The following is a 288,358-nucleotide window of genomic DNA, read 5'->3' on the forward strand; positions in this document are numbered from 1 at the left end:
AAATACACATACAAAAACAAGCACACTCAAATTTATTAACAAACTTCTTAATAACTCATTGGTTAAGAAATAAATGGTGAAAGAAAGTAGAAATGCTTAGAGTTGAACAATAATTTGTTTATTTCAGCTAAAGCAGTACTTAGAGGAGAATTTATATGCTTCAATGTTTATATCAAAAATGAAAGTCTAAAAATTAATGAGCTAATCACTGATATAAGAAGTTAGAAAGGAACAAATAAATCCAATAAAGTAAAACAGCAGAAAAGAATAAAATAAGAAGAAAAGTAGAGAGAATTAACAATGGCAAAATGCATTTTTGAAAAGATTAGCATAATTGGCAAAACAAGCCAATAAAAGAAAGGGAGAAGGCACAAATAAACAGTATTAGAAATGTAAAGGGAATAAGCATTGGTAAATCACAGTTAAGAAGGTTAAAGAGAATAGGGGCGCCTAGGTGACTCAGTCAGTTGGGTGTCCAAATTTGGCTCAGGTCATGGTCTCATGGCTCATGGGTTCAAGCCCCGCATTGGGCTCTGTGCTGACAGCTTGGAGCCTGGAGCCTGCTTGGATTCTGTCTCTCCCTCTCTCTCTGCCCCTCCCCTGCTCACACTCTGTGTCTCTCTCTTTCTCTCTCTCTGAGAAATAAATAAACATTAATTTAAAAAAAAAAAGGTTAAAGAGAATATAAAGAAAAACATGCTAAATTTCGGAAAATTAGAGAAAATGTACTTTTCCCTAAAAAAATAATTACCATACTTTCTCAAAGAGAAATAGAAGTTTTAAATAGCCCTACAATCATTAAAAAATCTAACCAGTAAATGAAATTCTTTTTTTTTCTTTTTCTTTTCTTTTCTTTTATTTTTTTTTAATATATGAAATTTACTGTCAAATTGGTTTCCATACAACACCCAGTGCTCATCCCAAAAAGTGCCCTCCTCAATACCCATCACCCACCCTGCCCTCCCTCCCACCCCCCATCAACCCTCAGTTTGTTCTCAGTTTTTAACAGTCTCTTATGCTTTGGCTCTCTCCCACTCTAACCTTTTTTTTTTTTTTTCCTTCCCCTCCCCCATGGGTTTCTGTTACGTTTCTCAGGATCCACATAAGAGTGAAACCATATGGTATCTGTCTTTCTCTGTATGGCTTATTTCACTTAGCATCACACTCTCCAGTTCCATCCACGTTGCTACAAAAGGCCATATTTCATTTTTTCTCATTGCCACGTAGTATTCCATTGTGTATATGAACCACAATTTCTTTTTTTTTTTTTTAATTTTTTTTTTTTTCAACGTTTTTTATTTATTTTTGGGACAGAGAGAGACAGAGCATGAACGGGGCAGGGGCAGAGAGAGAGGGAGACACAGAATCGGAAACAGGCTCCAGGCTCCGAGCCATCGGCCCAGAGCCCGACGCGGGGCTCGAACTCACGGACCGCGAGATCGTGACCTGGCTGAAGTCGGACGCTTAACTGACTGCGCCACCCAGGCGCCCCATGAACCACAATTTCTTTATCCATTCATCAGTTGATGGACATTTAGGCTCTTTCCATAATTTGGCTATTGTTGAGAGTGCTGCTATAAACATTGGGGTACAAGTGCCCCTATGCATCAGTACTCCTGTATCCCTTGGATAAATTCCTAGCAGTGCTATTGCTGGGTCATAGGGTAGGTCTATTTTTAATTTTCTGAGGAACCTCCACACTGCTTTCCAGAGCGGCTGCACCAATTTGCATTCCCACCAACAGTGCAAGAGGGTTCCCATTTCTCCACATCCTCGCCAGCATCTCTAGTCTCCTGATTTGTTCATTTTGGCCACTCTGACTGGCGTGAGGTGATATCTGAGTGTGGTTTTGATTTGTATTCCCCTGATAAGGAGCGACGTTGAACATCTTTTCATGTGCCTGTTGGCAGTAAATGAAATTCAATACCCATTCTACAAATAATAAACCCAGTAGCTTTAGGACATGAATTATAACCAAATATTCAAAGAATAAATCATTCCAATCTTACAAACAAACAAACAAAATTTCTGTTAAGAGAGTGGAAAACATAAAACATGCCTCTCCCTCTCCAGTTTATTTTATGAGGCCAGAATAACCTTGATACTAAAACCAGATAAGACAAGAATAAGAAAAGAAATGCTTAGGATAATCTCAATCATTAACATAGATGTAAAATCCCAAATAAAGTATTACAAAACCAAACCTAGCAATGTATAAAAAAAATAGTTCATGACCAATTTACGTTTATACCAGGAATTCAAGAGTGGTTTAATGTTATAAGATCTAATATTGCAATTTGCCACATAACCATATTAAATTAAAAGAAGCGTACATTATCATCTCCACAGGTGCAACATGTTTTTTTTAATAAAAAAGTAAGACATATGTTATTTTTTTTAAAAATCCTTATTAAGTGGAATAGATTATTTGATAACCTGATAATGTGTATCTTAAAGAAAAACTATAGCAAACAGCATACCTAATGATGAAATAATAAAAACATTCCCTTTAAAATCAGGAAAAAATAGAATGTCTGCTCTCATCACTTGTTTTCAACATTGTATTACAAGTGTTGTCCAGCACAGGGTCAAAATAAAAAGAAATAAAAGTCCTAAGAAATATGAAAAAGAAATCGAACTGTCCTTATTTACAGGGAATATTATCATATATAAAGAGCAACCAAAAAGGTACAAATTATTAGAGGTAAGATTGTGGATATGAAATCAGATATAAAACTTAGTAGCATTTCTATACATAAGCAACAGATGGCTATCTGATGTAGTTTTTAAATATACCACTTAAAATATTAATAAAAGTACTTGCAAAAATATATAAGTACCTGTAATAGATAACAATAAATATACGACTTTCATGGAGAAACTTTACTGATGAATATTAATGGGGACCTAAGCAAACAGAAAGAGGTGTCATATTCGTGTTTAGTGACTCAGAAGTTTAAAGATTAGTCACAATGAATCTATGTAGTCAACACATTCATAATGAAACCCCTATTAAGATTTGTATTAGAATTTTGCTTTCTGATTTTGGAAAGTAACACAACCAAGAAGATCAAGATGAGGGGATTTGCCTTACCAGAGACCAATAATAATAATAGGCATACAGTTACCTAAATAGAATAGTGAAAAGAATAAAGAAAATACAGGCAGACCGTACACAAAAGAAATGTCATGATAGCTCATTAGGGTAAAGGTAGAGTATATAACATGTGATGTTCCAATGTGAAAGGTTATCCTTATAGAAAAAAAGATGACATTCTAGCTCCACCTTACAACACTTAAAAAAAAAAAAGTAGCTCTAGATTAGTTAAATTCTTAAATGTAAAAATCGTAGTTCTAAAACATGGGAGGGAACTAAAGGAAATATCTTTATGAATTTGAGTGATGGGAGCAGTTAGGCCATGTGCCCTTTATCATCCAGCAGACTTGTGTGCCCATTGGCTGAAACAATTCACAAGGCTAAGACCAGAGTCAGTATAGAAGGGGATTATTTAAGGATGTGGATTCAGGAAGTCATGAGCCAACTAGGGGGAAGCAAGGGCTTGCAAACATTCCACCATACATATATAATTTATAAAACTAAAATCCAAAACAGAAACAATCAAATGTAAAATAAAGGTTAGTGGTTACCTCTTAATCTGGGAGTATGAAGGCAGAGAATCATAAAAGAGGGAAAATACACAAGGAGTCAACATTTTAAGAATATCTCTTTTCTTAAGCTAAGTTGTATATTAGATTGTTCACTAGGCAATTCTCTGTGTGTGTGCTCTCATATTACTTGTGTTATGAAATAGTTCGTGATACTTTTTTTAAAACTCAATTACTTATGAAGAACTAAAAAGCAACTTGGTCATAAATTGTTCTTATGTAAAATAAAAGTCAAAAGACAAAAGAGCAAGCTTGTGGAATTCTGAGTGAAAAATTTATGAACCACCAATAGTATACTGAGCCAAATAACAATAATAAGAAAGCTCAAAAATGTGATAATTACAATCCATGAACCATTCTTGAAATGATTTTTAAAAGCACACATAAAAGTTGCATAAAAATAAACTTCAGTTAAGTATGTGGTGGTACAAAATTAGGAGCACAAGAGGGGAAAGCAGAATCAATTAAAATAGAAATATCTAAAAATGTAAATATATGTGATTGAAAATCGATGACAAATTCTTAAATATGCTAAAAGTAGAAAATATCTTTGAAGTTTTAAATTGATGCAATGCACATATGTCATTCACATAAGAGAATCCAAGAAAAACAATAGGCAGCAGAAGGCAAGGTATGAGGTCATAAAAAAACTCATTTGTGTTCTAACCTGATAATAGCCAAATTACAAAATATTATAGAAAGTTAGATTCTGTTTATATCAGTAACCAAAAATACATAGTATCTCGAATCATCCACGTGAACTGTATTATATGTCTGCAAAGCCCTAATAACATTTTTAAAGACCTGAAGAAAATGGACATGTATACCAAGTTAATGAAGTTATCCTTAAACAGTGTAAACACATTAATTGTCCTTGTTTATAAATAAATGAGCTCCAATTAAAGTCACAGCAAATTTTAAGGGAAATTTTTAAAAAACTATTTCTAGTTTTTATGAGGAGCTGAGTCAATTTGAAAAATAGAAGACCTTCCTTTTTTTCATATATTAAGACATATTACAAAGCCAAAATAAGTAAACTGTTGTAATGGTGCAGAAAGTTTAGAAACTAGTCCATATAAATTGGCTTAGTATATAATAAAGATGGACTCACAAGTCAATAACACATAAACAATGTATGATGAACTTCTGGCTAGGATGCTGCATTGAACACAAGCATCTAATTTCACTACCTCCTAAAATCCAGCTGAAATATTAGGACAGAAAATTGCTTTAAACTAACCATATTCAAAGGAGGGGAGAGCAAAACAGAAGGTAACAGTGACAAAATTTTGTAAGTTGGAAAGCAGATGAAAAAAGTGATACATAATCTAACTCTAGATGAGTAAATTCTAAAATAGTAGTAGAGAAATCCAAAAATTAAAATTAGCTAAAAATAAAGAGGAGGGGTTAAATTTCATACTGCCATTTAATATGTCCCACTCTGAACTGCATGAAGGCTGCTACATCCATTCTCTGGAAAAAGAACAAAGATTTATTTACTGCACATGGCTAAAGAGATGGTTTTTGAACCGATGGACAATAGAAACAATTTGGAAGGGGAATAGTATAAAAAACAGAGGATTAAGTCAGCGGTGATTTGTACATGTTCACAACTGGCTCTGTGAAAAACATAAATTTGTTACTGATATGATGGGTGTATAGTACATAGTTTAAAAATCATAATAAGTGAGGATGTGGAGCAACAGGAACTCTCATTCATTGCCAGTGAGGATGAAGAATGGAATAACCACTTTGGAAGACAGTTTGGCAACTTCTTACAAAACAAAACATACCACCCGGCAATTGTGCCCCCTGGTGTTTACCCAAAAGAGTCAAAAACTTATATTTACCAAAAACAAACTTCATAAGGATGTTTGTAAAAGTTTGATTCATAATTGCCAAAATTTGGAAGCAACCAAGATGTCCTTCAGCAGCTGAATGCATAAATAGACAGTGGTACATCCAGACAATGGAATATTACTTACCAGTAAAAAGAAATGAGCTATCAAGCCATGAACAGACATGGAGGAAACTTCAATGCACATTACTAAGTGAAAGAAGCCCATCTGAAAAGGCTACATACTGTATTATTATGAATATATGACATCCTGGACAAAGGAAAACTGTTGACACAGTAAAACTATCAGTGGTTGTCTGGGAGGAAGGAGTGGAGAAATAAATAGGCAGATCACAGAGGATTTTTAGGGCAATGAAAATACTCTGTGGGATATTATAATGATCAATATGTCATTATGAATTTGTGCAAACCCATAAAATGCAAAACCTTGAGAGTGAAACCTAAGGTAAGTGATGGACTTTGGGTGATTATGTGTCAGTTTAGGTTCATCCTTGGAAAGAAATGTACCATTTGGGTGAGTAATGTGGTAATGGGGGAGGCTATGCATTTGTGAGAGTAGGTGGTATAAAGGGCATCTCTGTACCTTCCTCTCAATTTTTCGTGAACCTAAAATTGGTCTTTAAACATGATTTTTTTAAGTCACAATCAAATATATAAATAACAATACATTTACTATATATACTATAAATTCCATAAAGCTAATTGATTCTGATGGAAGTCTTTCTTTTTTTTGCCAAACTCATTTATCTACAGTCAATTTATGGTAGCAATTGATGAATAAGAATAGTTCCAACATGAATATTGGTTATTTTCGTTTACTTAAGGAAAAAGCCAAAGTAAAATTATGAGGATAACCAAAAGTACTTCATTTGTCAATGACATAAGTGACTTTTTACTGAATTAGGTAATAGTTTTCAAGTACTCCAAGAATTTTTATTCACTTTCGGTGCTATTTACAGTGTAACAGCTCCAAATCTAAATTTCCAGTTCATTTTTATTTTTTTAATTTTTTTTTTTTTACATTTTATTTATTTTTGAAAGACAGAGAGAGACAGAGCACAAGTGGGGGAGAGGCAGAGAGAGAGGGAGACACAGAATCCGAAGCAGGTTCCAGGCTCTGAGCTGTCAGCACAGAGCCTGACACAGGGCTCGAACTCACAAACTGTGAGATTATGACCTGTGCCAAAGTCTGACGCTTAACTGACTGAGCCCCCCTAATGGCCCCTAAATTCAGGTGCCCCTAAATTTCCAGTTTGATGTGGCTTATTAACATTTTCTGCTTCACTTTATTAAGTCTGTACAAAAAAAAAAAAACAATAAAGCAAGCCGTAATTTATAGAGTTTGCTGATTTCTGTGGTGTAAATACTCTTTCCATGGCTGATTTAAAGCTACCCACATGACAATACTGAACATGGGATGGGAAAAGATACACAGGAACACATTATGTAGTTGTAGATACAACAGTAACAATGTCAAGAGCATAGAGAATAGAAAAATCTATAAATAAATAATAAAATAGGTAAAATAATTAAGAAGTAGGGAGGCGTTTTGTTTTTTAATTTTTAAATTATTTTTTAAATATAATTTATTGTCAAGTTAGCTAACATACAATGTATACAGTGTGCTCTTGGCTTTGGGAGTAGATTCCCATGATTCATCACTTAAATACAACACCAAGTCCTCATCCCAACAAGTGCCCTCGTCAATGCCCATCACCCATTTTCCCTTCTCCCCAATCCCCCATCATCTTCAGTTTGTTGTCTGTATTTAAGAGTCTCTTATGGTTTGCCTCCCTTTCTGTTTGAAACTTTTTTCCCCTTCCCTTCCCCCATGGTCTTCTGTTAAGTTTCTCAAATTCCATATATGAGTGAAAACATATGATATCTGTCTTTTTCTGACTGACTTATTTCACTTAATGTAATACCGTCCAATTCCATCCACGTTGTTGCAAATGGCCAGATTTCATTCTTTCTCATTGCCAAGTAGTATTCCATTGTATATATAAACCACATCTTCTTCATCCATTTATCAGTTGATAGTAATTTTGGACTCTTTCCATAATTAGGCTATTGTTTATAGCACTGCTACAAACATTGGGGTATATGTGCCCCAATGAATCAGCACTTCTGTAGCCTTTGGATAAATTCCTAGTAGTGCTATTGCTGGGTTGTAGGGTAATTCTATTTTTTAATTTTTTGATGAACCTCCACACTGTTCAGGCAGTGGGGGGTTTTACCTTTTATTACTGTTGTTTTTTATATAATTTAATTGTATGCTTATGTAACTTAATTCTTAAAAATGGTGGTGTTGAACACTGGCTTGCAAAATTCCTAAACTTGTAATATTTGGTTTTCATGTGCCAGTATCAGCCAACTCCAGCACATCAATGAATTCAATGAACAATCATTACTAGATGCAAAATCCCCTAGAAGTTTTTGCCCATTTGGCTCACATAGTACAGACAACTAGACTTTCACTGCTTAGACTGGGTTAGAGAATTCTTCTTTGCAAAATATGACTAGTCTTAGGAGAAAGACCTAAAAATACCGAATCAGAGGCTCTCCTACTAAACAGCCTATCTAGATCATTCCATGTGAAGCTTACAGCTGAAAGGTGTCTTTCACAGGCTAGAGCTTAGTTCTCTTAAATATAAGCAGACAACAGGAATGAGCAGAGCCTGAAAAGAGTATCTCACATGAAAGAACAATCAAAGAAGAGGAAAGAAAGAGGGAGGAAATAACTCCATAGGATTAAGAAAATATTAAAAAAACTTCCTACACTATTATTAGTAGTCTCAAAATAAGAGAAGACATAACAACTATGAAAGAAGAATAAGACATTGTATAATATACAGCATGGTGATTATAGTTAATAATACAGATTATATATTTGAAAGTTGCTGACAGAATTGATCTTAAAAGTTCCCAACAAAAGAAAAAAATTGTGTAGTGATGGATGTTAACTAGACTTTTTGTGGTGACCTGAAACTAATATATATCAATTACATCTCACTATAAAAAAAGAAAAGGATATTACAAGAAAGGAATATTCAGACAAGAAAAATAAGCTCCTGGAAATTCATCTGACAGAAATTCAAACAAAAGCTGCAGGGAATTTACTAGAAAGAATAAAATAGAACAAGATGGCCAAGAAAGATAAAAGGTGATGGATATTTTTATGGCCTTCATGGTGGTAACAGTTTCATGGATCTCCAAACTCAGCAAGTTAAATGCATTAAATATATAGTCTTTACATGTCAATTATACCTCTAAAAAGTGTTTAAGTGAAAAAAGCCTTAAAAGTTAGAAGATCAGTCCAGGAAGTTCAACATTCAAATAAGATAAGTTCTAGAAAAAGTTATTAGAGAAAAGAGAAAATATAAAATAAATTTATAAAATTTTCCTGGAAATGAAATACAGTATATTTTAAATATAAAGAATCGTAAATGTTCCCAGTACAATATATGGAAATTTACCTACACCATTGAAGGTATTTATTAAATTTTCAAACAATAGAGGAAATAGAAGTGCCAGTTTTCAGGATGAAAACTAAAATGTATTATTTAAAAGAATCAGTTATCACACTAGCTACCGACCTAAAAGAAACACTTGAAGTTGTAAGACAATAGAAAAGCAGCTTTAAAAATCTGAAGGAATATTATATAAAACCCCAAAGTCTCTACCCAACCAAGTCTATGAAGCCAACCTATCAATCAAGTGCCATTGTCATGTGTTCAAGGTTTTAAAAAAGTTCCTGCCCATATATATATGTATGTATGTATGTATTTCTTTTCCTCAGGAAGCTAATGTGTAATTTACTGCATCAACATAAGGGAACAGCTAGCAAAAAGAAAACCATACTAGAAAAAAAAAAAATCTAGCACAGGGGAAATGCAACCAGATTCTCTAGGATTAAGAAGATTGCCCCCAGTGTTACAGATATGCTCCAGCAGAGGGGGAGCCAGATGGGAGCAGGTCAGAGGGCTCAGGAGAGATTGCTTCAGGAACATAAAACGCATAGCACACCTAAACCCTACTTTCAAAGGGTTTGAATTTGAATTAATTGGTAAGAACACAGAAAATCAAGCAAATTTTAATTTTTAAAAATATGGTGTGGGAATAAATCACCCACCAAAGCTCAACTATGAGTAGTATTTACATACTCCTAAGAATATAAATAACAATTTTTAGTATTATCAAATTATAACTCCATTAGGAAAATGGAATGGGAAGGAGGGGTGGAGGTGGTGAGGTGGAATCAGTCTTTTCCTGTCCAATGGGAAATGAACAGATGATAGTTAAAACCAAACAACTCAACAAGTAGCAGTGTGGTTTAGCATGATCTTTAGAGCCATGCAAGCAAATAACAAAAATTGAAGCTGAAAAAAACAAAAGTGGATTTTCCCATGTAATACATATGTAAACACAATTGTAATTAAAATCTTAATAATTCTTGGAAGATGGTGGGAGACAAGGTTGACAAAATGACACAAAGCTGGAAAATAATGCTTAGAATCATAAAAAATATTTTGAAATAAAGGTAATTAAATGTACTTGCACACCAGATAGTAAAGCATATGTTCTCAATTTTCAGTAATTTATACATTTATAACATTGTCCTGAAATTTTTTCGAACAGTGACACTGAATAAAAAGATCAGAAGTAGGGGTGCCTATGCGGCTCAGTTGGTTGAGTGTCAGACTTCAGCGCTGGTCATGATCTTATGGTTCCTGGGTTTGAGCCCCACATTGGGCTCTCCACTGTCAAAGCAAAGCCTACTTGGGATCCTCTGTCTCCCTCTCTCTGTCCCTCCCCCTTGCGTGTGTGTGTTCTCTCTCTCTCTCTTTTTTTCTCTCTCAAAAATAAAAAAAAATAAACATTAAAAAAAAAAGTTCAAAAGTAGATCTCACACCATAACAGCCTATAATATGGAAAGAAGATATTTTGTATTAGTGGTGAAATGTACAATCATACAATAAATGTTTCTAGGATAGTTACTTGAAAGGGGAAAAATAAATGCAATATATAACTTACATAACATACCAACAAAACTAATTGCAAAAACAAAATCATAAAACATTAAAAATAAAATATAATTCAATATCTATTCATCAGATGGAAAAGATTTTGTGGGTATAGGATAGAGGAAAGAAACCAGGAAAGACGAATAGTCTTAACTAAATAAAAAAATAAAAGATTATATACCTAAAAATGTCATGAGTACAATAATACATTTTCTTCTGTAAACTGCTGAAATTTTACAATGCTCCAAAAATACTAGTGAGTACTTTATTTAAAATATATGTAATGTGAAAGGTGATAGTACTTAGATCATAACAATTTCCCCAGTATTTGTTTGATAAAAGTTATTTCACTCCTATCATAATGGCCTAAGGATCTCCAATATATAAATTCAGGATTTTGTTCAGATAGGTTACAACTCCATCTTAGATTAGTTCAGCAATGGCTGTATCTATTATATTTATACAGTCACTAAATTTGCATCGAGACAGTATGTCTCCTACCTCTAGTTGTTATTTTGAATATGAAAGCACAGTTTGCTCGCAACTATCTAAAATCTCCTTTTGTTTGTGTATGTGGTAAAATATACATGACATAAAATAAACCATCTTACCCATTGATGAGTGTACAATTCAGTGGCACTAATTAACACCCACAGTGTTGTACAACTGTTACTGGCATGCACCCCAAAACTCTTTCACCATTCCAAATAGAAACCATTAAACAATAATTCCTCACTTTCTCTTCTCCCAGCCCCTGGGAACGTCTAATCTTTCTACCTCAATAAGTTTTCATATTCTAGGTGCTTCAACTAAGTTGAATCATGCAATATTTGTCCTTTTGTGTGTGGCTTATTTCACATAGCATAATGTCTTCAAGGTTCATCCATGTTGTGGCATATATGAGAATTTCATTCTTTATTAACGCTGGGTAATACTCCTTTGTATGGAGATGCCATGTTTCATTTCTCCCGTTTACCAGCTCATAGACACTTGGGTTGTTTCCTCTTAGGCACTAAATCTTAAAATAGCCTCTGAATTATTTTAGTTCCAAAGTTATATTAATTCTACATGTTTGAAATGTTTAATATTTTATACCCTGCTGCTATAGTGAGCATAATAGTACTGATTTTATCCTCCTGAGTTTATTAAAAGTATAAATATTTTTATTAACCTCTACTTGCCAAAGAAAAAAAAAGGTATCAGTTAAAGGCTTTTCCTGAATACAAACGTTATATTCAGGAAATTTTTTATGTGGAGATGCAAATTCCAAATTTTGAAGCAACAAAAGCCGCTTTGCATAATATTACTATATTATTTGGAATGTGAACTTCAAAATGAAGGATAACAAAATCTAGTTAAAAGTAAGTATTCTTACAGAAGCAATATTTTGTGAACATATACACTGATAATGAGCTAAATCATTCTCTTATTATGGTGAAGATAAACAACCACCAAAAAAAAAAAAAATTTCAAAAATGCCAAGCTAAAATTGTGTTCGCTTCACATCAGAAAGAATCTGTATATAAGCTGCAGTTGAAGTCTTGATTTTGTTCCTATTAAGAGATTTTTGCCATCTCAGTGCTAAATACATGAAAAGACTAAAACAGATTGAAAATAATGCAATTATCATTCAAATTAATGATGTAATTTAAGTTAACATAATCCTTAGTACATGTGGAGATTTTTCCCTAAAAATGTGGGATGGGGGTAGAGGGGAACATAAAGAGAATTAAATCTTGCTGCTTTAGTTAAGTAATATTTTTTTTCTAAATGCCTTTAGGAAAAGTGACTTCTGATCTTACTGAAGAGATTCCTTTTTATTTCTTATTTTTATCTTCTTAAAAATGAAGGTCATTTAATCTTTAGTTTATTAGCAGTTTATTTACACGAGTTGATTGATGCACATGTTTAACAAGTACTTTATCAAATGGTACAAAATTATACTCTCACTTTGCCTCCAACAACTCACCCAGTTTCTTGATCCTTCAAATTACTTCACAAATGTCAGCTCTCGCCTATCTTATCATGGCTTCCTATTGAGTTCCAGGGGTCAGTCTACTCTTGCAGCCATCCTTTCAGAACCAACCCAGACTGTCTTACCCATTGACCTAATATCATGCTCACCTTGAAGATCCCCAAGGGGAAAATGGTCAAAATATTATAGTAAATTCAAATTATAAAGTATAATGGAGTTATTTTTTTAAAGCAACAGCTATGTGTATTGACATTTTTCTTTGTGTTCCTACATGAGTTTGGAAATTCTTCTTTACTCTTATTAGATTTATACACTTGAACATGATTAGTCTTAACTTGTATCTCATTTTTTTTAGGTCTCAGCAAAACACTTTCACTCTTATGATGAAAATCTCTTTATTTGGCACAGGAGAAGTTTCATCTCTAGTAATTTTTTTTAATGTTTGTTTGTTTGTTTGTTTGTTTATTTATTTTTGAGAGAGAGAGAGAGAGAGAGAGAGAGAAGAGCACAGCAGGGGAGGAGCAGAAAGAAAGAGGGAGACACAGAATCCGAAGCAGCCTCCAGGCTCTGAGCTGTCAGTGAAGAGCCCAACTGGGGGCTTGAACTCACCAACTGTGAGATCATGACCTGAGCCGAAGTTGGAAGCTTAAACTACTGAGCCACCCAGGCACCCCACATCTCTAGTACTTCTTATTATTTCTCTTTTGTGTGATGTATTTTCTTTTTTTTTTTTTTTTTTATTTATTTATTTATTTATTTATTTTTTAATATATGAAATTTACTGTCAAATTGGTTTCCATACAACACCCAGTGCTCATCCCAAAAGGTGCCCTCCTCAATACCCATCACCCACCCTGCCCTCCCTCCCACCCCCCATCAACCCTCAGTTTGTTCTCAGTTTTTAACAGTCTCTTATGCTTTGGCTCTCTCCCACTCTAACCTCTTTTTTTTTTTTTTTTTTTTTTCCTTCCCCTCCCCCATGGGTTTCTGTTACGTTTCTCAGGATCCACATAAGAGTGAAACCATATGGTATCTGTCTTTCTCTGTATGGCTTATTTCACTTAGCATCAAACTCTCCAGTTCCATCCACGTTGCTACAAAAGGCCATATTTCATTCTTTCTCATTGCCACGTAGTATTCCATTGTGTATATAAACCACAATTTCTTTATCCATTCATCAGTTGATGGACATTTAGGCTCTTTCCATAATTTGGCTATTGTTGAGAGTGCTGCTATAAACATTGGGGTACAAGTGCCCCTATGCATCAGTACTCCTGTATCCCTTGGATAAATTCCTAGCAGTGCTATTGCTGGGTCATAGGGTAGGTCTATTTTTAATTTTCTGAGGAACCTCCACACTGCTTTCCAGAGCGGCTGCACCAATTTGCATTCCCACCAACAGTGCAAGAGGGTTCCCGTCTCTCCACATCCTCTCCAGCATCTATAGTCTCCTGATTTCTTCATTTTGGCCACTCTGACTGGCGTGAGGTGGTATCTGAGTGTGGTTTTGATTTGTATTTCCCTGATGAGGAGCGACGTTGAACATCTTTTCATGTGCCTGTTGGCCATCCGGATGTCTTCTTTAGAGAAGTGTCTATTCATGTTTTCTGCCCATTTCTTCACTGGGTTATTTGTTTTTCGGGTGTGGAGTTTGATGAGCTCTTTATAGATTTTGGATACTAGCCCTTTGTCCGATGTGTCATTTGCAAATATCTTTTCCCATTCCGTTGGTTGCCTTTTAGTTTTATTGGTTGTTTCCTTGGCTGTGCAGAAGCTTTTTATCTTCATAAGGTCCCAGTAATTCACTTTTGCTTTTAATTCCCTTGCCTTTGGGGATGTGCCGAGTAAGAGATTGCTACGGCTGAGGTCAGAGAGGTCTTTTCCTGCTTTCTCCTCTAAGGTTTTGATGGTTTCCTGTCTCACATTCAGGTCCTTTATCCATTTTGAGTTTATTTTTGTGAATGGTGTGAGAAAGTGGTCTAGTTTCAACCTTCTGCATGTTGCTGTCCAGTTCTCCCAGCACCATTTGTTAAAGAGACTGTCTTTTTTCCATTGGATGTTCTTTCCTGCTTTGTCAAAAATGAGTTGGCCATACGTTTGTGGGTCTAGTTCTGGGGTTTCTATTCGATTCCATTGGTCTATGTGTCTGTTTTTATGCCAATACCATGCTGTCTTGATGATGACAGCTTTGTAGTAGAGGCTAAAGTCTGGGATTGTGATGCCTCCTGCTTTGGTCTTCTTCTTCAAAATTACTTTGGCTATTCGGGGCCTTTTGTGGTTCCATATGAATTTTAGGATTGCTTGTTCTAGTTTCGAGAAGAATGCTGGTGCAATTTTGATTGGGATTGCATTGAATGTGTAGATAGCTTTGGGTAGTATTGACATTTTGACAATATTTATTCTTCCAATCCATGAGCAGGGAATGTCTTTCCATTTCTTTATATCTTCTTCAATTACCTGCATAAGCTTTCTATAGTTTTCAGCATACAGATCTTTTACATCTTTGGTTAGATTTATTCCTAGGTATTTTATGCTTCTTGGTGCAATTGTGAATGGGATCAGTTTCTTTATTTGTCTTTCTGTTGCTTCATTGTTAGTGTATAAGAATGCAACTGATTTCTGTACATTGATTTTGTATCCGGCAACTTTGCTGAATTCATGTATCAGTTCTAGCAGACTTTTGGTGGAGTCTATCGGATTTTCCATGTATAATATCATGTCATCTGCAAAAAGCGAAAGCTTGACTTCATCTTTGCCAATTTGGATGCCTTTGATTTCCTTTTGTTGTCTGATTGCTGATGCTAGAACTTCCAGCACTATATTAAACAGCAGCGGTGAGAGTGGGCATCCTTGTCGTGTTCCTGATCTCAGGGAAAAAGCTCTCAGTTTTTCCCCATTGAGGATGATGTTAGCTGTGGGCTTTTCATAAATGGCTTTTATGATCTTTAAGTATGTTCCTTCTATCCCGACTTTCTCAAGGGTTTTTATTAAGAAAGGGTGCTGGATTTTGTCAAAGGCCTTTTCTGCATCGATTGACAGGATCATATGGTTCTTCTCTTTTTTTTTGTTAATGTGATGTATCACGTTGATTGATTTGCGAATGTTGAACCAGCCCTGCATCCCAGGAATGAATCCCACTTGATCATGGTGAATAATTCTTTTTATATGCTGTTGAATTCGATTTGCTAGTATCTTATTGAGAATTTTTGCATCCATATTCATCAGGGATATTGGCCTGTAGTTCTCTTTTTTTACTGGGTCTCTGTCTGGTTTAGGAATCAAAGTAATACTGGCTTCATAGAATGAGTCTGGAAGTTTTCCTCCCCTTTCTATTTCTTGGAATAGCTTGAGAAGGATAGGTATTATCTCTGCTTTAAACGTCTGGTAGAACTCCCCTGGGAAGCCATCTGGTCCTGGACTCTTATTTGTTGGGAGATTTTTGATAACCGATTCAATTTCTTCGCTGGTTATGGGTCTGTTCAAGCTTTCTATTTCCTCCTGATTGAGTTTTGGAAGAGTGTGGGTGTTTAGGAATTTGTCCATTTCTTCAAGGTTGTCCAATTTGTTGGCATATAATTTTTCATAGTATTCCCTGATAATTGTTTGTATCTCTGAGGGATTGGTTGTAATAATTCCATTTTCATTCATGATTTTATCTATTTGGGTCATCTCCCTTTTCTTTTTGAGAAGCCTGGCTAGAGGTTTGTCAATTTTGTTTATTTTTTCAAAAAACCAACTCTTGGTTTCGTTGATCTGCTCTACAGTTTTTTTAGATTCTATATTGTTTATTTCTGCTCTGATCTTTATGATTTCTCTTCTTCTGCTGGGTTTAGGCTGCCTTTGCTGTTCTGCTTCTATTTCCTTTAGGTGTGCTGTTAGATTTTGTATTTGGGATTTTTCTTGTTTCTTGAGATAGGCCTGGATTGCAATGTATTTCCCTCTCAGGACTGCCTTCGCTGCGTCCCAAAGCGTTTGGATTGTTGTATTTTCATTTTCGTTTGTTTCCATATATTTTTTAATTTCTTCTCTAATTGCCTGGTTGACCCACTCATTCGTTAGTAGGGTGTTCTTTAACCTCCATGCTTTTGGAGGTTTTCCAGACTTTTTCCTGTGGTTGATTTCAAGCTTCATAGCATTGTGGTCTGAAAGTATGCATGGTATAATTTCAATTCTTGTAAACTTATGAAGGGCTGTTTTGTGACCCAGTATATGATCTATCTTGGAGAATGTTCCATGTGCACTCGAGAAGAAAGTATATTCTGTTGCTTTGGGATGCAGAGTTCTAAATATATCTGTCAAGTCCATCTGATCCAATGTATCATTCAGGGCCCTTGTTTCTTTATTGACTGTGTGTCTAGATGATCTATCCATTTCTGTAAGTGGGGTGTTAAAGTCCCCTGCAATGACCACATTCTTATCAATAAGGTTGCTTATGTTTATGAGTAACTGTTTTATATATCTGGGGGCTCCGGTATTTGGCGCATAAACATTTATAATTGTTAGCTCTTCCTGATGGATAGACCCTGTAATTATTATATAATGCCCTTCTTCATCTCTTGTTACAGCCTTTAATTTAAAGTCTAGTTTGTCTGATATAAGTATGGCTACTCCAGCTTTCTTTTGGCTTCCAGTAGCATGATAAATAGTTCTCCATCCCCTCACTCTGAATCTAAAGGTGTCCTCAGATCTCAAATGAGTCTCTTGTAGACAGCAAATAGATGGGTCTTGTTTTTTTATCCATTCTGATACCCTATGTCTTTTGGTTGGCGCATTTAATCCATTTACATTCAGTGTTATTATAGAAAGATACGGGTTTAGAGTCATTGTGATGTCTGTATGTTTTATGCTTGTAGTGATGTCTCCAGTACTTTGTCTCACAGGATCCCCCTTAGGATCTCTTGTAGGGCTGGTTTCGTGGTGACAAATTCCTTCAGTTTTTGTTTGTTTGGGAAGACCTTTATCTCTCCTTCTATTCTAAATGACAGACTTGCTGGATAAAGGATTCTCGGCTGCATATTTTTTCTGTTTAGCACACTGAAGATATCGTGCCAAGCCTTTCTGGCCTGCCAAGTTTCAAAGGAGAGATCAGTCACGAGTCTTATAGGTCTCCCTTTATATGTGAGGGCACGTTTATCCCTTGCTGCTTTCAGAATTTTCTCTTTATCCTTGTATTTTGCCATTTTCACTATGATATGTTGTGCAGAAGATCGATTCAAGTTACGTCTGAAGGGAGTTCTCTGTGCCTCTTGGATTTCAATGCCTTTTTCCTTCCCCAGTTCAGGGAAGTTCTCAGCTATAATTTCTTCAAGTACCCCTTCAGCACCTTTCCCTCTCTCTTCCTCCTCTGGGATACCAATTATACGTATATTATTTCTTTTTAGTGTATCACTTAGTTCTCTAATTTTCCCCTCATACTCCTGGATTTTTTTATCTCTCTTTCTTTCAGCTTCCTCTTTCTCCATAACTTTATCTTCTAGTTCACCTATTCTCTCCTCTGCCTCTTCGATCCGAGCCGTCGTGGTTTCCATTTTGTTTTGCATTTCGTTTAAAGCGTTTTTCAGCTCCTCGTGACTGTTCCTTAGTCCCTTGATCTCTGTAGCAAGAGATTCTCTGCTGTCCTGTATACTGTTTTCAAGCCCAGCGATTAATTTTATGACTATTATTCTAAATTCACTTTCTGTTATATTATTTAAATCCTTTTTGATCAGTTCATTAGCTGTTGTTATTTCCTGGAGATTCTTCTGAGGGGAATTCTTCCGTTTGGTCATTTTGGACAGTCCCTGGAGTGGTGAGGACCCGCAGGGCACTTCCCCCGTGCTGTGGTGTATAACTGGAGTTGGTGGGCGGGGCCGCAGTCCGACCTGATGTCTGCCCCCAGCCCCCCGCTGGGGCCACAGTCAGACTGGTGTGTGCCTTCTCTTCCCCTCTCCTAGGGGCGGGATTCACTGTGGGGTGGTGTGGCCCGTCTGGTCTACTTGCACACTGCCAGGCTTGTGGTGCTGGGGAGCTGGCGTATTAGCTGGGGTGGGTAGGCAAGGTGCACGGGGGCAGGAGGGGCAGGCTTAGCTCGCTTCTCCTTAGGTGATCCACTTCAGGAGGGGCCCTGTGGCAGCGGGAGGGAGTCAGATCCGCTGCCGGAGGTTTGGCTCCGCAGAAGCACAGAGTTGGGTGTTTGCGCGGAGCGAGCAAGTTCCCTGGCAGGAACTGGTTCTCTTTGGGATTTTGGCTGGGGGATGGGCGGGGGAGATGGCGCTGGCGAGCGCCTTTGTTCCCCGCCAAGCTGAGCTCTGCCGTCCGTCCGGGGCTCAGCAGCTCTCCCTCCCTTTGTCCTCCAGCCTTCCCGCTTTCTGAGCAGAGCTGTTAACTTCTGACCTCCCAGACGCTAAGTCGCGCTTGCTGTGGGAACACAGTCTGTCCGGCCCCTCCGCTTTTGTCAGCCCGACTTGGGGGCTCTGCTTGGCCGGCGAGCTGCCCCTCCGCCCCGGCTCCCTCCCGCCAGTCCGTGGAGCGCGCACCGCCTCGCCGCCCTTCCTACCCTCTTCCGTGGGCCTCTCGTCTGCGCTTGGCTCCGGAGACTCCGTTCTGCTAATCCTCTGGCGGTTTTCTGGGTTCTTTAGGCAGGTGTAGGTGGAATCTAAGTGATCAGCAGGACGCGCGGTGAGCCCAGCGTCCTCCTACGCCGCCATCTTCACTAATCACCTGTGTGATGTATTTTCTTTATCTGGGATATCGATTTTGTGATATTGCATCCCATAAATGTTTCTTTTTTGTATTATTACTATAATTCTGCTGCTTGAATTAAGTTTACTTGTCTTATCTGTTTCCATGAGTTTGAGATAGTTTTTTATTTATTTTATTTTTTTAATGTTTATTTAGTTTTAAGAGAGTGCATGCACGTGCACAAGCAGGAGAGGAGCAGAGAGAGAGACAGAGAGACAGACAGAATCTGAAGTAGGCTTCAGGCTTGAGCTGTCAGTACAGAGCCTGACGCAGGGCTCAAACTCACAAAGGGTAAGATCATGACTTGACCTGAAGTCGGATGCTTAACCAACTGAGCCACCCAGGTACCCTGAGATAGTTTTTTAAATTCATTTTCTAGTTTGCCATCTTGTTCTTCAACGTCTTCTGCTTATTAACCTACTTTTTAAGTTTTATGATCACACATTTCATCTAAGGAAATCTTTCTAAACCTCAAGATTGGGTTTTGTTTTGTTGTATATTCTTTTCTGCCCTTTGGCATGTATGGCTTCCATATGTAATCTCAACATAATATTTAATATGGATTCCCCCCAAAATGTTACCAGTTGTTTACAGACATATTTGTTTTCATTTTTTATATTAATTGTCTTCTTATTGTGTTTATTCTCTGATGGTAGTGATTTTCCTCAGTTTCTTCATCCTTACAAAAGGTAATGTCTTTTTTCCACAATTTGGAGTTAAACTATTCTCTCAGAAGGCTTTATATGCCCCTGTTTAAAGCATGCAGGCTCAGATGAAAGGAAGAGAGAAAAATAGTTCTATCTTTGCCCTGTTTTGTGTGCCAAAAGGAGACTGAGAGGAAACCCTAAATGAGGGTCATGTTGGAGTGATCTCAGGAATCTGTGTGTCCCAAGAGAATGGATAGTGTTAACATTTGTTTCCCTCTGATTTCCTACATCCTGCTCTTGCTACCCATCATGCTATTTCGAAATCCAATTTTAATGCCACTATACTATATTTCCCTGTACACATAAAATACGAACATCCATGTACATATATATATGTAAACTTAATTACCCATACTATCTCCCTATACTAAGCCATTCGTTCCTTCTTCAGAGAAGGCCACTGCCATCACTTTATTTTGGATTATTCTACATTTGTTTCTGTATATTCTTTTCCTAATGGTTTCCATTAGGAACATTCCATTTATATGCTGTGGACTTTCAAATTTTATCTTCATTCCTAACTTCTAAAATCCTATGCTTTTATATGCAAATGTAAACACTATACTAGAAAAGAGCCTTATACAGGGTTGATACTCAATAAATATTTATTCAATGGACTAGATATGCAGTATGATGGACTATATATACAGTACAATATATAATATGTATGTACATACATACATTTATACACATGCTACACACACACACATAGCACATACACCTACACAATAGCTTTGTTCTCCGAAATATGTGTATATTAATATAAATTATATAAATAATATCCTATTGTATGGAATTTTTCTCAAATGCATTTTCTGTTTAGTAATGTTTTGAAAATCTTTCTGAGTTAGTATACATTGATCTTATCTTCCTTGTTATTCTTAACTATGCATAGTATTCCATTTTGTGAATAGTTCCTACTGCTGGACACTTCATGGCTTTTATATTTTGCTATTACAACCGATTTTGCAGTAGCCGTCATATTGTGCATACCCTCTTGTGCACATACGTTCTTGTGCATATATTTCTGAGATACTGAACAGTGAAATCACTGGAAGAAAAAGTGTTTGATTTTCTATAAAAATTTTCGTGTCTTTACAATATAAGCTTGTAATTTTAAAATTGTTGCAATGCACACCTGGAATTCTGAGGGCATAAAGCCTCAAGCCTTGTGCACCTGCAGCATGTAAATTTATGAAGAGATTTTACAAAATATATTACCAAAATTTCCTTGAAATTGAGAAGGCTGTTCTTTTATAACTAATAAAAATTTGTAAGGAAAGTGAAATAGAAGAAGTAGACCAAAGCCATCAATAAGTTGATATGTTATATATTTTACTGAATAACATTATTTTCTACAGTTATGCATGCTGAAATGTCAGCATGGACAGAGATGGAAAATAAGAGCATTAAATGATGAGAGGAAAAAGCAAAAATAAGATGATTCATCCTTTGCTTTAAAAATTCACAGCAGTTATTAGACTGGAAATCATAAACTTTCTTATAATTTATGATCTGAAGTGAAAAGACAGGAAACGAGATAATGGCACAGTTTTTTTCAAAATCCTAAAGTCACGGATATGCTGCACATTTTCATCTGGCGACTTATATATAGATTAATAACAGACCAGGTATTTTTGAGTTATTGCTTTAACTTAATAATGTAACTACTTTTACGTACGCTACATTGCTAACAATTAAAAGTATATTTAGTAAATTTGACTTATTAAAGTAAGAACATAACCCATTAATTTGAAAGCTTTTTAGCAAGAATGACTTCATAAGAATATAATGTCTAATGCTCCAAAATCGGTTATCCCACATCACGTTCTATTTCTGAGTGTGGCAAAAGTGAGCTATGAATGCAGAGACAATGATGATCAGAAAGTGATGGACTAGGAAAGGCCTAGAACAGACAGACCTTCGGGGGCAGTGGGTCACATGGAGTAAGGGCACCGGACTCAGGTGTGAAGGCTGGACATGGGGTCAGTGGACAAGAGAGGGTTAAGAAATTTAAAATCTCACAGACAGATCCTTAACTTAGCATCAGCAAATATAGAATGGCAAGAAAAGTAATAAGCTTGCATTATAATGTGTTAGTTTCAGAATGAGGGAAATAATTCAGGCAAAGCTATTAAGCAAGAGTGCATATGGTGATCTGTGTTAGCCCTAATTCAAATTAGAGTGTCCATGTCACCTTCTGAAGGCACTTTGCCTTCTCGCTAAACCTCATTTGTTAAGGGAGGAGAGGAGCAATCTGATCTCCAAGATGGTCTAGTCTCGCATTCCACAACTCCGTGCTTCCAATCATCAAAAGGAGGCTGAAGCTTGGCCAACTTTCCTGCAGCCTGATTGCATTTGACATCCTTTTGCTTGCCAGGAACGCATGCCTATGTGTGACTGGCTCGGGATCTATAAATTAAAGTAAATTAGAGCAACTGCTAGCTATGGGAAGGGAAAAGAGGATCAAACCTCTCCTTGCACCACTGTTCCAGGTAACTGAGAATGCTGTTGGTGTGGCTGATCTTATTCTATGCTTCAGGTTTATGTCCTTCCCAAGTTTTCATTAAAGATGTAATCTCAATGAAAGAGGTGTGATAAACCTTAAATGTTTAAAAGCCACTAGAATTTGGTCTTCACTCTCAAATGTGCCCATAGCTGATTGCTTGCTAAATTCCATTTTTTATCTCTATAATATATCTGGTTTTCAGTATGTCAGGGAAAATGAACTTTTCCACTTCTCTCGCAAACATTCTTTATGTCTTTCTAATATATTTTCCTTGCAAAATTGATAGTACCTCCAAAAGATATAGAGCCCTATGTTCTTCCTATCCCATGAGAGTTCAGTGCATCTCCCTGAACTCTGGACTCTTACCTTTAGATTTGTTGTTGTTGTTGTTGTTGCCATTGTTGTTGGTAATAATTTCCAAGTAACTGAGTCTGTCAGGTAGAACTACTTAATTGACTTCATGAATTAAATGTTGAAAATGTATATTTAAAAACATAGTAATCACTAAAGGCATCACAAATTACTGATTTTTAAAAAGAAAATATATTTCATAATTTAAAGTGTCACTGCTCCTAATGATGTCTGGGAAGAGTTAATATAACATATACATTTCTTAATGGACTGAAAAAACACATAAACTAGGAGTCTGGAGCCATTAAGCCTCATAACTTTGGTAAAGACAAAAATTAAAAATAAGAGACTTAATTCTCCCTGTTGAAAATAAGGGAAGAGTCTTCTTTGTTCTTTGTCTTAGAGCATTTACTTTAGAAAACTTGTCAGTATTTTTTCTCTTTGACATGTATATAAATCATCTGTACACTAGATAGACCTTTTGTCAGCTGTAGGACTCAGGAATGTCTCTCTCATGGACCTGAGAGCCATCTCTTTGAAATATAAACATCTAGAGGGATAGTGCCCCTGTCTCCTGTCTCCCAGCTTCTGTGGGAAGTATTAACCTAACTTCAGTAGGCTCCTCTGTTCCAAGTTGTAAAACTACCTCCTGTCATTAAGAGTTTGAGTTTGTCTATTCATTTTTTCCCTTGGATAAAGTCAGTTAATTAATACATATGGTCACTCCAATTACCAAGTAGTTAGGGTAAATTATGTGTGCTCAGCAGTACTCTCAAGCTCTCTTACTTGAGTTATTGTTTACCTTGAGAGCATTTATGTAATGGGTTCTATCTGCTTGGCTATTTAAGGAAGTAAGATTTCTTTTTGTCTTTGAAATCTCTTTCTTAGTGGATTGCCTGCCGTGTGCACCACAATCTGGTTTAATGCTTATTCAATAATAAAACTGTTTTCTGTCTCTATTCCCCTTATGGAGAATATCCATAAGAGGGGAGAATCTTCCCCCCTTCCTCCAGTGGGGGAAGATCTTGTATTTTTTATTCTATTTCCTTGACACCTTCACCATAATAAAACCATTTCTGCCATAATTTTTTCAAATAGGATCTCCTTTTTGCCCTCCAAATAGCCCCAACCCTTATGCACTTTACACCCCACTTAAGTGAAGTCCCTTCACTTTAGATCATAAAAGACACACTCCCTCCACGGTCTCTTGCACCATTTTTGTTCACACTGGATCCTGTGTGCTTTACTCTTAGTAGCCAGCACCTGAGACTCTGTGTAAGTAGGTTCAGGTTACCAGAACTGCTTGACCTACAACCCAGGAGAGCTAAACCTGGGAATGGACAATCCCCCAGAAGGAGCTATGGATGAATGGCTGGTCAGGGTAAAAGACACAAATACTCCAGCTTCCTGGCCTCCAATCAGAAAAATTTTGAGATGTGATGCACTCTATTTCTGGTGTTCCCTCACTCAATCAAGTTGAGGGGATTTTGCTCAAAGTGGCAGCCTTGGTTGGGCTCCTCTACTTGACATTCCCGGTACCCCTTCCCTACTTCTCTGTCAGTACCTTCTGGGAATATTCTTAATAATTTACACAATTCCTGACTTTAGTGTCTGGAGAAATTAATCTAAGAAATGCTCTCCACTTTCACTTCCAGTTTCTGCACCAGGACAGACTTCCTCTCACACCTCCTGGTGCTCTCACCCACCCCTCCCGGATGATGGATGACCTTTCCATTGGGAAAGCGATGTAGAGTCACCACCCTAGGGCTTAGTTCCCATTTCAGCTTTCTCCTCAAAAAGAGCTTCTTTCTTCTTGAGATTGTTAAAGGAAGTTAAGCTAGGTGGTTAGTGAGCCCCAACTCTGGATGAAAATTGTCAGTGGAGAATCCTAAAACAGCCAAAGGGCTTTAGTGGAAAGACTGGTGAGATTCACATAAAGTCTATTAGGTTTAGTTAACAATACTGTACTATGGCTAATTTTCTGGTTCTGAGAAGAACTATGGTTATGTAGGATGATGACAAGAGAAGATGGGGTGTGAGGGATAAAGGAAACCATCTGCACTAAAATTAATTCATAATCAAAAGTTTAAAAAACATATTTGAAACCTAGAAAGAGTCAGTAGGAAAAAAATGTTTATAGCTATTTCATAGCTTTTCAACAACTGTGGGGCACTGGGTTTTCAGAAAAACATATTCCTGCTAGGCCTTTCAGTTATGCAAATGTAAGACAGGGATTAGCATCAGAAAAGATGTCTGAATGCTGTCTGGAAGAAGCACAATTGCTCAGGGCAATAATGTAAATGGTTGTGGATGTTTTATGCAGAGTTGCAACTCTACAGACTATTTTCCCTTTAGAGAAGTGCTTCTTTTTCAACTACAGGTAAAGCTGCACTGTACAGGGAATTGAGGTTCGGTGAACTAGGGGGCTATGTGTGCACCTGCCATGCTCGTGCATATGTGTGAATGTCTTCCACGTCCATGCATGTATGCGCTTACGTGGCCTGGTTTAACTGGCTCCTCGCAGAAAAATGTAAGAGAGTTTGAGAAGACTGAAAAGATGTACAAGTTCGTCTGCTCTTTCCTGGCAAAAGGATTAAAGCAAAAGAGCTGGACCTGGCAGAATAGAAGCAAACCAGCAATGTCCTACTGTGGAATGGATAACGAATGCAGATTTCGAGAACGGTATTGAGGCTGCACTATTTTGTTCTGATCTGTCCATCTTGTTGCCCTGTAGTCACAGAAACAAAACATGCTCAAAGTCACCGTCTCTGCTTGAGGTAAACTATCTTAGATGACATGGAAGCAAGTTGGCATTTGGGGTAAAGCTCTATGACGAGGAAGCGAAGAATTTTATAGGTGCCACAAAAGTACCATCATGCGTTTTGGAAATTAAAGAAATTGAATAGCAGACATCTATTCTTTTTTATGTTATCGTAGCTATGTCTGCCTTTGAATTCTTCACTGAAGTCTCGGGAAAGATCACAGCCTGATCACAGCTGTCTTGTGGGAATTGAAGTTGCCTGGAGTAGAGATAAGGGCTAATGCAACCATCCTCTCAGGACAGAATATTGCTCTTGGTGGTGGCTTAAGAGAGGTCAATACATTCAAAGACAGGAAGGTGACCAGCAGCAGAAGAACCAGTGCTCGCCAGCATGTGGAGATGAGCAGATGGACACCACACGGTAACAGAGGTCACAGCAATTACACAGGCTGACACCTGAACATCTTTGAAACAAAACCTCCCAAAGATAAGGGGTATAAAGAAGCCTGAAGCACTCTGTGTTAAAGGCTCTTTAATCCATACTTTTGCATAAACTGGTGAACTCTAAAGACAGTGAATTATACATGAATATTATGGCCTTTTATTCAAGTTTCCTCTTATCTCTTCTGTGAATTTGGTATCACACTGGGCAACTTTGGTGCTCCTATTGATGACAACCACTGTTAAGCCACTGTCAGTGTTATTCTGACGCTTTTTAAAATAGTAAGGGAGACCTTATGCAGGACTGTTGAAATAAAGGAAGGAAGATAAGGCACAAGTCTAAATAACGCAAAGGCAGCCAGGGATTTCCAGCCAACAAGCAGAATAAGGGAGTCAGTGGATAGAAGATTACTCAAAAGAGTCATCAGGGGCAAGGGGATTCTAGCCAAACTAATTTAATGGAATTCTTGCTAAAAAGTAGGCCAGGATGATCTGATATCAAGGATGGGGGAATTCTCACTAAACTGATTCTTAGCAAGATTCTTGCTACAACTGAGTTATGCAGGTCTGGCAAAGACAGTGGCCAAAGTCAAGGCCTAGTCAAGAAGAGAGCTCAGCAAAAGACTAACAAAAGCTAGGTCCAGGTGAGAGTTGTTGTCACCACAGAGCACAGTCCTGTAAAGGTTGTTTGCCTGTCTAAGCCAAAGATGAGTCACCCGATATAAAATAGAGGCAATTTTATCTACCTTACAGGATTATTCCTAGGATGAATTAAGATAATAAAGCATGCAATAACTTAATAAGTGCACAAATATTCTCACCCTTCCCCTTTCACTGGAGTCCAAAACTCAGTAAAAGCAGTACTATTCTTAAGCAATCATCCTTTGCCTTATTTGGCTTTTTCTCAATCTCCCCACTTTTAATTAGCATTCCACTGTAAACCTAATTCAACAAGGGTCTGTTGTAAACCTGCTATGTGTCTAGTGATAATTAAAAATGCTTATCAATTTAGGGGTCCTGGGTGGCTCAGTTGGGTAAGCATACGATTCTTCACTTCGGCTCAGGTCATGATCTCACGTTTCCTGAGATGAAGCTCTGCCTCAGGCCCAATGCTGATCACACAGAGCCTTGTTGGGATTCTCTTGCTCCTCTCTCTCTCTGCCCCACCCAAGACTCAAGCCTCACTCTCTCTCGAAACAAATAAACATTTACCCCCCCCAAAAAAAATGTGTATCAGTTTAACATTTTAGATTCAGCTCTTTACAAGGAACATCAAATGTTCCAAATTTGACATCAGGATACATGATCTCAGAGAAAGGATTTTTTAAAAAGTCAAAGCCAAAATGTCCTAAATGATGTTTAAAAGCTAATAAAAAAAAAACTCTGAAAGAAAATATTTGTATAAACGTGACAAAGGATTCATACTACTTCAGTAAAATGAAGAGCTAATTGTGTGAAAGTATTTGGATAAGCTCCCAAGATTCCACTCAAATCTTATTCTGCCATTTCTTTCTCTTTATCCTCTTCCAACAACATAAATGGGATATTAACAGACATGATGCAACAATTTAAATGTGTTTGCGCATTACTCCCCTGCTTTTCTGTGATTGCCATACAAAGGTCACACCCAGGCCCTGAGGCTTGAGTCCTAGGGGTCCCAGAAAGAATGAAGACACGTGGAGCAGATTTGAATCTGACCAGCTTTCCTCAGACCAAAATAGCCCAGCTGAGTCCAGCAGAGTGACAGCTGGTCCATGATCCGTAAATGAGGAAAATAAATATTTGCTATTTTGAGCATCTGAAATTTTGAAGTTTGTTTGCTATACGGCTTTACTGCATCAAGACTGAGTAACACATGCTGAGGGCCTCAAAGTGTAAAATTCAAGAAGCATAGACCTGTCTCTTCGGAAGTGCTCTCTCAAGTGTCAGTTCCTAATTTTCACTGTTGCAACAATATGGGTGAAGAGGAGGAGGCAACCTCTAGAGACTGCAACTCCTGGGGGGAGGGGAAAAAGACTTTATTTCCATAACCATGACCCAATAAATTTCCATTAGTAATGATATTGGTTAATATTCATTTAGGGCATTCTATTTTTCAGGAGTAACTCTCAGCTGTTGGCCTATTATTAAAGAGAATAGATTTGAAAACAATGCGCTCTGAGATCAAATTTCAGTTTTGCCTGATTAATTGTATAATGTTAACTAGGTAGATAACTTCTCTGTGCATCAGCTTTCTCACCTGTAATTTGGGTGAGAGATTATAGTTCTTATGGGATTGTTGGAAAGATTACAGGGGTTAATATACACAAGGTACGTAGAACACTGGCACCTAATGTTTATTATTATTATTATTATTATTATTATAGGTATAAATTTGTTTAATCCTTGAAACAATCCATGGAGGTGGTTGTTAGTATTCTCATTGTATAAACCTGCATGAACAGAAAAATAGCATAATGCATAATAAATAAAAGCAAGGGTTTTAGCATTAAGCTTTCACTTCCTTGATTGTGACCTTTTGCAAAACACTTAAACTCTCTATGCTTAAAGTTTTTTCATCATTAAAATGGATATAACAATAACATCTCTTTTTAGAGAAAGTAGGTGTTTATGTATTGAAAGATAGCTAGGGGGAAGTTTGGTGGTGGTCATGGAAAAGTCCTTAAAGAAGACCCAAGAGGTTCCAAAGCCCACACATATGTACATATCTCTAAATAAACATGCCAATAGAAAAATAGGTAAATGTATGACTGATTGACAAAACAAGAAAATCATTTGGCCAGTAAACCTTTAACAAAATTGAAGCTCAGTGTTTAAAAATGTAATTTAAAATGAGATGCCATTTGGCAATTATCCAATTGGAATAGGCTTTAAAAGTGACTCTCTTGGGGTGCGTAGCTGGCTCAGTAGGTACACTATGCAACTCCTGATCTCAGGGTCACAAGTTCAAGCTCCATGTTCAGCATGGAGCCTAGTGCTCCAGATAAGTTGTGGTAGAAACATCTCTTATATTGTTGCAGGAGACAGGGAGTTTGGGTTAGGGGGAGTGTAATTGAGACAACCTTACTGTAGGGAAAGTTTGTAATATATATCAATGCCTTAGATCATAAGATCCCACAAGTCTATCAACATATGAGTGGATGGATAAATTTTGGTATGTCATACAAAGGAATAGCATTCAACAATAAAAAGGACTTTACTACTGAATTTATATATATATATATTTATATATATGTATGTGTATACGTGTGTGTGTGTGTGTGTGTGTGTGTGTATATATATATATATGTAAAACCCAGATGAAGCTCAAAAACATGTTGGGTGAGGAAGCCAGAGTCATACATCTTGTACGATTCAATTTATATGAAATTTGGGGCCGGCAAATAAACGCTATGGTGACAAAAATGAAAATAGTGATTTCCTCTAGCAGGTTAGGAAGGGCTGGGGAAAGGGAGGTGGGAGAGGGGGAACTGGCTGCAAAGGAAGACAAGAGGACATCCTGGGATAATGGGATAGTCTATATTTTGACATAGGTACTATTAATGTCCCCATTTTAGAGATGAGACAACTGGTGGTAGTTGGTTGCATGGGTATCTATCTACACTGATAAAATCTCTTTGAATTGTACACTCAACATTTTATTGCAGGTAAATTTATCTCAATTTTAAAAGAGGAGGGCGAGGATCTTAAAAAGATTCATATGGCATTCCCCAACAATTTTAATACTGGGAGAGTATCTTAAGTGTTAAAAGACATGTATACTAGATCTGAAACAGACACTTCGCCAGACAAGATATACGGTTGGCAAAAAAGCATATGAAAAGATGCTCCGCCTCCTATGTCATCAGGGAATTACAAATCAAATAAGCATAGACATGGACAGAACATGGACAACACCAAATGCTGGCAAGGATGTAGAGCAAAAAGAACTCTCATTCTTGCTGGTGGGAATGTAAATGATACAGCCACTTTGAAATGCAGTTTGGAAGTGTCTTATGAAACTAAACATACTCTACCATATGATCCAGGAAGTGTGCTCCTTGGTATTTACCCAAACAAGTCCAACACTTATGTCTACGCAGAAACCTGCTGAAGGATGTCTATAGCAGCTTTATTCATAATTGCCAAAACTTGGAAGCAACCGCCAAGATATACTTCAGTAGATGGAGGGATAAATAAACTGTGGTATATCCAGGTAATAGAATATTAATACACTAAAAGGAAATGAGCTGTCAAGCCATGAAAAGACATACAGGAACCTTAAATGTTTTGAATTGCACACTTAAGTGTATATTTAATTGCACATTTCCACACACTAGGTGAAAGAAACAAAGCTGGAAAGTCTACATACTGTATCATTTCAATTATATGCCATTCAGAAATAGGCAAAACTCTTAGACAATAAAAGATCAGCGGTTGCCAGTGGCTGGAGCGGGGGGATAAGTAAATAGGCAGAGCACTGAGGATTGTTCCAGCGGTGAAAATACTCTGTATGATACTATAATGATGAATGTGTGTCATTATAAATTTGCCCAAGCCAACAGAATGTACAAAACCACGCGTGAAAACTAATGAAAACTATGGACCTCAGATGATAATGATGTGTCAGTTGAGGGTCACCAATTATAACAAACATACCACTGCTCTGACGGCTGATAATGGGGGGGAAGCTCTGCATGTGTGGTAGCAGAGGGTAAGTGGGAAATATCCATATCCTGGTTCCATTTTACTGTGAACTGAAAATTGCTCTGAAAAATAAAGTCTATTAAAATTTTTGCTTTAATTAAAAGAAAGGTAAAAATGCCCTTCAAAATTCCAGAGTGAGATACTTGGAAATGTTTGGAATTTGAATAGTCAGACTACTTAGAGTTTATATCAACAAAGAAGCAAGTCTGAAAAGAAAAAATAGCAAAAGTTCTTTGACCAAACAGGAGAGAGAAAGACATGTCTGTGATTTCCATAAACTGTAATCTCTATACACTCCCTTAGGCAAGTTTTGTTTGCCCTCTCCTTTGTTACTGGGAGTCGGCATTGTTTCTGTTTCCACTTCTCATTGGTTATCTTGGGCTCAAAAGACCTTCAGAGCTAGGAGGAAAGACATTGTGCCAGTAAAGATGTATGGAAGTATTTATCATTGTTTATAGCAATTAAAAATTTGAAAAACCTAAACATCCACATAGTGTGATACTTTCCTTAATAAATAATATTATAAATAATATATTACATTATAATAATAATAATAATATAAATAGTATAACAAAAAATATTGTGGAAGCACACACGTGGAAAACAATCCCAATTTATGTCCTACTGGTAATGTGACCTTGAACAAATCTAAGCATCAGTGTTTTCACATGTGAAATGGGGACATTGATAGAGTCATTGCAAGGGTTGAATTAGTTAATATGTGTAAAGAAATTATCAAAGACTAAATTCTAAGTAAGCATTACTTGTTAATATTTTAGAAATTTATTTTATAAAAAAATAAATTTATTTTATAAGAAATAGCATATGAAAGAAATGAAACATTGGTTTTTTGGGTGAAATGTTTAATAGTGATCCTTAACTTCCTCTTTATTTTTATTGCTATTTTAAACTGTTCTCACCATGAATATTTATTTAGGAAACATAAAAGGTAAAATTAAAGAAGTCTTTGCACAATCATTTCTTTCACTAATAATGTGGCTTTAGATGTTCTTTCTGGAAAAAAATTAAATTTGAAAGCTATAAATAGATGAAGAAAATCAGATATGTCTTGGAAAACAAGCATTTTGTTTCCAACTATATTTTAGGATACTGTATAGGATTTATTTGACTAAGCTTTTTACAAACTTTTGGTCTTAACTGTTATTATGTATGTATTCATTCATTCAAATATCTGTTGAGTATCTGTTTGAAAGACAATGTGAATGTTACAAACATGAAGCAGGACAACCTGTGGTGACAACTTTTTCCTTTCTCATAATTAAGTAATAATTTCAAGTGTACCAATCAGTTTCCATAGGATCCAGTGGAAAGTATGCTTCCACATTTCTCTCAGTTTTAGCAATACATCAATGTTAAAAGCCAATCTTATATTTAACAAATATTTAGTATATATCTACTGGGCTCAGGGAACTGTGACAGACACCAGAAATGCAATGGAATAAAACGGACATGATTCCAGCCCCCACAGAGTTTACACATACAGGGGAGAGACAACATACACCAAATTAAAAGAAAAAGCATTTTGTAATTACAAATTGTGATATCTGTTATGAAGGGAAAGAATGGCATGCGCTAACAGGATGAAAGTAATTTGGGATATTTAAGGGTGACTCAAGTGAGGTGGTGAGGAGAGCATTCCAGGAAGAAACAATAGCATGAGCAAAGGCCCCAAGTAGGAAACAACATGATGTTCTTGAAGAACTAGAAGGAGTATAGCTGCAACATTTAAGCTGAAGACAGGAGTCAGATGAAGCGGAGAGATACTCGTCACATGGGGGCTTTATTGTCAATAAGACATGATGATGCATTTAATCCAAGGGAGAAACAAAAATGTTCAGGATGACAGTTCTATGTCTTGAGTGATTGGAAAGATGGTGATGTAATTAAATGAGATGAGAAAAGGTAAACCAGCAGGAATTTAAAGGATGAGATTACAAGTTCAACTGAGACAACCAAGTTACACAGGCAATTAGAAAAACAAGACTACATCTCCAGGTGAGATCTGAGCTAGAAGTATAAATGACATAGGAGATTATAATAGAACTCCAAAATCCTCCCCTAGCTCCCAGAATTACCAACTGGGATACAGATAGTGAGTCCTAGAAAACTGAAAGTAGTCACCTTGCCATGTGAACTCAAATGACCTGCCTGCTCTGTTCACCTGATATTTTTTCACTCCCACCAGCCTACCATCAAGGCTGCAGCCACACCTAAAGCACATGGGTCAGTTCTGAAATGTTTATAAAAGCATGAAGAGATGGCTTCTATTTACCTGAAAGCCTTTTTGGACTCAGACAGCTGATTTTGTATTATCCAATACACTATCATGAAGGAATGGAATAGTCGAGGTAAATATGGAAAACATAAGATGTTATTGTCCAATTGATTTAACATGTTTTTCATGTCAGTCTTCTTTTGTAATAAAACATGTCCAATTACATCATCATCCATCAGAAGTTGACAAACCTCAGAGACTTTATTGTAGAAAAATAAAATGAAAAGCAACTACCTTCACAAGAATTCATTTTTTTACATTTTTTAGAGATGTTTATCAGTAAAAAGATGGTACAGCTTGCAAGCTGTTGGCATGTTTAACAAGATGGCTATTACTTTAAATATATAATGTACTTAAACAATATTGGTATTTTTTCAATCTCTATAAGTAGAAATATTTTTTTTAATTTTTAATATTTATTAATTTTTTGAAAGAGAGACACACAGCACAAATGGAGGAGGAGCAGAGAGGGAGGGAGACACAGAATCAAGGCTAGAACTCACAAACCACAAGATCATGTTGGACACTTAACCAGCTGAGCCACCCGGGAGCCCCAAGTAGAAATATTTTTGCTAAGAAAATATTATAGGTTTACTTCAGTTTTTAATACATAAAGAAGATGTGGATAAAAGAGTTTCTTAAAAAAATGTATAAGGATCCTATAATATCTTTAATGCTTAATATTTTTAATGGCTTAATCTCTTTAGTGCTTTTGTTCAGTGGTATTCCCAATTTATAAAATATTAGTTTTTTCCTGAAATTTTATCTCATTAGAAAAAGAATCAAATGTACTTTAAAAATATATACATGTTCTTAAAATTCAGAAGGTATTGGTTTAGCACGTAAGGTCTGTTTGCACTTCAGACCTTGAATCATCTTTAAGTACCATATTAGGTGTTAATCCTAAAATACCAATAAGTAATCCCAAACAAATACTATTTAAAATTTTTCCATTATACTCATAAAATACATTTATAGTCCTTTAATAACTGATTTACTAATTTATTTTTATTTGTCAATATAATTTCCCTTTTCCCCAGCGAATGAAAATTTTTGCAGAACATTAAATACACACACACACACACACACACACACACACACACACACACACACACATAAAACCTATGAAGTCAGGGATAAGAATGTCTGTCTCCTCTTGTCATCCTTATATGGGGCAAGGGGGAGAGCTTCTCTGGATGGCTTCTGAAATATTTTAACATCTTAGGGCTCTTCAGAAGACAGCTAGAAAACCACTTTCATAGATGGATGCATTGTTTGGTTTTCATTATTTCTAGCATCAGCAAATATAGATAGTCAATATCTATCTAAATTGTTCAGGCCATTTGTAACATATATTGAAATATACATCTAATCTTTTCCTTTAGTTTTCAGTAACACAAATGCCATTTTGCTTCTGATTTGAAGCCAAAGGAAAAAAACAAAAAAGTGAACATTTCAGAAGTGATTTACAAAACATTTAAAAGCTTCAAGGATGTCAGTTTATTCCCATGAAATACAACAGAGAACATGTTCCCATGGGGCCCCTGGTTTGCTAAGCTGTTCTGTCTTGCATGGTGCCTGTACCCCTTCAGAGCTTTTGTGTTTGGTTACATGGCTTAACCAATTATGTATTTTTGTATATATATTTGGGTCACTGTGGAAAGGAGGTAGTTCTCTCTTCTGCCAACATCCTGTGTTTAATTCTAGATTGTCCACCTCTCAGAATCAAGCTGACTCTCATTTTACACATCTGCAGCCTCAAAAGAAAACAGCCCTCAGTGAAAATGATCTGTGAGCCAGGAGAATATGGATCTTTTCAATTAAGTTGATTTCTTATGTAATCTTCTTTTTATTGGTTTTCTCAGTACAAAAATTTGAAAAACTTCATACCTCCCAAAGTTTACAAGTCTGTATCTTGAGGGTGTGGGTGTGTGTTTGTGTGTGTATGTGTATGTGCTTGCATGTACCATTATATAAAATTCCAGATAGGGTGCGGACCAACCTAATGAGTCAGTCCATTAAAACATATCTATCATCCATCATAGTCTTCCTCAGACAGGAGAGAGTTGATAAATGGTCAGCACTTGGCCAGAAAAGAATGAAGAGGCTGAGTAACAATGACCACTGACCTACTTCTCTTTCATTATTTAGTAAAATATCTGTAGTCTAATGTTACAAGTTTTCTCAGGAAATATGTGTATGTGTGTGTGTGTGTGTGTGTGTGTGTGTATTTTGCCATCTATTAAGATAATTTTTTTATCCTTTAAAGTATTAAAATGTTAATTTATGCCATACATTTCCAATGACTGACTCATTCTTGAATTCCTAGAATAAATCCTAGTTAGTGATAATGCATTTAACTTTTCTTATAGTCTTAGAATAGATTTCTTCAAATCTATTATTGTTGCTATCATTAAGACTTTATTTTTTCAGAGCAGTTTTAGGTTCACAGCAAAGTTGAAAATAAGGTACAGAGATTTTCAAACTTGTTTTTTAGATCATTGATTATGCATGCTCTGTTTCTCAGATTTGACTATTGGGATTTTGCTAACTTTATAAAGTTAATTGGGAAGGCTTCTTTCATTTGCTGGGTTCCAAAAAACTCTACATAGCAAAGGAATTATTGACACCTTGAAGCTTTCATTGAACTCTCTTATAATTATGGCCCAAATGCTTTTTGGATACTATTCATTAACAACTTCCCAATTTCTACTCTACATATCAGTCAGCTGGGATTTCTAACTTTTCTTCAGTAAATTTATATCTATTTCCTCTAGATTTTCAGGTAAAAGAATAAAAAGTTACAAACACCAATATATCTGAGTATTTCTTCCTTTTCAGTTCCCAAAGTGTGGTTTTTTTCTTTTCTTTTCCCTCTCTCCTTTGTCCTTTGTAATCTGGCCTAGAATTATCTGTGTTATAAATCCTTTCAAAAACTGGATTGTGGATTTATCATGATGGTGATTTTTCTGTTTCCTAATTTCTGCTTATATCCTTTTACCTACTTCCCACCTTAATTTAATTTAGTTTTTTCTTTTCTAGCTTCTTGAAGTGAATCTTTAGATTGTCTATACATATGTCATTTACTTATGCTTGAGCATTTGAAACTTTGAATTTGCTATGAAGAACAACTTGGTTCACTTTGTTTAAATGTTTTCATCATCATTATTTTCTAGGTAATTTGTAATCACAAATTTAATTTCTTCAATAATTTGAATATTTAGAAGACTTATCAATAGTCCAAGTCACTTTTCTATTTATTATTTCATTATAAATTTCCAGTGTTATCACATTTTTCAGGAATTTAGAGATGAATGTGGAAATTTAAAAACATATATGAAACTAGACATGGAGTGGGGATTACCATCTAATTAAAATAATATAAGGGATGGTAAATGATGAACAATTTCATTTTTTATAAGGTTAATTCATCAGATCCATTATCATTAAAAACTCAAACAGCATATGATTGCAAGTATTTTGTTCTGTCACTAATAGGAAAATGGTGACAATGTATTAATTGCATTACTGAATGAAAATAAAAACTAACGCAAAAATAGTATCAGAGAACACTTTGTAAAGAACAAACAATGTCAGCTGGCGTGCCAAAAAGTTGATACAAACCCTATTACAAATCAAAGCATATGGTTCTATTAGGGCTCACCTGCTATGACTTCACTAATTAGACATTTAATTTTACCTTCTCCTTCACAGCAGCCATGCTTATACTCAATAACTAGCACTAAAGACTTTAATAGGTATAGTCAAAGTACATCACTTAGTGTATCTGGACATTTAGTGCAGAGAATAAAGAGAGGCTTGGAATTTTTAGATTTCAAAAATGTCTAACAATCTGACTACATAGGCCAATTCTAATTACATTCTAATAATGCTAAATTTAAGGCTTAAGTTTTGTAATACTACATGACTCTTATGATGGATTATATATTTTTTTTTTCTTCCACAATCTCTCAGATTAATTATATTGTCAAGAATGTCAGATCTAAAACTAAAATGATATTTTTCATTAGACAGTATAGTAGTCAATTTTGTCAGGTACTTTCTGTTCAACCTTACCTATCAATGTGTGCATCTTCAAGCAAATCCATTTCTCTGTCACAATATATTGTAGCCATTTTATCCATGACACAGAAGCTAAGAAGGACTCTGTTTGGCTGATCAAATACTATTTCCATGACAAGGGTTTATAATTTCATTATCAAAATCACCTTCTGGCTGACTCTAGCTTGATGCTCTCAGAATAGAAAGACTTACCATTTGTGGAGTATTTCTCATTTTAAATGCCTTAATTTTACAAAATTTCAAACTGACCAAAGTCAGGACAGTAATTCCTATAATAGAATTTACAAACTTGCTCTAATTAATACTATTTCCAGGTCATTTTGTAGTCATCCTCCCAGTGATAGGAGATAATATTGCCCAGCTCTAGTAAGAATCAAATTATCAAGGCAATGTGAAAGAAATAAGGACGAATGCTAGAGAATTATTTAAAAAAAATTGGAAGGTCTGCTAAATGGGATTTAAAAAAATAAAGGGAAAACAGAGCTTTAAGGAAGAAAGATAATATATACTTGCAGCTTATACTTACATAGATACCAGTATAATGTAGATATGAGTATCAGTTAACATTTTAAATCACTGAACCCTCAGTTACATACCTTGGAGAGGGGCAGTACAGCTAAGAATGATAGTCCTGTAGACTTGTTCTCTTTAGCTAAGGATTGGTTTAGGCATGGTCACATGATAAGACTTTGACCAATGCCAGAGGGATTCTGAGATGGTTTTCCTCATTTTAAAAAAGAGAAATCAGGGGCGCCTGGGTGGCTCAGTCGGTTGAGTGTTGACTTCAGCTAAGGTCATGATCTCATGGTTTGTGGGTTCCGGCCCCACTACAAGCTCTGTGCTGACAGCTCAGACCCTGGAGCCTGCTTTGGATTCTGTGTCTCCCTCTCTCTCTGCCCCTTCCCCAACTCACACTGTCTGTGTCTCTCTCTCAAAAATAAACATTAAAAATTTTTTTTTAAGAAAAGTGAAATCAAATAGGATCATTTTGCCAGTGAGATCATCACAGAACTGTGATAACTGTGATGTCTGGAACTTCAGCAACAATGTTGGACTCCCTTCGAAGGGAGTCAGCCTAAGACCAAATATACTCAAGATGACAGAAAAGAAAAGAGAAATGCTCAGGGAATCATGATGACATCACTGAGCCATTAAGTTAGCCAGACTCAGACCTGCTGTTGGTATGTGAACCCAGAATACTGTCTGTTATGTGAGATCATAAATGTCCTTAAGCCAATTAAGCTTATCTTTCAACTTTTTTCCTGTGAAAGGAGATAGAGATATAGGGTAGTAGTGATAGAGAGGCAGGGGTGGGAGGACTAAAAGAAGGTATGTTATTTATCCATTGCTGCATAACAAATTATACCAAACACAATTTAAATCAACAAACATTTACTTTCACACGCAGTTATGAGCTTCAAGACTTTTGGAGCTATTGAGCTGAGTGGGTACCTCTTAAGATTGCAATCAAGCTGTCTGTCAGGGCTGCAGTCTCTAAAAGACTCGACTGGGGCTGGGTATTCGGCTTCCACACCCATTCATGTAACTTTAGGCAGGATGCTTTAGTTCATCATCACTTGGACATTACCGTGGAACTGTTCCCAACATGGCTCCCCTGAGCAAGTGACCCAAGGAAAAGAGAAAGAGCGCATACAAGACAGCGTGTCAGAGGGAGTGTGCACTCAAGATGGAAGATGCAGTCATTTTATAACCTTTTCCTGGAAGTGATATACCATCACTTCTGCTGAATTCTATTTACTAGAAGCAAGTTGTGAAGTTTAATACGCACTCAAGGAGAAGGGAATTAACCGCTACTCTGAAGAGAGGAGTATCAAAAAAAATTTGTGGACACATTTTAGAACCATCTGGGCTTAATTTTCAAGATAAAGAGATCTGAAATATTTAAATACTGAAAGGAAGTATTCAGCATAGACAAAAGTGGAGGACATTTCTGTGTATTAGCGTCTGTTTTCTCTATGTGTTAAGTAGTAAGATCATTTGCTTAAGATGTTCGATAGGCAGTACATGTAGAGAAGTAAGTTAAATCGAAAGAACTGAAATGGCAATTAGGTAAAAGTTGTAGAGATACAGGTAAAAATATGTTAAAAGCTATAAAAGAATTCTATATTATATAGATAATTCCACACAGTTCTGTAGCAATACCTTGAATGAATATGTTTCTATGAAAACAAATCTTACCATAGCCATCATCAGAGAAATTAGAAACCCTAATTTTAAAGTTTTCCAGGAAAAAAATCACATATGCATGCATGTGCGTGCACACGCACGTGCGCGCGCGCACACACACACACACACACACACACACACACATATAGCACCGCATACAAACGGGTTGACTAAAGAATTCCTTAAAACATTTATGAAATCATAAAATTCATCTGATACACAAACTCTTACAGAGCTTACAAAAAAAGGAAAAAATACCTTTTCAATTGTTTTATGGAATGTATTTCCCTTGTACAAATAGGTTAGTTCAATTCTTTAAAAAATGAAAACAGGTATTTAAACTTTGTATTTCTCTACAGCTTTAACATGGGGCCAAGCTTTGTGCACCTGACCTAGGAAGAATTTCTGAAGTTCATTTCATTACAACAATTTTGCTAATGGAGCATTGATTATTTCCTAGAACAGTGAGAAACATTGCTGTATCAGATGAGAGCTAACAGTATATAAGAATATTCAAGCATTCCATTAAAAGAACACAGCTAAAACAACTATTTTCCAGGAAAGCAAAAATGGCTTAGTATCAGGAAATATCTTTTAACCTACCAATTGATCAAAGATGGTAGTGGAAGAATGCTGGTTGTCTTCTTGATAGATGTCAGAAAGCAATTTGATATAACTCAACATCACTACTGTCAAGAACTTCCTTAGCATAACAAAAGTATTCATCTCAAAGCAATAGCCTATTTTATAATTAATAGTTAAGAAATAATTAGAAGGCACATGAAAGTCAGAAGCAAGACAATTGTAAACGGAAGAACTCATCTTCCAATTACCGCTCCCATTCCCAGAAGAGACCTGCTTTACAATCTGAGCTAGCCCAAATTAAAGGAAATCTGTCATTTCACTCTTTTGGCAGTACTTTGCATTGCTAATAGTGGAGAAATGGGAAGATGGCCCTTCAACAAAATTAACTTCTTAATGAACACACCAAGTTTTTGTACACACAAAATTATTCAAGTAACCCAATTTTTTTGACAAAAAAAGCAACATGCATTTGAAGTCTTCATATGCCTGGGGAGAGCTGACACATGTAAGAGTTCCTGCATATACTTAAATGAGTAGAATAAGGGTCTGTAGGAGGAGCTGCCTATGGAGTGGAATAACAGGTACAACTTCTTGGTTACAGATAGCAATCTAGGGAGAGTGAGATGACCTGGGATGTATTCCATGTGTTTAAAGAAAACGACAGCTACGGTTAAGCATCCTACTCTTGATTTCAGTTCAGGTCATGGTCTCACCGTGGTGAGATCAAGCCCCGCATCAGGCTCTGCGCTGATAGTGTGAAGACTGCTTGAGGTTCTCTTTCTCCTTCTCTCTTTTCTCCTCCCCCACTCGTTCTCTCTCTCTCTCTCTCTCTAAAATAAATAAATAAACTTAAAAAAGGGAGAAAGAAAATGACAGCTAATAGTGAATTTTAAGTTGTTTCCAGATGCATGGGTACTGTAAATTCCCTTCTGCTCTCTTGGTCTACTGCATACCAGCATTGTATTGGTATGACTTCAATACATAGAGAAAGGAAGGTAGTCATAGAGGCAGAGACCACAGAAGCAGAGGTACTGAGCCTACATCAGATATTAAAATTTAGAATAAGATGAAATCACCATGAGAATACAAGCCCCAGAATTTTCAGAAATCGTGAATAATAAGCTAGAATTCTCATAGAACTTGGGATGGGAGGCTTACTTGCTTAATTTGCAAATTAAATAAAATAGTAACCTGGAGGCATAGGGGTTCACAAAGATACCCAGTATCGCCAGTATTATTTAACTCTGATTTTATGTTTTTATTCAATGCAATCATACAAGGAAACGGAAGACATCATATGAAGGGAGAAGGCAAAAATATCAATATTTGCCAAAGCAAGGTTTCATACCTGGAAAACTGAAAAGAACCAATGAGAGAATTTAGTAAGGTAGCTTGATTAATATGCAAAATATCAATGTTTTCTTCCACCAGCAGTAACCACTTTGGAAGTATATAAAGCTGCTCTATTTAGCAAGTAAAAATCTAGGAGGCCCAGTTAAATTTGAATTTCAGATAAACAATGATTTTTTTCATATCAGTATGCCCCATACAATATGTGGAACATACTTATACCAAAAATTCATACTTCCACTAAAAAAAATGTTTATCTGAAATTTAAATTTAATTCAGCATTCTGAATTGTATTTCACTTCTCTAGACCAGAGGTATAAAATGTCGCCTGAGAAAAGCAAGGTGCAAGTCGTGGGGCCACCTTCAGTTTTCCTGTGTAGGGATAATCACTGGCTCTACTATTCAACAGTGATTTTCACCAGTCTGTATTTTCAACTTTTATAGTTGTTTTTCAAATTGCAGCTAAATTGTGGACTATAACTTTTAGTAATTAAGTTTTAATTCTGTGTGAATTCTCATATTTTGGGCCCAGCGAGGCCTTTTTGGCATCTGGTTGAATTTTCCAGGCCTGTTTCACATGGTTAAAGTTTATCAGTATCCTCCCCTCTTCAAACAAATACCCACCTGCTTGCTCACATAGCATCGGCTGCTGTGCGCCCAGTCGTCTGCAAAGCTTGCCAGGTGCTCACATCAGCAGCACATCGGCTCTCCCATATGGTCTGAGAGGGCCCTCAGGGGAGCTCAGGCCACACTTTGGGGAACTCTGCTGTAGTACATTAAACATTGACCATGGCACAGGACAAGGGACCAGCTGTTGAGCCGGAACATCCCAGAATCTGAGTTTGCAAAGTTTTAAAAAGGGCAGTTGTTACTGGCTGACGAGCCACATTTCCCCGAAGGGTGCTGTGTTCTTGGGAGGCAGCCATTCCAGTATTTCAAAGATTAAGTTATAACTGAACAATGCATGAGGATGTATAAAAAGTAATTTACCATTTTATAATTACTTTTAATTAACCATTTTATAATTACTTCCTTCATGGTAATGCCTCTGGGCCTGATTGTGAAAACAATTATCGGCTGGGAATTTGCATACCAGTTATAGGCCTTAACATAAACTCCATAAATGTAGCTATTTCTTGGTACTTATTTGGCATATCAGGAAATCATGGTTGTAACTATATATTATTCACTCTCAGTCTTCTTCCAAATTGGAAGGAAAAATAAAAAGAAGAATGTGCCTCTTTTCAGAAAAGTGTTTGAAATAATTACAGATTATTTTATTCTATAGTCACTTAAATGTTCCACGACTATCTACTTTTTAAAACAAAAAGCCAAAAGTTCTCCCTCTGGCCTTCAAGGTATTCTCCAGATCCTACCCTTACCCAAGAATACTGAGCTGTCACCAAAGTTAATGCAGTGTCCTCACACACAAGAAATGTCTACATTTAAAAACTACAATATGCTCCTGGCCTTCTTCTGTAACTGATGATTAACATCACAATATTGTCAATTAAATCAATTGTACTACTTAAAAAAAAGTAATGCATTTTTAAATATCAGAACAGAGACCAGTCGAATCACAGAATTCACAATAAAGCCTATTTAAACGAAAGAAGAATTTAAAAAAAAAAAGAAAGAAGAATAAGGAAGCAGAATGCCCTTAACTGCTGTGAGTCTAGACTTCTCCTTCTCATTAGCTTCGGCATGGATTATGATCCAGTACTGACTTTCACACCTGCATTAGGAAAATTAACGGAAGGGTGTATGACCCTTGTCTGCGTGTGCTGGCCACCAACTAGCACATTATGGTTCCTTGGAAGAGACTAATGAGAAAATTATTAATAACTAAGGGAAGTTTATTGTTCTCTATTAGCCAGACACTGATGTAGCAGCCTTGACCTAAAGTCAAAATAAATATAATAGGAAAATTGCCTGGGACTTTGGTCAAGCAAGGCTGGCATTCAAAGCTTCCTTCTTATTCTAGTCCCCATTACACTTTGCTCTCACCAAGTGTGAGTAAAGGAGAGTCACCACCTACAAAATGCCTCCATATTTTTAATTGTTCTCAAGGCCATTACTTGTGGTTACTCAATGCTCTTAACACAAATTCCTCTAGGGCTGAGGGAAGGAAAACTGGACTTCTCCTTTTAACAAGAAAAAATAATACCTTATTATTTGTGCTTTCCTTGTTTTTCTTAGATTCTAGAGAGCTCAGAAACCAATTCTTTTCAGCAAACAGAACTCTTGGATAGAAATTCCACCTCTTTTTATCTTTTAGCTTTGAATTTTGTCTTTTAGTTGTGCTAATAGGTGTTTGTCTCTCATCATGTCTGGGCAATTGGGGATCCCTTTGGGGATAAATAGGTAAGATTACCTCAAGTATCAGCTGAAATACTTTTGTTTCATATGATGTTTCTTGTCTTTCCAACTTCACCCAAGTTTCAGTAAACCATTGGGATAGCCTGCTGTACATCTGCTTGCCTTCCAATTTTGCTCCTGGAAATCCCTTCATTATGCATACCCACAAATCTCATCCTGCATTTATTCTTCCAAGATCCTTTGAAGCTCAGCACTTATCTCCTCTCAACCATTGAGCCTTTACTGACTGTTCCAGCCCCTCCTGATTTTCCAACCAGTAAGGCTCTTAGCATAGATGCTACTAGGTTCTTTGATTTTTTCCCCCTGAAGTCAGAGTTAATCTCTGTCTCTTTAAAGAGATAATAAGGTTTATGAGATCAATGTCCAAGTTCTCACGTATACGTAAAGGTTTGAGAAATTTTTGTAATGGACAAGTTTTAGTCATTTAAAAAATATAGCTTTTCCCAGTTTGAATGTTATTTATAACACATTATTGCTTAGCTAACCACACAAAACTAATCCAGTCACATTACATCTAGTGTTCTTTTTTTTTTTTAAGTTTATTTATTTTTGAGACAGAGAGAGACAGAGCATGAATGGGGGAGGGGCAGAGAGAGAGGGAGACACAGAATCAGAAGCAGGCTCCAGGCTCTGAGCCATCAGCCCAGAGCCCGACGCGGGGCTCGAACTCACGGGACTGCAAGATCGTGACCTGAGCTGAAGTCGGAGGCTTAACCGAGTGAGCCACCCAGGCGCCCCACATCTAGTGTTTTTAGATTCTCTTTATAAGATGTTTGACCCAAGCTCCTGGTTATTTCTTTACTGTATTTATTTTTATTTTAGGTTAGAGCTGCTGCTTCTGTTTCTGACTATTAGAGAAAAATACTGTCCTCATATTTATTAATAATCTCCTTATTAGTCTCTTCTAAAGACCCATAATGTGCTGGCTAGTGTACAGAATATGAAGGTTAGGTTCACATACTCTTCAGTTAATTTCTCTGATAAAGGTGTGAATAACAGTTGTCCCCTAAGCCATATCAAAGCTAATGAGCAAGAGAAAGCTAAACTCAAAGCAATTGAAGCCATTCTGCTCCTTTATTCTTTTCCCCTTTTTGACTTTTCCTATTTTTTACTGTGAATCCTTTAAAGATTCTTCTAGTCTCTAATCTGACACTTTTAAAAAACCATTGTTTTTTTATTTCAAATAGTGCAATTGCTCTGGTTGATAATATTGAGATATTAATCACCTGCTACAAAAGCATACAAAGTAGCACATCAAAAAAGAAGCACTATTCAAAATATACACATAGTAGGGAAAGCAGAAAAGTTTATTACTAAATAAAGCTGAATTCATACAGGATATAATGTAAGTGAAAGAAATTGTAAAATTCTAAGATCATCTGGGATAACAGATTAATATCAAACAACAGGCATTATTCTATCAAAACTAAAAGTGGACATTATATGACAAACAGTTGAGAAAAAGAAAGGCAACTGAATTATCTCAAGAGGGAGGAGGGGGTGGAGGAGGAGGAGGAAAATAAAATCATCACGCAACAAAATGGCCTCCGCAATTTGTCTCCGGGAGCTACAAGCAAAAAGGAAGTGAGAATTTGAATATCAATATTTTTTCAACTCTAACATGCACTGGAATGAGTTGGAGATTGTGTGAGGTATGCAAATGGATTTCAAAAGCTATAAATCAGTAACTTGGGACTTGGAAAGTATGGAATATTCAAGAAAGATGACAAAGCCAGAGAAGCCATATCTCTATGCCAACTCAAGTGATTCCATTCTATGTAGGTTGGGACATCCTAGCCTAAAGGGATAGGGTTAGGTTTTCTATGAATCAGGGAAGCAAAGCCCCTCTGGGAAGCACTTGCATTAAGGCTGCAGCAGAGCCTGCCCCAAATTTAAAAGTAAGAAGTATCTGCTTCTGTTAAAAGACAAACATCATACAGGAAACATTGAAAAAAATATACTTAGGAACAATGGTTTTGTTTTGCAAAATTGCTTATTCTGAAATTTCCATCGTAATTGGTCTCCAATTTACTATTATATACATTTAGATCTTTCCCATTATAAAAGTGACAAGTGCTCATTGTGTAACAACATAATTTTTAAATATATAAATTAAAAAGAATGCATAATCCCATGGCTCAGAAGAGAAATAATTGTAATGTTTTTCATAAATTCTTTGAGAATTATTTTTCTAGTCACAGCACAAACACAAAATATGCTAAGCCATATTGTATATTAAGTTTTATTATTTTGTTTTTTCCCAAATGATAGAACATTATGAATATCTTTAAAGATTCTTTGTAGACAGAATTGTGCTTCTCCTCCCCAAAATGTTCACATTCTACTTCCTTGAAATTTGTGACTATGTTAGGTTACATGGCAAAGAGGAATTGAAGTTATGGACGGAATTAAGGTTGCTAATCAGTTGACTTTGAGATAGGGAGATTATCTTGGATTACCAATGTAATCACAAAGGTCCTTTTCAGGGTTTTTTTTTTGTGTGGTTTTTTTTTTTTTTGAGAGAAAAAGAATGAGCAGGGGAGGGACCCAGAAAGTAGGGGAAAGAGGATCTGAAGCTGACTCTGTGCTGAGAGCAGAGAGACCAATATGGGGGGCTCCAACTCAAACTCCATGAGATCATGACCTGAGCCAAAGTCAGATGCTTAACTGACTGAGCCACCCAGGGGCCTTCACAGGGTCCTTTTAAGTGAAAGGAGGCAGAAGAATGAAACCAGATGAGGGTGGCATGAGAAGGACTAGACTCACTCTTGCTGGCTTTGAAGATGGTCGGGGAGCTGGGGAGGAAGGTCTGTGAGCCAAGGAATGCAGGTGGTCTCTAAAAGCTGGCAAGGAAACAGATTCTCCCCAAGAGCCTCCAGAAAGAATACAACCATGCCAGCACCTTGATTTTAGCTTAGTAAGTTCTTTATTGGACTTCTGACCTCAAAAACTATAAGACAATAAATTTGTTTTGTGTCAAGGCATCACATTTGTGGTAATTTTTTATAGCAGCAATAAGAAACTAAAATACTCATATACAAAGATGCCCACCATTTTTCATACCACACAGTGTTTTATTGTTGGAAGAATCAATCCGAGAACTGCAACCAATCTGAGAATTGACAAAATTTTTCTTAACAGCCCAGATACTACTATTTTTGGTTCCGTTTGCTATGTTGTCTCAACTACTCAATTCTGCCACTAAAGTACAAAAGCAACCAAATAGGATATGTAAACAAATGGGCTTGCCTGGTTTCCAGATAAAATTTATTTACAAAAACAGGCTGCAAATTGCTGACTCTTGCACTGATCCCCTATTGATGGATGTTTAATTATTTCCAAGCAAATGAGTTGCTTTTATAACTTTCTGATCAATGTATAGCAAAAGAAAACAACATGGGATAGTATTTCTCATTCTGACATATTTTATTAAGTATTTTGAATCTTTAAAATGGTTTTAAAATTCAGAACAAATTAAGAGCACCTATTTACCTTGTTTTCCAGTGCAAAAGTTTTAATGTGAAATGTTAGAGGCTGGATTTTTCTTGGCCAATTATAGTTCTATTCTTAAAGAAAAAGAAATGGATCTCTAATGCAAAAAATTAACTGTCTGAGCCTTAAGCAGAGGTGAGAAAGTGGCACTAATCCACACGGCCACTTTTACCTATGTAGGAATTTTAAATTGTATAATATACTGGAATTTTTTCTGGCAAGAGAAAAATAAAGGGCATAAATTCCAAAGCAAACTTCCCAGTGTCCCACCCCATACAGTTCCCATGTCAGGTCAGGTCTTTATGGTAAAAAATGATGGAGAAAAATCTATGATTTTCACTTCCCCAATGCATGGAAGCATAGTTGAGGTTTTGAAGATCTTCATGGTCTATGAAGCACCCCCCCCCAAAAAAAAAAGAAAAGAAAAAGAAAAAGAAAGAAAGAAGAATGAAAGAAGTGCAGACTAACCACAGAGAGCAAGAATAAATTAACATTTTGGGAGAAAACGTTGGCATAAATACAAGAAAACAAACAATTGTGTGATTAACCTCCTCATAAAACCCACAGGAAGAAAACAGGTGCTGACAAGTGGGTTTGACAAATGTCTCTCATCTTCCTTCCAGTGTAGTGCTGGCATCTCGGAGACTCATGGACTCTCATCTCCTGACTAATGTACTGACCCAAACCAAAGGGATGATGCAGGTGGCCGAGACAATCAGAGCAACGGATATTGTATTATTTGCATCGTGATTTCCCAAAGAAGAATTCAACAGACTTGCTGCGTGCTGTGAAAGCACATATTTCATTTAGCTGCTGTAAATTCATCACCCTGCATTTTCATTGAATGTTTTCTTGTTCTTGGTGCTGATTAAATCAGCATGCATTATGTGCTTTTCACTAGTGACTTCCTATTTTGTGTACAGACACTCTAATTTTGTCTTTTCCTTCTACTTTCTCTTCCAAATAGTCTCCAAAACTTTGATAACTGAATTCACACACAAAAATAAAAACCTATGAAGCATTCTAGACCTTTCGGAGATCTTAGATATGAAAACTAGGACATAGAGTAAAACCTACCAGACAAACAGTAGAAAGTGTTTTCAGTGTATTTTAGTTAGCCTCAATACGTATGTGAAGTCAAAGAGAAAAGAAAAATTTGACCTCTGGAGGAAATATGGGCCACACATTGATATCACACTCTTCACCGAATAAATACAAATTCTGGCGAAAATCTGTATTTTTTAAAACAATAAATAGAAACAAAAGAAGAAACCCACAATGCCGAGAAGAATCTGAACTGGCAGGCCCACGTTGTGAGAGGAAGACCTGGAATCCTCACCCAGGGCTGAAGCGGAGTCCACAGCATATGGTTTTGGCCAGTTACCCTCACTAGGATTCTGCCTGAAGCTCAGGTTTGAGAAATTGTGCTTGCCTGCAAAATGCTACCCGTGAATCTCCCCCACCAGTCCTTGTTTCTTGACAGAAGTCTTGCTCCAGGCTGCTGATGGAAGCTGACTCACCACTGAACAATTAGAATTTGTAGCCAATGCTGTTGATGAACTCATCCTGGCCAGCCTGTGAGGAAACCCCAAACCAAGGCACTCACATACAAACAGGCTCAGAGCTGGGATCTATGTAGAAAATGGATTGAGCCAAACCTAGATCGGCCTCTGTACTGAAACTTACACAACCCAGGAAATGTGTCCAAAAATCCCATGAAAGCTAAATCCAGTGTAAAATAGCACATAGATGAGATGACGGAACATCTGAGGAAAATTCAATGCCAAGAAAGTCAGTTTACAGAACTCAAAAATGGGAGGATTCACATCAAATGAATTAAATCTACACTTAAAATCTGAAATGAATTGTAATGTAAAACCATATAAAATGCTCAAAGAAATTAAGGAAATAAAAGAATAAAGAATAAGAGGATTACACACACATGTGCATGCATATTTGCAGATTAATTTTGTTCACACACCTCTCAGTATTCTAATCCTTTTCACCTGTTGTCTACAGATGATGTTAAATGTTTAATTTTCTTTCCATTGTATTTGCCTCACTTATTTTGTTTTATCTTAGTGCATCATCTGGAAATTCCAGAACATAATTTGACTAATAAGAATATTTATAAAGATCATTGTCTTTTGGGGAGCCTGGGTGGCTCAGTTAAGTGTCTAACTTCAACTCAGGTCATGATCTCACGGTTGGTGGGTTTGAGCCCTGCATTGGGCTCTGTGCTGACAGCTCAGAGCCTGGAGCTTGCCTCAAATTCTGTGTCTCCCTCTCTCTTTGTCCATCCCCTGCTCATGCTCTGTCTCTCTCTGTCTCAAAAATAAATAAAACATTAAAAAAAATTTAATTAAGAAATATCTTTGTCTTTTTACCATTTTAATGAGAATGTCTCCAAGATGGTACGGAAGGTAATGTTGGACCCTATATGTGGTATTTTTCAGAAAAATGCTCTTCCTTTGAAAAAACATTACTCTTTTTTTTTAAGTTTATTTATTTTGAGATAGAGAGAGATGTGGAGGGGTAGAGAGAGAGAAAGAGAGACAGAATCCCAAGCAGGCTCCACACTGTCAGCTCAGAGCCAGGTGCACCATGAGATTGTGACCTGAGCAGAAACCAAGAGTTGGATGCTTAACTGACTGAGCCACCCAGGTGCCCTGAAAAGCATTATTCTTTATGTTACAAAAGAGACAATTATTCTTAATTTAATAATATCAAATGCACTTTTTAACAATAAGTAAAATATTTACTTTAATTGATATTAATGAATTAAGGAATTCTAAATAGTACAGTGTACTCATATTTCTGGTATAATTTCTGATTCATTTTTTTATATGTATATGTGTATGTATGTGTGTGTTTTATATTTGATTATGTCTTCAGCTCCAAAAACTTTTCTATTATATTATTAATAACTGATCCCATTATGTTTGTTCTGATGCCTTCATTAAAATTATCAAATATTTATGTACACATAATATTTGTTTTCTCTTTATTAAACAATTCCTTAGTTTCTAATAATGATTATCTCATTGTCTTGACGGAATTCTGAGAGACTTTATCTAATTTTCCCTAGATATCACGATTCCATGAGTCACAGAATTAATTTTTCTTTTTAATTCCCCATATTTGGATTTGAATCATACTATATACAGGCTTTTAATTTTTCCTGTAATAGTTCTTTTTCTATCTTCCATTTCAGCACCTGTGTCTTCTCTCAAACCTTTGCCTTTTTATCTCTTCACCTGGCTCCTAGCCCCTATTTTAGAATATGCTTTTTTTCTTGCATTTTATTGACCTTTTCAAATAGGTCAATAAATTTTCAAAGTTCTGGAAATTTTTTTCTGAATCTGTCACTGGTATTTCTCAGAAGTGTGTTCTTCCCCTGAGTCTTGCAACAGTTATTCCCTTTCCATGTTCGGTTTTCATTTCTTACAAGGCCCTTGTTTTTTTTCTTTTTTATGTTGTTTTAATCACTACTTATCGCCAGGAAGACCAGCTAAGTATCTATCAACAAAGAAAAATTTGTACTGTCTTTAACCTTGAGGATTATTTCCTTGTGTTAAGGTCAATCTTTTCAGGTTTAATACTAGACACACTGATTCCTTTTCCATTTCTGAGTGTTATCAAGATTTAACATACTTATCCCTGATGTACTTCTTTAGCCTCTTCTATCCTCACTGTCTGATTAAAAGATTCTCTTAACTGGTAAATCACTAAGTAATAACAATAATACAATTCCAGGATTATGCTTCCTTCGAAGATTTTCAGGTCATCATTCCAACCCTAGAGCTTTCAAGGTGGGTACTTTATCTGGCAGAAAAATGAATAAACCTGTAGAAGACAGGCTAGCTCATAACCCCAGGAGATCTAAAGCCAGGTTCCTATATTATAGGACAGAGAGGTGACAGAAAGACTATGGTGTATCAAACATTAGAAATTAAGAAACTGAGGAAAGGGATTATTTGGAAGCAATGGAAATGGCAGGGGGCACCTAGAATTTTGCAGTACTCCTAAAATAACACAAATTATGGTGACATTGAATGAAAAAGCTTCAAGATTTCTTCAGATTTTAAGAAGTATGAATACACAGAATAGAGGAATGAGACTATGAGAGATACTAGACAGTAACATTTCCTGTTGTAAATTTAGGGTATACTTCTTTTAAAATGAGAGAGATATTTTTTCTAGACAGTGCCTCAACTGATTTGTCATTAATTGAACTAAGCAAATCATGGTTAACAAAGATATATCAAGGTGTATGTATGTAGGTAGGTAGATAGATATATAGATAATAGATAGATAATAGATAGATAGATGATAGATGAAAGATTAATACAAAAGGATAAATGGAGTTTTAATTTCTCTATCTGAAGGCTGGAAATGAAACTCATAATTTTCTGATTTTTTTTCAAAAGAATGAGGTATTTCACGTGCCAAATTTCTCTGACAGAAATTTATATGAATACAAAATGAACATCTGAGACCCAAGATATCCTCCCACAGCCTATGCAGCCATGAGACCACTCTTTCTGCAATCTGGCAGAAAACATGTTTGCTCTCTAGGGAGGAGAACTGGAAAGAGAGCCAGCTAAAGGCATTGTCCTGAGGAAAAGGAATTAAGACAATGTGTACAAATCAAAGACTGAGAATCCATGGTCTTCTCTCTATTCAACTCACAAAATGCTGTCAACCAGGGTCATGGTTGAGAAAACACCTCTACATACTGGTCTTGGGGTTGCTATTTTGCAAAACCTGCCTTATGGGCACACAGTAAAGCCCACCAGTCAGTGATGCACAGAGAGATTCCAATCAGCTTTTTAATGTCTCAGCTGTAAACAAGAAAGGAAAGCTAGGGATCATCAGATACTGAAGAAAGTAACTGTAATGAAATTAAATACCCAAACAAACTAGAAAAAGTGATCTCAGAGAAAAAATAGTGGACATGGAAGAAACTGCTCTGTAACACACCCAACCCCTACATACAGAGTATACTCTGAACAAAGTTCATGTGAGTCTTTGCTAGGAGCAAGGTAGTTTCAGGTGCTAAATACAAAGTCATATGGACTAGAGACAGACCCAAAGGAGATGAAGATTTGTACCTTAAGTCAACCTCAGTGGTTCAAAAATTTGAGTCTGTACCAATACTCCCAGAAGGCTTTTAAAAACAAATTTCTTGGTGTCACTCCGGTTTTTGATTCAGTAGGTCTTGAGTGAGTGAAAGAATCTGCATTTCTAAAATGTTCCTATGTGGTATTGATGATGAGGGTCCAGGGACCACATACTGAGAACCAGTGGTCTAGTTCTGGTTCCAGCATCTCTTCCACCCAACTATTTATAGAAAATTGGCTTAAGGAAATAACTGGACAAATGCATATGGAGGATTTACCCAAACAATGAATACTAAAACAAAATAGAAACAATTTTGCAAATATATTGTATGTTAAAAAGTTATAAATGATATTTTCAAGGGAAGAACCTAGAAGGTTATACACACAAATGTTAATAGTGCCATGTCTGGGTTGTAGGATCAAGGTGGTATATATCTGCATTTTTGTTTCTTACTGATTTATGATTAAAGTTTCAAAAGTTAATTTACTGAACATGTATTACTTGTGTAACAATTTGAATACATCATATTTTTAAAGTCATGGTCCAACTTTTATGCACCTTCTAAACACATTTGGAAGCCCAGTCTCTTAATTAGGTCCATCATGTCCATATCCCATCTACCCCAATAAGCAAGTGCACATGTGATTGTTCACACACACTCTCTGCTTCACAGACATGTTACAATTAACTATAGATTTAAATACCAGTTGAAATTAAAAATACTCAGAGGCTGGGAACAAAGGGAGCAACCTATGTACTGAAACCGTTCTGGAAAAATTTTAGACTGATTTTTAAAATTTTGATCAGTGTGGACTTCTATTTTAACTGAATGATGTCAGAAGGCTGAGTTCTGGATCTTGCCTGCTTTTTGCCTCATAATTTCATTCCACCTAACCACCTTCTCTCCATCAAGCTTTGCAAAATAGCCTTCTTTTCACCTTTCCCCTCTCTGAAATACTTTTCTAAATACAATACATCTGGCATGCTTGCTATCTTTTTTTTAAACAAAAGTATCAAATATTTCAACGTTCTGTTTTGTTATTTAAGAGAGGAGAGGTCTGTGGACTAAAAATAAAATTTGACCTAGGGAACTCTGATACTTTTGAAGAAAAACAAATAATGACTTGAAAAGAAAAGTCAGATCACTGTCTTGTATCCTTAACTCCTCTAGTTAAATGCTTATTATGGCATGACACCGTTTTGAAGTAGTCTGTTACACAGTAATAAGTATCCTGCACACCAAACAAACAACTATGAAAATTAAATGTAACTGCAAAACAAGTAGAGCCACCCGTGATCTTTTCATGAAAAGTAAGATACTAATTAGTGGTGTACACAAATATTTTGTTCTCTCTGCTTCAGAGAACATAGTAGGCTTATACTTTCCTGCCTAATAGAACTCCTGCATAACCCAATAACCTGCCTTTGGTTAACATGAGCAAAATCAATGTGTGTCACTTCCAGACAGAAGCTTCAAGAGCCAATATGTACTGTGTATCACCACAGGAGAAGAAAAAAAGAGAGGAAACAGATCAGAATCCTCAGACAATGTATGATCAACATACAGCATGAGTCAGAGATAAATTGTTGTTACAGGCCACAGAGATTCTGGAGTTGTTTGTTATCACAGTATAACACCTACCATGACTGCTAAAAAAAATGGTACAGCTATGGAATTCTGCCATAACATTTTTTAAAATAGTAGCTTTATTGAGACACAATTCTCAAAACATAAAATGCATCCTTTTAAAGTGTACATTTCAATGGTTTTTAGTATATCACAGAGTTGTGTAACCATCACCACTAATCTTAGAACATTTTCATCATCCCCAAAAGAAACCCTAAGTCCATGAGCAGTCACTCTCCATTTCTCCCTCAACCCCTAGCAACCACTAATCTACTCCCCGTCTCTATAGATTTGCTCATTGCAGACATTTCATATGAAGGAAATCATAAAATATAACGTTTTCAAAATATTATCAATGTTGTAGCACATATCAGTATTTCATTCCTTTCTTTAACCAAATATTATTTCAGTATATTAATAAACTAATTTTGTTAATCCATTCACCAGTTGGTGAACATTTTGGTTGTTTATGCTTTTTGGTGATTATTCCATGATAATATCCATGTACATGCTTTTTCATGTGCATATGCTTTAAATTCTCTTGCATATATACCTAGGAATGGAGTTGCTGGGTTTTATGGTAACTTCAGGGTTACATTTTTGAGAAACTGCCAGACTGTTTCCAAAATGGCTGCAACATTTTTTATGCTGACCTTCAGTGTACGAAAGTTTTAATTTATCCACTTCTTCACTAACACTTTGTAATTATATGCTTTTTTGATTGTAACCATCCTAGCAGAAGTGAAGGGGTATCTCATTTGGGCTTTTGATTCACATGTTTCTAATGACTAATGGTGATAACATCTTTTCATGTACTTCTTGGCCTTTTGTGTATATTCTTTGGGAAAACTATTCAAATTCTATACCCACTCTAAGTTGTATTATTTGTCTTTTTATTATTGAGTTTTAAGAGTTCTTTATACATGATAGATAGAACTCCCTAGATACATAAGGTTTATATATGTTTTATATATATAAATGTTTTCTCCCATTCTGTAGGTTGTCTTTCACTTTCTTGATGGTGTCATTTGAATCACAAATTTTTAAACATTTTTGATGAAATGTAATTTATTTATTTTTCATTTGTCACTTATGCTTTTGGTGTCATGTCTGAGAAACTACTGCCTAATTCAAGGTTATGAAGATGCCCTCCTATGTTTTCATCTAAGGGTTTTATAATTTTCATTCTTACAATGATGTCTATGTTCCATTTTGAAATAATTTTTGGATATAGTGTAAGGTAGAGGTTCAACTTCATTCTTTTGCATGTAGATACGTAGCTGTTTCAGCACAATTTGTTAAAAGACCATTCTTTATCATTGAAATGTCTTGACACCCTGCCATAACATTTTTACTAAAATGTGTGACATTTAATGAGGAGCTAGGCAGTGGGTAGCTAAGAAAATGATATCGGAGGTTGGGTGGATGTCAAGCCTTATGTAGTAAGTCAAACTTGCTAAAATGGCCACCTTTCTAACTTACAAAGCATTAATGTACTGAATAAACTTTTTAGCTCTGTGAAGTTTTTAGCATTGTGATTTTCAGTGAAGAAACTGAAAATCAGAGCCCTCATATAATCTGTTGGGTTACATCTGCATTTGATGAGATACTGAAAGAAAGAAATCCAAGAAGAGAATTGGTTTATATGTATGTAGGAATAAAAAGAAACATGGAGTACAACAATTTGAAAACTGCTATGGACTGGATCACGTTCCTCAAAAATTCATATGTTGAAGCCTTAATCCTCAGTGTGATGGGGCCTTTGGGAGATAATTAGGGTTAGAAAAGGTTATGACGGTGGGACTCTCATGATGGAGTTAGTGTCTTAATAAAAAAAAATACCCAAAGATCTTTCTTGCTGTCTCTCTGCCACATGAAGGCACAGTGAGAAGGCAGCCATCTCTAAGTCCAGAAGAGAGCCCTCACCAAGAACTGAATCTTGGTGAGGCACCTGGCACCTTGATCTTAGACTTCCCAGCCTTTAAAACTGTCAGAAATAAATTTCTGTTGTTTAAGCTACCCAGTCTGTAATATTTTGTGATGCAGTCTGAGTAGACTAAGACAAGGGCTTCCAGGGTTAGGAAGGTAGTACATGCCTCTCAACAGCAAAATCAGAACAATCTGTAGGGATAACGAGTGATTAAAACTTGGGGAACCTGGTGGCTCAGTCGGTTAAGTGTCCAACTCTTGATTTCATCTCAGGTCATGATCTCTCCATTGTGGAATCGAGCATCAGGCTCCACACTGGGCATGGAGTCTGCTTAAGAATCTCTCTCTCTCCCTCTCCTTCTGCCCCTCCCCTGCTCATGCTTTCTCTTTCTCAAAAAACAAAACAAAACAAAACAAAACAAAAACCAACTTCACTTCATGAAAGGTATCAAATGAAAGATATAATCCTCACATTCATTATTAAAATTTCTGAATGGGGGCACCTGGGTGGCTCAGCAAGTAAGCATCCTACTTTGGCTCAGGTCATGATCTCCTGGTCTGTGAGTTCAAGCCCACATCAGGCTTTGTGCTGACAGCTCAGAGCCTGAAGCCTGCTTGGGATTCTGTGTCTCCCTCTCTCTCTGCCCCTCCCCTGCTCACACTCTGTATCTCTTTCTCATAAATAAATAAACATTAAAAAAAATTCCGAATGAATTAGCTAAGGGCATAGTAATACCACAAAACCCATTATGATTCAAAATACCAGTAATAAAGTCAACATGAACAAAATTATGTTGAAAAGAACAGCAAGTATGGTTTTAGGCACTTGAAGTCCCCCGGAATCTAGCTTAATCTGTGACACTTGTACTTGTTTGAAGAGTGCCCCCATCCCCAAATTCATATCCCCCTAAAATGTGCAAAACTGATCTTATTTGGAAATAGGGTCTTTGCAGATGTTATCAAGTTAAGATGAAGTCATACTGATTTAGGACACCTAACTCAATTCTTATAAGAACACCCAATCCAGTGACTATTGTCCTTATAAGAGGGAAATTTAGACATAGATCCAGACACACAGGGGTATATACCATGTGAAGATGGAGGCAGAGACTGGAATAATCTATCTGCAAGCCAAGGGATGCTCAAGATTGCCACCAACAATGAGAAGCTAAGTGACAGGCATGGGACACATTTTCCCTCTGAGACTCCAGAAGGCACCCCCACCCCTGCCAGCATACTTCTGCCCTCCTGAACTGTGAGAGAATGAATTTCTCTTGTTTTAAGCCACTTGGTTTGTGGTAATTTGTTATGGTAGCCCAAGAAACAAATACAACAATCAGACTACCCAAAATCCTCTAGCCTGGTCTAAAAGATACTGACTTTTCAAACATTAAAGTGGCCCTTGGGCCTCTAACCTTTATGAACAAAGAGCAGATTGAGAAATCTCTTCAGCACACAAGAGGTCATTTTCCTCAATGCCTTCTTCAAGTGTAGCCTAAAAGGATACTGGAAAGGGGGAGGGCGCCTAGAGAGTAAAGCCAAAAGCTTCTGAGAGCGAAGTTCCAGGCAGCAGCAGCCACCACCAGAGGAGGAATCAGCGCCTCATCAAAGATCGTCAGCCAAGGATGGCACTGGCTGCATGACTGTATGACCTGTGCGGTAGCAGCACAGGGCCCCAAGCTCAAATGCTTGGATTAACGCTCCTGTTACAATTTCTCGAACAGGGGCTCTGCATTTTCATTTTGCAGGGCTTCCTGCAAATTATGTAGCCCATGCTGGGTAGAGTCTCATCATAATGTCTGCACAGGGACATTTCAGAAGTTGTTCCAAACCAGTGACTAGCCTGTGTCTCCCACTTGTAACAAGAGTATTTATACTCTTGTATAAATTGTCCTGTCTCCGTTCCTCCACTGAAAATTGAGTCTGTGACAGGGAAGATAACTCGTCTTTTAAAGGCACTGGTCTCCTAAACAAAAGGAGACCAGATGCGAATACCAGGCGTCAAAAGGAGCTACTTCCAGACCAGATGCGAAGGCCAGGCGTCACTCAGAGAACCTGGACCTGGAGCATGCATCTGTGGCTGAAGCCTTGCAGAAGGGATTTTATTCTTTGTGGAAGGGATAATGTGTTTTCTGTATACAAAGGAGTGTGGACAACATTTTTGGTGACAAGGGAGATGGGCTGAGGTAGTCAATTAAATGTCCCCAAACTTGTTTCCTTCTGACAGCTTTATGCTTCTCTGCCCTGGGGAACTCAGACATTGGGCATTTAACTTGCTTTGATTAACTGAATAAAAGCACAAGTTATGTGTGGTACTTTTGATCAAAACTTTAGTATGTTCTTCCCCGTAGTGCCTCTTCATTCTCCGTAGTTCCAGATAGGATGTGCTCCAACAGCCAGGTCCAGAATGCAGACAACAGTGATTCAGACTAGACTTCAGCTGCTTCCCAACGAACACATGGTGTTAACAAGAAAAACCACAGATGTTGAAAGCTACTAACTTTAAAGTTGCTTATTACCACTGCATAACTGGACTACCTTGCTTGACCGGGGGCTGATGACTCTAAAAATTCAATCACGTCCAGTGTAAAACCAACTCGATTAGGTACCACGACACACAGGCACATGCATGAAAACACGCATGCACACACATACATCTGGAATGTAAATGAGGGTATTTTTGACTTTGTGACATAACGCTGTCCTCATAAGATTTGACGCATGTTCAGATGATTCACCTGGGAGGCCGTAGACACCTTTTCTCTGAAGGGCTATAAAAATATGATCACTCTCATCTGAATGGGATGGGATCATTGTGCCTCAACTCTGTCTGAAATTCTGGGGTAAGGTTTTGAAGAGAAGTGTTGGGGTCTGTTTACACCTTTATACTATACTATATATACTATATACACACACACTATACTATACTACACACACACACACACACACACACACACACACACACACAAAGAGGAGAGTTTGGCAAAGGAAGATTTGAAAATGAGCAGGTCTAACATTAGGAATGTGACCACCTTCTGTTTGGGAAAACAACCCTGGTTATACATACAAAGATGAGACCAATAGCTGTTTTTCAACATTAAGCAGCCTATTTACTATACATTTGTAAGATTAACCAAATGGCAGCTATGGTTATCTTGCCATATCCTAACAGCTGTCAAGGATTGGCCGATGATGGTGTGAAATACAAACCATCTGCTCCCAGCTGGAAAACTGTTTATTTAGGAAGCATGTGCTTTCACATCACTTGTAGGCTCACATGGTGTTTAGCTGCCTAGGAACATGGTAAAAAGGCATTCTTTAGGGAACAGGTGCCATCCAGAAGGGTTTACAAGAAAAATGAAATTGATCCAAACTTCACACTTCTGGAGCATAAGGATGTGCCATTTTTCTCCCTATAGGAATTGATCCATCAGTGGAAATATGCAGAATGAAATGTCCTCTGAGCAAAGGCTTAAGAATGACACAAAAAAACTAAGATATTCCTAATAAGGGTGTATCAGAATAACATGAATTAAATTTCATCATCCTATTTTGGGAGTCAAAAATCTAAGCTTAAATTGAGAGATATTCTGTAAGGTCTTGGTCAAGTGATTTAATCTTTCTGGTCTTCAGTTTCCTTTTAAGCCTAACTAGATTATGGTATCTTTCCTACAAGACTCATTGTGTTTTTATAGAATTCAAATGGCACAATATTAAAACATTTCCAAGGGAGGAAACACGAAATGTCAGATGTAGTTATTATTATAAATCCTGATCAAATGCTCAAACACCTTCTCTTACCCAGATTGAATTCATTCCTGGCACTAAGGATTGAACTGAATGAAATAACTTAAAACATGTGTCCCATGAAGATGAAGAACATGACAGAGACTTCTGGTTCCCCAGATAATATCCATTTATTCTCTACTAAGGAAAACCCCAATCCTAAACACGATGGTGATGAAAATGTACCAAGCTAAAAACCTTGTGTTCCAGCTTCTCCTGCTCATGTGTCTTGTGTCACAGTCCTTGCCATTGAGATAGAATTACAAGATGTTGTCTAGTTTATAGAAAAGCCACTGGTAAAGAGACAAACTTGGTTGGCCTTGCCTTATGTCTTTGCCCTTCATTGTTCCCTTCATCTTCCTGAATCATGGTCATATTCGATCTTGTGACAAAAGGACCAAGACAGCAGACTAGGACGGCTGAGCAGAACTCTGGGAAGTGCCTGGGTCCTTAATAACTGCAGAGGTGCTGCACTAGCTCCATCCTGACTAACTCTGGACTTCATTTAAATTAGAGAAAAGTAATGCCAGCCAGATTCAATCCCCAAGTCATACAATAATTTTGTGCTTATACAATAGACATCCTATATATATATATATTTTTTTAATTTACTTTTATTTATTTTGAAAGAGAGAGCAGGGGAGGGGCATAGAGAGAGGGAGAGACAGAATCCCAAGCAGGCTCCACACTGTCAGCACAGAGCCCCATGTAGGGCTCAAACTTATGAACCATGAGATAATGACCTGAGCCAAAAGCAAGAGTGGGATGCTTAACCGGCTGAGCCACCCAGGCACCCCTAGACATCCTATATTTTTAAAATAATATACACATTGCTAGATTTTGCTCCATTTTCATATATATTGATTTTTACATACAACTCTCTAAGAGAGCCTACTATTAAAGACATTATGCAATATGTTTTGTTGTACAGGGAAGATACTCTTTACGGTTTGTTTCAGGTAGTACATATTGATCTATACTTGGAATTTTGCAGGAAGTACAAACAGAAAGTTCTTCTTTCTAATCTAATATAAAATTCAGAGGCACCTGGATGGCTCAGTCGGTTAAGCGTCCGACTTCAGCTCAGGTCGTGATCTCACGGTTTGTGAGTTCTAGCCCCACATCGCGCTCTGTGCTGACAGCTCAGAACCTGGAGCCTGCTTTGGATTCTGTGTCTCCCCCTCTCTCTGCCCCTCCCCTGCTCACACTCTGTCTCTCTGTCTCTTTCTCCAAAATAAATAAACATTAAAAAAAGAAAAAAACTGGGGCGCCTGGGTGGCTCAGTCGGTTAAGCATCTGACTTCAGCTCAGGTCACGATCTCGCGGTTCGTGAGTTCGAGCCCCGTGTCGGGCTCTGGGCCGATGGCTCAGAGCCTGGAGCCTGCTTCCGATTCTGTGTCTCCCTCTCTCTCTGCCCCTCCGTTCATGCTCTGTCTCTCTCTGTCTCAAAAATAAATAAACGTTAAAAAAAAAGAAAAAAAAATTCAATGATGCTCTATCTTTTTGGAACAATACTAGTCTAACTTTTCAATTTTGATACAACTTTGGTACAAGAAGTAACTGGAACTATGAAAAGATGGAGTTCTGAGAATAAGGTGAGTCCATATTTACACACTCAGAATTACTCCTATGGTTCCCCTGTTGCCCTGTGGAATGTCAGTCTGGGGTGGATGAATCTGTGTAACTTGGTTACAAGGCTATCAAGAAAAATGTGGAGCTGAATTAGAAGAATAGCTCAGCAGTGCATAACTGAAGCTAAGCTACTCAGATGGCCATTTCCAGCACTGCTCTCAACTGTTAATTGGTACTGATGCAAAAAGGTTCACTTGATTTGGTGGAACATAGACAGTGTTTGGGCTTGGTTGAAAATACCAACATTGTTTATCCAAACTATATCAATATAATGGATTACAAATACTCATACTATCTAGCCACACAGGAAGAACTAATTTGATACTAGATACTTTGTGTAATGAAAAGAAGAAAGGTGTCTAGGTACCCCTGATGAAGTCTCCAAGGTGAAGCTGATTTAACATATAGTTATTTCTCTCTCTCTTTTTTCTTTTGTTTTTTAATGCTTTACTTTTATTTTTGAGCCAGAAAGAGACAGAGCATGAGCGGGGGAGGGTCAGGGAAAGAGGGAGACACAGAATCCGAAGCAGGCTCCAGGCTCTGAGCTGTCAGCACAGAGCCTGTCGTAGGGCTCGAACCCACAAACCGTGAAATCATGACCTGAGCCGAAGTGGGCAGCTCACCTGACTGAGCCACCCAGACACCCCTAGTTATTTCTTTTTAAAACATAGAAGTGACCAAAATTGACTAGGATGAAGGGCATATGTTTTCATATAAACTCTTTAAAATATTTTATTTTATTTTAAAAAATATAAACCAAGAGTAATTTAAGAGCTCCCAAATTCAAATACTTCCCTAGAGTACAGAGAGAAAGTAAAAACTTTCCTTCTCAACTCATCTCATCCTGCTTTTCAGGAGTATCCAAACACTAGTATTTAGTTGCTCTACATGAATCCCTCCCAAGTACCTATGTCCATAACACACATTCACAAATATACACATTTTTTTAAAGAGCATTTTGTTTGTACCAAAAAAACCCCAGGTTTATAATATGCTTATTGTTATGGAATTTGAATTGTTTCACTTAACACTATATTACAGACATCTTTTCATGTCAATATATACATGTCAATATGTACAGGGTTAAGTTAGTCTTTTTTCTTTAAACAACTACAGAGGATTGATTCATGGTATCATAATCTATTTAGCCATCCCCCTCTCCACAGAAGAACATTTAGATTATACTGAATATTTTGATATTACAAATAATGTTTGAAATAAGTTTATCTTTCCAGTAAAAGCAGACAAGCTTGTTTTAGGCTAACCTTTTATGGAGAAAAACTAACTGAAGTTCTATCTATTTGTCACTATAGAAAGATGACGACAGATTGATAGATGGTAAGTATCAAAATCTAGATCTAGATCTAGATCTAGATCTATAGATAGGAAGATGTTTGAGTGCATCAGAAAGATTCCGAGGCATGGAGAACTTCCAGTGGCCAAGCACCCAAGGTAAGGAAGGAGCAGAAGGATCAGGCTAACATTTTGTGCTTTCTTTTCCCTTCAGAATAATGATGACTCAAAAGGAAGAGTAATTAAGAGGCTGTGAAGCTGAGCAGAAAACAGTAGTTGAGAGGCTGTGAAGCCAAACAGAGATTTTGAGAGTTCATAGAACAGGTGAAACCAAAATATTGAGTTCCATGCTGCCAAAAGAAGAGAATTTGACAGTCAGCAAAGGACTTTTTATTAGGGATTTCTGAAGAGATACACTTTAAAGAGTAATGGTAAACAAGATGGTCTTTCACAAATACACACACACACACACACACACACACACACACACACACACACACAGTTCCAGAAAAAAACAGATGAGAAAGAAAGAAAGAATGTGGCAGAATACTTTAAGGTGTCAACCAGCCAGCATTCTCATCTGGGGCTTCTGGGAAAGACTGTACTTCCAAGCTCCTTGATCTTTTTGGTAGGAACCAGTGTCCTGCCACTACATAACTGAAGTCCCCATTTCTTACTAATGTCACCTAGGCATTGCTCTCAGATCCTAGAGGATGCTCTCAAATCCCTTCCAGGTGGTCCCCTCTGTCTTCGGAACCACTAATGGAATATCTCTTCTGCTCTTATCCTTCCTATGCTTTGATTCTCTCTGACTTCTCTGCTGCTCATTTGTAAACATTTTGCTTTTAAAGAGGTTATATCAGAGATTAGGCTCACCTATACCACCCAAAGTCAAATGATAACTAACTCTAATTACATCTGCAAAATCTCTTTTGTCATATAGCATAAGTAGGAGAGTGATATCTCATTATATTCCAGCTTCAACTCTCACTCAATGAGAAGAGATTGTATGAAAGTGAAGGTCAAATCATCTAGGGTCATCTTAGAATTCTGCCTACCACACTGTTTGTAAGACAAAAACTTTAAATACATAAATATATAAAAGTTGAAAGTAAAGGGAAGGAAAAATATACCATGCAAACACCAACAAAGGTAACACTCATGTAACTAAACAAATATCAAACAAAAAACGCTTAGTTAAAAAGTATTCATTAGGGGACTAAGAGGTAGAAACTTCCACTTTTAAAATGAGTAAGTCATGGGATGAAAACTGCAGCATAAGGAATATAGTCAATAATGGGTTTTTTAAGCTTCTTTTTTTGTTTGTTTGGTTGTTTGTTTTCTAATATAATTTATTGTCAAATTGGCTAACATACAGTGTATACAGTGTGTTCTTGGTTTTGGTAGTAGATTCCCATGATTCATCACTCACATACAACACCCAGTGCTCATCCCAACAAGTACCTTCCTCAATGCCCAACACCCATTTTCCCTCTCCCCCAACCCCCATCAACCCTCAGTTTGTTCTCTGTATTTAAGAGTCTCTTACAGTTTGCCTCCCTCCCTCTCTGTAACTATTTTTTCCCCTTCCCTTCCCCCATGGTCTTCTGTTAAGTTTCTCAAGTTCCACATATGAGTGAAAACATATGATATCTTGGGGCGCCTGGGTGGCGCAGTCGGTTAAGCCTCCTACTTCAGCCAGGTCACGATCTCGCGGTCCGTGAGTTCGAGCCCCGCGTCAGGCTCTGGGCTGATGCTCGGAGCCTGGAGCCTGTTTCCGATTCTGTGTCTCCCTCTCTCTCTGCCCCTCCCCCGTTCATGCTTTGTCTCTCTCTGTCCCAAAAATAAATAAAAAACGTTGAAAAAAAAAATTAAAAAAAAAAAAAAAAAAGAAAACATATGATATCTGTCTTTCTCTGAATGACTTATTTCACTTAGCATAATACCCTCTAGTTCCATCCATGTTGCTGCAAATGGCAGGATTTCACTCTTTCTCATTGCCAAATAGTACTCCATTGTGTATATAAACCACATCTTCTTTATCCATTCATCAGTTGATGGACACTTAGGCTCTTTCCATAATTTGGCTATTGTTGAAAGCTCTGCTATAAACATTGGGGTACATGTGCCCCTATGAATTACTACTCTTATATTCTTTGGATAAATTACTAGTAGTGCTATTGCTGGGTCATAGGGTAGTTCTATTTTTAATTTTTTGACAAACCTCCACACTGTTTTCCAGACCGGCTGCACAAGTTTGCATTCCCACCAACAGGGCAAGAGGGTTCCCATTTCTACACATCCTCGCCAGCATCTGCTGTTTCTGAGTTAACTTTAGCCACTCTGACTGGTGTGAGGTGGTATCTCAGTGTGGTTTTGATTTGTATTTCCCAGATGATGAGTGACTAGTCAATAATATTTTCATTACTTTGTATGGTGGCAGATGGTAAGTATACATATCATGGTGAGCATTCTGTAATGTATAGAACTGTGGAATCACTATGTTGTACATCTGAAACCAATATAACATTGCATGTCAACTATATAAAAAAATAAATAAATGTAATTAAATTTAGTTTCATATATGAAAAAAGTATCTATATAAATAAAAAGACACAATTTATAAGAGCAAAAAGATCAATCCATCAAGAAGATATAAAAATGCTAAATGTGTGCACACTAAAAATTTAGCTATAAAACAAAATAAACAGAAATAAGAGAACAAATCAATAAATCCACAATGATGGTGGGACATTTTAACACCCATTTCTTAATGACTAATAACATAAGATGGGGGGAGGGGGAATCCAGTAAATGTATAGAAAATGTGAGCAACATCATTAACAAAATTGATCACATGATGTATTGAATATTGATACCAACAAATATATAACATGCCTTCTTCTCAAGTGCGTAAGTAACATTAACCAAAATCAACCATATGCTAGGTCTTAAAGCAAGTCTCAATAAATTTCAAAGGACTAAAATAACAAAAAATTATTTATAACTGCAGTGAAATTAAGCTAGAAATTGATGATGATGATGATGATGATGATGATGGTATAGAATATATGATTTCCACACATAAAACCCTCAGTATTGAAAGAAATCAAAAGATATATAAACATTACAGATTAGAAGACTCAATCTTCTATTTCCCCAAACTAATCTGTAGATACCATGTGATCCTAACTAAAAAATTACAGCACTTTTGCAGAAAATGACAAGTTAATTTTAAAATATATGGAGAGGCGCCTGGGTGGCTCAGTGGGTTAAGCATCCAACTTTGGCTCAGGTCACGATCTCGTGGTTTATGAGTTCAAGCCCCGCATTGGGCTTTGTGTTGACAACTCAGAGCCTAGAGCCTGCTTCAGATTCTGTGTCTTCCTCGCTCTCTGTCTCCCTCCCTTACTTGCTCTCTGTCTCTGTCTCTCTCTCTCTCTCTCTCTCTCTCTCCCAAAAATAAATAAACATTTAAATAATTACATATAAAAACTTATATGGAAATGCCAAGGACTAAGTACAGCCAAGACAATCTTTGAAGAACAGAGTTAGAAGACTTAAATCACCAGATATCAACATGTATCATAAAGTTACCTATTCTAATAAAAACTTACCTCCTTGCATCTGGATCACTCCAAACACTTGTTATCTGTTCTCCTAATGCTTATTTGAGTCAATCCAGAAAAATACCCTGTATCTTTCTAGTCAACTATGCCTTGCCGTATTGACACGTATCAAAAGACATGCATAATAATGGCCATGACAACATCATCTATAATAGCCAAAAGCCCGAAAAAGCCCAATTGCCAGTCAGTAGTATAATGGATAAATGAATTTTTATCCATTCATGCAATGGGATTGTCTACAACTAGAAATTTAACAAACTGTTGTTATATACAACACAGCATCTTACAACACATAACAAAAAAAGTTATCACACCAGTCTTAAACACAATGCTAAATGAGGGGCACTTGGGTGGCTTAGTCTGTTAAGCCTCTGACTTCTGCTCAGGTTATGATCTCACCGTCTGTGAGTTCAAGCCCCACATTGGGCTCTGAGCTGTCAGCATAGAGTCTGGAGCCTGCTTTGGATTCTGCGTCTTGCTCTCTCTCTCTGCCTCTCCCCACTCATGCGCTCTCTCTCTCTCTCTCTCAAAAATATATAAACATTAAAAAAAATTAAACACAATGCTGAATGAAAGAAGCCAGATACAGATCATAGAATTCCCATATAAAGTTCAAAAGTAGTCAAAAATCATTGATGATATTAGTATCAGGTTAACGGTTATATCTGGAAAGGAGTGTAAGGTTGGTGACTAAGATTAGTGGCAAGGGGAGGTTTTCTAGGGTGCTGGTATTTAATTTTTTTAATCTATGTGGTGGTTAAATACATGTATTCATTTTGTAATAATCCAACTAGCTAAACATTTATTAATTGTAACACTGTTATGTATGCACAGTATACTTTATTAAAATGTTTATTAAGCCTAGGAAAGGAATTAAAAATAATGCTTAAAGAGTAATATTTTTACATATATATTGAATATTTTTATGGGTATTTTGGTACAGTTCCTGGCTGAGTAATTGCTGGCCCAAGGGCATGTTATACTTTTGAAAGCTCAACTATTTTTTCCACTGCGTTGAAAATGAATGTATTTCTACAGAGAAAAGAAATACACTTTGTTCATTGTCTACTATTACATACTCCATGTAATCCTCACCCAGCTCTGTGAGGTAGGTAGGTAGCTCATATTACATTTTGCTGATGAGAAAACTGAGTTACTGAAAAATTAAATACTCTGCTGAAGATCTCATATCTAGTATATGCTAGAGCAGAAGATTAAAATCAGCCCTTCCAAGTCCAAATCCCATTTCTTTCGCCTTGAACAAAATACCCAAGAGGCTGTCCTTAAAAAAAAAAATGCAATTAGCATAAGACTATCATTTCATGAGCGGTGGATTTACAGACATAAAATCTCAGGCCTCAGATCCAAGATCTGGATCATTTGTATGCATTATCTTTGTAATATTGCTAAAAACAGAACATTCTTATACTGTATAAATTGAGACCAACAGAACCATTGGAAAGATGGAAGAATTGTTTAAACTGTTCCCCAAACTGACAGAGAATAGGCAAACATCTCCGCATGTATTTATTAAATCTGGCTCCTAAGGGTTTTCTAAGTTTATAACTTTCCAATAATAAAAATCACCTCACTGGCCCTGAATTTTATTTCCATATTAAATGCCTGATATCTGTACCTAACATTTAAGTAAAATAATTCAGCAGAAACACTATACTTCTTTCTAGGCAGCTACACTTTGCTGCAGCTGATACGTATTTATTATTTCACTCAAATAGTTTGAGTGCCCACTATGTGCCAGGCACTATGGTCAACAACACACATAGACAACAGAACGACTCTGCCTTCAGAAAGCATTCTGATAGAGAAAAGATGAAATAAGTCACCAGGCAATTGCAACCCAGAGTAAGAGTATCTAGGAAAATATAATATGGCATGAAGGTATAGTATCCAGTGCAGGAGAGAAAGGAGTCAGAGAAGCTTAGAAAAGAAATATGAATGTACCAGAAAGGGTGTGTGAGCCGAGCCAGGCAAAGGCAGTTCAGGAGTGATCCCAGAAAGGATTCCTGGCAGAGGAAGAAGCACAGGGATGAAAACGTAGAATGTGTTCACAAAACTAAACCTAGTTTAGTGGAATTTGAGTATTTAATATAAGGAGGGGTGTATGTGTCAATAAGTAGTCAGTATAGGTCAACAGGGCATATTAAAAATGCCTTTGGGAGTCATTTTAAGAAATTTGGACTCCACATGACAGCAATGTAAAGCCATTAAAGAACTCTGAGAAGATTAGATTTGGGCTTTGGAACAATTGGCTTGGCTGGTACAGCAATCTGGTTGGTACCCTACAGAGTATGGGCGGGAGCTAAGAGAATTGGAGTCTGAGAGATGTGCGATAAGGCCTTTCTAGGTAACCAGGCAAAAGATGAAGATGGCCTAAACTGGGGAAGAGTCAACATGATAGAGAAATATAAAGGATAGGGAGATATTGGAAGGACAACAGACAGAATTTGGCTTAAGTTTGACGGAAGGAGAGGAGTCAAGCAGGACACTCAGCTCTCTGACTTGGGAAGCTGTTACATGATAGCACTCTCCAGTGACATAGGGATAAAAGGAGGAGAGGCAAATTTAGAAGGAAGATGTTAGGTTGTGTATTGTATATGTTGAATTTAAGACACCAGTGGGGCAGACTGGCAGATTTTCCAGTAGGAAATTGAATGCATAGGCCTACAACTCAGAAGAGAGAACTGGCTGGGAACTGGAATATGGGGGTTATCAAGACATAGATGATTATCAAAGTCAGTGTGAGACAAGGTCACAGAGAGGACGGTGAGTGCCAATAGACAAGTCAGCACCATTTGTAATCAGGTTTTTGGAGAATAAGATACTCCTTCTTCTATCTTTATCTTTTGTTTTGTTTTGTTTTTCCCTTCTCTCACATGTTGACATCTGTGCCAGAGCAGCCACCAAGCAATTTAAAGTGAGTAAAGAAATACAGATGACCCACTTCAGGGAAAAAAGCAAGACCCATTTTGCTGACACCTAGATCCCACTATTATAATGAATGCTGCCACTAAAGCTTAAGAATCACCTGCATTTTCTACCTTAATCTAAGAAAGCCAAGGAATGAATTCCCGTTTGAATTCAGCCTTCTTCTGGCATTAGACAGAGGGGATTGAATTTGTGATGTCAACCAAGATTGCTTTCTCACAGATTTTGCTATTAAACATTTTGTCTATTTAACAGCATCTTATATTTACGGTGTGTTTTACAGTTTTCAAAATGCTTTCATACGAGTTTGATTTTTGTCTTACAACCCCATAAAGTCCGTCATTATCCCCATTTCATGGATAAAAAAAGAGAGAAGTGGTTGCTTATGACTCATGATTTCCTGGTGTCCCTCATCCAGTTTTCTGACCCTGGTCTTATAAAGTGGAATTCAAATGGGGTGCCTAGGTATGTCAGTCTGTTGAGCATCCCACTCTTGATTTCGGCTCAAGTCATGATCTCACAGTTCATGAATTTGAGCCACTCATTAGGCTCTTCCTTGGAGGTGCAGAGCCTGCTTCTCTCTGATTCTCTGTCTCTCTCTCTCTCTCTTTCTCTCTCAAAATAAATGAATAAACTTTAAAAATATTAAAAAAATTTTAAATGAAAATAAAATATCCTGGATGGGCAGAAATAACCTCCTAAAATTTGCCACTTCCTACAATTCTTTGTCTACTTTGGCCTGAGTTCTAATTTTGTTAGGAGAAAGGTGCATTTGATCACGGCATTTGATTGAGGTTAGGTGTGAATATCTGCATTCCAGTTTCAGTCCTGTTCAGTCCATTCACCCCCCCCCCATAGTCTTGCCTTCTTGCCTGTGAAATGAGGGTACCAGTGCCTGTATCTGGGCCTGTGTTGCCACAGAGATGAATAAGATAGTGAACAAGGTCAGCATGGTGCCAGCTGTAACACACTGTGCACAGTGGAAGGCAGTGACCTTCACTCTTTGGTGTGCATTAGAATCACCTACGAGGTTTTTTTTTTAATACCCAAGTATTTATAAATACCCAAGTCCTGCCCCAAATATTTTGAATCATAATTTCTCAGAGTGGGTTCAGTATATCCGTCTTTTTAAAAAAAAGAGTTGAAAAGCACTAGTTTAGGTACCAGTAACTTTACCATTTGCAGTGAGGCAGGAAAACCAGGCAGGTGAGTGTGGGTTCAGGACACAGATGTCCTTGCAAACCACAACTCTGTCACTGTAGGACCTGCCATTTGAGCAAATTGCTTCACCTCCATGATCCTTATATACCTCATATTTAAAAAGCAAGTTGCAAGTCATTTTACTAGTTACAAGCATATAATACCTTCACTCTAGCATCCTACACAGAAAACCCTTCAAAATGGTAGCTGCTGTCATAAACATTAACGTAAGTTTTCCTGTTTCGAGAACTGGGCATGTTGCTGAAGCCCTGACCACGTAGAATCTGCTTTCAGGACCACGGTCCTGACTCTCTGTCTTGGACTCCTTCTCAGTGCCAGTCAAGTTGCCGCTTTCTTAAAATGGAGAATGGGAGCCACTAGGCACCTGCTCCTCACCAGCCCTGTGACTTTGGCCAGCCCAGACTCTGAAACTTCCCTTCTTTCTGCAAACCTCTCCAGGTTCCCGGAAAGTGCAAAAAGGGTATAACTAGGAAGCTTAGAAACTGCTAGAGAAAGATCTGCTGAAAATCATGAGACAACTCTGAAAAATCTCTTCTGAAACCTGTTCTGCAAAAATGTCCGGCAGAGAAAAGGCTTAATTCTTGTTTGCTACCCCCACTGCAACCCTCCCTGCCCCACCCCCCTGCCCCTTCATGAGGCATGGACCAACCAGTTTCCCTCCCATTTGAGATGGAGCCACTGGGTAGGAGGCATTCAGCCATATTGTTGCCAATCCATTCATGGGGCTTTCTCAATGTTGTCTGCGCTGACTCCACACTCCTACCCCATCTGTGAGGTGTGGGAAGGATCCTCACTTAAAGAAGAGGAAACTGAACCTGGAGAGTTACAGACACTGAATCAAGTGCGCACATTTTAAGAAAACGGCTCACCTTAGTGATTCTGGCCAGATGACCAACAACTATCTCCTTATTGTCTTTCTTTCATAAGTGGCAATAAGCTCTATAGTCTTGTTCCTCACTCTTCAAAGTATGCCCAGATACCAGAAGTATCGTCATCACTTAGGAACATGCTAGAAATGCAGAATCTCAGGCCCTATCTCAAACCAACTAAATAAGAATCAGTATATTAGTGAGATCCCCAGGTAAGCTGAACATGCATTAAAGTCTGAGAACCACTGATGTGGTGGTTCAATATGCAGAGTCGACTCAGGACCCAGACAGGCTATGTTTGCATCCCTGCTATGTCTTTTCCAGTCATATGACCAGGGACAACGCACTTAATCTATCCAGACTTCAATTTTCTCACCTGTAAAACAGTCATGAGAATAGTATTTATCTCACAGGCTTGTATGTAAAATGCTTGGTCTTTAGCAACCATTATGCGACAGATCTCTTTTTATCATTCTTATGGTACCACAACACCATTCAAGACGGCAAGCCATTTTCTGCAGACCTCTCAGTTCAGAAGTTCTTTGTCTAGGGCATTGACTTCTCTGTCCAGCCAAATACTTACAATAGTATCAATTTCACATTACTTTTATTACTTCTACTATAGAACTACATTCAAGGAAAAGTTCCTGGCAAAGACATCCATCAATCTTCTAGTCTTCTCAAAGGAAAAGAGAACCCCAATTCAACCCAGCAAGAGTGTTCACATTAGTGCAGTGATTACACATACAACACTAGGTAATCAACCTGAGAAGTTTATTGCCCACCCACTTGAGAGTTTAGTGTTATTAGCTAATTAAAGAGAGGATCTGTCTTCTATTATATATTGCTCCTAATGAACTAGATAATCCCAGCACAGTTACCATGGTATACTATTTATAAAGACCTGCCATTTGGTTGTAATTTTTCAAAAGATTAGAGCTTAATTTCTCTTGTAAATTGCCTATAAGTAACAAATATACCATAGCGGGGTGTCCAGGTTTATGGCAAAGTAAAATTTATCTGTTTGGGCTTCCTCGCTTCTGAAGTAAAACACCGCACCCGGGCTTAAGTTGCCTTCATATCTGGATCCATCTGAGCAAGAAAGACACAGATGAATTGCATGTAATATAAACAAGAGTACAGAACTTACAATAGAAGAGAAATAGTGGTTTTTCCTTTAAATATATTATGTTCTCTTGTTGCCTTATTTGTGTCTTTCTGGAATGACAAGACATTTGTATAAAAATAAAGAGGAGACCTTCTACCTGAGCATATTTGAGTGATTTATTTTTCATCCAAAGTCTTTAAATAAACCAGATCATATTATGTTCTCCTCTCTCCCTCTGCCTCTACCACCCTCTGTCTCAAATGTATGTACCTCATTACAACAAACGTCACTCATTTTTAGACTCCAATTTGCCACCATCCCACACAGACCTGCTGTTCCATCTCTCCATGTTAATTCCCATAAATAACTGATATCAAAATGCAGAGTCTTGGAGATACACTTCAGAAAACTTCATGTGTGGAGAAACCAGAAACTAGAAGGCTATTCAAGGCCTTGGAAATTGATATAGATTTGTTCCATCCTTCTTGAGGCTTCAGCAACACATTGATGGCAGAGGGTCAGCACTGTCCATTGTAAAATTGGAGTAATATATAAAGTATAGCAAATGTAGCTTTAAAGAAATCTAGAGCAATATCCAAGTAACCCATATGTTCATAGGCTGCTTATATAGATGCAGGATAATTTATGTACCAAACACATATGTGATTCCTAAGACATATTTGGGAGTGTACAATGTTTAATTTTTTTATTGAGATCTTCATCTATTTGTATATATGACTTGATGGTGAGTGTCTACACCATGTACTCAAGTTATCCCACTATCTAAAAGAAATACACCATGGTTTAGAATTCCCAAAGTGTTCTGGAAACCTGATACCTAACTTCTAAAATCCATAAAATATAAACTTAGGAGCAATAAGCTTAGTTCCCCCCACCCTACCCTTAGGAGAGGCCTCTCAGAAAGAATTTTAAGGTTCAGTACATAGAAAAAAATAAGACTTGGAAAATGAAATGGCCTATCCAAGGTTAAGGCAGATGTGGGACTGGCCAGGGCTAGGTGCCCTACCTACCAAATCCCACAGCATTGATAGCTATATCCAACAGGTACTGTATTTTCACAACTATAGTTTCAGTGCCACTGAGAAGACTGCAGTATGTTCTTATTAAAACAATGTTTACTTATTTCTCTAGAGCTTTTCTGTAATGCAGCTCATGACACCCATGTCTTGGCATCTCCTTTTAGTGAGAGCCGTGGATGTTCTAAATGCTATGAATGGTGTTTGAGAGACACAAACTTGTTTTGAACTATTTTCTTATCATTCAGAAGTTTTTGAATTGTACTCTTTCGAATCCTGGAGACTTCACAGAAGTAGATTAGAGACCACTAGAAGAGAAGAAGATGCTGGGCATTTGGAGCTCCTGCCCCTTGTTGCTTCTACAAACAGATCATTTCCATGTCCTGAGCTTCAAGTAATGGGCTTCTACATACGGCTTCAAGACAAAGCTTTGTTATAATAATCCTGAAGACTGCTATTCTAATGTATTAATCACACGTGGCTAAAGAACTGGATAATTCTAAGAGAGAAGTAATATGGTATCTTACTCTGGTGACAAAATACCCCTTATATCAATTTCTGAAACAACAATTATGTAGGGGAGAGATATTTAACTGGATTTCGGCCAACTGCCTACTCCAGGGGTCAGCAAATTATCTCAGTTTACACCAGTCATCCCAGTGGTCCCCTTCAAAAGAGACCTAGTTGGAATTATAAATTATATAGTCACCCCACATAGGAGACATATATAGCACTAGTATATTAATGAATTTCCTCTTCAAAAGTTCACTTTAACCTAATAGGCTCAATGTTTAAAAGAAGAAAGAATCAGCAGCATAACATAAAATGCAATTTTGTACAAGGACATTCTGGGTCATAGTCTGATGATTGCTCTTCATGAAGAGAAAGATTTAATTATACTTCCAACAAAATTAGGCCAGGGAGCACTTCATGGATGATGATGTGGAGTCCCAAATAAACTTTAATTTTGCCTGACCAATTGGAAATATGTTTCATTTAACACCTTCCTATGATAGTCTATTAAATAAAATAGATCACTTTACTTTTTCTGTGAAGTGCCAGATAGTAAATATTTTAGAGATTGTGAGCCCTTGGTCTTTGCCACAACTACTCAACTCTTATAAAAGAAAAGCAACCACAGACAACACATAGATGAGTAAGTGTGGCAGACTTCCAATAAAACTTTATTCACAGAAACAAGCAATGGGACAGATTATACTTGTGGACCTGTTGACCTATGGCTTGTATGGCTTGTCATTCGTTAGCCCCTAGATTATAACAGAAATCCTGTTAAATATCTCTCCTACATGAAACTTATGTTTCATTAACTTATTAAGTTAGGATATGAAAAATAACAATACAAACTTACAAAATCCAAAAATAAATGAGAGGTTATGAATAATGGTAACAACAAAAAATCACTCCATGTAGTGTTATCAAGATCTTCTGCTGAGTTGTAATTACAATGATTTATTAGCAGTATATTAAAAAGGACCTATTATCCTAGGCATTCCAAATTCATATTATGGCCATTTAAATGAATTACCTGCCCACACATATTTTGTCTTGAGTATGGAAAACCTTGACATAGTAAATAGTCCAACCAGGACTCTAATCAACCTAATTAAGCAGTAACAGCATGGAAACACACACACTCTTAGTTAAATTAATGTTTCTTCCACAAGAAGTCATGAAAAGAATATGGGTTTACAAAAGCATCTGAACCATGAAAAATACACGTATTTACCTTCTGAATGGGAGATAGTCACTGGTACTCTACCAAATGAAATACTTCCCATTTAATGACTAGATACAAGACATACCCACTCACAAGGAAGCATTCTGACTGCTTCCCACAGGCATGTCATGGGCAAGGTCACACAGATACATGGAAGCCATAGCTATAAAAATTAATGGCTTTTCTAAGGACAAAATTGGAGGACAGTAGACCTTCAATCTTTGAAAGACAGTTACAAAGTTAGTCATCATGAGATCTGGGTACCAGTCCTCACTAGCCCTTTATGGATTCCCTCTGAAAAAGTCACTTTACTCTCTGAGTCTTATTTTTCCTCTAGGCAAGTTAAGGTATTTGAATGAGATAACATGGCAAATGTTACCTTCCCGGCAAATACAACAGAAGAAAAGAAGGTCCAAGTTTAAGCCTTGCTCCACAAGCTTGGTGGCTATCAACAAGTCACTTAACCTTAAAGTATAAAGTAAACTTGATAATACCTATCCTGTAGAGATATGATAGGTAACAATTAAGCTAATGTGCATGAAACCCTTAGTTTTATATGTCTGGCATATAGTAAATATTAATTGCTTTTGATATTTGGTAACAGAAGTTCTAATAAACAAGTTGAAAGTAGCTCCCCTTTAAAGCCTTAAATCCAACACAGTCTTTAAACCCTGAAAAACTAAAAGCTGGATACATAAAACTAGAGCCCAGCATAACAGTTTCTGAAAGAATAAATAGGTAGTCAGAGAGGAAGGAAGGAAGGAAGGAAGGAAGGAAGGAAGGAAGGAAGGAAGGAAGGAAGGAAGGAAATGTGCAATACTCTTCTCTTTGTGCATCTGTGAATTAAATTGGTCAAGTAATATTTAATTAAAAGAAAATCTTCCAGACAGTAAAAAGTTACAAAAATAATTTACCTACCCAAAAAGAACAGAAACAGAGGATCTTGTTAGATGGTTGTCTTCTCATTCATCTTAAAGACAACTAGGTTTTCTAAAGAAGAGATTTTTAAAAATCAAATAAATGACATGAAAAATTGTTAGATAAAAGCAAGAGTCTTTAGATAAAAGAGTTTGGTGAATAGCAATTCTCTAATAAAGAGGGTTGTGGCAACCAAAGACAAGAGGAAGAGCGACAAGGAAAACGGACCAAGGGTGAGGAAAGACAATCTGTGGATGGCCCATCTGAAAGAGGCCTGGATCAACCAGAGTTGATTCAGAGTCCACATGACAGTTATTGGACTAGATCAGGGATTGGCAAACATTTCTGTAAAGGACCAGATAGTAAGTAGGTTAGGCTCTATGCACCATACATCCTTTATCACAAATACTCAACTCTGACATTTTTAGTGTGAAAGAGTCACACATAGCACATAAACAATGGGTGTGGCTGCATTCCAATAATACTTTACTTAGAAAAGCCAACAATAGCTGAATTTTACCTACTGGCTATAATTTGTCAGTTCCTGCTTTATTATATGTTTACCCATATCTGAGTTTTTTAGCTTTATTAAGTTCTTATTCTTCCAGTAAAATATTCAGGAAGGGCTTGTGAATGTTATTATTCCTTAAGTTTTTGTCTACTTTAGAATATATTTCTGTGACCTTCACACAAAGATCATAGCTTGGCTAAGGATAGCATAAATTGGATTCTGCCACATTGCTCCACTGTCTCTGGTAATATGTAAAAAGATTACAGAGACATTTCTGAGTTTCCTTCTTATGATTTGCCTCAAGACTATAAGATTTCCCACAATGATTCTAACTAGCAGGCAGTATATTAAAAAATGACTTTTGGAAGTTGTATCAAAGTTATTGATAAAAGATAGGTAGACTAGCAATCAGTAAAAAACTGGAAATTCTTGGGCTACTCAACCCCAAAGGGCACATGACTTTGAGTTGATGGAAATTCAGTGCTTCCCAACATTTTCTTTGATCTCTTAATTTTTGATAGATACATAGGTAATGAGAAGAGAGAAAAAGAGAGACTTTAGGTCTTTGTTTCACTCATATTTTTACATCAGATACATTAACTTCTTGAACCTGTGAGAATTTGAAAAAGAAATTCTCTAGAACACTGTACTGTTTCTTATAACTAGCCTATGTCAATTCATGAATCAGCCACCTGTTTCAACTATTGAAACATTTCACGTATCTGGTGCTTTTCCTCTATTGGCTGACATGACAGAGAACATTCTGATGAATGACATGACAGAAATGGATTCTGGCCACCACAATGGGAAAGGGGGGTTTTCACGTTTTCTGTGGTTTATTTTGCCAGATTAGAATGCAGTTATTCATGACTGGCTGGCAACTTAACCCAGATACAGGGATATATCCTGGAATTTCCTTGGTGGGGCAGAATTTTTTTCAGTTTTGTGGCAACCCAGCAACAACTGGGGCTTTACCTCTGCCTAACCAACAGCATCTTTTTTATGAGCCCACTAGGAAATATCCTTCATGATAAGCACAGTCTCCTCACCAAACATAAGCTGACATTTAGACCTACAATTACATGACCCGTGTGTTAATATTCCAGCAAACCTTGGTACTGTTTTTGGAATGGTGGAGAAACTGTTGCAACTCTGGACACAGAGAAAAGTGTTTCTGTTATGTGCAAGATATGGCACAAAGTCAACTCTTTCCTCAGTCCATCTTAATTACAACAGAATGTATACACGTCCCTTTTCAATGTTAATTTAAAATCTCATTTAATTAACTTATTTTTTTACTTAGCTTATTTAATAAGAATGGTGATTCAATTTTATGGACACAAAAAATCATTTATCCTGGAGGATTGAGTCTGATGTCATTTATATTAGATGCCTTCCATCATGGAGAGAATAGTGATCTATCCTTGCAGGGAATGGATTTGCCTTTCCTGCTGGCAATATTTCTGCCCAAACCACCACCCATGGCCAAAAAGAAAGTCAGCTTCACCCCAGACATTTCTATCAACACTGCCTTCAACCAAGGAACTCATTTTATGTGAAAGATGTGCTGCAAGGGGCTTACTCCTGTAGAATTCACTGGTCATACTAACCACTGCATTACCTAGGAGTAATTGGCCTAACAGAGGAGCGGATCAGCTTACTAAAGGCCAGCTTCTATATTAGTAATCAACTGCTGCATAACAGATCACCCCCAAATTTTAATTAAAACAACAACAATTTATTATTTCCCACAATTCTGTAAATCGAATGGGCAATTCTTCTACTACTTTTGCTTGGGCCAACTCATTTGGCTTCATACTCAGTTATGACTAGATGGTCCAATTTGACACCTTGCCAATGTCCAGCAGGGATGGACGAAATGGTTGTGACGGCTAGATCTCTCTCTCATCCTAATCTGCTTCACATGATGATAGAATCACTTCAAGAGAGCAGAGTAGGAAGTACAAGCACTAGTCAAGACTCTGTTTGTATCAGTGTGTGCGGACATTCCATTGGCTTAAGCAGTCACAAGGCTAAACCCATTGCAAGTGTGAGAATAGGATACCACACTCTACCACGTCGAACTTTTTGAGCAAAGGCATCACCCAGACACAAAAGGCATCCCCATGCCAAATTGTATTAGCATGAATATCAGGTGATAGATACTTTGAAGTGCCTAAGCACAGGCCACCAAAATAGGATAGGGAAATGGGTGCAGTGCATAGTGCTGGAATTTGGCTCTGTTTCCCGGTTAAAATTTACTTTCAAATATGTGTTATATAATGGATAACCTTATTTTTACAGTCTTTTTAAAATTGGATATCTGCTTTTATTGATAGAACTTAATAGTGAGAGTTTACGATAAATCTCTAGTTGATAGTTTTTTGAAGTTCCTGAAATTTTTAAAAATAAGCTGATGAAGAGGATTACTTTGAATGATGCGACTTCCTTTTTTTGTCCTCATTTTGAAGCCGCTTTAAGATGGTTTTGTAAATTACTCATATTTACTGCATGATAGCGACATACAGCAAATGTTACCCGAAAAGTTATCACGAGATTTATTATGAATTTTTCGAGTGAATCCTTAGAATAAGGTAAAAATTATTGCTATGTGTGCTTTCGATAAATGTAATCATTCCTCCTGATAACAATAATTATGGATATAATTCACCATTTATTACCTGTCACCATTGAGCAAATAGCAAAAAAGGAATTAACCTTTGAACAGAATTAAATGAACATGAAAGAGCTAAGTGTTATAAGAATGAAAATATTTATACAAATGCTAATTAAGTATTTGGCATTTAAATTAAATGGAGTAAAAAAATATTTGTCAGACATGGATGGAAAAGTACCATGAAAGCCACACTTACAACCTTTATGTAGACTGACCATTTAAGGATCTGAATTGGTGAAAGATTTTTATGAAGTCTGTGGCTATGAAATGCAGTTCATGTGTCAGTACCTGCATTTATATATGATTATGGATACATTTATTTTTTAATTTTCAATATGATTTTTTAAATTTTTGTAGTGTTTATTTATTTTGAGAGAGAGAGAGAGTGTGAGTGGGAGGGACAGAGAATCCAAAACAGGCTCCAGGTTCTGAGCTGTCAGCACAGAGCCTGACGTGGGACTTGAACCCAAGAACTGCTGAGATCATTACCTGAGTTGCCGTCAAACGCTTAACTCATTGAGCTACCCAGGCACCCCAATCCAATATTATTCTTTTAAGTAAACAACTCAATTTAAAAATCTTTTTGTCAATTATTTCTATTGACATTCTATGAAAAGAGCTAAACTGAAAATGGTGTTCAAATTACTGACTGAAAATACAAAATGTTACAATCCGTTTGCACACAAAGTAATATTAATTCAGCTTCCTAAGCCTTCTTCGTGTAGGTAATTAGTTTCCATATAAACATGTCTGTCTCATGAGGTTGTAAGCTTTTGGAAGAAAGGCTGGGAGTGGGTATCAATTAGGATTAGGCTCAGCTTCAACTATCAGAGATCCCAAATGTTGGCTTCAACAAAATTGGGTCATTCTTCTGTCATGACAAAGTCCAGGTATAGGCAGTCCAGGGCAGATATGGTGCCTTTAGCATGGCTCTAAACCCAATCTGCTTCCAGCATTTAGTCTCTACCTCCCTGGAGTACGGCCTTCATCCTCATGGCCCAAGATGGTAGACATCACTCTACAATCTAAACTCCAAACTGCTGTTTGGAGAAAGAAATAAGAGAAGGAGAAAAGGGCAGAGAGTATCCTCAAGCTTTCTTATGAAGAACTTTCTGGAATGTGTCACTCATCACTTTAATATACTTCACATTGAACAGAACATAGTCAAATAACCTCTTAGCTGAAAAGAAGACTAGCAAATGTAATCTCAGCCACAGATTCTCATCTTACTCTTCAGGTTCCCTGTACCCGTCCCAGTGCTTCACAAATAAGACTTCCAGTAAATTCTTGTTGAACGAATTAATAAACAGGAAAATGAGTGAATGGAGGGAGGTGATACAGACAAATTTCAATATCTAAATTCATTTTAAAAGGTTTTAAGAAAATGAATTTCAATTGGAGTGCTAATAATGGAATCGAAACTGCAAGAATATCATTCTAATCAATTTCTCAGATCTTTCTGAAAAATATGTTGAAATAAAAGCCGACTCTGAAAATTTAAAATGTTAACCCTAAACTAAATATTCACCGTTTACCTATAGTTATAGAAAGATAATAAAGATAAATAAACTCATTAATGAACAGTAAATGAATTAAATGTCTTATCCCAGTTATTAAAAGTAGTAATTTGAACCATAAATAGACCCTTTTATTTTAGGGCTAAACATGTACCTGGAACTCTGTGGAGTGCACTAAATACATCATCTCATTTAATATTTAAAATTTTCTCAGATGATGAGTAAAACCACCTTAGAAGTGAGGAACTGCAATCTCTAAAAGTTAGGTAACTTTCTCACGGCCACAGGAAGTACGATGCAGGATCCATACTTGGAGCTGGCTACCTCTCAAGCCTTTCTTCACTATGAGAAAGTCATACACCAAACTAGGAAATGAGACTGGATTGGCAGCCTGGATCCAGATTATGGATAGCCTTGAATTCAGGCCAGAGAAATTCAGTTTTATTCTGACATGAATTGGAAATTGTTATAAATGTTGGGGAACGTGACAAATATGAGGTCTTGGAGATATTATTCTGAAAATGTTGTACAGGATGCAGTGGAAGAAGGAGTGAAGAGGCTGATTCGGCACTCAGAGTTCTCCAGGAGTAAATTGATGTCTAGACTAGAATTGTAGCTCCAGAATTTAAAACTTGGTTACACACATAGATGTATTTCAAAGAAAAAAAAGGAAAAATTTGGAGGACAAAGGGTGTATCATACTTCCATATGACTTTCAGGTTTCAAGTGAGTGTTGAGAGGCTCTCAAACTGTAGCCAGAGTCTGGCTACATTTCCCCCTCCTTGGATTCCCACAACCCCACCTGCCAGTGAGCTCAGCCTCATACTAGTGGTCAATCATTTCTACAACAGAGTGGGAGACGCATACACACTTCAGACCAACTTCCAGACAAGAACATCCTGTTCCTGAAGCCTACACTACCCCCCTCTTTATGCTACATCATTAACTAACAAAATTTTCAAAGACCAATTATCAGAACATAGCCCTGATCTTGTCAGAAGGAGAAAATGCATCACAGCTGAAACACCAGTTTCAAACATCATACCGACTGAACACAAATTCCTATTACTAGCCCTTCCTCGGTAATTACCCTCATTGCTATAATTCTTTGGCCTCAGCCTCTTAAAGTGTCTGTTGCCATCCTTAATGGATGACTTCACTTCATGTGTCACTGATTACATAAAAAGACCACAGTCCTCACCTTCCCATGCCCGCCTCTACATCTATCTTCTCCTTTATCTCTAGGGCAGTGGAGAAAACATCTCCTCCTAACACAGAAAGAATTTCTACCTGGGCTCTGCTTCCCTTTTCCTCTTGCCTTCCAAAAATGTAAAGCCTCCGTCATCCCTTCTCTCCCATGCGTCCACTTCACTCCTCTCTTTCTACCGTATCTTCCCAAGAACATGTAAACGTACTTCAGTATCTTCAAAAACACATTCTCCCTTGGTATCGCTTCCTCCTCCAATTACCATCCCAAGCGTCCAATCTCTTTCATAGTCAAAACACACCACTTCCATCTCCTTATCTCCACTCAGACATGACTCGTCCTTCATTCTACACATAATTCGAGGCACCTGTGATCACTCTGTTGAAAACTCCAATGGATACATTTATCTTTATCTAATGTGATCTATACTAAGCACTCAAAGCAATGACCATTTTCTCCTTCTCGAAATGCTCTTTTCTCTTACCTTCTGGAAGAGCACTCACCCGAGTGTTTCTTCTACTTCACTTGCTGCTCCTTTTTAGTCTCTTTTGCTCTTGCGTCTCCTCTTTTGTATCTGCAAATGTTGGCGTTTTTCAAGACTCACTTCTTGCCTCTCTTTTCTCTTTACATTCTCTTCTTGAGTGATCCCATGTATCCCAATGGATTTATATTCCAAGCTAGTGCTGATATTCTCAGATATATCTGTACTGCTCTCAACCACATCCTCTATTGAATAATGATCTAGTTTTGAAACCCAGTGCCCTTATTTTCTATCTGGGAGATTCGTTCACATCAATTAACTTCTCAATGCCTCACCTTCCCCAATTATAAAATGATAATGATAAAAATGCCTTCCTTAGAAGAGCATAATGAAAATTAAATGAGTTATAATGTGCTACATTATTGGAACCATGACTGGCACATAGTAAGCTGTCAAAAGAGGGTTACTGTTGTAAGAGGGTAATTAGTTAAAACAGAGAGCTGGGCACACTTTAACAGCAGAAACGTGAGACAGAGTGCAGAGGTAATGCTAGAGACAGAAACTGAGGCTGTCAAAGGGGGAGCAGTGGTGTGACCATCTGAAAGTCAGGCCAGCAAGGCTGCTGCTGGACCACTACAGGTTCTGTTGAGAATGGTGGTAAAACTATGCTTCCCAGCTGCTGAGAAGGTCTTCTGGGCCTCTGTGTGTCCATGTCTTTATAACACCCCTCACCTCCTTATAAAACCTGAATATGTTTCTTCTTTGCAATCTGAAAAGGCCTAACATTGTCTATAGTGTTGCCATCTGTTACATTATTTAGTTAGGATACATTCTCAGGAGTATAATTACTGGGTCAGTAAGAATAAACACTTTTATGTTTCTTGACAGAATATTTATGTCTGTTTTCTATAAGTACTAAACCAATTCACATTGCTTCCAGCAAAGTGTGTGGATCTGCAATCTTACCCACAATGGATATTAGCAAAGATAAAATATTTATTGTATGTTTATTGTGCCTTACTGGGAGGCCGTAAACTGTGGTCACTATTGCGGCAACTGAGTAAAGGGAAGGACTCTGGATGAGGTCCTGCCAGGACCCTTTGTAAGGCTCACAAAGCCTTTCATAGGAAGGATTTAGAAAATCAGTTTAACTCAAAGGCCCTGAGTTTTAACAGAGTGGATAAATATGCATGATTAAATGACTATATGAATTATCTTTTAGTAGTATAAATATTATATGTGGTGCCATGTTTCTGGATTTACAGATTTATCCTGAAATAATATGAGGTTTTATTTTAGATACGGTTTTGTTAATAGAACTAACTCACTAATACATGAGTAGAAAGATGTCTTGATTTCAGACAGACTCCAAATGAAGATTCATCATTTTCTAAAATTTTGACTTCGAACAAGCTTCTAACCTTAAAAGTAAAATAATAGAGGCACCTGGGTGGCTCAGTTGGTTAAGTGTCCAACTCTTGGTTTCGGCTCAGGTCATGATCTCACAGTTCATGAGTTCAAGCCCTGCATGGGGCTCTGTGCTGACAGTGTGGAGCCTGCTTGGAATTCTCTCTCTCCCTCCTTTTCTTCTCCTCCCCTGCTCACTCTCTCTGTCTCTCTCTCAAAATAAATAAATAAACTTAAGGTGTTTTTTTTTAAGTAGAATAATAATGCTTATTCCTTCAGTGTAATGTGATAATTAAATAAAATAATGCATATATAAGTGTTTGATACATTCTTATTTACCGATGATTTCAGGATTTTCTGCATCGGTGCCCTATCTCTTCTCTGAACCACTGCTAGTCATTTGCTCATGTGTGTATCCTGCCTTTTTCTCTGGGCAAGGGAGATAATAAGGATCATAAACATTTTCTTACTTCAAATTGGCAACGCAAAACACTGTCCTAATATTTGCATACAGAGGGTTGTCAGCTATGCAGTTTGTCAGCAAACTTCCTGTGACCCAGTATCTTAGGTTAAATGTATTTATTCAACTGAAACAGATTTATAGACCATGAAAAATCCATCAATGGTAATTTTTTTTCAGACAGAAATAAATGCAACCATACATGTCTTAGGAATAATACCTCCAAAACAACCTTAAGTAAATCTAAGAAAAGGAAGTAGAAAATAATTAAATACGTCTTCCTTCCTCACTCCATTCAGTAAAATCCAATCCATCTTAGACCACATTGCCTTCATAAAGTTTTTCCTTCCTTTCCAATGACTAAATGATCTCTTTCCCTTTTGACTATTCCCATCCTTTTAATATGTGCCATTTGTGAAGTTCTGATGAAAAGCTAGCCTACACTGTCTTTCTAATCTATGCTTTATGTCTCGAAATATGTTGTCTGGGGACAGGGATCTCTACGTATTTTGTATCTTGTGCAACAACTAACACAGCATCCTGTGCTTATAGTAGATACTCAAGTTTTATTGATCATGACTACAATTCAAAATTAACATTTCACGGGGCGCCTGGGTGGCGCAGTCGGTTAAGCGTCCGACTTCAGCCAGGTCACGATCTCGCGGTCCGTGAGTTCGAGCCCCGCGTCAGGCTCTGGGCTGATGGCTCGGAGCCTGGAGCCTGTTTCCGATTCTGTGTCTCCCTCTCTCTCTGCCCCTCCCCCGTTCATGCTCTGTCTCTCTCTGTCCCAAAAATAAATAAAAAGCGTTGAAAAAAAAATTTAAAAAAAAAACCAAAAAAAAAACCAAAATTAACATTTCACTAATATTTCTTACAATTGGAGAATGTTATTCCTATAATTATCTGTAATAGTTAAACTTTGGCATCCAAGCAAAAAGTTCAATATTGAGGAAATAGTTAATTCATGGGTTATCCATATACTAGAATATGATTCAGATATTAAAAATTATGTTTATGAAATTTATAGCAAGGTGATAAATATTTGTGAAATATTAAAAATAGAATCTCAAAATTTATATTCAATATACATCTCAATCACTTTCAGAAAGAATACATACAAATATACTGAGGACTTCCAAATCTGGTTATGTCAAACTAGCTCATAACAGATCTTACCACCAGAAAAAAAAATCTGATTGAAAAAAAATTAAGCTATGTGAATTCAGGCTTTGGAAAGCTAGCAAGGAAGCCATAATTTGAGGATCTAAAATTTGGGGAAAGAACAGTACCACATTAATGGAACCTAACCTTGTGTGCTTCCTTTTTCCTCAAAATATTTATTATTCTTAAGAATAAAAAAACCAAGGGTCCAAAAAAGCTGAGCAAGAAGGTTAAGAGTCAGAGCAGCCAGCCAGAACTCTTAGCAGTTGTACAGAGTTGGAAAAGGAAAAAAGAAAAAAGAAAAAAAAAGTTTGGAGCCACCATAACAGCCAGCCAGCACTTAGAGAACCAAGATTCCAGAAAGAACAAAGTAAAAAGCTGTAATATAATATGTTGTACAACTCTACAGATTGAAGTATTTGCTCACTTACACACTATGTAAGTCACAAAAAAGAAGTCAACAAAAAGTGGCAGTTAACAGGATACAAATCAAAGAGCTTTGGGAAGACTCAGTCCTGTTGAGACAAAAATTGAAGATCAGGTTCTGCCAGTAAGGATGAAACCTTATCAAGACCCCAAAATCTCAGTTGAAATTATGACTGTATAAACCCAGTTCAAAAGCAGTTCAGTCCAAGATTGGATGTAAGTGATCTGTCCTGACTAAACTGTTTGCCTGACAAAAGCAAAAATAAGCCATCTGTAGAGGAGATAGCTTCTAAAGGCTCAATATTTTTTTTCATAATTAAGTCCAGCATTCAATTAAACACGCACATGCACACACACACACACACACACACACACACACTCAAACACTAGAAAACCAAGATAAAAGGGGGAAAAGATAATAGAAACACTTGAATAAGATATGCAGATGTCATAATTATCATATCAGATATATACTTTAAGATTTATGATTATCATGTTTAAAATGTAATAACTATATTTTATTATCTATGTTTAAAACCACAGAAAGAGAAGTAGGATATTTCTCTCACAGAAATGGGAATCTATAAAAAAAGTTAGAAGAAAAATTAAACACACAAAAAAATAACCCTCAAGTTAAGAACTCAATAATTATATTTAACCTCAGGTAAGAAAGAAGAAAAGAGGGTTAAGAAACTGGAATCGGGGTCAGAACAAAATTGTATAGGCTGAAGAATGTAAGCTAAAAAATTTATGAGCAGTATTTTTTCAAATGAGAGATATACAAAGTATAGAAAATGTCTAACATGTGTGTCATTAGAGTTTCACAAGAAAAGAGAGACTAAAAGTATTACTTTCAAAAATTTGAACATGATATACAAATTTACACTTCCACCAGAAGAGTAATAGAGTTCTAGCTGTTCCACATCCTGGCCAACACTTGGTATTTGTTAGTGCTTTTCATTTTAGCTATTCTGGTGGATATAGAGTAGCATCTTACTTTGGCTCTAATGTTCATGTCCAGTACTATTTACCATAAATTGATATAATTCAATACCACTCCAGTGTAGGACCTCCTAACACAACAAAAGAACTGACCTCAAAGCAACAGCCTATATTATCATTAATAGTTAAAAACTAACTAAAGAACACATGAAAGTCAGCTCCTGAAAAATGTCAACATTTACAAGTACAACAGAGAGGAAATGAAAGCAAAAAAGACTTCTGAGGAATAGTATATGAGGTAGAAGTAACACCTGTGTGAGAGGTTCTTCTAGAATCTAAAAGAGCATTTCAATAAGTAGAAAACGGCCAACAGTTTTCGCGTGCTTTGAGAGCTCAAATAAGGTGCGTTATTTTGACATGTACCATTCATGAAGAAGTTCTGAAGAAGACCTCGTCTATACTGGAGTATCTGTGTCCATTGGGTGTCTCAACAGGGTGACCACTACCATCGAGAGTACAGTCATTGTAATGAAGAGAGAAGAAGTCATACTAGAATGAACTGGATATAAGGAAACAGAGAGAATGTTCAGAAACTCTGCCAAAGAATTTGGCTACGAAAGAGAGTAGGAACTTGGAATGGTGGCTAGATAAAGCAGCATCAAAGAAGGTCATATTTAAAATTTTTTAATACTTATTTATTTTGGGGAGAGTGAGAGAGACAGAGAGACAGAGCATGATTGGGGGAGGGGCAGAGAGAAAGGGGGACACAGAATCCGAAGCAGGCTCCAGGCTCTGAGCCGTTAGCACAGAGCCTGACGTGGGGCTCGGTCTCACAGACCGTGAGATCATGACCTGAGCCAAAGCTGGATGCTTAACCAACTGAGCCACCCAGGTGCCCCAAAGAAGGTCATACTTCACACATGGAAATAGAAAAAATTAGCTGCTATCATCCTAAAGAAGAAAAATTTAAAAACCAGATAAAAAGACATAAAGCCACAATAATTAATAGAATATGGAAGATAATTAAAGATAAATTCAATATACTAGAATAGAGAATCTTTCTTATGGAAAGAAATGGAAATGTGACCTTTACATCATACTATACACAAAATTCATTTCCATATAGATTTAAGATCTAAACTTAAAAGGAAAACAATAAAGTTTCCAGCAGACAACATAGAAAATGCCTTTTTTATCCTAATGTAGACAAAAATATCTTACAAAGAACACAAAAGACACTTTCCATAAAGGAAAGAAAATGATGAATTGAACTCTGTTAAAGTTAAGAACTTCTATTTATCAACAGGTACCACTAGGAGATGAAAAGAACAAGCCATAGAATGGGAGAAGATATTTGCTGTACATACAAACCCACAAAGAATGTTAATCCAGAATACATAAAGAATTCAGAGAAATCAATGACAGAATGACAGCCAGCACAATAGAAAGGTGAGTAAAACCTTGAGAATGCACTTTACAAAAACAGGATATCCAATGGACAAGAGATAAATCAAAAAGTGCTGACAGTAGTAGACGTGCAAACCGAAGGCACAATAGAATACCACTATATATCCTCCAGAACAGCTAAAATGTAAAACACTGACACATTGCTAAGGAGATGGGGCAACTGAAACTCTATCTTCCTGTGGAAGCGTAAATTAGAACAACACTTTAAAAACCTGGTCGGAAGCCTCTACTAAAGTTGAACTATGCATACTCTCTGGCTCAAAAATTCTACTCTTGGGTATACACTCCATAAAGCACACATGCATACAGGTATTAGAAAAGATGTATAAGATGACTGATAACAATGTTTTTCAGAATAACTGAAAACAATAGCATTTTAAAAGCTCATCAACAATAGAAGGGATAAATAAATTGTGTTTTGTTACTCATAACAATACAATATCATGCAGCAACAAAAATTATCAAATTACTGCTATGTGCAGCAATGTGGATGAACCTCACAAATCGAATGTTTAGTGAAAGATGTTGGACACCAAAGGGTACACTTATATAAAGACTGCATTTACATAACATTCAAAACTAGTCCAACTAATCTATATCATTAAAAGTCAGGTTCCTGGATGGACCTTGAGAGTATAATGCTGAGTGAAATAAGTCAGTCACATGTGGAATTTAAGAAACAAAACAATGAGCAAAGGGAAAAAAAAGAGAGAGGGAGACAAATCAAAAAACAGACTCTTAACTAAAGAGAACAAACTGATGGTTACCAGAGGGGAGGTGGGTGGGAGGATAGGGGAAATAGGGGATGGGGATTAAAGAGTACATTTATCATGATGAAAATGAAATGAGAAAAGGAAGAGGAGAAGAGAAGAGAAGAGAAGAGAAGAGAAGAGAAGAGAAGAGAAGAGAAGAGAAGAGAAGAGAAGAGAAGAGAAGATGGTTAAAATAGTATCTATGAGAAGTAAAAACAAAATAAAACAATAAAAGTCAGGTTAATGGTTACTGTGGTAGACAGAATAACGCCCCCTTAAAGATATTCATGTTCTAATCCTTAGAACTATGAATATGTTACCTTACATGCAAAAGAAACTTTGCAGACATGATTAAATGAAGGGCTTTGAGCTGGGGAGATTATCCTGGATTATCTGGGTGGGCCCAATATAAATACAAATGTCCTTATAGAGGGAAACAGTAGGAGCCAAAAGTTAGAAGGAGATATGACAATGGAACCAGAGGTTGGGATGATGAGTTTTGAAGACAAAAAAATGGGGTGCCTGGGTGGCTCAGTCGGTTTAGCGTCCGACTTCAGCTCAGGTCATGATCTCACGGTCTGTGGGTTCAAACCCCGCATCAGGCTCTGTGCTGACAGCTCAGAGCCTGGAGCCTGCTTTGAATTCTCTGTCTCCTTCTCTCTCTGCCCCTCCCCAACTTGTGCTCTGTCTCTCTATGTCTCTCAAAAAATAAATAAATGTAAACAAAAAAAAATTATGAAGACAGAAAAAGAGGTCAAAATCCAAGGAATCCAGATGAACTCCAGAAACTAGAAAAAGTAAGGAAATCGGTTTTTCCTCCTGATGCTTCTAGAAGGAATATAGTCCTACAAATGTTTGGTTTTAGACTTCTGAATTCTAGAACTGTAAAAAAAAAATTACATCGTTTCATTTTAGGACCTTTGAGGAAAAGAAGGTGGTAGAGGCTGAGAGAAGGAATAGAGTGATTTCCTAATTGTTCAATCTCTCCATCTGAGAGATTATGACACAAGGATGTTCTCCAGGGAAATTCATCAACCTGTGCTTTTTTTTTTCTTAATGTTTTTTATTTTTTTTATTTTTTGAGAGAGAGAGAGAGAACGAACAAGCAGGGGAAGGGTAGAGAGACAGGGAGACAGAGGATCCAAAGAGGCCTCTGCACTGACAGCAGTGAACCCAATGTGGGGCTCAAACTCATGAACCCTGAGATCATGACCTGAGCTGAAGTTTCACACTCAACCAACTGAGCCACCCAGGTGCCCCCAACCAGTACTTTTTTAAGTGATATTTAAAATATATGTATAAGGTGTGCCCTTTGGATTGGCTCACTGCTCTTCAGTAGAAGGAATTTTTTTTTATATTTTTCTTAAAATGATTACACTAAAATGAGAACTCTGGTTGATTGTCTCTATTTTATACTTTCCTACTTCCTCAAAATCGTTTGTGATGATCATCTATTGTCTTGACAAACTAGTAAAAAGTAAAAAGCTTTAAAATAAACTCCAATGTAAGATACTTGTTCTCACAAGTGGGGTGGGAGATTTACACAGATGAATAAAATATAATTCACACCCTCAAAACCTGGAGAGTAGATATTGGTGTAAACAATTTTGATTTCTAAAAATTAAATGTAGGTGATACAGAGTGGCAAAGGAACATTGAAATGGCGAAGTTTTAAGTTGGGCTATTAGGAGATATTTCTATATCACCTTATATTGCCTCGAGAGGTGACATTGATAAAGATGAAAGAGTTCTTACATACAATACAGTGTATATTTTACACATGCTTATCATTTAACTTTCATAAAACCCTATGAAATGGATAGCATTATTAGCCTGAATTTGCAAATGAATAAACTGAGTATTGGAGACAAAGCCCAATTTACTCTCAAAGTCTTGGAGAGGAAGCTGTGTGTAACTGACCCCAAAATCAGAGCTCAGCACCTCTGTATTAACATTCATGCCTGAGGCTACATGAGTTAATAAATGGGAAAGTAAAAGGAACCATTTTCAAGAGAAAACAGAGCACTACAAATATCTGTGTAACAAACTAATGTTTCAAAATATTAATTTTTTTTCCTTAGTTTTCCTTTGTTTCCTTGTACAAAATCCTTCCCCTGGTCAATGAAAGAAACCCTCAAGAATTGATTTTGTAAATAGCAGGAAAGTTAAGAGAAAAACTGAATCTTCAACATTTGATATGGTTATTTTCATTTAGATGATGTTTTTGGCATCCAAAATAGGCTCACAATGCCCACAGAGAAGAACACTGTTTTGAAATCCTGAATTTTTTTATTTCAAAAAGACATTTTTGTGTTTGTTTTTTTAAGAAAGGAAAAGGTTTTTTTTTTTAAATTAAAAGTGAGAGGCATTGAAAGAGGCAAGGTATGGTGTTTATTACTGTGACAATATATGACTGGAGACTAGAAGTCTATGCAGTCACCTAGCCTAAGGGAAAATAAGGAAACCAAGTGGAGAGAGGTTGAAGGAACAAGAAGTGAGCCTGCACTTTGGGTGAACACAGCAGAAGGGGTTGGGGAGGGGGGGCAGGGCATTTCCAGGAGGGATCAGAAAAATAAATGGAGTCATGGTGTAGAGTTAGCCAAGCATTATAATGACTGTTACTAGCCAAGGAGCTTCTTCAATCCAGTGCCAAGATTAGCCCATCATTGCTTGCCTTTAAGTAGAGGTTCCTTTTGGCTGAATCGCCACCATGTGGGCAATCCTTTTTCTTACTGGAGAGGGGCATCTATCTACAGTTTTCCTACAGAATATGCATGAATCTTGTAGCAAAATACAAGTTCACTCACATCCTGAAATTAATTGAACCCCACTAGAACTTCCCTGCAAGGGAATCCCTCCCACTTTTCAGACTTGAGACCCCCCAAGTAGGGAAAAAAACCCTTGACCTGAAGGAAGTTGGTGGTTATAAAGAAAAATAAACTCTCCAGAGACTCCTGTGTGGAGGGTGGACCTCTACAGTTACATTAAAACAAGCATCATTTTAGAAATACTGTTCCACACAGCTGTAAAAACTATTAAAAGAAAAAGAAAGGAATAGAATTAATTCACTAATCAAAAGACTGGATGTTTTAGAAATCCAACAAATAAACAAACTTCTATCAAGGTTAGTAAAAACTAAAGAATCTATACTACGAATCCATAATAAGAATGAGGAAGAAAATGTAACCCCAGATATTCACAAGATTTTTCAAATTATTAGAATTTACAATATCAACTCTAGTTTAAAAATACTAAAATATCAACAGAATAGATGATTTTCTAGGAAAAAAATACTAACACTGAAGTGCTAGAAAAAATTAGAAATCTGTTAATAGTAATAACCTAGCCCTAAATAAAAAGCCAAACAAAGATGCTCTCAGGAAGCAAGAGTTCTTTCCAATTTTACAAAGATAGATAATTCCTATAATTTTCAGCTTGTTTCAAGACATAGAGAAAAATATCACTTCAAAAATTTCAATTATGAATTATCTTTCAAAAACAGGCAAGTATAGAAATGTTTTAAAAAACATTCTATTTATATTCACGCTCAAGAGTAGCAGATACCAACATTTAACCATACTCTTGCCAATACTTTGTATTCTTAGACCTTTCAGAATGTTTCTAATTGCTTAGTGTGAAATAATATTTCACTTTTTTTAAGTTTATTTATTTTTGAGAGAGGGAGAGAGAGAGAGAGCACGCGCGCCAGTGAGTGGGAGAGGAGCAGAGAGAGGAGAAGAGAGAGAATCCCAAGCAGGCCCTGTGCTGTCAGTTCCGAGCCCCAACATGGGGCTCAATCCCATGACTCATGAGATCATGACCTGAGCCAAATCCAAGAGCTGGACACAAAACTGACTGAGCCACCAATAATATTTTACTCATATTTCAAGGTGCATGTCTCTGGCTTTCACTAAATTTGAGAACTTCTTAATAGTTACTAGGTTCAGGTTTCCTTGTCTGTGTTTTGCCCCTATAATTCATTTGTTCATATTTCCATTTTTTTTCCCTATTGGACAGTAGAACACAAATTCTGGATACTATCATTTGACAGAGATATATGTAGTAATCATCTTCCCTCTGGTTTGTCTTTAGATATTACTTGTGATGTCTTTTTTTAAACAAAATATTTTAATTGCTTATACTCAAACCTCTTGATCTTTTCCTATATAAGATGTACTTTTTAGTTTGCTTTTTTGAGAAAATAATTCCTAATGCAAGGTTATAATTTTTTTATTCTCATGTGTGAAAGTTTTCCTTCTTTGTATTTAGATTTTAAACCACTTGAAATTTATCCTTATTTATGACATGAAGTAGAAATCTGATTTTATTTTCTCTCTGTAAGTAACAAATTATCTCTGAAATATCTATCCAAGTGTTTAAACTTTCCCCACTGATTTCTAGAATTACTTTTTTTCCATTATCAACTTTCCATGTATTTCTGTATCCTTTTCTGAGATTCCTTTTTTGTCATAATAATTATGTTGTCCTACTAATTATAACTCTATAATTAGTGAATATGGGGCAAATCCTGTTGCTCCTTGTTTACCATCTAAACTCAAGTCCTTCCATCCTGGAGAATTCCTTTCCCCATTTCCCTTTCTCAAATTCTTTTTTGTTTCTCTATGTAAAATTCTGAAATGATCTTCTAATTCTTTTATCTCATTTGTTATATTTTTAATCTTTTCTTTAATTCTCTTTACTGGGGGATTTGTCAATTTTATATTAAAACACTCTATTAAATTTTTCATTTCTAGCATCATAATTTTTAATAGCTAAGAGTGTTTAGTTTTCTGTGGGAAGTTCCTTTCATAGCAGTCTGTTCTTGTTTAAGATCCCAGAACCATCCTTTATCCCTGAACAAATATTTTTTTTTCTTTGATGATTTCTTTTCTTCCAGTTTGCCTTTGTTTTCTATGACCTTTTTTCTTTCTGCATATTTTTTTTTTGTCCCTTTGGTCCTTCACGTAGGACCAAATATCTAGCCTCACAAAGCCAATGAGAGCTCTGAATACATGGACAGGATGTATTGACTGGTGGGAGACAACTCCAGTGTGACACATGGTGAGCTGGCTTTTGAATGAAAAAACTGTAATAACATGAAGTCTGGATATCATCAGTTTTCCTGCAATAAATTCTAAGCTTCCAGTTTAAGGCTATTCCTCCAATATCTTCTGGCATCTACTGCTACTGTGAATGTCTCCCCACATTCATGTCTATTATTCTTCTGTGGGTGATCTGTTTTGAGTGGTGGTAGAATTAATATTTTCTTTTTATCTCTGATATTAACAGTTTTCACTTTTAGGTGTTTGGTTGTAGATTTGCTTTTATTCTGTGTGTCACTCACAAGGCACTTCCAATAATAGATCTCATGTCTTTCTTCAGTTAGAAACTTCCTAGAGGGAAAGAATTGAAGAGGTTCCTAACCACCTAGTGAATTGACTTCTTGTATCATGTGCCCACCCCAGTCTAGTCAGTTGGAAAAGGTGAGAGAGGATGAAGCATACTTACTAGACTTGCCCCTTCTGAAAAGGCCATGCATGGAAAAACTTCCCAGAAATAGAGGCTAAGGGGGCTCTGAAACCACAGAAAATAACTAACATATGCAAATAAACTAAAACTAATGAATTGAGTCAAGGGTCCTTATTCTGAAATCCACGTAGCCCCTTATGCTTCAGAAAGGATTCATAAGCTTTCTAAAACTACATGCAAACTTTTCTATGTTGGACTAACATCGATTTTATTTTTTTTTAACTTTTTTTTTTAATGTTTATTTATTTTTTGAGACAGAGAGAGACAGAGCATGAGTGGGGGAGGGGCAGAGAGAGAGGGAGACACAGAATCGGAAGCAGGCTCCAGGCTCCGAGCCATCAGCCCAGAGCCTGACGCGGAGCTCGAACTCACGAACCGTGAGATCGTGACCTGAGCTGAAGTCGGACGCTCAACCCACTGAGCCACCCAGGCGCCCCGGACTAACATAGATTTTAAAAGTGGCCTATGCCCCTCTGAAAGAACCACCATTTTGGATATATAGTTATATACGTGGAAAATTATTTATTAAGCAACATGAGCAATAACAAGCAAGTATACAGAATATGAACTATTTTGTGTATATATATTTAGTATTTATTTTTATATACCACTGGGAATAGAGGCATTTTTTAATAAATTCTTTTTACCAATAACTACTTACAGTAAACTTAAATATCAGTTCTGTGTCAAAAAAGAAATAAAAAAAAGTGATAATAAGAATAATATTATGTCCTTGCAAGTTAATGACTATGGAGCCTTGAGGTCAAGAGCTTGCCATATACTGGCATCATAAACTAACTCCAAAAATCAGACCAATAAAAAACTTGACAAAAAGGTATTGCATCAAATGAAATAATGCCTTCAGACTATTATCGTTCTCCCTTAGCTCTAAAATAAGTAATGTGTAGTAAACATACATTTACTGAGGAGATAAATTATATAATCTAGATTTTAAAAGGGTCTTTGTTAGGAAAGGAGAGCATTGTTAAGATAGTGAAGCCTCCCAGGGCTCATTTCTATAAGCATAAAAGGGACATCAGGTGCAAGCATCCCCATCCCCTCTGGCTCTGCTCCAGGCAAGCCACAAACAAGCTGTTTCCTCAATGAAATTTATAAATACTACGCACATGCCTAAGTGAGTAAGAGAAAGAGAAAGACATCGCCATTATGAAGCTATTCCCATCTCTTTTGTGGGCCGGTCAGGGGACTAACTGAATGGAACCTAATCTCTCAGATGGACTTTGCTTTCCTTCCAAGTGATTTTTTTCACTAGTACTAACTTATCTCTTTTATGATTAAGACATGAAAAATAGCTGCTACCAAGAACTCTTAATAGCACAAATTAACCTTGTCTTTGTTAATTTACTTGATGAAACTTCTCTTCATTAAGGTGACTCTTACACCTGAGCTTTGAGATTTATCACATTGTAATGGCATACTAAACTCACCAACGTTTATCTTTCCCACCCACTCGCATGCCACCCCACTCTCTACCTAAAACACTTCGTTCTTTAAGATGCAGGAAAATATCACCCCCTTTGTGTTATTGTATTCGTTCCTTCAAAACATTACTTCTGCCAATGGCCACCAATAGTTTAGTGTGTATTACATTATATTGTATTCGTAGGTTAGTTTTTAGTATGTATACATTATATTTTATTTTAGTATATATTATATTATGATATGATATGATATGATATGATATGATATGATATGATATGACATGATTTATTGATTTATGGTTCTATCTCCCACAAGCAAAGCCATGCCATTCTTATTTGAGTCTCTGTTGCCTACAAAGAGCTCAATAGATGTTATTCGTGAAATGAAGAGATGGGGAAAAAACATGGAACTCCAGGAGCTAAACCTCAAAATTCTAACCCCGTATCTCAATTCTCTTTGCTTTTTACTTTTTTTTAAATTTCTTCAATGTTTATTTATTTCTTTTTTAGAGAGAGAGTGCATGAGTGCACGCAAGCAGGGGAGGGACAGAGAGAGAAAGAGGGAGACAGAGAATCCAAAGTAGGTTCTGTGCCAACAGTGGAGAGCCAGACACAGGGTTCAAACTCACAAGCTGTGAGACCATGATCTGAGCCCAAGTCAAATGCTTAACCAACTGAGCCACCTAGGTGTCCCTCAGTTCTCTTTATTTTTTAAAGTAGAGTATCTAAAATCAAATTTAAATAGTAATCATAGTCTAGGAGGCATTCTTCCTAAAGCACTAAGAATTAGTTCACCCCATTGGGCAATACCCCTGATGAACTAACTACAAGGTGAGGAAATGGCATCCACATTGTCCCTTAAAGATACTTCATTCTGTTCCCTACTGGTGGGTTATGATGAAGGAGACAAATTTCCTTATCCCAATCCAGTATTAAATTCATTTTCAATTTTCTCATTTTATTTATTTTCTATGTATTTGCTTTGACTTTCCTTTTTTCTTTCCTTTATTCTCATCTTTTTCTATCTTCTCTGTCATAGTCCTACTGCTGGGGAAGAAAAGAAGAATACTTTGTAATGTGGGTAGGAAGAGGCAGGTTCTGAAGAACATAACATATTTCTTTTACTCAGAATCCCATAAACTTTTCTTCAAAATTATTATAAATTTCTTCCTCAAAAGTGTCATCTAGAGACAGGGGGGAAAAAGTTGAAGCCAAGAACAATATGTACTTTAGCTTCAAATTCATCTCTGTTGCAAAAAAGTGGGGGAAATTATCATTTCATGTTTATCAGGAGAAAAAGAGGCACACCAGTTCAGAGATATGGTTCTTTAAAGATTTTCATTTTCTAGTGATAAGTTATCAAATTCATTCCTCTTGTAGGCATTATAAGGAGAGTAGTATTTTTTTTAATTTTTAAATGTTTTTATTTATTTTTGAAAGAGAGAGAGAGACAGAGCACCAGTGGAGGCAGAGAGAGAGGGAGACACAGAATCCAAAGTAGGCTCCAGGCTCTGAGCTGTCAGCACACAGTCCGGCGTGGGGCTCGAACCCACACACTGTGAGATCATGACCTATGCCAAAGTCAGATGCTTAACTGACTGAGCCACCCAGGCACCCTGAAACTACTAGATATTATATTGCTTGAGGCCCACCCTCTTCTAAGGCCCGCAGCCTCCAGATCAGGGAGGGGAGTTGGCTCTGTGCTAAACAGAGTTCTGGGATAACCTGCAAGTTAGACTTACACTATGTATGCCCTTCCTTTGAACGTAAGTATGACATGTGGATATGATGGGATAATATTCCCATATTAGGTCACATTATATGACAAGCATTATGGTAAACTCAGTCCCGCAAATAAGATACATGATGTAAGACTCCATCTTATCTGACTAAAGAGAGATACCCTCACTAGTTTTGAATAAATGAGCCGCCCTGCTTTTAAAGGGCCATGTGACTAGAGCCTGAGGACATTTTCTCGAGCTGAGAATAAGCCATCGTTGCCAGCCAGCAAAAAAAACAGGGACTTCAGGCCTTCCACTACAACATTCTATAGCCAGAGAAGTTTGAAAAAATGCTACCTTAAACAAAGTTAAAGTCTTCAAGACTTTTTAGAATCTTTGTTATGCTAATTTGCATTGGCATATTTATAAAAGGAGATACAGTATATAGCATTTCTCAAACTTACATGTCCATAAACATGAGCTGAGATTAAAATCATAACAGTTTCCAAGACAAAGAGTAGAAAAGTGGTTGCCAGGGGCTGGTGGGTGGGAGATATAAAGAGAAGTTGTTGACAGGGTACAAACTTTCAGTTATAAGGTCTGAGAATCTAATGTATAACATGGTGACTATAGTTGATAACACCGTATTATATAACTGAAATTGGCTAAGAAAGGAGAATGTAAATGTTCTCACCAAAAAAAGTACGTATGTGAGGTAATGGATGTGATAATTAACTCCATAGGGGGACTACTTTCATAATACATGCATATATCAAATCATCACACTTTAAATATCTTATAATTTTTCCAATTACACCTCAGTGAAACTGAAAAAATACCAGTTACCAAGAAAAGTGAAAAACCATTTATCATATGTCAACTACTATCTATACGAGACATATGCTAGCCACGTCATATTTGTAGATTTATTATGATTTGTTTTTTCTTGTGTGTAGCTTCTAACATCCACCAAGTGACATTTAACCTAAGGTATATTTCAATCCATGTAATGACTGAGGTCTATTAAGTAAAGAAAGATATAGATTAAAATCCAAGCCTTTCTTAATTGATTCCAAACATCACACCCTCCAGTCCTAAAGGTCATTAATGAATGATTCAGAACGGTAACAGGCATTTCTATTAAACTGTTTTCTGGTTTTTCTTGGAGGTCAGGGAGGTCTTTTCCAACCGTATCCCAGTTTTGCTTTATTTCTTCCCCAGATGACTTTCTTCATGACATTGATTCATCTATCATGATTTATAATTTTACTTCTTTATTTATGTGTTGTTTAATGTCTGTTTCTTCCACTATACTTTAAGTCCATAGGGGCAGGGAAGGTGTATGTCTGGTTTACTATAGAATCCTCATGGTCTAACACACCTCCAGTTATAAAATATTCAATAAATGCTTGCTGAGGATTTTAATTGATTAAAAACTATTGAGAATTAATTGTAAATTCGTCCTAATCTAATCAGAGACATCTAAGAACATGAATCAGAAATTATATGGAACTTACAGTAGAGTACCTTCAGTTGTCATCAAAGGACTATTCTCCGGCTACACACTATGGCTAGAGACTCCAGATTAAAAACACCTAAAAGTGCATACACACTCACTCACACACACACACACCAAAATATATAGCCTTGCTGGAATCAAATAAAGGTAGATCTCTAGGCTCCTGATAGGAAATTAAAAGTTAAGGATAAACTGAAGGTGTGTCAGTCCACAAGGATTCATTTATGGATGTAGACTTTGAGAGTGAAGGACTAGGGTCTGCCATCTTCATAGGCTGGCGACTTGACAAAGACCTACATGAAGCAGGAGAGAAAACACCCTTAATAAAGTGTTGCCCTCAAGTTCCCACTCCCTCATCTTAAACAGAACAACTTCATTCTTTATCCCTGGGAAGCAGCAAACATCGTTGCCATCTCACTAGGGGTCCTGGGATGGGGAAAAAAAAGTCGTCTCCAATAAATGAAAACCCCAAGCCCTCACCATCTATAGATATGGGTCCAAATTTATAATATCAACATGGTATAAAAACTGCAAGCTGAGAACCTGATATAAAAACAATTCCAGGATTGCTGACATTCATAGAACCCCAAAGAATGCAAACGTAGAGCTGCTCTGTAGGGTTACTTTCACAACAGACAGTACCTTGACTGTGGAGGGTTCTGTACTGTGCTCTTGCAAGAAGTGGAGGAACTTTGCTGCGAACAGACCCTCAGAGAGCAAGAGTGGAAGCAGTAGACGCAGGGGCCTACAGCAATAATCTAGAACAGATATAGTATAGCAATGGCTGCAACCAGGGGGTCTATGGTGGCAGTGGTCAGAAATGGTGGAATTCAGTAGATATTATAAAGTTTGATCAGACAGGATTTGCTGATAGAAAACATGTGATATATGAGAGAAAGAGAGGAGTCTGTGATATAAAAGACAAATTGATTCTAGAAGAAACAACTATCTTAAAACTGACTGGGCCCAAAATAAAACACTCAACTATATAAAACAAACATTGAGAGAACTACTGGGAGTGATGAACAAACCTACAAATAGTAACTTTAACACATCTCTTAGAAACTCACAGAATTAGCACGACCAAGTTATTAAACCCAGTAAGATATGAAATTATAATAAATAAGCCTGACTTAATAGGCATATGTCAAATTCCGCATCCAATAAATATACAAAGCATTATTTTTCAAGCAATCATGGAAGATGAACAAAACTGACTTATACCTTAAGGCAAGTCTCAACATACCAAATTTTCTGACCACAGTGCATTTAATTTTGAAATCAGTCATAAAGAAATGAAGTGTGATGGGGCACCTGGGTGGCTCAGTTGGTCACGCGTCTGACTCTTGATCTTGACTCAGGCCATGATCTTACCTTTCATGAGATCAAGTCCCACATCCAGCTCTGCGATGACAGTGTGGAGCCTGCTTGTGATTCTCTCTCTCCCCCTCTCTGCCCCCTCCCTGCTCTCTCACATGTATGCATGTGCTCTCTCTCTCTCTCTCATATAAATAAACTTAAAAAAAATGGAATTTGCTTATATATTTGCTTTGTTTTCCTAATCCCTAGAATTACAAAATGCTTATTTAGCTGTTGATATCTGATGCTTCACTGTGGATTTTAGGCAACAAATTTTGTATGTCACTTTTATTGTTACTCCTAAGAGACTGCAAATAAAAGATTGGTGTTAGTGCCAATTCCATCAAAAACAAATTAATTCAATTAAAAAAAACTAAGTGAAACAAACTTGCAATCTACTTTAGAATTTCAGATATGTATACTCAGCCCTCCTTTTTGCTGATGTTTAATGTTATCTCTAATAAATTCCAAGTTTATACATTACCACACATCCCTTTTGCCTCAAAAAATCTTTGTGTAGTTCCTAATACAACATAAAATGGAACCATTTCTTGTTCTGATAAATTCTAGGCAGAGTAGATTGTTTATATCCAGGACTTGGACTTGGAAAAGGAGAGACCTTTTTGACCTTACTTGGAAAAAATGTGAGATTGTTTTTTTTAGAATTTGTTTTGATGGTTGAGATTTCATTCTTCAAAGTTCCACAAAGTAAGATTGAGGACACAGGAATCTTAGGTGTGGAGATGTTAGGATCTTGTCATGGGGACAGTTGGCTCTATGTTACTGAGCTTTCTGACCTCTGATGCCCCCTAGGCACCACAGCTGACCTCTGTTATCCTCATTGTACCTTTTGCCTCATTTTAAAAAAAATCGTAGAGAGAAATTGTTTATATCTTCACTATGCTGAAAGAATTTTTCCCTCTTTTCACTTGACTCATTTTTTGTCTGGAACGGTCCACAAGAGACCAGTTAAGAGTTACCTTTTTAACAGCAAATAGACATTCTTCATAGAATGGGAAAAATAATTCTCACAGGTAATAACCCTTTACTCAGAAACAAAAAGATAAGAGCAGGGGATTGAAAACTTATCTTTTAGAGACTTTTAAGTCTTGATCTTGAAGTTTCAAAACATTTCTAATCATAATTAGTAGGTGTAGGGAATATGGGCGGAAAACATACTAAATTTACAGTAGTTTTTAACAATAATACAATTATCTATGCTGAGTAACTTCTAAACTACTAAAGCTAAAGCTGTTTAAAACATTCTTCAGAAAATGATACATTTATAGAAACTAAATGACTAAGACATTTCTATTTTAGAAAGTCATTACATGAAGTCACAATAACTCCAGTTCAAATTTTAACTATCATGGAAATGGCAACAGATTTGAAATGGAAGGCTTCTAGGGTGATAATTATTTGTTGTTTTGTTTCAGTTACATTTTCAATGAGGCTGTATAGATGCAATGGGTTGAAATCCAATATTCTCTCTGATTTGAATTTGGAAAGTCATCTGAATTATGATGGAAATGACAGAGGTGATATAACATTCTAAAATAATTGAGAAAAAACAGTTAAAATTCAACAATTCCAGTTATTTTTTGAAATCCTTAATGTTTATCTTGAGTGATTTCTTTACCCACTATATTGGTTAAGGTCCAGGAAGAAAAAAAAAAATGGTATACTTTGTAGCACTAATGAAAGATAATATAATGAGGGGGAACATCTGGAAGTGCGGGCAAGTCCCCATTAACGGACTCATAGAGGATGGTGAGGCACCACCCAGGGTATAGCAACAGAAGGGGTGCTGTTACCATACCAGGCCTGAAGAGGAGTGAATGGTGTTATCAGAGATGAGAGACGGGGTGTAGCTATAAAGGAACGCTAGCCCCAGGGACCCGCTATCTAAGAGCACTGGTTGTCAAATAGATGTTTCTGGATCAGCACCACCATTACCTGAGACTATTACAAATGCAAATGCTTGTATTCCATTATGCATCTACTAAATCAGAAAGTCTTGGGGTAGAACCCAGAAATGCACACTTTAACAAATCCTCTAAATGATTCTAATGCAAGCCTCACTTTGAAAACCGATGTTTAAGAAGAATTGACAAGGCCACAGGCGAACCATGGTAAAGCAAGAAGGAAAGAGAATAATAATACCCTGAAATCTTTCTCTTCTGGGCATCCAGTCATTTGCTAGTGTCTCTTCTTGGCCAAACTAACTGAAAGCCATAGGCAAGAGGGCCCAGGTATGTACTTTCTAGATGTTAGCTTCCCAAGGCACAGAATAGGGCAGAGAAAAGCAGAGAACAGAAGGGGGTGGGGAGATGCAACTAGAAAATAATCCATAGACCCATCATACAATATAAGCTTGCTTTTAAAATTATATTGTTTTTTACATGCCAAGGCTAAAGTTTTCATCAGCAGCCTAAGCTAGTTAGATTCTGAGTAGGTGAATAAAATTATCAAAAGTATATTTAGCATGCTTTTACACATATATACATCATTACAACAAATCTCAATTGCTGAGTACCAAGTACATTATCCACACCAAAAGCTTTACTTATCATTACTACAACTGAGTATATAATTACATAAGTACTTTAAGGGCTCTCATTTTAAAGTTAAAGAAACTAAGATTTAGAGAAATTAAATAACTAGTCTCAAGTCTCTTAGCTAGCAAGTGACTTGGTGGAGATTCAAGTCTAGATCTTCTTTTATGCCAAAGCCCATTCTCTTTCTATGACAAACAGTGCTATTTATGCAAAAATAGCCAAGCTATAAGATGCCTAATCCATAGATGGATTGTGTGCAAGGAATAAACTGGCTTTTTTTTCCATATGGAGGGAGAGTGACTCCTGATTTTCCCAGTAGAGTCCCCGTTTATGTATGTTGTGTTGGATAGACAAAGGGTCCAGATTTTGATAATAAGCTATAAAGTCACTCTCTCCATATGGTAAGTAGATATGGTTCTCTTAAAAATAAGGGGTGCCTGGGTGACTCAGTCAGCTAAGTATCTGACTCTTGATCTCAGCTCGGGTCATAATCCCTGGGTTCATGAAGTCAAGCCCCACATCGAGCTCTGCACTGATGGCACAAAACCTGGTTGGGATTCTGCCTCTCCCTCTCTCTCTGCCCCTCCCCTACTCACACACTTTCTCTCTCTCCCAAAATAAATAAATACACTTAAAACAAAATGGAATCCCAAATGTGTAAGGAAAACCAGTTGGATCTCTAGGTGTAGAGGCACTGCTCATTGCACAAGTCAATGCTATTCAAAAACACAAATGAGACTCCAGTCTCTGAAGGCATTGACTTCCTGAGAAATGATTTAGAGAAAGGAATTCCCCATGTTCCAGACCTGAGGCCACATCTTAGTAAGGTTGTAGAAATTTAGGATGGCATTCACTAAAAAATTTTAAAAATAAAAAACTCTGTTGTCATCATTACTTAGGAGAGAACATTTATTACCATCCCCTGGTGCAAGCAATCCATGTGGATGGTATGCAGCACATATAATTAAAAGTCTCTCTGCTCAGAGGTGCTTCGTGATTAATGCCTCAGGTAGGCATTTTTGATTCTTGTACTAATAGAAGCTGACTGGCTCTGAAATGCTGGTGTTGTTCAGGTACCTCAGGAGTAATAAAAGGTTGCTCTTGGCTTATTGCACAATTCCTTGAGTCATTAATTATAGCTGCCCAAAGTGGAAAGTTTATAATTAAACATATAATTTACTCTTCTACTTTTGGATGAAGTAAATTAAGGCAATTAGATTTCTTTTGATTAAGCATATGGAGCCATTTACAAAATGCACAGGTGTATACAAGCAGAAGGTGGGCTACAAAAACATCTATGTTTCAAGTGTGTTTTGTCACTTTGTTGTCAGTCCCTGGCTTAAGCAATTATGTTAATCCATTTGAAGTGGGTTTCTTTAATGTTTCTGATTTGCTGCTGTTTTGTTTATTCCTTTGCATCCTTAGGTGCTTAAATAGCAGCACGTAATGATCAGGTGTAAGTGCCAGCTAATCACAAAGATAATTTCGGCTAAGAAGATCTACACAATATTATTTTGATGAATACTTCTGTGCCATTCAACCCCTGCATATATCCCACAATGCATGTGACACTTAAAAAAACTACAATTGGAAAACAATTATGCATTTTTCTCAACTTATTGCATCAATATTCTATTTCAGTATTTGCAATCTTTCAAGAAAATTATGTCTATCTTCCCTACTGTTTGTGTGATATTATGAATATTATAGTGGAAACTCAGAAGTATTCCTTTTTTTCTTTAGCATTTATCTGTCTGGGAAGAAATTTCTCCATTTCTCACTAGGGAAATGGTTTTCATGTTGAAGACAACTATCCCCTGAGAACAGAACAGAATTATGAAAAAGGTTCTCTATAAATCCATAAATATTCCAACCATGGCTTATAAAATTAGCAGTGTTACCTTTTACATGAATATGCCACTATTTTCCAAATATATGTATGTTCTGTTATAAATTATAGAATTGATGTTATATATTTATCATACAATTATATAAATTATATATATTTATCTATTATAAATAATTTAATAAACTCTCTTTTAAAAAAAACTATGGACTTAAAGTGACTTTTTTCCTTCGGTATTTTCTAAATCAATAGATAAGTCCTATGTAATTACTATCTTATGTAATAATTGTGTAATCACTCTTTATATATAGCCTACACATTTTTTTAATATTTCGATTGTCAAAATGAATGAAGGAAACATCTCACTTCTTGATGAGGCTCATCTTTAGCAGATTTTTTTCATCATGTGGCTCAACTAGATAGAGCCAGTTGCTATAAGCATTACATAAAAGGATAATTCTTTGCAGACAGATTCTAAAATGATCCCCATGATCTCTTCCTTGGAATTCATTCCATTTCTTGAGTGTGAACAAGACCTGTGACCCATTTTTAACCAATGGATTATGGCAAAAGTGACAGGATGTCACTTACATGATTACATTACATGGGTTTGTGACATCTGTTCTTTAAGAAGATTATGTCCCTTACTGTCTTTGAAGAAGCAGGTGGCCACGTCAGGAGGCCCATACAGTAAAAAACTAGGGGTAGCTTCCAACTGATAGCAGTATGAAAACACAAATGAGAATCCAGTCTCAGAAGGCATTGACTGAAGCCCTCAGCCCTCCCACTACAAGGATCTAAATTCTGCCAGAACACTTGAGCTTGAAAGTAGGTCCTTCCCCAAGTGAGCTGTGAGATGAGACCCCCGTACTGGCCAACCCCTCACTAGCAGCCTTGTAAGACCCTAAGCAGAGAACCAATTTAAGTTGTGCCCAGACTTTAGACCCTCAAAACCAGTGAGATAATAAACGTATGTTGCTTGAAGCCAATAAGTTTGTGGTAATGTTGTTATACAGCCATAGAAAACTAATGTACTAGGTAAAGCTGAGCCAACAAAAGAAAGCAATCACTGTTGAGTAAGCAGCAACCTTCTCATCAACCAACCCAACCAAATCAGAGAAAAGCAGAGTACACGCTTTAGTTCAGAGCTATAGGTATCAGTAAAGATAAATTCCTGGTAAAACCTGCTAGAGCTTGCAATCTGGGTCTTCATCCCATTCCACTCAAATTCTCCTTGATGTTGACTCAAAGGCATCTATTTGATAAAAGCATCTTGAGCAGCTGGAATTACTTTTCCAATACACTCTGGGACACTGTCAAACAGATCCTGACTCAAAAGGCAAGACAGAGATTGTAATAAGCCCTAATGAGCCCCACCTCTTTGTAGAACTGGAGCTACATAAGATGATCAGCGTGCTGTTTCAGTGAGGACCTCTGCAGAGACAGAACAGGCTACTCCAGAAGATGAATCTTTCCTGTGGTTCCTGTGATACATGACCCAATCATATTCTTAGCTTGGAATCTCCTTTGGGGATGCACAAATGAAGGAAGTCTTGATGAACCACAAGAGTAAGAATGTGTAGCAAAGAAAGTGTACTAACCCATATGGTATGTACCACATTTACCGAAGAAATAGTCATATGATTAAGCTCTCACGTGGGTATATTTTGCCACTAACAAACAAAACATAAATCCCCAACTTCCAGTTTCAGCTCTGACATGTAAAGAGCTTGAAGGTCATCACTCCTATCTCTACAACAAGAAAAAGATGAAGAAATGAAAACTCAAAGGCGTTTTCTTGGGCCCATCAGAGAACTGAGGTTGCAGGGTAAACCACCACCCTGAAATCTGTGGAGACACGTGAATACAGAGTCACAGCAAAGATCTGCTTACCTGAAGGAGATGCTACTGGAGCCATAAACTGGTAGCAACACTTACATGCTAACCTTGACAAATTGCTGGAGGCCAGCTGTGAACTAGCAGAGTGCAAAACATTCCTGAGGGCCAAAACTGTATGCATTTTACCTCAGAGATTGCTTCTGGGTTATCACACTGAAGAGCTAGGAAAGATTCTTTCCGGGCTTAGACTGTAAAAGGGAAAAGGTTACCAGTGAGAAATACTAGGCCAAGAGGGTTCTTCATAACAACACCTACATCCAGAGGAAAAAGACTTCACCAGAGTTTTAGTCCACCCAGGGAAAGAGTATTTACCTTATTCCAACTTCGTCTAGCTTTTCTGTCTCCCCAAAAGGAAGGGGAAAAAGCTAAGAAACACTTGTGAAATTCACAGCTCAAGAGCACAGGCCGACTCATAGTCCAGGGAACCAGGCCCATTAAAAGACAGAATTAATCATAAGATTATAGAATGCTCCCCGTACCCCCTACTTTAACACCACACCAATAGGCTCCAATATATAACAGTGGATAATAGCTGAAAAAGGTGCAAAAACTCTATCTATAGAGGTGTTCTTAGGCAAGAACAGACACAACAGAGATGACAAAAATAAGGGCACTGGAGTAATTTGAAGTCTCTGACACCTATAGCGATTAGGCAAACAAACACAGCCTAACTCCTAGCCAGATTAACATAAAACCTCACATTCACAGTCTTTTACCTCAGTTCCTCTTACTTAATACATAATGTGCAGCTTTCAAAAAAAAGTTAAAAAGCAAGGAAAACAAACAAACCATAGTCTTAAAAGACCAAGCAAACACTGCAACCAGAATCACAGAGCACATACTTGGGAATTTTCAGGCAGGGGATTCAAACTAAGTATGATTAATATGTTATGGATTCTTAGGGAGAAAATGTAGATAGTATGCGAGAACAGAGGAGTGATGTAAACAGAGGGATGGAAATTCTAAGAAAAAATTGAAAGGCACACCAAATCTCAAAAATGCTGTTGCAGAAATGAAGAATGCCTTTGATAAGTCCTTTGCCTTGGACATGGCCAAGGAACAAACTCCTGAGGTTAAAGTTATGTCAACGGAAAGTCCCAAAATTGAAACGCAAAGAGAAAAAAGAATGAAAAAACCAGAAAGGGTAACATAGTGAACAGGAGAATATGATAAGGAGAAGGAAGAGAGAATGGAAACGATGAAATATTTGAAATAATAACAGCAGAGAATTTAACTAAATTAGTGACAGCAGCAAACAACAGATCCAGAATGCTCAGAGAACACCTAGGCAAGTAAAATGCCAGAAAACAAAAACAAAAACAAAAGATCTATACCTGGGCATATTATATTAAAACTGCAGAAGACCAGAGGAAAAGAGATTAAAAGAGGAAGATCCTGAAAGAAGCTAGAGAGGAAAAAGACCTTGTCTGCAAAGGAAGAAAGAAGAGAATGACATCATAGTTCTTGTCAGAAACGTGCAAACGAGAAAAGAATACAAAGTATCTGAAGCATTGAAAGAATAGAATTACCAATCTAGAATTCTATATTCAGCAAAGAAAAATACTCAAAAGTAAAGAGGAAATAAAGATTTTGCAGACAAAACAAAAGGTAAGCAATTTACTTCCTGCCCTGCAAAAAAGTCTCTTATTTTTTCTAGCCTTATTGAGATTTAATTGACAGACAACATTAAGTAAGTTTAGAGTGTACCCTGTGATGATTTGATACACTTACATACTACAAAATGATTACCACAGTAGGGTTAGTTAACACCTTCCATCATGTCATATAATTACCATTTCTTTTTATGGTAAGAACATCTAAAATCTACTCTCTTAGCAAAGTATACTTTCAAATATACTACACAATATTGTCATGATGCCATATAGTAGATGCCCAGAATTTATCCATCCTTTAACTGGAATATTATGCCCTTTGACTAACATCTCCCATTTCCCCCATCCCCTAATCCCTGGCAACCACTTTGCTACTTTCTCCTAAGAGTTCGCCTTTTGCAGATTCCACACACAAGTGAGATCATTTAGCATTTTGTCTTTGTCTGTTATTTCATTTAACATAATGCCTCCAAATTCATCCATGTTGTGCAAATGAAGGGTATCCTTCTTCCTCATGGTTGGGAAATATTACATATATGTATACACACACACACACATACACACATATATATATACATATACACATATATACATGTATATATGTATAGACACATATGTATATGTATACACACACATAAATAGCAACAAGTTAATAATAAGGTATATAACATATTAAATGTCACATTCTTTTTTTGATAAAGATAATTTAATGCATTTGAACTCATAATCCCAAACTTTGCATTTAGCAATATGGACAATTTAATACCCAATAGCCAATAAATGATTGAAAAGAGGTTTGCATCATCTGTATAAACCACTGTAATGAAATCATATTACATTGTTTTAGTACAGAGGTGCTTGGGTGACTCAGTCGGTTAAGCTTCTGGCTTCGGCTCAGGTCATGATCTTATGGCTCATGGGTTCAAGGCCCACATTGGGCTGTGCTGACAGCTCAGAGCCTGGAGCCTGCTTTGGATTCTGTGTCTCCTCTCTTTGCCCCTCCCCTGCATGTGCTCTATCTCTCCCAAAAATAAATAAACATTTTTAAAAATTAAAAATAATTAAATAAACATTAAAAAATTTATATTGTTTTAGTACAGATATAAAAATATTATTAATAATCTAAGAATAAATACATCAGTATATATCAATGTGTGACAAAGGTGGAATTTTATGTAAGAGATATAAAAAGATGTTTTGGTTGAGAAATGCAATGGTATTGCTGAGTGCCAATAAAGAGGAAAATAAAGGCAAAGTTCTATTTCACAATTCAATTTTAAATAAATACCAAAATGACTTAAGGTATTAATTTAAAAAACTTACCAGATAGGAGATTACATGTACACGATGGGAGTAGAGAAGACCTTCCTATCTCATAAACAACAACAAAATAGGCATATTTTGCCATAGTAAGAATTAAAAGTTTTTGTGATAAAAAAAGAAAAAAATCCAACTCATGGACACTTACTTTGCTACTATCACTTGGCTGTTGTGAATAATGCTGTGATGAACATATAACTCTTCAAAATAATGGCTTCATTTCCTTTAGATATATAACCAGAAGGAATATTGCTGGATCATATGATAGTTCTATTTTTAATTTCCTGAGAAGCATCCATACTGTTTTCCATAGTAACTGTACCAATTTACATTTACACCAACAGTGCATAAGGGTTCCCTTTTCTCCACATCCCCACAAACACTACTTACTTGTTTTTTTGATAATAAACATCCTACTAGCTGTAAGGTAATATCTCATTATGGTTTGGATTTGCATTTCCCTGATGATTAATGGCAAGCTTCTTTTCATGTACCTGTTGGTTATTTGTATGAATTCTTTGGAAAAATGTCTGCTCAGTTCCTCTGCCCATTTTTTAATAAGTTTATTTCTTTGCTATTGAGTTGTTCCTTACAAATTTTGGATATTAACCCTTTATCAGATAGATGATTTACAAATGTTTTCTCCCACTCTGTAAGTTGCCTTTACATTTTGTTGTTTGTTTCTTTTACTGTGCAGAAGGTTTTTCATTTGATTTAGTCCTATTTATTTATGTTTGTTTTTGTTATTTATGCTTTTGATATCATGTCTAAAAAAAATTGGAGTTAGTTTTTGTGGTTGGTGTAAAATAGGTGCAATTTTGTATTCTTCCCCATGTGGTTTTTCAGTTTTCCCAACACCATTTATTAAAGACACTATCCTTTCCCCATTAAGTATTCTTGGCTCCTTTGTCATATATTAGTTGAGAAGAGGGTTTATTTCCGGTCTCCTTATTGTGTCCCATTGGTCTGTGTGTCTATTTTTATACCAGTACCACACTGTTTTGATTACTATAGGTTTATAACATAGTTTGAAATCAGGAAGTCTGTTATCTTCAGCTTTGTTCTATCTCGGGATTGCTTTGAGTATCAGATTTATCCAGGTTATCCTTTGTGATTCCATGCAAATTTTAGGATTTTTTTTTCTATTTCTGTGAAAAATGTCAATGGAATTTTGATAGTGATTAACATTGAATCTACAGATGACTCTAGATAGTACAGACATTTTGACAATATTAATTTTCTTCTAATTCATTAACATGGAATATCTTTCTGTATGTTTGTGTCTTCATCAATTTCCTTCATCGAAGTGAACCACAAGACTATAAAATTTCTCGAAGAAAACATAGAAGAAAATCTCAGTGATACTGAGTTTGGTGATGAGGTTTTAGATACAATACCAAAAACACAGTCTTTGAAAGAAAAATTGATGTTAGACTTTATTAAAATTTAAAAAATCTGCCCTAGAAATGATACTTCTAGGAGAATCAAAGGACAAATGATAGACTGGGAGAAAATATTTACAAAACATATATGTTAAAGAACTTACATCCAATAAATGCAAAGAACTCTTAAATCTCAACAATAAGGAAACATATAACCCAATTTAAAAATGGGCAAAGGATCCAAATGTGTATCTCATTTAAAAAGACATACAGATGGAAAATGAACATACAAAATTATGTTCAGCATCATCTGTCATTGGGAAATTGAAAGTTGAAACTGTTAAATATAAGATTGATAAATTCTAAAACACTGACAACATGAATTACTGATGATGTGGAGCAACGGGAACTCTCACTCATTGCCAGCGTAAACACAAAACAGTAATGCCACTTTGGATGACAGTTTGGTCATTTTTTAAATAAAGGTAAACAATAAATTTCATATATTAAAAAAATAAATAAATAAAATATTTTAAATTGAAATAAATAAATAAATAAATAAATAAATAAAGGTAAACAAAATCTTACCATGTGATCCATCAGTGGCACTTACAGGCATTTACCCAATTGATTTGAAAACTACTTTCCACACAAAACATGCATGCAAATATTTAGCAGCTTTATTCATAAGTGTCCCAAACTACAAGAAACCAACATGTCATTCAATCAATGAATGGGATCAATACACTGTGCTTCATCCATGCAGTTCAGTGATAAAAAGACATGACCTATCAAGCCACAAAAAAGTATACAAACAAAACTTCAATACATATTGCTAAGTAAAAGAAGTCAGTCTGAAAAGGCTATGTGATATATATATAGATATATAATTATATATACATATAATTATATTAATTATATTATAATTACATTATAATTATAATTATATTTATATAATTTATATAATATATAAATATATAATTTATATATAATTTATATAATTATTTATTATATTATATACTTATTATATAATTTATATAATATAATTATAATTATATTATAATTATAATTATATTATAATTATATTAATTATATATTAATTATATATTAATTATAATATATATTATACAATTATAATTTATACACTTGTATCATATACCAATTATATTTATTAAACTTTATTATATTTAGTATACAATTGTATTAATATAATTATATATAATATATTATCATACATCAGGTTACATGATATTCTGGAAACATGTTAGGGTTAGGACTAGGGTTAGCTGCAGATATTTTTGAAAAGTCAATATATTAGTCGTTGCCAAGAGTTCAAGCGCAGAAAGAGCAGAGTTGAACAGGTGACACAAAGACAATTTTTAGGGTTGCAAAACTATTTTCTATGATACCATATGTGCATTTGTCAAAACCCACAGATACAGCGCAAAAACTAATAGGCAAATTTAATGCTAAGCCATGTAAGTGGTCAGAGAAATCCCAGGATGGAATGGAAAATGTGACAAAGCAATGTAACCATATTACAAATGTATGAAACAATCTCACTGGAAGGGGGTCAAGAGAAATATGCTGAATTGAATAAATTTGTATATGAGTAGAGTCTGTAAGACTAAAGGCAAAATAAACTGATCATAAGCACTGTGCTCTAACTGATAAAGCTGTTTTCCATGGGGATATGAGCTAATTATTATGCTGCTGTGCATGTATACTAGAACTGAACAATTAAGTAAATAAATAACAAATGGGAACCAAGTTTCTCACTCTTAGAGGGGGGTTTACAGATACCTAAGGCAAGGAGGTTACAATGACACACGTGGTGATGGGTTAGAGTTAGACACATCAGTATGAATTTATGTTTAGCTTAATATAGATACAGATAGTTAAATATTAGGAATATTTATAGATACATGTATACACAAGGGTTGGTATAAATGCATATATTCCTTGCTCTGTCAGCTGAGAGAGCATAAAAGAATCACACATCAGTAGCAGTGAGCACACCTGGGGTCCAGATCTTGTTTCTAATATCATTCTCCAATTAAAAGGGAACCAGATCTGCTTGAAGAAATGGCTGATTCTCAGACAGAGAGAGGATATACATAAGATAAACCCGGAGAAAGGAAAGTAAGAAAGTGCTTAAAAAAATCCTGGCAGATGGGGCACTTGGGTGGCTCAGTCAGTTAAGCCTCCATCTCTTGATCTCGGCTCAGGTCATGATCTCATGGTTTATGGGCTGGAGCTCCACGTCAGGCTCTGCGCTAAGTGTAGAGCCTGCTTAGGATCCTCTGTCTCTTCCTCTCTCTGCCCCTCCCCCACTCTCTCTCTCTTTCTCTCTCCCAAATTAAATAAATAAAAATATATTTTTTAAAAATCCCAACAGCGATGGAGTATGTCAGAGGGACATAGGAGTCGACGGAAGGAGCTCACAATGGCCACAGCTGGAACAATGGGACAACAAAATAAAATAGTATTGGATCATAACTGAAATTATAGGATATTCATGAGGCCACACTCCTGTAAATAAATTGGGGAGGACAGACAAATCTCCCCTACAGAAGAGTTCCAAATTATTTATGTAAATACTTTGTCCTCAAGAAGACAGAGCGTAACTGCCTACCCCTAAGTGTGGGTTGTTCACAATGCCTTTTTTCCAAAGAACACAGAATGGAAAGAAGGGGGAAAAGAATAACTTTACCATGAAGAAACATGACAAGCACTACTCTGGCTTGTTGATCAAGATCAACATCAATAGTTGACATTATCTTATCAAAATAAATCATGTTAATAGTATACACTTAATATGATGTGATAAAAATGGCACCTTATCTTGGTGGTCATCCTCTCCAATCCCATTACCTTTATCATGAACCAAACATCAAATAAACCCCAAAAGAGGAGCATTCTACAAAGTTCCTCATCAGTACTTCACAAAATGGTTGAGATCAACAAAAACAAGGCAAGCCTAAGAACTACCACAGCCAAGAAGAACCAATTAATGGTTCACCAATTGTAACCAATGTACCACACCAATGTAAGATTTAATAATAGGGGAAACAAGGGTACATGGGAATTCCCTGCGTATCTCTGTAATTTTTACATAAGTCTAAAAGTGCTCTAAGAAATACAACTTACTTAAAAAATTTAATCATAATTTCCTTATTCTAACAGAAGCAGCAACTTCAAATTTTAACTCCAGAATTTTTGTCGGTGCCTGAAAGTGGAAGTATATTATAGTACAGGTGTGCCTTAAAATGAAGGAAGGGCTTGGGACTCTCTGGGATGTGTTACGTCTGAGAGGGAAACAGATATGTTATCACCTGCCTCCTCACTGCAATTTTGATCTCAGATCCTTCTAATGAGGCAAGGTGAAGGGAATTAGTCAGGGGAAAGAATGACTATAGCATTAGTGAAGCAAGAGAGATTGAAACATCATTTCTCTCTTTTCATCCTTTCTTTTCCCCTCCATGTCAGAACTCTTTATATTGCTTTTTTTGTATGGATCCTACAACAGAAAAAAACAAAACAAAACAAAAAGCTGTCTATGAACTTATTACATGTCAGGTTCTTTACCTCCAGACTCTGCCTATAAATATAAAACCCAGATATGAACAGCATTTGAACAATGCAGTGTCATCTTAAAAGGCTATTTGGAGACATGACATGTGCACCTTTGACAGAGTGTTAGCTGCTATCCAATATCTAGTCCTTCCACTTCCTTTCCATAGAATCCTTATTTTATTCAGGTGGCCTTGTGCCCAATCTAAAACAATTTCTCAGCATTCCTTGGAAGCTAATGGTCATCTTATGGTACAGTCACAGTTCTTTCCAACGAGATGTAAAATAATGGGAAAGTGTTTTAAAAGGGGATCAAACTGAGCTGGCATGGGCCGTTTCTCCCACATGACTTTCTCCCTTTCTCTTGCCTGGAACAGGCTGAAGGAGACAGCCAGGTGGGAGCTGGAGGAAAGAGCAGAAGTGGAGAAGAGGGTCGCTCTTGTGACCATGTGGCAAGAGCCTCATGCTAAGCTGGCTGAAGAGAAGCAGAGATCTGCGTCCCTAATGATACTGTGGAGCTGCACACCAGGCCAGAACTGATCACTACGCCTTCTCACTACATTGAAAATCAAATTCTAATTTGTTTAAATTTTTTTAATGTTTATTTATTTTTGAGTGAGAGAGAGACAGGGAGAGAGAGAGAGAGAGAGGCAGAAAGAAGGAGACACGGAATCAGAAGCAGGTGCAACAGCTGACAGTTCAGAGCCTGACATGGGGTTCTAACTCAGGAACCTAAGCCGAAGTCAGACACTTAACCGACTGAGCCACCCAGGCGCCCCAAATTCGAATTTGTTTAAAGCACTATTTTCGGTCACATTTATTTGTAGCTGAACACAGTTCCTCATAGACCAAACAATATCTTTCTTTCTTGACTTTGTTTTTGTTTTTCCCAGGGCTCATCAGCCCTGGGAAAATATAGAGGGGTTTTGAACCTCATGATGTTTAAAGAGGACAGATACCACCTCTGCTCTCTTTTCTCTGCCCGTGATTAAAACACTTTTCCTACTGATTTTCAGCACCACCACATCGGGCACAGTCACAGAATTTAGTTATATTTTGGAGTTGGGTGTCTTATTTTCTGTTAATCCATTTTCTTTCTGAATGGCTGGAAGAATCGGGATAAATATTGATTACCTAAGACAGCGTTAATGGCATTGTTTCTCCTTGGAATCAACCTTGGCAGATAAATAATAAAGCCTCTTCTCTTAATGAGCTTTCTAAGCTGCATCAATTTTTTCGAGTTTTTTTCTCTCCTCTCTATAACTTCACCTCTATTTTTGTAATATTAAAAAGGAAAATGCCAGTGACCAAAGGCTTTAATGTAAGAGCATCATAAAGACACATGTATTGGCTTCAAGACTATGTAAGTCGATTAATGACAACCATTTAGAGAGAAAGGGTTTGTGTCTGCTTGTCCCTCTCCCCAAAATAGCTAACAGTTCATTTTTGTGGGTTTTTTTTTATTATTTTAAAGGGTCTTTAAGTATCATAACCAATGAAGAAGTAAATTAAAACACTGAACGTAGGTCTTCTACTTTGGCTTTGACTTTTCCACTCTCCAGTATTAAGCAATTTATCAAATTATTATTTGAGAAGAAACAAATTATTGGCCAGAGTGGGGGAGTATAGGAGTAGTTATTGCTTACAATATTATGGCCCAACAAAGAAGAATGAGGGTTGCTAGAAGGTATGAATGTTAATTCAGTCTGAGTTAAAGACAGTGTAAACAGTTCATTTATATGCTCCTTAAAATATTAGAAAGATAATCAGCACTTATTTATCATATATTAAAAATGAGCTATATTAGCTATATAACTAAAATAAAGTCTGATGAAATTAAACAAATTGTAAGCCCTTCTGATACGCACTGCTTTTCTCCCATGGAAATGTTCTAGAATCTCATTCTTAATTCCAGGATGAATACAGAGTTACAGTCATATAATATAAAGCTCACCATATTCACAAAATGGCATAATTTGACCCACAGCTTTACACATGTGAGGCATAGCAAGTTTTCCGGGATAATACTCATAATCCCTAGAATTTGCCTCTAGTATCTATTTTTTCAAAGCTGTGAAAGTGTTTCAAATCTTTTATTCCATTTTTCTAAATAGTTCATAAGCGTTGAGTACCTTATTTTTACATTCAACTGACAGAGATTTAAAGGAAAACTAGACAAACTAGATGGCAGGCTGGAAGTTGTCCAGGATATAAACAGGCATTTGGGTTTTTTTGTTTCCCTATTCAGTGTATGGGATTTCAGCAGCTGCCCTTGTACCTTCTTTTTTTCTTTCATCATTAAGTACACTGACTATTCTTGTCAGTTGTACCACTATAATTCTATCTTCTTTTTTTAAAAAAATTTTTTTAACGTTTATTTATTTTTGAGACAGAGAGAGACAGAGCATGAACGGGGGAGGGTCAGAGACAGGGAGACACAGAATCGGAAACAAGCTCCAGGTTCCGAGCTGTCAGCACAGAGCCTGACGCCGGGCTCTAACTCACGGACCGCGAGATCATGACCTGAGCCGAAGTCGGCCGCTCAACCCACTGAGCCACCCAGGCGCCCCTATAATTCTATCTTCTATTGATGATTTCTGATTCTAATTCTCCCATCACCATCTTGCATTTAAGTTAAAATCTGATATTTCCGGCATCTCATTAGGCAATTTTTGGAGTTAACTGTCACCTCAAAAATCAATATGTAAAAGCTTGAGCTCCCTAAACTGATTCTTATTTCTATCACCCTGTGTCTTCCAATGACACCACAATTTTCAGAGTCACCCAGGCTTGTAAACCTCAAGTTGCCTTTGAAGTAAATAAAGTGTAACTATCTTATTTCCTGCAAACGCTTTACCCTATAAATCACAAAGCAGATTTTTGTTTGGAGGTTTTTTTTGGGCACCTATTTCCTCATGATTCCTTTCCCCTTCAACCCCACTGGCTCCACTTTATACTAAAGCAGAAGTCAAACTGTAAAGGGTCACAGGGTAAATATCTTCATCTTTGCAGCCTATTTGGTCTCTGTTGCAACACTCAACTGTGTATTGCATCACAAAACAGTCATAGAAAACATGTAAACAAATGAACATATCTGTACTCAATAAAACTTTATTTACAAAAACAGGTGGCCGACAGGATTTGGCCCACAGGATGCAGTGTGCCAACTCCTACAATATACTTGACAACACATAATTGTGTCTACCCCATTCTCTGTGCCCTAGGGTTATGCCAACCCTGGTCTTAGGACCACCTAAAAATATTGGTAAAGGAACCATATAATGGAAACAAACAATTCTCAATGTCTGGTGATCCATTTATGTACTAAATTAATTTTTTTTCAGGTGGTTCTCAGACAATGTTTGGCATAACCCTAGGGCGCAGAGAGAGGGGTAGACACAACAGTATGCCCAAGAAAACATAGTGTATATCCCTGGAATGATATATTTACTCAAGGGTTTGGGCGAAATCAATACTCTTACAACCAAACTAGCACACGTAAATTCTGATGTAGAATGTAAACAACACATAGGATTTTAAGATAAACAGAAAACCATGGAAATTTGGAGCTTACCTTCATTCCTAAGAGTTTTGCCCTGTGACTGCTTCCCTTGGTCATTAGGAATGCTGCGTGGAAAAAGGTGAAGAACCACTGTCAGTATGTCAGATGTAAAATCTTGGTTTTGCAGGCCTTCCATTTCTTACAATTCTCATCTCCCCGGCCCTACTATTAATTCTTCTTAGATCTAGGAAGCACTAATATTTCATTTTCCTGTGAAAGTACCACCTCTTTTTCACCCCCTCACATTCTACACCTTCTCGTTCTCTCCAATTCCCCTCCATTTATTGCCCAGCTCAATATCCATTCTTTTAAGTTTAATTATTTAGTTACTTATTTTGAGAGAGAGAGAGTGTGAGCAGGGAGGGGCAGAGAGAGAGGGAGAGACAGAATCCCAAGCAGACTCCATGCTGTCAGCATGGAGGCCGACGTGGGCCTTGATCCCACAGATTGTAAGATCAGGACCTGAGCTAAAACCAAAAGCCAGTCACTTAACTAAGCCACCCACGTGCCCCTCGATACCCATTTTTTCCATGAACATTTCTCTATCAAACTTATTCATTCTTTGATTCAGTAATTAATTGATCATTAATTTTGTGCTAAGCTCTAGACATTGTTTCAAAGAAAAAACAAAAGCAAAAACAGAACAGCTCTTGCCCTTAAGTTCAGTGACTCGCCCAAGTAGATACATCACCTCAGTGGCAAGTTAAGGTCAACTTAAGGCTGCTTCCTTTCTTTCAATTCTTTTCCAACTACAACACATTGCCTCACCCACTTTTCCTTTAAATCTTCAAGGTATATGCTGTATATTGTAGAATAGCACATATTAATGTACATATTATTAGGTGCAAATATAGAAAATTCAAATCTATTTCCCTAAATCTCAGTAAGTACACATATTATGCTTTGTGGGTTTGTTGCTATTTCCTGCATAGTAGTCTCCTTAAGTATACTATATTATTCCCAGACTATAAGGAACCAAGTCATGCCCTTTCCTATGGGAAATAAGACCATACGGCTTAAATATTTGGACTTAGAACTAAGACCACCTGTTTTAAGATAACTTTTCTATTTGTTCCAAGAAATTCTAGCCCGAGAAAACAAGACTTTAAACTAATGAATAACTTCACCGTTTGTTTCAGAAAACATATGTATCCAGGTAAACAGTTTCCTCCTCAAGGCAAGCATCCACCTTCTTAAAACTATAGATTGTTCTCCTGGTCAAAACAGCTGGCTTACCAAACAACAGTTCACTTATCAAAATCTGTTTCAAATTCCTCATCTGTTCGTGTTCCTCCAATATTAAATTATTATGTGATGACCTTTAGTCCCTGTCATGAAAACCTGCCTTAAACCACAGGAACCCAGGCCCCAATAAAGGATAAATTTCCTTCCCTGACATTCTTTTGTAATGTAGTTTTGGTTTGTTTTGTTTATTTTTTAATTTTTTAATGTTTATTTATTCTTGAGAGGGAGGGGAGGGGCAGAGAGAGAAGGAGACACAGAATCTGAAGCAGGCTCCAGGCTCTGAGCTGTCAGCACAGAGCCCAATGCGGGACTCAAACTCATGAACCCAAGATCATGACCTGAGCCGAAGTCGGATGCTTAATTGAATGAGCCACCCAGGAGCTCCTGGTTTGGTTTGTTTAAACACCATCTTGACCCAGTTTTGAATCCATGGTGACAGTCCAGTTTCCCTTTTTGGACATTCGACTAAGTTCATACCCCAACCCCTTGCCTTATCAGGTTCTCATACTCCTGGCCCCTATGCATCTGCCCTAATCACCCCGAAGTCATATATCAGACAACCCTATGCCCTGGATCCAAATTAGCCAGTCAGGGAGCCCACAAAACCTAGCTATCCCCTTCCCACTTGGAATATCTAAGCTGCACCCTATAGCTCAAGCTTGCTGTAACCCTGTTCTCAGGTAGATGTGTGGCCCTACCTGACAACCTTCTCTCATTCGCAGTTGTAACCAGAGTTCTGCCTTTCATCTATTCGAGTGTCACTATGTTCTGTTCTGCCATCAAAAGAATCTTTAAATCTCACAAAACACCACCAATTGGATACTACTAAAACTCTGTCAAGAAAGCACTCCCTTATTACAATGGGCTTAATAAACATGGTTTGGCTGATCAACAGGTGATTCCAATGGCTTTTTCAGGAGGTGGTTAGCCAACACCCCTGTCCTCCAGATCGTGTTGCCCAAGACTGGGAACTCTACTAATTGACCGATGATGGACTGTATTTGCCTCATGTTTTTTATTCTTCTATTCTAAAGATGCAATTGTTTCCCCCAAAGAAAATCATATCCTGAATTTCTGAGCCACTTGATTCCTAATTTAATATACTACAGAATGTAGACCTTTCATTACAACCCAGTACTTTAGAAAATATTGTTGTAATAAATTAAAGTACCGTTAAAAATGTTTCCTAAATTTCTAAATTTAAAACACAAGTACCAAAGCACTAAGAAAGCATTTATTTCCCAAATCTGTAAGTAAAGATGATGAGGGGGGAAAAGAGCTTCATTTAGTGCCTATGATGAACCAGGCTCTGTGTGAGGCATTTTCATATGTTCTCTTGATTTAATCCTCACTATACGGCACAGAATAGGGTCATTATACCTGACTTACAAATGAGGAAAATGAATCTCAGGGAAGAGTTTGTGGCTTCTTGTCTGTGTAGATTTTAACTTATCTCATTAACATTCAAAATCCTTTCTTTTTATTGAGTTCTTACTCTGTATCAGCACTGTGATCAGCACTCCATACAACAGCGTAAGATGGATATTTTTATCTCTTGTTTACATTGGAAGAAATAACTTTCCAGGTAAGTAATGTGAGAGGCTTTAAGAGCAACTTAATGGATTCTAAAGACTTTCCTTGATCTGCTCCCCCTGCCATATATGCAATAACATTTAAAAGCATCTTCTTCCAAGCTCTTGCTACCAGAATTGAAAAGGAAAGAATCTTCAGTCCAAGTGCTCAGGAAACTCTGTTTCTCCAGCAGCCATTTGCCAAGTATAACTCAAGAGTTCTTTTTGTTCTGTGTGCAAATCTCACATCTTCTCTTTCCCATCAGAGAGCTAAGTCTGTTTTCTTTCTCTAAGGTTTAACTTCAGACTCTGGTTCTGTTTGTTCCTCATGCACCAAATAGGAAACAATGATGATGCATTAACTTAGTCACTTAGAGAAATGGCCTTACATTTTCAAAGCTTAGCATATTTTGAAGTAACACATCTTACTTATTAGGGGCAGCAACAATTAGGAGCAAAAAAGACACAAAAGGAAAGCAAACGACATCAGTTGCTTCAATGTCTTTAGTCACTAGCCATCTAAAACTCACCTTCATCTGTGATCATAATATAAGAAGAACACTGAATTAGCGGCATCATTGGTAATTGAAATTCACCCATGTGTGATGATAATGCTTTGAGAAGATTCGGGAGTTCTTGTACAAACGTTGAATGTGTCCCCATTAAAATGTGACTAATCTTTACAAACGAATGAGGTCATTTTTCAGTACTGAGCAAGAAACATTGTTCAGTCAAGGGGCACATTTCCACACTTAACGAACAATAAATACAAAACCATAAATCAATACAACACACTGACGTCTTCACATTAAAGGAAGGATAACATTTTCAGAAACTTTCACATAAGAGAACATCTCATTTTTAAATGAAGTATTATTGATAAGTCACCTCTGTCTCTATCACCACCACATTTTGCAAATTTTAAAGATCTTTTTAACCCAATTCATGAGGATGAGGCTGGGGATCATTTAATACATTTTAATTCAGTTTTACCAGAACAATTCAGACACAGTGAACTGTCTTTTAGCTAAACCCACAGTTTTACTGTCTGGATGATTTATTTGGCTATCAACTATCATTGGGACACCTAGTGCATCATTATCTTGCCTTTTTATTTTAATACATTTTCAAGGTGTTTATTCTCTCATCTACCAACATGAATTCTTTGGTATCTTTCAGAGTAACTTTAATGCACGGGGGGGAAAAGATTTGGGCTGCTTGATTTTTTTTTAATATTTAAATTCAATTATATAAAGTTACAAATTTAAAAAACATAGTTTCCCCTTACACTTTAAAATACACCTTAGAGGGGTGCCTGGGTGGCTCAGTGGGTTAAGGATCAGACTCTTGGTTTCAACTCAGGTTGTGATCTCACCATTTCGTGAGTTCAAGCCCTGTAGTGGGCTCTGTGTTGACAGTCTGCTTGGGATTCTCTCTCTCTCTCTCTCTCTCTCTCTCTCTCTCTCTCTCTCTCTCCTTTTCTCTCTGCCCCTACCACACTCACACTATCCCTCTCAAAAGTAAACTTAAAAATAAATAAATTACTTATTTAATTAATTAATTAAAATAAAACACACCTTAGAGGCTACTGGATGGCTCAGTTGGTTAAGCATCTGACTCTTGTTTTGGCTCAGGTCATGATCTCACAGTTTGTGAGACTGAACACTATATCAGGATCTGCACTCACAACATGGAGCCTGCTTGGAATTCTCTCTCTCTCTGCTCCTCCCCTGCTCTCTATCTCTATAAATCAATAAACATTTTATAAAAATAAAATAAAATAAACCTTAAAATCTTATTCTTTTCAAGGAACCAAGATGGCAGAACAGCATGGAGGTTTCTTGTGTATCTCATGTCCGTGATATACAGCCAGACCAACACTAAACCATCCTGCACACCTAGAAAACTGATTGGAGTATTAACAAAACAATCTGCACAAACTGAACCACAGGATTCAGCAGGTACGTGGCACAGAGAGGTGAACTTGGGGAGTGAGAAGCCACGGGAAGGGACATGCTTTCGCGGGTGGAGAGATGAGGGGGTGGAATACGGGAAAAGCACCCCTCCCCAAAAGCAGCTGGAGAGAAAGTGGAAAATTGGAAACAGCCACATGGAATAAACTAAAAAGGGAGAAAGGAGAAAGGACAGGGTTTAAATTCCATTAAGACTGCAAAGAAGGGGAGCGCAAAGGCTGCAACTCTGCAGCTCGATACCTGACGGTACTCTGGTGGGAAGGGAGAATCCCCAGGAACAGAGTGGGATCCAGGAGCTTCTTGGGCCACACGGGGAAAAACGGTTCCACTGCTGGAAGGACATTTGGTAGAGACTGTTGAAGCCACCTGGTCCCAGCAGACCCCAGAAGGCGGCCACATTTGCTGATGCTGGGGCAAGGTCGTTAAGGGTGAAGCCCGGTGCAAGATGTATATTGTGATTTTCCATAATCCCTGAAAAGCTGCTGCTACACTATCTCGAGAACTTTTTCTGGGGTGGGCTGGCACATGGCTGCAGTCTCGGGGTACCAACAGCAGCAGGGTCCAGCAAGCGCTGCTGGGTGCAGCCGACATTCGACCATTGCTCCGTGAGACCCTCCCACAGAGGGGCAGAACGGGTCAAAGCCACAGTCCTTCAGAAGTAAGGGGCCGGGGAAAACAGCCGCATCTGAGACAAAACTCAGGACAGAGGTACTGCCTGGGGTTTGGTCATGGAGAGTGAAAAAGTGGCCAGTGGACGAAAACTGAAGACAGAGGATGGGTGCACAGTTGCTGATTGGGGAGAACAGAGTTCTGATACTAGAGTCTGGGTAGCTATGTGACTCCATTTTCACCACTCCCGCACATGCGCATACGCAGCTACGAGCTCCACAATACTCCACCCCAGGAGGCTAGCAGCGCCATCTAGTGGAGAACAGAGACATTGCACTGAGCCCCACCCAGCTGGGCCAACCTCTCTCTTCAAGAACACAAGTCTCACTGCCTATCTAGTTTATGGACTATAAAGCGCTTCATAGTCTGACTTCTAAGGGAAAACGAAGTAATTTCAGTCCTATGTCAATTTGTTAGCAGGTCCATTATTCAATTTTCTTTCTTTTTTTTTCCTCTTTTTCACATCTTATCTTTTCTTGAACAGAAAGAGAAAAAATTCATTTTTATTTCCAATTTTTCTTAAAAATATTTTTCTTAATTTTTTACTATATTTTTTACTTGTGTAATTTCTTTTCAAATTCTATTTTACTTCCATCATTTTATTTTAGTCTACTTCAGCATATTCACTTTTTCAAATTTTCAAAAGTTTTTGTGTTTTAGTCTTTTTTTCTCTTTTTCATTTCTTTTCTTTTTCTTGAATGCAGAAAGAGAAAAACTTCATTTTTACTTTCAATTTTTATTAAAATATTCTTTAATTTTTTTACTATATTTTTTTGCTTTTATGTAAATTTTTTCAAATTCTATTTTAGATCTATCATTTTCTTTTAGTCTACTACAGTGTATTCACTTTTTCAAATTTTCAAACGATTTCCTTTTTTTTCTCTTTTTTGTTTCTTTGCTTTTTCTTGAATAAAGAGAAAAACTTAATTTGTATATTTAATTTTTATTAAATATATTTTTCTTTAACTTTTTCTACCATATTCTTTACTTTTGTGTAAATTTTTTCAAATTCTATTTTACTCCCATCATCTCATTTTAGTATACATCACTGTATTCATTTTTTCAAATTCTCAAATGATTTCCTTTCCCCCCCCCCTTTTTTCTCTCATCTGTCAAACGACTTTCAACACCCAGATCAAAACACACCTAGGATATAGCATCATTTATCCAATTTTTTCACGTGTGTGTATTTTTAATTTTAATATTTTTTAACTTTAATTTTTTCTACCTCATTAATTCCTTTTCTCCGTTCAAAATGACAAAACGAAGGAATTCACCCCAAAAGAAAGAGCACAAAGAAACGACAGCCAAGGATTTAACCAACACAGATACAAACAAGATATCTGAACCAGAATTTAGAATCACGATAATAAGAATACTAGCTGAAGTCAAAAATAGATTAGAATCCCTTTCTGCAGAGATAAAAGAAGCAAAAAATAGAATTAAATTAAAAATGCTATAACTGAGCTGCAATCACGGATGGATGCCACAGTGGCAAGGATGGATGAGGTGGAACATAGAATCAGTGATATAGAAGACAAACTTATAGAGAATAATGAAGAAGAAAAAAAGACAAATACTAAGGCAAAAGAGCACGATTTAAGAATTAAAGAAATCAGTGACTCATTAAAAAGGAACAACATCAGAATCATAGGGTCCTGGAAGAGGAAGAGAGAGAAATAGGGGTGGAAGGGTTATGTGAGCAAATCATAGTGGAAAACTTTCCTAACCTGGGGAAAGACACAGATATCAAAATCCAGGAAGTACAGAGGATTCCCATTAGATTCAACAAGCCTGACCATCAACAAGGCATATCATAGTCAAATTCACAAAATGCTCAGGCAAAGAGAGAACCATGAAAGCAGCAAGGGAAAAAAAGTTCCTAACCTACAAGGGAAGACAGATCAGGTTTGCAGCAGATGTATCCACAGAAACTTGGCAGGCCAGAGGGAGTGGCAGGGTATATTCAATGTGCTGCATCAGAAAAATATGCAGCCAAGAATTCTTTATCCAGCAAGGCTGTCATTCAAAATAGAAGGAGAGATAAAAATTTCCCAGACACACAAATATTAAAGGAGTTTGTGACCACTAAACTAGCCCTGCAAGAAATTTTAAGGGGACACTATTAAAATTTTGGTATATAATAAATACCAAAAGCAACAAAGATTAGAAAGGACCAGAGAACACCACCAGAAACTCCAACCTACAAGCATCATAATGGCAATAAATTAATATCTTTTAGTACTCACTCTAAACGTCAATGGACTCAATGCTCCAATCAAAAGATAAAGTAACAGAATGGATAAGAAAACAAGATCCATCTATATTCTGTTTACAAGAGACCTACTTTAGACCTAAAGACACTTCAGATTGAAAATAAGGGGATGGAGAACCATCTATCATGCTAATGGTCAACAAAAGAAAGCCAGAGTAGCCATACTTATATCAGACAATCTAGAATTTAAAATAAAGACTGTATCAAGAGATGCAGAAGGGCATTATATCATAATCAAGGGTCTATCCACCAAGAAGACCTAACAATTGTAAACACTTATTCACCAAATGTGGAAGTACCCAAATATATAAATCAATTAATCACAAACATAAAGAAACTCATCGATAGTAATACCATAATAGTAGGAGACTTCAACACCTCACTCACAGCAATGACAGATCATCTAATCAAAAAATCAACAAGGAAACAATGGCTTTGAATGACACACTGGACCAGATGGACTTAACAGTTATATTCAGAACATTTCATCCTGAAGCACATGGAATGTTCTCCAAAATAGACCATATACTGGGACACAAATCAGCCCTAAGTAAGTACAAAACGATCGAGATCATACCGTGCATATTTTCAGACCACAATGCTATGAAACTCGAAATCAAACACAAGAAAAAATTTGGAAAGGTAACAAATACTTGGAGACTGAAGAACATCCTACTAACGAATGAATGGGCTAACCAAGAAGTTAAAGAAGAAATTAAAAAGTACATGTAAGACAATGAAAATGATAACACCACAACCCAAAACCTCTGGGACACAACAAAGGTGGTCATAAAAGGAAAGTATATAGCAATCCAGGCCTTCCTAAAGAAGGAAGAATGATCTCAAATACACAACCTAACCTTACACCTTAAGGAGCTGGAAAAAGAACAGCAAATAAAACCCAAAACCAGCAGAAGACAGGAAATAATAATGATTAGAGCAGAAATTAATGTTATTGACACCAAAAAAAAAAACAAACCAGTAGAACAGATCAATGAAACCAGAAAGTGGTTCTTTGAAAGAATTAACAAAATTGATAAACCACTAGCCAGTTTTATGAGGAAAAAGGAAAGGACCCAAATAAATAAAATCAAGAATGAAAGAGGAGAGATCACAACCAACACAGCAGAAATAAAAACAATAATAAGAGAATATTATGAGCAATTATACGCCAATAAAATGGTCCATCTGGAAGAAATGGACAAATTCCTAGAAGAATATACATTACCAAAACTGAAACAGGAAGAAATAGAAAATTTGAACAGACCCATAACCAGTAAGGAAATCGAATTAGTAACCAAACATCTGCCAAAAAACAAGAGTCCAGGGCCAGATGGCTTTCCAGGGGAATTCTACCAAACATTTAAGGAAGAGTTAACACCTATTCCCTTGAAGCTGTTCCAAAAAATAGAAATGGAAGGAAAACTTCCAAACTCTTTCTATGAAGCCAGCATTACCTTGATTCCAAAACCAGACAGAGACCCACTAAAAAGGAGAACTATAGACCCATTTCCCTGATGAACATGGATGCAAAAGTCCTCAACAAGATATGAGCCAACCAGATCCAAGAATACATTAAAAAAATTATTCACCACGACCAAGTGGGATTTCTACCTGGGATGCAGGGCTGGTTTAATATCTGCAAAACAATTCACGTGATTCATCACATCAATAAAAGAAAGGACAAGAACCATATGATCCTCTCAATAGATGAAGAGAAAGCATTTGACAAAATACAGCATCCTTTCTTGATAAAAACCCTCAAGAAAGTAGGGATAGAAGGAGCATACCTCGAGATCATAAAAGCCATTATGAACTACCCAGTGCTAATACCATTCCCAATGAAGAAAAACTGAGAGCTTTCCCCCTAAGGTCAGGAACAAGACAGAGGTGTCCACTCTTGCAACTGTTATTCAACATAGTATTGGAAGTTTTAGCCTCTGCAGACATCACAAAGAAATTAAAGGTATCCAAATTGGCCAGGAGGAGATCAAACTTTACTCTTCGCAGATGACATGATACTCTATATGGAAAACCCAAAAGATTCCACCAAAAAACTGCTAGAACTGATTCATGAATTCAGCAAAGTTGCAGGATATAAAATCAATGCACAGAAATCAGTTGCATTCCTCTACACCAACAATGAAGCGACAGAAAGAGAGATCAAGGAATTGATCCAATTTACAGTTGCACAAAAAAACCATAAAATACCTAGGAATAAATCCAACCAAAGAGGTGAAAAATCTATACACTGAAAACTATAGAAAGCTGAGAGTTGATGGGGGGTGGGAGGGAGGGGAGGGTAGGTGATGGGTATTGAGGAGGGCACCTTTTGGGATGAGCACTGAGTGTTGTATGGAAACCAATTTGACAATAAATTTCATATATTGAAAAAAAATTTAAAAAAATTAAAGATTTCTAATTAATAATAAAAAATCTACCACAAAAAAAAACCAAAACAAAAAACAGAACTATAGAAAGCTTATGAAAGAAGTTGAAGACACAAAAAAATGGAAAAAGATTCCATGTTTCTGGATAGGAAGAACAAATATTGTTAAAATGTCGATACTACCCAAAGCAATCTATATATCCAATGCAATCCCTGTCAAAATAATACCAGCATTCTTCACAGAGCTAGAACAAATAATCCTAAAATTTGTATGGAATCAGAAAAAACCCAAATAGCCAAAACAATCTTGAAAAAAAAAAAAAAAAAAAAACAAAAAAAAAAACAAAGAAGGAAGCATCACAATCCCGGACTTGAAGCTATACTAAAAAGTTGTAATCATCAAGACAGTATGGTACTGGCACAAGGACAGACACTCAGATCAATGGAACAGAATAGAGAGCCCAGAAATGGACTCACAAATGTATGGCCAACTAATCTTTGACAAAGCAGGAAAGAATATCCAATGGAATAAAGACAGTCTTTCAGCAAGTGGTGTTAGGAAAACTGGACAGCGACATGCAGAAGAATGAACCTGGACCACTTTCTTACACCAGACACAAAAATAAACTCAAAAGGGATGAAAGACCTGAATGTAAAACAGGAAGCCATCAAAATCCTCAAGGAGAAAGCAGGCAACAACCTCTTTGATCTTGGCCACAGCAATTTCTTACTCAACACTTCTCTGGAGGCAAGGGAAACAAAAGCAAACATGAACTATTGGGACCTCATCAAAATAAAAACCTTCTGCACAGTGAAGGAAACAATCAGCAAAACTAAAAGGCAAACGACAGAATGGGAGAAGATATTTGCAAATATCAGATAAAGGGTTAGTATCCAAACTCTATAAAGAACTTATCAAATTCAACACCCAAAAAACAACCCAGTGAAGAAATGGGCAAAAGACATGAATAGACACTTTTCCAAAGACAACATCGAGATGGCCACCCGACACATGAAAAAATGCTCAACATCAGTCATCATCAGGGAAATACAAATCAAAACCACAATGAGATACTACCTCACCCCTGTCAGAATGGCTAACATTTATAACTCAGGCAACAATAGATGTTGGCGAGGATGCAGAGAAAGAGGATCTCTTTTGCATTGTTGGTGGGAATGCAAGCTGGTGCAGCCACTCTGGAAAACAGTATGGAGGTTCCTCAAAAAACTAAAAATAGAACTACCTATGACCCAGCAATTGCATTACGAGGCATTTATCCAAGGGATACAGGTGTGCTGTTCCAAAGGGGCACATGCACCCACATGTTTATAGCAGCACTATCAACAATAGCCAAAGTATGGAAAGAGCCCAAATGTCCACTGATGGATGAATGGATAAAGAAGAAATGGTACTCAGCAATCAAAAAGAATGAAATCTTGCCATTTGCAACTACATGGATAGAACTGGAGGGTATTATGCTAAGTGAAATTAGTCAGAGAAGACAAAAATCATATGACTTCACTCATATGAGGACTTTTAGACACAAAACAGATGAACATAAGGGAAGGGAAACAAAAATAACATAAAAACAGGGAAGGGGACAAAACAGAAGAGATTTATAGATATGAAGAACAAACTGAAGGTTACTGGAGGGGTTGTGGGAGGGGGGATGGGCTAAATGGTTATAAGGGGCATTAAGGAATCTAGTCCCGAAATCATTATTGCACAATATGATAAATAATTTGGATGTAAATTTAAAAAAATAAAAAATAAAATTAAAGAAAAAAACACTTATTCTTTCCATAAATCTACTAAATTTTGAAAGTCACCTTTTAGAATGCTTTAAACTTAATTAAGTTCCTTTAAACATTTCAAATTGTCTATCTACCAAAGAAGAGCTTCCCCACATACTCAAGTAATTTTTATAAATCTTGCCAGTTAAGCTTATAAATATAATGACTTCATTTCTCTTAACAGTTCAACATTATTTGCATTAGTAAAAGTGCCATATACCTTTCGATTTAAAATCTCTGGTCTAAATCAACTACTCAAGTATCTATTTTAGATTGGTATCAAAAAGTTAATCTTGTAGGTAGTCTAATATACCAAAATGTTCTTAATTGTTACATTTTAAGTACTGAATATATACCTAAGGTTAAGAGAAAATATTAATACAAGGATTTTTTTATTATCTTCATTTTTTATGTCCTTAATTATAATGATCTCAAGGTAAAAAGCATTTCCTCAGTAATTCATCATATCTGGCAATCTGAGGTGACCTTCTCAATGCTCAAAACCTGCAGACCTCAAGAGCAATTTTTCCTGAGCCCTAGAGAGGAGGTCGGCACTTTACGTAGTTGTTTTGACCACAAATACCCCATATAGCCCCATGGATTTACCAAATCTTCCATTTATTCACAGATGTTTCAAATCCCCACTATGATTACAGCTAGCTCATTTTAGTATCCATAGACATTTTAGTACCTATAGAAATTACACAGAACAAATAGAGAAAAGAATCCAAGCATATCAGTACAAAAGATCAACAAAATACAAAAGAAGGCAGAAAGAGAAGAAAAGACAGACAAAAGAATTACAAAACTAACAGAACACAACTGCAAAATAACAAGAGCAAATCCTTCTCTATCAGTAATTACTTTAAATGTAAATGGATTAAACTCCTCTGTCAGAAGACATTGCCAATCATCAGGGAAATGCTAATCACAATCACAGTGAGGTATCACTTCCTATCTGTTAGGATATTTTTAAAGACAAGAGGTAACAAGTGTTGGTGAGATAAAGAGAAATTGGAACCCTTTGACACTGTTTGTGGAAATGCAAAATGGTACATTCACTATGGAAAGTGTACTCAAAAAATTAAAAAATACAATTCTCAGGGCGCCTGGGTGGCTCAGTCGGTTGAACGTCCGACTTCAGCTCAGATCATGATCTCACAGTCCGTGAGTTCAAACCCCACATCAGGCTCTGTCCTGACAGCTCAGAGCCTGGAGCCTGCTTCAGATTCTGTGTCTCCCTCTCTCTCTACCCCTCCCCTGCTTGTGCTCTCTCTCTCTCTCTGTCTCTCTCTCTCTCTGTCTCTTAAAAATAAATAAACATTAAAAAAATAAAAAATAAATACAATTCTCATATGGTTAGCAATCCTACTTCTGGGTATATATACAAAAGAATTAAAATCAGGATCTGGAAGAGATATTAGCACTCCCATGTTCATTGCAAATTAGTCAAGATGTGGAAATAACCTAAAAAATTCATCAACAGCTGAATGAGTGAAGAAAATGTGGTAAATATATGAAATGGAATACTACTGGGCCCTAAAAAAGAAGGAAATTCTGTTATAAGCAACAACATGTATGAACCTAGAGGTCATCATACCAAGTGAAATAAGCCATTCAAGGAAAGACAGATACTACATTATTCCACTTATATGAGCTATCTAAAATAGGCAAATTCATAAAATTAAAGAGTGGAATGGTGGTTTCCAGAGGCTGGGAGGAGGAGGAAATGAAGAATTATTAAACAATGGGCATAAAATTTTAGTTAAGATAAATAAGTTCTAGGGATCTGCCATACAACTTGTACCTAAAGCCCATAATGTATAATACACTTAAAAATTTGTACACAGAGTAGATCTCATGTTGTGTTCTTGCCTTAATTAAATAATATTTTAAAATTGCACAGAATGACAGCTATATGGCTTTTCATGTCCTTTTATTGGCTTTTTACCCTTTGGAATTAGAGGTGGGGCCAAGAACAATCTTCCACATCTCTCAATGGTGACTTTGTAGAATTTTAGAAATTGTTAAGTTTTAATTTATAGATTTTTCAAATATTCACCTTTGGGGAAGTAACTTTTATGAACTTTAAGTGACAGCATATTTCAAAACTTTTCAGCATTAATGTGTATTTTTCAGAATTTTATTTTCTAATTATTTTTAACCTAATGGGCCTGCTCTTCTTGTTCAACCACATGTTTGTGACCACATAATAAACAAAATTATTTCTCTGACTTTATATGATTTTTCTGAAGGCAAATTGGGAAAAAATAAATATTCAAACCATTAGCCAACTTATTGATAATCACTTGGCATCTGCGATTGATTTTACAACTATTTAAAAGCATCTTATTATTTTCCTTAGGAAAATCATTAAATGTATTGTATTTCAATGGTACTTATTTTAACTTTAAAAAGATAGAAATTAAAGTCCCAGAGTAAACACATGACATGTCTTTCTAGAATGTCAATGGGACACCTAATCATATCATATATTTCCCACATCTTCAACATTTTTTAAAAACCATGAACAGGTCCCACTATCAAATTGGAAAAGCTACAAGATTTTATAGCCTATCTTAGCATTAGAAATGAATCTCAATCTTTGCCTCTACCAATTCCTAGTCACTTCACAAGAGATGTTTTCAACTTGATTTGCAGCCTTATTGCAATTTGAAGTTCTGGATAAACCTATCCTGCTCTCATAATAAACCTAAACCCCCACTAATACCAGATTCCATCTGCTATAGCCAAAACCACATTTTGAGAGTTTTGCCACTTTGCAAGATTTTGGAGAACATAAGCCAGATGCTCCCACAGATGAAGTTGCTGAATGAACTGTCTCTGTCTGTAGAAACTTATCCCCACAAATGTCATAACCTGCTGACAAAATATGACCCAATTTAGCTGTCCTACGGATGCATTTACAGTTGTCATATAACTACAAGAGGTTTGTCCCATCACCTAAGTCCTGCTCTCCCCATCCCTTTCCATTCCCTAGTATATATCTCCAAGCCTTGGTATGCCAAACATATCCAAGTTAAGAGATTGACAGATGGCTAGAACCAAAGATCTCTAAAATTCAAACTCCATTCTACCATATCCATCCTCTTCAAGGTTCTCAAGTTCATCCTAGGGAGTTATGTGCAAGAAAGAAGACAGGGAAGGACAAATAAATACTTCATCATTGCTCTCAATTCTAATGTAATGTCCTATCTAATGTGGTCATACATTCCAGTGTACCAGAGACTGCCCTTATCCTTGGGAATTAATAAATCTGTACTTCTTTAGCTTTCAGAGTGTTGAGATCTTGATGCTATATTACATGGTCTCCCTGCTTTCATAGGTTGCGTGGATCCACATTCAAATACGTCAACTTTGCCTGTGTACAGAAACTTACATGTCAGAGATACCCTTTGGCTACTTGCTTTCTATACCACATCCAGATCATTCTAGGAGTGAGCAAAGGTGTGCCTGAGGGAAAGTACTTCCACTTTAGTAGTTTAGTGCTGGGTTGGGAAATAAAGAGTTTTTTCCAAGACAAAAGAGCAGTGAGTATTACAAGTGTATAGTAATAGCCTTCTTACTTAGCATGTGCCTAGCACATGAGCCAGCTGATTCACCGTATTTGTCAGGATAATTGGCAAAAAAAAAAAAGTAAGAAATTGAAGAAACCATTTACTTTCTAAACTTCTCCCTGGTCGGTGACAACTTTATCTTTCCCCTGAATTGAGCAGAGTATGGCTATTCCTGGAACAAATAACATATACACTAGAAATGAAGGTATGTTGTTCTGCAGGCCTGTGTATATCTCAAAGATACTTCCCTCATGTATAACCCATAAGATATGTTCATACGTTTCTTATTACTAAAGTCATAGATTGTTTACTTTGCCATTGCCCCTTTCTGGCAAATAAAAGGGCATGCTTGATGGATGAGTGGCTGGCCCTGGACTGAGGATCTATAGCCATTCCACTCTAGACATCAGGTGAAATGGCGCCCAAAGTTCTGTAAATGCAAACGCAGATAAATCAGAACTAAATTCCAGACTAATTCTTTGGTAATACCATACCACAGATGCCAGCACTCAATTAGCTGCAAAACTAAGCAGCCAATCCCCTACCATCTAACAAATTGTTTGTCTTTTTCTGTAATAAGACCTCAATGTGATTATTATATTTTACCTTGATTTAAGATGACAACTTTTGCATTCCCTAAACATTAATTATGGCTGGATTTTCCTCCTCTCTGCAATAGCAAATAGGTAATTAGATGATCAATTCCAACATCCTGCCACTTATCTCATTGGAGGCATTTAAAACAATTAGCTCATCTATTTGTTCCCTTTAAAGAATATCAAGCATGGCTCCCTGTGTCTGTTTGGAGGAATTATCACTAAAAGTGCCAAATGTGGGAAATAAAGTGCACTGTAGCACATAATGGGGTACAAATCACAGCCAACAAAATGTTAGATCTGAGGAAATCCCCAAATGGCTCCAAACACTTTGTCCAAAATCTCTCTCACAGGTGCAGGATTTGGGGAGACTGAAAAGATACAGAAAGATGAAAATAAATTTCTTTAGTAATTTCCCATTGGTATTCTTTGTTTAGCATTTAAGCCTCCAATTTTTTCTTATGGAGTTCTTGGCAAGATAGTGAAACATGAACATGTATATTGGAAAAACTATAAACGTTTATAAGTGAATCAAAGCATAAAAACTAAATTTTTAAAAATTCCAGAATCTGTCTCCATTCCATCCATATTTATTCCAAACAAAGATGTGTAGCCAATCTAGTTATTCGGAAAGACAAAAGTACTCATAATGAGGACAAAAATTCTGGGTGAAGGTTTAAATAATTTTGAAATTGTGTTTTTGTTGTGCACCTTTATATAAACTGGACTGTTTGCAAGGATTTTTAAGGTATGGAGTTTCATGGGATACAGATGGAGAACAAGTAACTTCTGTTTTAAAATTGTCTTTCTTTGGTCATCCTTTAATTGCTAAGGGACCTCTCTAGAAATTGTCTTGCTTCAAAAACCTTCCGTTTTCCTAGTTTAATTGATGTAGAGGATAAAAGCTTCTACCTCTTCTCCTGGGTCAGTACATCAACTGAAAATACCTTCAAAGAGGACATAGACACACAACACAGCAAGTCATTTTTTTAAGTTATAAAGAGGATGTGCTCTGGGAAAAAACAAACAATCACAAGGTTTGAAGGGTTTTCAAGGGTGAAAAAAAGATGCCTTGTATATAATCTAAGAACTGAGTCAATGTTGTATTTACCCAACTGATGACTTCCATGGTGTTATTTAAAGAGTTCTGGGAAAATTCCTCTGCCTCAAAGTACCCCTTCCTCCGAAACCAGGACTTTTACCCTTGGGTTTCCCCTTTGGAGTTTTTTTTTCATGTTTTTTTTAAGTGTTTATTTTTATTTTTAAGAGAGAGAGACAGTGTGGAGGAGGAGCAGAGAGACAGGGGGACAGAGGATCTGAAGTGGGCTCTGCACCAACAGTAGTGAACTTGATGAGGTGCTCGAACTCACAAACCATGAGATCATGACCTGAGCCAAAGCCAGATGCTCAGCCTACTAAGCCACCCAGGTGTCCCCAAATTAAACATTTTTAATGTTTATTTATTTATTTTTGAGAAAGAGAGAGAGAGAGAATGCGAGCAAGGTAGGGACAGAGAGAGAGGGAGACAGAGAATTTGAAGCAGGCTTCTGACTGCCAGCACAGAGTCTGATGTGAGGCTTGAACTCACAAACACTGAGATCATGACCTTAGCCAAAGTCAGACGTTTAACCCACTATGCCACCCAGGTACCCCTCCCCTTTGTTGTTTGGAATGATTTAGGACTTCAGAAATTCTGTAAAGTAAAACACACTGTGTTTAGCAGCATAAAATCCAAATTCCTGGTTACTTTCCAGCGAAGCAGTTACTGGAGGGAGCAAGTCCTTGGGGATAACTGAGACATAGGATTGGAAGGAGGAAACAAAACTCTAAGAAGGAAAGTAAGGACCTAAACATTTTTCACTATCTTACCTCAGGTCTCTTCAAGTGCAAGACTGTTAAAACCCTTGGAAGTAGAAATTTGGGTTGCTTTGTCTCCCTACTAAAACTTAAGTAGAAGATTGGGGAAGGCGTCCCATATCTGCTATCAATCCTTTACACAGCTTGGGCATGGCAATAGAACCAGGTGAAGTGGACAGAACAGGTGCTTCAGTATCAAGCTGAGTTTGAATCTCTGTTTTGAATTTTCTATCTGTATGGCTCAAAGAAGTCATTTAACCTCCCTACTGTTTAATTATTTAATTTGTAAATAATTGTAGGATTTGACAGCCATATGCAAACTGCTTAGCACAGACAAAGTGTTCAGGAAATGATAAGTAATTGTCAGGAGTACCAGACAAGATTTGGTTGAATGGAAAAGATTTTAGAAATGTCACTGTCCGTTAAATATTTGACAGTAAAAGTATAATCCTAGTATTCCTATCAGTCAAAGGAATTAGTGTCAGTCTCACGCTCATAGTTACTGCTGAAGCAACTAATAGTTGGATGAATTTCTTGAAATAAAGATATGTCTAGATAATGACTTTATCGAGGACTTTTACTTAAAACTTCCAGTTAACAGAGAATGGGGAAAATGTCATTTGGTGTCATCAAATGAATAGTATAATTGGAGATTTAGATATGTTCCCCTATTAAATTTAGGATGTTTCCTCCTAACTGTGTCCTTCACAGTGTTCATCTTGCTGATAAGAATTTGTAGAATCTATTGGCCTATTCTAGATTCAAGTGTTAATTCATCTCTCAGTGTTTTATGATTTCCCCACTCAGTCATTATCTTCTGTCTTTTCATTGTGAAATGTCCAGTGATAGATTTTGCTAGCTTTTCCTTCTTTTGATCTCTTAAAGATATATAATTTAAGGAAAATTCTTAACATTGCTCTATTATCAGCAGCTGGTTCATTCCTTTCTGAAAAGATGTGTCACTCCTCTGCTAGAGATATATTCAAGCAAAACCCTCTTCTTCTGTGATCTGTAAACCTCTTTTCATCTCTCACTAACATCACCAACACCTTCCAGGGGAGGTTCTCATTTCTTGGCCACCCCCCATCCAATCCACCTTATAAATCAATGGCATTCTCTATCACATTGGAATATGTAATAAAAACAGAATTTCCTTCCTTACCATATCACTGAGTCTGCTTTCTCTAGCCTTCAAAGATCTCCTTTTGTGTATACCTTAGGCTCAATGATGCCATCTCTGTTATTTTTAATACCAATAAATACTTTTAATTTTATTTCCAAAGATCATTTTTTTATTCTCTAGTATTTCTCATAGTTATTTCTCTATTCTATTACATCCTTCATATCAAGCATTCATGAGGATGGTATTAATTTGTTATTAACAGCTAATATTTAAACATTATTATAACTATTTTATATGGTGTTGTTTTTGTATATCAACCCACGGAGTTTCTTTAGGCAACTCAATCAGTTTTCCAGTTACCAACTAAATACTTATAGTCATAAAATAGCGGTTTTGAAATTCTCTAGAATAATAGACTTCATGTTTGGAAGCTCATCTAAAACTAGTTCCCAAGAACAATCTGGAAACCTCTGGTTTTCAGCTCAACTCTTCTAAGAAAACTTGAATTAGTTTCTGGTATTGTTTTATCCTAATGTGGCTGTGCTTATGGTTTTGATTTGGGGTTAAATAAAGAATTTAGTCTTTCAATACATTCCGGATAACACTCACTGGTTTCTCACCAATGGCAATGTCAGATTAGTCATTTGAAGATAGTCTGGTTTCTGGTAGGGAAAAGCAGAAGTGAGTTGGATAGAGCTGAATCATTAACCAGAGTTTGGGACTTGAAGCCCACACAGGTCTTCAGCCATGACTAACCACAAAGTGTGACTAAAAGAAGACCATTCTTTAGCTACACTTCAAATAAGAGGTTCTCTAGCCCAACCTGCCAACTCACTTTATTTTATTGGACTAAACATAAAATTTGCAGAATGCCTTTAAGAAACCAGCTTGTGGACATCATATCATCACAGTATCATCTTCTGGGAGATAAGCTCCTTCTAGACAATTTCAATTTGAAGTCACTACTTCTAACATGTATGTTTTTTTTGTAGAATCATAACATTGGGAAGGATTTTGAATTTCATCTATTTAGCTTTTTTTTTAATAAAAGGACACTATCTCATAGAACATAAGCAGTATTTTTTCAAGGTTATAAATCTTCCTCATGACATATTTGTGACAAGAAACCAGACATTCTGACAACACAGTCTCTATACTCACTCCCTGCTCAAAATGAAATTACTGTCCTTTCTTCTATTGTTACTATGCTACTAAATGACCCTTTAGGACCTTGTTGACATTGATTAGACCACCACCGAGTTATATAATAAGAATATTTACAAAAGTTGTAGATTTCTGTTCTTACTTACAGTTTTATGTTTAAATTCTGACAATGCATGTCTTTAAACTCTTTTTTTTCCACATATAATTCAGGTAGATAATTTGAGAGTAGACTCTGACCTCTCTAGAGGCAACAGAATTTTTTTTTTTTACAGTACTGTGTGCATTTTTGCCACTGATTTCCATCCAGTGATTGGAACATGCAGAAGATCAGGAAACATCCTATTCTTTTTATTTAGCCAATTACAACCTCACTCTCCCTTTGCTTATCATCATCATATACATAATGAGACACCACTTACACTGGTTTCAGTGTAATATACTGACTCCAGTCAAACTGCTTGGAAACATGCTGGGTTACCGTTCCCTAAGCCCCCATTAGAGTTCATCCTTCCAGAACTCCTCTGAAGCACAAGTATTTTCATAGTCATAAAAAAAAATGGCCTTAATAAGAGTGAAACGTTTCAACAAGTGCCTGTCCACTAAGTCCCAACTCATAGATTAAAATGCTTAACCGTCTTCTATTTCACCAACTTATTTTTAGCGTTGTACTTTTTCAATGTGCTATTGGCCACGAGTCTGAGAACAGCAGGGTTAATATAGCACATGGTAGAGTTAGCCCATCTGTTCAGGTTTCCATCCAACCATGTCATTTTATGAGCTCTCTCTAGGAGATTGTTGGTTACCCAATTTGTAGTACTCTCTAATATAAACAGCCTGGTATCATTTGAGAAGCTCAGTGAGCCAAGCCAAATGATATGAAATTGCTAGCAGCAAGTAGAGTTAAATTAGAAATGCTTTAAAATATATATATTATACGTAATTTTCTCTTCTGTTTATACTTGCAACACAGGTAATGCATGTTTACGTAGAAAAAAATTGGAAATACAAATAAATAGAAAGAAGAAAGGCATTAAAATCACCTATAATTTCACCTCACAATGGAAAGCATTGTTAACTCACTAGTAAGTATTCTCTCAGATTTTATCAATTAATATGCAAGAATGTGTAAGAATAGATTTACAAAAATCCTTTACATGAGTTTTTTAAATCAGTTTGTTTTTACTTCAAAGTACAAAGCAAATATTTTCTCCCATAAAATATTTTCCCCTAGATATTGAATATGTATATTTTATTTGTATTGATGATGATTTTTATATTATTAAAAAAATTTAAAGTACTCGATACTTTTTATTTACATGTAAAGGTTACTACCACCCATTTCAAATGAACATTTTTCTAACAAAATGTGAATATAAATAGCATAAAAACTTAAATGTAAATAGCTCCTGGGTAGTCTCTAATGCTTAAGACTAACGTAATTTGGGATTTGTGATTCTAGCTGAATTTAAGGATGAGTGAACGCTTTGACATGTGGATTGCTTAGCATGACTGGCTGGACCAGTGACTCTACCCCTTTCTTAACTTTAAGTGTCTGTCTTGGCTCACTATGGGGACTTCAAACACCTAACCACAGGAGTAGTAGGTTTCAAGTGTGGGAATGTTAAAGGAAGCCCATATTGGATAAAACAGATTGTGTGGGGGATGTAAAAAGAGACAAGTCATATTGGATTATAAATACATAAGGCAAATTCTGTCCTTTAAATTAAAGTTTATTAAAGGTCTCTTTACTTAGAGTCACAAGATCCTAACTCAAAGTGCAACAAGACCCCACAAGACTGTATTCCCCATCTCATCTCAAGCAAATCTCATATGCCTAGGCCATACAGTCATGAAACTAGCTCTAAAAAAGTAATAAAAGCTTTTTCTTCTTACAAGAAACATTTAATTAGAGCAGCACAGATATAATGCCTCCAGCAATTCTAGCTCTAATCTCAACAGTGGTCCAATTTTTGATGGAAATTTTGTGCTGATTTCATGGTGACTTCCTGGAAATTTTTGACATATTTCATGGTCATTTCATGGATTGCAAAAATATGCATGCAATGGTGACTGAATCATTATTTCATAATAAAACCTCAGTGTCCGAAAAGCTATCTCTATGTGTCAAGATTGAGGTGGTCTCATCTGTCACATCACTGTGATTTCCACTTTCAGCAAACCATTTCCACTACAAATGCTTAGGAATGTTGCCATTCACCCTTCAGAGATATAGAATACCCAATTCAAAGGTATCAAAGAGATAGCTCCAGGAGCAACATGGTAGAGGAATTGGTATATGCTACCTTCTACTGCCCTGCTAACCCCCCGATTAGCCCTATAAAGACAAAAATGTAGAGTATGGGGGTAGAAAGTCCTGAAACTTGAATCTGGGGCCAACTCACCCCACACATTTTAGGGAATTCTATCATACATGGTGCACATGAAGCAGAACTGAAGGAAATAACTCTGCACCATATCATAGCAGTGCAGTGTTTCAGAAAAAAAAATTAAAAGAAGTCATTTTTACCCTAAGCAATACCTCTGACTGAGTCTGACTCCAAGGATAGGCAGTGGGAGAGATAAGACCAGTCAAACAGGGTACTTTCCGTTAGGTCAATGGTATTTGTGACAGCTCTGCCAAGACTGGGAACACCCAAATAAAAGTCTACAAGTCACAGGAATATTTCTCTACCCAATTTCTCCCTAACATATTGGCCTGAAACATTGTGCTGAGACATGGTGTGATGAATTAAACGAAGGGTCATTCCTCTAATGAGACAAGATATTTTCCAACTCAGCCAACAGTGATATGGAGAAAGAAATTGCAGTTGGCTATCAAATGCCAGAGCAAAGTCCAACTCAAACAAGAAACCGGATATGTTTTCATCTCTGGCATATAATTTTTACCAGGCAACAAACAAAGTTGCAAAGAGACAGCTTCCCTGCTAGAACTTGACATTGCTTAGCTTCCTGCTCTTAAAATTCAGTGTGCTGGAAACCTAGAGATATAAACCTGAATTATCCATGCATCCAGCCTAAGAAGAAGGATTCTAAATCTTTCCCACCCTACAGTGAACAGAAAAATGGCCTCATATGCTAGGATAGACCTGCCTCAATTTGTAAGAGAGTAAATGGGGAGTGGGAAAGAACTCGATAATTTAAGCTAAAATATTTTGTAACAGCACTATATACAAGAAATAAAATCAGAATATATTTTGGGAAGTAAATTACCATAGGAAATATGACTAAATTTTAGACAGCATCTACATTCTGCACTCCAGATGTTAAATAAACATATACTCTATAAAGCAAGTGATCACAAGGTTATAAACTGTAATGAAAATAGTCCTGTAAAAGTTAATAACAACAAAAAAGGGCAGGGAAACTAACTGAAACAGAAATTTGAATATACCTTACAAATATTTTTTCTTTAAAGGTAAGAGAAATGGGCAAAATCCAAGACAGCAATTGAAGACAGGAGGATTTTTGTTACAGAAGATAGTAAATCCAATCTACAAATAACTGACTGAAGGTAGCAATACTTAAAGATACAATAAAAGAAACCTTCTTAGAACTTCTTGGGGACAGACAAAGATCTTACTATACAGATCAGATCAAAATTTTGTGCCATATACAAGGAGAGCTATATGAAATTGCTTTTTAATAGTTTTGACCTACAAAATGCCACTTTCTAACATTATGTGCCAACTATACATCAATTTTAAAAAAACACCAAAAATTTTAAATGTCAATTTCATTGAGTTTAACCTTAAAAAATAGCCAATAGAGGAGGAGCCAAGATGGCAGAACAGCATGGAAGTTTTTTTGCATCTTGCATCCATGAAATACAGCCACATCAACACTAAAGCATCCTGCCCACCTAGAAAACTGATTTGAGGATTAACACAACAATCTGCACACCTGAACCACAGAACTCAACAGGTACCTGATGCGGAGAGGTAAACTGGGGGAGAGAGAATCCACAGAGGTCTGGAGCTGTTTTTGTTTGCAGAGAGATGATGGAGACAGGGGGAGACTATGGGAAAAGCATCCCTGCCAAAATCAGCTGGAGAGAAAGTGGAAAAGGGGAAACAGCCATGGGGACTGAACTAAAAAGGCAGAAAGAAGAAAGGAGAGATTTTAAATTCCATTAAGACTCTATAAACAGCAGTAACCAGGGCGTCCTTGGGCCACAGAGGGAGAGGTGGTTCCCCTACTGGGAGAACATTTCATAGAGGCAGTGCGGCCTCCCCACGGGAAAAAGTCCCAGCAGACCCCAGAGAATGGTCACATCCACTGGTGTTGGAGCAAGGACATTAAGGGTGAAGCCTGGCACCAGATATGCGTTGCAATTTTCCATAATCCCTGAAATGCTGCTGCTACACAACCACATGAACTTTTTCTGGGGCAGGCTGGCACCCAGCTGCAGTCTCTGGACATTGGCAGCAGCACAGAGCACGGTCCCCCGAACATTCCTAGGTGCAGCCAGCACCCGGCCATTGCTCGGTGAGACTCTCCCCCAGAAAGTCTGAGTGGGTCAAAGCCACAATCCCTCATAAGTGAGGAGTTGGGAAACACAGCCACATCAGAGACCAAACTCAAGAGGGAGGTGCTGCCTGGCAACCTGAAGACTTGATCAAGGACAGTGTAAAGGCAGGAAGTAGATGGAGGCCAGAGACAAACAATGGGTGCACAATTGTTGATTGAGGAGAACACAGTTCTGATACTACAGACTGGGTAGCTTGGTGACGCCATTTTCACCCCTCCCACACAGGCAGGCGCATACACACCTATAAACGCCACAACAATCCGCCCCAGTAAGCTAAGCAGTGCCATCTGGTGGAGAACAGAGCCATTACATTAAGCCCCGTGCAACTGGGCCAACCTCACTCTTCAGGAACACCACAAGTCTCTCTGCCTGCTTAGTTCACAGACTATAAAGTGCTTCATGGTTTGACTTTCAGGAAAAAAACAATGTAATTTCAATCGTATTTCAGTCTTTTCGCTGGTCAATCTATTCAATTTTCTTTTTCATTTCTTTCCTTTTTCTTGAATACAGAAACAGGAAAAATTATTTTTATTTTCAATTTTTATTAGAAATATTTTTCTTTAAATTTTTACTATATTTTTTACTTTATTGTAAATTTTCAAATTCTATTTTACTTCCATCATTTAATTTTATGCTACTTCATTGTAATCATTTTTTCAAATTTTCAAATGTTCTCATTTTTATTCTTTTCTTTTTTTCTTACCCCCACCTTTATTTTTCTAATGTATAACTCCTTTCAACAACCAGACCAAAACACACTTAGGATCTAGCATCATTTACTTGATTTGTGTGTGTGTGTGTTTTGTTTTTAATTTTTAATTTTAACTTTTTTTACCTTATTAATTCCTTTTCTTCTTTCAAATTATGAAATGAAGGAATTCACCCCAAAAGAAAGAGCAGGAAGACATGATAGCCAGGGACTTAATCAACATACATATAAGCAATATGTCTGAACCAGAATTTAGAATCATGATAATATGAATACTAGCTGGGGTTGAAAATAGGTTATAATTCCTTTCTGTGGAGACAAAAGAAGTAAAAGCTAGTCAGGATGAAATAAAAAAAATTATAACTGAGCTGCAATCTCAAAAGGATGCCATGGCAGCAAGGATGCATGAGGCAGGACAGCAAATCAGTGATATAGAGGACAACCTTATGGAGAATAATGAAGCAGAAAAAAAGACAAATACTAAGGCAAAAGAGCACTATTTAAGAATTAGAGAAATCAGTGACTCAATAAAAAGGAACAACATCAGAATCATAGGGGTTCCAGAAGATGGAGAGAGAGAAAAAGGGGTAGAAGGTTTATGTGAGCTAATCATAGTGGAAAACTCTCCTAACATGAGAAAAGACACAGACATCAAAATCCAGGAAGCACAGAGGACTCCCATTAGATTCAACAAAAACCAGACATCAACAAGGCATATCATCATCAAATTCACAAGACACCCAGGCAAAGAAAGAAACATGAGAGCAGCAAGGGAAAAAGTGCTTAACCTACAAGGGAAGACAGATCATGTTTGCAGCAGACCTATCCACAGAAACAGGGAAGGGCAGAAAGGAGTGGCAGGATATATTCAATGTGCTGAATCGGAAAAATATGCAGCCAAGAATTCTTTATCCAGAAAGGCAGTCATTCAAAATTATAGGAGAGATAAAAATTTTCCCAGACAAACAAAAATTAAAGGAGTCTGTGACCACTAAACCAGCCCTGCAATAAATATTAAGGGGGACTCTATGAGAATAGAAAACATGGGGAAAAAAAAGACCAAAAGCAACAAAGACTAGAAAGGACCAGAGAACACCACTAGAAACTCCAATTCTACAAGAAACATAATGGCAATAAACTCGTATCTTTAAGTACTCACTCTAAATGCCAATGGACTAAATGCCCCAGTCAAAAGACATAGGGTAACAGAATGGATAAGAAAACAACATCCATCTATATGCTGTTTACAAGAGACCCACTTTAGACCTAAAGACACCTTCAGATTGAAAGTAAGGGAATGGAGAACCATCTATCATGCTAATGATCACCAAAAGAAAGCCAGAGTAGCGATACTTATATCAGACAACTAGACTTTAAAATAAAGACTGAAACAAGAGATGAAAAGGTGAATTATATCATAATTAAGGGGTCTATCCACCAAGAAGACCTAACAATTGTAAGCATTTATGCTCCAAATGTGTGAGCACCCAAATATATAAATCAATTAATCACAAACAAAGAAACTCATTGATAATAATACCATAATAGTAAGGGACTTCAACACCCCAAGCACAACATTGGACAGATCATCTAATCAAAAAATCAACAAGGAAACACTGACTTTCAATGACACACTGGACTGGATGGACTTAACAGATATATTCAGAATATTTCGTCCTAGAGCAGCAGAATACACATTCTTCTCCAGTGGACATGGAATGTTCTCCAGAACAGATTATATACTTGGACACAAATCAGCCATACGTACAAAAAGATCGAGATCATACTGTGCATATTTTCAGAAAAAAACACTATGAAACTCAAAATCAGCCACAAGAAAAAAATTTGGAAAGATAACAAATACTTGGAGACTGAAGACGATCCTACTAAAAAATGAATGGGCTAACCAAGAAGTTAAAGAGGAAGTTAAACAGTACATGGAAGCCAATGAAAATGATAACACCACAGCCCAAAACTTCTGGGACATAACAAAGGCAGTCATAAGAGGAAAGTATATAGCAATCCAGGCCTTCCTTAAGAAGGAAGAAAGGTCTCAGATACACAACCTAAACTTACACCTTAAAGAGTGGGAAAAAGAGCAGCAAATAAAACCCCAAAGCATCAGGAAATAATAAAGATTAGAGCAGAAATCAATACTATCCAAACCAAAAAAAACAGTAGAAGAGATCAACGAAACCTGAAAGTGGTTCTTTGAAAGAGTTAACAAAATTGATAAACCACTAGACAGTTTGACCAAAAAGAAAAAGGAGAGGACCCAAATAAATAAAATCAAGAATGAAAGAGGAGAGATCACAACCAACACAGCAGAAATAAAAACAATAATAAGAGAATATTATGAGCAATTATATGGCAATAAATTGGGCGATCTGGAAGAAATGGACAAATTCCTAGAAACATACAAACTACTAAAACTGAAACAGGAAGAAATAGAAAACTTGAACAGATCCATAACCAGTAAAGAAATCAAATTATTAATCAAAAATCTCCCAAAAAACAAGAGTCCAGGGCCAGATGGCTTTCCAGGGGAATTCTATCAAACATTTAAAGAAGTTAACACCTATTCTTTTGAAGTTTTCCCAAAAAATAGAAATGGAAGGAAAATTTTGAAACTCTTTCTATGAAGCCAGCATTAACTTGGTTCCAAAACCAGACAGAAACTCCACTGAAAAGAACTATAGATCAATTTCCCTGATGAACATGGATGAAAAAATCCTCAACAAGATATTAGCTAACTGGATCCAACAATACATTAAAAACATTATTGGGGTTCCTGGGTGGCTCAGTCACTTAAGCATACAACTTCAGCTCAGGTCATGATCTCACGGTTTGTGAGTTCGAGCCCTGCATCAGACCCCCTGTCAGGCTCTGTGCTGACAACTGGAAGCCTGAAACCTGCTTCAGATTTTGTGTCTCCCTCTCTCTCTGTCCCTCCCCTGATCATGCTCTGTCTCTCTGTCTCAAAAATAAATAAAACATTAAAAAAAATCTTTTTAAATTATTCACCGCAACCAAGTGAGATTTATATCTGGGATGCAGAGCTGGTTCAGTATCTGCAAAACAGTCAATATGATTCATCACATCAATAAAAGAAAGGACAAGAACCACATGATCCTCTCAATAGATGAAGAGAAAGCATTTGACAAAATACAGCATCCTTTCTTGATAATAACCCTCAAGAAAGTAGGGATAGAAGAATAATACCTTGAGATCATAAAAGCCAAATATGAAAGACCCAATGCTAATATCATCCTCAATGGGGAAAAACTGAGAGCTTTCCCCCTAAGGTCAGGAACAAGACAGGGATGTCCAATCTCACCACTGTTATTCATAGTATTGGAAGTCTTAGCCTCAGCAATCAGACAACACAAAGAAATAAAAGGCATCCAAATCAGCCGGGAGGTCAAATTTTCACTCTTTGCAGATGACATGATACTCTATATGGAAACCCAAAAGATCCCACCAAAAAACTGCTAGAACTGATCCATGAATTCAGAAAAGTGGCAGGATACAAAAATCAATGCACAGAAATCAGTTGCATTCCTATACACCAATAATGAAGCAACAGAAAGAGAAATCAAGGAATGGATCCCATTTACAGTTGCACAAAAACCATAAAAAACCTAGGAATAAATCTAATCAAAGAGGCAAAAAATATACACACTGAAAACTATAGAAACATTATGAAAGAAATTGAAGAAGACACAAAAAAATGGAAAAAGATTCCATGTTCCTGGGTAGGAAGAACAAATATTGTTAAAATGTCAATACTACCCAAAGCAATCTACATATCCAGTGCAATCCCTATCAAAACAACACCAGCATTCTTCACAGAGCTAGAACAAATAATCCTAAAATTTGTATGGAACCAGAAAAAAACCCGAATAGCCAAAGCAATCTTGAAAAAGAAAACCAAAGAAGGAAGCATCACAATCCCAGACTTCAAGCTATACTACAAAGCTGTAATCATCAAGACAGTATGGTACTGGCACAAGGACAGACACTCAGATCAATGGGACAGAATAGAGAGCCCAGAAATGGACTCACAAATGTATGGCCAACTAATCTTTGACAAAGCAGGAAAGAATATCCAATGGAATAAAGACAGTCTTTCAGCAAGTGGTGCTAGGAAAACTGGACAGCGACATGCAGAAGAATGAACCTGGACCACTTTCTTACACCAGACACAAAAATAAACTCAAAAGGGATGAAAGACCTGAATGTAAGACAGGAAGCTATCAAAATCCTCAAGGAGAAAGCAGGCAAAAACTTCTTTGATCTTGGCCACAGCAACTTCTTACTCAACACCTCTCTGGAGGCAAGAGAAACAAAAGCAAACATGAACTACTGGGACCTCATCAAAATAAAAACCTTCTGCACAGTGAAGGAAACAATCAGCAAAACTAAAAGGCAAATGACAGAATGGGAGAAGATATTTGCAAATGACATATCAGATAAAGGGTTAGTATCCAAACTCTATAAAGAACTTATCAAACTCAACACCCAAAAACCAAATAACCCAGTGAAGAAATGGGCAAAAGACATGAATAGACACTTCTCCAAAGACAACATTGAGATGGCCACCCGACACATGAAAAAATGCTCAACATCAGTCATCATCAGGGAAATACAAATCAAAACCACAATGAGATACCACCTCACCCCTGTCAGAATGGCTAACATTTATAACTCAGGCAACAATAGATGTTGGCAAGGATGCAGAGAAAGAGGATCTCTTTTGCACTGTTGGTGGGAATGCAAGCTGGTGCAGCCACTCTGGAAAAAGATCCTGACTTCATTTCTTTCAGATACATATCCAGGAGTGGAACTGCTGAATCATAAAGTAGTTATAGTTTTAAGTTTTTGAGAAACCTCCATATTTTCCATAGTGGCTGTACCAATTTATATTTCCACCAACAAAATCTCTTTAATGCAGGTGTGGGATGCAAGGAACCTGTATGTATCCAATATAACTAAATATGTGTAATTTGAATGTGGTTAAATTTCACCTCACTTTAGCATATTATAGAGGTACCTGTGCATTTATCTTATTTATTATCAACAAAATTAAGATTGAACACTGATGTTTATCTGTGGGGGGAAAACCCTTCTAGTAACATACTGAGAAAAAAATAGACAAAAAATTTAAATGTACAAGGACAAAGACAATGAGATACCAAATAACAGCAGATGAGAGGAACCAAGAAAATTGGAAAGCAGATGTAAAAGTGGTTAACTTTGTAGGTAGCTGAAAGCAGGAACCTAACCTTGTGGCAGACAGGGGCCAGGTAAGACAACTAGAAGCCACATGAAAAATACCAAATGGATTCATGCCATTTGGCATGAAGGATTTGGTAAACGACTAAAAATAAGACGTTTCAAAGCTTTTATAAGCAGTAGTGAGAATTTCAGGTCCCCTGTCCCTTGCAGACCAGTGACTGTACCATCCCAGCCCCAGCACAGAAGGTGGTGGGTGGCGGGTATACTTTCCTTAGCACTTTGTCATACAAAGGAGACACACATGTAAATACACCACTGACAAGTCCACCCATGCACACAACTTCTAGTAGGCTTTTGAGTTGCCTCAGACCTCTATGTGTGTCTATAGCCAACAATCACCAGACATCTAAGAAACCTTCTACCATGAAAGAAGAGATTAAAACAAACAACATGGCAAAGAGCTCATAGAAAACAGACATAAAGCTGAAATGAGAAGAAAACATATCATTAATAGTTATGTTTATATTATCACAGATCCTATAATTAGTAACTTCAATGGAATGAAAGGAAATAATTAAATAAAAACAGATGTTATTTTAAAAAGGAAATCATAGTAGAAAATTGAGAAACATTAATTAAAGCATTGAAAATGAAGACAAAGTCACAAGAAAGTAGAATTAAAAACTGAGAGATGGAAATAATAAAACTAAAACATCTATCCAGGATCCAACAGCAAAATGATGTGTACAGAAAGGAAGAACAGAAAAAAATATTGAGAAAAATTATTTTTAAAGTTAAAGTTTTCCACAGTTAATAGTTAGGTGTCTCCCAAGTCAAAGACTCACTGAATGTTTAGCAAAGTTATTTTTTTAAGTGTTCATCATAAGTTGAGAAGTCCTGGGATAAACAACAGGTCTTAAAAGGAATATGAATCTTAATATCATAAGACTTCTCAAGAGTAATGAGAGATGCAAGACATCTCAAGAGTAACTTGAGATCCTTGATAAAAATGGAACAATGACTTCAAATTATGAATAAAAATTTCATTTGACCTAAAATTCTATGTAAACTCAAATTATCATTCAATTGTGATGATACAATAAAGTCATTTTTAGATAAGCAAATTCCCAAAAACCCACTTCTTACACCTCCATTCTCAGGAATCTCCTAGAGGATGTGTTCCAACAAATCAGAGGAGTAAAAACAGAATATCATTCAGGAATGGAGCCAATGCAATGGAAGAGTTCATGGTATGCAAAAATGACAGCAAATGGATATCCCAGGAGGAACCTGACCTAAGGAGAAAAGATTGGAGCCCAGATCACAGCAAAGGATTAGGTATTATAAAACAGGTGTCTCCAAGGGAAAAATGGAATCTATTAATATTATCTGACAGGTTGACAATGTAGAAAATTACATTATATATATATATATATATATATATATATATATATATATATACACACACACACACACACTTACACACATATACCTATATATATATATGTATATATATACACACACATTGACACACATATATATATATATATATATATATATACACACACACACACACATACATGTATTTATTATATATTTTCACACAGCCTTTGTTTAACTGGAGATTCAAATTAAGCTTAATAAGTAATAAAATAACACTACTATTAATTGATTTTAAAAATCCCTGTGTTCATTGATAGACAAATGGATGAGGAAGATGTGATACACACATACACATATACACATGCAAGAATATTTCACAGCTATTAAAAAGGATGAGATTGTGCCATCTGTGACAACATGGATGAATCTAGAGTATTAGGCTAAGTAAAATAAATCTGCTGAGGAAGACAAATACCATATAAGTTCAGTCATAAGTAGAATCTAAAAAAAATTAATAAACATACAAAAAGCAGAATCAGACCTATAAATACAGAGAACAAAATAATGGTTGCTAGAGGAGAGGGATGTGAGGGAATGGGAAAGATGAGTTAAGGGAATTGGGAGATACAGGCTTCCAATTATGGAATGAATAAGTCACACAAATAAAAGGCACAGTGTAGAGAATCAGAGGTATTGTAACAGCATTGTACGGTGACAGATGGTAGCTACATTGGTGGTGAGCATAGCATAACATAGAGAGAAACTGAATCACTATGCTGTACACCTGAGACTAATATAACATTGTGTGTCAACAATACTCAAAATTAAAAAAAATAAATTATACAAAAAACAAAGTATGATTATAATAATATACTACATAATAATATTTGGTTCAGCCATAAATAATATTTACCTATTAATGACAAACTACACATTGAACATGGATTTAACCAAAAATGTGGGGTAATGAAATTGGGAAGTAGAGGGTAATATAAAAGGCAAAACTATCTTCCAAAGTAAGAAGTATAGGTGATGTTTAAAATAGAAAAGTTAAGAAATAGGAATATAAACACAAAAATAGAAATATGGACTTAAATACAAGGAGAAAGAGTTGATAAGTTGAAAGTGCTTATGTCTGAGGTGATGAACTCAGGGATGAGGAGGCTAGGCAGATGAATGCTATTTGTTGCTCTGATTTGTTCTTACGGTTTTTATAATAGGCTTATGTATTATCGTAAGAAATAAAAATTAAAAGGTAAGGATGATGTGATTTTTTTGGTGTAACCTTTAAATGTTCCCTTTGGCCCAGTAGAGTTTCCCTGTAAGTAGGGAATTCACCCTGAGACAATCAGGATTAAGCCCCCAGAGAAGGGATCTCTGTTCAATGAACTGACCCCAGCCCTTATTTAAATTTGATCCTGAGGCAGCAAAGGCAAACCCATGGAGTCAACTAGCTAATCTGCTCAAACAAACAGGGGCAAGAGTCAACCATGCTTGCCCCTCTTCTCTTCCACCTCTTTCTTCCCTTATGTAGTTTATCTTTTTATGACCCAGCTTACCACCTTCAGGCCATTCTAACACTTTTCTCTTAAATGTGTAATACCTTTTTGTTATGTCTGCATTTTAAGACAATCCTTATCCTGGACTCATGTTCAGTGCTATTCCTGTTACTATCTCCACATTCTTCTTTGATCTCCCTGTCCTGCACTAGTTGATTCAAAATATTATCATGTTCTCCTATTTTCTATAATGAAAAGAACTCCTCTATTATGATTTTGTCCTGCCTTTTTATATTCCTTTTCTTTACCTGCCTACATCTATCTACCTGTCATAATCACATTCTTGAGTTGCAAGATATTCTGTCTTTAAGAAAGCTCAATCTTGAGATCTCATTTAGAATTCACTATTTAGAGTGAAGGGTGTCATTCTCAGAAACACACATATATAATCTCTGCTTAAACAATGGAAACATAACTTAAAGAGGGGGTAAACTTGAGCCACTTACTGAATCATGGTGAGATAAGCAAGGCAGAAAACATGATGAAATAGTTGTTACTATGTAATTTAGACTCTTGTGTAAGTTGGTATTAACAAGGCACTTTGGGTTTTTTAATGTTTATTCATTATTATTTTCTTTAAAGAGTGATAAGATTTCATTGAGGGTTTTAGTTAAGCAGATGGTTGACACAATCAGATTTACATTTTTAAAATATCACCCTAGCCTCAGGATTGAAAACAGATTTGGAAGGGCAAAAGTACATTCAGAATGAGTTACGAGACCTACTCTGGTACAGGTAAGAGAAGGTGGTAACCTAAATGCATGCTACAGGGAGGATGGAGAGAGAGAGATCCAAAAAATGTTTAGGCAGTAAAACTGACAAAATTGTTAATAATGATACTTAATGCTTTGTGTTGCTGAGCTATGCACATTCACTTCCAATGCGATATGCTCAGTGAAGCAAGGCCAATACTCTATTATCCCAGGCACAACTATATCCAAGGGTAGATCCTACATTGGCTCAAGTTTCTGTTGAGAGTGCCAGTGAGACTTTTTATGATTTAACAAGAACTTACAACAGTGAACACCAGGATAATTTAAACTTATGTCAATTGGTTGTCAATGCTTGTCACACTTTCAGAATGACTAGTGATCTACCAGTAGATGTTCATAAAATTCATGCTCTAGAAAGTGAAACCCTTCACAGTGCCTACAAAAAAAATGTTGCCAGGAGCATTGCTGGTGAGTGAAAATACCGAGGCCAATTTGACCATGTGTCAAAACATTAAGTCTTTCATTTCTTTGACCCAATAAACTGTCATGTAGATATTTAAAGAACTGGACATGTATGCTAAAAAATGTCAGCAAGCATGTTCTTAAGAAGGTTATAAATAATAGCAAAGTTATGGAAGTAATCATTCTTTAAGCCATTTCTCAAGCCTATTCAGATCCTGGAAAAGTGAGCTCTTTCTCCCTTGAACCAGGAGTGAGCTGGATCTGCTCTTTGTGGAATATCAGTCTATCATTCAGATCTTCATTTTTAATCTAAATGACTTTTAATATGCTACTGAGGAGTGATTTCACCAAAACCTACCAAAACCTTTAATTCACAAGCAAGTAAATGGCAAAGTGAGATATGGGAGGTCTTCCTAAAGTCACAAGTACTATTTCAATTTTTTTTTATACTTTTGTGAAGGAAACCCCAACTGGCTTTTCCAATTTCTCACTCCATTGGCAATCTACAATCTTGGGCAAAATTTCACAGCCTTTCAAATTTGTACATAGTAGCTGCCAGAAACTTATAACCATTGTTGTTCAAAAATAAGAGAGTAGATAGGATTTATCTTTGATTTCCAGCACCTTTACTCTTTAACTCCTTCCTTCTCAACGGGGATCAGTGCTTCATTTTTTTTTTCTTTCCACCAAATCAACTGAAATCAGTAAAATATCTTGAAACATTTTTGCACACCATAGTACATTAATCCTCCCGAGGAAGAAAAGAGCAAAGTCATAAGTTTAAGTGCTTAAAATAAAATTTTGAACACTGGTAGACTTACAGTTGGGAAAAGTGCTCCCTATTAGAAAAAGCAACACATTTTTTTCCCAATGAATATTTCAGAAAGCCTTATGCATCAATTCCTTTTTTTCAATGGCCTTTTACTGTTCTGAGATGAGATTTAAAGTTAATTTTGGGTGAAATTAACATTTTATAGGGTTTCTTGAAATATTCAAAATTGAAGTTGTACCAAGTCAGGATGAAACAGTCTATAGAAGCATTGTCCTATTTGTTTCCTCATAGAACTTTTTCTTGTGCCCACTTATATCCAAAGTATATCTAAATTTATTTATTTATTTACCTTGTTTTCACATACACTAACTTCCCAAAAGTTGAAATTTAGGGGTTAATTTTAGACATATCATGATTTTAGATGAATAGATATTCCTATTTTAGTACTTCCTTAGAACTTATTAATATACATGGTAATTAAGGGGCACCTGAGTGGCTCATTTGGGTAAGCGTCTGACTCAAGCAGGCTCCAAACTGTTAGCACAGAGCCTGATATGGGCCCTGAACTCATGAACCATGAGATCATGACCTGAGCTGAAACTAAGAGTGATCTAAATTTAGGGGATAATTTTAGACATATCATGATTTTAGATGAGTGTCCCTCCCCGGCTTACGCTCTATCTCCATCTCTCTCTGATGATAAACAAAATAAAATAAAACAAAATAAACAGAAAATTTTAAAATATATAGGCAGTAATTGGTCCAATATGTTTGACTGTGATGGATAGTGACATGGATGGCTGACATTTGAAATTCCAGAAAAGGTCTGGGTGTACAAAAATAAATAATGGAGGGGTGCCTGGTTGGCTCAGTCAGTTAAGCATCTGACTTCAGCTCAGGTCATGATCTCATGGTCTGTGAGTTCCAGCCCCGTGTTGGGCTCTGTGCTGACAGCTCAGAGCCTGGAGGCTGCTTCAGATTCTGTCTCCCTCTCTCTCTTCCCCTCCCCTGCTCATGCCCTGTCTCTCTCTGTCTCAAAAATAAATTTAAAAACATCAAAAAAAATTCTTTTAAAAAATAAATAATGGAAGAAATATCATATGTATTATGGCAACAAAGCCCTTAAAAAACATTCAGTTTTCCTTATGATCATGAAAAAGTGACATTTTCAAAAAGCTAAAACATATGACATAAATTCCATATCCTATAATATATATTAGAAATCTTTGATGTAAAGTGGGAGAAAGCCTAATTCAAATCAGATTCATTAATAATCAAGGAAATGAGTAAACTATACAACTAGGGCAGGTTTTAGCTCAGGTTCTATTTCCTTGAAGTTCCCCGGGATCTACCTTTCTCAGCCATACTTCACCAAGGCTCCATGTTTACCAGCTACCAAACAACATTTGAAAAAAAGAGACTCCCTTCTCCTTTGAATTTCTCTTAAGAGGGAGGAAACTTCTTTTACAAAGGCTCTCAGTGAGGCTTACTTTCCATATCATCTGCCTCTAACGAATCAGAAATAAAATTAAAGAGAGAAGAAGAAAAAGAATTTTGGCAGGGAATGGATAAAGAGTACTGCCTTCTGAAGTGACCATGAGGGCTTTACATCATCAAAATATTTTATTAAAACAAAGAATTACAGTCATGAGGAAAGTATTAAATTCAATAAAATGTGCTCTGTTTAAGAGGGCAGGTTAGGATGAATTAAACTTTGAAAATATTTCCCCAAAAATAACTAAAAAATAAAGAAAACATTTTGAGCATTTGGAAATATGTGTTTGTGGATATATGGAATATTTCAATTCCTGGTCATGACAGATAAATAATGTAAAAAAAATTAAATAAATACAAGATTTATATATACCCTTCAAAATCAATTGCCACAGACAATCTCAAATTACTGTTAGTTTTAATCACATTAACAAAATGGATAATTAAGAAAATCCACACATGAGATCAAGATGGAGGCTTTCTTAATTAAGAAACTGCAGACAGAGAGCTAAGAAAAGTCTGAGTCAAAAAGTGTCTTTTTGGGGTGCCTGGGTGGCTTAGTTGGTTGAGGGTCCAGCTTCAGCTCAGGTCATGATCTCACGGTTCATGAATTCGAGCCCTGCATCAGATTCTGTGCTGACACCTCAGAGCCTGGAGCCTGCTTCAGATTCTGTGTCTCCCTCTCTCTCTGCTCCTCCCCCATGCATGCTCTGTCTCTCTCTCAACAATAAGTAATAAAATAAACATTAAAAAAAAATTTAAGTGTCTTTTTGTGGAAAAAAGTGAAAACCAAATGAAAAGCAAGAAACTTTCACAGTAGCACAGCCAATCTTCATCAGGCTGAGAGAAAACATTAATGTGTTCCTGTTGCTTCTACTTCATACAGGGAAAACAATCTTTGCTCCCATGTGTCTCCTTCACTCTCACACAAGTCCCACACTCACAGCCTTCTGAGATCAAATGAATGGGGGGTTCCCCACTAAATAATTTACTGTGACACCAGCTCTGTATCCTACAGTTTAACTCAATTCTGACACTATCCACTCAGATACAGCATCAGATCCCACAGGTGAAGGGTTCAGTCCCATAAGACTGCCAGTCACAAGTAGTAGGTCCCCAGGTTATCCACAACTTCTATTCAGCTTGAATACGAATCAGAAGTTGCCATGATCTCCACCTTGGATTCAACTTTTTGCTAGAACAGCTCATAGAACTCTAAGAAACACTGACTGAAGTCTGCCAGTTCATTAATGGACATGATAAAGAATAGAGATGAACAGTCAGCTAAAGAGATACATAGGGCAAGATCTGGGAGAGTCCCAAGCACAAGAGCTTCCTTTCAGATGGAGTTGGTGTCTGTCATTCTCTTGGTATGTGGATGTGCTCACCCACCTGGAAGCCCTCCAAACACACTACTGGATTTTTATGGAGACTTCTTCATGTAGGCATGATCAATCATTAACTCCATTTCCAGCCCCCCTTCTCTCTCTGGAGAATGCTTCAAACCATGGCTTGGTCTTTCTGCTGACCAGTCTCATCCTGGAGCCATTTAGAGCCCAGACAGATATGCTTCTGTGATCTTATCACTTAGAAATTTACAAGGGTTGTAAAACAGAGCCCTGCGTCAGGAACTGGGGGCAGAGACCAATATATACTTATTATTATCTAACAACTTTCTTTAGTTCTATATTTCCCTAAAACTGGCAAAAAAAAATGATATTTGTCTCAAAGAAAGAAGGAAAGTGTGAGTGAGAAGAACTAAACCTAGCCAAATTATGCACTTGCTGAAAAGAGACTGTTTATGAATCCAAGATGAGGGGAAAAAAAGAGGTTGTACCTGAGAGGGACATATTTGGATGCAGGGAGTAGTGAAATATATACCAACTGCTTCTTTTAGATAAGATAATATGGCCATCATTTATTGAGCACTAAATATGTACCTGTAACTACGCTAAATTATTTAAAATGCATTATCATGCATTTAGCATGCAGTTAGCCTTCATGCTAACTTAAAGTTATTCTCATTTTACCAATGATAAATATAAAGCCCAGAAAAGTTAAATAACTTTATCAATTTTGTAAAACTGGCAAGCAATGGAGCCCTGGCTTCAAAGCCAAAGTCCACCTCACTCCAAACCTGCTCTCATCAATCTTGCTACATTGCAAAAATATTGGCAAGAAGAAGTATCATGACAAATACTTTCTTAGCATTTTCTATGAAGGCTGAAGTCAATTACCTGAAACATGGAAGAATTTCAAATATTATCATCAACAGCACCCTTAAAGTTGCAATCTTATAGAATACCGAGTTATGTTGACAGAAGTGCCACAGGTAGAAAACCCTAAACGATGTCTAGTCTTTGGGAAGAATTCTTCCCTGGGGAATAAATATGTCATCCAAAAGACAGAAACCTAAAGAACCCACCTTGCTGATGCCTCTTGGATCTCCAGAAAGAAATCTCTTGAAATAATCTTTTTTCTTGCTTATACAGAGGCCAGTCATACCTCTACCCGGCAGACTGTGCCTGGAGAATATAATCCCCTGAATCTCACGTTTTCCTGTCTTAATCAGCTCAGGCTGCCATAACAAAATGCCACAGACTAGCTGCCTTAAACAATGGAAATTTATTTCTCACAGTTCTGGAGCCTGAGAAGTCAAGATCAAGGCACCAGCAAGGTAGGTTTTATTCCGAGGCTCCTTCCCTTGGCTTATAGGCAGTCATCTTCTCACTATGTGCTCACATGACACCTTCTTGGTACACAGAGAGATTTCATCCTCTTTTTATAAGGCCACCAATCCTACCAGATTAGAGCCCCACTCTTATAACCTCATTTAACCTTACTTACCTCCTAATGGCCCTATCTACAAACACAGTGACATTGGGGGTTAGTGTTTCGACATATAAATTTGGGGGTATGAGGCAAAATTCCATCCAAAGTAGTACCAGAATTTATTTATCCAGGCACTGATTTTTATTAATATGATCCTGTAAGAAGCAGAACTGCCATGCAGGTAAGACCTTATAAAGGAATCTTCCACATAAAACTAATATCACTAATTAAAATAAAAGCTTATTTCTATAATAAAAGGGGCTTCAAAGTAAGTTGGTTACTTGAGCAGAGATGTCTAAAGTCCCCATTTGATCATTAAAATTGACAGAATCAAACAAAAAGGGAGGAGAGGAGAAATAACTAGGGCCATTTTCTTCCTTGAAACATAGAAGAATTTTAGTACAGGGCAAGTGGGGACAAAATAAAGAAAAACCACAATGCAAATTCTCAATTCCATATATATATATATAATATACATATACATATATAATATACATATATACATACATAATACATATATAATATAATATAATATAATACATATATAATATAATACATATATAATATAATACATATATAATATATATACATGTATATATATGTATAATATATTATATATGTATATACATATATAATATATAATATATAATATATAATATATAATATATAATATATAATATATAATATATAATATATAATATATATGTATATTATATATATATATATATATATCCATATATATGTCAAAGATAATTCAGAGAGAAGAAATTGGCAAAAGTCATTGCCACCTTATTTAGAGGGAAAGCTGAAGAATGAGCCTGGCCTCTAGGACAGATGAGATTACAACAGTATCACATGTATATTTTCTTTGCTGTGTAATAACACTGTTCTGAAGCAACTGTGCTGGAGGATCAGGTCATTTCTGTAATCATGTCAAATAAAATGGCAAGATGAGTTTCTACCTTCCTAGAGAGGGATCCTCTGCCATGTGGTAGGAGTAACACCAGGATGAAGTCTGGACACAGCTACAAAATATACCTGGAGTAAAGGCCAGGTCAAAATACTTTTGGTGTAACAAACTGCCTTAAATTCAGTAACTTAAAACAGCACAAATTTATCATCTCATAGTTCTACAGGTTAAAAGTCTGACACAGAACTTCTCAGGCTAAAACCACCAGGTTAGCAAAGCTACATTCCTTGTGGAGGCACAAGAGGAGAATCTGTCCCTTGACTTTCCTAGCTTCTAGTAGTGACCTGCATTTGGTAGTTCATGGCCTCTTTGTTCTATCTTCAAAGCCTGCAAGGGACCTACCTGAGATAATCCCAGATAATCTCCCTTTTTTAAAGTAGGCTAATTAGCAACATAATTCCATCGGCAATCTTGATTCTCCTTTGCCAGATAGCCTAACTATTCACAGATTCCAGGGATTAGGATGTGAACATCTTCGAGGGCCATTATTCTACCTACCCCAGGGCTTAAATCCAAATAGAGAATTTACACACTCGTATCGTGACTGCCCTCAGCCACAGACCCACACACACTCTTCTGAATGGACAGTGCCAAGTTAACTGTGTTATAACTATGCTTACAACTGAAGAGAAGAAATCTAGCTGCATGCAGGTGAAAAATAAAAGGATTCCAGGAAAATTATCCACATTATATGGAACAAAAATCAGATCCAGAAGCAGATAAAAATCAACATGAAGTCTCTGGAAAAAGATTGGAAAAAATAAGACCTTATTAATATAGTGCTCAAAAGGATGAGGAAGAATTGGAAGGAGTGAGATTTATTCTAGAAAACAAAAGTACATTTTAAACAGGATCTACTTTTGCCTTTGTTCTCAATAAAACTTAAAATATAAAATAAGAGATGACAGATGAGATAAGAAAGCCAGTGGAGATGAAAAGGAGCTTGAAGTAATGTAGGCAGGAATAAAAAAAGCAGGATGGTTGAGATAGAAAATGTTTTAAATAAGTTTAAAATGCCACCACAATATCATAAAAAGTCCTAGCAACAGTGCTGGAAAATGTTTCTGCTATTGGTAAGAAGAGTCAAAATTTTCCCATAATGCAAATGAATAGGACAAAGAACCCATTTTAGAATCTAATGAAAAGTATAAACCTCTTTCTTGGAAAGACCACAGTACTTACAATTTTGCATAAAGTTTCAAAGTTCAGGGATTAGAAAAAAAATGACAACAACAACAACAAATTTAATTTACAGACCTCAGGTGATGAAACTCTGTTCCACTGGAAGAAAATGAGCTACAATTCAGGTCCAGAAATAAGTTCTTCTTACATAAATAATAACTTAGGGAAATAACAATAGAAACACCTGGATATATCTACATAAAACATTTCAACTTTGTTATTAAAGAAGGAATCTCCTGAGCATCTGGGGGAGAGGGGCAGGAAGGACTCCAAAAACTCCAAAACTTGCAGCTTTGCAGCTGTCAACCACAGAGTTCAGGGTAGAGAGATGCAGTATTTGCGCGGAAGTCTCGTTTCAGTGCATAAGTTTAAGGTTGGGATAAGAAAAAAGATTTCTTCCTGAGTTTATCTTATTTAACATCTCCACAATTTACTTATGGGTTAATCATCATTCCCTTAAGTCATATGTCTCCTTTGTTAACTACTCTGAAGTCATCTGAAGCAAGAATGTTGTCTTTATCTCTTTAGTCCTCTATACTTTAGAATTATTTTCTGGTAAATTCTACCTCTGATAATAGCAGCCACATAGCAAAGAAGGGAAATGATACACATCTCTGTAATCAACATCTCTGGAACTAAGCAGGATCTGATTCTCGATGAAACAGGAGGTGAAGTTTAGAGTAGTGTACAACTGTTGACTTTGTCTATCTGGTAATTCCGTTCTCCATCCACCCCATTTCATGTTGCTCCCAATGTAACTGTCAATCATAGTGTCTTCTCCACGTCTCCATAGTGTCTTCTCCATCTTGGAGATTGACATGGAGCCTCCACTGGACTAATCATAGTACTCCAACATACCAAGAAAATGATTGGTTCAAGAGTAATCAGGTGACCCAATAAGGTTAATCTGAGTCTTGTGGGTCTTGGATATATTAGAGACAGAAGTTTATTTTCTTCTACCAGTGCTAAGGTGAATAATATGAGTCTTGTTCAGAGTGAATACCCTTTATTTAGAAAATGTGTGCAAATGTATCCAAGGAACTATAAGGGAAGCCAGTTATGGCTGATCATATAGAACAATTCTTTTTATTTTTTTTTCATATGTTAATTCTAAGTCTAGTTCCTGTCACTTACAATAATTAAGTCTTGCCTTATATACCTGGATAGATATTTCTCAGTTCAGTTTAATTCATTGTATAGTCAACAGAAATTCTTCTCAGATTCTGACATTAGTTGGGCTATTGGTTTGAATTTTCCTTTCACAATGATTATTGACTGAATTTATTCTCTTCTTTATCTTTATAGTTGTTCTATCAGGAGACTAGGAAAAATTTAAAGAGACTGTGCTGGCCTTGATTTGCATTTCCTATAGTGTTTTGTGTATCTTTATAGACATCTGGTGATTTTTATCATGGGGAAAATAGAAAAGGATGTTGATTCAGGCAAGTATCATCATTTGGTGCTACTTTAATAATGTTCCATTATTAAAACAGGCACAGTGCCAACATTTTGTCCCACATTACTAATTACAAACTAGGTAACGTTCTTATGCAATGGGGAGATCCAGTGGCCACTCCTTTAACCAAATGATAACACCTGGCATCATTAACAGTGGAGCAACCTGATGTTATGTGCTAATACAAAGTGCACATCACTTATGAAATATTCCCGTCTGAAATATTTAACTTGAATATGAGCAAGTCTCTTTAAGATTTAACTTAGACTTCACAGAGAAAAATAAACAAATCCAGAATGTGGAACATTCTGCAACAAAACAAAACAACCACTGGCTTGAACTCATCAAAAAGTCAGCATCATTTTTTTTAAAAAGGTGAAAAAAATCTAAAGAGATGTAAAAACTAAATGGAATGCTTAAATTTTAATTTATACAGGTTTCCAAACAATTCTATAACAATATTCTAGCAACAAATATAGGTATTTGAAAGTGAATAAGACATAAAATGATATTAGGGGAAATCAGTAAAAATCAAAATTTATTCTGAGTATAAAGAGGAAGAGGTCACTTACAGCTAGGACATCAAGAAAGCCTGATGGTGAGAGGCAAAATTTGGCTTTAATCTTAAATATTGAGCAGGAGTTTTGATAAACATTTTTTAATGAAAGAATTACTTCATATTGAGGAAGAAAATGAGTAAAGGTTGGGAGGAAGGAAGATCAATGTGCATTTCAAGGTCTAGTCTACTTAGTATGAAGTGGGGTAAAAGGAAGTTTTCAAGCCTAAAATATGTTCACAGAACCATTATTGGAGATGGAAGTGATGACAGACACTATTTAGCCTGATACACTCATTTTGTTGCTGTTAAAACTTAGATGCACAGCAATATTCACCATGGCCAAGAGGTGGAAACAACCCAACTATCCATCAACTGATGAATGGATGAACAAAATATGGTAGATACATACAATTAAATAGTACTCAGCCATGAAAAAGAGCAAAGTGATACATACTACAACATGGATGAAACTTGCAAAACATTGCGCCAAACGAAAGAAGCCAGACACAAAGGATCACATCTTATATAATTCCATTTATATGAAATGCTCAAAGTAAGTAAATCCATGAAAACAGAAAGCAAATTGGTGATGCTTAGGGGCAGGGGAGAAGAAGAGGCAGGGGAGAGGAAGAAATTTAATTGGTATGGAATATTATTTTGCAATGATCAAAATGTTTTGGAACTGGATAGAGGAGGTGGTTATACAACATTGAGAATTTAGTCAATGCCACAGAATTGTTCACTTTTAAAATAAATGGTTAATTTTAGGTTATGTGAATTTTACCACAATTTACAACAACAATAAAAAATTAAAAAATAAGGTGCAAGGACAGGGCTAGTTACAACAGATCCATGGATAGAACTTGGATCACCTGAAAATATAGAAGTGTAACATCCAGCAACAGAGCCTTGATTACCCGGCTAAGCAGTGTAGACTCGTCCTGGTAGGAAACATGATGCCAAATGGTATTTTTAAGCAAGTGATAGACACTTATGATTGACTGTTTATATGGCTTTCCTTTATTACTTACTGTTTGTTAACCTCCTGGAGACTCAGGCTCTTCATCTGTTAACAAGAAACAGCCTATACTTTTCAGTTCTTGAAAGGAGCAAACAAATAATTCACACACATTCCAAGGGCAATGTCTAACACTTGGCAGTGGCTTTCTTCTTTCTTGATTGCTAGAGCACACAGAGTTGTCACCATAACATTCCATGCTATTTTCTAGTTATTTCATGCAAATAAATCTCTTCCTAACAAAGTGGTGACACCTTGAGAAGAAGGACTGGGCTTACATGTCTTAAATCATTTGCAACCTTAAAATCAGTAATAAACATTAAGGCGTGCCTGGGTGGCTCAGTTGGTTAAGCGTCTGACTTTGGCTCAGGTTATGATCTCACAGTTTGTGAGTTCAAGTCCTGTGTCAGGCTCTGTGCTGACAGCTTGCTCAGAGCCTGGAGGCCGCTCCAGATTCTGTCTCCCTCCCTCTCTGCCCCTCACCCGCTCACACTCTCTCTCAAAAATAAATAAACACTAAAAATTGTTTTTAAAAATGCAAAAATTAGTGTTTAATTTAAACATTAAATAAGTAATTAATGATAATTTATCACCTAACTTCTATCTTTAGTGTTTTTCAATAGTGAATTTTATTCTAATTGCAATTATTCCTATCTTATAAGGCAACTTACTCTGATTTTCTAACTTATTTGTGGGTTTCCTCCACATCCATCAATTAAGAAAAAAAAACAAGATGAAGCAAATGAAAATGTGAGTCACAATGTAAAAAAAATTTGTGTTCATCTAACTGTATCTCAACAACTTTCCTCCTATTTCTTTGCTTTTCTTGTAGCCTTGTTAATCACAACTCACCCAACAGTGTTTCCCAATTTTTTGCATTCTCTCAGCTTCTGACTGGATAATTTTAGGTGAGCTTATGGCATATACACTTCTTGATTCCCTTCCAGTTCGCCCTTCCTTCCAACCCTCCCTCTCCTCAGATCTAAGCAGAGAGTGGGTGTAGCCTGAGAGCCAAATCCCTGTACTCCGAGTTATTAAAAATTGCAAGCTATGTCCCCAAAAGAATTCCTTCCTTTACTATTTTGCCCCAGAAAAATATTTCTTACCAACCAACCAGCCTTCTTGGGAAAAGAGTTCAATTCAATTTAACAAATCTATATTATAAATTTAAACATAATCCTAACTGCCAGAAGTCCAGAGATAAGGACAGAGTCTATTCACTCAAGAATAAGACTGTCCAGGAGGAGATACCATGACATAAATAATCTACCACTGTAATAAGGGTGAAAACAGAGGAACCTATGAGTTAACCCAAAGGAGAGAATAAGGTTCTCTGTTCATGACGATGAGGTGATGAAGGCGATGAAAATAACAAGGCACTTGGACATGCTTAAGAAAATAAGAAGTTGGAAAATAGATTCCAAGGCTGTGTGGACCCTTCAGGCAAATGGTGAGGTTGGAATGCAAAGAGAGAGAGCAGGAAGGAGTCATGGGTGAAAGTGAAAGGAATGAGTGTGGATGGGGAGGTGAAATGGGAAAGAGTACAAAGTAACAAGATTGTGATTTCTGAATAATACCTGCCTCTTACGGTGATTATGAGGATCAATGGGAAAACATTGTTATTTCAATGTTTTGGTTAAGCAAGCAATAATGTTAGATAGCTCTCAATACATTCATAAGAATTTAATGATCAGTCCTGATATTCACTTTTAAAGCCTAAAGCAGTCAAATATTGTTATTCCATTACATATTTAGCTAGTACTGTTAAAATTACTTTTCCTTTAGTGATAAGGATATTTCCATAAGCAAGACACATTTCTTCATATTTACCTACTTATATACATCTGTTAAGCAATATACAGTACTTTGCTTCTCATGTTTTAAACTACAAATATATGTACTATATACTATATAAGGATACATATTATAATACATATTTGAATGAAATGTAGACATGTAATGTATATGCAGTAAATAATGTATATAAATGTATATACTATATGATATATGAAACATTATATACAGTATATCACATGTGATATATATTACGATAGGATGCTATACATACATCATATCCTACTGTAGTATTACTTCTGCAACTTGGCTTTTTTAATTCAACATTATACTTTAAAAATTCATTCTTGTTAATATATGTGCCATGATTCATTTACTGTTACTGCTACTAACTATTCCGTTATGTGAATATACCACAGGAGGATTTCAACTGTATTGTTAATGTTTTACTTCTCAACACCTGGTTGTGTGTACAGGTGTTAACTGTATTATTCATTACACCTCTTTGTAAGTGGTGTTTCCATGCTGCACACCTTAAACTTACACAGTGTTGTATCTCAATCATATCTCAGTAAAATTAGGGGGAAAAATTTAAGCTAAAAGAAAAAAATAAGTTATCCAATGTCTGGTTTCACTCAGTGTTCTATACAGACAAAATCATATACTATGCAACCATGTAGAGTCACTTCAGATTTCTCTGGTTTATCTTGGGAGATATTCCTTTAAAACTCTGCCATAATGTCCTGACATCTTTGGAGCTGAGATGGGGTGAAGCTTGATCTCAGGTAACAGAGGCAGGGAAGGGAGCACAGGAGGCCAAGTAATCAAAACTGAAAATAAACCAAATACCTTCAAAGGCCTACACTGACTCATACATAAAACTGAATACTTTTTAAGCTAGTTCTACTTTTCCTTCTTTTTCAATTTAGGTAAGCTTTAGTTTCATATACATTTGTCCATTAGAAAAATACTTAATATTGTTAAGTTGACATTTATTGAGGATTTCTTTAAAAATAAAGAAAAAAGCAAATGCAGTAATAAAATACTAAAATTTAAATGATATTCATAAGATTATAAAATGCCACTTATATATAGAAAGGTTCTTTATATGATTAAATTTACCAGATCCAATAAATATATTTTTAAACTTTCAAGCCAAGTAACTTTAATAGCAAAAGAGAGAGGGAAGGAAATAGGCCAAGAGTGATAAAGATGATCAAGAGAAGATTTAACAATGCTCCCACTGGATTTGGATCTGTCTAGCTGATATATTTATCTGTTTATCACTTGTTGGGAGTATAATATGGTGCATGTGATTTCAGTCATTATTTCTCTGATTATTGTTTTACTTTGCTTTGCTTCCTCAACTTGCTTCAAAATTAAGGATTTGTTAATTTTAACTTAATTACATGGTGACCTGTATTTTTCTTGATGATTCCTCATTCTAACATCTGCTTTCACCTGTCTTCACTATTATTGGCATACCAAAAATTTCCGTTCTCCCTCTTGCCCTGGAAGCCTAGGCAAAATTAATTTCAAAGAACAGAACAGGAATAATTCTTCTCTTTGGATTTCATCTTAATAGAATTTCATATCAGAGTCACATCTTGGTGTGATGTAATTTTCTGTAAAGCCTTACGCTCTACATTTCCAAAATGCTCCCCTGGGAATGTTTTATGGGCATTGAACTGAACTTACAAATTTAACGGCTCTTTATGCATGTCTGTGTATGCATCTGTGTGGAGGGGGGAGGGGATGGTAAAGGCTAAATGTTTATGTTTACACTTTTAAAACAAATCTCAGTACATCATAGAATGAATTCCTAAAATTTACAAGAAATTTATTTTAGTGGCTGTAAAAAACAATCTCTTCCTTTCTTACAGTAGTGATTGAGTGTGTTCCACGGAGCACTAACAATTCCCTAGCTTATCTGCAGCCTTGTTTATGTTCCAAGCCAATGTACATGGCAACACAGATGTCTTTTCTTTGTAGGATTTAATAATTTACTCATAATGTTTAATCAAAACTAGACTACCTCAATGGGATTTCATCACAAACTGTGCTGGTCTTCCCATTAACTTTGACAAGAATTTTGTTAATGGAAGGAGGAAATAGATGCAATAGACAAAATTTGAGAAACACCATCCTATATCATGGGATTTTGTCCAAAATTACAAGTCAAGAAATGATAAATGTACAAAGATTGGAAGCCTGATTTTTGGCAATTCCTATCAAAAGGCTTAAAATGATGCATATCCTTTCATCAAGCAATTCCACTCTTAGAAATATATTCTAAGAATATAAACCCAGATATACAGAAATACAACTATGGGGATATTCATCACAGCTTTCTTCATAGAAATGAATCTGAAACAACTAATGTCCAACACAAAGTCTTGGTTACATGATAGTGTCCATATGACTGGATAATATACAGCCAAAAAATCTGTGGTTGTAGAAAAATATTCAATGGTAAATGGAAATAGCATAGACTAATTGTCAGTATCCATAATCCCTTGCTCTCCGTAAATAAAACCCTGATTTTATCTGGAGAGGCTTGAAGGCCAGCTAAAAACTAAAAGGACTGACCAATGATGTGTAAGTGAATGTTGTTTGAAGACCTTCCAGGAGAGCTACCTAAAGACTGATATATCTTCCATCTGAAGTTTCTTTTGTTTCCTTGCTTTTCCTCTAATTGTAGCCTGTAAAACAGACTTTATTACTGAGTTCTAGAAGCTTTCTTGTGACCTATAGAATGGAAGGCATATGTAAACATGACAAAGCAAAAAGATAGAGGAAGTCTGGATTTCTGAGTCTGTGGTGACATCAATCATTCCAGACATGAACTATCCACCTCTGGAATACTTTATGTGAAAGAAAACATCTTTTTATTTGTTTAAGCAACTATTAATATGTTAATATCACTTAAATAAAACTTTGGATGACATAACAGACTATCCCCAAAGTAATAGTTTAATTTTATTTTTAAAATAATGTATATATTTGCATACATGCATAAACATGGATATTCATAGATTAAAGCATAAACATATATATATTTGTAGATTAAAAATATGATAAGATCTGTATGAAAAGATTGACAGTGATTAAAAAGACACGGGTAATTTTTTTATTTTATTATTTTTGTTTATTGGAAAAAATACTGAAATTAAAAAGGTGTCTATATGTGTGTGTGTATAGATATTTTTAAGTTCACCAATAAAGAGTGAAGCTGCAAAATCCTAGACACTCGCCCTCAACCCTAATAAATGCTGAACCCCGTCTGTGCTCCCTTTCTCTCTACCTGCAAATTGTGTGGCCCCAGGCATGCCATGTACCCTTCAGGACCTGTGAACAAGAAATGTTTTTTCAAAGTTCCCAACAGTTGTTGCTGAGGTGCATCTTGCAATCATAGCAAGAACCACAACAGCTGGTCCAGCCACAACACTGACTCCACTTAGGCAAATGTGTATGGGGGTTTGTCATAAGTACCACAGGCCCATATAAGTGATCCAGGCATTCCTAGACATCTCTATCAATAGGCTGAGACCAACACAAAACAGAATTAGAAAAGAGTCAGAAGTTAATTAATATAGCATTAGTAAGCTCTTACATGTCAATAATGGCTTTAAATATAAATGGAATAAATTCACCAATCAAAAGATATAGAATGGTTAAGTGCATTAGAAAAAAAATACACACAGACTAAAAGTGAGGGGATGGAAAAAGATATCCCATATAAAGGGAAGCCAAAGCAAGCAATGGTAGCTATATGAACTTTAAGCCACAGACTGTGACATGAGACCAAAAAAAAAAAAAAGGTCATTATATACATTATATAATGATAAAGGAGTCAGCCCATCAAGTGGACATAACATTTTTATTTTTTTTTTCAACTTTTTTTTTTTTTTTGGCGGGGGGGGTGGGACAGAGAGAGACAGAGCATGAACGGGGGAGGGGCAGAGAGAGAGGGAGACACAGAATCGGAAACAGGCTCCAGGCTCCGAGCCATCAGCCCAGAGCCCGACGCGGGGCTCGAACTCACGGACCGCGAGATCGTGACCTGGCTGAAGTCGGACGCTTAACCGACTGCGCCACCCAGGCGCCCAACATTTTTAAATATTTATGCACATAACACTGGAGCACCTAGATGTATTAAGGAATATGAACAGAAATGAAAGTAGAAATAGATAGCAATACAGTACAAGTAGGGTACTTCAATATCCCACCCTCAACAATGGATATATCATCCAGACAGAAAAATCAGCAAGGAAACATTGAACATAAAATACGTGTTAGATCAGATTGACCTAACACACTATCTACAGAACATTCCGTTCAATAGCAGCAGAGTACACATTCTTTCAAGCATGCAGGGAACATTCTCCAGGATACATCAGATATTAGGTCACAAAATAAGTCTTAGCAAATTCAAGATTAAAATTATACCATGAAAATGTCATTATTTAGGGCATGGTACACATGGCTTAAAAAATCTACCAAAAACTGTATCGGTTTATTATTAAATTATACTTGGGAAAAGCAAGGTTCAATGTCTACCATCTTCCTTACCTGTGAATGAATTTCAGATCAATTAAAAGTTTAAATAAAAATGATACTCTCAACAATTTAAAAATAAGGGTAAACATTTTCCTTTGGAATGGAATAAAGTCATTCTATGCATGACACCAACAGAAATCACAAATGAAAAATTAACATATTTCTGCATGAAAATTATATAAGTAATATCCATTTGTGTAGAAACAAAATTAAAATATAGTAAGTGGGGGAAAAAGACTGCATATGAAGTTTTAAACACTTAAACTCAGTACATAAACAAAATTAAAATTGCGAGGTGACATCAGTAAGAAAGCAAAATAGAAAGGCCCAGACGCTCCTTTCTCTATGGAGACACCAATTCAAATTCAAATACAATACACAGACCAATTCCATTTCCGAGAAATCCAGAATCCAGTTAAGAGGTTTGTACACCCTGTGTGAGCATGAAACCAGCCACACTGGAGCTGGTACAATCACTTTTGGCATTCCCACAACTCAACAACAACAACAACAACAATCTAATCAAAAAATGGGCAAAAGCCTTTAACAGATATTTCTCTAAAGAAGAAATATAAATGGCAAAAAAGTACATGGAAAGGTATTCAACATCATGAATCATCAGGGAAATGCAAATCAAAACTGCAATGAGATATCACCTCACACCTTTATAATAGTATATCACCTCACACCTCACACCTATTATAAAAATAAATAAATAACAAATATTGTCAAGGATGTGGAGAAACTGAAACTCTTGTGCCCTAGTGATGGAAAAGTTGAATGGTACAGACACTATGAAAAACAATATGGAGGTTCCTCAAAAAATTAAAAATAGAACTACTATATGATCCAGTAATGTATTTCTTGGTATTTATTCAAAAGAATTATAGAAAGAATATCAAAGAGATATTTGCACCCCCATATTCATTGCAGCATTATTCATAATAGCCAAGAGGTGGAAACACTTAAATAGTTATTGATGGATGAATGGATAAAGAAAATACATGGATCGGAATATTATTAAGCCTTTAAAAAAGGAAATCCAGTCATATGTGACAACCTAGATGCTCCTTGGGACTTTACGATAAGAGAAATAAGCCAGTCACAGAAAGACAAGTACCACCATGATTCCACTTATATGAAGCATCTAAATTAGTCAAATTCATAGAAGCAGAAAGCTGAATGGTGGTTGCTAGGAGCTGGAAGAGGGTGAAATAGAAAGATACTGTTCAATGGGTATACAGTTTTGAGTCATGCAAAGTGAAATGTTCCAGAGATCTGTTGTACAACCTTGTGCATATAATTAATACTGGACTATACAATTGAAATTTGTAATTTGGGTAGGTTTCATGTTCAGTATTTTTCCACAATTAAAAAAAGAAAAATTAAACCTCATTAGAAAGTGAGTAAAAGTATGTATAGATAAGAAAGGACTAGTGAACAGGAAAAAAATCACAGAAAAATGTTCAGCCTCGGTATTAATCAGAGAAACCTATAATAAATAATAGAAATATACCTCACATTTCAAATAATAAAAAGTAAGAAGAAGAATAGTTGAAGTTAGTGAGAATGGGGGGGAGGGGGCTAGGTAATCTCTAGCTCTGGGGATGAGACTTTAAATTAGAATTTCTAGGAGACAATTCAATGTGTTGTATCAAAAACCATTATAGCATACAAATCTTTTGTTGGGAAAATAAGTAAAGTTATGCAGCATAAAATGGCCAAGGGGACTAACATAAGCTCTAGTTCCTAGTTTAGAGCCTCCTCTTCTGGGTTCTTCTTCCTGCCCTGCTTGCCCTGTGCACCAAATTACTACTAATGTGGAATGTGGAAGTAACAGACGATAAATTGTCCCCCATGCTTGTGCTCGGGACTCAGATCTCCAGAGAAGGGTCTCTGAACCGGCAGGTGTAAAATAAAACTCCAATCCACCAAGATATCCTAGTGCCACTTGGTTTTTCCACCAGAGATCCACGGTTCCTTAACCCCTTTAATACAGAAAACCCAATTTTACTTATTATACTACCCTAAAGAAGTACTTCAGCATCATTTCTGGCATTTTCCTATAAAGTTAAAATGTTTAAGTTAAATTTCAAAATAATTTGATTATAACAAAATTGGAAGCCATTTTTGGCCTCCTGGGTGGCTCAGTTGGTTAAGAATCCCAACTCTTGATTTTGGGCTCAGGTCATGATCCCACAGCTCGTGGGACTGAGCTCCCCATCAGACTCTGTGCTGACTGCTTGGGATTCTCTCTCTCTCACTCTCTCTCTCTGCCCCTCCCCTGCTTATGCCCTCTCTCAAAAAAAAAAAATATATATATATATTGGAAGCCACCTAAAGTACAAGTATTTACTTAACTGTGGTGTACCTACACAATGGAAGAAAGTGTTATAATTTTAAATGGTTATATAAAAATTAAAGAAAACAGAAAGAACATGGAGTTATAAAGCAGTGTAGAATATTGCAAGACCATTTGGAATTTAATAATAGTTCAAAAATTAACCAGTTATTCTGAATGATGAGATTACAAAGGATTTTAATTTCCTTTTGGCTTATCTGCTCTTCAAAATTTTATCATTAAAATGTGTTACCTTTGCAATAATTAAAATAAAATAATATAGCAAGGACAATGTCTTAAGTGGAAAGCAAAGCTTGTATCTCATTTCTCCTCTTCTAACATTTAATTTAGTTTGTGGGAGTTGATGGTGTAATTTCCCAAGTTGGCATTAATGAATTTGTACTAAAAGTTATTGTGATTATTTCCCTTCAATTCTGATGGATGTCACCTTTTATCCCCAGTAATAAAAACAACAAGCAATCAACAGTTAGGTTTCCAAGCTGCTTGTATAATATCCGGAAAATATATGTATCCATTTTACTTTGAAAAATTTTGCCTTGCTCCTGTTAGTCTTCAGATATAAATCAGTGTCTTTCTCAAGTGGAACACAAAGGAAAAGAGAACACCTTAATGGATGCTATTTAACCCAGCAACATATTTGATTTTAGTCCTCATCTTTGCATCATTTCATTGCAAACTGTGTGCATATTTTTTTCATGTCTGTCATTACAGAGACATAGAAGTTACTTTCACCTTCCATAATTTTGCTAGCATTTTAATTACCCATTGCCATCTGCCTACAAGTTCAGAACTGGTTTAAGACTAGAATGTAATAAAAGAGGAACTAACTGTAATGCGTATTTCCCCGATACCTTTCTTCTCACTTTTGACACATCTATGGAGTTCTTCAGATATTGCAGTTTGCTTACTTTTGACTGATTTACACACATGAAACCATATCATGTGCATTGCTTATCAATCTCTGAAGAAATCTTACATTTGAAAGGGAGATTATGCTGCAAACTTCCTATTAAAATGATGCAAAGCTGAGTAATTCAGGCTGCATTTCAATGCCTTGAAGATAATGAATTCTCATTTTATTCATCAATTCAAATGATATGATATAGCATCTTAGCAGGGTGCAGTTTTTCTAACACTATCAAGCTATGTTCATCAAATGATGTGGAAAAACATATTGCAGACAGCTTGGCAAAATTGCAGGGAGTTGGGGGAGGGGGAGGTGTTGATATAGAGAAAAGAAAGAACCTTAGAGGTCAAGCGACATTTCCCAAATACAGATTACATATCCATGTCTTTGGTTTTCATTCATTTATCTTCCTTGCTCCCATTCCTCCAACTAAAGCATGTTAAGGTCCTCTAACCCATAAATCTCTTAATAACTTGCCCAGGGAAATGTTGATCTTTCTCGGAAGCTGCCAAATTAGAGCTTGTTTGCAATGATTAGTGGTTCCCTCCATAAACTCTGGAGGGAAGAAATTGGAGAGTGAAGGGAATGTCTTTTATTTAGTCTGATCTAAGCCAGAGGTGGCTGTCCCAGGGACACATTTGATGTGTTTGCTTGGCCCACACTGTGATTTATGTAAATACTTAGGTAGTTCCTAAAATATAAAAATTCCGGGATTCACATAGGTATTGAGATGTCTGCTGCCCTTAAAATATAGAAGAGCCAGACACAATGGGCATGGCGACCGGAGCAAGGATTTGATTAGCAGCTGTCATCTATACAAAGGGCATTTTGCCAATCTCCACCAGGCTCCTGCCACCACCTTTGCTGTCTTTATGGCCACATTATCTATTGGGCTTTGCAATCCCTCATATAAGCCTTCAGGCATTCTCTTGTAATGGTTTCCTGAATATGCTTATAGTGATATAATTGGCATGGCTGTTTATCTGAAGTGTCACTTGGTCAGTTCAAAAATGTTAGCAGTGGCTGAAAAAGTGAGAATAGAGAAGGTGAGCACATTGCACAAATTCTACCAAAGAATTTATTTTTTTAACTTTCAAAACCTCAACAGAAGTATCATAAAATCATTAATATAATTATGATGGGAAAAGTTCTATAAAAATCGGAAAAGTCTATCAATATACATATTAAAAATAATGAAAAATCATGCATGCTGAATTGTATGAACCAACTGGATAACACTTTGTTCATGTTGTTTCTTACCAGCTGGTTTTCTTCTTGTCTACTGTTTAAAAAAAAGTTTTTTCTTCTCATGAGCACACTTAAATAGTTTTGCATATTCGGTACACACATTTCTCATCCTGTTTCATTCTCAGTAATCAGAATCACTTAAAAACCAAATAGATCAAAAGTCTCCTAATTTCCTCCAGTCAATAGCTCAGTCTCTCTCTCTCTCTCTTTCTATGGCTGCACTCTCTTTCTGTCTCTCTCTCCTCCTCTCTTCTTTTCTTATTTAATTCAGAATTCTTGAAATAGACTGAAGAAGCATCTGTGCCCTTAGGGAATGGGGCCCCTACAGTAGGTGATAAGCAACATTTTCTGCATCATCTGCTAAAAATACACATTTCTAGACTCTACCCCAAGCCTATTGAATCAGAATCTCTGAGTGCAAGATTGGACATCTGCCTGCAGTGATTTTAATGCTCATCAAATTTACACCCAAATCCTTAGAATAATACAAGGACAATTCAGCACCAAGATCAGAGGCATGTGCCCTCCTTAAATATGCAGTCCCTATTTTAATGATAGGTTGCATTTCTGGCAACTAGGTATGGCAGAAGTCAGAACACAGAAGAAGTATTCAGATAACAACAGTACTTGACCCTACTTCTCAAATCATGTATTTATCCTCCTCTCCAATTCTTTCTCCACAGAACTTGATAACCATTCAGTACAGCAAATTATATGAATTTTGTGAAATTTTCAAGCTGGCCTCTGGCAGATACATGATCTTAAGTTCGACTTATTTTTCTCTTTGATATAAAATTCAATTCTGATTATACAAGAGGCAAGCTAGTTAAAAAAAATCTGAAAACTCGGAAAAATAAAAAGAATTAAAAATCACCCCAGTCATGATTTTTAAAATGTATTTCCTCCCAGTCTTATTAAATAATCCATTTAGTAATTTTTGTTTGTTATATAGTTGTTATTTTTAATGCTTTTTTAATTTTTTTAATGTTTATTGATTTTTGAGAGAGAGAGACAGACAGACAGAGCATGAGTGGGGGAAGGGCAGAGAGAGAGGGAGACACAGAATCTGAAGCAGGCTCTGTCCAGGCTCCCAGCTGTCAGCACAGAGCCTGATGTGGGGCTCAAATTCACAAACTGTGAGATCATGACCTGAGCCAAAGTCTGACACTTAACCGACTGAGCCACCCAGGCGCCCCTATTGTTAATGTTTTTCAGTGAACAGAATGATAGTCGTCGTATAGGGAATTCCATAAAATGGTTTTTTTCAATATTTCATTAATTCAGTTTCTGCCAATAAACAGAAGTATAAAAATCCACACCTGAATGTTTCCAAATATAGTAAAATAATCATGTGTGTTTTATATTTATGCTTTTCCAAATTTCCTTATTGTAAATATCATTGTAATTAACAAAGTTAGAAATACACTCTTATTTATTTGTTTTCTGAGATTAAAACTCAAAATATAGAGTTCCAATGATTACGTTTAATTGTGTTATATATCACAAATTGCCTTTTAGAAAAGTTATAACCTTTACTCTCAACAGCACATTTCCATTTCCCTTCAGCTTCACCAACACTGAATATATTAATATTTTAATATTTGCTTACCTGTGAAAAATAACCCATTGTTTAAATTTGCATCTTTTCAACTCCAATAATGTTGAGTATTGTTCCTAAGTTAACTGGATTTTTTTAAAAGTTATTTCTTCATGTTAAAAAAAAATTAACAAGGCGGGGAGCACCTGGGTGGCTCAGTCTGTTAAGCATCTGACTTTGGCTCAGGTCATGATCTCACAGTTCATGGGTTCAAGCCCCAGGTAGGGCTTTGTGCTGACAGCACAGAGCCTGGAGTTTGCTTCAGATTCTGTGTCTCCCTCTCTCTCTGTCCCTCCCCCCATTTGTGCTCTGTCTCTCTCTGTCTCTCAAAAACAAATGTTAAAAAATAATTGAAAAAAAGTTATTTCTTTATTTTGTACTAGATGTACATGTTGTTTGACCTTTTTTTTCCTGTGGTGGTAGCTTTTTTCCTAATGGTTTGTAAAATTGTTTATAAATTAGTTCTTTACTGGTCATACCCATTATATATTTACCATAACTTGGTTTACAGTGATGCTTGAGATACAGAAGTTTTAGTTTTTATGCCAGTCTAATAGATCATCTTGCTCTTTATGGTTTTTGTTTTGGCATCAGGATAGCTCTTCTCAACTTTGTAACAAGTTTGTCAATATTTCCATCACTTTTGGAGTCATTTGGGTAACATATGTTCTTCCCAGAAACAATTATTTCACCCAGTGGTTGAGCTTTAGGGAAATATGAATACCCCTTCTTGATTGGGAACTAACTGACCCCCAGATGGGTTTCAAACTATCAGATTTTTCTGGAGTAACAACTTGATCAGTTATGTCTGTGGTTTGAGGACACAGGAACTTTCTCATAATTCATATGACTTAAAATTAATCTTTTAGTCTTCAGAAAAAGAAAATCTATGGAGACTGAATGTGGATTAGTCACTGCCTAGAGCTGAGAGCAGAGGAATATAGCTAGAGAGTACCAAGTTTCTTTTGGGGGTGATAAAAATATTCTACAGAATATACTAAAATCAACGGAATTGTACATTTCAAAATGGTCAAGTTTGTGGTATGTGAATTATATCTCAATAAAGCTGATTTTTTTAAAAATTATTTCAAACTCAGGCATAGCTAAAGATCTTGGACTTCCAATGACAGGCAGAACATTTACTGTCTAGAATGAAGACTGACCAGAGAGCACTTTATCTGCAAGAAGACAGAAGGAAAACACAAACATATGGAAGAGACTAAGTACACCATGTTCAGTTCTGTCCCCTAAACTCCCAGTTAAAAGAAGTCCAGAAGGACTGAGTAATAGAACCAGTCATGAAGAGGAATGTACCTCCACTTGCAACCTGGAGTTTCCATTCTAGGGAAAATTGAGAATTTTCCAGATTCCCAGTTTATAAATTATATCCTGGAACGCAACTACTCCCTTATCCTAATGCTTCTCAAACTACACTGAGCACCAAAATCACTTCGGGGACTTTTAAACAGCTAGTGCTTAGATCCCAACCTCCAAGATTTTAATTCAACCCCACCAGGGAGGGGACTGAGTATTAGGTTTTTGTGAAAGTTCCTACATGAAAGTCAATGTTGGAAACCACTGAATTGATGTCTCCATTTCCTCTGTTTCTCTGATTATTTAGCTAATCAGATCTTGTTTACCTCTTTGTGGTTTTTTTCCCCTCTTTCATTTTCTGTCCTTTATACTAGCTAACTGGTTTCTCTGTCTCAGAACTTCTCTATACCAACTTCAGTTATATCAACTTAGCCAACTTTGTCTGGAAAAATCTTAGAAATGATTGGTTGGACCCCACCCCTTACCTGCTAAACCAGAAACTCTGGTGGTGGGTCCCAACCATCTGTATATTTACAAGACCTGCAGGTGATTCTGTGGTTTGAGAATCCACATGCCTGAGTTTTAGGATCTAGGCTCTATTTAATTTTTTACTTGGGTGGTTGTTCCTATCTCCTGTTTTCCAAAAGCACAAAAACAGACACACATACAGAGATTTCTTAAGAATTCAGGTATTTTTCTTGTTTTCTGTGTTATTATTTTATTTTATTTTTATTGACTCTTTCCTTCTGTTTTGTTGATTCCTGAACTTTGAATTGTCTTAACTTGTTAATTTTCATTCCTTAGTAATTTATATATTTCAGATCATGAATTTTTATTTGATATTTGCTTTAACTATATGTGTGTATGATACATGTTTCCTATTTTCTGGATTATTTTCTAGATATTTTGAAAATACAGCTTTGTTTAATACAGAGTTATTGCTCATCCAGTCGGTTGGTACTTTGATTTTGATTCCTTACTTTAGTTTTATTAAATTGTGTTTAGAAATTATGGCCGGCTTTATTTATACTTTTGCAATTTGTTTAAACTTTCTTTGTAGCAGGATATATAATCAATTGTAACTTTTGCAAATGTTTTATAGGTGCTTAAGAAAAGTTATAATCTTGGGGCACCTGGGTGGCTCAGTCGGTTAAACGTCCGGCTTCAGCTCAGGTCACGATCTCGGGGTCCGTGAGTTCAAGCCCCGTGTCAGGCTCTGGGCTGATGGCCTGGAGCCTGCTTCTGCTCTCTCTGCCCCTCTCCCATTCATGCTCTGTCTCTCTCTGTCTCAAAAATAAATAAACGTTAAAAAAAAAAAATTAAGAAAAGTTATAATCTCACACTGAGATATCACCTCACGCCAGTCAGAGTGGCTAAAATAAACAAATCAGGAGACTATAGATGCTGGAGAGGAGGTGGAGAAACGGGAACCCTCTTGCACTGTTGGTGGGAATGAAAACTGGCGCAGCTGCTCTGGAAAACAGTGTGGGGGTTCCTCAAAAAATTAAAAATAGATCTACCCTATGACCCAGCAATAGCACTGCTAGGAATTTACCCAAGGGATACAGGAGTGCTCATGCATAGGGGCGCTGGTACCCCAGTGTTTATAGCAGCACTTTCAACAATAGCCAAATTATGGAAAGAACCTAAATGTCCATCAACTGACGAATGGATAAAGAAGATGTGGTTTATATATACAATGGAATACTACTTGGCAATGAGAAAGAATATAATACGGCCTTTTGTAGCAACATGGATGGAACTGGAGAGTGTTATGCTAAGTGAAATAAGTCATACAGAGAAAGATACCATATGTTTTCACTCTTATGTGGATCCCGAGAAACTTAACAGAAGACCATGGGGGAGGGGAAGGGGAAAAAAAAGTTACAGAGAGGGAAGGAGCCAAACCATAAGAGACTCTTAAAAACTGAGGATAAACTGAGGGTTGATGGGAAGTGGGAGGGAGGGGAGGATGGGTGATGGGCATTGAGGAAGGCACCTGTTGGGATGAGCACTGGGTGTTGTAAGGAGACCAATTTGCCAGTGAATTTCATATTAAAAAAAATAAAAATACCTTTTAAAAAATAAACTTAAAAAATAAAAAAATATTTAAAAATTTAAAAAATTAGAAAAGATGGGGCGCCTGGGTGGCGCAGTCGGTTGAGCGTCCGACTTCAGCCAGGTCACGATCTCACGGTCCGTGAGTTCGAGCCCCGCGTCAGGCTCTGGGCTGATGGCTCAGAGCCTGGAGCCTGTTTCCGATTCTGTGTCTCCCTCTCTCTCTGTCCCTCCCCCGTTCATGCTCTGTCTCTCTCTGTCCCAAAAATAAATAAACGTTGAAAAAAAAAATTAAAAATAAATAAAAATAAATAAAAAATTAGAAAAGAAAAGTTATAATCTTAAGGATATATATCTGTATAATATGCATACATGTAAATATTATGCTATACAGTTTGGTTCATAAAAATTCATAGTACAACCTTGTAATGAATGAACTCTAAGTTTTGCTATTATATGAAGAACTTCTTTATCATTAAAAAATAATTCTGCCTTGGGGCACCTGGATGGCTCAGTGGATTAAGTCTGACTCTTGATATTGACTCAAGTCATGATCTCACAGTTGTGGGATCGAGCCCCGCATTGGGCTCCACACTGGCCATACAGCCTACTTAAGATTCTCTCTCTCCCTCTCCCTCTGCCTCTCTCTCTGGCAAAATCATCATCATCATCATCATCATCATCATCATCATCATCATCATCACCCTGCCTTGAATTCAACTCTTTCTGACATTAATATTTTGATCTCATTTCTTTTCTTTTATGTGTGTGTGTGTGTGTGTATGTGTGTGCCAGCAGATGTTTTGCACACCCTTTTACTTGCAATATGTTTGAAACACATCGTTTTACATGCATTTCTGGTATATACCATCTAATTTTGTGTCCTTTTCTAAGGACATTTCTTTATCTATCTATCTTTATCCATCAGACCTGTTCCATGCACCACTTCAAATTTTCTCATTCCAGCCCCAGCTGCAGTGACCAGTTCCATTCAGACTTACATCATTTTCCTACAACTGTAAGACACGGTGGTACCTTAAGTAGCATCTCTCAGCTCCTGCCCCAAGTCTTCTCCGATGCCACCGACACCCCTGGAGCTCTAATCAGCATTCACAATTGGGTGACATGGAAGTGCAGGAAATTTAAAACCCAATGAGGCAACCCTTCACCAATTAGGACTGGAGCCCATGGATAATGTATCACCTTTCTTCCTGGGACACATGGCTTTGAGATATATTCCATAATGAAGTAGCCCTAGCAGTGACCAGTTTCATAAAACTCTCTTGCATTGGCTCTTCCTCTCTTCCCGTTTCATCCCGTCCCTCACACCTGCTCCCTGGAATCATTTGCCTAAATAACCTATTCACACATAAGTAGTTTCAGTCTTCACTTCTGTTAGAACTCCCACCAAGATACTCTAATCAGCAATCACCCCCAATTCCAGGTACACCAGCCTTCTGTTGCTCTTAACACACTGACCTCATTGCAGGCTCTCCTACTTTTGCACTCACTCTTCTCCCTCCCTCACACGCTGTCCCCAGATTTTTGTAATACTATCATTGGTTAGGTCCAAGTTCAAATTCCAGCTCTCCAAAGACACCTTCTCTAAGCAGGATAGCTAAAGCAGCCACCTCCCCATCCCCAGATATCCTCTAACCTACTTTCCTGTTTAATTTCATAATATTACATACTGTTCATCTCTCTCTGTTAAAATATACACACAGTATAGCAGGGGACTCTGTCTAATCTAACGCCTTACCCAAAGCAATTGGAAATGCCTCAATTATTGGAGTATTTGCTGAATGAATAAATAAATTCTCTAAGAAAATTTTTCTCTGAATAAGAGACTTTGCCACTTTCACATGTAATATATATATATATATATATATATATTTGCTTTGTTTTAAAGCTCACTTTGTCTTCTATATCTTGATATTTGGTTTCTATTTTCCTTATTTTATGTGTCATTCAGGTGTTACCTTAAGTAACATGGAAGCTTTATTGTCCAGATTATGTTCTTCTGATGGCTACTTTGATAGCTTTTAATAATCTACCTAAATTTACCTAAATCACTATTTATTGGTTTTCTATCTGTATAGATTACCTATAGACTCCTGGAAAAAAAATATAAGGAAATTAATACCCATATTCCTCCCACTTCCTTTGGGCCCTTATGATTTTAGCTTGTTATATTGTGATTATTTCTCTATTATGATATTGATATTAGATTTAAAAAGATCTTTCTATTATTTGGAATTCATGGTTCTTTTTTCTAGGGGAAAAAAAGATTTGTGCAAATGTCCCATGTGGTCTGGAAAAGAAGGTGTCATTTCTTTAGTATACAAAGTCTGAAAGATATTGAAATAATGAGCCATTAAATTCTATTACTGATATTTTCCATATGTTCATTTTTTCTATCCGATGTTTTAAAGATTGAAAGACATGCTTTAAAATCCCTATTATTATTATTTTCTCTCTATTTCTTCTTGATCTAAGTATATAAAGTACTTTAGAATATTTTTATTTCTGTATTTAATTGCTCCTTACAAAAAAGAAAAAGACCCTCCATAGTTTTTAGTGCTTTTTGTGGCTTAATTTCATTTTATCTACTAAGAAGTTTTGGTACTTCCTTCATTCTACTAGGTTTGTTTTCTTGATATTTTTTTCCCAAAAATTTTAACTTCTTTAGTTTTCTAGCTTTAGATTGTATGAAGTAATTGGGTTAAGGTTTTGTTTCTGGTTTTGTTTTAGGCCCAGTATGTTCATCTTTACTTTTTTTTTAATTTTTATTTTAATCACCCTGTGCTCATCACAAGTTCTCTCCTTAATCCCTATCACCTATTCACCCAATCCCTCACCCACCTCCCTTCTGATAACCATCAGTTTGTTCTCTAGAATTAAGAGTCTGTTTCTTGGTTTCTCTCTCTCTCTCTCTCTCTCTCTCTCTCTCTCTCTCTCTCATTTTCTTTCTCTTTGTTTGCTTCATTTCTAAAATTCCACATATAAGTGACATCATATAGTATTTGTCTTTACTAATCTTTACATTTTAAAAATACATATTCACATTTTATTTATTGTTATATTAATTCTCTCGGTAGTTTCAAGAATTCTGTTCTCTCACTGCACCTGCCTCATTAAAGCAAACCCTTGTTTGCTAAGATGTTGGCAAAGTCCAGTCTAACAGAGGCTCTTGGGAGGTGGCTCCTTCTCAGGAGTCCTCCTCTCTCACTCTCTTTTCTCACATGCAACATCTGTCTTAGCATCGGCCTAAGCCTAGAGTTGCCTCCTCTTTAGAAAGAGGTGTCTTATAGGCCTGCAGGACAGGAAAATTGGAATGAGCAGTTTTGAAAAATTCTACACTATATCTTGGAGGACAACATCCCCCTTCCCTTGATATGTTTTATCTGTAGGTTGAATTTTCATTATGTTGAAAAAGTGTGATTGAAACAAATAAATTAATATATTGGCAATGCACCCAGGGTGGAGGAGTGGGGCAAGGGAGGGAATATGGTTTGTTCCTACTTTAAATCTTAAACTTATCTGCCCCTTTGGGAATCTGTCTTTTCTCTTCATGTGGCTCAACTCAGCTTAGCATAAGATTTCATAGGAATTTGGAGATGACAACTTTTTTAGAAGGATCATTTTTCTCGTTGCATCGCTCTTAGAGACCTGGCATGGTGCTAGGTGACAAAAAATTATCTCAATTACTCTTTCCTTTTTCTCCTTATACATCTAGCACCCCTGAGAACTTCATGTTTAGAAGGGGTGATTTGATAAGATTGAAGATTTCCTGAGTTCTCTAGCAATTGCTATCAAAATCTATCAAAAGTTTAACTGAACCTTCTAATACTGTACCAAACTAAAGAATTTTTAGTTTTGTGTCTGTTCTTCAAGTTGACTGGCTTTTTCTGGTTTGAAATATCATGCTAGACTTTCTTTTTCAGCCTTAGACAAGTGAGAAAAGCATTTTGAAAACTTTTTCTTATCAGCTTTATTGAGATAGAATTGACATATAACACTGTATAAGTTTAAGATGTTCAACATGTGGATTTGATATAATTATATATTGAAAAATTATTACTGCCATAGGATTAGCTAATACCTCATCATGTCACATAATTACCATTTCTTTTTTGTGGTGAGAGCATCTAAGATTTACTCTTTTAGAAACTTTTAAGTACATAACACAATATTGTTAACTATAATCACCATGTTGTGCATTAGTTCCCCAGAAATTATTCATCTTCCGGCCAGAAGTTTGTTCTCTTTGACCAATCTCCCCATTTCCTCCACCTCTAAGCCCCTGGTAACCACAATTCTACTCTGTTTCTACAAGTTTGGCTTTTTTAAATTCCACCTTTATAAGGGATATCATGCAATATCTGTCTCTCAATATGACATTTCACTTGGCCTAATGAACTCAAGGTCTATCCAGGTTTTCACAAAAGACAGGATTTCCCTTTTTATCATGGCTAAATAATATCCAATTGTATGTATATGCCACATCTTTATCCATTCAGCCTTTGAAGGACACTTAGTTTGTTCCCATATCTTGGCTATTGCGAATAATGCTGCAGTGAACATGATGATGCAGATATCTCTGCAAGATAGTGATTTCCTTTCCTTTGGATGTATACCCAGATTTGGAATTGCTGGATCATACAGTGTTCGCTTTTTTTATTTTTGGGAGAACTTCCATACTGCTTTCCATAGTGGCTGCACGAATTTACATTCCCATCAACAATTCACAGGATACCCTTTTCTCCACATCCTTGCCAACACTTATGATCTCTTTTTTTTAATCTATAATAAACATCCTAACAAGTGTAAGGTAATATCTCATTGTTGTTTTGATTTGAATTTCCTTGATGCTTAGTGATGTTGAGCATCTTTTCGTGTACCTTTTGATCATTTGTGTCTTCTTTGGAAAAATGTCAATTCAATTCCTCTGCACATTTTTAATCAGATTGTTTGCCATTGAGTTTTACAAGTTCATGACATATTTTGGATGTTAACACCATATTAGACATATAAATTGCAAATATTTTCTCTTATTTCATAGGTTGCCTTTTTATTTGGTTGATTGTTTCTTTTGCTATACAGAAGTATTTTAGTTTGGTATAGTCCCACTTATTTATTTTATTTATTTTTGCCTTTGTTGCTTGTGCTTTTGGTGTCATAGCCAATAAATAAATAAATAAATAAATAAATAAATAAATAAATATTGCCAAGATCAATTTCATGGAGTTTTTTCACTATATTTTCTTCAAGGAGTTTTATGGTTTCAGGTCTTAGGTTTATATCTTTAATACATTCTGAGTTAATTTTTGTGAGTGGTATGTGATGGGGGTCCAATTTCATTTTTCTGAATGTGGTTATTGAGTTTTCCCAGCACCGTTTATTGAAGAGATCATTCTTTCCCCATTAAGTAAATATTTAAGTCACATATTGATTGAGAGGTATCATAAAAGAAAGAGAAATCTAGTTCCAGAATTCTTCTTTTTTTAAATAAAAACTGCATCTTTATAGTACAGAAACTCTAAGTAACCATTCAAAATCTGTGAGGTTCTTAAATGCAATCCCTAATGCTGGGGTGGCAATTCTGTGTGCTCTATACTTTGATGTCATTTGTTTGGGTGACACCAAAAAGCTCCAGTGCCCTGATATTATTATTCATGTAAAACTTTATCTAATTTAGCATTTGATACATTACATTAACTTACATTATTTATAAACAGAAGCTGCCTTGCCTTGCCCTGGCAGATATGCATAATATACACACTAAAGTTAACAGCCCATTGCACAAGAAACATGAGCTGTCCAAACACCCAAGTGAGTCCTCCACAGGCTGCCACTATGAGGAATTTCATTAGAGATTTATTCTTCCTCAAAAAATGGCAGAGCTGAACTCATACAGTCACCTGTCTTTGTTCCACATTACTTTTTCAATCCAAATATTTACATTTCCCTTTGCTGTGCCAACCCATGTACCTCTTTTTCTATAGTTCTTATGTGCTTCAGTTTGTGTGTGTGTGTTCGTATGTGTGCAAACATGTGTAAAACAGCACATGAGACCTTAATCCATTCTTTCTTCTGTCTTCATTGAGCACTGTATCTGTCCAGCAACTTCCAGAGGCAAATATGCTCTTATGTGTCAAGTAATGTTATATTTTCACAACCATGTCAATTGAGTATTATAAAAATCTATTGTTCATAAAGAGGTGCAGAGAAAAATACCTACAGAAACCCATACTAGACTCTGATAGAAAAGTAAGTTCATTTTGAAGGGAAAGCTGTGTTTTTTAAGAAGTAGGGAGTTAAGAAAGAATGTCGTTGCTCTTTTATTTAATAGGTATGTGTCCAAAGAAGTATGATTGTTGGTTATAACACACTGGATAAAGTTAGTCAACTATTCTAGGTTTTTCCAACACTTTTTCTACTTTACAATAAAACTCCTTTACCGTTCTGAAATATGTTGAAAGGGATGTCAAGAAATGAAGTAGAATCCATTAGAATTATCAATTGATCTAAAATGGCAAGATTTTCTGGACCATGAGCTCCCATCAAGTATTATACAATCATTAAGAATATTGCACCAAGTTTTTTAAGAGTACCTGAATTTCTGTAATGATTTTGACCTCCATTATGTAAAATGTTGTTGAACTGTCAAGATGACTGCTCATATGATTGTTAATTAGCCTCTTTATATGAGACAATAAATGTAGTTTTTCAGTGGTTTACTCTTCTTGAAATATGATGAATAGATTCAAATTTCTTTTATATCACTAAAGAATTTTCTTTAAATTTATAAAGCTTATTCAGTTTATTTTTCTCTGAATTATAGAATTTTAGAAAATGTTGAAAATAGAAGTATAATGAAGAAATCAAAATCACATTATAATATTTTTTAAGTCCACAAAAAGTATGTGAAAGTGAAAAGCTTCCTACTTTATCTTACCCTTTTAGATTTCTCTTCACAGAATTAACAAATGTTAATGGCTTTTAAAAAAATCTGTCAATTTTAGATCTATTCATTCACATGTTTACATGTATTGCTTCAATAAGTGTGATGAATCTGCATGTTTATCTTTGACATTCATGTTTAGCAATGTATTTTAGAAACGGTGATATTTTGATTGGTATATAGAGTCTCATAATAGAGATTAACTTTTGTTTATTTAATCATTCTTTCTCTGATAAACTGAAGGTTACTTTTAGTTTGTCACTATTAAAAAGGATGCCACAATTATTCGGGGTGGATCAGTTAGTTTAGCCTCTGACTTGATTTCGGTTAGGTCATGATCTCGCGGTTGGTGAGTTCAAGCCCCACATCCGGGTCTTTGCTAACAGCATGGAGCCTGCTTGGGAGTCTCTCTCTCCCTCTCTCTACCCCTCCCCTGCTCTTCCTGACTGTCTCTCTCTCTCTCTCTCTCTCAAAATAAATAAATAAACTTAAAAAATAACAATAAATAAAAATAAAAATGGTGCCACAATTAACATGTCTGTACATACACTTTTCTTTTCATCCATAAGTATTTCTATAGTATAGAATTGGGGATGTGGAATACCAACATCAACAGTTCTATAAATTGTACATTGTGTGAGTTTTTTCAAATTCCTTCTAATAAAATCTAGATGATTGCTTCGGGGATTAATTTCTAGTCATGGCATTATGGTGTCTCAGGTTCCATGGGTATTTGAAATTATTCTACTTTTTTGTTGATTGAATAAAGAGTACTATCTATCCACAATATTGAGCTTATTACTAGAATATTGAAATCTTTTATATCCTTAATTGGGTCTACTTTATATGTAAATTTAACTAGGTGTTAAGCTCTTCCACTATAATTATGGGCTCAAGTTTCTACAAATTCCCCTACATTTTATTTATTCCTTGATGAAGCTAAGAAATCATTTAATTGGATTTTTGCTCCATTTTTAATAGGGGAGTTTAATTCATTCACTCTTATTATGATTCATAATTTGATTGGATTTGTTCTTCCATCTTATTTTATGTTTAACTATAAATTCTTTTTCATTCATTAATTTTTGCCTTTTATCAAATCAATTACTTTTGTTCTGGTTTTTTTTCCCTGTCCTTCTCTAAAAATTGTCTATCTCATATCTATTCTTTGGTAATTACCTTTTATAAGTTCATTTATTCAATAAATACTTACTGGGTTTCAACTATAGCCAGACATTGTTCTTGCTTCCAGAGGCATATATACCACCAGTGAACAAAACTGACAAAATTCTTATCTTTATGCTTCATTCTCGTAAGCATGATAAAATGGATATATGCAAATCACACAGCATGTCAGATGGTGATATATGCTATGAAATAAAGTAAAGCAGGGGAGAGGTACAAGGAGAGGGAGAAGTGGAGCCAGTTTAAATAGCATTCTCAAAGATGGCCCAATGCAGCTCCGGGGGAGAACCTTCAAGAAGAGAAAACAAGGGCAAAATCCGTGAGATGGAAGCATGCCTAGTATGTTGAAGAAACAGCTGACACAAGTGTAGCTGGAGAAAAGTGACCACTGAGTAGTGACAGGAGCTGAGGTCAAACAGGTAACACGATGCCAGAATGGTCGGGACCTTGTGTTTTAATGAATTTGGATTTATATTTAAGAACTGAGTCCATGTAAAATATTTTTTGTTAAACACAAAATTATTGTTTTTAGAATACATTTTACAGTTACCTTTACTTTGTGTAAGATAGTGTTGTTATAATGCAATGTGCATACCAACTGCACATGTTGTTTTTAATAATACACATAAATACACCACCAATCTAGTCAGTGTCAACAAATTGTCCAGTTGGAATGACTTTTTCTATGCACTGATTTAACATAGAATGTATTTGTTTCAATATTTTAGGCAGACTGCATGATCACAAGGATACCTATGTAAATTGTAACTGGCAATTAAATTGAAATACTTCTGAAGTTATAGCATAATTAAATTTTGTTTCTAGTTTAAAAAATAAACAAGGACAATTATGTTTTACTCTGAAATATTTTTAGCATAACACTGATGAAGAATCAAGTGGAGATGTAAAAACTGGTACTACAATCAAGACAGTGAAAAAACGGATTGAAAGGGTACACACAAATCTCACAGTAAGTGGCAATCGCAATTTGCTAGAGCAGAGAAAAATAAAGGAGCTGTTTAAATATATATGTAAGTATGCTTGGAACAACTATGATATGTGAATCTACTTTTTCAACTATGAATTTCATGAAATGTAAATATGAATATAGATCAGTCTTTCCAATGAAAATTTACTATCCAATTTGAGATGTGCTTTAAAAGTACAAAATACACATTGAATTTCAAAAATTTAGTACAATAAAAAATATATAATGAAACATTTATATTGATTACATACTGTAATATTATTTTGGAGATATTTGCTTACATAAATATGTTATCAGAATAATTTCACTTGTTTCTTTTTTCTCTTTAATATGGCTACAAAAAATTAAAATTGTATATGTATAAAGCTTGCATTATATTTCTATCAGAGAGTAACTGTCTAGATCATTTAGGGAAAGATCACACTGCTTTGTGCAGGGTTGTGCTGTACACATCAGGATAGTTAGCATTCCTAGCACCTGGTTCTCAAATGCCAGTAGAATTCCCCAATCACCTCAACAACCCAAAATCCTCTACCTCCAAATGAGAACCACTGTTTACACTGAAATCCATGAGAATTCCCACAGCTAGGGTCCACAGGAAGAACATTCACTTAGCTTACAAGAGAGTCTTAGGAGTTTTAACCTAGAGGAAGCTCCATCTGTTATCAGACACTGAGAATGTCTTAGGAGAACAGCAGTTATTTGACCGTGTTCCTTAATCAATTAAACCAAGAATTTTCCCATGGTCTCCTGCTTATGAATATTGGCTTCAAGCTTGAAATTTTCTGTGATTCTGGGAGTTACGATTTCCTATTACTTCTACAGCATTCTTCTATATGTTGCTTACAATGACTTCTGCTGATTTTTTTTCTTTAGCAATCAAGTTCTACTTTTCTCATCAAAAAATTTCTCATAAGAATTTCTCAAAACTCCTCTACTAAGATGTATTATTAAGTACTTTCATGGTGTTACTCTTTTAATAGCTTCTTCGTAAGGAGGAAGGTCAATGAGTATGCTTGTCAACTATCTTAATTACTATACTTTCTAATTGCTAATTTGGGGCATGTAGTAAAGTTGTAGTGTTTTTAACATTGTTTAGTTGCTGCGGCCACCTTGCTCTTACTTATGCTACCAGTTTGTCACCTGAGTGCTCTGGATTTTCTTGAGAAATAATCATTCCAACAACAAACAAAATGATTTTTCTCTTGTTTCTTATACGTAGAGCCCTTTTCCCCCATGTCAGTGTGCTGGATAGAACCTGCCAAGCAGTAGTCAGTACTAATGATGATAGAAGGCAAGCTGGCCTTTCTCCTGGCTTTAAGGCTGCCTTCTGGGGAGCTAAAGGCCAAATTCAGCTCACAAATATGTCTTATAAAGCCTACCCACATTTGTTGGGGTTTTTTTAATTATTATTTTGAGAGAGGCAGAGAGAGTGTGAGCTGGGGAAGGGCAGAGAGAGAGACAGAGACAGAGACAGAGAATCCCAAGCAGCCTCCGCATAGTCAACACAGAGCTTGATGTAGGGCTTGAACTCATGAAACCATAAGATCATGAACTGAGCCGAAATCAAGAGTCAGACACTTAACCAACTGGGCCACCCAAGTGCCCTGAGCCAGCCCACATATTTTAATTTTAAAACTAAATCTTTTATATGGGCTTCTATTCTACAGTTTACCACAGTGCTGGCCAGTCTCTATTGCTTTATACCAAATCCATTTTTCTTGTTTACATTATTCATCCCCCAATGAAAATACTGCCATTTTTCCTTAATTATTTGACTGTGCTCACAATTTAGAATGATGTTGGCTTGAGATCTATTTTATTTTCAAGGCGGCTTTGTTGTTTTATTTTTTCTTGTAACTTTTTTTAATGTTTTTTATTTTTGAGAGAGAGAGAGAGACAGAGACAGAGCATGAGCATGAGCATGAGCATGAGCATGAGCAGGGCAGGGGCAGAAAGAGATGGAAACACAGAATCTGAAGCAGTCTCCAGGCTCTGAGCTGTCAGCACAGAGCCCAACGCGGGGCTTGAACTCATGAACCACAAAATCATGGCCTGAGCCAAAGTTGGCCGCTTAACCAACTGAGCAACCGAGGCACCCCTATTTCCTTTAAATGCAAACAAGTAAAATCATGATAATTAAAACAGTTGAAAACTCAGTCCCTATTAATAACTACCCTTAGCATGTTGGTGTTTATGGTCTAAAAGCTCTTTCTCTCTCTCTTTCTCCCTCACTTTCTTTCTTGAACTCTCATTCTCTTCCCATTTCTAAAATATTTTTGCAAACATAGGTACATCCCATCTTCCTATTCCTTTCTCCATTCTTACATTTACCTATTCACTCACTTATATAGTCATGAGCACATCTTAAGTTCTAGAAACCACTGTATATTCAGAGGTAAATGGTGATGGCCAGAGTAGACAAACAAGGCAGAACTTAAAGTTGGGAGATAATATACATAAAAGTAAACAGATGATTCTAATCGTTTATGATAAGTGCTGTGCCAGAGGGAGTACAGGGCATCATGTGAGCACGAAGGAAAGGCACACAACATAGCTTTGGAAAATTAGGAAATTCTATCTATAATATAGAATATCTAAACTGTAACCTTAGGCATAAAGAGGAAAGAGACGACAGCATCAAAACTATATGCAATTTTAACACATTTAGTGTGTATTGCCAAAATGCCTTCCAGAAAGATCCCACCATTTAAATTGCTACAGGGAATATGTAAGACAATTTAGCCATGGCATCAATAATACTGAGTAACACTCATGCCAATTTGGAAATGAAAATGATATCTGTTGCTTCTATTTGATTTTTTTTACTATTAGGTAAGATTGAATTTATTTTCATTTCTTCATTAACTTTATACTGCTCCCCCAAACCCTCTGTACCCTCTAGAATAACTCTTTCATGGTAAATAATATTTTCTAAATACTTTATATATTCTTAAAATATTTTCTCCATATCCTGGGTTTACCAACCTTCCAAAGCTGGTTTGTACTTTCTCTTTGGTTCCTAAAGGTGCTCTCAGGCTCCCTTATTCCTACGCACTCATAAAGCTCCTCTGTTCCTTGAAGCTTGTCCCATTCAGAGTCATCAACTCATTACTGCTCTAATTAATTCACCAACCGTGTCATTTCCTTCATTACATTGGTTTCTATCTCACGTTCTTGCCCTTCTCACCGGGTCCTATTGTTGTATTTGGACGTTTGAATGACCTCTGGACAGTCCAAATGACATACTGGCTTCTTAGAATTTAACCCCAATATCTTCTCTCCACTCTTCTTTCTTTTTGGTTTATCATTTTTGCTTAATTCTTATGTCCACTCATTGGATCTTATTATTCCTCTAGGGTGGTCCTTCTGAAAACTGAATGGTTCACATGCCAGTATCTTGTTCTCTGGTTAAACCTTCCTTTTAATCCATCATTCTCAAGTCAAACCCTGTATTCTCAAATCCAGTATATGAGTTTATTCCATCAAAAACTTCACTCATTGAATCTCTATATTCTCCTAATCACTCCTTTCTCTCCCTTCATGCTTTCATATGCCAATTTCCGTGCTTCAGCCCCTCAACTATGACCCATCACTTACCAGTATGTTTCCAGAAGTTAAAATTATATTAAATATGCATATGAAAAAGCTGTCACATCAAATATATTTAATTATTGGCTTGCAAGTGGATTTTCCCCCTCAAAATTGTGTAAGTATTACTGCATGGGCTGGATGTTGCAGAATTGAAGCCTGAAGATAATTTATTTGGGGGGAAGAAATAAGGTTTTCTGCTTAAATCCTTGTAAGTTACCTTTTCTTTATCCTTAAAAGTCTAAACGTATTTTCCATAAAATATCTATGCCTAAGTTTCTTTTCATCGACTTTGCCTAGAATATATTGAGCTTTCCTAGTCTGCATATACCAGTCTTTGGAAAAGTCATTAAATTTTTCTTTCATTTGAATTCATTGAATTATTTGTTCCGTTCTCTCCATCAGGCATGCCTATTATTTATATTTTATGTCACCCATCTCAACTTGTTTTGGCTCATCATTTTCCTCTTTATCTTTTTCCCTGCAAATTCTTGATGCTTTTCTCAAGTTACCCTCCACACCCCTGACTGATTTTTCTGCAGTTTCAATTCTTTATAGCTGAAAATATGGATTTTATTTCTGCCGTTAGATTTTTATTTTCTTGGAGGCCAGTCTTTGTTTTATGGTCACTCTTTCTTCTAATTCTACTGTTTTTGCTGCACCCTTTCTTCACTCTTAATGATTGTATGTTTCTCTTTTATAGAGACAGTGCTTTTGTGTACTCTGAAGATGCTAAGGATTTTCCTAAAAATGACATCTAGACCTTTCTTTCACTAGATCTATTTCCAAAAAAAAAAGAAAAAAGCTCATCTTTTGAGGCTCCTGGATATTATTTCCTTTCCTCTGTTTTATAGTAGTCTTCCTCATGCATATGGGGAAGCTTCTACTCACTCTCTTTGAATGAAACAAAGCTCTATCCAGTAAACTGCCTGTCTCCCCTCCCCACATATGCACTTGGATTATTTCAGTATCTTTCTCAGCTCACAGATGACTGGAAGCTTGATGTGCTCACTCCAAACTGAATTCACAATTTCTAGCAGACTCTGGTCCAGCTAAACTCTATAGGAGTTTTCATGGCCTGGATCCTTGATGCTGGGGACTTAGAAAGTTGTTTTAAAAAAACAAAACTGAGAACGTCTGACTCTTGACTTTGGCTCAGGTCACCAACTCACCATTCATGACTTCGAGCCCCATATCAGGCCCTGTGCTGACAGCAAGGAGCCTGCTTGGGATTCTCTGTCTCCTCTCTCTCTGCACATCCACTATTTGTGCCCTTTCTCTCTCTCAAAAATAAATAACCTTAAAAAAAAGAAACACCAAAACTTGGGGCTCTTGGGTGACTCAGTCAGTTAGGCGTCTAACTCTTGGTTATGTCTCAAGTCATGATCTCCCGATTGGTGGGTTCCACCCCATGTCAGGCTCTTCACTAATAGTGCCGAGTCTGCTTGGGATTCTCTCTCCCTCTCTCTCTGCCCCTCCCCTGCTCATGCTCTCTCTCTCTCTCACTTGCTCTCTCTCTCTCTCTCTCAAAATAAAGAAATACATTTAAAAACAAACAAAACAAAACTTAATCCCTGGTATAAACTGTGAACACATCTCCACCTCCGCCTCTCCTCTACATAGAGCACTTTTTATTTGGGGGCTAGGAGTAAGAGGGGCCAAGACTAAAGCCCCCACGCTGAAACTCACACCTCCACAATATCCCCCAATTGCCTCATCTGTAGTTTGATTGCAGCTTCTGTGTTTGAGTAGCCGTTGAAAGCTGTAAATTAAAGATTCCCAGGAATAAAAGTTAAGCAAAAATTAGAGGTTTCCTAAAAGCCTTGCATTGTTGTGCCCATTTTCACACACAGTAAGGCTACAGAATTTGTTGGTAAACTCTGTACTCTAAAGGTCACCATAATCAACTTTTCAAAATGACAGTTCTGAAATACTATAAAGGCTATCAATTTTATTCGCAGAAAGAAATAGTCTTTCCTTTTCTATTTGAAAACAATCTGTAGTATGTCATGTGTCAGATGAGGGAAAAAAGCAGTAGCATCCATCCAGTTTCAAAAATATTTCCTCTGTTAATATGGTTAATAAAATTAATATTAGAGATGAGCCTAAAGCCTTTTTCCTTTCCAGTAAATAAAGTTATGGAAAATTCTCGAAATTTGAGACCTAAATGGTGGATTCCAGATTGTCTGATCCAATACACTAATTTTGCAAATGAGGAAACTGAGGAATGGGAAAACATTATTTTTGCAAATGTAAACATCAGAAGAACCGACACAGACCCATTTCAGAGTCCCCATTCAGGTTATTTCCCAAGAAACCATTCTGCTGATTGCTACAGTAGTCAGGGCTTTCCCTACCCAGGAAGGAAAACCTTAACTGTCCTCATGGAGACAGCAAAAGCCCTAAGCCCTAAGTGACAGCTAGAAGCACTGTGCAACTGTCATCCAGTCTGTCAATTACTACTTATTTAATACATGCCAGATGTATGTATTACATCTCTTATTGAATACATGCCAGATGAAGGCCTTCATCATGCCCACTTCCCCCAAAAAAGGAACTTTCTTCATATGCAGCAGAAATTGCTCAAGGAACTATGCCAGAGAAAGAGTTTTGTTTTTCTTTTTCCCTTTTTTATCTCCAGCCTCATGTTTACTAGCATTTGAAATGTGTGATATCTGGGAGATATTAGCCCCTCATCTGGGGCCATAGGTCAAAGGCATAAGCTAACGATATTTATGAACTGATGAGTATTGCATATGAGTGCCAATATTGTAAAATCAATTAAAGTTCTGACTTAGAATGAGCCAGAATAATATATAGGGTCTTATACAATGATTAGCTCTATTCTGAGGATAAAGAAGAGTGAGTTAATTCTTTCTGTTCAAGAGGATAACACAGGAGCCTATGGTATGTCTGTCCAAAATACGTAATTCTGTATAAAAAACAGTAAAACTTTTCATTCTCTACCTTCTTTCCTTACCCATAATGCAGTGGAAAGAGCAAGGACACTATAGCCAAAGTGGTATGAATTCAAATCTACACATCATAGCTGTAGTAATTTGAGTAAACTGCTTAAAACTCCAGTTGAGGTTTCTCAACTTCAAGGGAAGTGATAGCCCTACTTCAAAGGTACTATGATTGCCATTCATGTGAATTCAAAACAGATATTGTATGTGAAGCTCATAGGCCCATGCCTGTAACATGAGTATTTAACAAATGTTAGTTCTTTTCTCCTGTATGGAAAATTCACAAAAGCCAGGCACAAGCAGTGTTAAACACATAACTATGCCCCTTTAATCACATGTGGATTTATTTATTTTCTGTCATTTCTTTGTACATTCATTCTTTTCACAAATATTTTTGAATCCCAACTATGTGTCAAGACTGGTACAGGCATGTGAGATATATCAATGAACAGAACAGACAAAACCCCTGATTACATGAAGGTTACACTCTAGGAAGAAGAGAGATAATAATGAACATAATAATCAGGGTAGAAACTGACAAACGTTATGCCAAAAAAAAGTACAGAAAATTATAGATCAGGGATATTTGGACTGCATGGAAGAGGAGTCTTTTCATAGTAAATATAAGAGGTAGAGTTAGGCCTCATTTTGAAGGAGTTAAGGGAATGAGCCATGCAGATATACAGCCATCTGGAGAAAGAGTGCTTGAGGAAGAGGGAAGAGCCCATGCAAACACCCTATGCAGGGTTCTTGACAGAACACAGGAGGGCCGCTGTGAGTGTATCAAAGCAAGCGAGAGGTAGACTAATAGGAGATGGGGATCAGGGGAAGCAAAATGCAAGGCAGATGGTTAGATTGTATGGTACCTATGGCCTTTTATTTGGTTGTAGTGTTTGAAGCACCAAAGAAAGATTGGCATATGTGGTGTAGTAGGAAGAACAGATAGGCTTAGCATCTGGTTCTGTCGACACCCATGTGAGTGAATCCAAATCACATATCTGTATCTTAGCTCCTTTGGTCCCTAAAATGAGAAGGGTCTTAGATTAATGGATCAATACATCTAAATCAACCAGATCCTGGAAAATCATGGAAATTTCAAATCTCTAAAGAAATGAGTGCTAAAATGAGTGAATATTCTCAAGTAGGTGGCTTAAAGCCCTAAGCCAAAAATCTTCTTAAATTTCTGTCTCTTTTCTTTATATCAATCTTGTTTTGTCACCCAAAAGTGTGAATAAGAGATGCCAGGGCTTCATTGATTTTAATTTAAAGGTCACATCTTTTTTGGAAAAGGCAATGTGATTGGCACTTTTAGTGTTTTCTTTATATTTATCGCAACTTAAAGGCCTTCAGAAAAGTTAGAAAAGTAGTGAAGAAAAGAGGCATGTCATTTTAGTCATAATCTTTAGGATTATGGATGTATTAAAAATGAAAAAAAGAACAAAACTTTCCATTAAAAGTGATATTTTTTTCCTCTTTATTTTTCTTGATTTTATTTCAAGGGTGCTAGATTGCCCAAGAAGGAGGTGTAAGATGTTACTTTGCACATTATCTCTGACAATCCAACTCTCACACACCTCCTGGCCTTTGCCTAAGGCAATAGTAATCACATAACTCAAGAGGCTTAACAATATTACATGTTCAGTGTTTGTCTATGATAAATAACAAAAGAAATCATTCTGAGGTGTTTTTGCTATTGTTATTTTACATCATAACACTTTCGGCGTATTTGTTTTAATCTTTATCAATCAGAATGGGCTAGATTACTCTCTAGTAACAAGTGACCCGAGATCCCAGTGGTTTAACGCAGGTTAAACTCTTTCCATGGTTTTCAGACCCCTGGTTTTCAACAACAAAAGTTGTGCTTGTGTGTGTAGTTTTTTTTTTTTTTCTCATTCATGTTAAATGTCAGCCATAGATCAGAAGGTCACTCATGTCATAGAGGTAACCAAGCTATTGAATTCTCAATCTTGACAAATGCCCCCCAAATTACCAAGGCAGTAAAAGAAAATGTGTTGGATCATACTCTAACTCTTAAAGCTTTCTTTGGAAATAGCACATATCACTTCTACCCACATTTCATTCACCAAAGCAAGTCACATGGCCACACCCAACCTCTCACTCTGGAAGAAAACCTGAAAGCTATGTCTCTCAGTCTTTCTCAAAACTAAAAACAGCATTAATTGACTACATCTCTGAGATTCTTGCTTGCTCTTGGTGTTCATTCTGGCATTTTACATGCTTTAGCTCTCAGAAAATAATTTCACATAAAACTCAAATTGAGATGAAATAGAATTAAATGAAAGAAAAAAAAAAAAAACAGAAAGCCCAATGGAAGTTGGAGGCCAAAAACTCTCAACAAAATGTTATTGCCCAAATTAACTCAATGGCCTGAAATTCTACAACAACCAAAGAGTCTCTAAAGCTTGTATATTATTCCCATCACTCCTGTTCACTGTTACTGTTCCCTCTTCCCCCAGGTTAAGCCATCATTCTATATCTTCAAGTTGTTTGGGGGACTCTACTATCAATTGTTGTTTATTCATAAAACTCAACTATGTAGAATAATGATCTTCCCAAAAAGCTTAAAAAGAGCTCTCTGATAAGCAAAGTGAATCACATAAAATATTAACACCAAATTTAACCATAGAAGAAACAGTCATACCTTCACTCACTGCCTATTTGTTCTCCTTTCCTTCTCAGTTCTAGTAAACCTGGTTTGTGAATTCCTAGATAGCGTTCACTTATGGGTTGCCTCCTCACCATTCATAACCAAATTCTTTAACAAGAACACCCATGTTTTCTTTTGAGAAACCCCTATTCCAAATTCTCAGCCTTGTAGCCTCAGGGAGATTCATCCCAATGCCAGTCCCAAAGTAGACTCTAATTAACTTAAGCCAATCAGTATATCATCCCTTCTCCTTGACCACATGACTGCTTCAGGAGGGCATGAGTCACAATTTCCATCAATGATGCAGTAGTAGACTCTTGATAGGGCCTTTAAGAAAAATAAAATTCTCCTGGCTCCAGTCAGAGCCATCATGAGACAATCGGTCTTCCAGACAGTCTGGAGAGAGAATGGGAGTTCTGGGAAAGCTTTAGCCATGTAGTTTCCATGAATCATCCTGAAGGCAACCCTGAGAGGAAGAGAAGGGTAGGGTCTAGAGAGTCACAGAGAACTGCACCTGGAGCTCCTTCAACCCGTGAATCCCTACACCTACTATTGAGCATTTCTATTGTATCATTGAATATATTTTCTTTTTTGGTTCCGTCTATTTGTTTGGGTTTCTGTCATTTGAAACCAAAATTTTCTTAACTGTGGCATCATCACACACATAGAGAAGAGCAAATAAGAAAAGAATGATCCCTATTAGTCCAGGGAGAGATGTTGTTACGTGAAGCTTAGCTGAAAGCTTAGCTAGCAAAGAGAAGAAGAACACTGAATTAGCCTGGCACCCACAAAACCTTGCTTAGAGTCACAAACCTGCTGGTTCTCCTTGCATAGGTGAGTTTAATTTTATGGACCTCAGTGTTTTCATCTGTAAAGGAAAAGAATTGCATTTGATGATTTCTTAGGTCCTGTACAGTTTTTTTTTTTTACTTATATGACTTTATTAATAATATAAACATGTACAATAACCCAAAGGGGCCATTTAGGGTAAGGGTCAATAGTCCCTGAGATCCTGACTCTTTATTTGCCCACAATGCAAGAAACAATATCCATAATCATGATATCAAGTCATGAAGTAAAGTTCAAAGAAGTCTCTGTTTTACGATGGTAATTATTTAGAAAGTCTTGAACATAAATGACTATAATAAAATGTGCAACCAGCAATGCCACACATGTGTGCACTAAGATTTGTTCATTGCCATTGCAGCATTGTTTGTAATAATTAAAAACAGGGGGAAATACAAAGTGTAAAAGGAGTGGTAAAATAAATTTTATCACACCCTAACTATGAAAGAACAGGTGGCAAATTGTAATTGGTCGTGTTGTTGGGAGAAAAAAGAGGAAAAGTAGAAAAGAATGAGTGTAGGGGAGAAACTATAAGATCACCATAGGTCCTGGTTTGCCCAGTAGAGTCTCAGTTTATGCAAGTGTGATTGCTAACAACCACTCTTTCACTCTCAAAAGTGTCCTTGTTTAAAAGACACATTATACAGTCACCCTAAGAAAATGAGAACTTTCTTTAATCCATTACATATATATATTTCTTGAATACTTTACAGTGAAAATATACTCATGGATCACTCCTTCAGTTAAAAAAAAAACTTCCTGAGAATTATTTGCAACATCTGAAATACTGGTTTTCAAACATCTGTAGGATCAGGGGACCTGTAATTCAAAGGACAGCTTACTGAGAAGACTCATAAGTGACACTGTTCTGACTAAAGGGAGAGGAACATGATAATGCGTAGACCTTAATCCACTCATTCTCACCTTTTATTACCATGACATGCCATGATGGGATGCCTCAGAGACCCTCTGAAAGCCATTGCTCCTAGAATTATTTTGGTTAACAGGGCAATGCATATAAGTAGATGCATAACTAAGAGCTATTTTGTAAAGGGGTCCAAAAATGAGGCAGAACTGAAGTCATTTTCTTTATATACGTAAAGATTATATAAATTTAAAAGGTGAACTATAGACCAAGCTGCAAAACAGACTTAATGAAAATTTCTTAGAAAAATCTCTTGCTGTTCATCCCTTGCCAACTTTCTACAATTAGCAATATTCTTTTTCAAATACCAAACTTAGGGGGCACCTGGGTGGCTCAGTCAGTTAGGTGTCCAACTTCAGCTCAGGTCATGATCTCATGGTTCATGGGTTTGAGCCCCAGGTCAGGCTCTGTGCTGACAGCTCAGAACCTGGAGCCTGCTTAGGATTCTGTGTCTCCCTCTCTCTCTGCCCCTTCCCCACTCACACTCTGTCTCTCTGTCTCTCAAAAATAAACATGAAAAAAAATTTCAAATACTAAACTCATCACAGACAAACGTGAAAGTGTGTCCCTAACAAGGCTCATCACAATCCTCCTCTGGGGCACTGGCTACAGAGTGCTGGGTCCCCCCCGCCAAAAGTGACGAAATCAGAGCCTTTGGGAATGGGGCATTGTTAAGGAACTCCCTAAGTGAAATGAACAATCTATAAGGTTTAACCCCCAAGTGGGGACTTTGCTCCCAGGATTGTGCACCCCAACCGCAAAGAGTGAGACTCTTTTCAGAGAACATCATCTCATTAGACTTCACCACAAACATTATATGAACTGAGTAAAATGGAGTAGCACCATACTACCTACCAATAACACCAATTGGGTTTTAAAGATGAGCTGGTGTTCCCTGAGAAATAACTCATTGTAACACAGCTTAGAAATACCACCAGTCAAATCATGTTGCCTAACACATAATAAAATCCTATTCTGATACACTGAGCCTGATACAAAGGCATAAATACCAGACATGACTGTTTTAAGAGAATGACACCATATTTAACAGCTCAGCCAGGCCATTTGTCATTTTTTAAAGGTGTGTCATCAATCTTATACTATTCCAAAATGCAAGGCCTCTTCTGCTAGCCCTATCTACTTTAAATCTAACAACCATTTATTGACTGTCTTTTGCATGCACAGCACTCCAGTGAGAGGTATTGGAAGGGAGGCTGGGTGGGATTCACATACAGCAGATGTCTACTTTGCATTAGGTAACTGGGCCTTTTTTCTAAATTGGGTTATGATGCTTTTTGAGAGCACTTTATTTTTTAAAAGACACTATGCTAATATTGGAAATGCAACATCATTTTTGCAAAAGGTTAGTAATTACAAGGGGAAATGTCCATGCTATAACTTTTGAGAGGCAAAAAATCATCTGAATTTAAAATACTATATTACATAGAAAAATATACTAGAATAAAACATATCAAATGTTAGTCATAATTACTTGCTGCTGGGAAATTATGAGTGAGGGTAAGCATCCATTTCAGATTTTCTTTATACTACCCAAATTTTGAACAATAATTTTTTAAATAATTTTTTAAATGCTAAAGTAAATATAGAATCACAAAAATGAACACAAAGCACTACTAGCCTTAGGTAGTCAACCAACTACCAACTACGTGAAATTTTCTTTTTTACTTTTTCCTCCAAAATTCCGGTCTTCTTGGTACCCAATAAGGTTTCTGGATTTGTGCGACACTTTTCTTTTTATATTATATTTTATTCATCTTTCTGTAGTGACATTATTTATTCTGTTGCTGCACATGAACAGAATCAATGGATTTCAAAAGTACCATCCATTCTTAAGTATTTATTTAACCAGCCCAATCTTTTCCCTGTAAACATGCTTTAGGTTACCAGGATACTATACAAAAGTTAGGAGCCTGTCTAATTTACAGAACAGAGATTTTATTAACCTCATGATTTCTCCTAGCTCTGTGGGAATAAGAGTAATCCTTGCCTCAATTCCTCCTTCAAAAAAGCCAATATTCATATGGAATTGCTATATAAGGTCCAATTTGGGGAATCCTCAGGAAATTTTCTTTAAAGACAGAAAATTCTCCCACTTAGGGGTTCCACTCCCCACACCTATGAAATGTGCCTATCTTGAAATTACAGAGAGAGAAATGTGTTGCTTTGTTTAAGATTTAGTAGGACTGGGGCACCTGGGTGGCTCAGTCAATTAAGTGTCCGACTTCGGCTCAGGGCATGATCTCACGGTTCATGAGTTCAAGCCCCAAGTCAGACTCTGTGCTGACAGCTGAGAGCCTGCAGTCTGCTTTGGATTCTGCATCTCCCTCTCTCTCTCTGTCTTTCCCCTGCTCACACTGTCTCTCTCTGTGTGTGTCTTAAAAATAAATAAATATTAAAAAAAAAAAAAGATTTAGTAAGATTGCCTGGAAGGACGTCCCACCACCCCCAATTATAATGAGGTTAAGCCCTGGAAAGACTTAGATTTTATCATTGTTCCACTGTCTCTACACTGTCAGGCCCTGCAACTCAGAGCCATGTAGATCATGTCCCTCTATTCTCTTTCACCCCAAATAACCAAGGAAGAAAGGCAATCAGATCACAAGACCCTTTAACAGAGTCACGTCCTCCACCTGCAGGTCTGAAAGAAGCGTTGAAAACCACTCATCGTTCGCTGTTGCATTTACTAGAGGATATAAGGTCATGTGAATACCTCTGACCACTGCCAGTCCTCTTGGGGTTCTAAGCCTTCTATCAGATTTCAACTATATAATCAAAATACAGTCTCATCTGGAAAACGTATCACCCCTGATTTGAGGCAATTCCTAAAACAACCTTGACACTAATACTGCAAGATAGTCTCAGACCTCCTATTGTTTCCTTTTCTATCTCAAAACTTGTGAGGGCCTTAGAAATATACCCCAGGATCTCTGCCACCACCATTCAGGCAACTTATAATTTTTTTAATCATATAAAATTTCGAGTTCTTTTATTTTCCTCCCGTTGGTTGACATATGAACAAAACTCCTGAGCTACACGGATTTTGTAAAACAGACAAACAAGCATCCTTTACCTCCCCCTTATCTATCACAGTAGTTGTAACCAGGCACAAGCAAAATTTTAATGCATGAAGACTTTCTCTTGGTGATAAAGTCAAATATAGAATCTGAGGAAACAGCCACTCTTGAATAAAAAGCTTTTGACTAGAATAAAGAGAGGAGTGATAATACACGCAAAGCTAGTCAGCCTCAGAGAAAAGGGCAAGTCTTTACACTAATTTCTGATTAAGACACAAGAAAGGGGAAGTGGAAGAAGATTCTAAAGGCTTCTGCCCTAAAGCACAGCTCATTTTGATTCCGCCTGAATGAGGTCACTATAGCATCAGGCCTCTGCCACACTAACACTTATTAACAGTTACCAGGGAGTTATTTTTAACTATAGCTCCACTTATCATTCACATTAGGTTTTCAAAGTACAATTTCTGGGAAAGAATACAGACACCGCGGGAAGGGCAAATGTTAGTTAAATGAAGAAAGCCCAAGTTAAATTCTCTCAGCGTTATTGGTTTGCTTCTCTTTTCAGAGGAGCTGAAGAAGTCCCTGCCACAGCAGAATTTCTGCAGAATCCAACTGCAAATACAAAAAGAATTTATAGGAACCAGCTTTTGGGGGGTACTTTTTCTTTGGAGTATATTAACTAGTCAGTAACAAAGGCTTATTTAAGGAGGAATAAGAGGTGATATATTGCAATAAATTCTCAGTGATAATAGGGTGAGGCATAAATCATATGAACAATCTTGTAATGGTTGAAATACTAAACATGAAATTGGTTCAACTAATTCCTGTCTGGAACATTTCTCAGGGAATATAAAAAAAATCAGTGAGTATCTATACAGCAACTTAAGTGAGCACAGCAATGTCCTAGGTACAGTTAGGGAAAGAAAAATACCAGACAGGTAGACATAAATGAATATAAACAGCATATTAAACTGGATAGGAAAGCCTAGAGGTGCAATAGGAGTTTAGTAAACGTGTGAGTAATCAAAAAGAAACTGACAAAGTCATCATCATAAAAGGAAACTGTAGCACACAGCTCTCAGCCTTTGACAAATTAAGAAAACCAAAAATAAAAAATTAGATGCCCATACTAATACTGTGATGAAATTTAATAGATTTATCTAGCATTAAATTATATATCCTGTACATATCACATTATATTATCTTCAAATGTTAATGGAACATTTACAAAAACAGTTCCATATATTCAGCCATAAAGCAAACCTCAATACATTCCAAAGGATAAAAATTGGAGAGTTTAGATTTGCTGACCTCAATGCAATAAAACATAAATAATGGCAAAGAAATCGAATAAAAATAGCAGAAAGAATACAACGTGCTTTTAAAGAACAATACTCTTTGACCAAAGGGGTTTTGTTTCAGAAGTGTGAATGGTTCAATATTATAAACACTATCAATATAATTCATTACTTTAATAATCAAGTAGAAAAACTGAACATTCCCTTCTGAGTTTTTATAGCTACAAGTCAAAGAATACATTTATGATCTACTGAATAACATCAATAGCAAAAAAGCAGCAAGCATTACACTTGAGTCAAAACCCATGACTTTTCCACTGAAGTCAAAAAGGAACAAGGAAGTTGACCTAAATGCAACTGTATTATTCAATGTCCTTCTGGAATTTAAGATAAGAAATGATAAGTACACGTACTGATAAGAAAAAAAACCATCATTGCTTGCAAATATGACTAGCTACCTTGAATAACCAGGAATCACTGGACAAATATGGAAACCAGTAAGTGTGTTCAAGATGGTGTCCACTTATAAATTATATAAAAGTTAATTATATTAATTATATTAATAGTCAATAATTATTAACAATAATGAGATACATATAAAATTCCAGAATCTTTTAGTCCCTAACCAGTGTAGCCCCAATAAAACTATGCCGTCAAACCAACTCCAACATACCAGAGAGAAAAAAAAAAAACATTGTTTACAATTTCCAAATATTTGCTAGTATGGAAAAAAAAAGATTATAAATCAGAAGGAGATGTACTTATTTGTCTCTAGAGTGTACAATGGGTGATCTAAAAGCAAACACCATGTCTATAATGGTGTTTTAATGGCACCTCATATTATTTATAACTGATCTCATCTAAGTGTGAAATGCCACTCCTAATGATGATAAAAGAAATAAATTTGGTAACTTACAGAAATTTGGCCTCTTGTAGTCCATTTGACATACGTTTTCTAGTTTAGTCACTTTGAGGAAACTATTCAATTCAAAATTTAATCTTATCAGTGCTGTATGTCTTCCTTCAATAGGATTCCTTTTCTCTTCCTCCTTCCCAAGAAGACAGCTGGATGCAGGGGAAAGTTTACAGAGCCTTGCTGTGCAGACAGGAGCTTTGAGACAGTTTTGCTCATCTGTGGGTCTCCACCTATCTGTGCTCTGGGATGGTTTGGTCTGGTCCTTTGTAATCTAGCACCAGCACCTTTAAATGTGGCTGGTCCCTCCAGCTTCTTTCTTTCCCTCTCTCTCCATCCTCCCACCAGTCGTGCTCCCTTCCCTTTCTGTCCACTGCACACCTCAGAGATATAGAACTACATCTCCCTCATTTTCCATATTTTTTCCACACCAGAAGGAAGGATATTGTTTGTAATGTTATAAACCAATATACCAAAAACAGTGGAAAGACTTACAAATCTGGGCTTAGCTGGATATCATCAGGAGGAAATTCGTGCTTCTGTGGAAAAGTATGCATTGTCTAGACTCCAAAGAACCTCTTGGATTATACAGAAGCTATTTTACAACTTTGAGAATTAAGGATAATTGAAAGCAATGCAAAGATATTTCTTGTCTGGGATGCCTAGGTAGCTCAGTCGGTTAAGTGTCTGATTCTTGGTTTTGGCTCTGGTCACAATCTCATGGTTTATGAGTTCAAGTCCCACTTCAAGCTCTGCACTACTGGTGTAGTGTCTGCTTAGGATCCTTTCTCTTCCTCTCTCTCTCTGTTCCTCCCCTACTCATTTCTCCCCCTCTGTCTCTCAAAATAAATAAACAAGACTTAAAACATATATTTCCTGTCTATATGTGTAAATTCTATCCTGTCTGGTAGAAGTTCAACTGACACTGACTCAGATGGGCATCCTTTTTTGATGTTAAATCTTCTGCACTATTATCCTCCATTTGTTCATCTTTTCATGGCTCCCCAATGGTAATCCTGTTTTGCCTAGTTCAGTACTGCTTTTTCAATACCCCTGTTTCAATACATTTGTCTGTTCTCTGGATTCTTTTTTGAACCAGTTTTAGCATCTGCCTGATACCCTCATTAATTATGAGTTAAATAAAATCTTTGCCTTGTGTTCTTTTTATGTCTATATGACAGTGATAATTTTACCTTTTATTCAAAATTATCCTTTAACACCACTCTAGTGTATTTCAGGACCCTTTACCATTCTCCCTGTCATCTCGGAACAGAGGAACTAGCACAGTGGGGAACTGCACCTATGTGAATTTCAGGCAACTGAAAATGTCCTGCAAAGGGGATCCGTAAGACAAGGGATATTATTCTGTCCCAGAGGGATTGCGAGGATTTCATAGGAAAGAATTCCCACCAAATTTTGGGTTAGCATTGACTAGGGAGACCATGATACAAAATTGTAATATTTGGCTTATTTCAATAGGCCCATCCTTCAGGGAGCAAATGAATTTATAGTGAGCAAGGCATATGAGGCAGGCCTCAAAACAAATATATTGCCCAACAACAGCTAGCGACAAGAACCTCATTTTGGTGACAGCATGATAGAACTTGTAAGGCAACCTAAGGGTACACCAGTTTCTCAATCTTAGGAACAGCTGATATCCTCAAGGCATTTCACCTGTTCTATAGCAATATAACACATCACAAAATGACAATTTTTTTAGGACCAGAGGAAGTTGATCTTAATTTACTTCCAATGGCATATCAAAAAGAGCTTCTAAGATTGAAGAGAATTGTAACATTTACTGTCCCATAGCTGTTGACATGGTGGCCCTTGGGTAAAAAAAATAAATCCTTTCTAATCAATTCAGAAAAACAATGTTACTGCATCTATTAGAAAGACGGATATTACAATGCATGTTTGTCTATTGTCAAACTGCCTTTACCTTAGATGATAATTTGTTACATAAAGTGCTGAATATAGGTAAGTACCAGAGTCTGTGATGAGTCAAAGTTGAGGAGATGCAAGAATAAATCACAACGCATATCATATCAAAATATAATGGTAAATCCACTTGGGCTCTTTTAACTATGCCACTAAGAACCTAAACTTTGGCAATACTGAGACTTGTAAAAAATGGAAGACAAATTTTACTACTGTATATTTACTACTGCAAATACTGGGAGTAAGTCTTTACCAGTACAATGTATTTGATAGTTTGGTAGTGGCTTAGATCCCTGAAAATCTGAGAGAGAGTTTTGGAGATTTTAATCATGTAGTTTAGAAATGTGTTTTGATAGGGTGTGTTTAGGGAATACTTGGGGATGATAAATTGCCTCCCGGACCCAGCAGAACAGAAGCTGGGGATCAAGAAAATATCTTTTTGGATAAGTACCAGATATGTAGTTGCTGGATGGCTGTAGTGGGTAGAATTGTGTCCCCCAAAAAGATCTGTTCAAGTCTTAACCCCCAGTACCAGTGAATGTGGCCTTATTTGAGAAATAAGGTCTTGAAAGATGTAATCAATTTAAGATGAGGTCATACCAGAATAGGGTGGGCCCTAATCTAATGACTGGTGTCCTTAGAAGAAGGAAATTTGGACACACAACCCAGAGAAAGAACACCATGTGAAGATACAGGGCACAAAGACAGACAGAAGGCCATGTAATGGGAGAGGTAGAGACTGGACAAACCAAGGAATGTCAAGGATTGCCAGCAACCACCAGAAACTACCAAGAGGAAAGAAAAGAATCTTCCCTACAGTTTCAAAGATAGCATGGTCCTGCTAACACTTTAATTTTAGGCTTCTAGACTAAAAGTTAAGAAAGTAAATTTTTGTTGTTTTAAGCCACCTAGTTTGTGGTATTTTGTTATGGCAGGCCCAGTGGTATTGTTAGTTCTGTGACATGGGGAATTAAGTCAGACCTTTCCACTCAGCATCTGTATCTGGGACACCAATGTTGCTGGAAATGAGCTAAGGCTGTTATTCTTACTTTGGAGAAGAAGTCTCCTTTGCACTAAGTAGGAAGAGGAGAATTACAGAGAATCTGGATAGGGATAAAGAAGGTGGTTTCTTCAGTAAATGCAGTGATTTGCCATTTAAATACTTCACCCCAATGGAATTATTATCACGGCCTTAGTAAAGGGAATGACATCACTCAAAGGTAGGTTGTGGGGTCCAAGTAATCTTTCCAGATTTTTCTTCCTTTGTTCTGATGGCCTTCTATGCTTTCATAGATGCTAAGTTCCTGCAGCAGTCATTGGTGACACAAACTCAACATTTTCCAGTTATATTGAATTTCCCATAGAAACTCTGCTTCATAGGAAGACACTGACTCTGATGGGCATCCTTTTTTGAACTGCTAAATCTTCTCCAGTTTCTCTTCTCCCTCATTTGTTCATCTTTACAGAATAAAGCATTTTTGTCTCATGTTGGGAACTGAGACAGGCTCTGTCAGAGTTGGTAAGAGTTCATATTACATCCTTTAGACCCAGAAGAAGGAAAAAGGAACAAGTTTTGATTTGTAAGCTTTCACTTGGCCAGAGAAGGAAGCTGATACCTGATGAGCACAGAGGAGGTAGTTACAGACAGACAGGGCTGAGGCAGAAAATGGCCTTTTTGTTGACAACTTCTCCATGTTTGTCCTGGAAGCACCCAAATTAGCAGGGACAGTACTCCATTTCTATCCAATGGGCAGCATGCCCTTACAGCAGTCCTGGGCATTCTCCTACTTGCTGTCATCCCCAATAGCTATGAAACAGTGCTCTAGCAGGATCACTGGCCCATGCGCTATTTTTCATTTGCTCAATTGAATGTTTCACAGAGTGTACTGTGGCAAGCATGTATCATAGGAGTTCCTGGAGGCTGAAAGTGTCACCAATGTTATATGTGCTAAAAAGGTTAAATAACACAGACGTGTCCAACAGTATGACCAAAGCACCCAGGTGATGAGGGGATGCCAGAAGGCAAAATGAGGGAAGCCACAACACTGGAAATTGCAGCATTTTACAGTGTTTGATGCTGAATGTTGTCAGCAGTGAGATATCACATCTTCCCCATCCCATCCAGCCAATATCTTCTGTTGAAGAAAAGGATTCAAAATGAGAACCAACAAGAAAGGGAAAAAAAGTATTGCAGCAGGAAATTGTGTGATAAAAATCACTTCGTTGTATTAAACCAGTCCCTGCACCATAAAACTGGGTGTCTGGTAAAAGTGCTTGAGGAAAACAATGGCTGAAGATATTAAACTGTATCATTAAAATAGAGATAAAATTGTCAGAGCCTTAATTTTTGCCTATTAAATGAAAGGGAAATGTCTCTTGAAAAGCATTACCAAAGTTTACAAGAGTATTAAAAGTCTAAAGAAATGAGAACATAGGGGTGCCTGGATGGCTCAGTCAGTTGAGTATCCGACTTCAGCTCAGGTCTACGATCTCACGGTTGATGAGTTCAAGCCCCGCATTGGGCTCTGTGCTGACAGCTCAAAGCCTGGAGCCTACTTCAGATTCTGTGTCTCCCTCTCTCTCTGCCCCTCCCTGTTCATGTTCTGTCTCAACAATAAATAAACATTAGGAAAAAAATTTAAAGAAATGAGAGCATAAAGAAATGGAGTACTAAATAATCATTCATTCAACAAATATGTCCACACCCCTATGCCAGGGAATTGTATATAGTGATGAATGAACACAGACCCCGTTTCATGAAGCTTGTAACCTAGTGGGGTAAAATAGGAATGGAACCAGCATGCCCACAAATGTGTAGCTGTAAACGAGGTTATAGAACATGAAAGAAAGAATGACAGTAATAGTAATGTCTAAAACAAAATATTTACATGAGTAAAGCACTATTTTAAGTTCTTCCTATGTGTATTAACTCATTTAATCTTTATAATCATCTCAAGGAGAAGGTGCTATTTTTATCCCAATTTTATAAATAAAGAAACTAAGACACAGACAGGCTAAGTAACTTGCCCAGGGTCAGAAGGTTCATAAATAGTAAATCCAGAGTTTGAACCCATTCTACCCCCAGAATTCATGAGATTAACCAGGGCCTTATCAGAGACTTAGTACAGACAGCCAACAGGAGGGTTCAAGAAGGTCTCACTGTTGTGGTGGTATTTTTTTAAGCTGGGATCTGAAGGATGGTAGGTCTTTGCTGAGGGCAGCAGGGAGCCAAGGGAGTTCTAGGCAGAGGTAAGAGCATGGGTTAAGGCTTCAGGGCAGGCAGGAGCATCTGGCAAAGAAGACCTCAAGCAGTCTGTCTTCCTGGAGCATGTTGAGACTGTGAAACCACATACGACCAAATAACATAAGATGGCATAGTAACCAATACTGATTTATTATATTTTTAAAACATCACAAAGAAACATGCATAAACAATATTAACTCATTTTGTTTTCTGTTTACTTTCTTTTTCATAATAATATAAAGGAATATTCGCAAAACAGTATGAACTCATATAATGGTACAAATAAAAAACTAAGAGTATACATAAAAATATTAACACTAGTTATTTTTGGATGATGCCTTTCCTTTCCTTTTGCTCATTTGTAAATTCCAAGTTTTCCAATGGACACGTATTATTTTTATGACAAAGAAAAATATAAAATTTGGCAACACATATTACTTCAAATATTTAACAAACTAGAGAGGGTAATTGTTGGACTAATACTTTGAATATTTTGGCAAGTGGATAGTCTCTTCAACGAATAGTATTGGAAAAACTGAATATCCACACACCACAAAACTGTGAAATTGAACCCCTATCTTAAACAAAATCAACTCAAAATGGATAAAAGACTTAAACATAAGACCTGAAATTGTAAAACTAGAAGAAAACAGACAGGAAAATCCCCTTGATACTGGCCTTGGCAATGACTTCTTGGATATGACACCAAAATTATAGGCAACAAAAGCAAAAATAGACAAATAGCCTACATCAAACTAAACTAAAAAGCTCTGCACAGCAAAAGAAATAAGCAAAATAATGAAAAGGCAATCCACAGAATGGGAGAAAGTGTTTGTAAATCGTGTATCTGGTAAGGGATTAATTTGCAAAATACATGAACTCCTTCAACTCAATAGCAAATAATAATAATAAGTAACTCAATTAAAAACTGAGCAAAGGATGTCAACAGCTATTTCTACAAAGAAGACGTACAAAGGGTCAGCAGGTATATTAAAAGATTCCCAACAGTATTTGGGAAATTATCAGGAATTATCAGGAAAATGCAAATCAAACTACAATGAGATGTCACCTCACACCTTTTAGGATGCCTATCAACAACAACAATAAAAAGAAATAAGTGTTGATAATTTTGTGGAGAAATTGAAACTCTTGTATAGAATTTGTGAGAACGTAAAATGGCTCAGTAGCTATGAAAAACAAATATAGAGTTCCATATGATCTAACCATCCCATTTTGGGGCATATATCCAAAAGAATTGAAATCAGGATCTCAGAGATACCTAAACTCCAACATTCATTACAATATTATTCACAATAGCCAAGACATGGAAACAACCTAAGTGTCCATTGACAGATGCACAGATAAAGCCCATGAGGTATAGACATACAATGGAATATAATTCAGCCTTATAAAAGAAGGAAGTCCTGCCATTTGTGACAACATAGATAAACTTGAGGACATTCTGCTAAGTGAAATAAGCCAGTACAGAAAGATGAATATTACATGATTCCATTTATATGAGTTATCTAAAATAGTCAAACTCATAGAGACAGATAATACAATAGTAATTTCCAGGGATTTGGGGGTTGGGGAAATGAGGATTTATTATTCAATGGGTATAAAGGTGCAGTTATGCTAGATCAATAAATCCTCAAGATCTGCTGTACAACATAGTGCCTACCGTTAATAATATGTATTGTGCACACTGAAAGTTGTTAAAAGGGTAGATTTCATGTTAAGTGTTCTTAACAAACACAAAAAAAAGAAAATGAGGAGACGTGAGAAAACTCTGAGAGGTATTAGATATGTATATTACCTTGATTTCTGGCGATGGTGTCATGCATGTTCACGTATGTCCAAACTCATCAAATTGCACACATTAAATATGTGTGATTCTTTGTATATCAACTATACCTCAATATAGCTGGTTTTTAAAAAAGGAACATTTTGTTAAATGCTGGTTTATATCATAACTTTAACATAAAGGGAGCTAAATTTTTACAGTTAAGAAAAATCAATCTCCCTCATTTCATCTATCTCTATCTCCCCTCCCACTCTCCCTCCCTCCCTCTCTCTCTCTCTCTCTCCCTCTCTCTCTCTCTTATTTTCTGTGTGTGTGTGTGTGTGTGCACATGACTGCGTGTTTATAGGTATTTACTGATAATCTTTGCCATTTTCACAATAAACTTGTTTCATATGATTCTCAGAGATTTTAATTACCTTACTATTACTATTTAATTCATTGCCTGTCAAAAGCTGAGATTTCAAACAGGATGCTTTGAGATTTTTTACATAGTTCAGTATTTTTTATATGGTTTCCTTATCTATTAGCTAGGCAGCTCAGCTGAATATACTTTGTCCAGAAACATAATCCATCTAAACAAAGTTTACATAAAAATGAAATAAAAACTAATTGTGCCTGCTTTGGTCTTAGTTTCTAGAAATTTTTCTGATACCATAATAAGCAACCTCTAAAAACTACTTTGACTACACATATTTTATTAACTGAATTGTATTGGCAAGTGCTTATGGCTAGTCTGCTTTTTCCCTTCCCACAAAGAAACACAATTCCAAAACCACATATTCCTTTCTTGATTCTGAGGACCCTTGGGCAGTGGTTAACAGAGCTGAGTTTATCCTTTATATTGAGATGAATAATGCATGGCAGTAAAACACCAGTTGGCCAGCACTACTGTTGAAAGCAGATGACTGATCACATTTGACTGACAGGAGCCCTGTGAACACAGTACATGTGGTGAGATCCCTTGTCAGAGTAGTTCCATTGGCCCCAGCACTGGGTTCTTACTAAAACACAAGTGTGAAGTGCTTTTGACGTTACTTCACCTCCCATGTCCCCATGCTGAAATGCAGCCTCTGTCACTCATTTGCAAAGAATAGCCTGAATAGCCAAAAAGTTGACTGAACTCATTCATATGGAATTTTTTTTAATATTAGAGAGGTTTAAATAAGTAGAATAATCCTAAGTAACTAAAAGTTAGTATCATCTTACCCATAAAAATTTATTATTTCTGCCAATTGTTTAATTTCTTGAAATCTAGTTTTATCTCATACTTCCTACTCACTGTTTTTCTTTCCTTTTTTAATTCTTTTTTTATTCTGTTTTCTCTAACTGAAACCCTCCATCCATTCTAACCATCTAAAAAAATACATGTCTCGGGCGCCTGGGTGGCGCAGTCGGTTAAGCGTCCGACTTCAGCCAGGTCACGATCTCGCGGTCCGTGAGTTCGAGCCCCGCGTCAGGCTCTGGGCTGATGGCTCGGAGCCTGGAGCCTGTTTCCGATTCTGTGTCTCCCTCTCTCTCTGCCCCTCCCCCGTTCATGCTCTGTCTCTCTCTGTCCCAAAAATAAATTTAAAAATGTTGGAAAAAAAAAAATACATGTCTCTCTATTGATTTTCTCCTCCAAATGATACATTTAAAAATATTCAAATCTTACAGAAAGATGTCTATTTTGGCCGTCTTCCAGACAGGCTCAGATTCTTTCATGACTTCCTGGATTTTGTTGAACATTCTCCTTAATATCCAATGTCTTCTTATTTCCATTCTTTCCCATTTTTGTAGAATATACATCCGAAGAAAGCATATTTTTGTCAGCATTCTCTCAATATAAATCCCAATATAAAAGACATGTTTTAATTAAAATAACAGTAGGAAATGCTGGTTGAAAAATTTATATGTGCCATATATATCATGCTAAGGATTTCTAATGTTTTATTTTATTAAATTGTCAAAATAATTTCATGAAATAGACTCTAGTATTATCTTCACTGTACTGATGAGAAAACTGAGTTTTATGCAAGTAAGCAATTTGCCTAGGATCATAAATATAGGCAGAGGCAGAATTGGGATCCAGATACAGAGATGTCTAATTCCAAAACCCACTTTTCTAAGTGCTATGTATGATTGCTTTCTAACAGTTCAACTGGGGAAGGAAACAGAGAGCCTGGATCTACTGCTTGGCTCTAACAAATGTAATATGGCAAAAGTGAGAGGATGTCACCTCAAGGATTAGATTGCAAAGAGTGTGGCTTCTATCTCATTTGCTCTCTCTTCCCTTCTCACATGCTTACTCTTATGAAACCAGCTGCCATGTTGTGAGCTGCCCTAGAAAGTGGTCTATGTGGCAAGGAATTAAAGGAGGCCTTCAGCAAACAGCTAATAAGGAATTGAGGCCCTGAGCCCAATATTTCATAGAGAACTAAATCCTGCAACAACCACAGAAATAACTTGGAGTGAATCTTCCCCAAATTGAGCCTTCAGATGAGACCACAGCCCTAGCTCACAGCTTCACTGCAATAGACCTTGACCCGGAGTCACCCAGCTAAGCCACACTCAGATTTCTCACCCACAAAAACTGGGATAATAAATCTTTTTAAGTCAAGTTCTGAGGTAATTTGTTATACAGAAATAGATATACCAAGTAATAGAGAAATATGAGGAAACAATAATCTCCCTCCTCCCTGCTACAATCATTCTGGAGGATAATGTAGCAATAGTTAGTAATATATGAATTACATTATATGATTCAGCAATTGCACTGAAAAACTGTCACACACATCCCAAAAAGACTATAGGTAGGGATGTTACAGAGTGTTGTTTGTTGTAGCAAGGACTTGAGAGCACCCAGATGTCCATCATCTGGGAAATGAATAAGTAAAATGTGATGCATGCAGCCTATAAATACTATGCCTTAGATCTAAGCAATGATACAGCAACATAGATGGAATGTTGAGTTAAAATAGTGAAAAAAAGCATGACATTATAATTGAGTACTATTTTGAGAAAATTAAAATATTTGCTACATAACAGTGTATTTTTCAAGGATGCATAAATATCCTAGTACATGCATCAAACACATTAGACTTTGTATAGGCACCAATTGTAACTGTGTTATTAAATATGGAATATGACTAATTCAGCTCTGTTCCTAAAACACCAGCAAGCAAACACAAAAGGGTATGTTATCTCCTTTTTCTAAGTTTTCATTAAAAATTCATCTCAGGCACCTTTTCTGGTATATCATATCCTTACTCCTTTTCCAGTAAATCACTGCAGAAATGGAGTTCATTCAAGACACAGAAGTGCCTTCTCTTTAGAGAAACAACTTCACCAATAGCTGTCTTTATTCTGAGCTTGCATTTGAAGGAAATGAAAAGTTTTCCCAATGCCAAAAGTACCAGATCTATATTAAGAAAGTTTTAGTGACTACTGAGAAAATTCAGACAAAAGATATTAGGTAAGAATACATTGAGGTAAATTAGTGAAAAGTATTACAGGATTGTTCACTTTACATCATGTGGAAGCTTAGAGAATGACAGGCTTATCAGCTGATACAACATATTCCCAGTTGGTCAGCCCAACTCAGTAAGTTTTTATTAAATAACTATCAATTTGTACAGTATTTTTTTCCTGAGATACATAAGGAAATACAGATGAAGTATGTAATAAATATGATTCCCTCCCTATAGTAACTTATTTTCAGTTTTTATGTTGGAAAACCAAGAGAGAGAGAGATTGATATAAATACAGAAACAGTATAAAAGACAGAACTAAATAGATAATGGATTGCAAAAGATCATCAAATGTGAGGAAAAGTATTATCCCCATGCAAAAATACTCTTCTGGAGATTAAAAAGAATTCACTAATAGTTAAGAAGATCAGTAATCCTATTTCATGGCTTGGCAATACATTTCAGATGTGATAACTAAACCAAAAGAGCAAGAAATACAAAAATCTCTGTATGACCAACTTACACCAGGAAATTCTAACTTAATTCTCAGCTTTAACCATTAGACAGAACTTCTTTTATCAACTGTACTTTCTCTAGAGCTTATTCTGTCAAAAGATAAGAAGTTCTTTAGCCAATGGGTGGTTTTGAATAGAGCAGAAGGAAATAATTCTGTGCAATCGGATCAGAAAAGACTGTCATTGTGTTGGGTAATAATATCCTGTTGTGAGATTGGTCCTTTCAGGCAAAAGGTTTTTAAGACTCATCATGTATGTGTTTCTTATTATTTTCCTCTTCATCCACTAGCTTAAAGAGTAGGTTATTTCTAACAAACAGCAATTATCAAGTGTTCTAACAGTCCTGGAGATGTCTTCCTAAAAATACAAAACAAAATGAACTAAAAGAGAAACGAGCAAGATAAATGAGTAGTATTTTATAAAACCATTAGAACAAACCATGGAAAAGATCTGTTTCTGAGGGAAATAATTTAGAAAAAGTAAAATGTAGTTTCCTTCTCATCTTGCAGCATAGAACACAGGATAAATCTTGGAGAGATCTCTTGGCTAAAAGTAATATATAACTTCTGGATTGAAGCTTTGTTTTGTTTTTCCCTCTTTCCCCCCCCCCCCCATTTTCTTATATTATTATACTGTTAAGGTTGACAATAAGAAACACTTTCAAACTTGTGTTAATAAGGCTAGTTGTTTCAACTTTACGCATGATAGGACTGCATAGGAATGCTCAGAGTCTGGCGGCTATGGCGAGAACAGCAAGGAGGACAAGATCAAGGAAATCTAAGGAGCATTATATACATCTGAACAGACAGGCTTTACGAAAGGAATGGAAATAAAATCTTGGGGGAATACCAGTTAGAAGTGGATCAGCAAAATTCCCAAGTGTCTGACTTCTCTTAAACTTTAGTACATTGAGAAAATGAAATTACTTGTTTAATAAATCTGATTTAAACTATGTGATTTCCTGTTCTAGCTACAAGTTTCTACATTGCAGAGGACATTCCCCTCCTAAAAGAAAACATTTGGATTGTATTTACTGTGAGCAGAACAGTTTCAAACATCCTGGTCCCAGTTAAATATGGCATTGAAGTATGTTTGTCCTTTTTTTTGTTGGACTAAGGAATATCATTCTTTGACCATCACCCATGCTAATAATAAAATAATTTGTATTTAAATGCCATGTTTTTCACAATCATACAGTAATAAATCGAAGAGTGAGGACTGTACTCATCTATGAACTGCTCATTTTTTTTCTGTAAATTTCCCTTTTTCTAGAGTGGATTTTTGTGCCATTGAACCTTCAGTGATATAATAGAGTTGAACCAATTGAAAAACACTACCGGCCACTGCTTTTACTTTGTGTATATGCATCTGTGTGAGTCTGTGTGAGTGTGTGCAAGTGAGTGTGTGTTTTTCACATACAACTGAGATAATACTTTTTTGATAAAGCCAACCATCCAAATTAAATGTCTATATTTTCCCTCCAGAGAATATATTTATTACTGCTGTTTTGTCTTTTTATGTTGGAAAGAGCAAACTTGCAATTTACAAAAACACTCCCTGAGGTTGAGCACGTAGAAACAATCTTGAACACCTACTTAATAATTTTCTCTTGAATAAATAGCTATGACTTTAGCTGTGATCTTTTCATTTCTACTGGGTTGCTAATTACCATGGTAGATTATTAATTCCAAGCTGAATGTTTCAGGGTGTCATGGCCTGCTGGGACAAAACAGGCCAATCTAATGGGGGCATCCAGGTCATTAAAGGGTGTGCTGCCAACAACATGAACATGTAAATTAGTTCAGGGAATGACACTATGAATAAGTGAGTCTGATAATTATATTGGTGCTTATTTACATTTCCAGGCTACAAATGGGCTATGTTCCAAAACTTCATAGGCCGGTTGGTACTGGTTGAGAACTCAAAATGCATAGAAACAATGCAGTCAAATGGAGCTTAAAGTCTGACTCTCCTGAAAAACCTATTTTACCAATAGTAGCTTAAAGACTGTAGATTTGCATTTAAAATAGAAAGATATTACAAATAAATAAGAAATAGAATGGATATGTGTATTTTTTTCTCAATCCATATTCTGGAATGGAAAATACTTCTAGGTGATCTTGTAGTCACCATCAGTTTGTACATAAACTACTCTGGTCCTCAGTAGCGAGGAAGATGGAGTTCAGGGAATATGTCTGTCACACAGGAGTGGCTGATGCCATTAAAGGAGCCCTAAAGTGATGGTCCTCAATATTTTATCTAGAAGCCTGTTGGAGTTCTGCTTCTCTCCCACTGACCCATGAGAGAATCTCTGGCATAAAGCCCAACCCAGCCCCTCTTCTCCTCGAATCTAGAGTAAGGAAAAAATTGAATGTGCTGTGCTGTGTGTATGTGTTTGTGTGTGTGTGTGTGTGTGTGTGTGTGTGTGTGTGTGTGTGTGTTGAACTGGGGAGGGTGAGGAGATAATCCATTACTCTGGTTTCAACCACATCTCTTTACTCCTAAAGTCAAGAAAATTGTTTAAGAGATAGCAATTGTTCTCTCAAAAGGAGCTCACATCTTTTTTTTTTTTAATTTAATTTTATTTTTTTTTTAATTTATTTATTTTTTATTTTTTAATATATGAAATTTACTGTCAAATTGGTTTCCATACAACACCCAGTGCTCATCCAAAAAGGTGCCCTCCTCAATACCCATCACCCACCCTGCCCTCCCTCCCACCCCCCATCAACCCTCAGTTTGTTCTCAGTTTTTAACAGTCTCTTATGCTTTGGCTCTCTCCCACTCTAACCTCTTTTTTTTTTTTCCTTCCCCTCCCCCATGGGTTTCTGTTAAGTTTCTCAGGATCCACATAAGAGTGAAACCATATGGTATCTGTCTTTCTCTGTATGGCTTATTTCACTTAGCATCACACTCACATCTCTTAATAAAGAAAGACCTATGTCTATGTCACAGCATTCACTGTCCCTACTCTGCCTTGTTGCATAACTTTCTCTCCCCCTAAATCCCACACGAATGGCTAGGACACAGAGGACATAGTGGTGACTTATTTCTCCATTTCACCCTCACACCCTTTGTGGAAGAGTGGACCATAAGCAATGTTTCTGCTCCATCTGACACTTCAAATCTATGCTGTTGAGGAACCCATTATGCAATTCTATGGATCAGTTATACAACAAAATCAATCCCAGGTTGTCCCCTGACTTTAAATTGGTCACAAATATCAAAGCTTTATACACTATCATAACTTCATTACCTGGTATGAAAATTGAGAACACCTTACAAATTGAGAATTGTACTTAAAAGTATGTTCCACATTATCTTTTGTCTTCCAACTTCACTACTATTTTCTAAAGCCCTTTTCTTTTTAAGGATATGTCAATAATAGTTACCATAGTTGTTACAAATTATCAGATGAAAGAAAGGAGTTAAAGCCACTAGTTTATGATCCATTCACTCTCTTTCCAAGGGGTGCCCCCAAGGTAAAGAAAAAAAATAAATAAAAGCAAACAGATAACTAGTATCCTTATCCACTAGGCCTTTGGGTAATTAGACTAATTATATTTCTTAAGGGAAAGAGACCTTATCTAACAATGACTAAATGTCTTTGGTTAAAGGATCTCTTATAATAAATAAACCCATTTACAGACAATAAATAAATCTATGAGTCATGGATCCTTTAAGGAGGTCGCATTAACTATACAATAGCAAGGTTATAAAATGGCAATGTTTCATAATTCACACATAATTGCCTATTGTGTCACATACCCAGAAAACCTCACTTGGCAACCCCATATACTGTTCTAGCGAAAGAGAGTGAGATCCATGTGAGAAAGAACCTGGGGAGCCACACTTGATGTCTCAGACCTCTCTTTGCTTTCTCTTTGTTTCTTGATCTATGGACTTGAAGTTATTAACAAAGTTTGATACAGGGTTAGATTTCTGGTTCTTACAAGTCTGCTCTGATAAACTGATACCTTGTGTTATCTTATCAGGCTATAACCTCAGCTGTGCAAAAATATAACTTCCTTAATTTCTATTTTTATTCAACATATAATTTGTACCCCCATATCACTGGTTTGGCAAGAAAATTTCATCTTTATCCCCAATCTTTTCAGAGCCCCTCACTTTGTTCCTTCTCTAGGATTAGGTGAGTTCCTGGGTTTATGGAGTATCAAGGTGTTGGAGGAAAGAAGCAATCAATAAAAAATTAGCATCACCTTATGACATTCCTTGTTTGTCTCTGCATGGTCCCTTCAAGTCTGTAGCCTTCCACTGTTCCCATATTCTTCTTCACACCCATTCCTGATCCCTTATGTCTAGACTCATGGTGCTACCCTTATCCCTCAGGACTTTGCCATCTTTTTCTCTCAGACCTATGCCCTCTCTGTTCTCATAGCCTCATGTTTTCTCCAAACTCAGGAACTATTTTTCCAATCTAAACATAATGTCTTTCTGTCTTTCTCTCTCTCTCTCTCTCTCTGATAGAGGAACTGTATTAGTTTTCTATACTGCTGTGACAAATTACTGTAAAACATAGTAGTTTGAAACAACATTAATTTATCTCACAGGTCTGTACGTCAGAAGTCCCAACACAAGCTTAAACCAAAGTTTAGTAGGTTTGTGGACCCCTGTAGAAACTCTAGAGGAAAATACATTTCCTTGTTTTTTCCAGATTCTAGAAGCCACCCACATTCCCTTGGTTTATGGCCAAGGCCATGAACCATGTGTGAACCACAAGGCCATGTGTGAAGCACACATCTTCAAGGCCAACAACATCTCTCCATAAATATAGTGGGGAAAGTTGTTCCATTATAAAGGACCCTTATGATTTCATTAGCCACCCAAATAACCCAGGATAGTCTCCCCATTTCAATCCTTAACCTTAATCACATCTGCAAAGTACTTATGCCATGTAAAGTAACATATTCACAGGTTCTAGGGATTAGGATGTGGACATCTTTAGAAGGCCAATATTCTACCTACCAGAACCTACCAAGATATTCTTAACAGGCTTATTTTTTTGTAAAATAAATGTATGAAGGTGTTAACTTGAAACAGAGAAAAGAGCAATTTTATTTAAGTAAAAATGAGTTTATTCAGGAATAGCAGAGGAATTGCAAGTTGGGACAAGCAAGCTACAATGAACCATAGGCAGGTCCAAAGAGACAAATGGAAAGATCTTTTTTTATATATTTTATTTATTTATTTATTTATTTATTTATTTATTTATTTATTTATTTATTTTATGCTTTAAGGAAATTGGGGAGGGTTATTTTGAACAAAAAGTTTGCTGGGGAAGAGTTTGAGTTGTAATGGTTTCTCATTGGCTGTAAATGGTGGTTAGTGCATTGTTGCCGGGTCAGGGAGGGGAGCTTTCTTTCATTAAAGGCAGGAGATAAGATTCTTACGTGAAAAGTGCCCACTCTTGTCGAAATAATTCTTATTTTCCTTCTTCCTGCTGGTGATGCAGGCTGCAAGGAGTGGTTCTACGTGAGAACGCCCCTTCAGGCCTGCCCAACTCCATGTTAAATCAGGTTTCCTTCATTTTCATAAAGGCTAACATGTTCATGTATGTATTCTAAAACACTCTTTCGATACGGGATATTAAATAATTGCATTGAATGTGCCATAATTTATCTAGCAGTATGCTCTTGCTACGCTTCCAGGAAATTTCCCACTTTTCATCATAATTCATGGAATGATAAACCTTCTTACATGTGAATCATTCTGTGCATTTTTAAATCATTGGCTTAGAGAAAGCCCTGATGTAAAGTTACTGATTTATTGATCACAACATTTTTAAGACTTTTGGTACAATTTGTGGCTTTCTTCCATGCACTGAAGGAATCTGAAGGTCTTTGAGGACCAGGAATGCTGGAGTGGATGGAACTTATTCCTGGAGGTAAATCACTTGAGAAAACTTGGAACTAGGCCTTCAAGGAAACTGCTTCCTTTTCCTTGATAAAACTGTTCCTTGACTTACCCTGTCACTGCATACATTTTCTGGAAATAACTTCTATTATTGCTCATATAATATCTCCTTCTAATTTTTAAATGCAAATGTTAAAGTCACTCATAATCTCACCAACCACTATTTAAATTCTAATATATATTCTTCTACATACTGTGTGTATGGTGTGTGTGTATATATATATATATGCATATATATATATGAATATATATATGCAAATATATTATGTAAAATATATTACTTCTATTATTCTATACATGTAAGATCAACTTTTCACAAATATAAAAAAATGTTTCAAAATAGCTTTATAGTTATGTCATGCATACAAAAGTAATTATTTTCTTAAGACAAATATCCAGAAGTAGCACTGCTGGAATATGTATGCTTTAAGAAAATAGTTATTACCGAATTGATTCCATCAATTAACCTTTTCCCTAGTAGATAAGAGAGTCCTCTTCCTTCTGTTGATGACCACACTATTATTTTTAAACACTATCAATTTTATAAAAAAATATAATTTAGACTTCTCTAGATGACTCACTAGGCTAAATGTGTTTTCATGTGTTTACCTACCTTTTAATTTCCTTTATATAAATAAAGGAAATGATTATGTAAATTAATCATTTATATCATTTGACCATTTTTTCTAGATGGGTTAGTAAGTTTCACATTTTAAAAATATTGCAGGATGACCAGAGAAAGAACATATATGCTACTACGGTTTTCACTGGTCTTTTAACTGTATTGCTAGTTATTTTTGCTAGCAGAGTGATTATAAATTTCATGGACGATTTAGTAATTTTTAATTTATTGCTTCTACTTTTGCACTAGAGTTCTGGGAATCCAAGCAAGGTATATTCAAGTTACACTATGCTTTTCTAGAAGTCTGCAAAGCCCTGCACACCACAGCCTCTCTCTGAAATGATCCTTAATGCTCTGTTGATCATTCTCAGTAAAATATGACTGACAACATAATTTGTGGCACTTAGTGCAAAATAAAAATGGAACAGTCCCTTGTTCAAAAATTATTAAGAATTTCTAGATAGCGAAAACAGAGCATTAAACCAAGCATGGAACCTTTCTAAGCATGACCACATGTGACTGCACAGGTCACATACCCACAAAGTTAGCCCAGCCCCAGCTACAACTAACTGATCAGAGATACTTGACCCAAAGACCAAAGATCTAGGCTGGCCTGTTGCTATAAAGGTTGGTGTGAATATTCTATTTGATTAGATGTCCTATATTGAGTAACAACTGGTAGAATCATTCAGATTCACAGTTTTGGAGAATTTAAACTTGGAAGAGAGTGGGAGACAAAGAAAGAGAGAGAGACAGAGAGCTAGAGAACCTACACCTCTCTCAAATGTTTAGTTACTTGACTTATCCACCATCAATCACTTCAAAGTCATCTTTCCCTCTACCATCTGACCTTTACCAAACACTAACTTCTTGCTTATAGAATATTTGGTTGTTTTCCTGGGTGTTAAATTCTGAATAGTTTGGGGCACCTGTGTGGCTAGTCAGTTAAGCATCCAACTCTTGGTTTTGGTTCAGGTCATGAATTTGCGGTTTGAGAGTTTGAGCCCCGCATTGGGCTCTGTGCTGACAGTGTGGAGCCTGCTTGGAATTCTCTCTCCCTCTCTCTCTCTGCCTCTCCCCCACTCACTCTCTGTCTCTCACAATAAATAAATAACCTAAAAAATTTTTAAAAATCAAGTTCTAACTAGTTCAATAAGAATTCTGCACTAATTTAAGTTATTTTTGTGATTTTTTTGGTGTCACTTTTCAAAGTCACATCCTAAATTTTTGGAATGAAATACCAATGTGACCGGGAAGGACAACGAGAAGGAGCAAAAGTCAAAGGTTCTATTTCAGCAAATGTTATATTTGGGATATCCATTGGACATTCAAGCAGAGATGCCAAGTCCTCTGTAGGCCAGAGAGAGGTAAAAGAGGAGATAATAGATTTTGGGGGTCACTGACATATAAACAGTATTTATAGATGGACTGGATAGACCTATCTGAGAAAAGTGAAGAGAGCTCATAGAAGGGACCAAAAATGACGCCTGGCCACTCAGGATAAAGACTAATGATTGCTGGGTAGTGATATTATTCATGATTTTTATTTTCCTATCTGGGTTCTTTCTATTCCATAGTTTTTACCACAAACAGGTATAGTGCTTAAGGCCATAAAAAAGTAATTAAAAATTGAAGGTCATTTATTTTGTTTTTATAGACCTGCCAAAGAGTTAGCTTTGAAGCATTCAGTTGTTAATTAAAATGTGAATGGTAAATACTTACACATTTTATTGTATGTTAAATATACTTCCATAAAAATGCAAATGCAAAAAAAAACCCATAATTGGTAAGGATTGTTGTTGTACAGATATTATAGTTTCTATTTCTTTGAGAAGAGGGCAGAGTGCACTACATGTGAAAACACTTGATAACTAACTTACATGCTTACAGGGCTTTTAATTTGGGGTATTTTATTTTGTTTTGTTTTGTTTTTCTTGCCAGAAAGAAAATTTTCCTAAAAATGCTTTCCCTCAGCCTATTGTAAAAGAAAGTACGCTGGAAAAATCGAACAAGGTAAAAAAGGAAAATGTTACTTCAAATGTCGTTATCATAAATTCAAGTTGCTTAAGGAAACCAAGTTGTGCCCTTTGGTGGCAAAAGTGAAAACGCACCCCCACATCACTAGGTTATTTACTCAACAATGATAAAATAGACGTGTTCTCTGACCTTTTTGGCTTAAAGCCTGGTGAAAGAGCAGGTGTTAAACTGAAAAGTAATTGAGGTGAAATAAAAAGAGAGGGTTTGCTGAATGAGACAATGTGAGGGAGCACATTGGAGACTGGAGATTGGAGGGTCAAGTCATCCTCTCTGGGGGAAAGACATAGAAACCAAAATGTGGAAGATGAATAGTGTGGTAGGCTGTAGGCTGAATAAGGTCTCCAGAAGTGTCCACATCTTAATGTCCAGAACCTGTGAATGTTACCCTCAGTGGTGAATGGACTTTGCAGACATGATTGAGTTAAGGATCTTAAAATGCGGAGACACCCTAGGTTATACAGATAGGCCCTTAAATGACCTCACAAGTAAGAGAGATGCAGGAGCAGTCAGTCAGAGGAGAAGGCAATGTGCTTAGAAGATGGAAGAAGAGGCCACAAACAGAGAAGTACAGCTATCCACTAGAAACTGAAAAAGGCAGATAAACCAGTTCACGCCGGAGCCCTGGGAAGGAAGCGTCTCTGTTGGATCCGGCCCCTCCGCGGGACTCTGAGGAAAAGCTACCTCCAGGTAGATACCGTCTGTCACCATGGTAAAGGAGACCCCCACAAGACACGGGGCAAGATGTCCTCGTACGCCTTCTTCGTGCAGACCTGCCGGGAAGAGCACAAGAAGAAACACCCAGACTCTTCGGTCAATTTCGCTGAATTCTCCAAGAAATGTTCCGAGAGATGGAAGACCATGTCTGCGAAGGAAAAGTCGAAATTTGAAGATATGGCAAAAAGTGACAAAGCTCGCTATGACAGGGAGATGAAAAATTATGTTCCTCCCAAAGGAGACAAGAAAGGAAAGAAGAAAGACCCCAATGCTCCTAAAAGGCCTCCATCTGCATTCTTCCTGTTTTGTTCTGAACATCGCTCAAAGATCAAAAGTGAACACCCTGGTTTATCCATTGGGGATGCTGCAAAAAAATTGGGTGAAATGTGGTCTGAACAGTCAGCCAAAGATAAACAACCATATGAACAGAAGGCGGCTAAGCTAAAAGAGAAGTATGGAAAGGATATTGCTGCATATCGCGCCAAGGGCAAAAGTGAAGCGGGAAAGAAGGGCCCTAGTAGGCCTACAGGTTCAAAGAAGAAGAATGAACCAGAGGATAAGGAGGAAGAGGAGGAAGAGGAGGAGGAGGAGGAAGATGAAGATGATGAGGAAGAGGAGGAAGATGAAGCATAAATGGCTATCCTGTAATGATATGTGTGGAGTGTGCGCGTGTGCTCAGGCAATTGTTTTGCTAAGAATGTGAATTCAAGTGCAGCTCAATATTAGCTTCAGTATAAAAACTGTACAGATTTTTGTATTTTGCATAGATAAGATTCTTTGTAGAGAAAATACTTTTTTAAGAATGCAGGTTGTAGCTTTTCGAGGGGCTACTACATACAGTTAGATTTTAAAGCTTCTGATGTTGAATGTTTCTAAATATTTAATGGTTTTCTTAATTTCTTGACTTGTGTACTGTAGCACAGCAAACTTGTAGGAATTAGTATCAATAGTAAATTTGGGTTTTTTAGAATTTTGCGTTTTGTTTTTTTAAAAAAAATTGTAATAAAATTATGTATATTAAAAAAAGAAAGAAAGAAACTGAAAAAGGCAAGGAAACAAATCCTCTTCTCGGAGCCACCAGAAGCAGTTAACCCTGCTAAAACCTAGACCTCAGTCTAGTAAAACTGATTTTGGAGTTCTGCCCTCCAGAACTATACCACACTAAATTTTGTTATTTTAATCCACCAAGGCTATGGTAATTTGTTATAGCAGCTGTAGGAAATTAATGCAAGGAGGGATTATCTAGAAGAACAGAGAGGAATGTGAAGGTACCTTCTAGGGAGCTGTAGATACCCAGTGCACCAGAAGAAAATGCTTGGTGTTCAATATTTTGGAGGAATAATAACTCAACGGGAACAAAAGCATAAGATTGGGTTGGGGAGAGAAGACAGCACTAGATTATGACAGGTCTTGCAGGTATTAAGGATTTTTCTATCAAAGACAGTGGGAAAAACATAAAGAATTTTAGGAAGATGAATGATTTTTTGAAGATCACTTGGGCTCTTGCATAAAGAATATAAATTGTAATGAGGACAAGAAGGAAGATCAGTTTGAGTTTATTGGAGGGAAGGAGCTGTCAGTTAAAAGTGTAGGTTCAGGGGCTCCTGGGGGGCTCAGTTGGTTGAGCGTCCGAATCTTGACATGGGCTCAGGTCATGATCTCACCATTCGTGAGATCAATCCCTGCGTCAGGCTCTGTACTGACAGCGCAGAGCCTGCTTGAGATTCTCTGCCTCTCTTTCTCTCTCTCTCAAAACAAATAAATAAACATTAAAAGAAGAAGAAATATAGGTTCAAAGAGGGATCAGATAAAGTGGTAAGAGCTGGGTGCTTGGTAAGGGTACTAATGCCAATCATCCATGGATGGATGTTGAGGAGCGTTATTCTAGGTCTGCATTTATTTTGTCTAATTTGTCTTGCAGTTCCATTTTGATAGATGCCCTAGTGGTTCTGGATGGTTCTACATGGTTTTGTAAACATAGAGTGGAGTGAAATAATTTGGCTTACTTTATAATCAAATTGATCATTCTTTAGATAAAGAGTCAACAATCTATGGTCATGGGTTTAATTGGTCCACTACCTCTTTTTGATTTTAGATATTTCTTCTTTCTTTTTTTTTTTTTTTTTTTTTTTTCAACATTTTTAATTTATTTTGGGACAGAGAGAGACAGAGCATGAACGGGGGAGGGGCAGAGAGAGAGGGAGACACAGAATCGGAAACAGGCTCCAGGCTCCGAGCCATCAGCCCAGAGCCTGACGCGGGGCTCGAACTCACGGACCATGAGATCGTGACCTGGCTGAAGTCGGACGCTTAACCGACTGCGCCACCCAGGCGCCCCAGATATTTCTTCTTTCTAACATGTACATTCAGTGCTATAAATTTCCCTCTAAGCATTGCTTTTGCTGCATCTTACAAATTTTGACAAACTGTATTTTCATTTTAATTTAATGCAAAATATTTTTAAATTTCTCTTGAGACTTCTTTGAGCCATTATTTAGAAGTGTGTGGTTTAATCTCCAAATACTTTGGCATTTTCCAACTATCTATCTGTTTTTGATTTCTAGTGTAATTCCACTGTGGTCTGAGAACCACAGTGTATGGTTTCTATTCTTTTAAATGTATTAAAGTGTGTTTAATGGCCCAGGATGTGGTCTATCTTGGTGACTATTCCATGTGAACTTGAGGGGAAAAAAATGTGCATTCTGCTCTTGTTGGACAAAATAATCTATAAATGTCAATTAGATCTAGCTGACTGATGGTGCTGTTGAGTTCAACTATGTTCTTACTGAATTTCTGCCTGCTGGATCTGTCAATTACTGAGAGAAGGGTGTTGAAGTCTCCAGCTATAATAGTGGATCTGTCTACCTCTCCTTGCAGTTCTGTCATTTTCTGCCTCATATATTTGACGCTCTATTGTTAGACACATATGCATTAAGGATTGTTATGTCTTCTTGGAGAACTGGCCTCTTTATACTTATGTAATAGCCCTCCTAATCCCTGATAATATTTCTTGTTCTGAAGTCTGATTTGTTTGAAATTAATATAGCTACTCCCATTTTCTTTTGATTAGTGTTAGATCAATATATCTTTCCCTAGCCCTTTAGGGCTGTGTATTTATATTTAAAGTAGGTTGCTTATAGATGATATATGATTGGTTCTGTAGCAATCTCGTCTTTTAATTGGTGTTCGCATTGCCTGTTTTTGTAAATAAAATTTTATTGGACTATAGCTATTGTATATTGGTTTGACCTGATTCCAAATCCACTTGTTTACGACAAAAAATGAAATTGTATTTAAGAGTAAAGTTGTTTTGATTAAGAGTGAAGTAAGCTGTGACAGGATATTGTCATCTCATCCGTTGTCATTGATAAGCATTCAGCTCAGCTGCTGAGGGGACCTGCTGGGGCTTATCAGTAAAAACATATGAAGAAGCAACTATGGCAAGGAGACATTTTGACTATAAATACCAAGAGTTTGTGAGGAATACCTGAGAGTGTTCGGTCTGGGCAAGACACTTTGCTGATCTAAATAGCTCTCTGAAAACCTTGGGGCAATTAGATCCTGCTGAGGTAAAGGCAACTCTTTTATGGGCAGTGGTGAAAGCCAAAAAGCACCCCCAAGAAAGACCCTCTGGCCTGTCAATGCCAGTGGCATCGTTCCCTAGCAACGTGCTCTAGCAACAGGTGACTTGTACTTTTGCCCTGGAAGCTGGATGTCAGCTCTGAATTGACTAAGCCATCTCTCCCGAGGACATACTCAAATAAAGGTACCCCTCAACTAAATTTAGACTTTACTCCTTCCATAGTCCCTTGCCTGGAACAACAGTGCAATTAATCTATCGTTGGCTTGGAGTTTGTAATTCCTTTTTGCTTATTAAGAACCATTTTCCTGTATGGCCTGTGAAATTCCTGCAGTGAACCTGTGTAAAATAAATTGCCAGCAAAGGCAAACTCAGTCTCTGAGCATTAATTTGCCTCCCGAAACAAAACAATAGCCATAATCATTTGTTTATGTGTTGTCTGTGGCTGCTTTCATGCTACAGTGGAATTGAGTTGAGTAGAGCTGAATAGCGCAACAGAGATCCTATAGCCCACAAAGGTGAAAATATTACACCTGGGCCCCCTACAAAAAAAAGTCTGCTGACTGTTGCAAGATCACTGCCTTCTATTACCTGTTTCTTATCTTTTAAATGATTTCTGAGGGTTTGGGTGCTTTGTGGGTTCTTTTTCCCCAAATCGGAAACATTCGCAAAACAACTGACACAAGTATTGTACACAATATGAATATTGTTTTACTTGTCACTCAAAAATAGCATTAACACAACAAATGCTTGTTTTGGGGTTGTTTGGTGGCTACCTCTAGCCACCTCTAGGGGGTGATGCACAATTAATCTGGGTTATATCAGTAGAATTCATTAAATTCGTTTTTAAAGAAGTTTCATGGTATGTGAAAGAACGTTTCTATATAAATGTAATGTATTAATAAAAATGAGTAATATCTAACATAAAAAAAGTACTGGGTTCTGCATCGCGCATTTTCTTCCCACCCACTGCCTACATAAGTCTCTGTAGGCTTAAACCAGCTGACAAATTCCAGTGTTGCATAAATCATATGCTGGCAATTTAAGAGTATGGACTTTTAAAAGAAATTCATGTTATTTTAGCAAGCCAAATGATGAATATAAGTCTTCTGTGGTTGGCAATGACATGCTGACATCAGCTTTCACGAAAGAGCTTATCTGGGCATCCATGTTCCCCCTAACCACAGCTGTGACTTAACAGAGACCTAACATTGCTACCTGCTAATATACTATTGACCCACGGATATTGATGGTGGCAGGCCAGCCATTATGCCACAATTAAAAGCTTCTTTCAAACGAGAAAAGAAAAATCACCCCAAATATAAATTTTAAAACGTAGCATTTAATATTCATGAGAAATGCCCCCAAGATGCTGAGTTTAGCAATTGTATAATGAAAGTGCCACCTTTTTAAAAGAAGGATTATTCCCCACTGTTGCACAATCAAGGGATTTTTAAGTGACCTAGGAGTAAAAGAAAAGGGAAGGGGGGGGGGGTGATTACAAATTAATAAAGCATGTAGTACCGTTTGATTACCAGCCACTGCAGTGTGAAATGAGTTGGTTTTAGTCCAGCTGTGCCGACTGATGGCTATCACCATCTTGCCTCCAGAAGTGCCTGATGAGCTGTCCCCACCAGGAGAGTTCTGGGGAGGAGGTGGAGGAGTGGGTGAGGAGAAAGCAGGTCAGAGCTCTGTGTGGGGGTGAACAGAGATTCCATCAAGGACATGGTCAGCCTGCTTTGTGACCCTGAAATGCCAAGCGACTGCAGAGCCTGGCTATCACATTTAAAAACCTTTTGAGAACAAAGTGCACTTTCAAAAAAATAGAAATTCTTCATTTCATAGAATCAAGTGAAATGGAGTTGCAAGTGGCCTGAGAAGGCATCTAATAGAGTGGTTCTCTGCAGTGACTGATCATCAAGATGGTTAAGCACCTACATATTTCTAAACTCAGCCAGGGACTGGCTGATTCAAAACTTCTGGCACGGGGCCCAATAGTGTGCTTTAAAAAATAAAAATAACAAAATCCCCAGTTTGATTGAATGACCCTTGCCATGACCTTATCATGGGTAGAATATACTTTTCCACCCTTTGACTTGCACCAGTCCCTATGACTTGCTTCGGACCATGGCATGTGGACAGAAATGATATTGTCATTGTGCCAGTTTCAAACCTAGGCCTTTAAGAAGCCTCCCATATTCACACTCACACTCTTGTTTCTGTACCATTGATACAGCAGAGCATCTGTGGTAGCTTCAGAATACCTGCAGAATGAATATATTGGAAGAGAACCATCCCTGTTGTCCCAGTTGACCCATACATACATCTGCAGCAGGAGGCAGAGCTAACCCCGGCTGACTGAACACATGTGACCACGCCCAGCAGGACCAACTCAGGGGAGTCACAGACACAGAATAAATAAATGCTTTTTGCTGTGTACAACTGAGATTTTTGGTTGTGACTCTACTCACAATGTACTGTGATGCCAGGCAACAGATACCCAATACAATCAGGAATTCTAACAATCACTCAAGTTTGGAAACTATTATCTAGTGCACAGGTCAGCATACTGTAAACCCTGGGCCATATCCAGCCAGTAGTAGGTTTTTGTAAATCCAGTTTTATTGGAACACAGCCACACCCATTCATTTACCTATTGTCTATGGCTACCTTCTTGCTATAAGGGCAGGGTTGAGTGGTTGCATCAGAGACAGGCTGGCCCCCAAAGCCTAAAATATTTACTATTTGGCCCTTGCAGAAAAAATTTGTTGACTCCTGATCTGGTCCAAAGTCCTGAATTTTAACACAAAAAGTGCAGACGTAGAAAGAATAAGTACTTCTGCCAAAGTTCATAGAACAGAGATTCTTTTAGAACTTGGGCCTCTAAATTTTAATGCAATGTTCTTTCACAGTGACACACAAATTTTTGAACATTTCAAAATTATATTTCAGGGGCGCCTGGGTGGCGCAGTCGGTTAAGCGTCCGACTTCAGCCAGGTCACGATCTCGCGGTCCGTGAGTTCGAGCCCCGCGTCAGGCTCTGGGCTGATGGCTCGGAGCCTGGAGCCTGTTTCCGATTCTGTGTCTCCCTCTCTCTCTGCCCCTCCCCGTTCATGCTCTGTCTCTCTCTGTCCCAAAAATAAATAAAAAATGTTGAAAAAAAAAAATTTAAAAAAAAAAAAAAAAAATTATATTTCATAAAGGACAGTCTCAAGCAGCTTGTACTTTGCTGTCATCTATGTTTTCTCCATATTTTTAAAACTTGCCTGGTGTGCCTTGGTGGCTCAGTTGGTTAAGCATCGTCATGACTCTTGATCACAGATAGCTCAGGTCTTAATCTCAGGGTTATGAGTTCAAGCCCTGCATTGGGCTCCGCACTGGGCATGAAGACTACTTTAAAAATAAATAAATAAATAAATAAATAAATAAATAAATAAATAAATAAATAAATAAATAAATAAAATTTGCTCTAAGCTAGTTTCCAATTGGAAAAAAAATTAACAGATTTTACCAAGATTACTAATGGAAAAGCATTTTTTGTACTCTTATCTCTAGGGTAGTTACACTGCAACAAACAACTCTATTTAGCCCCCCAAAAAGCAACAGAAAACTTTGGTGTTTTAGATGCCAATAGCTGGCCAGAGCTGAAGGTACATGGCCATCTATTGGCAGCACCCAGGTATATGGCTGACCTTGGCCTCTGTGACCTCAGAGAAGAATTGAGCCCTATAAATATATTTGAATGGATTTAGAAGATCCTCCAGCCCAGTTAAGAGAACTCCTCAGTGGATAACCTTAGCAATTCAAAAAAAGTTCTTCAAGAAAAATATTTAATTCAGTATAAACTAGTTGCTTTTTTTATCCAAAGCAACATGCTTGTTAACTCACAGGATATTAACACAACGCACAGAACATGAGATTATAACCAAGGTCAAGATATAAAAGCAACAGTCAAGTATTGCTTTCGTGTCTTCCAATTGACATGTGCCTACATGACTACAATACCTAGAGGCTTTGTGGCCAGTTGGTACTTTGAACTCTTAGGAAGAGGTCCTTATTTAGGTGTTAATCTTTAACACCCACTAACCTTCCTTTAAAGAATTCAAAGGGTGGGGTGCCCGGGGGGCTCAGTCTGTTAAGCATCTGAATCTTGATCTCAGCTCAGGTCATGATCTCTAGGTTTCTGAGTTCAAGCCCCACATCAGGCTCTGTGCTGATGGTGCAGAGCCTGCTTGGGATTCTCCCTCTCCCTCTCTGCTCCTCCCCTGCTTGTGCTCTAAATAAATAAATAAACAAACAAACTAACTAAAAAATTATTTAAAGAATTCAAAGGGTTTACCTTAATCAGAGACTGAGTTGAAGCATTATAAATAATACCTATCTTGTCCTCTAAATTTCTGGCATCCCCTCCACTTCTCATTGATGATCAAAAAGCAGGAATAGGAATATCAATTAAACCAAGACATTGTTTAAGCCATGCGGTGATTTTTTTTCTTTTTTTACTCAAATTTAAATCCAGTCTAATCCCTAAAATATGTCCTCTGGAAGCTGGGCATTCCTTTGAAATTATTCAAACCCAAGCAAAAAGGAGTCTTTTCTACCATTCTGACCTACCAATCAGATTAGAATGTTTTATAATCAGACATTATAATTTCTCATGTCCTATAACTCCCAAAGTCATGTCTCAAGACGTCCATTCCCACCAGAGACCATGATGCACTTGATTTGCAACTTGCCTTATCTAAAACATGAATGGAATCTCATTTAATCCTCACAAAAAAACAGTGTGAATAATATACTTTATATGTAGAAACTAAGTCTCAGAACTGTGAATTTACTTTGCCCAAACTTATGTAAATGCTAGATGCTAAGGAATTAAGCTACAGAAAACAAACGAAAAGGCAATTTGTGAAGATAAATTGAGACACACACACACCCCCAGTAGCCAACCGGTGTTTCAAAGATAAAGATAGTTATAGTAAATGGTGTTCACTATACAGATCTACCTTGAGGTTGGAGGTAGCCAAGCCCCCAGCTGCTGGAAGTATTGATGGCCGACAACCTAAGAGCTCAGCCCTTGGCCAAAGAGCACCACCTCCACTAAGGTCACACCCTCTCTCCTAAGGCATCCTTTAGTGGTGGAAGGGGGGAAGATACTAAGGTCAAGCTCCCTTGCTTCAGAGCAGAACAATTCAGAAGGGCCACACAGGTTCCAAGGTTCCTTCCGGTGGGATTGACTGAAGCCTCTGCTGTGAGCACATCTCAGCTGAACCTCTCCCCCAATTCAAACTACTTTCCTCACCCCTCAGAACATTGTCACTACCAGCACTCTCCAGTAAACATTCTGTGGGGCAGCCAACTGGGCGGCGGCTGGTGGCACTGGAAGTGAAAGAATTCACCCAAAGCAGAACAAAAGAGATAGAAGTTTACTGATACCCCTCAAGGTGTGTGGGTGGGCAGGACAGCAAAGGAGAGACTATCTGTGACAAGGCAGTGGTGAGGAGCCACAGGTATACAGCAGAGTGAGGGACTATGGAATTTTCCCTTTTTGGTAATCTTAGGAACTGTGTCTTGTTGTAATTGGTCAGTTAGAGCCAATGGGTATTTCGAGGTGGGTTGCTTAATGAGTCTGTTTGCATTGCCTGTTTGCATCTGGTGGTGGTGATGGTTGCTATCCGCCCTTTCACCGTACTCTGGTTTCCACTGCTAAAGCCTGTTGCCTAAAAGCAGCCTCTACACATTCTGCGCGCATATTTCTCCTCAGAGTCTATTTCCCAGGAAACCCAACATACAACGAGCCCATTTCAAGTCTCAGACAGTGTCTGTAGTAACTAACAATTAACCTGAGAAAACTACACAAGAATACACTAGCTTTCAAACCTCTGTGGTTATAGAATCAAAGAATTTGTGACCTGCAAGTGGGTTCAGAAACCAAGCAGGCCAGTGATTCCCACAGGGAAAAAAAAAAAAAAAAAGCAGACATTCATGTTCTCCTTTCCAATGATCTTAAATCTCACAATGATGACCAAGTATTTTCAACCATCTTAATTTACAAAACACCCACTCATAATGGGAACTAATATTAGTATATGTTTCAAACTTTTATATTTATTCTATCTCTTAATCTTCACAACCATCCCATGAGTAAAACAATTATTAAGCCATCTTACAGTTAATGACCCCGAACTTGAAGGATGTGAAGTGACATGCTCCAGTCACACAGCTAGGACAGAAGGGATAAGACAGTAAAATCAAGTCTTTCCAATTCTAATTGTGTTCTCTTTCTCACAAGTCACAGTATCCTCAGTATAGTCAGAGGTCAGGGTATATAGATGTACCTTGACTTTCACAGAATCTGAATCTGAAGCCAGGTGAAAAAAAAGATTTATGGATCAGAACAAGAGCAAAAAAAGAAGTCAATATTTGGGGTTGAACAGAGCTGGTATTTCATTTATTAATGTAAGTCATTATTTGATCTCAGAGTGCTATTTTAGCTGTTATTACTAAGTTGCCAAAGGTGTTTCTTAACATGATAAGTAAAGACTTGGAGCTTCTTGAATTATGAGACAATTGCCAGCTTTTGCCTCTGTAAAAATAATCCATAAGGTATTTTCTCCCAAGAAAGGTCATGGGGGCTTCCTATAACAACATGTAGGTTCATACATCCAGCTTCCCGAGCCAAGTTTCTATTAAAATGGACAGCAGAACATTAATACAGGGGAAAGCCTATATCTGATAGAGAAGGAAAGAAAAAATGCAGCCCCAAACAGGAAACTGTTAAGAATATATGTTACAGTGCAGAGGAAACATTGAAGAAAATCAGTGAGGCATAATCTGTAGCTCCTCCCCCTGAGAAAGCTGTGCAGTGTGGAGGAAGCTGCCAAGGAAATTGGAAGATCCAAATTCAACCTTCCCAGTTCGGAAGGCTGTGCATTGAGAAGAATGTTGACCATGGTAGAGGAGGGCATGGCTCAACCTGGAAATGAACTCCACACTACATAAAGCAAGTAGGTAACAGCTTATTAGTAGCATATCTAAAGGCAACTCAAAGGCCTCAGATTTTTAAAACTAATGCTTCCAACTGAAGGACAGCAGGAATCAGCAGGAAAAAGGCAGAGAACTAGTGTAGCCAAATGCAGGAACCGAAGGGGCCAGAAAGACAGAAAGACGAAGAAAGGAGTCCTCTCTGCTGAGGCTCCTCAAAGAGAAAGAACTACACTGAAAAGCATGAATTGTTCAAAAATTGGTGATGAGACAGAGAGTAAAAATCCAGAGGGAAAATAATAGAGACCCCTACTTCATTTAGTAGATGAAATATTAATACTATAAGAATTAATTGTTCATTGTTTTAGCTACGACAGGAGTGTTGTGGTTATACCCTTTTAAAGAGGCCTTATCTTTTAGAGATACCTAAAGAAATATGTACAGATGAATAAGATGACATCTGAGATTCATCTCAAAGTAATCAAGAAGAAAGGAGTAGGGAGGACACCTGGGTAGCTTCGTCAGTTAAATGACCAACTCTTGATTTCGGCTCAGGTCATGATCTCACAGTTCACGGGCTCTGCACTGACAGTGAGGAGCCTGCTTGGGATTCTCTCTCTCTCAGTCCCTCTCCCCATTCTCGCTCTCTCAAAATAGATAAATAAACTTAAAAAAAAAAAAAAGGAAGAAAGGAGTGGGTAGGGGTATAAATAAAACAAGATTGACCATAAATTTATAAGTGTGAATCTCATTATAATGCACATGAGAGCTCCTTACACTATTTTTTCTACATTTTCATAACAAGAAGTTTAAAAAAACAATTCTAGGAGAGTAAAGCTGAAATATAAATATAAATATAAATATAAATATAAATATAAATATAAACCCTGTAAAATATTGGAGAAAATGTTGGTAAACATATGTGTAAGTCTTTATAATGTATAATAATATAGATGGAATCTATCAAGGGAAAATTACTATATTTGAATATATAAAATGGAAAATTCTACATGTATATCTACCAATAGTTGCTACATACAGATGAAACATATATATGTATATACATATATGTGTTTTAGAAAGTATTTAAAAACAAGAGAAATTGCACATGCTAATTTTTAAATAGATTATAAAACTAATACAGTGTCATTCAAAATTTTGTATGTTTGTATTTATGTGATCCTTTTGCTAAGATTTAGGCCATCAAAGCAAACAACTCAGGTAGAGTCTGTGCCTCAGATAGAGATAGATAATAAATAATCCACTACACCCAAAGTGTTTATGTGCTATGAATGAGAAGCACAGAGAATTATGATAACATACAACAGGATACATAATCCAGTTGAGATGAGGAAGGGCAACAAGAAAGAATCCCTTGGATTTTTAGCTGACAGTCCTGACAGGTAACTGGTAACTAACTGAAAGGAAATAACCCTTATGTATAATTTTCACATTAACGGAATAGCGGGTAAATTTTCATTTTATTCAATGTACTTTTTCATCATTTTAAATAATATATTGAAATGCTTTTATAATTTACAAAAGCAAAGAACAGATCATAAAATAACATATAAGAATGAACAACTAAAAACTAGTTTTTCTGTCATATTATACCTTCTTTCTCGGTAACACAAATGTACTTTGTTTGAAAGGCCTTCAATCCTCAAAGTGAAAAGGTGATTTTATTTTATTTTTTTTCTTTAGTTTATCTTGGAAAGTTCCAAGGTAATTAGTAAATTAAATGTCAAGTGAATCAGAATTTTTGTTGAAATTGAAAACGATTATTTTTCATTTGCCAAGGCCTGGCAAAGTGACTAAATATATATACATCTTGAAAGGAGGTGAAGTATTTGGAGGAGGCACAATGCACACTGAATATAGGGGGATATTGATTTCCCTATCAAGTGAGAAAACTAGAGTTTTCAAGTATCAAGTGAGAAAACTAGAAATACAACACAGAGGGAGCGACAGAAGAGAAGTAAATGGTAGGGAAGTAGACAAGGGGGATCAGGGAGGGGAGGAGAAGGGAAGGGAGGGGAGAAGAGAAACAGGCATCTGGGTGCAGAGATAGTAGGCACACATATGCCCAGTCATATATATCACCAGGATGTACAAATTGCCAATGACTCAAAATAATGGGACATTTATAACCTTTTTTCCTTTATTTATTTGGTTTTGCTAGCATTGGTCTAATTCATAGGAAGAAATCAAATAAGCACTTAGGTTCCCCAGTGCAACTCTAAGCACATAGAGTTTTTACATTTACAAATATAATTTCCTAATCATAATTTCCTATGCAAGAAATGGAAAAATATTTCATTTGCAAAGAATCACCATTTTCTATGCAAAGGAAAATCTAGCAATAACTCTTTTTTGTTCAAAATTAAGAAAATTTAAATTATCTGTTGCTTTAACCCAATGGGTTCAGATTTATGCCAATATTTGGCTTCACCAAGGACCATAATTTCTGCTTCTAATGTGATGGGAATCATAATGAGTAAGATGATTGAAAAGAAGATGCATAATTTTAAAGTTAGACTGGAGCGGCTGTTTCTAATATTAAGGGAAGTTATTTAGCCTTCCAGAATATCCATTTACATCTGTAAAAATCAACTGTGCCAAAATGACATGACGTATATGTAAAGTCAGTTTTGGGAAAGCAATAGAGAAACATATAAAAGATAACCTGTTAATGTATTAATGAACATTCAGGTCAGTATACAAATGTTTTAACCAAACTACTTTTGCTGTTTCGTCATTCTGTTCTTGATTAAAACTCAAGAAATGGCAGGGCGGTTTTGTGTTCAAATTTCTTATCCTAAGGTGGTTTCCCTTATACTTCCATCTTTTATGTTTTGATTTAAGATGATAATATTTCTATTCAGAATTATGAAGAATAGTCTTCAAGTGAAAAATAATTCTAAGCTATGTGTCTGCCATAGTAAATAAACAGTACCTCAAAAAGACCGCCAATCTACCTAAAAGCAGGAAAAACTTTGAGCGACCACTTTTGGTACGCAATTTCCTCGCAACGAAATACCCTATGGTTGAATTACAGAAAAGCCTGGATGAAAAAGGCATTAATATTAACTGAGGAAGCACAAGACTGCATTTTACTCACAAGATTTAGGTTTGAGCTGATTAAAGGGTACTTAATAAATCCACTTGGGCAAAGTTATGGCACTTGGGGGAGATTTGAAATAGGACTATAATTGTGAAAAGTTCATGGGATGCCAATTCATACCAGCGACTATAATAAAAGTGGCCAGAAGTAACAGGTCTGGGACCATGGTTCAGATAAATTTTCCAAGGTAAAACAGCACTAAAAAGGTGTTACACACAAAAATAGAATTTTCTTTCATGATTCACAGCCGCAGAGGCTTTCAAGAGACAAAGAACCTAGCAACTCGATGGATAATACTGTGTTTGCTACTGGAAAGAGGAGGAAATAAGGAGCTGAAGATGGGAGGCTTGAATAAACCAGATATGACTGAAATGCCATGTGCTTTGATATTCACCAAGCAAAATACAAAGTTTAGACTGTGGGTGGAGACCTTAAAACTACAGAGAAAGGTATCTTTTTTTCCACTTCACTTGTTAGATTATGTAGAGGAGAACAGCCTTCTGCTTAAATGGTCTGCTGCACATTCACATATTAAGGCATCCTAAATGGAACAAATCCATCCTGTCTCAGTGGCATATCTGATGCAATATTTAATAACCTATTACATTAAATGAAACTTCTGTATCTTTTGTCCACAATCTGCAAGCATTAGGCAAATTCCTAACCAAGGGTCACTTGAGTCTCTTATTAGAGTGATTTTCAGTAGTTAGGGATCACCTAGGAAACTGAAAAATTAAGATTCTCATTTCCCACCATTCAGATTCTGACTCAGTAGATCAGGTAGGACAGAGTTAAGAAACAGCTGAAGTCACTCCGAAGGCAGGTGGTCTACAGGGCGAAACCATATTCTAGAGAATAACAAACTCTATGCCCATCCATTTTTCAAAGAGAATGATAAAAAGTTCATTTAGATTCTGGTTATTACATTTTTTTCTACTACCAATCCTTCAAGAAAATAATAAATTAAAAAGCAAACTTATCAATGGACACTAAAACCAGTGGGTGAAGTTTGATAAGGAACAGCATATTTTCATAATACGGAAGTAGCTCTCTAAGAAATATGTATTAATTATGGTACTTAATAAGTAAAAAACAATTTACATTGACCTTATAGTGATGACATCTGGCAGGCACCATTTTAGCAAGTGATAAAAGTGAACATTAACTGTAATGGGACAAATCAACCTCTTACTGACTACAGAGTATCCAGTGTGGGATATTTCTGCCCAAACCCCATAGCCTGAATTGGATCATGGGGAAATATTTGACAAATATGTTATGAAATTAACTGCTCTCTACATTTAAAAAGTATTAAGTCCTGAAAGCCAAGGAAAGACTGAGAAATTGTTCCAAAGTGAAGGAAACTAAGGCAACTTGACAACTAAATCCCATACAGGATCCCGGATTGAATGCTGGACCAGAAAGGAAAGAGAAAAAAGAGAAGCAACTTATTCTTAACTTATTCTTAAATGATACAGAAAATATAGAGAAAACCAGCCAGCCAGACAAAGACAGAGAGAATAATAAAGTAAATACGGTCAAATGCTAAGAAAAGTAGAATCTGAGTGAAGGGTATGCAGGTGTTGTACCTTCTTGCAACTTTTCTATGATTTTGAAATGACTTCAAATTAAAAAGTAAAAATTGAAAGAGCACGCAATCTGAAATGCATCGTTATAAAATAGCAATGTGAATTCCCAGTGCGAACAACTAACACCAGGTTTTATATTTATCCCACTACATGCCATTTACAAGTGATATGTCTAATATATATAGTCATATAAAGTCCCAAAAATGTTGAAAGTCAAAGATACGTCTGGCAAATACTAACCGAAACAAAGTGGTACAGGTATATGAACAAGAAACAAAGGAAGCATTAGGTACGAAATATTCAAAGAAATAAGGGAAGGGTGTGATAAGACATTTAATTCATCAGTTCTAAACTTATCTATGCAACTAACTGCACAGCATCAAAACATAAGACACAAAGCAACAACTGACAGAACCATAAGCAGAAATAGACAAGTTCACAGTGAAATGAAGATTTTAACACATCACTCTGGCACTGATAGCTCAACCAGACAAGAATCATAAAGCACATGGAAACGTGTATATTAGCAAGCTTGACATGTAAGCTTACATAGAATACTGCTCCCATACCTGCAGAATTCACATTATTTTGAAGCACATACGGAATACTTACAAAAATTTCCCCAATATTTGCACCTCACATATAACAAGTCTCATTACATTTTAAAGGATTGGTATCACACAGCCCACATTCTCTAACCAAAATGCAAGTGATGAAGAAATTGATAACTGAAAGACAACTAGGTATATTATATATGTTTGGGATCCCCTATAATTCCACATCCAGTCTACCACAGTCCCTGCTGCTCCCCGTTGAGCCAGAATCTGAGGCAAGAATTCTGTGGCTATTCACCATTATGCCACTAGTTCTGTTGGTTTGAATAGTAAACAGATTTTCTTGATACTCATGTCACTATCTAAAACGGGGCAAGGAGAGAGAAGCCAATGGGTCTATCTCAAGAAAAATGGGTATATAATTTGCTCACTGTGCAAAGAGAGTGTTAGGAGAATATGACTTAATATGTTATTATTAGACAAACCATAATGCAAACTATGATCAGTATACAGAAAACGTGAGTGATGAGAAATAAATGAATTTTAAAGAAAGGACTGGAGTTTCTAAACTTTTCAAGGTAAATAAAATAAGAGTTGCTACAGTGCAATACCCACTATGTGTTAAGTGAAAATTTCCTCAGGCTTTAAAATCTTTTGCAGGCGGTGAGCTTATTAAAAAAAAATAAAAAGTCTCTAGGGAATGCATCAGAAATTATGTGCATTAAGCAGAAATAATCAATTGCGAAAATATGTCTAGCCAGAACTACTGTAGTTCAATGTATTGTAGATTTGGCTAAGCATTTATAGGACACTGTGCATGAAAAAGTTAAATCTTTTGTGGCATTTTCTATTGCAGCTGATGAAAGCACAGATATAAATAACACCACACAGTTAGCTATATTTATTCATGATGTCAAAAGGAATTTTGATGTGACCAAAGGACTTTTGGGCAGAATGCCCATGATAGGAATAACATCAGGAAATGATTTTTTGTGTGTGTTAGGAAAATGTTCATGTTGGACAAATTCAAAATGAGTAGTCAAGACTATAGACAGAGGCCCTATAATAGTCAGAGCTATACAAGTTTAATTCGGGATAGCAACATGTTCCTAGGTTATAGAACACTGTATCATTCACCAGAGAGATCTTTGTGCTCAAAGTTAAAAATGAAACTCATTGTTAAAGCAACCATTACTACACAGACTGCTTGAATCTCAGACAATCCAGCAGTTGGCTTGATGAATTAGACACGTACTGTTTGAAAGTATCTGGCTGGGTTGGTGGTGACACGGAGCTGAGGATATTTTTTAAATTATCCAAAAAAAAAACCTTACTTGTTTGTATTATCCAAGAGAAACCCCCAGGCTCACTTACCAGTCAAAACTGGATCAGGTTTGATCTTTTGGGTTGACATTACAACCCATCCAAACCCTGAATATTTCTTTGAATGGTGTGCATACGTACCTACATAAAAATGTAGGATTCCATTCGCTTGTTCCTAGAAAAACTGTGGCTTTGGGAAGGTCTTGGGCAAGGAATAATAACTAATTCACCTTCCTATCCTGAAATTGGTTTCTAGAAATGAAAGTATTGCCTCAACTACACTCTCAAAATTGTAGAGTTGGGGACTGAATTCCAAAAATATTATCTGACTTTACATTTTATAAAAATGACCTAACATTTCGCAGTTAGCCTTCCTCTTTGAATGAAGAATCAAACAGAAGATATTAAAGTGGAGTGCAACGAAGGACTAAAAACCAAATATAACGTTGCTAAAATATAAGAATTCCACAAGAGTCTCAGATGACGTTATACTAAATACAAGAACAACTGTGCTAAATACTATCCATATTCAGAATTATCCATATCTTTTATTTTTAAATTATGAAAATGAATAAAATTGAACATTCCCCCTACTTAAAGCATTACGGTTGAATATTATTGCACATTGAAATGCAAAATACAAGAGTAACATTCATATCTTCATCCTATTAAAATAAGCCATAAGGGTTTGAGTTCCAAATCAAAGAAATAACAAATTATGAAAGATATAATTACAATGTTCTATTTGTAGTTTTCACTTTTCGAATTGAACACAGTCTCTAGTTCATACATTACTATGTTACGTGTTTGCATCCTTTGTCACTTATTTTTGTCACCTCCCTGTGTCCTTTAGCCATATATGTAGCCTCCATCACTTTTTTTTAACCTCCAGATCTACATTTTTAACTACCTCCTAGATATCAGTATTTGGGGATGTCCATGGCACATCAAACTCAACACCTCTGAAACTGAACTTAGAGGTCTCGTGTCTGGAATCCCTAACACTAGCTTATCAGCCAGTCCCCTGAGCCAGCCATTCACACTGATCCAAACCTCATTCCATCTAGAATATCTCCTCCTCCATCACCCAATGCAACCAGCTGTCTTCACAATAGCTTTCACGTCTATCTTCTCCTTCCCAGTTATGTTACCTTGGGTTAGTTCTTGGTCACTGTCACATCAAGCATCTGCAGTGTCCTCTTTGAAAGACACCCCGCCTTCAATTTCTCCAGCCTCAGTCCATCCTATGTAATATCCCAGAGTAAATCTTTGTCAATACACCACTGATCAGGCCCCTCTTCCGCTTACACTGTTACTGACCTTTTGCTACTATTGACTACCCACAGTATAAAGGTTGTACTCCTAATGGTCTGCTCCCCCCCCACGCCCACGACTCCCCATCATGCATATTCTCAAATGGCTAACTGATTATACAATGCCCCGCAATAGAATTTATTTACCCTTTTCCCCATGTTCTTATCTTAGCTCATGATTAGAATGCCCTTATGCTCCCTTTTACATGTAATACACTTGGGATTTGCTAAGAAAATAAATCTCAAATGTTCTCACCACACACCCACACACCCACACACACATATAGCAGCTATGCAAGGTGATGGATATTAGCTTGATTGTGGCAATCATTTCACACTATCAAAAACATCACAGTGTATACCTTCAATATATGCAATTGTTATTTGCTGAGAAACAATTTTCTCACCACTAGAATACAAGCAGGACATGGATTGCTTTGTCAGTCTCCCTTATCATCGTGTACACAACATGCAGGCTAGTGCCTGGCCTGTAATAGTGCTCAGTCAATACTTGTTCAATGAACAAAAACGATATGGAGAAGATCTTCCAGGTTAATAAAATCCTTCTTGATAATCTAGAGAAGACCATTCATTCACCCAACGAACACTTCTTGGGTTTCAGTGATGATTCAGGGGCCAGTGCCAGACACTGAGTGTACACGGTGGGGAAGAAACAAAAACGCAAATATGATCTTCACCCTCATGGGGCCTCTAGTTTAGGCTGGAATCACTGAGCAAACAACCAAACAAAAACTACATGCACATGAAGGCAGTGGTCAGCCAGAAGCTGAGCACTCCAGCCGGTCCGGAATAGCATCTAGAGGCAGCGGGCTCTCTGTTGGTCTGCACTGAGTCCCACTGGGCTGCCCTGAAGGTGAAAGGGGAATGAAGGGCGGGGCAGACACAGCGAGCGCCAGCTCTCCTTCTCTCTGAATTAAGTTAGTGGGTTGGCAGCAGGTAGGAGGCACAAGTAAAGTCTATTTTCCTGGAGAATGGTAGAGTTTAGATTCGGGCACTGGCAGGAAGGCAGTTTTTCTAAAGTATTCCCATGGCTGCTTTCAGCAAGGTCCTCATTAGCCTTGATGCAGGTTTCCCTTGATGATGCCCTTTACCCTGACTTGGAGAGACTGCAGCTTTTAAGGAGGCAGTTCAGTCCCCACTGTGGCTCAGTCCTTGGCCTAATTTGGGTAGTACAATAATTCTCTCCAACTGTGAAGATGATGAGATGATTTTTCTGTGATTCCTTGTTTGAGAATTGGTGACCAAAATCTACAAGGAAACCACCCAGCCTGTGAGTCTTTTGGACTCTGCTGCAGCTAAGCCGGCATCCTGTTGATATAACAGGCTCATCATGCAGCTGGTCCCGAAGTGAAACGTCCCCGCCGTTCCCATAACTAGCTGTTTCAAATAATCACAGACTTTAGAATTCGAAAGTTCTGATAGATCATCTGACCTAATCCCACCATTTTTTTTTTAATTTAGGAAACTGAGACCCTAAAAGACTAAATTGTTTCTATTTGACAAACGTAATTTAGGGGTTAAAGATACCTGGGATTTCAATGCAACCTGAGTCATTAATGAGTGCAGCTTGTTAAAAAGTGCAGGATCTTTCTTACATAAAGTGTTATATTTTAAGGTAGTAGGAAGAACCTAAACTATGTGTAATCTTTCATGGTTTTAATTCCATGTGGATCATGACATTACACACCACCTCACAGATTACCATTTTCATCCGGGAGAAGAGTTCTTTACCCATGGCCTTGGCCACCTGTCTGAGCTGTCTCATTAAGAAGACACACTTGGAAAGCTTTCATACTGAACACCATGATGAAGCAACACGGAAAAACATCCATCCTGAAATCAGATCTATATTGCAAACTTAACAATGGGGCTATTTGAGGCTAACGTATCCAAAGAACCATTTGCTTCCTTGAATTTTAAGTATATCTTTTAAAAAGCAATATGAGAATAGTGTATAGTCATTTTTTTCTTTTGTTCTTCAACAAATGTCTACATAAAAAATAATAAATGAAAAGCAACGTTTCTGTCATTCAGTCACTAGAGAAATGGAAATTCTTGTATGGCATGTGGTTTGCTACCTCTGGCCATCAGTGTTTAGAGACAGGGATGCCATGAGGCAGAGAGATGAGAGATAATAGAAGATAGATAGATAGATAGATAGATAGATAGATAGATAGAAGATAGATGGATAAATAGATATCTGAAGATAGATAAAAGAAAGAGAGAGAGGGGGAGGGAGGGAGGTGAAAAGAAAGGAAGGGAAAATATTGCTGATTTAGTTAGAAGTCTCCATTTGGGGAAACATAAATATAAATTATATTTAAGTCATAATTTTTTCTGACTCTATGCTGGATCCCCTTCTTATTTTTTATGACATCTTGGATTCTATACACTTCCAGTTATATTCAGTTATTGAACATGTTCAATTCATTTCAAAACTTTAGCCTCCTATCTGTTCCAAAATGCTTGCCATCCTATAGTGCAGGGTAGGCATGTGGCTGAGGTGAGGAAGAGGATGTGACTGCTTGTGGCACCCCTCCATTCCCTGGCTAAGACGTAGAAAGGGGCAGTGTGCAGAAATGGGAGAGAACAGGGCTGACTTTTTCACACATGAGAGTACAGGATGGTATTGGCCTCTTTGTTGTTACATCTACTATCTGCTGGTAGTCCAAGGTGGTAGGATGGCCTCTGAATGGATGTGGATGTTTTTCTTAGCATGATGTCCATTATCAACCAGCTTCCTCCTTCCTCGGCGATGTTTTTAGAGAAGAACAACCACATCTTCCGTCAGTCCTGCCAGAGGTACTCACCCACAAGTCAACGCTGGGATTGAGACTACCAATGCTCCCCTGAGCAGCCATCCAGACTGTCCCATGTGGCAGGCCCCTTCTCTCAGTTCCAGTTTCTTTCACATGACCCATTAGAGGTGTTGAGAGTCCCTGCACCACCCTTAGAGAGCGACAGTGGCTGGGCATAGTGTACAACCATCTTTTTAAGTCCTGCTCTATGAGATACACAGAGCAGATCTTTCCTGCCAAGCTATTTAGGTCAGAAGTAGACATCAGCACCAATATTTATGACCAGATGTGTCCCCAGACTTTAGAGAGACTCATGCCAGGCTCTCTCAAGAGCCTTCCCACCTACTAAGGCCAAGACAGCACCGAGTGGGCTATAAACCACCCACACAGAATCATTTGGTCGGAAGTAGTTGCCAATCTCTGCATCTGGCACCACCTTAAAACTTGATGATTGATTTTCTTTAGAACCCCCTTTGCTTGCTTGAGGGGACGGAGAAGTCTCTCCCCACAACACTGCACACTATGTAAGGCCAATGCCTGCTCAGTCCCACAGCCCCACGTCACCTGCTTCCCAGACTTCTTAGGTGAACTGGTGCCTAATGGTACTGAACTTACATCTCACTTCTCAGTAAGTCCCACAGAGGAAGTGTCTGGAGCTTGGCAGGGAAGTATTAGTGCCTTTTGTTAGGGGCTTTGTGCCTATAATAGAGGAGGTCCCCAAACTTCAGGTTTAATAATTCACTAGAAGGACTCACCCAACAAAGAACCCAGCAAACCTGTTATATTATTCATGTTTATGGTTTATTACAGCAAAAGCACATAGATTAAAATCAACAATGGGAAAAGGTGCCCAGGGCAGGGTCTAGGAGAATTCCAGACATGAGCTTCCAGCTGTCCTCTCCCACAGAACCGTGCAGACAGTGCTTACTTCTCTCGGCAACAGTGTGTGGAAGCATGCACAGAGTAGTGCCACCCAGGGAAGCTTACCTGAGCTTTGGTGTCCAAATATTTTATTAGGGGTTGGTCAAATACACATAGATTACCTTAGTCTCCCTAAGTCTCCCTTAGTCTCCTTTAGTCTCTTAGACCCTTCCAGAGGTCAAGCTTCCATTATAAGTCATATTGTTAGCATAGACTAGCTGGCATGGCTCATGGCTCCCAGGTAAATAAAGATACTCTTATCAGGCAGGATACACCAAGGCCTAAGAAGTTACTTCCAAGGAGCTGGGGAGAAAGGCCAAATCTTTCTTTGGGCAAGGTTAATCCCTGACCGCGCAATACATTCACTGCAATTTTCAGATAATAGGAAAAGTTCACTTGATGTCCTGCTCCACAAAGAATTCTTACTTTCAGACTGTGGGGAAATTTGAAGACCTTCAAGTTCATAGTGCTCCATGGCACATTAGGAGTTTCTGCAGCCAAACTCAGCCAATGTCTGTTTTAGATGCAAGCCTCTGCTTACAAATTCCCTGGAGCAAAGGGGGATTGTGTAGCTACCACGCAGTCCAAACTTGTATGTAAAAGTTAGTGCAGAAGAAATCTTAGAAGGATTACAGTGCTGATTAAGGCAGAACCAGGAGTAGAAGGCAGATGTTCTGATGCCAAGCCCATGCTTGTACCATCACAGAAAATGTTTATGTTACCCCATGAGAAAGATGGCTTAAGACCTATCACGTGCCTAATATTGAAGTCTCTGGTAAGTGGGTGCAAAGGTCAAGTGTAAGTTACAGTTTCTGCCCTCAGGATTCTCTGAGGGTTACAAAGCACCAAACAGATAATAAGAACAGGGAAACACATGTTTTAGACAAATATTCCAAAGAAATTAGAGAAAGGAAACACCACCAGAGGCAGTGGTGTCCCAGAGGAAGCGACACTTTTATCTGCTTTCTATATCCCTCTGCAAAGGAGTATAGCCCCAAACTTTTTCCCCTACCACTCAAAACTGACAAATGCACATAATATTCAAATAACTAATCCCTTTCCTATTCAATTTCATCTAACTCAAACTCACAGCATCTCTTCAAGCTTTTCAAAGCTTTTCTGAGCTCATATCTTCAGCATGTCTCTTACAATTTTATGATAATATGTAATATTACTCATTTCCAATTATAGGTGCATCAGCTTATATTTCTCATGGAATTCATCATGAGCTACAGTTATCTCACTTTGTACCACATACCTTCTCAAAAACATAACTTTTTTCATCATGCTCATTCAGAAGACTCAATCTATAGCTACTGGGGTTTTTTTAATGTTTATTTATTTATTTTGAGAGAGAGAGAGACAGCACAAGCAGGGAAGGGGCAGAAAGAGAGGGATAGGGAAAGAATCCCAAACAGGCTCCATGCTACCAGTGCAGAGCCCTATGTGGGGCTCAATAGCATGACCCTGGGATCATGACTTGAGCCAAAATCAAGAGTTGGATGCCTAACCAACTAAGCCACCTAGGTGCCCCTTCAGAAGACTCAAGATAAAACCTCAAAATTTTAAATAGTTGAAGATGTAAAGAGAACTATTAATTAAGCAATGTGCCAGAACATCAAATGGGGAACAGTATTTGTCACTGATGATCCATAATCTTCCTACAGCAAACCATTTTTTTTCAAAAAAATATTTATTAAAGGCCCATAAGATTTAAGACATTACTCTGAAGATTGGATATACAGAAGAGACATGACCATGGCAGACAGAGTCTGTATTCTCATAGAGTTTATCTTCTCATTAAAGGAGTCAGAAAATGGGGCACCTAGGTGGCTCAGTTGGTTAAGCGTCCAACTTTGGCTCAGGTCATGATCTCACAGGTCATGGGTTCGAGTCCCACGTCAGGCTCTGTGCTGACAGGTCAGAGCCTGGAGTCTGTTTCAGATTCCGTGTCTCCCCTCCCTCTGCCCCTCCCCTGTTTACACTCTGTCTCTTCCTCAAAAATAAATAAACATTAAAAAAATTTTTTAAGGAGTCAGAAAATAAACAAGTAAAGAAATAAACAAAATAATCTCAGATGAGAATAAGTCTTAGCAAAGACTATAAAATAGTGATGCATGGGAATGCAAGCTGCTGCAGCCACTCTGGAAAACAGTATGGAGGTTCCTCAAAAAACTAAAAATAGAACTACCCTACAACCCAACAATTGCACTACTAGGTATTTATCCATGGGATACAGGTGTGCTGTTTCAAAAGGACACACACACCTCTACGTTTATAGCAGCACTATCAACAATAGCCAAAGTACGGAAAGAGCCCAAATGTCCATCGATAGATGAATGGATACAGAAAATGTGGTATACACACACACACACACACACACACACACACAATGGAGTATTACTCAGCAATCAAAAAGAATGAAATCTTGCCATTTGCAATTACGTGGATGGAACTGGAGGGTATTATGCTAAGTGAAATTAGTCAGAGAAAGACAAAAATCATATGACTTCACTCATATGAGGGGTTTAAGAGACAAAACAGATGAACATAAGGGAAGGGAAACAAAAATAATATAAAAACAGGGAGGGGGACAAAACAGAAGAGACTCATAAATATGGAGAACAAACTGAGGGTTGCTGGAGGGGTTGTGGGAGGGGGGATGGGCTAAATGGGTAAGGGGCACTAAGGCATCTACTCCTGAAATCACTGTTTCACTATATGCTAACTAATTTGGATATAAATTTTAAAAAATAAAAAGTAAAATTAAAAAAAATAGTGATGCAATGGCGAATTGAACTTAGCCCTGAATGATAAGAAGAAAACAAACGTGGGGAAATCAAATCTGGGGACAGAGCAGTTAAAGGAAAAGAAAGCAGCAGATGCAAGGCCTATCATGGAAAAGACTCAGTGAGTCTGAGGAACAGAAAGAGGTCAGTGTGTCTAGAATGCATTGAGCAAGAAAGAGAAAGTGATAAACTGAAGTAAGGTCACAAAAGTAGGCAAAGATCTGCTTAGTTAGGGATTTATAGGCAATGTATAGGAAACTGAATTTTATCCTAAGTGCAAAGGGAAGTCACTGGAGAGTGCTGTAATTAGGTTTCTATTTTTAAAGGTAACTGACTGCAATGGAGACAAAAGTGGAAGCAGATACTAGTTGGAAGTTTATAGCAATAATCTAGGTGGCTTAGGCTATAGTGATGGCAATAGAGATGTGCAGAGATGGGTTAGGTATAACTGGGAATATGATGACAGAACTAGTTGATGGATGGGTTTGAGGGATGACATTAATAGAGAAATTGAGAATGACTTATAGGTTTAGAGCTTGAGCAACTGGGTAGGTGGTAGAGACATTAGCTGAGATCAAGAAGACTTGAGGAGGGTTCCTGGGTGGCTCAGTCGTTGAGCATCTGACTTTGGCTCAGGTCATAATCTCATGGTTGGTGAGTTCAAGTCCCACATCGGGTGAACACGAGACATGCTTTGAGTAGGCTCTGATTCTCTCTCTCTCTTTCTCTCTGCCCCTTGCTCACTTCCCCCCACCCCCGAAGAAGAAGAAGAAGAAGAAGAAGAAGAAGAAGAAGAAGACGACGACGACAACTTGAGGAAAAAATAGGTTGGGCAGGAAATGAAAGGAGCAGGGTTTGTTGTTTTTTGGAGGTTTTTGGATGGTTTTATTTGTTTTGATTTGTTGGTCATTATAAATTTGAGATGCTAAAGAGATACTAAATGAAGAGATCAACAAACACGCATTGGAATTGTAATCAAAAGAAGAGACATCAATTGGAACATTATCAACATAAAAATTATACTGGATGCCATAAAATTGGTAAAGTTCACTTAATCGGTTAATAAACGGAGTAAATTACATTACGTTAAACCATGACTTCTTTTCACATTAGTGGTAGTGGATTTTACATCTATATATTCTTATTCCCTCTAAGTGTTTATTGGGATAATTGGTTCACAATCATAAGTCAACCAGGGTTAACAGTGTAATTGAGGCCATATACCAGAGCAAAGTTACTGGTGGATATTCACATCAAACCTGTGATTTTTGGCTTCATTATCACTGCCCTCTAGCCACTGGCAATGCTAAACCCAAAACAAATTAGGTAAGGGAAGTATTTGTCCTCTTTAGCTTGTTAATATTCAAAACCTAGCAGAAGAACAATTGTTATTAGATAGGATTTTCAAATAAGCAGAGGCAAAAAAAAAAAAACTATTGATTTCTGTATTTATAGGGGCACTCTGCTTTTTATTAGAAGTGACATGATTTCCAATAAAGTACAAATGTTCTCCAAACCTTGATCACAAGACTTAGACTTGCTCTACTCTATTTTAAATCTTGGCTCACTGCTAAGAATTATAGATGACATTTCAGTGAGAAAAAGCAACAGAATTGGACCACTGCAGAATAAGCTTCACTAAAAAGGTTTAAGAGTTTCCAATATGTAAAACTGAAACATTTTTATTAGCTAAAGTACCACATTTTAACTTTAACTCTGACTATCTTAAATCTTATCCATGAGGCTCTACCCAGTAAAGCAATGTTTGTGTTTTAGAGAAAAACTAATCTGTGGAATAGTCTTGAGGTTTGAAAGGACCTATAAGTAAGAGTAGTCTTTTATCCCCAAATTTATAACCAACTGAGAGATGGAAGGAGCAACGAGTATAGAGGTCAGGTGTGCTGCTCTAGAAATTCTACCGTGCTTAAACATGAGGTAAAGGAAACAATACTTCCTCTCACAATGATAAGAAAAGTAGTAAATATGGAGAATGTAATAAAAAGAATTAGGATTGACAGCTGGGCTATGAAGAGATACATATAACATGTATAGAAAAACATAAAAATATCACATAGAGAGTCACCATGTCTGGCCAAGACTATGTACTGTGTGCTCCGAATAGTAGAATTCACATAGAATAAGATGTGAGTGGCATCCTAGGGGTTGTGTATATGAATGTGGATATGGATATTTCATAGGACTGTTCTGAAAATAAGACACCTCAGAAGGAGTGTCTAACTCTTTCTAGTGAGGTTAAATAAAGCTTGATAGAGAAGGTAAAATTTGCAGGATTGAGGATAAATAGATGCTTTCCAAAGTGGAGGGGAAAAAAGACTAAGAGCTGTCAGGAAAAAGGCACGAAATAAAGTGGAGGAGGCATGAGAGAGCCTGAGGTTTATAGCCAATAAACCATGAGTTTTTCAAAGTATCCAGAGCAGTCTGAGATGGGCAGAAAAGAGGTTTAAAAAAAGAAAGAGTTTATAGATGGAAAGTGAGGTTCTGGTTCACGAGGGACCTTGTGTGTGATATGCCAAGGGTATAAGCTTTATCTTGTAGGAGCAAAGAACACTGATAAAAGGATTTTAACCAATCTATTAACTGAAAGGACCCCACCAGCAAGATACAGTTATTAAATAAACCTATTGAACAAGGAAGAAAAGTCCTTCCTTATTGAACATTTAAGCCTGTCTTGTGGCTAAGACTATATGCCACATAACGCTAAAAGAACTTGATCATAGCGTGGATGAAGACTTAGAATCCATGAAGTTCAACCCTGCCCCAACCCCATGCTGCAAACCAATGTGAAGCACACTCGCACTGACATCCACACACAAATTAAAAGAATTAACATTCATCTTTTAGAGTTAATTAAGGTTCTTGGGTTCTTTCCACATAATTTTCACTTTTCTTGTCTTGTAGACATAATTGGACATATGGGAAAGACAGTTGCTAGGCATAAATATGTGAGGGAGGTGAGAATTTTCTCCCAACCCACCTGATCTGCGCAGGCTTTCTGCATGGGATGGAATTTGTGAAGATTTATGAATGAGGGCAAAAAGGTGGCGTGCAAGATAGGAGGATGGAAATTGGCCTAGGCCTATCACTCACTACAGAAAAAATGGAATAAAAATGCTTTGCTTTAACACTTTCATATTTTTAAAGGTGATTTGACCTATATAATTTTATTTGACCCTTATATTAACTTTATATAGGCCTCTTTCCTCATTCATTATTTAATTCATTCATTAATGAATATTTATAGAGTGACTACTATGTTCAGGAAATGAGCCAGGCACTTGGGAGGAAACAGCAAGAAGAAAAATGTGCTCCTACCTCAGGGACAGAGATACTAGACGGGAAACGATGCCCAAAATAGGTTAAGGGACCAATAAATAATTATAAAACAGTCACCGCAACTCCCATGAAGAAAAGAGGAAATGCTGAGATGGAGAATAATGGAGTGAAGATGGGGAGTACATTTTATTTCAATTGTGGTGGCTAGAAGCACTCCTTTGAAGAGATTTAAGCTGAGATACAAAGAGAGGAAAACAACAACAACAACAACACTGGTTACCCTATGAGTAGTGAAAGAGATTCCAGAAGAGAACATACCAGAGTCCTGAGGTGGGAAAGAATTTAACAGAATCCAGGAAGTGAAAACAGACCAGCATGACCAGATCTGAAGAGAGAACTTCAATTTCTGGGAAGCTCAGATTCATTTGAAAAGCTAAGTCACGTTGAGCCATGCAGGCCAAAATTTTAAAGAGTTAGGCTTTAATTTAGGTACAATGGAAGTCAGTAAAAATTTTTTACTGAGAGAATGGTATGGATTTACTGAAAGTTTACATTCAAATAAGATACCTGGATTTGGGTTTGAACAATGGGGAAGACAATATTGCCACCTACCAGGTGGACAAGTTACAAGGTTACGGGATTGTTGAGATGGAAGGCCAGAGTTTAATTTTCCTGGCTAATATTTAGAGTTTAATGTTCCTGTTAATTTAAGGATACCTCTAAGACATCCAAGTTGAGATGAAAAGCGGAACGCTGACTGTGTAAACCTAGAATCTCTGCTGACGATTTTTAATTTCTCAGCATAAATAGTGTTAATAAATCCAAGAGGAAGAAAAAGATCACCTGATGAAAAAAATACAACTTAAGGAATTAAAACCAGGGTGGAACTTCCACCTACTTCCACATATGGTCAAGTGGAGAAAGAGGAGCTAACAAAGGAGCCTGATAAGGAATGGCCAATGAAGTAGAAGAAAACCAGAAGGCAGAGGACAAGAGAAGAGTGTGTGTTAAGAAGAAGAACATGGTTAACTCCCGGGAGAAATGGAGCAAGATGAGGATAGAAATATGTCAGCTGAATTTAGCAGTATGAAAGTTGTGATTTAAATGATCCAGTAGAGAAAAAGAGGAAGAATTTGCTTTCAATAGGAGAAGGGGCAAAGAGAAGATGGAAGTAAATTTAGGAAGATTTGTAGGGTTCCTGGTGGGAAAATACAAGAGTTTGTTTATTATGACTCCTACTCTCTCCATAAAGTTTGATGCAAGGTTTTCAGGTGACAGTAGGACGCAGGTGTTAAAGGTTTCAGCAGATAGATACTGCTTGGCAAGCAGAGAAGTGAGCCACTTAGAGAAACATCGTCAGATCTGGGAGCTACATTAGGTGCCCAATTGAGAATTGAGATAATTGCTTTAGAGTGAAGCTTTAATCATGTGATTTTTTCCACAGCAATGGTCAACTTACATAGGTATAGACGTGAAGAAGATATATAGTAATGGTCATCCAAGGTTCGAGTTTTTCTCAAAAACAAAAAATTGAGGGGGAACGATATAAGAGAACTATGATTATTCGCAAGGGAGTGATTCTAATGGCACAGTGGACTTTGATCTGAGCAAGGAAGAAAATGAGTCCAGGAGAGTAGGTGTGGATCACAAAAAAAAGCTATGATCGAAAGGACTGGAAATCCTGCAGATCTTAGAGGGAATAGAGGGGGAGATTTGGGAGGACAGAGCAGAGACACTGGGGAGGGCAAAGAGCAGCACAGGATTGATTATCAGAGTATGGTGGGTGACAGACGAGGCCTAGGCCCTGGCCTAGGCTGGAGGTAAGTGCAGATACAATGCAGGGCAGGGTGAGTCCTCATTTCTCTTTCAGGAGACCTCATAACCAGATGTATTGCCAGGGACAGAATGCTACTTTGGTGGCACAGCAGATAATAAACAGCAACTGGTAAGGGCTAACAGGACACAGGGCAAATGAGGAAACCAAGTGTTTTTTGGGGGGAGTTTTTTGTTTGTTTGTTTGTTTTAATTCTCAAGTTAGCTGACATATAGTGTAGTCTTGGCTTCAGGAGCAGAACCCAGTAATTCATCACTTACTTATAACACCCAGTGCTCATTCCAACAAGTGTCCTCCTTAATGCCCACCACCAATTTAACCACCCCACCATCCCTCCACCCCCATCAACCCTCAGTTTGTTCTCTGTATTTAAGAGTCTCTTATGGTTTGCCTCCCTCTCTGTTTTTATCTGATTTTTCCTTCCCTTCCCCTATGCTCATCTGTTAAGTTTCTCAAATTCCACATGAGTGAAAACATATGGTATTTGTCTTTCTCTGACTGACTTATTTCGCTTAGAATAATACCGTCGAGTTCCATCTATGTTATTGCAAACACAAAGATTTAATTCTTTTTCATCACCAAGTAGTATTCTATTGTATATATGCCACATCTTCTTAATCCTTCATCAGTTGATGGACATTTGGGCTCTTTCCTTAATTTGGCTATTGTTGATAGGGCTACTGTAAACATTGAGGTGCATGTGTTCCTTTGAATCAGCACTCATGTATCCTTTGGATAAATTCCTAGTAGTGCAATTGCCGGGTCATAGAGTAGTTCTATTTTGAATTTTTTAAGGAACCTCCACATTGTTTTCCAGAGTGGCTGCACCAGGTTGCATTCCCATCAACAGTGCAATAGAGTTCTCCTTTCTCCACATCCTCACCAACATCTGTTGTTTTCTAAGTTGTTAATTTTAGCCACTCTGACTGGTGTGAGGTGGTATCTCATTGTGGTTTTGATTTGTATATCCACGATAGTGAGTGATGTTTAGCATCTTTTCATGTGCCTATTTGCCATCTGGATGTCTTCTTTGGAAAAGTGTCTCTTCTTGTCTTCTGCCCATTTCTTCACTGTATTACTTGTTTTTTGGGTGTTGAGTTTGGCAAGTTCTTTATAGATCTTGGATACTAACCCTTTATCTGATATGTCATTTGTAAATGTCTTCTCCCATTCCGTCAGTTGCCTTTTAGTTTTGTTGATTGTTTCCTTTGCTGTGCAGAAGCTTTTTATCTTGATGAGGTCCCAATAGTTCATTTCTTATTTTTATTTCCTTTGCCTCCAGAGACATGTCAAGTTCGAAGCTCCTGTGGCCGAGATCAAAGAGGTTGCTGCCTGTTTTCTCCCATAGGATTGTGATGGTTTCCTATCTCGCATGTAGGTCTTTCATCCATTTTGAATATAGTTTTGTAAGGAAACCGAGCCTGGAAGCAGCTCTATTAGGAGGCCAAGGTTGTATGGCCAAGTAAATAAAAATGGAACCGGGATTGATTTGAAAGTATTTAATCATAATCTGCTGTTTTTCTTGCCATCCTAAACTTATGAAATGAAGTGCATACAGCCAGCTCCAGACAGGAAAAGGAGATAAAGGAAGCCAGATGTGTACAGGTTTTCTAAATGAGAATAACAATATATTTAGACTTTAAGTGGGGAAAAACCTGTTCACTTTAATGTCTCATTTTTCTTATTTTTGAAAGTTACTTGTCAGCAGCCCATTTTGCCAAAAGGGAAACTGAGGTACCGAAGAAGAAATAATTTGCTCTCCATTGTTCAGCAAATTAATTTTAGAAGCAGGAATAATGAGTGCTTTTTAGGCCTACATCATAAGCACTTACTCCCAAATCAAGTGGGCTAAATAAAAGGAGAGGAAAATTAGTTTTGCTCTCTGTACCCTTGCCTGGTAATGAAATATCCAATTAAAAGAAATTATGAGCCTTTAAGGATGATTGCTCTTGCACAAAGTGAACTGGAATGGAAATTCATAAGCACAATTCCATATCCATCATACAAGACTATTAATTGGAACAATTTTCATAAAAGCCTAGGTTGAACACTCTCATTAAGAAGGCACACCTTGTGAAGCAATGCCCACCTTCAAGTTTGGAAAATGTTCCAGGGCTCTCTGCCCTTTGAGCCCCAGGATTCAGAAATGCTTTAGAGATGTCATTTACATCAGTGTTTACGGCTATAAACAGCTGAGAGCTTATCCAGGCCACGTAACAGATTCATGGTTTTGTCTAATAACACAAAGTTTTTTATAAAGTCTTCAAGAAATGAAATTAGATGATGTGCATGTACTTTATGTACATATTTTCTGGTGGAATATTATATATATTCTAACACATTATTGAGTGGGTGCAATAAACGACCATATCCAATTATCTAAATTTTAAGTAAAATTTAAACTTCTGACCCGCAAAGTCCTCTTAATAACATAGCCATAAAATATTTTTGAATCACAGTTTGCTAACACAGATGTATTCACAATATGTCATGAAATTTCTTTTGGCAACTCTAGTATTTTTCTTCAATTCTGTGAATAATCAATCTCTGTTTTTGTCATATACATAAAGATATTCAGAGTAGGAGGAAGTTCTTAAGCTCGCTGAATACAGACTGACATTTAATTTTTTCTTTCGTATTTCCTGTATACCATTTCCACACAGAAATATTATTTCATAATTAATCATTTACCCAGACCACGCCAGGATTTTTATGTATTCTCATACAGACAGTGTTAACAAAGAGTACAGTTCAAATTTGACTTGGAGTCTGGTTCTGCTTACTAACGTCTGCTCCTGTTGAGAACTATATTTCAGTATTTGCACACAAAAAACTAAAATGAATGGCTACAAGAAAGGAAAAAGATAATTAGCGTCCACCTCCAGCACCAATCAGAGAATATGATAGTAGCAACTACAATAATCATTAATATTTCTTGAGCTGTTATTATGTTCCAGGCTCTCATCTTTGCCAATTACATGTATTAACTCCTTAGAAATCTCCCCAACTGTTCTTTAAGGATGCAGCATTCTTAACAGCATTCTTATAGTATTCTAAAACTCCATAATACTTTCTGGCATCCATGAAGCCAATAGGAAAATTATTATAGGATCAGTCAATTCTATTTACTAATAGTATTATATGTGCTTGAGTTTGCAGGTTGACAATGACATTGTGCAGGCAACTGCTAACCACAATAGCAGGCAGTGGAAGAATGGTTTCATTTTTGCTCCATGACCATAAATTTAAGTCAAGGAAATTCTCTATTAAGATGTCATGCAACAAGCAACTTTTAGATGATCTGCCATGCTTGCTGAATAATTAATACGTAATGGATGTGAGAAATTCAAGGAAGTCTGTAAGCATCATGGGAACCGGAGTCTTGGGGATATCATCAGGATAAATACAGACTTACACCTGAGTAAAATGATTTCTCCTCTGGACTAAATCTATGCAATTTTCTATTCTAATTATTACCAGCTATCATTTACCAATCCTGAGTCCAGGTGCCACTTCTAAATCAGAACTAATGACTTGACTTCACAAACACAATGGGAGTACCCTAAAATGCATCCCCTAGGAGACTGATTCCTGAGAAAGTACTCAAATACAATCCAATTGACCTAGAGTTGGTGACAGAAGAGTACAGATTCAAATCTGGAAACAGTAGAAAACACTTTGAAATGGCTCTCAGACTGGGTAATGCTTTTCTTTATGCCTTTAGAGAAAGGAAACGTTAAGTCCCAGTGAAGTACCCAGGATGGGGGCTCATGGTGAGGGAGGGGATCTTCACAGACAATCTGGCAAAGAGAATTGTACAAGCAAATTTCATGAAGCCAAGTGGAAAGAAATGATCCCTTTGGCCATAATGAGCGAGACAGATACTACTCCCTCACTGGGAGCTTGTGGGTTACCACTGAGACCTATTTCGTCAGAAAGATGGTGGCTTAACATAAGAGGTTAACCACAGAGAAATAATGTTGTCTACTACTGTAAAACTGATTGACACCACATCAAAAAGGCAGTATCCAGTTTAGAAATTTGATCTGATTCTTTCAATTTACAAAATCAAGTGGCCCAAAAAAAAAAAGTTCCACCAGACCCACGCACTCTGTAGAATCCTGGCTCTGCTTGTGATTGGTTTAAGGATTACCTTCAAATTATAAAGAAAGCATCCTTGGACTTGAAGGAGGAAAATATTACAAAAAGTTGTACATTACCTGTGTGAAAGGTAATGTACAAAGTGAAAACTAAATCTTTGAAGAGTGGTTAATATCAAGAATTTTACAAATATAAATTCTAGATGTCCACATAATTTTATTTTCTATTTTTAAAAGGAGTTATAGGGGTGCCTGGGAGGCTCAGTTGGTTAAGCGTCTGACTTCGGCTCTCAGGTCATGATCTCGCCATCCATGGGTTCGAGCCCCATGTCAGGATCTGTGCTGACATCACAGAGCCTGAGCCTGCTTGGGATTCTGTGTTTTCCTCTCTCTCTCTGGCCTCCCCCACTTGTGCTCTGTCTCTCTCTTAGAAATAAACACTAAAAAAAATTTTTTAATGGGTTTAGAAAATTTCAGGTAAACAAATCTGTCCCTTGAAGGAAGACTAAAAATGAATTTTATGATTGTGTTTGACAGGATATAAACATCTGTACTCAAGCATTACTTCAACGGTTCATTTATAAAAGGACTTTGATGTTTCCTTAAACCAGTAAGAGAGGCATGTGATTGAGCAAAATGATTTCCAGAAAACATCTAGAAATGTTTATAACAAAGTCAGGAATTTGGGGGTAGAGGAATCATAATAGGAAATCAGTTACTATATATCCTTCTACATCATTTTGTATGTATATCCTTTTATAATATTTTAATGTTTACAAAAACACGTTATTTGTGAAAAAATGTTAAAGAAATATGAGCATTTGTCAAAACCTCTAAGAATTTCATTTTGTGTCCACACTGATATTGGCATTAATATTTTAAATATGTATGTGTTACTACAGCACACACACATACAGACATTCAAACATACAGATAGCATTTAATGTTGTCTTCTCTATGGGTTTTTCTGAGTCTCTTATGTTTTGCTAAATATTCAACATAACGATAAACTTGGTGACTATTTAAATACAAATACTGTTAGGAGTTCAATCTTCATGAGAATAAATATATATTTAATGTACTTCCTGACTACTAATACAAATGTGTGACCAAATAACAACCGCACAGGCATTCAAATAATGGTGACCATCCGTCTTCGCCAACTTGGTTTATCCAATACCTTCATATGTCTTTACAAAATACTTTTTAAATCTCTAGAGTCAAACTTACTAAAATGGGAACTTTTTTTCTTTCCATCCTTAAGATTCCCTGCCCAGATGGTGAGAAGTCCAGAGAACCTGAGAGACTGGCTCTGCCCAAGAGTTCATTCTCTACTGTTCATGCTCCTGTCTCATCAGGTTGGTGTTGTGTACCTCCCATGTCCCCTTGTTGCAGCGTCTGAGGAATGCCCCCCCTCCAGTCTAGGAGCCAAAGGAAGAGGAGGCCATGACCATCACCCTCCTTTACATTTATTTACCCATAAAGAAATGGTCATGCCTGGTCTCCCAAAGCAACTGGTACCTGCCTTTACAATGTACCCATCACAGCAGATTTTTAAAGACCACAAACTTTTTGCTACAAATTGTTTCCATAGAGATAGAATCTAATCCTCCTTCCCTTATATCTAATTGGTCTTAGTTACTTGGTTGAGTTAAAGAATATGATGAGAGCAATATTTGGGGACTTCTAAGCCAAGGTCATTAAAAGCTTTGCAGCTTCCATCTGGGCCCTTTGAATGTTTGCTCTCAGGGAATCCAGCAATCACATAAGAAGGTCAATCACCCTAAGGTTGTCATGCTGCAAGGAAGTCCATGTGACTACATGCAGAAGCCATATGAAGAAAGAGTGATGTCCAGCTACCTCAGCACAGGTGTCAGAAACGTGAATGAGGAAGCCATCTCAGGCATTCCAGTCTCAGCAGACATGAAGTAGAGAATAGGGTCCCAGTTTGTGGTCCCCACTGAGCTGTCTCAGCCACCTCCAGCTGTTTGAATCTCCTCAGCTCATCATGGAGCAGAGACAAGCCATCTTCCTTCCGAACTGCCCAAATTTCTAACACATAAATTAATGAGCATAATAAAATGCCTTGTTTTACTCCACTAAATTTTGGGAGCAGTTTGTTTTGCAGTAATAGAGAAGTAGAACAAACACACACACATACACACACACACACACACACACACACACTCACACAGCCATTTAGCAAGGCATGTCTATGATGGGCATTCAAAACACTTTTTGTTCTATTAGTCTCAATACATATTTCCTCCAAAAGATAGTAGGGCACCAGTAGACTTTCAAACGTCTACAATTTAATCCATAATCATCATTTGGTGTAAGTGATCTTTCCTTCACCTACCCAAAAGGACAAAAAAAGCCTTCCTGCAAATGTCAAAAGGGGATCAGAACAAATCCTCAACTGACATAAATCTCTCAACTGCATGAGTGTGAAGGCTGAACTGGAGGTTGCCTAGCAGAGATCTAAATTGGGGGATTTGGGGAGGAGGAGGAATCTAAATTTCCCAAAGCCATAACTAAAGTAAATTGTCAGAGCATAATAGGTAGTTTGAGACCTACCTATTTCCTGGGATTTTCCCTGTGCTTAGTGTAGAGCAAAAAATAGCAATCTACTTTCTTTGACCTGTTTGCCCAGTAAGTGGGTGTTTGCTCCCTAGCCAGTCAAGGCGGTAGCTAAATGCTATTAAAAAGTCACAAGGAGGAGGATGCTTCTTTAAAGCATAGTAAAAGCTGAAATTGCATATTAGAAATTGAAGGCTAGGGGCGCCTGGGTGGCGCAGTCGGTTAAGCGTCCGACTTCAGCCAGGTCACGATCTTGCGGTCTGTGAGTTCGAGCCCCGCGTCGGGCTCTGGGCTGATGGCTTGGAGCCTGGAGCCTGTTTCCGATTCTGTGTCTCCCTCTTTCTCTGCCCCTCCCCCGTTCATGCTCTGTCTCTCTCTGTCCCAAAAATAAATAAAAAACGTTGAAGAAAAAAAAAAAAAAGAAATTGAAGGCTAATTGTTACATACATTTTTAGTGACTGTTTAAAACTGGCACTGCTCTGTGTTGCAGAGAAACATAGGAAACAATAGAAGAAACTGGGCAATTAAATTGGGAGTTCTTTTTTTTGTCCTTTTTAGGGATTTCCTTGTTGATATTCATTAAGAAGTAGATAATTTTTTATCAATAAATACATGTTACCGAGGAAAGTGTGCAGCTACCTTAGACATTGGGATGTCAGCACAGCATGCTAACCATATGACTACGTGCACAGAAACTGCAATGAACTTGATTAAGAAACGCTTAACAATGGCTGGGCTGCAATTTTGGTGTTCGATTTTGCTTGGCCAATGTTTCTGGGACTATGCCAAGCTTGACTAGGAATTATTCACTGCAGTTTTGGGTGACATCTAAATGTAATGTGAATTTGGACCTAGAGTACATATATGTGGGCTCAGCATACTGCCTCAGGTATGGATTGAAGATGCACCTCTGATTTTCTCTGAAGGACAATATTTCCAGGCTACGCATTTTTAACCTTAGTGATCTGAGCGACAGCATTAAAAAAAAAAAAAAATATATATATATATATATATATATATATATATATATATACACACACACACACACACACACACACACAAATTGTCCAACTAATCTGTTTAGTTCAGTGCCTTAAATATCTACTCATAGCTTCTTTGGGTTTTTTATTTGGTTTGGTTAACTGTTTCAGTTTATGGTCTATAGATATAACTGTGATAAAACTTGTAGATGATAGTTTAACAAAGCCATTTTATTTTGGTCGCAATTTTTTTTTTTGTTCGGGAATTCAGGAATGATTCATCCGGGCAGTACACATCTGATCCACATGGCATTCATTGGGGTGACAAGGGCTGGAAGTTGCATGCCCAGTCTCTGGGTTTTTCACTCACATATCTAGAGTCTCAGAGCTCCCAGCTACTCTATCTCCACACAGTTCCATGGCCTCCCCATTTCTCACAGCCCAGTGCTCTCAGGAGAGTGGTATTTCATAGAAGACACCTGGCTTCCAGGACACCTGGGCAGAACTTCAAGGGTTCTCAAGACCCAGCCTCAGACATCCCAGAACAGCATTTCTGTCATGTTCTATTGATCAAGCAAATCACTAAGGCCAGCCCACAGTGGAAGAGAATTTGACTCCACTTCTCAAATGGAAGGAGTAGCAAATAATTTGCAACCATCTTGAAACTACCAAAGTTACATTTTATAGTATTTACCATTTTATCTTTCAAAGTATTTACAAGAGTGTTAAATTGAGATAAGGGTTTTTTTTCCTCCACAGCCCTCTAAGAAATTGGAATCATGGTAGTAATTTATCTATAGACCCTTAGCATCTCCAGTGACTTCTGTCTTTCATCTGATCTGTTGGTGAATTCCAAAGAGGAATTCTTCCATTTCAAAGAATCCTTAGAATGGTCTCTGGCTATTACCCTTTTGATTCCTGAAAACCTCTAGAGAGGAAAATCGTCTATGTTTCTGAAATATGGATGTTAAACTTTACAGGGTTCCTTTCTTCAAAGGACCAGAGACCCAGAAAAAAAAAATAATGCTTACACAGGGGGAAAAATACCATGTCCAGGAATCACTTTGCTCCACTAAATGCAATTTGCTTAAAAAAAAAGAATTGAATGAGAAATGTTCAAAGAGTCTCTAAGAATATCTCCAAAGGAGAAATGGGGTCAGTAACAGAACATTGGATGACAGGGGGTGAGAAATGCCACCAGCCAAGACAAAACAAAACAAAACAAAACAACAAAACAAAACAAAACAGTAGGATGTAAATGCAAGGTTCCAACAGGTGGAACTGTCAGTTTGTACAACTCTTAGCCCACCTGAAAGAAGAGTGACAGCAGGATTCTGGCAATTCCCTTAAGTTAATATTTTCCTCTGGGATATTCTGGAGGCTTCTTTGTATCCTTGGAAACTTTATGTGTTCTTTGGGGAAAGGCTAGGTTTTCTTTTATTTTTATGGACTGCTATTTTATACTATGATGCTTACTGGATGCTGCATGAACACCAATCGAATTAATCCTGAGACACTGCCAAGTTTATTAAAAATTCATTCATATTCGCCTGAATATGACAGCATATTCAGCATATGACAGCACCCCTGTTCAGTATGTACCCTGGGATTCATTTGTACATTAATTCTCATTTGTAAACCACATTAGTCTTTCCCGCAGGAAAAAAAAACCAGATTGGGGAATCTAATGTGTTTATAATTTAATAGACTTTTAATATAAAGAGACCTTGTCCAAAGGGTTGTAACAAGTCAGAGTACGCATTCCCAGATAGGAGAAAGAAAAGAAAATTAGGACAATGCTGGCCGTAAATCAAGCCCTGTAACCACAGCAGAATAGATAGGTGATAGGTAGTGTACTCACCTTGTGTGGGACCATACAAAAAAGCATGATGTTCTGTAGGTGCATGTGTTTTTGCTAGGTTTCTATTCAGATGCATGTGGCAGACTACGCATGTCCAATTTCAAAATGGACATTCCATCCACTGAGAGTGCATGCAGAAATTGATGACCACATTAGGTGCCTATCTAAAAACATAGTGAAAAGCAACATATGGTGGGACATATATCTGCTCCAATTCCGTGAATTACAACCACCATGAGGGATGTAACACCAGACTTAGCCACATGAATATTGGAGAAAGATATTTGGTATCAGACTTGAGGCACCCATGAATATTACAACGTAATACATGAGTAGATGAATTATGATCAAATATTAGGAATTCTATGTGTGCCTTCAAGGACAGGGCCTTGGAATATTTGGGCAAACAAAAGTGGGATTTGGTTTGAAGCCTCAGAATCCTTCCTTCAGAATGGATTTTGCAGTAGTGCAGTCTCTCTGTGAGAATGATTTTTCATTTGAGCTCAGCACATTTGGATGTGAAGAGAAATAAGTTACCTAGTGATTGCATTCCAGATTCCGAGGCACACGATTCATTTTGTACATTGCAAAATTACTAATTCTGTGCTCATAAATGAAAATAGTATTTGAGAGACAGGTCTAGTGCCTCTAGCTTAAGATGATGATACAGGTCCTGAGTTGAAGATCCTCAAAGAAATAAAACAGAGAGAAACAGAAACAGAAACAAAATAACCTGTATTATCCTTAGAAAGTAGAGAAAGGCCTACGCAGTCTCAAGAAATTTAGATTTCTATTACAACAAAGAAGCAGGGACTAAAGTGATAAAAAGGGATGGTCAAACCACAATTCACTTCAGAAGCATCTACTTGGAAATCAAGCTCAAGTGACTTCTCATAAGGGAGTGACAGGCAGAAAATGTTTGGTGGCCTCTGCTAGGGGGTCAGACTGAATTATATTTAAATGTCGTGTGATATTCTGGATTAGATCCTGAAACCCAAAAAGGACATTAGTGGGAAAACTGATGAAATCCAAGTAAAATCTATAATTTAGTCAACAATATTTTATGCCAATGTCAATTTCCTTGGCTGTGACAAATGTACTGTGGTTATGTAAACTTATTAAGGGAAGCTAAGTGAAGAGTATACAGGAACTCACTACTATTTTTACAACTTTTGTAAATGCAAAGATATCCCCAAATTAAAAGTATATATATTTTTTAAATGTAAGTCATATGAGCCCATCTAAGCGTTAGTTACAGGTACCAAAAACAACATAAGGTCAGGATCCATCCTTGATGCTTCTGACTAAAACTTGCCCAGAAAACAGAGGGAGGTAACAAAGCCACCAATGCTGATTCCTCACAAGTGCTGACAGCCATTCTGATTAGAGAACCATGAGCACTGGATCAGCTAACTTACTTCAGGTGTCTGTGACACTCACAGAAATGTAATAATTCAACACAGAAGTGGTTCTCTGTCCCTCCAACCACCCTCTGCACTTCAAGCCCCTCTCCCCTCTTCCTAACCAGGTCATGTGATCTGGCTAAGGCTAACTGAGCTATGTCTAAGTATCACCTGTCTCCCTTCATCGGCACCTGCAATCCTCAAAGTGCACCCCACACAATTGCGGATGTAATCAAACTGAAAACCAAATACTAAACTATGTCAGAATAAGCAAAAGGAAAAGAAAATCATTGGATATACAATAAGATTCAACAGTTCCAAGGCAAATGACCAATTCAAGAAATTAGAATGTTCTCCCTCAGAAACAGAGCTGCAAGAAATAGGAGAAATTTTAGAAAATGTCAAATTCATATTCTCATACACATTCCAAAGAACTTTCTATCTATGGAACAAGAGGAAGCACCCATGGAACTCAAAAAATTAGATATCAGTTAGGAATGTTTGGAAATGAAGAACATGAATACAGAATTTTATACTTCAGATGAGGCCGTGAACAGAAAATTGAATGTTGTAGGACCTGGCTCAGCAAATTAGAAGATAAGGATACATGCAAGAAGTTCTCTGAGAATCTGGAAAAGTGCTATTATGATATTTTAGAGATTGAAACAATGGCGGAAATGATAAAATATCCAGAAAATATAGATTTACATATATATATATACACACACGTACATACATATGTACTTGTTTTCCTGAATCTTCAATAGCGATTTTTGTTAATTTGATGTGTAAAAAATGCTAATTTATCACTGGTAACTATTTCCTTTTACTTATACATTCATGAGATTTTTCAATATATCCTTGAAATTCAATTTTTATCTCTTTCTTATAGCTTAGTTATTGTTTTTCTTCTATTGGAGATAAGAGAAATAAAGACTGAAAGTGATATAGAGATAGACATACTGAATAAAATTACATTTTTTTCTAGAAAGAAGAAAGAAAGAGAGAAAGAAAGGAAGAGAGGAAGGAATATAGTAGTATATGTGTATACATGTTATAAAAAGTTATATAATTATTGCCTTTTTTTCTATTGACTTCATATATGTTATATGTGTACATGTGCATATATGCATATATATTAGGACTTTAAAAGAAGAAAATGAGGTCAATAGCAAAGATATACTCTGGTAGGGGCACCTGGGTGGCTCAGTCGGTTAAGCGTCCGACTTCGGCTCAGGTCATGATCTCACAGTTCGTGAGTTTGAGCCCTGCATCAGGCTCTGTGCTGACAGCTCAGAGCCTGGAGACTGTTTCAGATTCTGTGTCTCCCTCTCTATCTCTGCCCCTCCCCTGCTCACACTCTGTCTCTGTCTTAAAAATAAATAAACATTAAAAAAAATTTTTTAATAAAAAATTTTAAAAAAAGATATACTCTGGTAAAACTTTAAATATAAAGATAAATCTTTAAATCTTATGAATGTATAGGTAAACATGTTCCTAACAATTAGATATTATTTTTCGTCCAACAATTAACTTCTAGGAATTTTATCATAAGAAAATAAAGTTATTTGTTGCAGACTTATTAACAGTGATAGGGATTCCTGGGTGACTCAGTAGGCTAAGCATCCAACTCTGGATTTCGGCTCAGGTCATGATCTTACTGTTCGTGAGTTCAAGCCCTGCATTGGGCTCTGCACTAACAGTGTGAAGCCTGCTTGGGATTCTCTCTCTCTCTCTCTCTCTCTCTCTCTCAAAGTAAATAAAGAAACTTAAAAAATGACAAAAAGTCATAAACCAATTGAACATCAAATATAGAGTGTTTCTCTTACATATTGTGGTCCATTCATAAAATGGAATACTATGTAACTATTAAAAATGATGTAGTAGATACATGACTAAAAATGAGTTTACCACATATTTTACAAAGCAGATTGCAAAATAGCATAAATAGAATAACAATTTTCATCGTATGATATTTGAATATATGTATTATGTATATATATGCAGATAAACAATAAAATGTAATAATAATAATGTAGAAACGTTTTAACCATGCTTATCTCTAAGATAAGCATCTATCTAGAGCTAGATATGTGTGTATTTATTTTTTCTTTAATCTGTATTTTCTAATCTCACTGTAATCAAATACATATATTTGTCAATTAAAAGCATACATGTGGGGCGCTCGGGTGGCTCAGTTGGTTAAGTGGCTGACTTGGGCTAAGGTCATGATCTAGCGGTTTGTGGGTTCAAGCCCCCGCATTGGGCTCTGTGCTAACAGCTCAGAGCCTGGAGCCTGCTTTGAATTCTGTGTCTCCCTCTCTCTCTGCCCACCCACGCTCATGCTCTGTGTCTCTCAAAATGAATAAATGTTAAAAACAAATTTTTAAAAAACATACATGTTACTGTATTGTACACCTGAAACTAATATAACACTGCATGTTAACAAACTGGAATTAAACCTTTAAAAATAATAATAAATTTTAAAATTAAATTTAAAAATAAAAACATATATGTGTATTTTCCATGAGAAAATAATTCAAAATATATCATCTGCAGGACAGATCTCTAGAATCCTGCTATATTTGATTATCACAGTCAGATACCATTTCCCTTAGCCTAATGGGTGAGAGGGGTGAAGGGGGAGCACTGGGAAAAAGTTGGACCTTTATATGATTTATTTTCTCTTTGACAAAAGTGAATTACATCGGTAAGAGTAAGCAAATATTTTTGTTTTTACTATTTCTTCTCTTCTTCCCACTTCAGGGTTCATATGAACATTTAAGAGTTGCCGGGTATTTTTTTTTCTCCAAGCTTCACTATTGAGATCATACCCAACAGTGCATCTCAAAGAAGCCTTATATAATTCAAAACCCTTATGTGAATAAAATGTAACACAGTTTTTCTATAAGCTCTCAGCAAACCAGTGTCAAACATGTTGGCGCTGTTGGATAGAGAGTAAATGATTTTTACACGTTGCGTGCTTTTATTCTTTAACAAAGGCGAAGAGAGCAAACTGTTTTCTCCCCTCCCCTTTTCCCTTCCCCCGACATTTTTCTCTTTCTTCTGCCTCCAGTGCCCTTGAAGGCTGTATTGAATCTGACAAAGGATAAAGTAGCAGGGAGTGGGAAACACTAAAGATATCAAGGGGCTCCAACTGCCTGTCTGAAAATCTGTTTATACAGCACCTGGGTCACTCTCATCTGATAGGCTTTTCTCCATGTGTTATTGTGTTTATGTCAAGAAAAAAATGCCAGCATCCCTTGTCGCTGAGTGCTGCTCTATAGAATTCTGCCGCCTTCATTTTCCACTTACTACCTCATTTTGTTTGAAAGAGGCTGCCTTTCCAGCTTCATCTGTGATCACCAAGAACACACAATCTCCCCTTTGTTCACTGAGTGACCTTTATATTTGACTAAGGGTGAAACGTGTCTTGAAACCTAAACCAATTTTGGCAAAGAGGTTTTTAAAAATACCGTAACTGAGACTGCCATGCACAGAAATAAATGCTGCTGGTTTCATTGTCATTCACCAAGTGTTTCTCTGTGCATTTTGTTTGGGCATTTCAAAGTACAATGCCAGTGTTCAGAAATGAATGCGACATCACAGACAGGAGCTTCCCTGGGGTACTGCGAACTGGTGACAGCCTGAGAGCCCTGGTGTTATTTTTATTTCTTGGAAGGGGAGTGGGTTGAGGGGGAGTCACACACTCCTGCCAAAACCAAGTGGCTTCAAGACTCAGGCAGCTGGACAGTCACCCAGGGAGGCAAAGCTAGGGAGAAGTTTGGCACAGAAACCTGATGCAGGAGATCATGTGAAGCTTTATGCATATTCTGTTACCAGTCCAGACGCCTCAATATCCTCCGTTACCTAGGAATATTGTCCTTTGCATATACACTCTGCATAGACGGAGTGTATTTTGGAGCAGAACAAGCTCAAAGAGCGAAGAGAGGGCCTTCATAGGCAATAGACCCAGCACCTCCCTTCCCTCCTCCTATACCCTGCACATTCATACGAAATAAAACCCAGGTGAAAACTAAAACAACTTTATAGAAGGTAAATGGTCAAAGGGAGACCTTTCTAGGTGTTTGGGCTGGAAAGGTGAAAGGCCAGGAACAAAGTCTAACTCACCCTCATTCCAGTCTCCCCTCAGGAAAATCTTGGATTTCACCCTTTCCCTAGACTTGACCAACAGATGGGTGTCTTCTTCTCAGGAGTCATAACAAAATATTGAACTGGAGACATTAAAAACTTGCATTGAGATATCATTTCAAAGAAAGAAATAAGATGACTGCATAAAAATACTCAAGTGTACAATAGATGAATGTTCGGAAATCATCCAGATATGAATTATTAAATTTCTTTCAATTTCTATTCTGTAAATGACACTCCTAAATGTGGTAATTTTCAACTGTAGCCCTAGGAAAGTAAGACAGTATGCTTCACATTTATCTATTCCAGAACCCTTGTATGACTTCCGGCTAAAGGGTGCTGAAGCCAAAGTGTGAGAACTGGTGTTTTAAGTCACTGTTATTTTGTTGTCTTTGTTGTCCCATACAACCAGACATAACCCTTCAGAAAAATTTGGTAGATATCTTTAAATAATTCCTCCATGTTTCTTTTAAGTTTATTCTTAACTGTTTTTAAATTTTGCTATTGTACTTAAGGTATTTTACATTGATTATAATTTTTAACTAGTTATTATTAGTGTGAAAGTTATTACCTTTGTATATTTATTTTATAACAAACCGTGTAAATAAACTCTCTTAGAAATTCTAACAGCCTTACAATTTATTTTCATGTGTTTTCCAGGTAGACAAACATATCATTTGCACATAAAATAATTTGCTATCTTCTCAATATTTACACCATTTATGTCTTTCTTTGCCTTCTTGTTTTACTCAAAATGTCCAGAACAATAGAGATAATCATAATCATCTCTGCCTAATTTTAGGTACTTCTTCCAGGGTGTCATTGTTAAGGATGATATTGAGTGATTATTTCAGATGTTCTTGGCATATCAATGCAATATTCTTTTCCTAGTATACTAAGATTTTCCTTTCAAACAACAATAGTGTTAAATTTTATCCAGTGCCTACTAGGAAGAGCCTGTGTGCATTTTTTTTCATAATGTTAATCCCTCCTTGCTTCCTGGACTAAACTCAGCTTGGTCATTGTTGATTACTACTTTGTGAATTTTATTTCTTTATATTCTGCCTATGACTCTTACATCTATAGCTGAGATTTATGTTAGACTCTTACATTTATAGCTGAGATCTTCTATTTTGTATTATTATCTTTAGGTCTTTAACTGATAGGTTATTTCCTAAAAGGAGTTAGGATTTTTTCCAACATCTTCAATGCTCTAAAACACTTTGTATTCATTTCCCTCTTTCAAGTTATTTTTTATCTTTATTAAATAATGCATGAATGTAATTAAAATACAGAGAAAATTAGTGAAAGTCTTCTAATGAAATAAAGCAGTCCTCTGAGCAACCATTTTGCTACATAACATTATCTGCGATGTAACATATGGTTATGTAAATAGTTTATGGTTGCATATGATGTATAACTGACACAGAGTGGTCTATGATCATGCTTATTTTCTAATACAATTTCTCCTGGTATCAATTAACTGTTTTTTTCATTTGTGTAGTATTTTCTGTGTTTTTCACTAACTTTTTAAAATGCATCCATTGACCTACCAATTTTTCCCAGTGCTTAAATCCAGACCCATGATGTATTTGTTCGTAGGCCTGGTGAACAGGTGTCATCCGTGGACTTCCTTCTTTACTCATCTGTGATTACTGCGCAATTTCTTATCTTGTATTTTCTTCTTCTGTCTTGTTTTTCCCATCATTTTGCTAAAGAACTCAATATCTTCTTTTAAAAAATACATGAGAGATCTTTTCTTTAACTATGTCTTACCAATGGATTAGTAGGCTGTGCGTACAATCATCCACTAAAAATAATTTTCACTCAAATGTGAAAATTTTGCTTAACAGTATTCTAAAGCATCCAGTTCTTTTTCTTGAAAATTCCAGTGTCATCTGACAACCATTTATTTATAGATGACTGTTTTTCTTTTCAGAGGAGCCTAAGATTTTGCTCTTCACAACTGGTGTTTTAAAGTGTCACAATGACATGGCTCAGGATGTGCTTTTTTCATTCTCTGAACTGGACAGATGGGTCCTTACTATCTGCAGACTTGGATCCTTCACTTCAGGGAAGTTTCCCCACATTATTGCTTTGATACTTTCCTCTTCTGTTGTCTCAGTCGTCTCTTCTTAAACTGCCTTTTATTTGGATGTTGGACTTTATGCATTCATTCACAAATTTTGTTTCTCCCATCCCGTGGTCAATTTCTTTGTCTTTGTGTTCTAATTTTTATGAAAATCCCTGGCCTTATCTTTCAACCATTCAGATAAATTGACGGGGTTACTCTATTTGAAATTTCTACATTCTAATGGTCCCTTTCATATAACATCTGCCATATTTTATCATGTAATTTTTTTCTCCTATCTCTCTGCGCATATTAACGACTGTTTCATATTTTGAGAGAGCAGTGCATTTTTCTTCTGCTCCCGGATTTGCTTTTTATTTCTTCTAAGGTCATTTTCCTTATCTGGGCTTTCATTTGTTTGTTTATTTTGTACTCTGTCTTTAAGGTTAAAAGCACTCCTCAAATATCTGAGGAGGTATGTTACAATGAGGTAACATCCCAGATTTTTCACTGAGAAACTCTCAGGCCTTTTCTCTGGGACTGTTCAGTGTCTCCAAAGGATAATCCTCCACTCTCCAGTGTCGAGAGCAAAGAGCAGCTCTGACCCTGAGTGTGTACGTCCTGGAAACTCTGGAGGGAAGAGGGTGAGAGCAGAGGAAGGGGAGGTGGGAGAACTCAGCAACGCACACCTGTCCTGTGTTTAGTGCACCATCCATCTTTAGTGCTTCACCATTCCCAGTGTGCCTGAGTCCAGAGTGCCGCTATTTCTATTTCTTCTTAGAACAAGATGTATTGTCTTGAGGAAGTAATCAGATAGTGAGTAGCTAGCTACTGGCTGTTATGTGGGTATGAAATCACTGTAATTACTCCACGGACTTGCAACCAATCAGTGGGTATTCAGCACTACACTTTTTACTGCTTTGCAGGATGCAGAGTCTTTTCCTGAGTTCTGCTCGGAAAATCTCTTCCTTCTCCTTTTTTGTCGCGTCTTGAGATTTCAGCTTTCCTCTGCTCCACCAAGACAGTTTCCCCTCAGCAGCCATGCTCCATCTTCTAAATACAGGCTGACATTTCTCATACCTTCCGCTACTGCTCTTTCTGCCATTCCCTTTCTCCATTCCCTCTCCTCCTTTTTTATTTTCACTATTATCCCTATACATTATGGTGATGGAATGTGGAGAGGGAGAAGATACAAATGCATATGTTCAATTAAGTAGTTGAAATCTACTGAGCAGTAGAAATAAGTAGCCTGAAATCTCCCAGAACCTGTTGATACTATGAGAGGGGCGGCTGGGTGGCTCAGTTGGTGGAGCCAACTTCCTCTCAGGTCATGATTTCACAGTCTGTGAGTTCGAGCCCCACACTGGGTTCACTTCGATCCTCTGTCTCTCTCCCTCTGCCCCTCTTCTCCTGCCACCCTCTCTCTCTCAAAAATAAATAAACATTTAAATACTATGAGAAGTAACTTTTCTTTGAATGTTTGCTATAAATTGCCCATTATATCATTTAGGCTAATGCCTTTTATGTGGCTAGATACATTAACAATTCCTTCACTCTGTTTCATTTCTACGTTTAGATTTTATGCTTTTGATTCAATTCTATTCATTAATATTTGCCTAGGAAACTTTCCATCTCTTCAACCATTTTGAGTATTTACTATAAGCACTGTATATAGCCTTGTGTTACAGTTTTTGAAATTCCACTATTTTTGTATATTATATTCCTGTTTTATATTCCTAGGGTACATTTATCCCCCATTTTTAATGAGCTCTCGCAGAGGTTTATATTTTTATTAGATGTTTTAAATAACTAGGTCTTAAATTAAATTCATGTAATATTTATTGTTTGTTTTATTCCATTTCCTAGCTATCTTTAGTTTAAATCAACTTATTTTCTTCACTTTTCCTAAAGTTATTATATTGCCATTTTCATAACTTCTTTAGTAAAAAGTCTGGTTTATTTATTTTCATTCTAATAATACAAGCATTTAAGACTATATGTATTATTTGTGTCATACAGACTAAACAGTCTATAAATAAAGTTTTGATTTTCTCTTTGAACTGAGAGTTATTTGTGAAATTTTCTGTTTATATTTTAAATTTCAAAAGTTTTAAAATTCTTTAGCTGACACTTCTTTAATTATTTGTGACCTTAAGTATTTGTAATTGTATTATTTTATGCTTAGGGAATGTGATTTTTACAATTTCTGACCTGGAAATCTTACTAAGACTCACTTTGTAACTCAAAAATAGGGTCTTTTTTCTAAATATGACATAAGAACTCAGAAAATGTGTCTCATAGAGTCCACAGTTTGATGTATTCATTAAGTCAACTCTATTGGATTTTCCTGTCATTTTGCAGAAGCACATACATTAGTAGCTTCCTGACCAAAAAAAAAAAAAAAAAAAAAAAAAAAAAGCCTGAAAGGGAAATTTGTTGAGTGTTTGAGTATATGAAAACGACCTTATTTTACCTGGTAGTTTGATGACTAGGTAGACAATTATATATTAAAAATGACTTGAAGGCATTTGTTCCATTGTGTTCTAGCTTCCAACATTTTTTATATACTCTACATCCAGATTAATTTTTGTCTACTCTATTTGGCAATGACTCAGAAAGAAGTTTTAGTGTATCCCCAGTTACTGTATTTCTGTCAAATTATCCTTGCATGCACATTTTTTGCTTTCTCTGTTTCAGTGTGATCTTATCTGGGGAATAAAGTTTCATGATGCTTCATTTATTATGATTTTTACTCTGTATTATAAAATAATATTCACTATCCTGTTTAATACTTTTTCTGCAAAGTTTATCTTACATGTTTGAATGTGTTTACTTGCATTTACCAAACTTACTTTTGGCAAGCATTTATTATAAACAGTCTGTGTCATTTTGTTGTAAATATATTCTCTTCTGTGAGGAAGATATAGATAGATTTTGTTTTTTGAGCAAAGAGATGTTATTTTAATAGATGAGTTGTTCCTATTTTTACCTATTGTTACATTATATTTGGTCCCACTTCTGACATTTTAATACATTTTTGCTCTTTTTTATCTTTCATTTATTTAATTTTACCTGTATTTTCTCTAATAATTTAGCAAATTATGTCATATGCATCTTTAATTCTAATCTCAATTTGAAGACTATTTACTTTTAAGGCTTTATTTAAATAGTTCTTTAACATATATTCATTTACTTAATTTTTAATCAAGGGTGAAATGGTTCCATTGCTCTCTTAGGTGTGTTTTTCTTACTTATATTCTTCTCCTTTAAAAATATTAGACAATAATTTTCTTTAGCCATGGCCATCATCCCACAGTTCATTCACACTCTCTGGCCATGTTCAATCACTGAGTAGTTGCTAACAGTTGCTGAAATAAAAGATACAGAATAGGGGCTATTTTTTAATGAAAGAAAAAATATTTCTGCCTATTTAAAAGTTGTTAATGAGTGCCTGATTCATTATGGGTATTTTTTAACTGGAATATTACCAATAACATTTACCCAGCAACATTTCCTGTCCTTTTCCATTGAAAACTTAATTGTATAGGACATAATTTGTACAATGTAAGACCATCACACAAAGCAAAAAGAATATAGGGATATACACTAACATCTTAACAGCTGATAATTCTGATAAGGATGCTCTGTGAGATGTTTTTATTTTTTTTAAATTTTAGGTATTATACAATTTTTACACAGTATGTATCACTTGTATTATAAGAAATTTGCACATACCACATTATAACAATTACGTTCAGTACACATAAATTCAAATAACACTATACTTACTATAGGGAAAACATAGAATTTCTTTATTTAGTCTAAATTCAACCTAGCAATTTCTTTATTTTTCCCACCCAAATTCTAACCTCTTGCTGGTAAATGAGAAAAAAAATAAAGAAAACATTGCATTAGGGGCGCCTGGGTGGCTCAGCTGGTCCAGCTTCAGCCCAGGTCATGATCTTGTGGTTCATGGGCTCGAGACCCATGTTGGGCTCTGTGCTGACAGCTCAGAGCCTGGCGCCTGATTAGTGGATTCTGTCTCCCTCTCTCTCTGCCCCTCCCCTGCTCATTCATTCTCTCTCTCTCTCTCTCTCTCAAAAATAAATAAAACATTTTAAAAATTTTGAAAAAGAAAAAGAAAACATTTAATTGATTTCTGTTTCTGGCTATAATGGATTTCCTTAAGGCAAACTTATGTTCCCTTGAGAAAAGCTAGATAAAATTCTAAAAAGTAAATAAGTAAACAAATCTGTTTCAAGTTATAAAAGAACTATTGAGACAATCAGGCCATAAAAAGTCAAAATCACACACAAAAAAAGGAGACTTTAGAGATGGTGAGACATTGTATGACTCTCCTCACCCTTTAGGTTTTTTGGATGTTTAATAGAAAATAATAATAATAATAATATAATCATAATAATCATAAAGCAGAAGAGAACCCAAAAATATATCTGTGGCTACAAGGCATAGAATCTTTCAGAACTTTTGTCAATTCCACAGAACTAAAGAGCAAAATTAGAGTCGTGGCTGACAAGACAGCCACGACTTCAGAGGCCAAGAGCTTCATGAAAAAGTAATCTCTGAGCAGGCAACCTGACACTTGGTGGCTTTCTCTTCCAACACTGGCAGATTCTTAAAATGAACAGGGAAAGAGGCTAAGAAGAAAGCTGTTGAAGAGCAGAGAAAAAGTTTTCAGAAGTCACATCCCAGATCTGAGGACATAAAAATTTGGAGTTCAGAACCCACTGAGGAGGAGGAGTTAAAGTGAAATTTCTGGACGACTAGAGAATAAGAACAGAAGCAAACTGGCAATAAATGGACACTTGCAAGAGATGCAACTCAGCCTTGAGTCAGCTCAATGCCTGAGTAGACTGATATGATGTATCCCTTGTCTATCTGCCTATGAGAGGGAAGGGTGACTATGTCGGAGGAAGTTAATATCATCCGGAACATCTACACAATGTATGACATTCAACCAAAAACTACAAGAACAGAAAGAAAGAAATGGACAATAGAATCAGATTCAGAGATGACTCAATTATTGGCATAACAGATAAGTATTTAAAAGCACCTGGGATTAATATGTTCAATAATGGATAAAAGTTGACAAGACTAAGTATTTATATTGAAAATTAAACAAAAATTCTATAAGAAAAAATAAAACTAAAAATTTAATAGATGGGTATCACAGCAGATGATATCCACCAGAGAAAAAGATGAAAGGAAATATGAATGAGAAAATAGCCACTTAATAGCATATATATCTTACATATGTAATTACACATATGTAAGATATATATGTGTATATATATTTATAAGATATATATAAATTATATATGTATAAAATATATATAAATTATATATGTATAATTACGTATTAAGATATATATATATATATATATTGTATATATACAAAATCTCCAAGCTAAAGTACAAAAAAATACAGAAAAAAAGACATATGGAACATAGTGAAAAGGTCTAACATGTAAAATTGAAGTCTCAGAAAAGAGAATAGACAAAATGAGCAAAAAGCATCATGGGAGGAGATAATGGTTTAGAATTGTCCAAACTTGATGGAAAATACTAACCACAGTGTATAATTACATTGTAATTTTCAACTGCTCTATCAAAACCCTATGTTCATTTCCAGGGATGTCTGCAGCCATCCTACTGATTCTTGGTCAAACTGGAATAGAATGGGATAAGATGGATGGAATGGAAGGGACGGGATGGGATCGGATGGGATGACGTGGAATTAGATGAGATGGGATTGGATGAGAGGAGATAGGACTGAATGGGATGGGATGGATGGGATCAATAGGATGAGATAAGATGGGTGAGATGAGAATAGAATAGAATAGAATAGAATAGAATAGAATAGAATAGAATAGAATAGAACTGAATAGAGATTAACATAATTTTGTACTAATGGAGTTATCAAAAATATAATGAGAATGAAGTCTGTGACAGCTTGCCAATATCTCATATAGAAAATGGGGTGCCTGGGTGACTCAGTTGTTTAAGTATCCAACATTGGCTCAGTTCATGATCTCACAGTTCACGGGTTCAAGCCCTGTGTCAGGCTCTGTGTAGACAGTTCCGAGCCTGGAGCCTGCTTTGGATTCTGTGTCTCCCTCTCTGTCCCTCTCCCTCTCATGCTCTGTCTGTCTCAAAAATAAATAAAAATATGTAAAAGAAAGAAGAAAGAAAATGTACAGATGGGTGGTTTGCACCTGGCTTCTGTTATACTGTCTCAGTTTCTGCTATTGAACATGTTCACATAGCCTACTTTCAGCTATGTAACCAGAGGAGTATAAAAGATTCCTACTTGAATGAAACTGTGGCTTCTCTGAGATCATAATATTTTAGTGGTTTGTGAGCTAGAGATGAAGTACAACCTTGAGACCTAGGGAGGATTCTAGAATCTGTGTGTGTATATGGGTATTCTGGACATCTCTAATATAAACTTATGTCTTCTTGTACCTGCTGCTTTGTATCCTTCACTGGCAATTTTTCATGAATATGTAAGTATATACACATGTGTGTGTGTTTGTGTGTTTCTTATGAGTCCTTTAGGTTGTTGAAAACTAAAAACAAAGAACAGACAAAAGAGGGTTTCCATTATCCAGGAAGCAGAGAGATGAATATCTGATAACTTTCAAATCTGTGCCACACTGTATTTTCCAAACTGTTATCTAATGAGCTTTGAGCATTTGTACACTTTAATTAAAAAAAATAAATGAGTAATAGTATATCTCTTCTTACTTATCTTCTTTGGAAAAAAGAAGATTTAAATTCACACCTTCCCCCACCACCTTCTCTCTCTCTCCCCCCTCCCCACTCTTCCCTGCAACCCCCAATACATACATTTTTTCTTAATTAATATAATCTGAAATTCAGTCCTATTTTGTATGTTTGAAAATGTTCAACACTCCAGATTTTACCCTTCCCATTTCACTTCTCCAAGATGTTGTCTAAACATAAGAGGGAAGTTAAGAAGTTCTCATGGCAGAGGGAAGAATGGTGGAAAAAAGAACGCTCAGATGTACTAAGTGTCCTGTATCCTACCTAATCTCTGCTAGCAAGCTCATGGACTGACACTCTTTCTAGAAGTGTCCACAGAAAGACAACTGGACTCATTCAGTAATTAGGGTTTGAAGTCTGTGACTGAACATTTGCCTTCAAGTCTCAAAGTTCCTGCACATGGTCTCCTCATCTTAATGCCAAGTTCTGATGAGTCACCAGGACTCTCAGCCACCTCCCACCAAAGATGAGGTATTACTGTCCATCATTGTGATGGAAATGTCTGTGAGCCCAGCTTCTCATGGAGGTTTACAGCCTCTGCCTATGCCCACTAGAAATGTTCTCACAACTTTTCTAAAGTTTTAAGTTCCTCTTTCCAGGAAACTAAAAATTGACCTTAATTCTACAGCTGCCTGTCTCCCTCCAATTTCCCTCTCTTTGAAGGCAGAATGAGTGAGCCTTAGGCTTTCTACTTTCTCCATAACATATTTGCCACATTCCTGGCTCTAGTCTCATGGACAGCCTCAATGGGAACAAGACACAGAAAAGAGATTGGTTACCATCATAGGACACAAATTGGTCTACTAGAAGTCTATTAGAAGTCCTACTTACTGAAAAACAGAAGAGAATTACAACACTGTATATATAAAAGCTCAAGATTGAGAAATACATATGCCCAGAGGTAGAAGGAGAATGTTCTCTCTTTCATACCTGGCCCATCAAGATATTTTTTCCCTTATGAGAAGGTCTACAACAGTTTTTCCATATCAATTATTTTCCTACTTCTGTAGTTTAATTTCTAAGTTTTAATGTTGTAGAAAGCAGGTGCTCAACATGCATTAAATGACTACATAAATAAATAAGAGATTGCTTCTCATTAGTAGGATCTGGAAACACCTCAGTGCTGTATTCATATAAGAAAACAAAAATATGTGGTTCAATGAATTGAAAGAGGCAATAGTATTTTTAAGTCCTTTTAAAATATATTGTGTAGATCAGAAGTAGAAAACTGATGACCAATATGCCACATTTGACTAACAAGCATGTTTTGTTGCCATACAATATTTTTTTTAAATAATTTAAGTTCCTTTACTTAGAGCATGAACTGTACAAGTTGACATGCTTTCCACTACTCTCTAATCTCTTACAGTTTGCACGTTATTAATTTATGTTGATGATGTTTGAGTTTGTGGCCCTGAGACTTTATTTAAGAACAGAATTTGACATATGGGGGTATGCTTAAACTTTTTAATTGATACGGTCAACAATTACTTTTACAAGTATCATGTTGCAAGTACCATATTTGACTGTTAAAACACACTGATTGACAGTTTGAAGACACCTGCTAAATTAAAAAATCTATATCTTGCTATGTATTTTGTGGTGCTGTAACATAATAATTAGGTTTAAAACCAATCTGATCATTGAAAACACTTATTACATGACAGGGTGCCACTTCTACTTTGGATATACAAAGCAATAATCGTCCAACACTCCTACCCTCATGGTGAGAAAAATCCAGATAGTCTACAAAGTCATAACTCTTCTTGAGGTCATTAGAAAGCTGAAGTTGTAAGGCAACCAAATAAATTAACTTCCAAAGGGTCTTTCCAAGGACCAATACAATAAAAGAAGCATTTCACTTTTGGCAGAAGATAGGGAAAAGAGGTGACCGCCAAAACTAGGATAGTAAAAAGCTCAATTTTTTAAATGTACAAAAGATATGAAAAGACATGTCACCAAAGAAAATTTTCCACCTCAGTAGTCATTAGAGGCATGCAAATGAAAGCCTCAATGAAATAGCACTACAAATCTACAGGAAGGGCTAAAATTTTTTTTTTACGTTTATTTATTTTTGAGACAGAGAGAGACAGAGCATGAACAGGGGAGGGTCAGAGAGAGGGAGACACAGAATCTGAAACAGGCTCCAGGCTCTGAGCTGTCAGCACAGAGCCCGACGCGGGACTCGAACTCATGGACCGCGAGATCATGACCTGAGCTGAAGTTGGCCGCTTAACCGACTGAGCCATCCGGGCGCCCAAAATTTTTTAAATTTATAATACTAAGGAATGGTGAAGATATGAAGTAATTAGAATTCTATACTACTAAGTACTACTCAAGAAGAATGAAAATATATTTCCACACAAATACGTACACACCACTATCTATAGAATCCTTATTCACAATTGCCCAAAGCCAGATATAACCCAAATGTCCATCAACTGGCAAACGAATAAATGTAGTACAACAGCTACAACAACAAAAAGCATGATATATCATCAACATGGATGAATCTTAAACTCATTATGCTAAATGAAAGAAGACAGCCACAAAGACTACATAGACTACATCTTCTTCATATGACATTCTAGGAAAGACAAGCTACAAGGACAGAAATAAAATCAGTGGTTGGCAGAGCCTGGGAGTGTAGGAAGGGATTAACTATTCAGGGACACGAGTGAACTTTTTAAGATGATTGACATTTCTATTTCTTGATGATGGTGGTGGTTACATGATATTCATCGCCAAGATTCATATAACTCTACATTTTTTACAGGATAAATTTTGTTATATGTAAACTATACTTCAATAAATATAATATCAAAATTATATAAGAAAATGGAATGTTTTGAATATTATCTGGGTAATTTTAAATTTAACCAAACAGTTATTATCTTCTTCAGCCATCCAAACAGGAAACAGCTGACTTATCACACTCAATAAATACTAGTAAGTAAATAAGTCACTACCAGTATAAGCTGATGAAGAGTGTTGTCATTTTAACCCCTTGGAATCATTAAAAATAAGAAAACCACATCATGTATCTAGAATGATCCTGATCAGGGATAAGAAGGTGCGAGTGCATGAGATCAGAGAATGCATCTCCCTTGAAAGAAAAGAACACACTGGGGAATTCCTCATGGAGGTTATCCAAAGAACCCCCACAAATATGCCCCACAAAACTAAAGAATCGAGGACATGAATTTAAGTGAAATAAGTCAGACAGAGAAAGACAAATGTTGTATGATATCTTACATGGAAACTAAAAAAAACAAACTCATAGAAACAGAGAACAGATTGGTGGTTGTCAGAGGTGAGGGGTGAAGAGTACGGGAAATGAGTGAAGGTGGTCAAAAGGTACAGACTTTCAGTTATAATACAAATAAGTTGAGGATATAATGTACAGCATGATCCTATAGTTAACCATACCATATTGTATGACTGAAAGTTGCTAAGACAGTAAATTTTAAAAGTTTTCATCACAAGAAAAAAATTGTAACCACGTGAAGTGACAGATATTAAGTAAACAGTGTAGTACTCATTTTTCAATATATACATATATTAAGTCATTATGTTGTACACATAAAACTGATGCAATGCTATATAGAAATTATATCTCAATAAAACTAGGGGGTAGAGGGAAGAAGCAAACAAACCTAAGAGCCTGCATTTGGACACTGAGCATGACAGGCCACCACATTTCCAGATAATAACACTTGTCATATGAAAACTTGCCTCCCCAATTATTAAAACACAAAACAATAGGGAGGAGACAAGCATATATAGTGAAGTTGGAAAGGAACACCTGAGAATTATAAACTTCTACTTCAGGGTGGGAGACATGTCCCATTGCAGTGAAAGGAAAGGGGACCAGAGAGGAATACATAGACAGAGTGCTTTCATTATATAGATCCAGAGACTTTGCTGCAATTGCAAAATCCTAAACTCATTTGGAGGAAGAAAAAAAAAAATCCTGACCTGACTTCACATGAGAATTTAAAGCCTGAAGTTATCCCACTTAGGCTAAATAGGCAAACATTTAGGTGGTGGAAATATTAATGTATTTAACCAGGGGTACATCCCAGACCTCACTGGAAGTGTTATATTATATGTGGTATTTAGACAGTATACGCCTTTCCATAATTTGAAATAATCCAAACTTTAAAACATATGTTACCCCAAAGGTTTCAAATAAGGGCTTGTGGGTCTAGAGTGGTAATTCTGTATTTCTTAAGCTGGAGAGTTGTACATAGGTGTTGAAATTTTCTTCGCGCCTTCTTTCTGAAATATTTTATAATAAATGGCTATAAGATTAAAATATTTATCAATTTACCTAGAGTTCCCTGGCGCCCTACCCTTACCTTAGAGAAGCTAGAAGCAGGAACAATTGGTAATTAAGGATAAAACTGACCAAACCTCCCTTCCTGCACGCCCCAAGTCCTCTACATCACAGGTCAGGCCTGGCTGAGAAGAGAGAATTTGAACTGGATGTGAACTGGACTTTTTCATGCCCATAACAGTGATTGAAAAGCTAAGACTTCTACCAGTTTCTGTCTGGGGGGTAGAGAAGGAAAATTTAGCAGAGAATGCCTAAAAGACAGTGATGGGAGAAAAATAAAACTGATTCCTGATTATTCTTCCATTGACTTTAGCCTATTCAGTAAAATGATAATATGCTCAGAGTCCAAACAAATGCATTTTTTGTTAATCTTGTAAAGGGTCTCAGTGTTATGGCTGATTTCATTATTGAGTTATGATCATTAGCTGCAATCATCATAAATTTATGGACTTTGAGAGACTGATTTCTGTAGATAATGTTGTGATCGTGGCTTTTTTTTCTTTGCAGCCAAGTGAATGTAATGGATTTGCTTCATTAACTCTCTAAATTCCCTCCTCCTGTACCTTTGCTAATTAATATTTCTGATACAGTGTAGCATTTTTCTAGAAAATAATATTCTTTCATTCATTCTTATTTGTATTAATTTGGCTTGACGCGCCATCAACACAAGCTGGGCAGCTGTGGAGCAAGGCAATGGTCCCCCAACCTGGCTAAATATGAGAATCACTGGACATGTTTTAATAAAACACACAAAAAAACAAAAAACTTGACATTCTGATTCACCAGGTCTGGAATGGGGCCTAAGGATCTGTATTTTTGAAAATCTCTGCAGATGTTTCTACGATGCAGCCAGATTTAACAACCACTACACAAGAGTACTTGTGTTTTTTAACAATGACCTTGAGGTATCAGGCCAAGAAAAAAAATTTTTTTATTTACTGTGCTGATTCATTCTTGTTCGCTCAGCTAAGACTTTCAGCACAGACTTTCTATGTATGTTGTCACTTTGCTTGATGAAATTCTTGAGATATAAGACGATCAATAAAAATTAAATGAACTCTTCCTCTGGTTTTTTTTCTCCCTCATTATTATTGGCAACGTATGTGGTAGAACTAACCAGGGTACAGGCAACATTAAGCTAATAGATAACACTTTGTGTTCAAAAAAAGCAGTCTGTCCAGGCCTCTTAAAACACATTATGAAATAAAACATACACATTTTGCTGGTAGAAAGTAAAAAATGACAACTTGTGCAAAAATTAAACACTATATAAGAAAATGGTAGGCTGTGCCCCAGCTCCCTCTTCCTTCTAAAAATCAAAGCCACTCACAATTCTGTGACTTTCACCTGCCATTCCTCTGTATGGAAATTTCTTCCTCACTTTTTGTCCAAAAAAATTACTCCTTATTCTTTGAAAACTCTTAGAAGGAAACACAAATGTAGATCTTTAAGACCTGGGATTAGGCAGTAGTTTCTTAGTTATGACACCTAAAGCACAAGCAACCAAGGGAAAAAAAATACAGAAATTGGACTTCATCAAAATTAAGATCTTTGTGCTTCAAAGGACACTATCAAGAAAGGGAAAAGACAACCCACAGAATGAGAGACATATTTGCAAATCACGTATCCGATAAGGGTCTAGTAGTCAGAATATGCAAAGAATTATTACAACTCAGCAATTTAAAGACAAATAACCCAATTTAAAAATTGGCAACTGATCTGAATAGATATTTCTCCAAAAAGATACAAAAATGGCCAATAAACACATGAAAAGATGCTCAACATTCTAGTACTGATGGAAAATGAAAATCAAAACCACATTGTGACACCACTTCATATCCACTAAGACGGTTGTAATCAAAAAGATGGATAATCACAAGAGTTGGTAAGAATGTAGAGAAATCAGAATCCACAGAATCCATAGGAATGGATTGAGTTGGTAAGAATGTAGAGAAATCAGAATCCACACCACTCATAGGAATGTACCATGGTGCAGCCACATCGGAAAACTCTTTAGCAGTTCCTCAAAAAAGTTGTACATGTTAGCATATGACCCAAGAACTCCACTCGTATGTACAGATGTACACTCAAGAGAATTGAAAACAAATGTGCACCCAAACTTGCACATGACTGTTCATAGCAACATTATTCACAACTGCAAACAGTGTAAACAACCCAAATGTCCATCAGCAGATGAATGGATTTTTCAAAATGTATAAACAAATGTGTAGTCATACAATGGAATTTTTTTAATTTTCTTTTATGTAATGTGTATTTATTTTGAGTGAGAGAGAGAGAAAGAGCGAGCAGGGGAGGGGCCGAGAGAGAAGGAGACACAGAACCGAAAGCAAACTCCAGGCTCTGAGCTGTCAACACAGAGCCCTAGGCGGTGCTACAACTCTGGAACCAGGAGCTCCTGACCTGAGCGGAAGTCAGGGAAGTCAGACGCCTAACCAACTGAGCCACCCACGCACCCCTTGCCGTACACTGGAATATTATGCTGCCATAAAAAGTCACGAAAACACCCTATATCATGGATGAGCTGAAAACTTATGCTATGTGAAAGAAGCCGGAAACAAAAGGACATATACTGAGTGTAAGATGCCATCACAGGAGCTTGGGGGGGTGAAATCTGAAACCAGCCCTAGAACACTGACGAGGCCACAGGGTGGGAGGGTGTTAATAAAGCAAAGGAACTTACTTTTGAGGCTTGTGTTAAGCAGCGGCAAGACGAGTAGATCTGTGCACTTGTCCTGGGGAATCTTTAAAGTTTATCGAGAGGCCTTAACAGGATGAAACCTGCATACCCTCGACATGGTCGCAACAACACGTTAGCATCTCAGGACTGTATCCTTGTATCTTCTGTGCGGAAGGCAAGTAGAATGCACTGTCCAGGGACCAAGGGGGCAATGAGAAGCCCGCCGTTGCCGGGTGCTGCTCACTAGTCAGCGGACAGTCCAGAAGTCCGTCTCAACAACACTTCACTCTCTCAAGGAGAATGGGCTCCGTCAGGTGTGGGAAGACTAGGCTGAATGCACATTCCAGGGACAGGGGAAGAATTAGGAGCCCGTGATTGCCCGGGTCCAGCTGCAGGGTCAGCCAGAGGTCACGTCCTCTCAGCGACCTCCTTCAAAAGCCACGCATGTGAAACGTGCAAGATAGATAAATCCGCAAAGACAGAAGGTAGACTAGTGGTTGGGGGTCGGGGGACACAGAGCGTGACCGGAATGCATATGCTAATGAGTTCCTTTTTTAAGGTGAAGAAATGCTCTGGAATTAGCAGTGATGATTGCACAACAATTTGAATCTACTAAAAAATATTGAATCATGCACTTTAAAAAGAGTGGGTTATGGTATATTAACTATATCTCAGTTTTTAGAAATAAAATAAAAATTAATTGAGTGTCCACAGTACTTTTCAGGCATGGTTACAAGCACATCCTGTAATCCACCTTATTACCCCTTCCTTATATTTTGGGGAAATGTTGAATTGTCATTTGCATATGATTTTTTTTTCTAACCTTATAAGACAACACTTCTGCAGGTAGTTGGGGAGAGGGTGGAATTTCCTTCACGGAGTGAGTTTGTCTGGGAAGTGGGAGAGAAAGCATGGGAGAGAAAACCAGAATCTGGGAAGCACACTTAGGACGGGAGATGGGATTTCTGTTTCTCCAGGTGTCTTGCTGTTGCTGTCTGGGTCTGGCACTTCGTGAAGTTCGGCAAATTGGGAGGCACACCTGGGAGGCATGCACGAGAGAGCTGCTGCTAACCCACTGAAGAGGGCTGGGAGGCAGGTGGAGTGGCACCTGGGAGTGAGACAGGACAGCAGAAAGACTCAGGAGCCAGGTACACCAGACAGCCAGAATTTTGTATTGCATGCTACTGTCTGTGTTGAATCTCTTGTTTCATCTTCCCCCAACCTTCAGGAAAGACTGCATTGACACTAAACCTAGAACTTCTCAGCTGTTCAAAAAGGAATTAAGGGAATTATATATGCCCACACCTTTCAGAATGGGGAAAGGGAAATCAGCATCCTCCTGAAATCAACATCACAGAAAAAAATTTCCCAAGACAGATCAGGATCAGCTGTAGAGTTTGCACTCTCCCAGGGGGAGCATCTCCCATCATTACACAACTGCAGATTCAGGCTGTTGTTTTACTAAAGTTGCCAGTGGTTTTCCCTACAGTATCCATGAAAAGAAAGAAACCTCAGAGTTTCAAGATAAATGCTAATCTCAGAAAGTGAAAATTTCCCTTGAGCAAACATCCTCTGGCCCTCTTGAGTTCACTCTTCCCATCCCATATATTTTGTTTTAAATGTTTATTTATTTTTGAGAGAGAGAGAGAGAGACATAGTAGGAGCGGGGAGGGGCAGAGAGAGAGAGGGAGACACAGAATCTGAAGCAGACAGGCTTCAGGCTCCAAGCTGTCAGCACGGAGCCCCATGCAGGGCTCAAACTCACGAACCATGAGATCATGACCTGAGCCAAAGTTGGAGGCCTAATTGACTGAGCCAACCAGGTGCCCCATATTTTTTAATAGCATATCTAGGTCCTGGTCATGTTGGTTTATTATTATTATTACTGAAATCAAGCTTAAGTTATATGCATGTCTCCCCACCCCCAACACAATGTAGCACACAGTCCTGTTTCCCTTCTTCGTAAGGATGGATGAAGATCCATCCTTCCCATTGATTTATTTACCACTACCCCTCTCTAGAATGCAAGCTGACAGAGACTGAGATGGGACCTTGTCTTTCTTCTTCATTCTGTATCTTCTGTACCTAGCACATAGTAGGTACTTAATAAATAGTTATGGAATGAATGAATGAATGAATGTCTCTTTGCCTTATATTTTTAGGGTAACACTGACCTAAAGGATATGTGCAGTCCTACAGATCACTAAGATCTGATCTTTGTGTTGTGCAAATCACTTGTTTTAATGTTTATTTAGTTATTTTGAGAGAGAGAGAGAGAGAGAGAGAGCATGAGCAGAGGCAGGGCAGACAGAGAGGGAGAAAAAGAATCCCAAGTAGGCTCTGCGTTGTCAGTGCAGAGCCTAACGGGGGGCTCGATGT

General features: G+C 36.8%; 1 protein-coding gene across 1 annotated transcript; it reads left to right on the forward strand.

Annotated features, from left to right (window-relative positions):
• Positions 1-25,238: 25,238 nt before the first annotated feature.
• Positions 25,239-225,896, forward strand: LOC131486310 (ABC transporter F family member 4-like). The gene is made up of 5 exons (XM_058686390.1): positions 25,239-25,492; positions 25,778-25,992; positions 216,528-216,643; positions 224,055-224,126; positions 224,745-225,896. Exons 1-5 carry the CDS (start codon positions 25,239-25,241, stop codon positions 225,495-225,497), a joined length of 1,410 nt encoding a protein of 469 aa, XP_058542373.1. The 3' UTR covers positions 225,498-225,896.
• The last annotated feature ends 62,462 nt before the right edge of the window (positions 225,897-288,358 follow it).

Source organism: Neofelis nebulosa, chromosome 9 (genome assembly GCF_028018385.1).
Source record: "Neofelis nebulosa isolate mNeoNeb1 chromosome 9, mNeoNeb1.pri, whole genome shotgun sequence".
In the NCBI taxonomy this organism is placed as follows: Eukaryota; Metazoa; Chordata; class Mammalia; order Carnivora; family Felidae; genus Neofelis; species Neofelis nebulosa.

What these genes read in the sequence shown, in the direction of transcription:
- LOC131486310 (XM_058686390.1), top strand. Translation starts at nt 25,239, where the DNA reads ATGTGTGCACCTGCCATGCTCGTGCATATGTGTGAATGTCTTCCACGT. An exon ending in GAATGCAGATTTCGAGAACG is followed by an intron (nt 25,493 to 25,777) that starts GTATTGAGGCTG and finishes TCTTCACTGAAG; the next exon opens with TCTCGGGAAAGATCACAGCC. An exon ending in CAGTTAAATATGGCATTGAA is followed by an intron (nt 216,644 to 224,054) that starts GTATGTTTGTCC and finishes TTTTCTTGCCAG; the next exon opens with AAAGAAAATTTTCCTAAAAA.